The sequence below is a fragment of the Urocampus carinirostris genome, chromosome 5, assembly GCF_059441175.1.
Source record: "Urocampus carinirostris isolate Australia breed hairy pipefish chromosome 5, RoL_Ucar_1.0, whole genome shotgun sequence".
NCBI classification, from domain to species: Eukaryota; Metazoa; Chordata; class Actinopteri; order Syngnathiformes; family Syngnathidae; genus Urocampus; species Urocampus carinirostris.
In genome coordinates this window covers 33,119,023-33,402,215 of record NC_142353.1, presented here as the reverse complement: position 1 = coordinate 33,402,215, position 283,193 = coordinate 33,119,023, and the positions used below count along the sequence as shown (strand labels likewise).

General features: G+C 40.0%; 5 protein-coding genes and 1 long non-coding RNA gene across 11 annotated transcripts; 5 read left to right on the top strand and 1 right to left on the bottom strand.

Moving 5' to 3' along the window:
- Nucleotides 1-3,035: 3,035 nt before the first annotated feature.
- On the top strand, nt 3,036-8,579 carry isca1 (iron-sulfur cluster assembly 1). The gene is made up of 4 exons (XM_088336484.1): nt 3,036-3,264; nt 4,534-4,587; nt 4,721-4,826; nt 7,944-8,579. Exons 1-4 carry the CDS (start codon nt 3,184-3,186, stop codon nt 8,090-8,092), a joined length of 390 nt encoding a protein of 129 aa, XP_088192610.1. The 5' UTR covers nt 3,036-3,183; the 3' UTR covers nt 8,093-8,579.
- A 2,743-nt stretch (nt 8,580-11,322) lies between these two features.
- On the top strand, nt 11,323-29,200 carry psat1 (phosphoserine aminotransferase 1). Its single transcript, XM_088335156.1, has 9 exons — nt 11,323-11,520; nt 14,032-14,092; nt 14,274-14,343; nt 15,268-15,473; nt 21,923-22,095; nt 24,291-24,460; nt 25,302-25,430; nt 28,721-28,858; nt 28,938-29,200. Exons 1-9 carry the CDS (start codon nt 11,455-11,457, stop codon nt 29,044-29,046), a joined length of 1,122 nt encoding a protein of 373 aa, XP_088191282.1. The 5' UTR covers nt 11,323-11,454; the 3' UTR covers nt 29,047-29,200.
- Nucleotides 29,201-91,322: 62,122 nt separating this feature from the next.
- LOC148366077 (transducin-like enhancer protein 4) lies at nt 91,323-149,206 on the top strand. Of its 3 annotated transcripts, none has more exons than XM_088336481.1 (20): nt 91,323-91,719; nt 94,756-94,841; nt 99,862-99,925; nt 100,024-100,068; nt 120,290-120,352; nt 123,377-123,445; nt 124,529-124,730; nt 126,387-126,403; nt 136,348-136,470; nt 136,546-136,599; nt 136,689-136,841; nt 137,023-137,152; nt 137,254-137,429; nt 137,521-137,597; nt 140,400-140,649; nt 140,722-140,969; nt 142,138-142,285; nt 144,440-144,590; nt 144,715-144,791; nt 146,172-149,206. In XM_088336481.1, exons 1-20 carry the CDS (start codon nt 91,675-91,677, stop codon nt 146,277-146,279), a joined length of 2,286 nt encoding a protein of 761 aa, XP_088192607.1. In that variant the 5' UTR covers nt 91,323-91,674; the 3' UTR covers nt 146,280-149,206. The 3 variants fall into 3 exon arrangements, with proteins under 3 accessions (XP_088192607.1, XP_088192606.1, XP_088192605.1); XM_088336480.1 differs by having other exon boundaries at nt 123,371-123,445; nt 124,532-124,730; XM_088336479.1 differs by having other exon boundaries at nt 123,371-123,445.
- Nucleotides 149,207-160,149: 10,943 nt separating this feature from the next.
- Nucleotides 160,150-176,566, top strand: mccc2 (methylcrotonyl-CoA carboxylase subunit 2). Its single transcript, XM_088335155.1, has 17 exons — nt 160,150-160,385; nt 162,384-162,450; nt 162,909-162,993; nt 163,128-163,229; nt 164,695-164,822; nt 165,868-165,980; nt 166,091-166,204; nt 166,316-166,380; nt 166,914-167,013; nt 167,083-167,178; nt 167,673-167,745; nt 169,589-169,665; nt 170,524-170,590; nt 173,317-173,473; nt 173,753-173,867; nt 174,217-174,302; nt 175,736-176,566. Exons 1-17 carry the CDS (start codon nt 160,254-160,256, stop codon nt 175,851-175,853), a joined length of 1,695 nt encoding a protein of 564 aa, XP_088191281.1. The 5' UTR covers nt 160,150-160,253; the 3' UTR covers nt 175,854-176,566.
- A 10,474-nt stretch (nt 176,567-187,040) lies between these two features.
- Nucleotides 187,041-265,455, top strand: tmem8b (transmembrane protein 8B). Its single transcript, XM_088336478.1, has 13 exons — nt 187,041-187,278; nt 199,938-200,127; nt 201,622-201,829; nt 216,808-216,941; nt 221,102-221,370; nt 227,120-227,502; nt 236,761-236,857; nt 236,932-237,055; nt 240,791-240,933; nt 246,257-246,435; nt 247,227-247,373; nt 255,797-255,913; nt 264,367-265,455. The coding sequence occupies exons 1-13, from the start codon at nt 187,236-187,238 to the stop codon at nt 264,700-264,702; spliced, it is 2,370 nt and encodes a 789-aa protein (XP_088192604.1). The 5' UTR covers nt 187,041-187,235; the 3' UTR covers nt 264,703-265,455.
- Nucleotides 238,283-250,930, bottom strand: LOC148366075 (uncharacterized). Of its 4 annotated transcripts, none has more exons than XR_015850540.1 (5): nt 250,472-250,930; nt 241,316-241,356; nt 240,840-240,916; nt 240,187-240,282; nt 238,283-240,118 (listed from the first exon to the last, which is right to left on the bottom strand). It is a non-coding gene; the product is annotated as an uncharacterized LOC148366075 (long non-coding RNA). The 4 variants fall into 4 exon arrangements; XR_015850541.1 differs by lacking the exon at nt 250,472-250,930 and adding an exon at nt 241,133-241,169 and having other exon boundaries at nt 241,316-241,663; XR_015850539.1 differs by lacking the exon at nt 241,316-241,356.
- Nucleotides 265,456-283,193: the final 17,738 nt, after the last annotated feature.

Below are 283,193 nucleotides of genomic sequence, written 5' to 3'. Positions count from 1 at the left end.
ACTAGATAAATATTACTAAAATAATACTACTACAAGAGGTTGACAACAGAAATACTGTAAATTACACCTATGGTGATAGTACAAAAATTCTCCTATGAAAATATCACAAAAATACTACAAAAATAAAACTACAGTAACACTGTACTACAAAAATACTACAGATAGACAACAAACATTCTTATATGAAAATACTACAAAATACAATAAGAGATGTTAAAAAAAGATGTAAAAAAAGTACAAAAAAAACTAATACTACAATGAAATGATCTGTATTTATATAGCGCTTTTCAAGTCAATGACTTCCCAAAGCGCTTTACAATGTGCTTCACATTTCCCAATAGCGGCCGTGGAGCCATGTAAGGCGCTAACCTGCATATTGGGGGTATTATGTGAATGTGTAAAACTGGAGTGTCATGCCCAATTTCGTTGTCACAATATGTTAACCCATTTTGTAACAATGACAATAAAGGTATATTCTATTCTATTCTATTCTATTCTATTAGGGGTTCAGTGCCTTACCCAAGGACACTTCGACATGTACCACGGAGGAGCCGGGATTTGAACTGCGATCTCTTGATCCCAAGACGAGCGCTCTACCTCCTGAGCCACTGCCGCCCAAAATAATCATAAAACTGCTGTCGTAATACAAAAATACTCTGAAAATCCTACAGAGATATACAACAAAAAAATCTACTTTTGAAATCTCATCTCATCTCATTAGCTGCACCGCTTATCCTCAGTAGGGTCGCGGGGGTGCTGGAGCCCATCCCAGCAATCATCGGGCAGTGGGCAGGGGACACTCTGAACTGGTTGCCAGCTAATCGCAGGGCACACTGGGACAGACAACTCGCTCGCTCATTCACACCTAGGGACAATTTGTACCGGCCAATCCACCTGAAATGCATGTCTTTGGAATGTGGGAGGAAACCGGAGACCCACGCAAGCATGGGAGAACATACAAATTCCGCACAGTAAGTCCGGTAGCTGGATTTGAACACCCACACAGGAGGTTCCCAAGACCTTAGAACTGTGCCGCACACGCGCTAACCACTGCGCTGCTTTTTTTTAACTCGATTTAGCCACGTCTAAATTGAGACAAGTCTACTTGGGATAAAGTTATGCGTCAACCACAGAACCAACTCAACGTGGATACGTTAATAAGCATGTCTGCATATGTTCTAAGGTAAATCAAAATCACATTTGAAGCAACATATTGTCACTTTTCTTGAGAGAAATATAAAGTCGTTTATAAAGTGAACATCCCTAACATTAGACAGACGTTAGCTTACATTAGCTCTTCCCTAGGTTGTACATCACGTCACTTTGTTTATTCAGAGTTCAGTGGCCTTTTATGTGCTAGTTTTGTACTTTGATAATCATAAGTGAATGTTACCTGTTAACTTTTCGAGCATAGCTATCTAACTTACCTGTAAATAACTAAGATAAATATTGGCAACTATTATGCCGAATGATACAACGTAAATACTGTAGCACCAAAAGAACTAAGTTTATCACTCCTGATAGCCTAGTCGGTTGGTCGGTGGGTTTTGTCGGTTGGTTTTGTTGGTTGGTGGGTTCCCTTAACCACAAGGGTTGTAAGAGCACCATTTCCTTTGGTGTGTCTTGGGAAGGTACAGCCTGGTGGCACACATCCCTCTGCACGTGTACATTTGCATTACAGCTCAGAACTTTTTGCACTCCACAGCCTTGTTGTTGATGAGAAGTGGGGCATGGTTGGGCTGGTTTTTCCTGAAGTCGATAATGATCTCTTTAGTTTTGTCAACATTCAGGACCAGGCTGTTGCCTCTGCACCAGTCCACCAACTGCTCCACCTCCTCTCTGTAGGCCAGGTCGTTGTCGTCCCTGATGAGGCCCACCACTGTTGTGTCATCCGCAAACTTCACGATGTGGTTTGTAGCTGACCTGGGGACGCAGTCATGTGTCATCAGGGTGAACAGCAGGGGTCTCAGGACACATTCTTGGGGGGAGTCCGTGCTGAGGGTGATGACATCAGAGATGTTCTGACCAAGCCGCACTGACTGGGGTCTGTCAGTGAGGAAGTCCAGCAGCCAGTTCTGCAGGGGGGTGTTGAAGCCCAGGAGTCTCAGTTTGTTATTGTTACAGTGTTATTGTTCTGTTTACCTGACTTGTTTACCTGACGACACATTTTGCACATCTGGTTAGCTACTCCTCTTGCACTATTTGCGCTACTGTAAAATACTATACATAGCCATAGTTATTTAGTATATTATTAGCACTCAATACTACAACTCAATACAACATTTTATTTATATCTGTACATTCAAGGAAACTGTGCGGGTCAGATGTATCGACATTTCGTTCTGTATACACGTGTACTAGAATGACAATAAAGTAGATCTGAATCTGAATCTGATTGTCTACCAGGTGTTGTGGGATGATGGTGTTGAATGCTGAACTGAAGTCCAGGAACAGCATCTGCACATGGGTGTTCTTCTCCTCCAGGTGTGTCAGGCTCAGGTGAAGAGCAGAGGAGATGGCATCCGCGGTGGAGCGGTTTGTCCGGTAGGCAAACTGAAAGGGGTCGAGTAAGGAGGGGAGACTGGAGGTGCTCTTTAACCACTCTCTCAAAGCACTTCATTATGATGAGAGTCAGTGCACTTTATTACCTATGTGTGCAGTGTGTCTTAGCATTGTGTTTGATTTATTTTCTAGACACAGAGGCCTTAGAGAGACGCAGTTTCAATTCTCTGTTTTTGCTGCAGAATTGACAATAAAGCTGACTTTGACTTGGCTTAATATAACACATCATAATGCAAAGTTCAGGTCCTTTTGGTGACTTAAGATGATATGAGATCTTTCTGGGTCCCAAAAGTATCAATTGCCTCCTGTGAAATGTCTCCTCTTGAGACACTAGCTACAGCACTTCCTATAGTATGTCGAAAGATTGCGTAAAAGGGGCGGGGCTTAGCCATAGATCAAGTGCGTCATCGGTTAAAATGTCTTTCTATGACGTTACAAGGAAGGGAGTCCTTTTTTCACAACTTAAACTAAGCTTGTTTGTGTCAGTAACAATACAGTTTTTTTAATAGTAGAATGTCTTGGTTGATTAACAATAAATGTTAAAATAGATAAAACGTATTTCCCTGCGTCATCGAGTAGTGCGCATGCGTAAGTCATTGTTGTGATGTCCGCTTGATCAAGATGTCTGCCTCCATGGTACGAGCGACTGTTCGAGCGGTCAGTAAAAGAAAGATCCTTCCCTCTAGAGCTGCGTTAACTTTGGTAAGTCCTTAAAATATGTGCTTTCAAACTTGCACGATGAAGTTTGATCACCACAGGAAACTGTTATTCGTATCATTGTTTCGTAGCTAAGCTAAACTAGCAGGCGTCAGTGACGTAATGCAGAACAATACACAAATACGATGAGATCCTAAATAACGTTTTTATTTATTAGTTCAGCGTCTCTAAAAATGTTGAATTAATTACCTATCTGAACTTTCTGAATTATTTTTGGCAGATTTGCTATTAAGCTGTTTTGTAATCTAATTCCCAGGAGGTTGTCTAACTGTTTAGCTAATTAATTTCCAGCGCGTCATTTTTTTAACGACAAAAACTCAGCAATTCATCAGCTATTTGCAATAAATGCACTCTGTATTAATTACGTTAACGTAGATTACGTTTAAGTCATTATACGCCTTTTTTGCTACGAATGAGCCTTGCGCTTTCAATGCAAATTGGGGTGTTATTTAAACCAGTTTACTATTTTTTTGGAAAAATAAGACAAATTTCAGAGATTATTGTGTTTAAGGATTAGTTGTTATGATTTATTTGGTTGCGAGATAATAATTACAGCAAACTTTCTACCGAGGATTTAGTCCAAACATGGCCATTTCATTTAAATCGCAGAAGATTGACTTTTTTTGACAGCACAAGCCTGACAACAAACAGCTCTTATGTGTTTTCAATTGGCTTGGGGATTACAAAATTAAGCATTTATTTTTGGTCTCACCCACATTGTTTTTCATAAACTTGGTCTTATCTGACAAACTTAGCAGAGCACGGAAAAAGTTATACAAAAAATTGATTATGAAATTTTATGATGAAATATAATAAGTGTTAGTAAATTATGTCAGGTAATGCAGAAAAGTAACGAGTTTACGCCTCTGGGAATTATAACGTTGATTACAAATAAAAGTCAATCACTGCAAAAATTGGGTAATTCTGGTGATAAGCTGACACTCAGCATTTGTTCAATTCTAAAATGAAATGATGTGAAATGATGTGTCAAAATCTTTTAAGTATCGTAGATTCATTTGATAATCAAACAACAGGAAAATAATAATCAATCTGCATCATTAGCTAGGACAAGAATATTAAACTGTTCATTAAATATTTGCAAAGTTAGCAATATTAGCTTAAACATATCCAGCGGACAAAATTAATCGTGGCTTTGTGATAAAGTTGATAATGAATAATGTGTTGGGTCTTACATTTTCTTCTCTTAAATAAAAGGTCATATTATTCATTTCTGAATTATGATTGTGTTTCTAGACGCCATCTGCTGTGAACAAGATCCGATCCTTGTTGCAGGACAAGCCGGAATATGTGAGTAGAATTGTCTGTTTTATAAGAATTGTACGTCCAGTGAAATTATTTTTTTTCTTGAATTAGTAAGCAAGTGAAACTACCACTGAGAGGAAGACGCTGATACTGTGATTAAGTTTATTGTCTCTTCCAGATTGGTGTAAAAGTTGGGGTGAGAACACGTGGTTGCAATGGGCTTACATACACATTGGACTACACTAAACAGAAAGAAAACTGTGATGAGGAAGTGACGCAGGATGGTGAGTTGTCCTGTTTTAAATCATTTAGCACTTAAACAGAGATACGGTGGTTATACAGACGCTGCCCTACTTACGAACAAGATAGGTTCCGAACGATCGCTTGTAAGTTGAATTTGTTTGTAAGTTGCTTCAGTGCTTCATTTTGTATGTTTAAGGTTTATATAAGTATGTTTAGGGCTTGTATAAGTAACCTGTATTATTTTGTACTAAAAAAATAAACATTTCATAAAATAGCTCTATAAAGATAAATAAAGTTGAGTTGAACTTACTTTTGGAAGATGCGCCTCAAGAGTTAGGCAACTTCCTCCTCCGTAGTAAAAAAGCGATCCAACCATTTTTTTCAACCCCATCAAGCTTCCTTATTCCACTTTCGTTTCAAATGAAACACTCTCCTTTTCTTTACACTTTACACCAACCATAATAAGTAGATGCACAAGATATTAAACAATAAAAATGTCAGAGTTCTTAGCACGCTGGAGATACAGTACAGAATGTTTACACATGAACTAGGAAGAGGAAGCCGATTTCTTCTTCGGGGTGGATGCTGGGTGACCTCTCACAGCGCCACACGCCGATAGCGGCGGAAAGAAGCACTACAGTAATGCCCTCTGCTCGGAAAAATGTGCACACAATACAAAATCTTACTTACAGCAATGTCCGGATATTTTTCGACATCCCTAAAAAATGTTCGTTTCTACCGTTATCGTAAGTCAAATGGTCATAAGAAGGGGAGCGTCTGTATTCACAGGTATATATTCTTTAACTTCTAAGGAAAGTCATTTATATTAGGTACAGAGTTAAGATGGTAATATTCCTAGCCATATGTTCTTTATCCTCTCTGAAAACAGTCCCTTAGATTAGTTAGAGAGTTGAGATTGTAATATTACCAGGAATATATTCTTTATCCTCTCCAAAATACCATTATTTACAGAGTTACATTGGTAATATTTACAGGCATATATTCTAGAATGCTCTCAGAAACTGTGTCACATATATTGGGAATAGATCAAGTCTATAATGCTTCCATGAAATAATGGAGTGAGCTAATGGAACGTGCGCTTTATGAAATACGCATTTATGTGGCCTGTAATTGTCTTTGATTAGGAAGTTTAATCATGCCCAAAACCTCTTTAGGGCAAAGAATTCAGTCATGTATTTTTGTTGTTGCTATTTTCCTACTCAGTTCCTCATGCCCACCCCCAGAATTATTTAAGTACTGTGTCACATAGCAGTGTTTCTCAACCTTTTTCTAAGCAAGGCACTCTTTTTCATTTAAAGGAATCTCGAGGAATAGAGACAATAATAATATTGTTTTGGGTAGTGATGTGCTTCTCAAGTTGAATTCCTCAAGTAGCAATGTAGATGAGTGGTTCATAAACGCTGAGTCGATGCGTGTGTTTATGACATACAGAGTGTAGCACGTGACTGATTAAGGAAATGATTTGCTAGGTTTGAGTGTAGTTCGAAATAAAAGCAGCAAAGAAACTCTCTGGATTTCCTTTAACTTTGTCTGATTCCAAAAACTTTGGAAAACGTAAACTTATATTTTACCTCCTTATTTCTCATTTTCACTTGTTGCATCAGCACAAACATAGACAAAGCAGCATAGGAAAAAATCATGTTAAAACATTTAATTTATATGTACCATATTTTCCGCACTATAAGGCGCACCGGGTTATAGGGCGCACCCCGAAAAAATAGTTTTTGGTCCTATTTTTGACATACATAAGACGCACCGGATTATAATGCGCTACAGTGGGAACGTCGACAAAACAGTCAGATAGTTCAGTCAAACTTATTACCCCCTTAACATTCCCAAAGCTTGCAAAGACGCAAATACGTGTCGAGAACACGTGCGGATGCGGTGTCCGTACGATGTCACTCAAATGCATCGTTCCATCATTCGGAAGGTTAAAGTCTTGGGATTCAAGAAATGCCAACCATTCCTTAGTTTCTATTTTCTTTTTCGCCCGCAACTTTACTGTATATATGACAATAAACACTTGGAATTGAGTTTAATTTAAAAATCACAGAAACATCGAGTTCAGTCTGAAACAAGATACAGGGATAATATATATAGCCAGAGTAGTTCACCGAAGTCGTTGTGTTCATAATAATGTGCAGCCGTGGTCCTCTTATATCCATGAGTTTAGTAAATCCAGGAGAATAAAATATTTACAAATACAAAACAGTAAAAAAATGCTTTCTGTATGCCGTCAGCCACGTGCTATACGCATTCATCTTTTTCGGCCAATTGCAGGCTTTGTTTTGCCGTTTAAGCCAATGCCAGCCTGTAAATGATAAAAAGGATCCTCCCCTTGACCTCCCAATAACTTTAGCCAATAGTGATCCATTCAAATGATGATTGACACATTGGTTAGCCAATGAAACGCTGGTAAATAAATCCCAGCATACACCGCGGACTACTTGGCGTTCGGGGGGAAATCTAGTTGGCGGCTGCAGGTTAGTTGCAAGACTTTGCGAATTAATTTTGTTCCATAAAAAAGACGCACTGTATTATAAGGCGCATGGTCAGCTTTTGAAAAAAATAAAGGCTTTTAGGTGCGCCTTATAGTGCGGAAAATACGGTACATATTTTTTGTATTCAGAACAAGATTTACGCGTCACCATTTTTTTTGCATGCGCCAAGCCTGTTATACATTATTCTGTCTATGTGATGGCATAGTCGAGAAAATGAGTCAGCTTGAAGCCCCTTTGTGTATGTGTGAAGCATTTCCCTGCAGGGCGTCAAGTCACATTTATTTGTATAGCCCTTAATCACAAACATGTCTCAAAGGACTGCACAGGCAACAATTACACCATCCCCTGAACTGAAACTGACAAGAAATAAAGATAGTGAAGAGTGTGGTCCCTTCTCAAGGTTTATTGTCGTCATGCTGAGGTTTTTGAGTTTTTCCTTGCCCTCGTGTAGGTTTCAGATCAGCGTATGGTGTAATAATAGTCTGTAGTTTGCAATAATCTGTGGTCTGTGCAGCCCTTTGAGACACCTTGTGATAAAGGGCTATACAAATAAACATGACTTGACTTGACATGGTTTTTTGCTTTCCAATGGTACTCGGGTACCCTGTCATGTTTTTTTTTCCGTCCCTGCGGCAGGCGTGAAGGTGTTCATCGCCAAGAAAGCTCAGCTGACTCTGCTGGGTACTGAGATGGACTTTGTGGAGTCTAAACTCTCCAGCGAATTTATCTTCAACAACCCCAACATCAAGGGCACGTGTGGGTGCGGCGAGAGCTTCAACATCTGAGCGTGATCCATCTTCTCAAACAACGTCCCGTCCAAAACCAACAAACAAAAGGAAAAAAACACTCCACGTGGACCATGGAGCCAGTCTATTCACCACTGCAGATTATACGCACTAACGCACACGTGCCCGTGAAGCATCAGCATATTGCTTTTTGTTGCAATCACAACCCTCGGTTCAATTTTTTCCAACTTCTGACTTGTTTCAATATTTTCTGGACTTTGCATCTCGGATTTCGCTGAGTGTGTTTTCATTCTAGTGGCCGTCTACTGTTTTAGCAATACGTACATTGTACATTTCCGAGAAGATTAATGGCGGGTGTTAAGTCTGTGTCAAAAGCAAAATGCAACAGAAGTGTCTTGAAACCTGCTTTATTAATTTGTATAGTCTTTATAAAAGAGTAAAACATTATTTATCGCTGTGTAAATATATAAAAAGTGTGAATGAAGATAGAACCACATAAGCGCACAATAAAGTAATGTACAAAGCCTGTGTGTGTGTTTCATGTGTGAGTAATTGTAAGTGCAGTATTCCCTCTCCCTTTCAATGTTCGACACTCACTCCCCATGGGCCTCGCAGATTTTTTTCTATTTTGGTTTAGTGAATTTTTTTTGCGTACATTGTGGAATGTCAAGGTGTGCCAGTACATTTAAACCATTTGGAAAATTTCCTTCTGTTTCCTGGACGCTGATTGAAGCTATTGACAAATGAATAACCACCTAAAAATGCCATTTACTAGCCTTCAGATCAGGTAGCCAAAACAAACGACATAATAAGAATACACATTTTCACACTTAACATTCGACATTCAATGAATAAGAAGCATTATTTATAATTGAATCAATGTCCCTCACCAAAATCAAAGTACTGTGCTGGTTCTCTATCCCTTTTTCTGTTCTGTCTGTTTGAACATTAACTTACACTACATATGGATGGATGCAATTGTTGCATCCACTACATATAGACTAGCATTTTCACCGTGGGGGCAGAAAAAAAAGTCCACAAACACACTCTGCCCACCCAAAGAAAACTATGTAGTAATGATGGCAGAGTGAAAGTAAATGAAAAAAAAAAACAAAAAGGGGAAATAAAAGAAGAAAAATGAAAAAGCTGTGAAAAAGGAGACAAAATAACAAGAACAGCGATAAAGAAAAGGAAAAAGAGGAAAAGGCAAGAAAAAAGAAAAAACTATGGAAAATGAAACCAAATAAGAAAAAATGGTTTGCACAAAATAAGAAGGAAAAGTGTGTTTTGGACACTTCGAGTCTCCGTTGTTTGCCTTCTTTTTGTATTTTTTCGCACTCGTATTTAGTTGCAATACACACTGTCTCTTTAAACCAGGGGTGGGCAAACTACAGAGGGTGGGGTAGATGCAGCCTATCAGGCTTTTAAATCCAGCCCAACGAACGAAAATAGTCAAGTATAATGACAATATATAATAGTAAAAATAAAAAATTAAAGTTTTTTTTGTGTGCCAGCTTTGTCCCCATTGTCCTGTTGCGTTTCTACTACCAAAATACTACAGAAAAACAAAAATACTAAAAAACATAAAATTTAGTGCATACAAACAGGGACCTAATGTATTGTTTTGCTTTCATCCTAAAAACGAAAAATAAAACTATGGAAATACTAAAAAATACCACTATTGTAATACTATAACACAGAAATACTACCACTGAAATATTACTAAAATGTCAGGACCAGAACAGAGACAGGGCCCACTTGCGTTGCGTTTCTCACAAGTTTTATTGGAAGAAAGAGAAAGGGTTGCGCCCACGATCTGGTGATTGCTGGACGCAGGTCGCTCTGAACGCGGAAGTGGATCTTCCGTGGCGAGCGATGGCGGTGTCAGGAACGTAAAAACGGGTCAGTAGCTGGGACAGGAAAGCAAAAACGTGGTCGGGGTCGTAAGCGAGTCGTAAGCCAGGAAAGGAGAGTAGACGTGGTCAGGATCAAAAACGTGTCGAAGCCGGGGGACAGACGGGAGCAAAAAAACAGGTGGGAATCAGGGTCGAAAAAGGCTTGCCTCGTGTTAACTGAGGTTTGCAGACGGACTGACAAAAGGGGACAGATAGGAGTCGGTATGAATAGGGACAGGGAGCCAATCAGAGTCCGAGGCAGTTGGCGCCAAAGGAGCGGGCACAGGTGATTCACATTGGTAATCATGACACTTAAATAGTACTACAAAAATACTAGTAAAGTAATGCTATAATACCAAACGACTACTACAGAAATACTTTAAAAATACTGTTGTAATAAAACTACTATGATACTACAAAAATACTAAATATCAAATTAAGCACTTAAAACAGTGACGTAATATCAGTATATTATTTTGCTTTAATTGTGCGTGTTTCAAAACCAATTTGATTGGACTAATCATCCATCCATTATCTGTACCGCTTATCCTCAGTAGGGTCGCGGGGGTCTCTGGAGCCCATCCCAGATATTTTCGGGCACTGGGCAGGGGACACCCTGAACTGGTTGCCAGCCAGTTGCGGGGCACACATAGACAGACAACTCACTCGCTCATTCACACCAAGGGACAACTTGGACCGGCCAATTAACCTGACATGCATGTTTTTGGAATGTGGGAGAAAACTGGAGTGCCCGGAGGAAACCAACGCAAGCACAGGGAGAACATGCAAACTCCACACAGAAAGGTTCGATCTCATGACCTTAGAACTCTGCCGCAGATGCGCTAACCACTGCGCTACCGTGCTGGCCTAGACTAATCATATTAAAAACAATATGAAAATAAAATATAATTTGTACATGTCTGAATTTATATTTCTCCATCTATAAGGAAAACTGGACATGTCTCCAGGATTGGCCCCTGGTTCAATTTTTTAACCCCATGCGGCCCACCTCTGCTTTAAAATCCTGTGACAACCGCCACAACATTGACGTCACCTCGAAGCAACGAGATCTGGTTTGCCGAGATCGGCGCGAGACCAAAACAACAATGGCGGATCTGCCTGACGAAAAGTTTGGAGTGCGGTAAATCTTTGTTAAAAAAAAGTAATCGGGTAATAAGGACAATTTGGGGTCAAAAACGTTGCATCCCGGGGACGCACGTTGATTTGACACAATGCGTCTCCAGCAAAAATGATGCGTCTAGGACAAATGAGAACACTGGTTTTTGTAACTCTTATTAAAAAAATAATCAAATTGCACAACAAATCTCATATCATGCATGTCCGAGCTTCAGTGAACGCAACAGGCCCAACCTCCCCACGTGACGTCTTCTCAAATAAGTGGCCAGCGTGCAGAGTAGATGAACAGTCAGAGGAGAGTTATCCACGTCGCCTTTACTTTTGCTCCCTGTCTCCCCTGATTTATTAATTTCTTACTTCTGCAGCATCATGGCGTCTCAAAAAGACCAGAAAACCATCAACTTCGGAGCCGGGCCTGCTAAACTCCCCTTACCGGTAAGGTTTTTGCTAGCGGCGTGAAATATCGCGAGAAGCAACAGCATCCTGCACCACAAGGAATTTTCATAATTATGTCATTTAGGAGAACTTTGTTAAAAAATACTATGAAAACTTGAAATCGTGCTGGGAAACTTGCTTGTATAGTTTGCATTATCGGCAAATAAAATGCAATTAAAATGAACTACTGCACTGTTGTATTTCTGCACAGAAGATAAACGTACAGTATGTGCTTTTTTGTGGAAATAGAACCGAGAACGGAAAAAAAAGAAAGCTTGCTCGTCATTGAATGAATGAGCAGCAGCAGCAGCAGCAGTAGACACTTAAAGCATCGCTCAGCAACAAGCTGAAAACATGCAGCTGAGTTGCATCAGCCTGCCTCTTTTTTATTCATGTGGAAACGTTGAGGTCCGTTTGTGCCGCCCAATTGCACAATAGGCTCTTTTCCACATGACTCGTTTCCCAAAGCAAACAGAACGAACGCCCTCGCATCATTAGAAGTTTATTATTTTGCTTAAATGTTGCACTGGTGTCATTTTGTCTTGCAAAGTGACATGCATCATCCAGAGATGATTTTCGTGTGCAGTAATTCTCCATTCTGGGACCTTTACAATGAATACAGTGCAAAGTGCAATAAAAAAAAAAAACAGATTTGTTTTTGGGAAATGGTAGTGACGACATTTATAATGGGATTTGGATTTTTAAAATGTGCCCGCTTTTTTTTCTTTTGGTCTCTTTGTATTGTTCTCCTGAACTCAAGTTCATTATCAGTTATTTTTATAACGTTTTAGAATATTGTTAATACCATTATGATTTAATATTATGTAATATTTTGACCATTTCTTTCCATTCATCCATTATCCTCAGTAGGGTCGCGGGGGTGCTGGAGGCCATCCCACCTATCTTCGGTCAGTGGGCAGGGGACACCCTGAACTGGTTGCCAGCCAGTCGCAGGGCACACAGGGACAGACAATTCGCTCGCTCATTCACACCTAGGGACAATTTGGACCAGCCAATTTACCTGAGATGCATGTTTTTGGAATGTGGGAGGAAACACGTGCAAGCACGGGGAGAACATGCAAACTTCTGACAGGAGGACCTCAGAAATGTGCCGCACACGCGCTAACCACTGCTCCATCGTGCTGCCCCCATTTCTTTTCATCATTCTTTATTCTATCTCTTTACACATTTTATAGTTGAATAACACACATCTAGTCTTAAAATCTGCAGCATGGCGGCGCAGTGGTTAGCGTGTGTGCAGCACAGTTCTGAGGTCATGGGTTTAAATCCAGCCACCAACCTTCCTGTGCAGAGTTTGCATGTTCTCCCCGTGCTTGCGTGGGTTTCCTCCGGGCACTCAAGGTCAATTGGCCGGTCAAAATTGTCCCTATGTGTGAATGAGCGAGCGAATTGTCTGTCCCTGTGTGCTCTGCAACTGGCTGGCAACCAGTTCAGGGTGTCCCCTGCCCACTGCCCGGAGATGGCTGGGATAGGCTCCAGCACCCCCGCGACCCTACGGAGGATAAGCAGTGCGGATAATGGATGGATGGCTCTTCTTAAAATCTTTTTGACAACTATACCATGTATTTCTTAGTTTCAACATTTAATTGAGTCCATTACTCTGCTGCACACATCATCAGCAAAACGCCCTCTCGCCATCACATCACGCCTGTCTATCAGCAACTCCACTGGCTCCCAGTCAACTACAAAATCCTCCTCTACACCCACATGGCCAATCACGACCTTGCCCCCCTCTACTTCTCCGACCTCCTTCACATTGCTGCACCACCCCTCACCCTCAGATATTCCTCCTCCCTCCATCTCACTAAATCCGCTGCCTGTCTCAGCTCCGTGGGGAACAGAGCTTTCAGCCGCTTTGCCCCACAGCTCTGGAACTCATTGCCACTTGACCTCCGAAATTCTGCCACACTGCCCACCTTCAAATCTGAACTCAAAACCGGGGGCAGCAGTAGCTCAGGAGGTAGAGAGCTCGTCTTGGGATCAAGAGATCGCAGTTCGAATCCCGGCTCCTCCGTGTTACATGTCGAAGTGTCCTTGGGTAAGACACTGAACCCCTAAAACCCCCAATAAGCAGGTTAGCGCCTTACATGGCTGCACGGCCGCTATTGGGAAATGTGAAGCACATTGTAAAGCGCTTTGGGAAGTCATTGACTTGAAAAGCGCTATATAAAAATGCAGATCATCATTTCATTTCATCACCTCTTCAAACTTGCCTTTTCACGATCATCTGCCTCACATACTGTACCCCTGTCAACTCTAATATGTTTTTATTTTATATTTATTGCTTGCTTGTTTTTCTTCTTGCATTATTGTTGTTTGGTACTCATAGGAGCTTGGGTTTCTTGAAAGGAGCTTTGGAGTTGAATGTATTAATACTATGGTTTTCGTTAATGTGCTAATACTTCTGGTATCAGACTACAGCCCAGCCTTTTTTTCAGTTCAACAGCCATTATGATATCATTAACTTGGTAATTTAAATGCATGCTGCAGGTTCTGCTTCAAGCACAGGAGGAGCTAATCCACTACAGTAATGTTGGAATAAGTGTTCTTGGTAAGTGCACCCATTAAAATCCTTTTTTTTAGCATGTTGCTGTGATATCTGCTCAAGTTTATTTTATATATAATTTTAACTACACAAAGTTGCTCAGTTTTACTTGTCATCATCTTTCCCCTGCTATGCTAGTTAAAATATTGGATATGGATTAATTAATTTACAATTTTTTCTCCTCCAGAAATGAGCCACCGATCATCAGAATTCCTCCAAATCATAAACAGAGCAGAGAGTCTCCTACGAGAGTTGCTGTGAGTAGATTTCTTAGGCAAATATTAAATAAAGATATGAAATAAATATGTGATTAATCAAATAATGTTGATCCAATAATTTTCCCCATATCTGAAAACTCTAATCAATTTTGAAATCCAATTTTCAATATTTGGCTGATCTGATTATGCAAAGACACCTGCCGGCACGAGCTCACATGCAAATATACACAGGGTTCGTACGGGTTCTTGATTTCCTTAAAAAAGCTCTAATTTTAATGTGTTTCTTTTTTTAAGAATTAAAAAGTGCTTGAGTCTTGGGTAGAGTGCTTTTAAATGCTTGAAATTGTCGCCTTGTTTCACCATAAGTATGCTTAGAAATAACGCCAACACTGCTGGTGGCCTTTCTTTGCTTTTAACTTTCTTCTCCGGCAGCTGGTATTAGTTTGTAGGGCATTGTCCTATGATGCGTCCTCTCCCCTTACAGGTCATGCTCAAGAGTAAAGATGAATGCTACGCCAAAATAGGGCACCATGAAAGGTGTATTAGTGCAAGTATTATGTATCAATTAAGGACATTTATAATGGACCATGAAAAAATGAAGGTCGCGTTTCCCAGTGGTAAATTGTGATGGGAAGAACTTCCTACTACTGAAAATGCAAGCTACATGTTACTGTCATTTTACCCAACACTTATATGAGGGTGATAATTATCATAAATATTTATGCATGTATTGTACTTAAGATCTAATAATGATGTCTCGATAAATGCATACGCAAGATTAAAAATCGAATATGTAAATCACAGATACATTTGTGGATATCCAGTTTGTTATTTAATTGGTACTGGAGAGTTTGAAAAAAAAAATGGTTTTGTAAGTCCTTTTAAAAGTGCTTAAATTTGGCCATGAAAGAAGTGCACAAACCTTTTAAAAATCATGCTAACAATCCGTTGTCCTCCCCACAGGAGCATTCCCGACAACTACAAAGTGATGTTCCTGCAGGGGGGCGCCTCTGGCCAATTCAGTGGCATCCCCCTCAATCTGATGGGCCTGAAGGAGGGCAAATGTGCCGACTACATCGTGACGGGCACGTGGTCGGCGAAGGCAGCCAAAGAGGCAGAAAAATACGGCAAAGTCAACGTGGTCCACCCAAAACTGGATAGTTACACAAGTGAGTAGAGCATTTAAAGTGTGGTCAGTTCTTTTCTTTTCATGTGCAACATGTTACGGCAACTGTAAATATTTTAAGGCCTTTAGATACAGTGCTTAGCAAAAGTATTGGGGCCCCGCAAGAACTTTTTGTTATACAGATGCTGTCCTACTTACGAACGAGATTCCGGACGATCGTTCATAAGTTGAATTTGTTCTTAAGTTGCTTCAGTGCTATATTTAAAGGTTTGTATAAGTATGTTTAAGGCTTGTATAAGTAACCTTTATTGTTTTGTACTAAAAAAAATAAACATTTCATAAAATAATATGATCTATAAAGTTGAGTTTAACTTACTTTTGGAAGATGTGCTTCAAGAGTTAGGCGACTTTCTCCTCTGTAGTAGAAAGTGGGCGAAAAAAGTGATCCAACCGTTTTCTCAACCGCATTAATCTTTCTTATTCCACTTTCATTTAAAAAGAAACTGCTCGCCTCTTCTTTACACTTTACGCCAACCGTATTAAATGGATGGGCAAGATATAAAACAATAAAAAAGTTATTAGCTCCCTAGAGATACAGTAAACGTAGTATGTTTACTACAGTACTCTACTCGGAAAAAGGTGCACACAATACAAAATCTAACTTAAAGCAATGTCCGGATATTTTTTGAAATCCCGAAATTCTTTTTTCGTATTTACCGTTTTTCGTTAGTCGAATGGTTGCAAATAGGGCAGCGTCTGTATTGCTGAATTTTAGGGTTCAAACTAAAAGCTTATAAACAAAATATTTTCCAAGACTCGATATCATGTGAGACACAATTGTGAAAAGAAACCAAATTATTTCAACATTTTATATTGTGCCAACAGATGAAAAATTGAAAAGTATTGGTTTTCCCAGTTTGGGCAACCGACTCCAGAAGTTTGCTGATGACTAACAATTACAAACAGAGTGCTCGGTTTAATTGCATCTAGTCTGTGATGGACTCAGAGGCCTGTAAAACAAAACACTGGCATTATAAAGACTGGGTCCGGGCTAAAGTTCTGGAAAAGATCAAAGCAGGAATGAGATACAATAAGATTTATACATGTCGCGGAGCACTGTGCGAGCAATAATATCAAAGTCTAGAGCACATAAAACTATTGTAAAACTACAAAAACATGGCCATCCCACTACACTTTAAGCGCAAACAAGGGGAAAACTAATCTGAGAAGCAACCACCAATCCCATGATCATGTTGGATGACTTGCAGGCTTACACAGCTGAGGTGGGCCAATCTATGCATAAGACAACTGTTAGTTGTACTCTGAATATAGCTGTCCTTCAGGGAAGAGTGGCAAAAAGAGAGCCCTTATGAAAGAATACCGTAAAAAAGCCCATATGGCGGTTTCAAGAAGCCTCATGGGAGACACAAATATGTGAAACAAGTGGCTTTCGTCACATTAGACCAAAATTTAAATTTTGGGACAGAATTCAAAATGTTACATTTGGCACAAGAGTAACACTGCAGATAACCCTAAAACACCACCCACACTGTCAAACATGGTGGTGGTAGCATCAGGTTGTGAAGATCGATAAAGTTGATGATAAATGGATGCAGCCAAATACAGGGTGGTTCTGGCATAAAATCTGTCGGAGTCTGCAAGAGACCTAAGAATGGGGCACAGGTTCACCTTCCAACAGCACAACGACCCTAAACATAAAGCACTGAAATGGTTTGAATTACAAAATAAAAGTGTTAGAACGGCCTAGCCAAAGTTTAGACCACATTCCTATAGAGCACTTGTGGAACTATCTGAAAACTGCTGTGCACTAACGGATCACCATCAAACCTTAAGGAAACTGAGCTATTTTCTAAGGAAGAGTGGTAAAATATTTCTGTTTTAAGATGTGCAAAACTGATAGAAACATACCCAAAAGGACTTGTCGCTGTAATAGCAGCAAAAGAAGGTTGCATAAACTCAAAGTGGGCCGATATTTTTGCAACACCTACTTTTCACATTTTTATTTGTTGGCACAATATAAAATGTTAAATGCATTTGGTTTCTTTTCACGATTATGTGTCGGTGTGTTAGTGCAATGAGGCGCACAATCAGGCCGGCCAATGCTGAATTCTGGAATGTGGCACCGTCTTTCCACATGGTTGATTTAATGCGCAGGTTCATTATTCTGACCACGCACAAACTTGCAAATGCATCGTTCGAAACTTCCTTCATTCCAAAGGACTTCTACTCGAACGATTCAATAATGGCATGGATGGCTATGCTTGGATCCAGCCCTGAATTAAGCAATTCAAACATAGTTGCATGTCTCCACAAATGTAACTTTTCAACTTTATTTTCACGCTTCATTTTATTCAATTTTTTATTTTTTTTTCTTATTTTGGTAGTTTCTGTTCGCAAACACCTCCAAAGTGCGATTTTCTTGTAGAAATCAAATTGAGTTTTTAAGTCAAGTCACATTTATTTGTACAGCCCTTAATCACAAGATGTCTCTAAGGATTGCACAGGTTACAATGACACCATCCCCTGATCTTAAACCAACATGCGGGTAAGGAAAAACTCAAAACCTCAGCACGAGGGAAATAAGAAACCTTGAGAAGGGCCCTCACAAGTGGTAATCCTCGTTCCAGGGTACAATAGATTTAGCATTGGGTAACAGTACACAAAACATAGTGAAGATCAATCAAAGAAAGCAATAACTATTGCTTCAATAAAATGGACAGATTGCGTAGTGTCCTCACAAACATATCATTTTTGTTAGTGACCTGAAAATACTTATTTCAATAACCTAAAACAAAACAAAAGGATGACAGCTTTGTGAGGCTTTTTTATCAGGTTAGCACTAGAATGGGGGACCTACCAAAAACGGGGACAGGGACTTTCAGAAACGACAATTTGTGTTTCCAGTATAACTATCGACATATTAACCTAGGTCATTTATATACAGACTCCCCTACTTAAGACTTAGGAAAAACGGATACGAATTTTTTTTTTTCGGGATGTTGAAAAATATTGCTGTATGTTAGATTTTGTATTGTGTGCACATTTTTCTGAGTATAGGACATTACTGTTGCGCTTCTTTCCGCCACTACTAGCGTATGGCGCTGTGAGAGGTCACGCAGCATCCACCGCAAAGAAGAAATCCGCTTTCCTCCCTTGTTCGTGTGTAAACATCCTATACTGTATCTCCACCGCCCTAAGAAATTTGACATTTTTAATGTTTAATATCTCGTGCATCCATTCAATATGGTTGGTGTAAAGAAGAGCCGAGCCGTTTCATTTGAAATGACAGTGGAACAAGAAAGATTGATGCGGTTGAGAAAATGGTCGGATCCCTTTTTTTCGGCCATTTTCTACCACGGAGGATAAAGTTGCCTAACTCTTGAAGCTCATCTTCCAACAGTACGTTAAACTTAACTTTATTCATCTTTATAGAGCATATTATTTTATGAGATGTTTATTTTTTTAGTACAAACCAATATAGGTATCTTAAACATACTTAAATAAACCTTTAACATACAAAATATAGCACTGAAGCAACTTACGAACAAATTCAACTTACGAACTATCGTCCGGAACCTCTCGTTCGCAAGTAGGGCAGCGCCTGTATTGGTGGTCCCACGTCACCCCCATCCAAGGCAAATCTCCGTCCATCCATCCATTATCTGCACCGCTTATCCTCGGTAGGGTTGCGGGGGTGCTGGTGCCCATCCCAGCTATCTTCGGGCAGTGGGCAGGGGAAACCCTGAACTGGTTGCTAGCTGGTAGCAGGGCCCTTTCAGCACGCTTCACTGAAAAAATTGTGATTGGGGTGTACTGTCTTGAAATGACAGATTAATTTGTTTGGCTTTTTGCTGTCCGCTGCCAACATTTATAACATGGCAGAAGAAGAAGAATTGCACCCCAGCGTGAAATTTTTCCCCTTGCAGTAAAGCCTGTGTCGCTTCGCCAAACTTCCTCGTCTCCGCTTTTGAGTGTTGGAGGGTTTGTTTTTCTCTTCACCCCGTCTTTTTGCCTATCTCTTCATCTGTGTTGGATAGTGGTTTATGGGGTCACTTGAGGGGCCACTTTACTCAACGCTCAACGTGTCATATGCTACATGAGGGCTCATTGTAAACACAAGACCCCAAAAGAGCAACACTGCTCCCCTAGTGTAGTGGAGAGGAATTGCACTTGATGATTAAAAAAAAGTTTCCACATATTTAATAACCACCGATTTACCGTAATGTTGTTTTATTCATATGTGAAATCATAACAATTGTAAAAGACGCTTTTCCTTTTCTTGTACGGAGTGTAAGACTGAACTGTCAACAGATCTTGCGTTTAGAACTAAATAGTTACAGTATGAATTTTTGTGGTTACTTCTTTTTCACAGCTATATAACTAGTGCTGGGAGTTAAATGTTAAAATGTATCGTTTACCAAATTGTTCGAATGAGTTATCTGACTCCATTAACCAAACGCAACCTACATTCACCCAGCAATGCGCGCTCGTTTCTTGATGGAAAAGATGAACAAGAGAAGCTGATGTTTTCACTCGGGGGCAGATTTAATTTAATTAACAATTGAACTAAGTGAACTCCACCGAATACGGCCAAATTAGTGTCTCTGGGAAGCCTTCTCTGAAATTCTCCAACCTTCTCCTCTCGGCCCATGTCTTGCCGCAAGATGGTGTGCCTTCTCCTCCCATGGGCGTGCCAATGAAGCCCAACGTGAGCCTCACTACCTCGCCGCGATGTCTGGAAAACTCAAAACAGCGTAGAGCTTTTCTCAAACAATGCCTGTCGTCCTCCGTCATCAGGGCTTTTCTGCATCGTCAGATGTGCTGACTATCTTATCAGCCTCACGTCCCGTTCCTGCCATTCCTGTAAAACAATGTTTCCCACCAGGGTGCCCTGAAATTTCACTGCTACTTGAACTTAAGCCTACTTGGTGAAAATCTTCAATGCACTCAATAAATGTACCGTATTTTCCGCACTATAAGGCGCACGGGTTATAGGGCACACCCCGAAAAAATTGTTTTTGGTCCTATTTTTGACATACATAAGACGCACCGGATTGTAAGGCGCTACAATGGGAACGTGGACAAAACAGTCAGATAGTTCAGTCAAACTTATTACCCCCTTAATATTCCCAAAGCTTGCAAAGACGCAAATACGTGTCGAGAACACGTGCGGATGCGGTGTCCGTACGATGTCACTCAAATGCATCGTTCCATCATTCAGAAGGTTAATGTCTTGGGATTCAAGAAATGCCAACTATTCCTTAGTTTCTAATTTCTTTTTCGCTCGCAACTTTACTGTGTATATGACAATAAACACTTGGAATTGAGTTTAATTTAAAAATAGACACTCCATTCCATCCATTATCTGCACCGCTTATCACAGAAACATCGAGTTCAGTCTGAAACGAGATATATAGCCGGAGTAGCTCACCGAAGTCGTTGTGTTCATAATGATGTGCAGCTGTGGAATTTGTGAATTTCCCTTAGGGGATGAATAAAGTATCTATCTATCTATCTATCTATCTTATATCCGTGAGTGTAGTAAATCTAGGAGAATAAAATATTTACAAATACAGTATAGTAACAGTGCTTTCTGTATGCCGTCAGCCACGTGCTATACACATTCATCTTTTTCGGCCAATTGCAGGCTTTGTTTTGCCGTTTAAGCCAATGCCAGCCTGTAAATGATAAAAAGGATCCGCCTCTTGACCTCCGAATAACTAGCCAATAGTGATCGATTTAACTGATAATTGACACATCTTTTTTGGCCAATTGCAGGCTTTGTTTTGCTGTTTTAGCCAATGCCAGCCTGTAAATGATAAAAAGGATCCGCCTCTTGACCTCCGAATAACTAGCCAATAGTGATCGATTTAACTGATAATTGACACATCTTTTTTGGCCAATTGCAGGCTTTGTTTTGCTGTTTTAGCCAATGCCAGCCTGTAAATGATAAAAAGGATCCGCCTCTTGACCTCCGAATAACTTTAGCCAATAGTGATCGATTCAAATGATGATTGACACATTGGTTAGCCAATGAAACGCTGGTAAATAAATCCCAGCATACGCCGCGGACTACTTGGAAAATCTAGTTGGCGGCTGCAAGTTAGTTGCAAGACTTTGCGAATTAATATTGATCCATAAATAAGGCGCACTGTATTATAAGGGGCATGGTCAGCTTTTGAAAAAAATAAAGGCTATTAATGCGCCTTACAGTGCGGAAAATACGGTAACTTGTATTCAATCTTATAAAATCCCTTATATTTAAATGTATAAAATCCTTCACTAGGTATAGCACCTGCATGTGAGGAAATACCTTGGACCTCTTTGTGTTGCTTCATTTTGCTAACGCTCCTCGAGTTAGTGTTTTTGTATGGTTTTTGCTCTTCTAACATCTAACTGGTTATGACAATAGCTTCCTGGAAGTGAGAAGTTAATTAAACCATCCTTTCTGAATTCAACGTCTCCCTCCAGAAATCCCAGAGCCTGGCAGCTGGAACTTGAACCCGGCAGCCTCTTACGTATATTACTGCTGCAACGAGACGGTGCACGGCGTGGAGTACAACTTCACGCCCGAGACTAAAGGGGTGACCCTCGTCAGCGACATGTCCTCCAACTTCCTGTCTCGGCCCGTCGACGTTTCCAAGGTGAGGCGGTCGGTGAGAAACGGACGAAGACGAAGAGTATTTTTCTCTTTATCTTTTTTCCTTTTTTATTTGCTTTCTCTGTCATTCTCTTGATTTTTGTATGTACCGTAAATTCCGGACTATAGAGCGCACCTGATCATAAGCCGCACCCACCAAATTTTAAGAGGAAAACCGATTTTGTACTCACACAAGCCGCACCTGTATATAAGCCGCATGCGCCCACATTGAAACATGCAACACAATCACAAAATTAGCCAGACCCCCCTTTGAGTCCCGCGATTGTTACTGAATATGAAGTACACAGTCCAACAACCATAGCCGGCAAAATAAATAGAAAATGATACCGGTTACTTAACGTTTGATGCAGACCTGCAGAGTCCGGGTGCCCGTTGAAACTAATCCAAGGAAAAAAAGTCTATATTTCCAAAGGTAAGGGTGGGAAAAATATATATCCACTATTGTCCGCCACGACAACAGGTCTCACTCACCTTTACCCCACTTCCCGTCAGCCCGCGTTTGCTCTGCCCCCTCTTTTTTAATTCGCAAAACATATCAGCAAAAGTGCCTCAAATAAATAAATTACAAAAATATACAGGTGCAAATACATATTATACATCGGTTACACATATTTACAAAGAAAGACTGTACAACGAGAGAGTTTTCAAAGCTTTAATTATAATATTATAACTTTCATCCCAAACCGTGCCTGTGAAGGGTAGCAAAACGCTACTAGCAACACGCTCGCAACATAGCAAACGAGTCTGTCAGAAAAATCATACCGTACTTGTAGAAATCACGGTATACCGTCCTCATCTTCCTCCTTGTTCCTGACGTGATCAAAGTCGTCTTCCCAAGTATGGGAAAGAGACTTTATCATATAGACGTCGTCCCACGCTCTCTTATTCTAAAACACGCTAGCAACATGCTCTCAAAGTGAAGTTTACGTGCATTAGCTCTGTTTCCTTCTTTATCGGACTGCTTGTTTGCTTTTAGCTCGAAAGCTACATCATGTGCCTTTCTTTTTGCAGTTTGCAAGATGAGGATATGTCTACGCTAATTTAATTTTTGCACAAGCTAAGAAGTTGCAGCCTTCCTCGGCACATATATTCCACCGGTCTAAATCTTACCTTTTGTACTCGAGCGCTGCTGGCGGCTGTTAGAAAAAGTACATAAATTGGCCGAAGGTTTGGGAAAACGGTAGCGGCTTATAGTCCGGAATTTACGGTATTTTTGTCTTTCTCAATCTCACTTTTTCTCTGTCAGTCTCTTTTCCCCTCTGACTCTCGTGTTCTTTCTCTCTCTCATAGTCTCATTCATTCTTTCTGTCTTTCTTGAATTGGCTCTGTCACACACTCTATTTTGGTATATCACCCCATCTTTTTCTCTCTGTCTCCTGTCTTTCTTTGTACTCTATAATTTTTCTCTTTGCCCTCTCCCCTCTGTTGGTCAGTCTGTCTCAATCTTGTGATTCCTGTCTCTTTATTAGTCTCTCTCAATCTCTTTCACTCTTCGACTCTCTCTCTCCGGTTGTCTTTCTTTCTCTCTCTCTCAATCTTTCTTTCCTTGTCTCTGTTATACAATGTCTGTCTGTTCGATTCCTCCCCTCAATCATTTGTCTCTCCTTGTCCCTTTTCGTCTGTCTGTCTCACCTTGTTTTTCTCCAACTGTCTGTTTTCAATCTTACTAACCCTCCTTTTGCTTTCTTTTGCTTTTTTTTTCATTTTTTTCTGCCTCTTTGTCTCTTCTTTCTGTTTGACTCTTTATTTATGTTGCTTTCCCTCCATTAGTCTTTTCCAATCTTTCCCTCCTTTTTCCTGTCATACTCTCTACTTTCTGTGTCTTACTCTTTTTCATTTTTCTCACTGTCCATCTCTCTCGATCTTTCTTTCACCGTCTGTCTTTGTTCTCTTATTTTTTTGTCTCTATTTCTCTTTCTGTCCTTCTCTATGGGTCTCTCATAGTATGTGTACTTATGTCGTTCTTGCGGCTCCCTAGGACATGCTAGCACTTTTTGATATGTTTACTTTTTAAGAACGATCAGCAGAAATGAATCCAAGTTTACTCTTTCTCATTTTGTGCTCCCCATTTATAATTGCCTTCGCTTTTCCTTGGTACTCACCAACAAGTAGAAAAAACTCACAATGTGCCTTTTCTGGAATTGATATTGATGCTTTTTTTTCTGTTGTTGTTTTTAGTTCGGTTTGATTTACGCTGGCGCTCAAAAGAACGTGGGCTGTGCCGGAGTGACCGTAGTCATCGTGCGCGACGACCTGATAGGCCATGCCCAGAAAGAGTGCCCCATCATCCTGGACTACAAAGTGCAGGCCGAAATGAACTCTTTGTACAACACACCGCCTTGTTTCAGGTAGTGACCACAACCAAGCACTGATCCCTGTCTTGCTCTTTGTTTAAAAGTGCAGGGACATCTTAAATTAGTCCTTCAAAATGGGATTTTTTTTTCCCAGTTAAGAGCCACAGCTTAAGATATCTTCTAGCGAGGTACTTGACTAAGAAACTTTTAGGATAAAAAAACGTGGCGATCTTAATGCTTACGGAGCATTTGAAAATAACTGACAAGATCAGTTTTTGAAAGGTTTATGTGTAACTAACAAAAAGTCCATGGTAGTATGGTAAGCTAATTGGTGCAGCAACATATTCAGATTGGCAAAAACTACAATAATAACTATCGTATTTTCCGGACTTGGTATGTGACGCTGCCCCTTTAAAAGGGGAGGGGCTTGGGCCGCATCGCGACTCCCAATTAGGAGGATACCGGAGAGGGAAAAAGCAAGTGAAGGACTCGGGAGAAATTCACATATTTACATTGAGAGTGGCTGCAAAATAAGAGTGGCGATGAAATGTATAAAGTGAAGTTTGGTAAAAGCGGCAGTGGAAGCAGCGAAAAGGAAAGCAAATGATAAATGGGGTCGAAGAATAGGAGTGAACTTTGAGGAAAAGAGAAAAGTGTTGAGAGGTTTTATTTCCTTAGTAACGGGTTCAATGTAGCCCAATGTAGCGGAGTAAGAGTAGTTTATTCTTCAAATTTACTCGAGTAAAAGTATTGTGATTTAAAAGTACAAAATGTCCTAAAACTTACTCAAGTAATTGTAACTCGTGACTACCCACTTCTGACCTTCACGTATCTAACCAAAATGGTCCATCACTTGTGGTTCCCAAGTGTTTTAAATATGTTTTTTCTTGTGCAGCATCTATATCATGCTTCTGGTTCTGGAGTGGATCAAGAAAAACGGCGGCGCAGCTGCCATGGGCGCACTCAACCACAGCAAGTCCAGCTTGATATATGACATGATCAACTCTTCCAATGGCTTCTATGTGTAAGTAGCAAGGTTTTTTCTTTGTCAGATATACCGAAATATCATCTAAAATGTGTATAGATTTACATTTTTAGGACAGCATTTAAAAATGGATGACTTTTGTATTATAATAGACGTTATTTTACTATCATAAACACAAAAGTAAAGTCAAAACCAGCTTAAAACAAGGTACATCACTGTTTGAATACGCTAAAATAATTAGCTAACTTATTATACTGTCAGTGGTAAAAGGTAGAAAAAAATTAACAGTCACTCTGAACAAATCTTTTATACAGTTAACACATTAGTTACATAATCACCCTTTGACCTTTTTCCCGAAATAAGTTTTGTGGTTAACTGAGCCTATTGTGGCCTCACTCATAATATTCATAACCTAGGGTAGTAACAACATACTAGTAACATTACAGTAATGTTTAAATTTCAGGAATGATGTAATGTTATAGCTCTTCCCACTATTTAGTAACAAAAAGTTGGTTATTTTTTGTTTTTTAGGGGTTGTCTGAGCCTTTTTAACCCTGCTATTATAAATTAACCTGTTAATAACTTGGTAACAATGGTTATTTAGGAAATGCGTACCAAACTGCGTTTGCACTAATTGGTAATAAAAAGTAACTCTCAGCTTCAAAAAGGTTGGAAACCCCTGGTTTACATCATTGTCACTATCGTCCTATAATGTTGCTGATCTTTGATTCCTACACCCTTTAGGGTGAATCTGCTGTTGTAACCTAGGAGAGCTAATGAAAACGGGTTGCAATTTCTTATTGGAGTTTGGGCTCCTCCCCTGATCTCTCTATGATGTAATTTCCGGCTGAGTTGCTGCTCTGAGCCTTCGCTGCAAAAAAACTGGTTTACTAGTGGTCCCAAGAGCCAAGAAGAAATCCCCAGGTTCGAGAGTGTTCGCTATTTGGGCCCCGGTGCTGTGGAATGCTCTGCCCTCTGAGATTCAATTTGTAACCCCTGTGGAACTGTTTAAATCTAGGCTTAAAACACACTTATATTCACTTATGAATGATGTTGACCTCAGGAAGCTGTCAACCGGTCATTCTGTTATTACCCATATTTCATGTTGATGTCTTTATTGTTAATGCTTCTGCAACATCTAATGTTGCCTGGTCATCATAGAAAGGGGATTTCCTCTTGTGCGGCCCCTTATCAAGCTTTCTTGATTATTCTTATGTTTTTTCTAAGTTTTTCCCTTGCCCTCACATAGGTTTTAGATCCGGGGATGATGTCATTGTAACACCTCTGCAGTGCTTTGAGACATTTTGTGTTTAAGGGCTATACAAATATATGTGAGTACGGACGCTGCCATACTTACGATCGTTCGTGAGTTGCTTCAGTGCTATATTTTGTATGTTTAGGGTTTATAAAAGTATGTTTTAGGCTTATATAAGTAACCTGTATTGTTTTGTGCTAAAAAATAAACATTTCATAAAATAATATGCTCTAAAGTTAAGTTTAACTTACGTTTGGAAGATGAGCTTCAAGAGGTCCTCCTCTGTGGTTGAGTGGCTGGAAGAAAAAAAAGCGTTCCTACCATTTTCTCAACCGCATTAAACTTTCTTATCCCACTTTCGTTTCAAAAGAAACAGCTCGCCTCTTCTTCACACTTTACACCGACCATGCAGTATAGAATGCAAGGTCGCTGGAGATGCAGTATAGAATGTTTACACGCAAACTAGGAAGAGGAAGTTGATTTCTTCTTCTTCAGAGTGGATGCTGGGTGACCTCTCACAGCGCCACGTGGCGGACTACGGTACTACAGTAATGTCCTGTAATCCGAAAAAGGTGCACACAATACAAAATCTATCTTACAGCAATGTCTGGATATTTTTCGACATCCCGAAAAAAGGTTCTTATCTACTTTTTTTTTCGTAAGTAGGGGAGCGTCTTTATTGGGAATGGTGTAATGGTAGTCTATAGTCTGTACAGCCCTTGCAGACGTTTTCTGATTAAGTGCCATATAACTAGACTTGACTTCTCACAAGTTCAAATCCATTAATGCCTTCTCTCCTTATTTTGAGGTTATACTAAACTATGAACTTAGCAATGTCTAATTTACCCTGTAGTGTCACGCTTTGTTGTAATGTTCACTACATTGTAATCTATGACATTAAATAACATTTGATTTCTAATGAGTCAGTCTGCCCTCATCCAGTCCACGTCCTCCCTTAAACCCGAAAAGCAACACAAAGAAAACCTGTGAACGTTGAAACTTGACTTACCGTAAATTCCGGACTATAGAGCGCACCTGATTATATGCCGCACCAATCACATTCTAAGGGGAAAACCGATTTTGTGCATACAGAAGCCGCACCTGTATATAAGCCGCATGAACCCACACCAAACAAACACGAGATTAATACAAGCCAAAGTCCCGCGAATGAAACTAAATGTCCTTCATTGAAGCACAGTCCAAAAACTACAGCTGGCAAAATGATATAGGTACTTAAAATTTGTTGCAGACCTGCAGATTCTGGGTGCCCGTTGATAGTAATCCAAGGAAAAAAAAGTGTATATTTCCAAAGGTAAGGGTGGGAAAAATATATATCCATTATTGTCCGCCGTGTCCACAAAAACTCACTTTTACTGGTCCCCACTTTCCCATCAGCGTTGGCGTTTGTTCTGCCCCTCCTTTTTAATTTACTCGTGCAGAATAAGTGTCTCAAATAAATACATTACAAAAACATACAGTTGCCAATACATATTACACATATTTACAAAGAAAGACGGTACATCGAGAGAGTTTTCAAAGCTTTAATAATAATAATAATATAACTTTCATCCTAAACTGTGCCTTTGGGAGGTAGCCTCACACTACTAAAAAGACGCTCGCATACCTGCTAATCAGTCTGTTGAAGAAATGAAAGCCGTAACCGAAAGAATCACGGCAGACCACCCGCTTCTTCCTTAGTAGTAGAGACCTCTAAGATGTCTTTCTCAATGTCTGAAAGAAGTTTTGTCATGATGTAATTCCACGCTCCCTTACTTTAATATATTCCAGTAATGTGCTCGTTTGCCTTTGACATAGAGGCTGCGTCATGAGCCCATTTTGTGAAAATTGCACGTCGAGGGTATGTTTACGCTCAAAAGTTGTGATCTTCCTCGGCACATAAATTTCACCGGTCTAAATCTTGCCTCCCATACTCGAGCGCCGCTGGCGGCCTGTTAGAAAAATTACATAAATTGGCCGCATCTCTGAATAAGCCGCGGGGTTGAAGATTTGGGGAAAAAAGTAGCGGCTTATAGTCCGGAATTTACGGTAATCTTTTATCTCCTCTACCTACCAGGTGTCCGGTAGACGAGGCCTGTCGAAGCCGCATGAACATCCCGTTCCGCGTTGGGAAGAAAGAAGGTGACGAAGCCTTGGAAAAGGAATTCCTGAATGGGGCTTCCAAACGGGGGATGATCTCACTCAAGGGACACAGGTTCGAATATCGCCACAGTTTTAACTAAACTGCTGTTTTGAGATGAATCCAAATTACATTTTTATGTGTCCATCTCCAGGTCGGTCGGGGGCATCCGTGCGTCTCTGTACAATGCCGTTACGCTGGAGGACACCCAAGCCCTGGCCAAATACATGAAGGAATTCCTTAAAGAACACCAATCAGCCTAGTCTTAAGAAAAAAAAATCTCATTTTGAAGTTGTTAAAGACCAATGATGGATGTAGATAAAAAACATGGATGGACTGTCTGACAGACTAGTTCTAACATGTATTATTAATTGTCAAATGTTGTTTCAATGTAAATAGCATCATTTTCAACCTCCAGGGATGCATTGGTGTCATTTGTAGCTTTTGCTTTATTGGGGAATGAATTGAAATGAATCAAATTTATTGTCATTGATATCAACGTTGTCAAACCATGTATGGTACGAGATTCGTCATGGTACTCCAGATAGTAACGAATACTTTAAAGAGGAAAAAATACAAGACTGTCAGGATAAATGGCAGCAAAAAATATTTACAACGCAGTGCTTCGAAACTTGAAGAAAATAATAATTTGAACACGCTATTTTAGAAATCATGGAGGAGTATGAAATTATCATCATAGGTGCATGTCCACTGTGAAATGGATAAACTAAAAAGAAAAATCCAGAAATATCAGTGCATGATTATTTTAAACAATTCGTATGGTACAGCTGCAAATAAGTAGCTGAACACCTGGGTATCATCTAGAATTCTGACCCTGAAAGATCTGTTAGTCCGCCCATTAGAGGTCCACCTGCACTCCATGTATTATCCTGAATCAGATATACCGGTTTGAGGTGGTTAGCTACATATAGACACCTGTCCACCCCATACAATCACTAAGACTTTAACTTGTGACATGGCATAGACCAAAGAACTGTCCCAACACACTGGAGACAAAATTGTACACCTCCACAAGGCTGGAAAGGGTGACTGAGCAATTGTCAAGCAGCTTGGTGATAAAAGGTCCACTGTTGGAGCAAACATTAGAAAGTGGAAGAATCTAAATATGATGGTCAATGTCAATCGAAGTGGAGCCCTATACAAGATATCACCTCTTGCCGTCTCAATGATTCTAAGAAAGGTGAGGAATCGGCCCGGAACTACACGACAGGAGTTGGTCATTGATGTGAAAAGAGCTGGGACTGCAATTTCCAAGGTAACTAGGTAATACACTAAGACGTCATTATTTCAAATCATGCATGGCACCAAAGGTTCCTCTACTTAAACCAGCACATGTCAAGGCCGGTCTTAAGTTTGCATATGACCATTTGGATAATACAGTGGGGTCATGGGAGAATGTTTTGCTGTCAAAATAGAACTTTTTGGTCATAATTCCACTAAGTGTGCTTGGATGAAGAATGAAGAGTACAACCGGAAGAACACCATCCCTACTGTGAAGCATAGGGGTGATAGCATCATGCTTTGGGGGTGTTTTTCTGTACATGGGACAGGACGAGTGCACTGCATTAAAGAGAGGAGGACTGTGGGCTGTGTATTGTGAGCTTTGGGGAACAACCTCCTTCCCTCAGTCAGAGCATTGATGATTGGTCGTGGCTGGATCTTCCAACATAACGGTCCGAAGCACACAGCCAGGAAAACCAAGGAGTGGCTCTGTAAGAAGTATATCAAGGTTCTAGCATGGCCCTGACAGTCTCCAGACCTCAACCCAATCGAAAATCTTTGGAGGGACCTCAAACTCTGTGTTTCTGAGCAACGGCCCGGAAACGGGACTGATCTAGAGAAGATCTGTGTGGAAGAGTGGGCCAAGGTCCCTCCTGCAGTGTGTGCAAACTTGGTGAAAGACTACAGGAAACGTTTAAACTATATTATAGCAAACAAAGGCTACTGTACCAAATATTAACATTCATTTTCTCAGACATTTGAGGTAAAATGTAGTTAAAAGAAAATTTGCTGAAAATGTTAAAAGTAAGGGAAAAATTTTACAACAGAAGAAGAGAAAACAGCTCTTCTCGATATTTTTCCTTGTTTAATACACATCATAATCATGTTTTTGCAGCGTGGACCCGGTTATAATTCAAAACCGTCAGCAGAGGGCAGTGTTACTTTACAAATTTTTGAGAAAAAAATAGTTTGAGACGGATCTACCACGGTAATAATACAGTAATAACACAATACTACTATATGCGTATAGCGAATGTACTATTTTGCTGTAAAGAGTTGCAGAAGGTATCGTACACTGCAAAATAATCCTTTATCACAAACAGCAAAATTGCAAATAGTAGATTAAAACCTTCAAAAATAATGATATGTTCACACCCGCAAGTGTTATATTAACACTTTTGAAGTGTTACTTTTGCGGCAATCAGAAACGGGCAATTTTGCTGTGCAGCAAGCTTACATAAAATGATGAAAAAGGTATATATAGTATATCCTTGGGATATGGAGTAATCCTTTCTGCGGTGGGGATCGCAGGGTAAAATTATTTGGCAAGGGGGTAGAAATCCACGGTAATTAACTAATGCGCTGTGGAACCTCAGGTAACAAACTTAAAATTGTGTATACATATTAAAATAAGTAGAAAAAGTGTATATTGTAAGTACTATGTATAGGTATGTTGAGCAAATAAACCCAGCAAATAAATGACTTCCACTTACTGTACCAATTCACCTTGTACCATAATGAAATCTGATAACGTGAAGTTTTGAATTTAATTAAAACGTCCAAGGTTATGTATTGATAAAATAATGTTCTCACCGTACGTAATTCTGTCGACTGGAGGAGAGAACATTTTGCAAATTTCTCACTTCTTTGGCTTTCTAACAAGTTTAGCAACTTCAAACACCGCCTACTGATACTGTGAGTATCAGATAGCTAATACCACACCCAAAGAGGCATGATCGAGTCATACCTAAGACTTATAACATTGGTAAAATGGCGGCGCCCTCTGTTGGCTGCGGCTGCATCGGCTCGCTACAACGGGTCAGGTGTATCGACATTTCGTTCTTACAAAGAATGACAATACAAAGGAAATTCTTATTCTTATCTGGTCAAGCGTCCCTGGTCCATATAAAAAGAGGAGCTGATTAATAGTTCGTCATCTTTTCTACTGCCGCGCCAAGCGGCTGTGCGGGCCTGCACTGTGGCCTTGGGTCCAGCACGTGGGCCACACGTTGAGACCATATGGAGCGCGGGAGCAAATCTTTTCGCAACAACAAGTAAGAGGATGGTTTCAGATTTAACACCATGTTTGCTGGTTCTTGGGAATGAGCGTTTTTTTTTCTGTACAAGGGAATCTCCCCAAATCGACTAGCATTGTAGCAGGAAACTTTCGTTTTGTGCTAATTTCAGCGGTCAAACTCTCATAGTCTACGGCGCCTCACCCCCTCTATTTTTTCTATTATTAATTCTACGTGTTTATAAATTGTGTGTGTGTCTTATTTCCATCAGTCTGGTTCATTCATTCCATTTTCTTGGGATTAGTAATTCATATCAGGACTCTAAGAGCTCAAAGTAATAACGTAATTTTTTTTTTAACAGTGTAGAAAATTCTAGCCTCCGTCAGAGAAAATTATTTTTAATGGTGGAGCACAAGCAATACCTAGAGGCAAATTCGTTAACTGATTGCTGTAAAGAATAATTCGTTTCAATACTAATGATTTTCAAAATTAAAGCTAGTAAAATCCCTACAGGTAATGTATGTGTATATGATGCATATCATTATAAATGAATATACATCGAAAGGAAAAATTATATTGTGTTTATCTTGGGTGAGACGTGACTGGAGCTGGTACGGTGGAGTGGCAGGTATATGCAGAGGGGAGAGGGCAGATTAAACTTGAAATTGATTTTAAAACTTCCACATGGAAGGATTGTCATGCCTTCAGAAGACTTTGTTGCTTTAATCGCCTTCTTATTCCTAATAATTTCCCCAAGAGGTCGATCGGTTGCAGTTCCTTACATAGGGTAACGATGTGCCTTTTGTCTCCCTACTTCTTGATAATCGCAAGCTCCGTTTCCATGGTTATATTTTTGATTCTCCGTTTAGCTCAGAGGTGTCAAACTCATTTTAGCACAGGGGCTACCCGGGAGAAAAACACTCTTGCGGGGGCCGGACTTGTAAATTATCCATCCATCCATTATCTGCACCGTTTATCCTCAGTAGGGTCGCAGGGGTGCTGGAGCCCATCCCAGCTATCTTCGGGCAGTGGGCAGGGGACACCCTGAACTGGTTGCCAGCCAGTCGCAGGGCACACAGGGACAAACAATTCGCACGCTCATTCAAACCTAGGGGAAATTTTGACCGGCCAATTAACCTGACAGGCATGTTTTTGGAATGTGGGAGGAAACTGGAGTGCGTAGAGGAAACCCACGCAAGCACGGGGAGAATATGCAAACTCCACAAAGGAGGTTTGATCTCCCGACCTCAGAACTGGGCTGCACATGCCCTAACCACTGCGCCGCTGTGCTGCCCCACTTGTAAATTAATGGCATTAAAAATGTGCTGTAGCTGTAGGGCTGGGGATCTTTTAGAGGCTCATGATTCAAGGGTATAAGATTTGAGTATAAAACAATTATTGAGGTCATTTTTTCTCAATATCTTTGCCTTCTCTAATATTTAATCTCCTTAAAGTTTTTCCTCTGTCCATGTGTTACAAAAGCTACACAAAAATAGATTTCATTTCCAATAAAATTTATCTAACTTGAGGAAACACGTGCGAAAGGGAAAGTGACCACACAAACACTTGTTTACGGGCAATTTATTTAAAGTATTTTTATACAATTTTAAATGATTTTTTTAAACAAAATGTAACCTGAATTCGGTCACTTCGCATGTTCTCTGGTTGATAAATGTCAGTAAGCAAATACAGCTGCAGCGGGTGGATTATTTTGCGATTAGCACTTAGCTTTGGCGACATAGAGTGAAAACTGCAGATCGGTGTTTTTCTCTTGCGCTTCTCTCATTATGCCAAAATGTAAGTATGTATTTCTCATTTGATTTAAAAAAGAAAAAATGTTAAATTTGATGTTTACTATTCCTATGTAGCTAAAAAACTGTAGGCCTTCGAAAATGAGTCAAAATGGCTGCCACTGACCAACAGGGGCAACTTTAGGTTCAGCGCTTCGGGGTCCTGAGCACCCAGAAGTTCCGGCTGGTTATTATCATTTATTTTCATTCCACTAAAAGTAATACATCTCATCTCATCTCATCAGCCGTACCGCTTATCCTCATTAGGGTCGCGGGGGGGCTGGAGCCCATCCCAGCCATCTCCGGGCAGTGGGCAGGGGACACCCTGAACTGGTTGCCAGCCAATCGCAGGGCACACAGGGACAGACAACTCATTCGCTCATTCACACCTAGGGACAATTTGGACCGGCCAATTCACCTGAAATGCATGTTTTTGGAACGTGGGAGGAAACCGGAGTGCCCGGAGGAAATTCAATTACGACAACATTTTATTTTAAATATTTTCTAAAGACTTTTTATTTTTTAAGGATGTTTTTATCAATCGAATGTTCATTTTTTTAATCGAATTATGGCACTTTCGGGCTTCTGTAATAACATACTCCTCCCGTGATACACCGGAGCCTCCACAGACTCCGCCGCTATGGCACAAGTGACACAAGCCGAGCGAAAGGGAAGCGGTGCTCGGAATCCAATGGACTGAACCATTTCAAGGCAGTGGTTTTATTTATATTTTTGTTTTGTTTGACTTTTTTTTACGCTTTAGCTAGCGTTCTTCGTGATATTGAAGCCTATCCTGTCCTTTATTAGGAAAAGAGTTATAAAATAATGCTATCATTTTTTGCGGGGGGCTTGGGTTGAATTTGGGGGGGCTTGAACACCCCCCAAAACCGACTGGTTACACCCATGCTTTCTAATTATTGCTACTCAAAGACTACTTGATCATGACTTTTCCAAGCAAGGAGTTTCGGATCGGAATCGATCGCTCCTACATGGTAGTGTCATGATTACCGATGTGAATTACCTGTGCCCGCTCCTTGGACTATGATTGGCTCCATGTCCCTATTTAAACCCACTCCTATCTGTCCCCTGTTGTCAGTCCGTCTACGAACCTCAGTTAACCCTGACTCCCAGTTGTTTTTGGCTCCCATCTGTTCCCCGGCTTCGACCCGTTTTTGATCCTGACCAAGTCTACTCTCCTTTCTTGACTTACAACCTGCTTACGACCCCGTTTTTGCTCTCCTGTCCCAGCCACTGACCCGTTTTTCCGTTCCAGACACCACCATAGCTCGCCACAGAAGTCCCACTTCCGCGTTCAGAGCAACCTGCTTCCCGTGTCCAGCAACCACCGGATCGTGGGCGCAACCCTTTCTCTTTCTGTCACGAACCCAGAACAGATACAGGACCCAATCGCGTGACGTTCTCACACAAGCCTTTTATTTTATGGGAAATGGGGAGTCATCCACGTTAGGAAGCTGGTCTGGCGTGGAAGGACAGTAAGCCAGAGACCGACGAGACCGATTCCAATAGCCCGAGTCGATATTGGACGGATGGAGTCGATTACGGACAGGAAGGGACAGACAAGAAAGATAACGAAAAAGGATATCGAAATTAACAGGAGAAACTAGATGGGAACGAAAACGAAACGAAAATAATAAACAGGACAAAAACAGATGGAAACTAAACTGGAACCTGAAAATAAACAGGACAACAATAAACGGGAACAATACCAGACTGTAGATATCACTGGAAAACAGGACCAAGTCAGAACCCACGTCTTGTGGGGCAGAAGTTCGTTTGACGGGCTGACAACCGAAACAAGAGAGCGCTGAACTTAATATAGAAAGAAAGCCAATCTCTCAACAAGCAGGAGCTGGCGCCACACAGGCGGGGCCAATTGGGCACCATGGCAACCGTGACGCACACGGGCGGGGCCAATTGGGCACCATGGCAACCATCACACACACAGGCGGGGCCAATTGGACACCATGGCAACCGTGACACACACACACACACCCACACACACACACACACACACACACACACACACACACGGGCACAGCCAATTGGGCGCCATGGCAACCACGACACTTTCTTCCAATAAAACGCAACGCAAGTGGGTCCTGTCTCCGTTCTGGTCCTGACAGGTAGTGACTCGGATCGGACCGATAGCGAAAATCCCGGTATCGCCCACCCCTCGCCTACTCTGTACAAAAAAAACGGAGCGTAGCAAGCTTTCGTGGGAAGATTTGGGTTTGCGCCCGGATTGTTCGCCGCTAATGTGCGAGCTAAAGCCGGCGCTAAGGCGGCGGTAATGAAAAACACCGGGGAAGACAATATCAAACGGCTTCTCTACATCCTGAGGTGGAGATTAGCCGGCGGCGAAGGAGGGGGCCCCGACCGACCGGCCGGGGGGGAACGGAGGAAGGCTTTAGTGCTGCTGATTGAGTCTCTCGTCAAGAGCGACACGCTCGCACCCCGGAAAAGCCACTTTTCCCACCGACGGCCTTTAGACGATTCGGTTGGCTTCACGTACGCTCACAACTCTGTTTTGTACCGATACCGTAGCGACGATGACGCCTCGTACACCGTAAAATCAAAAAGTGTCACCCAGACGGCCTTTAAAAGCAATTTTTTAAAAAGTATTACCGTATTTCCCGCACTACAGGGCGCACCGGGTTATAGGGCGCACCCCGAAAAAATAGTTTTTGGTCCTATTTTTGACATACATAAGGCGCACCGGATTATAAGGCGCTACAATGGGAACGTCGACAAAACAGTCAGATGATTCAGTCAAAGTTATTACCCCCTTAACATTCCCAAAACTTGCAAAGAAACAAATACGTGTCGTAGACGCGTGCGGATGCGGTGTCCGTACGATGTCACTCAAATGCATCGTTCCAAATATCATTCGGAAGGTTAAAGTCTTGGGATTCAAGAAATGCCAACCATTCCTTAGTTTCTATTTTCTTTTTCGCTCGCAACTTTACTGTGCATATGACAATAAACACTTGGAATTGAGTTTAATTTAAAAATAGACACTCCATTCCATCCATTATCTGCACCGCTTATCACAGAAACATCGAAATCACTCTGAAACAAGATACTGGGAAAATATATAGCCGGAGTAGCTCACCTAAGTTCTCACGTTCAATAATGATACGGAATCATGGTCTTCTTACAACCGTGAGTGTAGTAAATCCAGGAGAGTAAAATATTTACAAACACAGACTAATGAAACATGTTTCGTTATGGCGTAGTTTAGCAAGTTTGCTATTCAGTCATCTTTTTCGGCCAATTGCAGGGTTTGTTTTGGCCCTCTAGCCAATCCGAGGCTCCGAATAACTTCAGCCAATAGCGATCGATTTAACGGATGATTGACACATCTTTTTCAGCCAATTGCAGGGTTTGTTTCGGCCCTCTAGCCTATCCGAGGCTCCGAATAACTTTAGCCAATAGCGATCGATTCAAATGATGATTGACACATTGGTTAGCCAATGAAACGCATACACCGCGGACTACTCCACGTTCGGGGAAAAATCGAGTCGGCGGCTGTTGCGTAAATTAGGAGACCTTGCGATTTAATATTGAGCCATATATAAGGCACACTGTATTATAAGGCGCATGGTCAGCTTTTGAAAAAAATTAAGACTTTTAGGTGCGCCTTATAGTGCGGAAAATACGGTATGTTACCGCGGTGTACCTGTCCCACCAAAGATCCACATTCGCGCTGGACTGGATGATGAGGTTTTTATTACAGTTTCTGGAGATGGAATGAGTCACAACATTAGCTTCTCTGCTGGCTTTGATCTCTTTGATCTCGTTGGCAACTCGCTCTGTAGACTTCCCAAAGCGTATCAAAGAGCTTTCTTTTCAATTTATATAAAATACATTTTGGAATATCACAATACATTTTTACATCCATTTTAACAAGAGATCGTTTACAATGAATTCAACATATTTTTCTTTAGTCTGAATTTTAACCAACATCATCCTTTTTATATATATGAGAAAATAGAAATAAGAACAATAATGAGTATAAAAACAGGTACAATTTACCTGCAAATGAAATGAGTCACAACACGTGATTAGCTTCTCTGCTGGCTTTGATCTCTTTGATCTCTACAAGGGGAATTAACATTTTAGCACAACAGAAACAAAACGAAAATAAATCCAAACAGCTTGACAACATCAATCACATTACTGTGCATGTTGAGAGATGTGTCAGCTGTGGTTTTAATGTTTAAAAATTGACTTTTTTTATGGAGCACCAAAAGATGTGTCTTACTGTTGGCAGCTCGCTCTGTAGACTGCTAACAAAACCCCGCCTTCTGGTCACATGTCAAAAGCCAAAACAAACCCTACCCCATACCAGCATGTGGCACTGTTGGACTCATCATTGCAGGACACTTACCAAAAATTATACACATATTTCGGCAGGAATTTCAATAAAACAAAAGTTATTATTACACCCGTTACAATTAGATTAACGTGACGATTATTTTGTCGATAGATCGTGTTAGGAATTTAATATTAAAATGTAGCGTTTACCAAATTGTTCAAATTAGTTATCTGACTCCATTAACCAAACACAACCTACATTCACCCAACAATGCGCGCTCGTTTCTTGTTGAAAAAAATAAGGACAAGAGACCGGCATTCCGACACGGGGGTAGATTTAATTTTTGAAACAATTTAACTAAGTGCACTCCATCGAATATAGCCGAATTAGTGTCGCTCGAGTCTCTGTCAAGCCTCCTTTCTCGATCTTCCCTCTTCCTTCTCTCGACCCACGTTTTTTCCGCAAGCTGGTGTGCCGGCTCCTCCCATGGGCGTGCCAGGAAAGCCCCCACGTGGACTCCACGGCTCCACCACCTCGCCCAGATGTCTGGAAAAACTCAAAACAACACAGAGCGTTTCTGCGTCATCAGGGCCTTGTTCTCCAAACATCACCTGCCGTCCTCCGTCAGAGTCCTGTTATCAAAATTCCTTTGTCAAAACATTCCGCATTTGGAACAGCGTGACCTGAAGCCCACTCAGTTAAAATCTTCATTACACTCAATAAATGTAATTTGTATTTAATCGTATAAAATCCTTTAGAGTAAAATGTATAAAATCCTTCAATCGGATTACAGTGATATCGTGGTTAACCTATCGCAGTCTCGCTGCTTTGGCGGATTGTCATTGTGCATTGTATTTTGCGTTTTTATTGGCTGAACACTAGCAAGGGAATCTTCTAGGGGAATGAAAATCCTCGCAAGTTAAAAGATTTATTACCAGTTTAATTTTTAGTCTGTCCCCCTGCATCCACCCGCTACTCTACTCAACCAGCTCAAGTCAATTCACACCAAGCGTAAATGCAGTTTCATTTTTCCCTTACCTGTTTATTGAAGCATTTTATACATTTTATACATTTTACTATAAAGGATTTTATACGATTAAATACAAGTTACATTTATTGAGTGCAATTAAGATTTTCACCGGGTAGGCTATAGTTCAATGACAGGTCACGCCGTTCCAAATGAAGAATATTTTGACTAGGGAATTTTGATAACAGGACTCTGACGGAGGACAACGGGCGATGTTTTGAGAAAAAGGCCCTGATGACGTAGAAACGCTCTGTGTTGTTTTGAGTTTTCCAGACATCGCGACGCCCAGGGGGGTCTTCCTTGGCACGCCCATGGGAGGAGTCGAGACGCCATCTTGCAGGGAGACGTGGGCCGAGAAGAAAGGCTAGAGGACTTCAGAGAAGGCTCCCCAGAGACTCCAAGGACACTAATTTGACTAATTCGGCCATTTACGATGGAGTACACTTAGCTAAATTATTAATGAAATTAAATCTGCCCCCGTGTGAAAACGTCAGCTTTTTTTGTCCATCTTTTCCATTCTTTTCTTTTGAATGTAGCTTGTGTTTGGTAATGGAGTCAGATAAATAATTCGAACAATTTGGTAAACGATACATTTTATTATTTAATTCCCAACAACAGGAAAAAAAGCAAGGGAATCTTCTAAGGGAATGAAAATCCTCGCAAGTTAAAAGATTTATAACCAGTTTAATTTCTAGTCTTTCCCCCCTGCATCCACCCGCTACTCTACTCAACCAGCTCAAGTCAATTCACACCAAGCGTAAATGCGGTTTCATTTTACCCTTACCTGTTTATGAGCAAACACACAAATATTATTGAACCACCACCTTATTTTCCCCATTTCTTTTCACCTTTTTTCCTTGTTATTGGTCAATATGTCTTTATTTCAATGGATTCTGTGGTCAAAATTAAAATTTTATGTGGCCGAGTGGGCAGTGGGTGGATCCTTAAACCACTAGGGTCGTAGTGGCACCATTTCCTGTGGTGTGTCTTGGGCAAGCACAGCCTGGTGGCGCCCATCCTCCGGGCTTACCAGGCCAAATTGTTTTGTAGTTAAATCTTGTATTTTGTCGTTAATTTTTTGTTGCACCGAAAAGTGAATATTTTTAACTGATGTTTCATTTATGATATTTCATTGCGTCATTTTCAGTTGTAAAATTGCTCCGTATAAAAAAAAAAAACACTTGAGAATGAAAAAAATAAGTCTTATTATAATTTAGTAGAATAATATGTTTTTCTTAAAAGGGATTATTACTTTATTTTGTGCAGAATATTTGATTTATTATTATTGGTAAAATACTAAACAAAGGGACCCCCAAAATTATTTTCTTCATTTGTCTTTTTCTCCCTTTTTTCTTCTTTATGTTCTCCATTCTCATTTTTTCTTTTTTCTTATTTTCTTTCCCTTTACCTAGAATTTTACTTCTTGCTTTTGGCTCTTTTTCTTATTTATTTCCTGCTCGATTTTTTTCCATTTTTTTATTCTTTTGATTTTTTTACCCTCACTTTTTTTCTTCTTTTGGTTTTTTATTTTGTTCCTTTTCTTCCTAGCAATTTGCTACTTTTTTTCTTGTTTCTACATCTTTTCCTTATTTTTTTCCCTTATTGCACTCCGGTACCCCTAGAAGTGAGGCCCCTTCTCAAGGTTTCTTGTTTCCCACAGGTTTTTGAGTTTTTCCTTGCCCGCATGTTGGTTGAAGATCAGGGGAAGGTGTCATTGTAATCCTGTGCAGTGCTTTGAGACATTTTGTGATTAAGGGCTATGCAAATAAAGGTGACTTGACTTCTTTTTCTTTCTTCATTGTTTTTTTGGGTATTTTTTCCTATCCTTTCTTCCCTTCTTTATTTCATTCTGTTTCTTTTTTTGTTATTCTTTTTTAAAAAAAAATCAGAAAAGCAGTTTTCTCTGGATGGGCAGAGTGTGTATGGTGGTGGGCACTGCCCACCTCTGACGCCACCTGGTAACGCCCCCGACACACGAACACGTAGTACTGTTTATTGACGTGGCGTTAATTGTTGCTCCGCGATTTCATAAATATTAAGACAAGTGAAGTGTTGTAATTATCCAGAGCCACTTGAGACGGAGGCACAAGGAGACGAGCTCATTAGGAGCCATTTCCTTCATTCCCCGCTCATTAATAACACACGAGCAATTAAAAGGAGCTAGTGAACAGGGTGCTAACAAGATTAGCCGCATGGAGCGATGGGTTTATTGCAAAGACATGCGCATGCGCACAGAAATCCGTAGGTGTTTATAGTGATGGGAATTCCGTCTCTTTTTAGAGAACCGGCTTTTTCGGCTCGACTCACTGAAAAGAGTGGAGCGGCCTAAAAGGTTCTTCAGATATTTATTTTCTGTTTTCTATTTCTATATGATAACGATAGCCTAACAATGAAACATTATGCATCAAATCAAATTCCTTTCAAAATTGTAATAGCCTTTATTGTTTCTATATACGGACTTCTATCTAATCTAAATTTTACAATTTTTTGTACTAAACAAACAACACGCCACTCATAGTGACCAGACACGAGTTTCATTGAGAAAGAGGGAGAGAGAAGGAAACAGAGAGGGAGGGATAGAAAGAGGGACAGAGAGAGAGAGAGAGTTAGAGAGGAAGAGAGAAGGGTAGAAAGGTAGATAGAATGAGAATTATAGAAAGATAGAAGGGTATAAAACAATAGAGTGGAAGAGAGAAAAGTGAGAGAAAGAGAGAGAGAGAGAGATTGGGAGAAAGATAGAGGGAAAGAGAAAGATAGAGGGAAAGAGAAAGAGAAAAAAGAGATAAAAAAGAGAGATATAGATGTATAGACAGATATCTATCTTTTAGGTAGATAAAGAGTAGAAAGCTATAAAGACACACACAGCGAGAGAGAGAGGTAGAATGAGGGAAAGAACGATAAAAAAGAAAGAGAGGAAAAGAGAGATAGAGAGATGAAATTCTAAAAGAAAGAGAAAAGGATCATGATAAAGAAAAATGCAAAGAGGGAAAAGGAAAAAAAGAGAGAGAGAAAGTGGGAGGGAGAAAAACAAAAAGACAGACAAATAAAGACGAAAAATACAAAGACAGAAAGAAAGAGAAAAAAAGAGACAAAGAAAGCCAAAGAGAGAGAAATAGAAAGAAGACAAAATATGGAGGAAAGTGAGAGAGAACACAAAAGGGAAAAGACTGAAGGTGAAAAGAGAACAGAACAAAAGAGAGGGAGAAAGAGGAAGGGGAGAAAAAAAGAAAGACAAAGACAGAAAGAGATATAAATAGAGAGGAAGAGGAAAAGGAACGAGAGAAAAAGAGTTAGATAAAAATAGAAAGAGGAAAAGAGAAAAATAAGAAATAAACAGACAAAGAGAGATAAAGGGAAACAAAGAGGGAATGTTTTTGAGAGAGATAGAAAGAGATAGAGGGAAAGATGGAGAAAGAGAAAAAGAAAGAGGGAAAGACAAAGAAATTAAGTCAAGTCAGATAAAGACAAATATAGTCAATGAAATACAAAGACCGACAAAGAAAGACAAAAAAGACAAGGAAAGATGAAGAAAAGCAAAGACCAACAAAGAGAGACAAAAAAGAAAGAAAGAGAATATACAAATAAAGTCAAAGGGAGAGAAGGAGAAAGAAAGACAAAACATGGAAGAGAGTGAAAGGAAGAGAGAATGAAAGAAAAAGAATTGAGAGAACTGAGAACAAGAGAAAGAGAGTGAGAGAAACTGAGAAAGATAAAGAGAGAAAACAAAAAAACAAAGACAGAGAGGTAAAAATAAGTGAAAGTGAGAGAGAGAGAGAGAGAGAGAGAGAGAGAGAGAGAGAGAGAGAGAGAGAGAGAGAGAGAGAGAGAGAGAGAGAGAGAGAGAGAGAGAGAGAGAGAAAGAGAAAGAAAAAGCTTTTGGAAGGGAACCGTCTCTCCGAGCCCTTTTGTCTGCGAACGACTCATCAGTAGTGCTTGGAAGAAAATTGCCTTCGCGCAAGTCATCTGTTTATCTCATCATAAATCGTAATGACTGGACTCAAGTGGAGATGAGGTGGATGTCAGGAGTGATTGGGAATCTTGGAGCCGTAATATGTCATCGCTGCCACGAAATTAGAATGATTAAACCTGGATATCGCATCCCGGGGATGCATTGATAAAAACCATGGCTTTACTTTGATTGACGTTGCAGAAAATGGACATTTGTATTTCTTGTCGTGCTGCCTCGAGGTATTCATCAGACTCGGCCTTCACCCACAAATGTCCTCTTTCTGATGGCATTACAGGAGACCCATGGAATAGTCACTCAAACTCAAGGGTAGGAACAGAGAAAGAGAAAAGAGAGAAGAGGAAAAAAGGAAGTTAGAGCAAAAGAGGTTAAAAGACACAGAGAGAGAAAGAGACAAAGAGCAACAAAGGAAGAGAAAAAGAGGGACACAGAGAGTGAAAAAGACAGAGTGGGAGAAAAGGGGTGGAAGAGAGAAAGAGAGAAAGAGAGAGAGAAAGAGAAAGAAAGAGAGACAAAGAGAAAGAAAGAAAGAAAGAAAGAAAGAAAGAAAGAGAGAAAGAGAAAGAGAAAGAGAGAGAGAGAGAGAGAGAGACAGACAGGCAGACAGACAGACAGACAGACAGACAGACAGAAAGAGAAAGAGTCAGCAGGGGAAAAACAGACAAAGTTAGGTGAGAGAGAGAGAAAGAGAGAGAAAGAGAGAGAGCGTGAGTAACAAAAGATAAAAAGTCGGGAGAGAGGGGGAAAAGAAAGGGAGAAGAAGAAAGAAATCCAAAGAGAAATAGAACGACAGAAGGAGAGAAAAGAGAAAAGAAAGCGCAAAGGGTAGGAACAGAAAAAGAGAAAAGAGAGAAGAGGAACAAAGGAAGTTAGAGCAAAAGAGGTTAAAAGACACAGAGAGAGAAAGAGACAAAGAGCAACAAAGGAAGAGAAAAAGGGGGACACAGAGAGTGAAAGAGACAGAGTGGGCAAAAAGGGGGTGGAAGAGAGAGAGAGAGAGAGAGAAAGAGTGAAAGAGAAAAAGAGAGAGAAAGAGAAAGAAAGAGAGTCAAAGAGAGAGAAAGAGAGAAAAAGGAAAAGATAAAGAGAAAGAAAGAGAGTCAAAGAGAGAGAAAGAGAGAGAAAGGAAAAGAGAAAGAGAAAGAGAAAGAGAAAGAGAGAGAAAGAGAAAAAGAGAAAGAGAGAGAGATAGATAGAGAAAGAAAGAGAGAGAGAGAGAGAGAGAGAGAGAGAGAGAGAAAGAGAGAGAGGTCCTAATTCCCTGCTGTTCCTGTAAACATCATTCTTTACCAGGTTGATTTGACCTCGCCCCACAGCTCAGCCAGTGAATATCTTTTGCATTTAAATGTAAATTGTATTTGATCGTACAAAATCCTTTATAGTCAAATGTATAAAATCCTTCAGTCGCAATATTTCTCAAAGGACTGCACAGGTTACAATGACAACATCCCCTGATCTTAAACCAACATGAGGGCAAGGAAAAACTCAAAAACATGAGGGAAGTAAGAAACCTTAAGAAGGGGCCTCACGAGTTGTTTTGGTTTTGCAAATCATTTTTTTAAAGTGAATATATTATACTATCTCTCCTTTAAACTGCACAATTCTTTCATGAGATACATTTGATTTGGCTCGCGGCTTGTGTTTAGGGTGGAACGGTGGGTTGAAGGATTTTTTACATTTTACTATAAAGGATTTTATACGATTAAATACAAGTTACATTTGTCGAGTGCAATGAAGATTTTCACCGGGTAGGCTGAAGTTCAATGACAGGCCACGCTGATCCAAATGCGGAATGTTTTGGCTGGGGAATTTTGATAACAGGACTCTTGACGGGGGACGGCAGGCGATGTTTGGAGAACAAGGCCCTGATGTAGTAGAAACGCTCTCCTGTTTTGAGTTTCTCCAGACATCGAGGCGAGGTGGTGGACCCCACATGGGGGTTTTCCTGGCACGCCCATGGGAGGAGCCGGCACACCAGCTTGCGGAAAAAGACGTGGGTTGAGGAAAAAAAGGCAGAAGATCAAGAGAGAATGCTTGACGGAGACTCGAGCAACACTAATTCGGCTAATTCGGCCATATTCGATGGAGTTCACTTAGTTGAATTCTCATCTCAGCTGCACCGCTTATCCTCAGTAGGGTCGCGGGGGTGCTGGAGCCCATCCCAGCAATCATCGGGCAGCGGGAAGGGGACACCCAGAACTGGTTGCCAGCCAATCGCAGGGCAAATAGGGACAGACAACTGGCTCGCTCATTCACACCTAGGGACAATTTGGACCGGCCAATCCACCTGAAATGCATGTCTTGTGGGAGTAAACCGGAGTGCCCGGAGGAAACCAATGCAAGCGCAGGGAGAACATGCAAACTCCACACAGGAAGTCTGGTAGCTGGATTTGAACCCACACAGGAGGTTCCCAAGACCTTAGAACTGTGCCGCCGTGCTACTTAGTTAAATTGTTTAAGATATTAAATCTGCTTAGTGTGGAAATGCCCATCTCTTGTCCATATTTTCCCATCAAGAAATGAGCGCGCATTGTTAGGAGAATGCATGTTGTGTTAGGTTAATGGAGTCAGATAACTCGATTCGAACAATTTGGTAAACGGTACATTTTAATATTTAATTCCTAACAGTCCTCAAGTCAAACCAGTTGAGAACCAGCTTTTAAGTATGTGCGTTTGCTCCCGTGTCAAGCTAACATGAAGAGAGATCAGTGACTGCGCGTCACGGCAAATTAAATTTGCACCTCGAGCTAAGTGAAAGGAGTGAGGGGAACCTTTCGGGCCGAGACTAATTGCTGCCAGGTAATTTCAGTCTGCGCGCGCGTTGTCGCTTTGCCAGCTTCGATACCTGAGCGAATATTTAATGCGCTTGTTTATCTGTGCGCCTCTGTCGGTGTGTGATAACAGAATGTCAGCAAAGACAGTGGAGTTAATGAGCTGGTTTTCCCTTTTTTTTTTCACCACCGGGAAACGAATGAAAGCGACGCTCGCAGTCGTGCTGCACAATAGGTGCGGTTATGTACGGCGCGATGCTAAATTTGAGGGAACGGCAATGCTTGGGGATTGAAATGAATTGGAAAGGACTTCCTGATCAGGATGAAAATGGGGTGTGTATTTAGAAATATGCAAATTTAATGACACATAAAGTGAAATGATCCATTGCTGCTCATTGATAAAGATAAAGTAACTTCATTGAGTGTTAAAATCAAGAGTAGCCACACAGATATACTGTACTCCCAGTATACACCATGTTTTAAGTGCAATACCCCAGTTTTAAGTGCAATAGCCCGGTTTTATGTGCAATACCCTGATTTCAAGTGCAATAACCCAGTTCTAAGTGGAATGAACTGGTTTTAAGTGCAATAGCCTGGTTCTAAGTGCAATACCCCAGTTTTAAGTGCAATACCCTGATTTTAAATGCAATAACCCGGTTCTAAGAAAAACAGCCCAGTTTTAAGTGCAATACCCCAGTTTTAAGTGTAATACCCCAGTTTTAAGCGCAATACCCTGGTTTTAAGTGCAATAACCTGCTTATAAGTGCAATACCCCAGTTTTAAGTGCAATACCCTGGTTTTAAGTGCAATAACCTGCTTATAAGTGCAATACCCCAGTTTTAAGTGCAATACCCCAGTTTTAAGTGCAATAACACAGTTTTTAGTGCAATACCCCAGTTTTAAGTGCAATACCCTGGTTTTAAGTGCAATAACCCGATTCTAAGTGCAATACCCCAGTTTTAAGTGCAATTCCCCAGGTATAAGTGCAATAGCCCAGTTTTAAGTGCAATACCCCAGTTTGAAGTGTAATACCCCAGTTTTAAGCGCAATACCCTGGTTTTAAGCGCAATACCCAGTTATAAGTGCAATACCCCAGTTTTAAGTGCAATACCCCAGTTTTAAGTGTAATACCCCAGTTTTAAGCGCAATACCCTGGTTTTAAGTGCAATAACCTGCTTATAAGTGCAATACCCCAGTTTTAAGTGTAATACCCCAGTTTTAAGTGCAATAGCCCGGTTTTATGTGCAATACCCTGATTTTGAGTGCAATAACTCTGTTTCTGTTTCAAGTGCAATAACCCAGTTCTAAGTGGAATGAACTGGTTTTAAGTGCAATAGCCTGGTTCTAAGTGCAATACCCCAGTTTTAAGTGCAATAACACGGTTCTAAGTGCAATACCCTGATTTTAAATGCAATAACCCGGTTCTAAGAAAAACAGCCCAGTTTTAAGCGCAATACCCTGGTTTTAAGTGCAATAACCTGGTTATAAGTGCAATACCCCAGTTTTAAGTGCAATACCCCAGTTTTAAGTGTAATACCCCAGTTTTAAGCGCAATACCCTGGTTTTAAGTGCAATAACCTGCTTATAAGTGCAATACCCCAGTTTTAAGTGCAATACCCCAGTTTTAAGTGCAATACCACAGTTTTTAGTGCAATACCCCAGTTTTAAGTGCAATACCCTGGTTTTAAGTGCAATAACCCGATTCTAAGTGCAATACCCCAGTTTTAAGTGCAATTCCCCAGGTATAAGTGCAATAGCCCAGTTTTAAGTGCAATACCCCAGTTTGAAGTGTAATACCCCAGTTTTAAGCGCAATACCCTGGTTTTAAGCGCAATACCCTGGTTATAAGTGCAATACCCCAGTTTTAAGTGCAATACCCCAGTTTTAAGTGTAATACCCCAGTTTTAAGCGCAATACCCTGGTTTTAAGTGCAATAACCTGCTTATAAGTGCAATACCCCAGTTTTAAGTGTAATACCCCAGTTTTAAGTGTAATACCCCAGTTTTTAGTGCAATACCCCAGTTTTAAGTGCAATACCCTGGTTTTAAGTGCAATAACCCAATTCTAAGTGCAATACCCCAGTTTTAAGTGCAATTCCCCAGGTATAAGTGCAATAGCCCAGTTTCAAGTGCAATACCTCAGTTTTACTTGTAATACGCTGGTTGAAGTGCAATATCCCTGTTGTGTATAGTTTTTATTTGAGATGTTCTTGACTTTGATTCCAAAACGGTTCTTGTTGGTGAAGTATCTTATTTTTTTACATTGTACTGTTTTCTTTAACTTTAACACTTTAACTTTAACTTAATTTCCAAAATATTGTGCAAAAAAGGATTATGTAGCAATTTACAGCCAAAACAAGGCCTGATGGTGTGACACCTTGACTGTAAACTGTGTCCTACATATCTACTGGGCTGAACTTGTTGAGCATTTAGTTTAGTCTTGGCTCCAATCAGCTCTTCACAATAGCATACAGTAAATAATTGCGCAAGTTGTAATTTATTGCCGAGCTATAAGCACTCATGAAAAGAGCCATAAGTTCCCAAACAGTGCTCTAGTGCCACCTTTTATGTTATTCTTTGTCAAAGCTAATCATATTTAGTTAATTGTGTATTTCTCTGTCTACTATGTTACAAATAATCCTGAGGAGTTTGACCTGTATTACAACTCGTTTTCGGCTGTACCATTTTTGAACCGAAAGATATATGACGTCCTTCGTTATTACTGCGCATGTGCGAACTTTGAACCGTAGACGTATGTGTGACGTCATTGATACTTTCTGCGCATGCGCACGCTTTTTGAACAAAACCCGAATGCACCGCGGGAAACTTGTGAGACGGTGAGATTTTTTTTGAATCCGTCTGCCCACTGCGCAGTGAAATAAATTCTAAAACTACATTTGCCTCTCTTACTGATCACTCCAGTTTAACCTATTACGAAAATATTAACCCTAACATTTTGGTGCCGAAACCCGGGACGGTACGTAGTATTTTGAAGTTGAAAACGAAAACGAAAAAAAAAACCAATCAATTCTACCGCGTGGTCTAGAACAAAGGAAACCCTTCAAAGTCCGCGTCACCGTCAACGAACCAGGATGAAGTGATCGGTAAGAGATGCATTTCTAATATAAAAATTTGGAATAATTCTAAGAACGAAGCCATTTTTTATAAAAAGATAAAGTTGAATTGGCCACAGAAGAGTGATCATAGTGTTGACGGGCGCCATATGTGGGCTTGAGAAGCCATTACAAAATCTTAGCTAAGTAAATACCCAAAAGGAATCAGAATAAAATACGAAGTATTTTAAATACTCAAACTTTTTGTTTGAGACGGTTGTATTGATTGCCTCGGGACGGAAATGTCGACACTAACCCCAAGCGTGGGGACGGTAGAATGGGAAAGAAAAGTAAGGGGGAGGGGTACAGAGACGACCCCCCCACTTTTCCCATTGTCCTTTTTTGAAAAAAAGGACGGATCCCTCTGTGGTTATATAAAATAAAATAAGGTTTAAGTAAACTGCATGGCTTCATAAAAAAGTGTACACGGTCTAAAATTAAACTATTTTTTTTTTGTGTGGGCCCACTCTGTCTTGTCAAATGTTTTATGTTTGTTCAATGTGTAAATGTTTGTATTCTTTCCTATATTCTTATTCTTCTTGTCTTATATGTTGGTTTGAGCTAGTTTTAATCGGCCCACGTAACTGAAAAAAAAATAGAAAAATACGGAAGAAAATTGCCACAAACGAGAAAGCGCGCGCATTTTTAAAAGGAAAAAAAAAAGGAAGCGAAGTGCACATTGCAACGAGAGAAACGTTTTTTTAAACAGTAAGACGATTTAAAAAATGTTGTTTTTGGGTGGAACCGAGTGCACATCGCGTTAGGAATCGAAAACGTTCGTTTTTGGGGAAATCGGCGTTTGACGCTAAGGGTGTTCAACATAACGCCTGCGGGCCTAAGGGGTTCCAATAAAAAATTTTTTTTCGGTCCAAATTTTTTTTTGTTTTTTCAATTGGAAAACGATAAATTTAGGTGTGATAAGTTTAGAGAACTTATGTTTGAGTTATTTTAGATGCATTAAATGAGTTAATGCCAGAATAACACTTACTAAAGATAGAATATTCCGGTTTTCAGTTCTAAATTAGAAAATTGAGGACTGTAAAGACGGGGGAAAAATCAAATTGAGCCAATTGGAATGGAATAGAGATAAAAGGTGTTTTGTACAAAATTATCAAAATAGAGCGAATAATTATTTTCAATGAATATGGAGGGAAAATTCATTGAGGGGAATAAAAATGATAAAATGACTCGTAGATCAATACACGTCATTTTTACATTTAGGCTGGTAAGCTAAAAGGGGTGTTAGAAGGTGCAGAAGGAAAAAGTGTTGTGTAGGGAATGAATTGTTGGCAAAGCATGTAAGGAAGTTGTTGAGTGGAATATGGACAGTGAAAGTTCAGAGTTTTTGAAGAAAGGTTTTAAAGGAAGTAGGCACGAAGATCAGATTGAAGGCTGAATTAGTTCACGAAAGGAAAGAAAAGATGAGGAAAGGAAGAGACACAAGATGTGGACTGATCAGAGCAAAAAAAAGAAGAAAGGATATTGCAAGTAAATAAGAGTTGGTAGAAGGAAGTAAAGGGTAAAGAAAGTGAATCGTTAAGGAGAAGAGCAAGTGGAATACAAGTAAGAGAAAGAAGGAATGTAAAAGGGAAAAGTTATTTAAAGAAAAAATAATTCGCTGAAAATTGGATATGAAAAACTTGAGACAAAAGTATGAAAAACATCACATTCGTGTTTTTGGAGTTCCTCTAGGGTCTTGAAAACACTATATAAATGCAAACCATTTATAATAGATTAGAATATACCTTTACTGACATAGTTACAAAATGGGTTAACATATTGTGACTGACAATGAAATTTGGCATAACAATCCATCTTCAGAGTAAGGTAAAGAAACAGAGAAGTAAGGTTATAGTTATAATTGATACAATATTTACACAAAAATAATTGCATGTAAGATGTTACATACAATTGAGGTTTGTGTAATATGCATTTGGTGAATAGACATCACAGCAAAGAAGTTGTCAGCATTGTGCAAAACATGTGACAGTATTTTTATAGATAAGCTATACAAATTAACGGAAATTATTTAAAGGATGAAAATCTAATTGAAGGCAAATGAACATAGATATACTATCGAACACTACACTATTTCGTTGCCATAATGGAAAATATTATAGACTATAGAAAAATAGTTGGAACCATCATGAAAACACTACAAAGGACCTAAGGTAAAGTATGATTTTACAGCAAAAGTGTTGCACTAACAATGTTTTGAGTTCTAGAATTTTGGTTCTTGTCTCATTTGGACTCAACAACCCGCTGAGGAGAAAATGGGAGAAAATGGGATCAGCGAAAGGTAGCACAAATAACATGATGAAGATATTCCATGTGATGAACAATGGTAAGTGAAAAACCAATTTTTATGATATTAAAGGAATATGTCATCAATAAAGGTGTTACAGGTGAGAACCAGAAAAGTTTTGTGTTCATATTCGGCCGGTATGAACCATAACTATGACAAGTAGAACTCATCTTGTTGGAGTCAGTCCATCACAGCGACCATCGAGCAGCGATTGGAGGACACCCTGAACTGGTTGCAAGCCAATTGCAGGGCACACAAAGATACACAAATTCACTAGCTCATTCACACGTAGGGACAATTTGGACCAGCCAGTCCACCTGAAATGCATGTTTTTGAATGAGATAAGTAATCCGGGTAGCCGGACGGAAACAATGAGATCATGCAAGCTCCGCACAGGAGCCCAGTGGCTGGCTTGGAACACACACACCTGTTCCCAGGTCCTTAGTAATGCCGCACACGTGCTGGCCAATGCGCCACCGTGCTGCACACACATATATAATATATATATGAAACAATTTTAATACTGAACTATCAATAATGATAATATGATAGGGATTTTAAATTCCCTGTCAGTTTTGATCATCAAATTATTAATTTATTTTCTGCATTTGTTGATGGTAATTGCAAATAACAGGCTTGTCTTTTTTCCACTTTTCTACTTTCTGTACTTCTCTCTTTAACATCTTAGTACAACATAATTCGTGATATCATCAAAGCAAATGAGCCGTAAAAGCAAGCTCTCTTTGATGAATTGAACAAGGAAAAAAGCCGTTTGTCTAATAAAAAGACTGACCTTCACTCGACAAGAATTACCAACAACAATGACGTAATCTCGAAGCGACGAGATCTCGTTAGCTAAGATCGGCGTGCAGGAAAATAAAACTCAAAATAACGATTAGGCTTGTAATGTGTTAAATCTTTGTTAAAGAGTAACTAAATGATAATGACAACTTAAAGGGAAACCGAACTAATCATTTCTTGTTGAATATGCGAATAGCAAAAGGGTAATAACTTTAAGACATGTAGTTTTGCTCCTGATAAAGCAGGGACGAAAAAAGCAATGAAGATGACTGGAAAACCGTCCATAATTTTAGTGTTCATCTTCTCGTTCGTAAATGGACAAATTCAAAAGATATGTAAAGGTTATTTCCTTAGTTGTTCTCGTATTCAATAAGAGATTACTCTCAATAGGTCATTTGAACCATTTCAAATAATCAAAATTTTGAAGGAAGTTTGAAAATGACGACAAATTAACACAGAAAAGAAGAATTGGAGACTAGAAATCATAACGTAGCTGAAGCTATTTCAGTCACTGAATCTATTTTTTTTTTTTCTTTTAAACAGGAAAAAAAAGAAACAAGTATTAAGTCGGACCAGATCGTTAATTTGTTTAGCTTTAATCACAAGGGATCTCGAAAGGCTGCTTAGAACGAAGACTAGGGCGTAGAAACAAAGATTGTTGCGCAAAATAAAAGATAATAGATAGATAGATACTTTGTTCATCCCCGAAGGGAAATTCACATTTCCAGCAGCATCCCTGAGCTGAGAACAATCGAGAACAATCGAAAATAACACGGGAGCTGCTGGAGTGGCTGCCATTCGTGACGGCGCCGGAAGAAAAGATTCAATTTGAATCATGTACAAACAAACAAACAATTGAATCATGTACAAACAAACAAAATATTCATGTTTCAATAAGTGGAGTGTTAATAAAATGGGGGGAAAATAATTTCTGATACTGATATAACCAGGTAAAACTAATTTTAAGTTACCTGTCCAAATGAATGTTGTGCCATGAATAAACAAAATAGATAATTCATAAGTGACAAGTATGTATGGCTCTATATTGAATCAATAATAAAAGATTGATTATGGTTACAGAGAGAAGAAAATACAATTAGAGAAGTTATGACATTAAGTTCGATTTGGCATTTTTTTTTGAGAAATTTTTTGTTGATCTTTTGAGATTTCTGATGTTTAGTGTGAGAATTTGGAATTTTGACAAATTTAGCCCAAAGGAAATTGGGAGGACAATTGATTACACACTGAATTTTTTTAGAATGAGTGTTACGATTGACAAGTGATAAACAAATGTATAACAAATACTGACTTATGGTTTGGTTAAGTTAAAAGGAAACGGTTTCTATGAGGAGCATTTTTAGAAGACAATGAGAAACTGATCAATCTTGAAAAGGGTCATAGGAAATAAAAGTAAAGGACTAGTTGATTTCGAGACATATCATGCTAATTTAAAAATAATTGCATGGGTAATAAATGGATAGAAATTGATTAAACTAAGATAATGTCTACTAGTACTTAAATTTAGAGAAAAATTTAAGACATGGAATAATCCGGCCAATTTACTAAAAAAATCCCACTACATAAGCACAATGGAATTAACGAGACTCTTAAGTGCCAGTGAATTCCACAAAAAGACTCTTTCCTTTCTTTTTGAAAGTCCATTTACTCTTCAAAGGACATACCACCCTGTCAAAAGGAAACCATGGACAAAAATCATTTGCTGAAAGAGCCAAAGACATCAGTCATGCATTATCTGCGCCGCTTATCAACAGCAAGGCCAAGGGAGTGAGATGGAGCACATCCCAGCTACGCTCATCAACAACGACATCAAGGGAGTGATGGGGCACATCCCAGCTGCTTTTCAGACAGCTAACAGGAGATTCCTGCAGTCGTTACCAGTGAAATTGACAAAAAAGTCAATAAAGTCATTTTGTGTTTGACATGGACACATTTTTGAAAAACTATTTTTGATGGGCCAAAAGCAACATTCAAATGGTGAATGAAATGTGGAATAAGCAAATCAAAAGACTGAAAGACAACAACATTCAAGAATGCGTCTGCTTGAAGTTATATAGAGTCTTGTTAATACAAAGTGTAAATGTATTTGAGGACGATTGATAAATTCATCTTGCAAATTTATAAATGTGTCTGATTTCACTCCTATTCATAGATTGTGAACTTAGGTTTTAACTCAGGGGGGAACATTGAGACATTCCGTATAATATAAGTTAAAACCTAGTTTTTTCCGAAATTGATGAAAAATTGTCTTCTGAATAAGCTCTCCATTTAACTTTTTTTTTTGAGATTCAAATTACGAAATTTGGACGGATAGAAAAATATTACACAAAAGAAATGTTGTAATATTTCAAAATTTACAATGTTTGTCAAATTGATTAACAAAAATCAATGAAAATAACCATTCACCATTAGAAAATCGCCCACATTGAGAACATTTTGGGATGGTATTTTTCATTTTTGGCAAAATCATTCACTTTGAACGTGAATTACCTGCTTTCTTTGCAAAATACTGTTATTTTGAACAAATTTACTTACTGAAAAGATAATACATAGGTTATGATTTTTATAAAAGGCAAAACAAAGAGTGAATCATAACAATAAAAACGTCTTTTCTTGGGTTAAATTGGCAATTTAACAATCTATCCTGGTCATCTGCCTCGAGGGGAATGGCCAACAGCGAGATAACACATTGAAAATCAAAAGAAAATGCAAATAAAAAGTGCATACAATTTTTTTTTCTCGAATGTGATCAATCTACAAAAGAAAACACTCAAATCAGGGTAAATGATTCTGACAAGGATAATGGTTAAACTGATTCAGTGACTAGATTTAGTGAAAAAGCAAAATTTGAAATTTAGAACTAACAATTTAAAAAATAAATTGTTTATCTTCGAGTTAGAATTTTGGGATAAAATGCTCAAAATGGATAGGGCATCTTATAGTGGGGATTTTGATTTTCACTTAAAATAAATATAAAGACAACTTGAGAAAATATACAAATCTATAAATGATTTTTTTTTAATTTGTTTTGAGCCATGAAGTCTCAACAGGGGGGGAGAGTAAATTATGGATAGCACAATCTAATTAATAAAAAAAAAATTAATTAAGTCCTGACTATCCTTTTTTCCCCAACTACAGCTTTCCCTGAATATCCAGTTCTATGGTATTGATTTATGTTTCTCTCATCCATACAGAAGGTGACCCCTGCTGATCAGATGATGGAGTTCTGTCAGCCCACAGGGAGCGTCAAACCTAACTTCTTTCCAAGGACAGCGGTCAGGACTCTGGGGAGTGTGCTAGCACTCGCGCCATCAACTGTGTCTCCTACACACGTCCGCCTCGACGCAGGAGGCTGTTGTCATCTCAGGGAAGAAGCTAACTTGCCAGATCCGAAAAGAGGAGCAATCCAATGTGGACAACTGGATGGTGTCACCTCATCTACAAGCAACACATCATCATCACGCCAGGAGGTGTGGGGATCCTTACGGTGCCCATGCTCATGAAAAACAGCATCAAAAGCTGCCAATAGTGCCCTAATCTATTCTTCCGAAAGAATAGGCATTAGATTCTACAATGATATCTAGAGAAATGGTCGTAAAAGTACCAAAATGAGAATCCTAACAACTGAGGGAAGAAACGAGATTAGGTTCAATTTCTTCTATCGTAATGTTGAAAATCTTGGACTTTGCGGACTGCTTTGTTACATTGGTATCAGTTCCCATACACCAAATTTAAGTGGACTTAGACAGCATTGTCTAAAAGGACTTATCCCTAAAGGGAAACCTCTCTATTGCACACGCGAAGATCTGAGCGGGTAAGCTAATCGAGTCCCGTTCACCAAGTCATCCAGGCCCTGTGGAGACCAACGCACAGGCAGGGTTTTTGTTTTGTGTTTTTAGCTATCGCACATTACTACTACATTTCCTAGTATAAGAAACACTCTCGACCTCATGAAAATGAGGTGGGAGGAGGGGAATTTTTTCCTTTATGAAGGTTTTTCGCCCCTCCACGAAACTATTAACCTGTTGTATTTCTTAATGTGTTAACTTGAAAATCTCTGGTATTATCACTGATATCCTTCGAAATCCACAACAGGGGGGAAATGTCAAAGCTAATCATATTTAGTTAATTGTGTATTTCTCTGTCTACTATGTTACAAATAATCCTGAGGAGTTTGACCTGTATTACAACTCGTTTTCGGCTGTACCATTTTTGAACCGAAAGATATATGACGTCCTTCGTTATTACTGCGCATGTGCGAACTTTGAACCGTAGACGTATGTGTGACGTCATTGATACTTTCTGCGCATGCGCACGCTTTTTGAACAAAACCCGAATGCACCGCGGGAAACTTGTGAGACGGTGAGATTTTTTTTGAATCCGTCTGCCCACTGCGCAGTGAAATAAATTCTAAAACTACATTTGCCTCTCTTACTGATCACTCCAGTTTAACCTATTACGAAAATATTAACCCTAACATTCTTCAAGTCATGTCAAGCCATGTTTATTTCTGACGCCCTTAATTATAAGAAGTCTCAAATAGCTGCACAGACCGCAGACTAATGCAAACTACAGACTATTATTACACCATCCCCTGATCTAAAACCTACATGAGTGTTACGACTGGAACAAGCAGCGGACCCAAATGCGTAACGTTTCAGACAATGCTTTATTCAAGGATCGGGGAAGTCGGGGCGAGAGGAAAAAGACAGCGATCTGGTGGTCGCTGGGGAGCAGGAGCAGGAAGCCCTCGAGAATGAAGCGTGGTCAGGGATCGGAGGAAAGTCGGGCAGCCGGGACGGGAGAGCGGAACGTGGTCGGAGATTGGAACAGGAAACAGGGGGTGAAATCAGTCAGGATACCGGAACAGGTCGGGAACAGAACGGGGGCCAGAGTCAAAAATTGCTTGCCTTGCATGCGCTGAGGTTTGCTGACGGACTGACAAGGAGTGAACGAGAATGACGTGCTTCGATAGGCAGTTTTTTCTGCACCACTGTAGAGAAAATGTGGAAAAATACAGGTGTTTGTATCACACAATGAAATGTGATAAAGCAGAGGTGTTCAACTTTTGTTTGTTTTTGCAGTGTTTCCTCCGGACGCTCGTGTCCTCGGCAGGCGTACTCCTAAATTGGAAAGCAAAACCTTTCATAAAGTTTAATAAAGCGTCGTTTTGAAGCTCGGGGGAGCTGGTATTAGTGCCGGGTAACCACCGTTGGCCGTTCACAACAAATCACATCATCATAATGAGTCTGTGGCGTGGGAGTCAACGGCTGCCGTTTGAACCCAACCTCCCGCCCGCCTCCTCTCGCATCAGTTTGTGTTGTCTTTATCATCCCTCTCACACAATATGGACGTCCTTTCTGCACCACCTTCAATTCGTCCGGGATTGGCTGGGGTGTGTGGGTTGTTTAAACGCGGGGTTGAGAGGTTTACTTTTAAAATGCAATCTGATACAGTTATTAGTTACCTGGTGGAAAATGTATTTCGTAACATAATCCAAATACTATTCTATTGCAGCAATGTAACTTAATTACTTTCTATCAGTATTCAGAGGCACATACTTTCAAGGTCAGAAGAATAAGTTCCCAGACAACAACTATGTGTCTTTCATTAAAAAGCTAAAACTTGAAAGGGCACTAACAGTTTCCTAGGATACCCCTATCCATTAAAAAGATTTTGTCCAGATGCTGTTTGTATACTCGCAACGGTTGTATCCTCTTGGGGCCTGCTAACCATTCATCAAGACAGCCTTCGTTTTTAGTGCCAGGAGGGCCGCTCGAGAGCTTGCCTGCCCATATTCCAACTCGCCTCCTACACTACAGATATGCATTGTGTTACAAAGTTTCACTATCCTTATTGCTCATTTATTGTACTTGCACGCCATCTAGCGACCAAAATTATCCACTGCATTTATGTGACTTGTGTCCAATCCAATCAGATTTGTTTCGTGTGTTCTTATAATCTCGTTTAAACCAATCAGATGTGTTGTTTCATTCTTGTGTTTTCCTATAAATGAGCCTCGAGCCAGAGGCCGTGCATGTTTTTCCTTCCTGAGCCGATTCTAGAAGCACGCGCCTCCGATGGAAGGGCTATCAAAAACCTAAATCTCCGACTCAGAGTGTGTTATTTTCTTCATCCTAAAACAATCTCAAGTTTTAACCTTGACAAATTCAATGTTGATTTAAACACACCAAGTGTTCAGTTTCTAAATTTCCAACAAACTCTGAGATGTCTTTAGTCCAAGGCTAAGTTTTACTTGTTTCAAGTGGGGAAGACAAACCTATTGAAAATTATCCATTCTCACAACATAAGAATGCTGTGATCGTACAGTGGATTTTGAACAAATGCCAAATACAAAAGGAAGACCATCAACCAAACTTACTAAATGTCCCTGAACGCATCACTACAGTGCAACTCTGCTGCCCAGTGCCCAATACCCAAATAGTCTCACGAAACTGCAGGGTCGAGCTAATCCAACAAAACGAGTGCTACATTGAATGAGAAATAAAATACAAAGAAAAAGATAAGTGCATTTACCTTCAGCACAGTGTGTCACATTTGCAAAAATAGATGAATTGGCTGTCAGTACAATTTGCCGATGTCGTGTCTAATCTCTATGTCTCATATTGGGAATTAAATATCAAAATGTACCGTTTACCAAATTGTTCGAATTAGTTATCTGACTCCATTAACCAAACACAACCTACATTCACCCAACAATTTATGCACGCTTGTTTCTTGAGGGAAAAATGAACAGGAAAGCCGACATTTTCACACGGGGGCAGATTTATTTTCCCTAACAATTTAACTAAGTGTACTCCATAGAAAACGGCCAAATTAGTGTCGTTGGAGTCTCTGGGAAGCCCTCTTCTGAAGTCCTTTAGCTTTTTTTTATTGGCCATCTTCTCCCCGCATAATGGTGTGCCGGCTCCTCCCATGGGCGTGCCAAGGAAGCCCAACCTGGGCTTTACAATCTCATAGACGAGCGTATTGATGTCTGGAACATTCTGTGTCAGCACACCCACCCGTCCTGTTATCAACAGAACTCGACAAAATATTCTGCTTTTGGAACAGCCTGCCCTGTCATTGAACTAAAGCCCACTCAGTGAAAATCTTCATTGCATTATGAGTCAATCTTGTAAAAACCTTTATAATCAAATGTATAAAATTCTTTATAGTCAAATGTGTAAAATCCTTCACTCTCTATTGTCAGTCATTGAAATTATGATAGCAACAGTTCGTCTATTGGCGCATTAGGTGTATGTAAATATACTTTGGAATACAATGTAATCCTTTAAAGTTATCCTCATTTTAACCAAATTCACCTGTAAATTGATGACATCGTTTTTTTCCTGTAATGGTAACAGAATATAATCTCATCTCATCTCATCTCATCTCATTAGCTGCACCGCTTATCCTCAGTAGGGTCGCGGGGGTGCTGGAGCCCATCCCAGCAATCATCAGGCAGTGGGCAGGGGAACGGCCAATCCACCTGAAATGCATGTCTTTGGAATGTGGGAGGAAACCGGAGTGCCACTCAAGCACGGGGAGAACATACAAACTCCGCACAGGAAGTCCGGTAGCTGGATTTGAACCCACACAAGAGGTTCCCAAGACCTCATAACTGTGCCGCACACGCGCTAACCACTGCACCGCCGTGCTGCCCAGAATATAATCAAGTTGATTAATTCTATTTTGTTTTAATTACGTAACTCCGTTTCATGTATTCCTGTTTAAACGTCGCGGGCCAGCTCGGACAGACAGGGGTTATTTCTCATTTCGGAAAAGATCACAGCCGGCTGTAAATGCTGCGACGGCAACGGCGTGAATGCCAACGGCGGCGTGATTGGCAGCTTGACGGCGGCGGCAGCATTTGCATGGCATTTAGCCGGGCGGGCGACGGCCACCCCCAACACCTAGCTTGGTAAATAAGACGACTCGTCTGTTCATACACACTCAAGCGCGCAATCTCGCTCCTCGACAACCGAGCGACTGTCTTGGGCAAGGCCGTGCTCATAATTTGTGTGGCATTTAAGCACAGCAAAGGGACGCCTACTCGTGGTGTACATTATCTGACAATCATTAGGTACAATTACAGCTAGGCGAAGATTGGTGAGCTGGGCTGCTAGTGGTACAAAATTACCTATAGTTAGGGAAATGTCAAATGTAAGAATTGCAATTGGAGGGATCGTGAGCAATGTTCCCTCTAAGCTGCGTGTATGCGCAATTACCCAGAAATCCTAGTCAGCTCACAAAAATCAGGACTTGGACTTGCTAATTAAGAAGCGAATTAAGTCAAAGTTACGGCGCATGAAGGTAAAAATACACGGGTTCCCCTGACGCTGTGTTCTTTGGAAGTCAAGGTCGAAGTAGAACGAAGTTGAGTAAATTCAGTCGAGTTTTTTGAGATCCGGCTTCTTCGGCTCGGCTCACTAAAAAGAACTGGCTCTTTCGGGTCCCAAACGGCTCTTCGGGTTGATTTTGCTTCTTTCATCCCTACAAGACCAAATATTATCTAAAAGTATGCACAAAATGGCTTAAAGGAAGGGGGAATAGAATAAAAAAGAAAAAAATACCAAAATGAAAAAGTACTGAAAAGCTTAGAAAAAAAGAAACAAAAGGAAGAGAAAAAAAGCAGGAAAAATTCAGAAAAAAGCCAGAAAAAGGAAAATAAAGAAACAAAGGAAAAAAGTAAATAGAGAACAAAAAGAAAAAGTAACAGCTAGGAAAAAATAAACACAATGAGATTTTTTTAAAGGAATTTAATTTTTTTTTGAAAAATCAGGGAAAAAGAAGAAAAAGTTCAAATGATTTCCAATTATTTCAAGTCAATCTTGTTGCCAACATTATACTTCCGCTAAAAATGTGATTAAATACAGTTGTGTATCGGGCAACCGACTAAATAAGCCCCCAAAAATGTTAGTATTATACGACAAAAGATACCAGGAAAAAAAAGAAATGGAAATCTTGTGAAAGAATTTTTGTAAAAACAAATGAAGTTTGTAGGTCGTACAACCTTTGTAATAATACATTAGTCAATTCATTCAAAAGTGAATTTTTTTTTGCATTGCCAGAAACTCAGTAAAATGTAACGTGATGTCAAGTTTTGGACATGTTTGATACTGATTTAGTTGCCTCACTTGGGATTGCTGTTGCTCACTGTTGTTTCAAGCGTTGCTCACCGACTTTGTGTGAACGCGCAGACCCATGGAAAATTACAGGGAACATTGATCGTGAGTATTTCTGCAGTTAATGGTCTGACTCAAGCCAACAGAAATGAGGCGAACCAGGATGCAGACGAAAGAAGGCCCCCGCGCTACTTCGTGCTTTGGTTATTTGCCGGGTTTTGAATTGAATTGTCTTTATTGATATCAACGTTGTTGGAATTTAACTATCAAAATGTACCGTTTACCAAATTGCTCTTTTTTTGAGAGAAATTTATTTTCCCTAACAGAAGAACTAAGTGTACTCCATCGAAGACGGCCGAAGTGACGTTGGCGTCTGTGGGAAGCCTTCTTCTGAAGTCCTTTAGTTTTCTCTTTTTGGCCCACGTCTCCCCGCAAGATGGTGTCTCGGCTCCTCCCATGGGCGTGCCAAGGAATTGTTTGCGCCCATCGTTCTCATAACACAGCGCCTTGATGTCTGGCTTCCCAAAACAACATCGCCTCCACGAGTCCTCTTATCAAAATTCCCTAGACAAAATATTATGCATTTCGAACAGCCTCCCCTGACCTTATACATTGAACTCAAGCCCACTCAGTGAAAATCTTCATTGCATTATGAGTCAATCATATAAAATCCTATATAGTCAAATGTATAAAATCCTTTAACGTATTGTGCATTGTGTTCTGCAACAGCCAAAAGACAGAAAATGCTATTTCTTAAGTTGTGTGTGTATGTTTTGGGTGAGCGTGACCGCCTGTTTGCGGGACAAGTCAATGTGGCCACCAAAACAAACTGTGTAGCACGGCGACAGCTAGCTTTTAGCGGCTCGTTACGTTGAAAAGAAATTCATCACTTAATTTGGACTCCGAAGAAAGTCATAAAAGCGCAAAGAAATGATGATCACTGACAGGGGCTCTGTGGTTTATTAGCGGGTTCTGGATGCGACTGAAGCGGCATCGGGAGGGAAAACAATAGCGGTGCTGCAGGTCTGGCCTACTGCCACGTAACAACTGTCACATGCTAACCCTGCCGAGCTAGTATCTTAACAACAAATCCGTTACCCATAAAATGGATGACTTAAACTCGTGGGAAACCGCTACATTCGGGACACTAGGGTGGTCCTTATTTTTCGACTTTTAAAATTTCATGCTCTGACCCCTTGAATATGTTCCAATATATACAAAACGTAATTAGGCAAAGTTTCATCAAAATCAAAGGATATTTAGAGGTCGCTCAAGGCATCTGAAATTTTGGTATGAAAAATAAGGATTTTTCGCACATTATATCAGACCTAGTGTACAAAGTTACTTGTAACTTTTCTTGTGTTACAATTATAAGCAATGGACTGAAATTGGATGTTCTAAAACGCCGTACACATAGGATTAAGATTTCCGTTTTTTCTCGAAAATTGCCAAAATTTTACCATTTTGGGAAATTTCAAAGTCGTTGAGCTACCTCTAAATATTATCCAAATTGTTCAAAATTGCACACAGTGTGTTTTTATCGATATAAGAACATATGCGGGGGGTCAGAGCCCAATATTTCAAAAAAAAAAAATTTCGACCCCCATTAAGGACCACCCTACGGGACACTTGTATTTCGATCATTTCGGAGACCTGGCAAAATCAAAGATACTGGATGCTAGTGTGCGGCTAGTCAGCCGCTCTCTAAATCGCTTTCTTACAACAAAAGGAAAAGCCCTCCAATTGAATTTTACTTTTGTGCGATGACAATAAAGACTATTCATTCAACTGCAATTCTGTTTTCCGTGTTTTTATTTGTATATCTATTGTTTTTGTTTGGTTACAGTCGTATACTCTCAGTCGGTAAGTAAATCTCGAGGTGGTATGTTTGACCCTTGGGGACTTTTTTGAAAGAGCCGTCGCTACTTCGTGGTTTTTATTGCTGTGCTCGGGTTTCTGATCCCCATTTGCCGCAATAACCGAGGGATTACTGTACAAGAAAACTGGAATGGCTGCGCGCCATTAGAGCATCACCTGAGGTGAGACAATTAATGTGTGGCATTTCCATTTTTTCAGAGTAAGACTGATTCCAAATGAAGACTGAAATCCCAAAATAGGGTAGGAACATCCCAAATATGCAGTTGTCTACATATATATTGTTTGGTATATATTAACCACAAGGTGCAAGGAGTCCAAGGAGAAAACAAAAGAAAACTGGGGCCTGGAAGTCAAAACCCAACAGAACCAAAAGAGCGGTGTCAGCTTTTTCGGGCATTTCTCACATCCAGGGTAACCTACCTTCCCCCCTTTTCTGTTGTGGACAGACACACAAACAGACAAGACATATACGTCATAAATATATTGTAGGGTACATGCCCTGCTAGAGATACCCGCCCACTTCGTTCCCGCTACAGACTCGAAAGACACACCCTTCATCCAACAAGACAGCCTTTTCTTCTCGCAGATTATTGCAGTAAACACAACCTCGTTTCACCAGGACTATGCCTTTTTCTTCCACAAGTTCAACCATAGACAGGATCAATGGAAAAACCATGCCCCTTGATGTACAATTTCAAGACAACTGCGCTGACAAATGCGCGTCTGAGTGACATTGCACAGAACTCATCACCAAGATACCAGATCTGCATAGGATTACATAGAAGACTCAAATCCCCAAAGTTTTGATTGAAATTAAAAGATCTATGGCTGTGTTCGAGTCCTGATGTGATGATAATCGTTAGCCGGGACGGGAGAGTAGAACGTGGTCGGGGTAAAAAAAAACCGAGTCGTTAGCCGGGACGGGAGATCAAAACGTGGTCGGGGTCAAAAAACGGGGAAATCAGGAACGGACGGGTGAAAAACGGGTGCAAAAGTGGGAGTAAAAAATGCTTGCCTTGTGAAAACTGAGGTTCGCTGACGGACTGACAACAGTCGAGTGAAAGGACGGAGCTTAAGTAGGACGGGGAACCAATCAGGAAGCCCGCAGGGGCTGGCACCAGACTAGCGGGCACAGGTGAAATTAATCATTCATCATGACACAATTCTAAATAACCTGGATTAGCTGAGGACTTTACATTAGCAACGGATTTGATGAACAGCTAAGTCTACTACCTCATTTTCATTTATAATTGAACATTTATTAACACTTATATTGATGATACCGCATTCATAGTAACTCTAGATGAGTTATGCCAGCAACACAGTAGCTGTGGCTAACCTAAGTTTATCATGCTAATGCTAGCTTAGTATTGTTAGTGCTGCTATTTTGTTGACACTTTCTCCTCAACCGCTTCTCAGAATCCTAAAAATAAATCACCTGCTAGCATTTTAGCAGCACTATTCTAACCAATTTGGTTTGCAAATCACAATTTTATTATCAACTCGGAGAAAAACTAACTGAAAAACCCTTATGCTGATTTGTACGGGATTTCTTTGATTTCCTTTTTAAGCTTTATATAAATCAACATGTTTATTCTCCCATGCTTTTGTTTCTTTGTCATGTTCTACCAGGCGTCAGAATTCACATTAACCACTCCACTGGCATTTTATATTTTCGAATATTTTATCTGACTGAACACAAGATTCTTCCGGCCGACACTTTTATTCACCTGGAATAATTCGAAAAATGACGGCGGCGGCGGTGACAGCAAGGCAATAAGAAAAGTCGGGAGTAGGAAAAAAAAAGGAAAAAGAAAGAAAAAAAAACAAACAAAACTTGTCAGGAAACAATAAATCAATAAGCTCGGCCAACACATCCCGGCCGACTCCTTGAAGCTCATTAAACGCAGCCTAACGTCAACTTAGAAGGAAAAGAGTACACAGAGGCTCGCCGTTTCGCAGCCTATCACAGTAAGAGCTGCGGAGCAAGCTTGATATATTGTATATACTGGAAATAAATATGATTGTCCTTTAATCTGATTTTATTATACTGGGGACTCCCGCTAGCGGGACTTCTGAGGGCCGTGTAATGTTATTGCGGTGGGGGGTGCACGGTGTATTTCATATCCCCTTCTTGACGCTGTTTTATCGTGTCAGGGCCATTATTGTTTCTGTTGCTTTCTGCATTTATATGCACCCGTGTATATAACTTCATAAATCAAGTTATTGCGCTGTCTCCTGTTTGCATATGCGTGTGCGCCTCCCTGGCGGTCTCTCCGGCAAGGCGGCGGCGGCTAATTTCTGCTCTTCGATGCGTCGCAGGATAGCTAGGGGCCTGCTTAGGGCCACATTTTCTCTGGTGGCCCAAGATAAATTAGCAGACAATAGGTTTTTGTTGATGTTTGTTTAAATAGAATCAGGTAGACATTCATGAAGTTAGGTGCCCAAAGTTTTGTGTGTGGTGAGCAGGGTTGGGTAGGGTTACTTTAACTGGATTACTTTCAATTACTTTTGGATTACTCCAATAGCAAATATGCTAATAAAAGAAACTCAGCCCGTCAGAAACTAAATATGAATAAAATTACTCAATTTTGTGCAGGCTTGGGGAGTAACGGAACACATGGAACGGCAAAAATGATGTTGGCAAGCTGTTTGGATTTATTCTCATTTTGTTTCTGTCACATTTTATGTTAGTTTTGCCTGAGATCTAAGAGATCAAAGCCAGGAGAGAAAGCTTACCACGTGTTGTGAGTCATAATTGTATTCATATTTAGTTTCTTTTGTCTTTTATTAGCATATTTGGTATTGGAGTAATCCAAAAGTAATTAAAAGTAATCCCGTTAAAGTAACCCTACCCAACCCTGGTGGTGAGGCACTGTCAGATTTACAAATAAATTAACCAATAGTGCCTTGCAAAAGTATTGGCCCTTCAATAACTTTTTGGCATATTACCAGATTTCAGGCGTCAAACTTGAGTATTTTTTAAGAATCAACATGATTTTTGAAAATAAACCAAATTTTCACAACATTTTAAATTGTGCTAACAATAAAAATTGAAAAATAGGAATTGCATAAATATTAGTCCCTTTTGAGTCAATAATTTGTACAACCTCCTTTTGCCGCAAAGTCTTTTTAGGTATGTTGAGCACATCTTGAAACAGAAATGTTTTCCGATACTTCCTAACTTTTTTTTCAAGATTCTTTAGGTCCGATGGTGATTGTTTGTGTACAGCATTTTTCAAATATTTTCATATCTTTTTCTCGATATGATTGAGGTCTGGACTGTGGCTTGGCCATTCTAGCACATTTATACTGTTGGTTTTTAAAACATTCCATTGTAGATTTTGCTTTATGTTTAGGATTGTTGTCCTGTTGGAAGGTGAACACTATTCTCAGGTCTTCTTTTCTCCCACAATCACCCTGTAAATGGCTCCATCCCTCTTCCAATCACTGTCTTCCCAGTCCCTGCTGAAGAAAAGCAACAAGCAAGCAAGTATGATGCTACCACCACCATGTTTGACAGTTGGGATGGTGTTTGCAGGGTGATGTGGAGTAATACTTTTACATCAAATGTAACACTTTGCTTTCAGCCCAAATAATTAAATTTTGGTCGCGTCTGACTAGAGCACCTTGTTCCAAAAGCGTTTTTGTGGTCTTCTTTCGAAAAGGGCTTTTTCTTGCCATTCTTCTATAAAGGGCAGATTTATGCAGAGTACAACTAATAGCTGTCTTATGCAGAGATTATCTCACCCAAATTGTGGATGCCTGCAGATCATCCAATGTGATCCTGGGTCTCTTGGTTGCTTCTCTGATATTTTCTTCTTGTTTTTGGTTGAATGTTGTATGGCCAGGTCTCGGTATCTTGCAGTGGTTTTATGCTTTCTCCATTTAGATGTTAGTGATCGCGCAATGATCCGGAAGATTTTTTCTTTTTTTTCTTTTTTCTTTGAGCTCAGAGTACATGATCTGAGATCAAACATCCGAGCATCAATGCTCCTATTTTTTAAAGTGTGTGCTTGTGTGTGTGTTTGTGTGTGTGTGTGTGTGTGTGTGTGTATAATTGTGCTCTTAAGTATATCGCTTCATAATACTCTGGCTATTCCCGCACATCTTTGACTCCTAGATGGTTCAAGAAGACAGGAAACCCACATAGGTGAATAACAAATGAAGCAGTGTTTTACCTGACCTCATCCTCGTCAACTCAGCATTCTCAAACATAAAGCTTAAAATATTTGGGGGGGGGGGGGGGGGTATCGGGGGGCTGCGGGGCTAGGTCTGACAAGCACGTGGTCTTCCCCGGATCTGCCTGCTCATTTTCTTCACTGGATGTAGTCTCACGGAGGCCAGTGCATGTCCTCCAAAGAAAACTAAAGGAGCAATGACAATGAAATTAGCATAGGCGGATTGTTAGCCACAAACACCAATATCATCTGGATTATGATTGATGCCCACCTCATATTCTGTATTGTCCTGTCTTTTTCCGACTGCCTGCCTGGCTGATACGAAGGAGAAGGACGATTTGAGATGGGTCAGCGGACCAGCGTTTGACCTGAAGCATGTCAACGCCTGCATGGACCAGCTGGCAGAGATTGGAAGCTGCGTCATGGCCGTCATAGACTTCTGGACTATTTTACAGGCTGGGGGCGTCACTGCTGTCATGCACTTTCCAGACAAATTTTCAACATGTTACCTAGTGTTTACTATGTTTGTGTAGTGTAATGCTAAATGTAATTCACCCTGGTCATCCTGAAAGGGGGATATCACTTGTGAGGTCCCTTCTCAAGGTTTCTGTTTTTCCTCACGCTGAGGTTTTGAGTTGTTCCTTGCCCACATGTTGGTTTAAGATCAGGTAATTGTGTCATTGTAATCCTGTGCAGTCCTTTGAGACATTTTTGTGATAAAGGGCTATATAAATAAATTTGACTTGACTTGAATTGACTTGACAACATCCCCACCCAACCAACTTCCCGAGGGCCCGATAGCACCCGTGCATGCCAATCCCAGGATGACCAGCCACTCCCACCCTAGCAACGCAGCGTGGGGCCAGCCAACCCCCAATTTGCTACTACTTCACGATTGTGTCTCACATGATGCTGATTCTTGGAAAGTATTCTTAGTTTCTTAGCATTGAGTTTAAAGCCTGAAATATGGCAATAAGTCCGTTCTTGGGGGACCAAACTTTTGCTAGGCACTGTATATCATCTTCTCCCTACATGTGTTGCTTCACCATTTGTATTCAAACATCTGCCTACTTTGTTTCAGGGCACTGTGAACTGTTGGGGCAGCCTGGCTTGCAGGTTCTGCCCAGTTAACAAAGCGGCATATTAAACCTCCCATCCTCCCTGCCCAGCCGGACAGCTTTGCCAGCCCGCATGGCCGCTGCGCATTCAGACCGAACTAAACGCCGCATGCATCATTGAGCAGAATTACCGACCTCTCCCCGCTCATCACTCTCACTGGGCGCGGCAGGTGTATGCGTTTGCCAGCGTGTGTGTTTACAGGACTCGGGATAAGTAGAACATCAAATAAATCAACCTGTCTGTCCCCTACCGCATTACTCCCCCATCACTCGTCGCCGCTCATAGTTTTTTACCATTTTTTCCCCTCCATCATGTTCTCTTTCTCCGATTTATGTCTTATAGTTCTCCTTTTAAAGCTCAGGGGGGTGTCATGTGTCCCCCTTGATACACCAGTGTCCTCTGCATAGAAACCACCTCCTATTTTTCGTATGCCAATGTATATTTGCTACACCTGCCTCAGGTATTACCGCGTGTCCCCATTGGAGGGGCATTCGGATTGAACACATTTCTGTCCCGGCCCGACTCACTTGTCCGGGTGAATGGAGGCTGATTGAGACGCATGGACTGCCTTTGTGCGCTGATCTTGTTGCCATTGATTTCCTATCAGGGTTTTTGATTGCATCCAGGAAGTAATTCTTTTAAATAGGCCCTAATGGCCTCCAATCTGGGCTGATGACGCCCTCCGAGAGTCCAATTGCGGGTCAATTTAGGCCCTTTCAGAGCACTCGGTGCACATTGTGAGAACCATTCCCATCGCTCACTCTACAGTTGCGTGACCTGAATTATGCCGGCTACTAATGACAGAGCATTACTTTTCCGCTTGCATGCAGAGTTCTTGGTTGTAAAAGAGAATAATTTGCAATTGAAAAATGTATTTTATGTTGATTATTTGAGCTGCAACGATTAATAATGATGAAACCGTTAATTTTTTAAAAACTATTGTTGACAAGGTACGATTTTTTTAGCAAGTCATTTTCTAATTTAAATTCATCTGTGTATGTATATTTTTCTATAGTCCTTCATAAACACGACTACAGACCCTTGGGATATGATACAGTGACCCCGCCTTACATTGTTTTCACGTTACAGTGTAGGATAAGAATATTTTTTAAGCCCCTCTTTGCAGCATTTTCCTCACTATAGGGCAACAACAAATTAATTTGCATCTCAAAAAACGTATAAAATTTAGATTTGTGTCAGGATCAGAACGGAGACAGGACCCACTTGCGTTGCATTTCTCACAAGTTTTATTGGAAGAAAGAGAAAGGGTTGCGCCCACGATCCGGTAATTGCTGGACGCGGGAAGCAGGTCGCCCCGAACGCCGAAGAGGATCTTCTGTGACAAGCGAGGGCGGTGTCGGGGACAGAAAAATGGGTCAGTAGCTGGGACAGGAGAGCAAAAACGTGGTCGGAAGCGAGTCATAAGCCAGGAAAGGAGAGTAGACGTGGTCGGAGACAAAAGAGGTCGGAAGCCGGGACGGGAGAGTAGCCGCTGTCACGATCAAAAACGGGTCAAAGCCGGGGGACAGACAGGAGCAAAAAAGAGGTTGGAGTCAGGGTCGAAAAAGGCTTGCCTTGTGGTAGCTGAGGTTCGCAGACGGACTGACAACAGGGGACAGATAGGAATAGAATAGAATAGAATAGAATATACCTTTATTGTCATTGTTACAAAATGGGTTAACATATTGTGACAACGAAATTGGGCATGACACTCCAGTTTTACACATTCACAGTGAGGTATGAGCCAAGAAGATAAAGGAACAGAGAAGATAAGGTTATAAAACAAGGGGGATAAGGCTATAGTTATAATTTACATGGTATTTACACAGGAAATGTCGGCATGTGGGATGTTACATACAGTGTTGTCGTGATACCGTTGGTATCGTAAGGGTTGTGCAATATTGCATTTGGTGCAAAGTCATCATAGTGCAAAAAAATAGTCAGCATATGCATTGGTGCAAACATAGACTTCATAGTGCAGAAAAAGGAAATGGTCAGACATTGTGCAAGGTGAGCAGTAAACGTAGTGCAGTCGACATGTGCAAGAACATAGACATGAGTACGATTATATTCGTATGAGGTAGTGTTGGCACAAGTTTTCAGTTTTTTTTGTGCGGTGTCTGTTTTGAGCAGTGAACAAACATAGTGCAGACAGCATTTACGTGAGTACCATTTTACATTCGTGTGAGGTAGTTTTTTGCAAGAGTTTACAGTTTTTTTGTGCGGTGTCTGTTTAGGGTGGTAATGGCTGTGGGGAAGAAACCGTCTCTGAGTCTGTTTGTTTTTGCTTTGTGTGACCTGTAGCGCTTGCCAGAAGGCAGCAGGTCGAAGAGGTGGTGGCCGGGGTGAGAAAAGTCCTTGATGATGTTTTCTGCTCTGCTGAGGTAGCGAGAGCAGGCAATGTCCTCCAGACTGGGCAGAGAGCAGCTGACGATTCTCTGGGCTGTTTTGATGATCCTCTGGAGCTTTTTCCTGTCTGCTGCTGTGCACCCAGCATACCACACCGTGATGCAGTATGTTAGGATGCTCTCCACTGTGGCTTTGTAGAAGGACACCTGCAGCTGCTGTTTTAGGTTATTTTTCCTGAGCAATCTCAGGAAGTGCAGTCGCTGCTGGGCCTTCCCTACCACCGCTCTGGTGTTTGCAGACCAGGAGAGGTCGTCGGAGATGTGCACACCCAGAAATTTGAAAGAGTGGACTCTCTCTACACAGTCTCCTTTTATGGTGAGTGGTGCTGGATTCCTGCCATTCCTTCTGAAATCCAGAATCAGTTCTTTTGTTTTTGTGGTGTTCAATATGAGGTGGTTTTCCGAACACCACGTTGAAAGTGACTCCACCTCATCCATGTATGCCGCCTCGTCCCCTTCAGAGATGAGGCCGATCAAGGTGGTATCGTCAGCGAACTTAATACCCACTTAGGAGTGGGTTTACATAGGGACAAAGAGCCAATCAGAGTCCGTGGCAGTTGGCGCCAAAGCAGTGGGCAGAAGTGATGCATATCAGCAATCATGGCAGATTTGCGCGCAGCTTTGGTAGAGTTATGTCTCAATGATGCCTATCTACTATTGGTAAAACATCATTTAGAATGGTGATCTGCTATCAGTGTATGTCACGGCAACATGTAAATACCGGTATGCTATTGACTAGACGACCTCTCACAATGCCTTTCTCTTACTTTACTCAGAATTTCTTTTGCATTCAAAAGACTTTGTAAGTCAGTTTACACTACTGTAGTTTTGTACTCTATTTATTTGCTATGAGTCCAGGGATCGCAGTGATGCTAAATGAAGCAAAACATGAAATCCATGTAAACAAAGCTTGCAATTACACGAAATACGAAGAAGGCACACGATTTGTTACCCTCGCTAAGTTGCCTCTTTAGACGTCAAATACAATTTTTGTAGGCTTGTAGCCAAATCGTTGGCAATGTTAAACTTTTGTTTACTTAACAATGGTTAAAGCAATATGTTATGTTAACTGTCATGTTGCCATGGCGCCCAATTGGCCGCGCCCGTGTGTGTCACGGTTACCATGGTGCCCAATTGGCCCTACCCGTGTGGCGCCAGCTGCGGCTCGTTAAGACATTGGCTTTCTGTCTATATTAAGCTCAGCGCTTTCTTGCTTCCTTTGTCAGCCCGTCAAACGAACTTCTGCCCCACAAGACGTGGGTTCTGAGTCGGTCCTGTTTTCCTGTTGGTATTTTCAGTCCGGTATTGTTCCCGTTTATTTTTGTCCTGTATAATTTCGGGTTCCAGTTTTGTTTACGTCTGTTTTTGTCCTGTTTGTTTTTTTCTCCGGTTTTTGTTCCCGTCTAGTTTCTCCTGTTTATTTTCGATATCCTGATTCGTTATATATCTTGTCTGTCCTGACCCCATCTGTCCCGTATCAACTCGGGCAATTGGAATCGATCTCGTCGGTCTCTGGCTTCCTGTCTTTCCTCCCCAGACCGGCTGCCTAACGTGCATGACTCCCCATTTCCCGTAAAATAAAGGCTTGTGTGAGAACACCACGCGATTGGGTCCTGATCCCGTTCTGGTTCTTGACATAAACATACTTTTTCTGATGAGAGCTTGGGTTTGAAGCTTTTTTTATACCTATACTACATTTTCCGTAGGCCTCCATAAATAAGACAAAATGGCAAAAATGAGCTGGCTCTTCCCGTTTGAGAGAAACGTCTGGCATTGAATGAGTTTATAGAAAAATAGACAGAGGTTTTTGGGAATAATAAGTCATTCAAGTGCGATGAACATCGAAATATGACTGAACATTTGTAATAAAACCAGTAACCTGGGCTGTCATTATGGACGATTTTGTTTCCGAAAGGTGAACTATGAAGTCAGATGGGGAACCGAGCGATTGAAAAGGCCCAGACAAGGTGTAATCCTCCTTTTAAGTGGATGTGACGAGCACAGGTTTATAATATGTCCTCCTAACACCCCCGCAAAGAAAAGAAAGAGAAAAAAAGCTGAGAGGAGAGCTTCGCTTCGACAAATCTGTTAAGGATAAGCGAGAGCAGGCTCGGAAAGCGGGGGGTCACTCCATCATCAGAATGTCGGGCCGTGTTATTATCGTCTGGGATGGTAGGAGCAGGCGGGTGGACGTGGCAGACAGGAAGAGGGCTCGCCGTCTAATCCTCCAATTTTCTTACATTACTAAGCTCCGCCTGCCCCACCTCCCTCCTTATCCGCACCTCTGCCGGCAAATGAAACTGGAGACAGAGACGGCTTCTTTCCGGGCTTGACTTGCACGGATAAAACACATCGTGCCTATGGCAATGGAAATGTATCCACAAGCCTTTTACGTATAATCCTGTGTAAGTTACCTTATTCGTGTTTTTAATGGGTACCGTATTTTCCGCACTATAAGGCGCACCGGGTTATAGGGCGCACCCCCAAAAAATAGTTTTTGGTCTTATATTTTCCATACATAAGGCACACCGGATTATAAGGCGCTACAATGGGAACGTCGACAAAACAGTCAGATAGTTCAGTCAAACTTATTACCCCCTTAACATTCCGAAAGTTTGCAAAGAAGCGAATACGTGTCTCAGACATGTACAGAAACAGTGTCCGTACGATGTCACTCAAATGCATCGTTACAAATATCATTCGGAAGGTTAAAGTCTTGGGATTCAAGAAATGCCAACTGTTTCTTAGTTTCCGGTTTATTTTTTGCTGGCAACTGTGTGGACAGCAAAGTAAGAATTTTATTGTGCGGGGAAACGAGGTTCTTTACTGTGCATATGACAATAAACACTTTGAATGGAATTCAGTTTAAAAATAGACTCAACACAGAAACATCAAGCTCGTTCTAAAACAAGATACCGGGAAAATATAAAGCCGCATAGCTCACCTAAGTTCTCTTGCAGCCTTCACATTCAATAATGATACGTAACCATGGTCTTCTTACAACCCTGAGTGTAGTAAATCCAGGAGAGTAAAATATTTATAAATACAGAATAGTAAAAATGTTTTCTCTATGCCATAGTGCAACCCAACGTGTGATTCACGTTCATCTTTTTCGGCCAATTGCAGGCTTTGTTTCGCCCCATTAGCCTATGCGAGCCTGTAAATGATAAAAAGGATCCGCCCCCTTTACCTCCGAATAACTTAAGCCAATAGTGACTGATTCAAATGATGATTGACACATTGGTTAGGAAATTAAACGCCAGTATATAAATCCCAGCATACACCGCGGACTACTTTGCCTTCGGGGGAAAATCTAGTCGGCGGCTGCTTGCCTTAGTTGCAAGACTTTGCGACTTAATATTGATCCATATATAAGGTGCACTGTATTATAAGGCACATGGTCAGCGTTTGAAAAAAAAAAAAAAGGATTTTAGGTGCGCCTTATAGTGCGGAAAATACGGTAAGTGTGAAGCACATTGTAAAGCGCTTTGGGAAGTCTTCATTGACTTGAAAAGCGCTATAAAAATGCAGACCATTTACCATTTTAAGGATTACGTTTTTGCCGTACAAAGTACGTTTATTATGTATTTTAAGACATGTACGACATACAAGAAAATCTGTACGGAAAAACGCAAATTTGTTCAATGATGGGTACCATCCGGTAAACACCGACTATTACAAAACGGCAAATCAATCAAGTCAAACGAGTTCGCCGCTGTAGCCTCTATCTCGGTATGTATTTTTTCATTGCAAACGAAGCGACAGGTTTGATGCTACTGTGCGTATGCGTTTGCCGACTGGGGATTTCCCATCATGCATCATTCCGTGGTAGTTGTGTAGTGAAAGGAAGTCCGTCTCTTTTTAGAGAACCGGCTTTATTGGCTCAACTCATTAAAGAGAGCCGGCTCTCAAATGGCTCACTTGCTTTGATACATTATATTATGAATTATTATGTTGTATAAAGAAGTTATGAAAAAAAGGAAGTATAAAAGGAGAAAATGAAAAAAGACAGGTTTGTGGTGATCCCTTTAATCAGTATATTACCAACAATAATTTAATGCAGAAAATAAATTCATAATTTGAATAAGAAAATTCTACTTAATTATATTTGCATGTATTTTTTTCCTTTTACAGTGAACGTCCAAGCTACTTAATTTTTGTTTTTTTTTATAATAATCCTCATTAATGTCGAACAAATCAGTATCTCACAACAAAATGGTAATCAACAATATATATAATATAACGAAACACATGTACAATATAACATGTTAAACTACATAAATAGACATGTTTGAATAAAAAATATGGTGTAAGATTTTTTTGTATTTTGCATGGGAAAATACGTCAGTTTGTAAGGGCATGGAGCCCTGGAGCTTGACAGGTATGCACTAAAATAATTAAATAGCATATCTGTGCATTGGGCGTTATGAGATCAAATCCAGCTACAAGCCTTCCTGTGCGGAGTGTGCATGTTCTCTCCGCGCTTGGGTGGTTTCCTCCCACATTCCAAAAACATGCATGTCAGGTTAACTGGCCGATCCAAATTGTCCCTAGGAGTGGATGAGTGAGAGGTTGTTTGTCCCTGTGTGCCCTGCGACTGGCTGCCACCCAGTTCAGGGTGTCCACTGTCCAAAAATAGCTGGGATGGGCTCCAGCACCCCCGCGACCCTACTGAAGATAAGCGGTGCAAATAATGGATGGATGGATGGAATTGTGCATGGATTGATCAGGCTAAATATATCAAAACCTGAATGCAATGGGAATCAAACCTGGATCCCGGCGTGGCGAGCGCTGCACTTCTGGGGATGTCAACGACACACGAAAATACATTGGGTTTATGTCATCATCACACTATTTTTAGTCCCAGTACCACGTTGTTGATGCTATAATAGGTCAGAGTCGCAATAATATTGTCAGACATTCAACTAGTCCGTGGTACTGAGAAAATTGGAGACCACTGAAATACGGTATCGCATCGCCAACCACGTAGTCTTTACAAGGCGCATGGAACTCTCAACTAAATTAAGAGGAAGGCATTGTAGGAATTAATTTAGTCATCCAGAAAGGCATAAATAAACGCATGGTCGCATGTGTTAAACAATGTTTGTGACTTACAATGATTAGTTTTAGCTAAGAAAAACTGAACAAAACCATATACCCATGGTTAATAATTTTCTGTTTTCTTATTTCTCTAGCATTTGTATCTGGTACCCTGAGTAAAAATAGTGTGATAATGAGATAACACCCATTGCCTTTTCCCAAAACATCTTTGTCCGTAGTGGCCTAGTGGTTACGATTTGGCGCTCTTACCGTCACTATCTGGGTTTGATCCACAATATGAGTTTCAATATGCTCAAATTTATGGCCTATTTAAGTTTTTTGAGCAGCCCTTCTTTCCCAGAAAATACAGTTTGAATATTTTGCAACATCGTGTCAGAGACAGCCATGCAAAAAGCCCTCCAGCAATCAATAACTTCCTGCCGATAAGAGAAAAATCAGACGAGGGCATATTAAATTAAGATATCGTTTTACTTTCTCATTCATGCATCACTCTGGAGAATATTGAAGGCATTTTCCTCTTCACTTGCTGGTTGTTATCCTAGCCTCAAGTATTATAGTTTTTTTATTTATTTACCGTTTATATAACGAGACAACAACCGACAACAACTATGACAATAATAATAATAATTATTAGCATCACTAAAGAAGTAACAATAATTATTATAAGAAATGGGCAAGTACTGATGATGGTGTTGATACCAGCATTTTCCAAGCTATTGATACTCCTGACGATGCCTGATACTCGTATTAGATACTCTTTAGAGGACATATAGAAAGAAAATTAGAGAACAATGAATTGTCCTCATTCAAATGATACATTGAAGACAAATTTTGTTTGGGATTAAAGAAATGAATCATTTTTTTTGCATGGTTTATGTAATTTTAAATGCGAGAGCTATCGGAACATGGTATCAATATTGATGACTGGTCAAGCGTTGGGTATCAATGTATATAGAAAAAAATTAATATTGAACCCCCCACTGATAACACCAACAGTAATAATACTAATTTTTATTATTATCATTAATTAAACAGATGACTAAAATTTGATCAACTGTTCTTAAAATATGTCCATAGTAAATGTGAACCAATGTCCCCTTTCCCAAAACAAACTAAATAAATAAACCTTTAGAAGAGACTATTAATTTATTTTATTCGAAAAAATACATACAGACGCTCCCCTACTTAAGATCATTCGACTTACGTAGAACAGTGGATACGAATATTTTTTTCGGGATGTCTAAAAATATCCGGACATTGCTATAACCTTATTCCGAGTACAGGACATTACTGTAGTGCTTCTTTCCTCCGCTACCGGCGTGTGGCGCTGTGAGAGGTCACCCAGCATCCACCCAGAAGAAGAAATCCAGCTTCTACTTCCTGGTTTGTGTGAAACATAACAACGTGTACTGGATTGCTAGCACGCTAAGAACTTTGACGTTCTTATTGTTTAATATCTTGTGCATCCAATAAATATGGTTGGTGTAAAGTGTAAAGAACAGGCGAGCTGTTTCTTTTGAAACAAAAGTGGAATAAGAAAGCTTGATGCGGTTGAGAAAATGGTCGGACCGCTTTTTTTCGGCCACTTTTCACCAAGTCGCCTAACTTTTGAAGTGCATCTTCCAAAAGTAAGTTCAACTTAACTTAATCTTAATAGAGCATGTTATTTTAATAAATTTTAATTTTCTAGTACAAAACAATACAGGTTACTCATAAAAGCCTTAAACATACTTATATAAACCTTAACCATACATTCCATACAAAATATAGCAGTGAAGCAACTTACGAACAAATAAGATTTGGATCGTCTGGATCGTCTTACCGTTCGTAAGTAGGGCAGCGTCCATACATGAAAATAAAATAACATAAATGGTCACAAAAACCAACATCTTAGCACATGTAGACTATTTCCATTTTTTCGCTTCTGGAAGATAGTAAAAGGTGAGATGACTGTAGCTGTGAAAACAAAAACAAAATAATCAAATTTCAGCAAATGAATAACTATTTCCCGTCAACTACAAACGGACGCCTTTCCCTTAAGTCAGTCATATCTAACGTGCATTGTGCAAGGAATCCAACTCCTTCCCAGCAAAATCTGGTTGAAAAGACAATTAAAATATGTCTAAAAGACGGCAAGGTTCCTTTATTTGAATAGAAAGTAAAAGTTAAAAAAAAAATTCAAGAAGTTTAAGAGACAACTTTTTAAGGACTAACTGTGTGTTAAGCTAGGAGCACAGCTGCAGACAGAAGAACCTTACATATAGTCATCAACACAGCCTAGAAAATCATTAGCTGCTCTCTGCCCAGTCCATCCAATAGCACGGGACAGAAACGTACAGTTCGTGAGCCAGACATGGCTCTTTTCAAGAGTGCATCTGGTTTGAGGAGAAAACTCACTTGTTCAATGCATTTAGGCCAGGGGTGTTTCTATGACTAGCAGCAGTGCTGTTATGCTTTTCAGCCTTTTATAAGGAATATTGGTATGATTTTTTTGTGCTTTTAGCCTATAAGATGCATCAGAATACATATGCGAGTGTGACATCCATCTTTTGCTATTCGCTGGGTACTTTCTCGAGCATGTAGTTTGCGCAAGTTATGATACAGATAAAGATTGATCGATGATGAGCTTGATGATGTTTGTCGATTTGCATCTATAAAATGGAATGGAAGATGACCATTTGATTCCCAAGGTTAGAACTATGACCAGGATAATATATGTGTAACTTTTTCGTTTGTAATATTTTGAAACATTTCTACAAAAGAACTCTGCCTGCACCTTGTATTGAAACCCCCATTTGGACAAAAATAAGGCTCCAAATTAACTTAAAAGATCATATGTAACTGCAAGAGGGAGACAAAATTTAAGAGGGATATTTGTTGATATGCAGGCTTGGGGAGTCATGGAATATATGTTACGGCGTTACGTAATCAGGATACAAAAAAGGTAATTTTATTTTGTTAAAGATACAGAAAAAAGACGTATTCAAATTACAAGTAAAAATCATAACATTAAGGAATACTTTGTAGGATTACAATCTCATCAAATTTGATCTTACACACTACAGGGGAAAATATTGAAGTCCAGTGTGTGTTAGTTTTAACTCTATTTGTTATTTTCCTTGTTCGCAATAACTGTGTTTACATTGGCCATGTCCGGTCGTGCCTCCGTTGCACTCTCAGGATCCCCATTCCCTCCCCACCCCCCTCCACCTTTCGGAGCTGTCCAAGGTGCCTGAATACAAAACATGACCAAAAACATCACAAGACTGCACAACTAACGAGACAACATCAAAAACCAAGTATGAACAAATGAAATAAGATGAAATGAAATAATGACTGTAAATTTATGTCTGGGAGCATTTGGCCTTTTCCACAGCATCCTTTCAAGCATCCATTCATTCACTGCATGGACTCATTCACATGAGTTTCACATTTACATATACATAATGTACTCATAGATGAATTGTGTCTATCATAATTTCAATTACTGACACCAAAGCGACAGAGATGACGAGGAGTTACAGAGTGTGTTTGAAATTTAGAAATTGAACACTTTGTGTGTTTTAAACAATATTGGTTTATTTATTTCCCCATAATGTGAACTTAAACAAAGCAAACCTTATCGGCCATGTGAAACAGAAAGTTTTATTTGGCTCAATACATTATACTACGTGGTTAAAATAGGAGCACTTTTGACTACCAGCAACTACCTGATCTTGGTTTCCTTTTTATTGTCACAGTTGCCATGGCGCCCAATTGGCCCCACCTCTGTGGCGCCAGCTGTGGCTCATTAGCAGATTGGCTTTCCCTCTTTTTAAGCACAGTGTGCTCTCTCTCACTTTATCAGTCCGTCAACGAACTTCTGCCCCGCAAGACGTGGGTTTCGCCTCTGTTCTGTCCCTGTTGGTATTTCCTGTACGGCATTGTTCCTGATTATTTTGTGCTGTTTAATATCGGTTTTCAGTTTAGTTTCCATCTATTTTTGTCCTGCTTATTATTTTCTCCTGTTTTCGTTCCCGTCAAGTTTGTCCTGTTTATTTTTGATATCCTGATTTATTATCTATCCTCTCTTTCCCGCCCTGTCCGATATCGACCCCATCTGTCCGATATCAACTCGGGCAATTGGAATCGATCTCGTCGGTCTCTGGCTTCCTGTTTTTCCTATCGTGCATGACTCCCCATTTCCCGTAAAATAAAAGGCTAGTGTGAGAACGTCACGCGTTTGGGTCCTGATCGTGTTCTGGTTCATGACATTTTTATTTTTCAAGGTTGCATTGTTCATTTTATTTATATTTAGTATTTTACCTTTATCTAATAAGATTTTAAAAGTTACCCCCACAGCCCTGTTGTTATGAGAAAGGGCCTCTGATATTATTATTATTTAATATATTTTATGAAATCATCGAACGTCACACAGTGATATAAAAGCCACAGAAGAATTAATTTTTCCTTTGAAGATAAGGTTTTGCAGGTTTTTTTTTAAATGGTTTGGCTCTCACTGAAAATGAACAATCTAAATAATTTGCATTTATGACTCTTTGAGTCATAAAGGTTCCCAACCCCTGTCCTATAGCTTTGCATGAACTCAGTATCATTCCCTTCATTTGTATTCCCCCATAAACTGGCAAAGATCGAACAAAAGCAAGGTGTTAGCCGCCCTTCCAACATCCCCACTTCCGCCGCCTCTCCCCCCTTGATTGGTTGCTACCCAGTCACCTCTCATTGGGCACAGCAGAACCCTGACTGAGCGGGACTAATTTGCCATGCTAATGAGATGGCACCAGCAAACACAGCCAGCTGGAGACCAGACTAAATGATCCTGTCATCACTCGAGAACACAAACACGGCTAACCGCTAATTAGCTCGCCTCTGCCCGTCTGGTTGACATCCTCGCCGCCTTACGAGCGTGAAGAACAGAGGGCCGCTCGGGGAAATTGGACGCAAAGGCAGCTTATATGTTCGCCTCCTCTTTCGCCCGCCTCTCCTCTTTTTCTCCTCCGTGTGTGAAACGTAAGAATAAGGCAGGAAAATATGCTAAGCAGACAATCAAGGTGTACCCCCCGGCGCTAAACAGCCAATCATGGCGGCCCCGGCGTGCCTCGCCAGCCGGCGGGAGGCAGAATTAGTCCTGGTTAGCGGCCAGGGCCCTGCCGAGTGCCTGATTAGGCTTTTAGATGGAAGACGAGACAGAACGGGGAAAAAGTCTGCCTGCATGCTGCCGTGAGGTGACCCAGACAAAGGACTTTTTGTAAAGGAGAAAATTTCGAGGCAAAAAGTTGCTTAACCCCTTGAATGCTTGAATTATTTGTGCATAAAACGCACTAAGGATTAGTGATACTGGGAATTTTGGTATATATGCATCCATTCATTCCTTTTGTGCACCGCTTATCCTCAGTAGGGTCACGGGAGTGCTGGAGCCCATCCCAGCTATCTTCGAGCAGTGGGCAGGGGACACCTTGAACCGGTTGCCAGCCAGTCGCAGGACACACAGAGTGCACACCTAGGGACAATTTGGACATGCATGTTTTTGGAATTTGTGAGGAGACGAGAATACCCAGTGGAAACCCATGCAGGGATGGGGAGAACATGCAGGACATGACAAACTGGGGTATGGAGAATTTTCCACTGACTCATGTTTCTTTTTCTATCATAGCCTGCCGTGTTCCGCCTTTGGTAAATTAATGATTGTCAGCCAGTTGAAAGCATACTGTTAAAATCATCAAAACATTGTTCTGTACTCACTAGCCCAGAATATTCTGATTTTTAAATCTGTTTAATTTTAATAAAAACAACAGAACTGCTCAACTGTAGCGCTTGTTTTACTCATTGCATCGACAACCCGGATCGAAAAAAAAACCAAAAAGACAAAGTAATTCTCTTTGAATTTCTTTAATGTTAAATGCAGGGGTCTCAAACCATTTGTGGCCCTTTGGATGAAAGTTTGAGCCCCCCGCCTTAATAGAAAAATTAAAGACACAGTGTGTATTATTTGACCCCTAGATTCTGTAGTATTCTGTCATGCAACAGAAAACTAGTGCTAATAATCTCGAGTAAGATTGGAAACTACAGAGACTCAAAGTTACCATAAAGCACTTTTTTCCTTTATTTTTTTGCCCAGCCCGTTTATTTTTGCTTACCTGTAGCAGCAAGATGGCAGACAATATGTCATCTCCCTCTAGATAAGGCTCATCTTATGTAAAATAAATAGAGATTTCTCGCTTTACGAGTATTTGAAAAAAATGACATCTACATCATCATTTATTTTTGCAAATTATAAAAATCTGTATTCTTTTTTTTTTAATGAATGCCATCTTTACTTTGTCTTTGGAGACAATAAATAATAGACATGTCCCTGCAGCCTTAGCTGATTTTGGATTCATATACAGATTGGAATTATTATTATTATTATAATATTTAGTATCAATGTTTTTTTTTTTTTAGATCTTATTTTGTGCAGGAAAATATATTTGAAAAGAGTGGAATTTTTTAACTTTTTTGCAGAATACCTGATCTCGTCCAACCTCACCCAGACTCTGGCTCCGGCGGCCCCCAGATAAAAAAAGTTTGAGACCCCTGGTTTAATGTTTAACCTTTACAATCAGTGTATGGTCTGCCCTTTTTGGATAAAAATGTTGAAAATGATCTCAGTCTTTGAATTCTTACAGCAATTGTTCAGTCGCTCATGTGTGCCCAGAATGTTCTGTAATAAAACCTTCGAAGGAAGTGCTCATCTTTCAGCTTTTATTTAAAAAAAAAAAACTACCTCCTGGCTACTCAGAATGAGACAAACACACGGAAGAAGAAAAATATGACTTTTGTTTTAATAAAGTTGAGTGTTTTAAACAAAGAGAGTGGTCATAGAACATGGTCGACTACATTTAAAGAAGTGGAAACACTAATCTCCAGATGCTGATTCTTCACCTGGGTCGTCTCTGTGATTGATCTTCTCCTTAGATGTTGCACACACAAGCTCACACATACACACTGCCACTTTCACGGCACACGGCGGCAGGTTAATCCTACCTTCGCCCCGCCGTCTCCGTGTCTGGTTATCCCTTCACGCGTACGCCCCCGTTCAAAAGGGGACGACCGCTGGGGATTAATGACGTGTTAAGGGGGCCACAATGGAGGATTTAGATGCAGCCTGCAGTAAGGACAGGAGATTTGAGAACACGGGCCACCGGTTAGTGCTTACTGAAGTATGATGAGGTGCTAGCAACACACACACACAGAACGCATGATGGACAGGTTATGTATTATCACTGCATGTACCGAGAGAATAGTGCGATGGCAAGCTGGTCCTATGGTAAACACGCCACGAGAACCTCGCCGACCTCAAACCCAACATCAGCAACCCCCAGAATCAACTGAAAGAGCTTACATATTGTTTTCAGATGTTGACAAATGCTTCGACGGGATGCACACAAAGCCATTTTTCGAATCTTTACTGATTTGGAAAATAATAAACGGGGGCTACTCACACTTTTTCAGCAGTCCAAATGATCTTCCCACCTCCAAAAATGGAGATTAAAGAGCAGAGTATTATCACGCACGTGGTCTTTTTTTAATTGCAGGATGAAAATGGTGAAAGTAAGAAAAGGACTGTTTCAAATCTAACCTGAACCTTCAAAAAGATAGACAAAGATGAGTTTATTTGAGCTCATCTAAGAATTTCACATCCTTACGCGCTCATCAAAAGGAGCTGCAATAATGATTTCAGCCAAAAGATGGCTTCCACGTGTAATATTTTTGAAGTGACATACACTACCTTTTAGATAAGTAATACATTAATTAACAATATTTTCTCTTTATTTATTTGTAAGACATTTTGCTAAACCCCATTGCCATTTTACGATACCTAAATGGAAATTAAAATATGACATTTCCTTCGAACCTTTAATCTTTCAATACTTATCGATCATAGGTAAAAAACTAATACAATTTTGAAAACATTTCGAATTGTAATAACACCTTTCATTGACAACATTTGGAGTTCTCCATTCTGTTACTGCAGCATGAGCAACGTTGACGTTCACGCTCACATGCTGCATTTGACCACGAGATGACAGCGTTTTTCAACAAATACAATGTAATGATCTACCAGTGCTACCTCTGTAATCCACCAGTAGATCCCAATCTATAAAATGAGCACCCCTGTACTGAATCCTCGCGATGACGCGGCTTACTTTTCACAGTCTAAAGGTACGGTCTAAAGGTACAGTGTGTATCATTTACCTATAGGAAATCAAATCAACTTTTTTCATTACACGTGTTAAATGAATCGGTAGAATTGTCTTTATTGTTATCAATAGCATTGTTTACAACAACATTAGACATGCCATTCCAGTATAAAAAAATACTTAAACATTTAATGAGACAGTGTGTATTATTTAGTGCCTCTTATTGGTCATCCATCCATCCATTGTCTGCACCGCTTATCCTCAGTAGGGTCGCAGGGTGTTGGAGATCATCCCAGCTATCTTCGGTCAGTGGGCAGGGGACACCCTGAACTGGTTGCCGGGGAAGGAAAAAATGGGTCAGTAGCCGGGACAAGAAAGCAAAAACGTGGTCGGGGTCGTAAGCGAGTCGTAAGCTGGACCCGTGGTCGGGGACAAAAAGAGGTCAAAAACCGGGACGGGAGAATAGACGTGGTCAGGATAAAAAAACGGGTCAAAGCCGGGGAATAGATGGGAGCAAAAAAACGAGACAGGTAGGAGTCAGGGTTGAAAAAAACTTGCTTAGTGTTAACTGAGGTTTGCAGACGGACTGACAAAAGGACAGGAGTGGATACAAATACTAATCGGGAGCCAATCAGAGTCCGAGGCAGTTGGCGCCAAAGGAGCAGCCACAGCTGAGTCACATCAATAATCATGACACCTAGGGACAATTTTGACCGGCCAATTCACCTGACATGCATGTTTTTGGAATGTAAGAGGAAATCCACGCAAGCACGGGGAGAAAATGCAAACCCCACATGGGGGGGCTGCGGTAGCTGGACTTGAATCCTGAACCTCCAGACTGTGCGCGAACCACCCAGCCGCCTTGCCGCCCTTATTAGTCTTATACTAGCTAAAATGCTCCCAAAACTTAGAAATTGTGGTATGCTTAGTTCTGATGTCGGCATTTCTGTATGTTTGTGCTACCGCTCGAGATTTTGCATATGCGTAACTCTCAGCAGAGACTATAGTCATGTGGAGATGCTTCTTTCTGTTGGGAAAAACCCGTCCGGTGACCATTGTCAACAATGAAATATATTTCTATTATCGATTTTGGACGACAAGGTCGACTAATCGTTGCAGCCCTGGTGCCAATATGTGGTCCGCTCTTCAAAACAAGCACGTCCCTCCACCCCCTGCATCCTTTTCTGTCGTTTCATACAAAAACCCAAACACACACTGTCCAAATACACATTCCTACCCGAGCGCACATACAAACTAATATCTCGGGTAAGCACGAGGTCTAAAGTGACCCGCTGTTGTGGCGCGTGAATCCACTAAGGCTCCGAAAAAAGGTAATATCGTGCCCTCCCTCCATCCTCTCTAGCGGTCGTGTCACGATGTGGGTGGTGAAAATGGGATGGGGGGTGTTAGGTGAGGAGGAATAAACAGATTTATTTGCCTGTGCCCGTCTCTGATTATTTTGCCCCTGCCTTTTGTTCCAGACCTTATGAAACCCAAATGTCAAGTGAGGCGAGGGCCTCATATCGAGCCCTGTCAATCACGGTTCTCGGCGCGCTCGGAGCCCCGACGCCGGATTATTGGCTTCAACACAAGAGCCGCCGGCCACCGAGCGTCTGACGATTTGACAGCCTGGCCTGTTTTTTTTTTTTTTTTGGAAGGGGGGGGGGTTCTAAGGAGGAACTTCATTTGGCAGCTGATGCACAGGAGATTGCACAGGAGGTTTTTGAGACGCTAGCATACTGGATATGAGTGTCAGTGTGGATATGTGTACGTGGTGGTAAAAAGGAGAGGGGGGACTATAACTATGCCTTTGGTCAGGCTATGACTGCTTCTTATCAGCACAACAAATCCCAGACAAATAAACACATTGCTCTTTTTCAGCAGACCACAAACAGTGAGAGGTGTTTCATTTCTCGCATGTTCTTAAATGCCAAAGGAAACTATAGGCAGAATACATACATGTCAGGCGCGACCTGATTTTGTACCGTATTTCATTTTCGCCGCTCCTATCAGGATAAGTAAAACGTATCACACAGCCTCTGTTCGGTGTGTTTTTTTCTCTCACACACAATGGCTGTCACATCACCCCCCTGCCCCCCATTTTCTTCTTCACTCATAGTCTGTATGATGCATGCACACGTTTAACAACAAGGGGCTCCAAAGTGTCTATTCCATCAAAAAAGCCAAGTCCATATCAACAACTATCAAATTAATTCCCTTTGCGCTCCTCTACTTTTCCTTTGCATGCTCACAGAGGACGATAAGGCACTCTAAGGCCATTTCAATGAAGATGCATTTTTAGTTTTAAAACCCTACCTAAAACACTCTCATTTCTTCTGTATTTAGCATAATAGGACTAAGGGTAATATATAGAAATGTTTGATTCCATATTTTATCAGATCAATATCGATACTCATCTCTTGAATAGTCATTTTTTGTCAGGTCCAGAACAGAAACAGGACCAAATCGCGTAACATTTCTCAAAAGTTTATTGAGATAGAGCAAAAACGTGGTCAGGATCGGAAACGAGTCGTAAGCCAGGACGGGAGAGTAGACATAGTAGGGATCAAAAATGGGTTGTAAGCCGGAACGGGAAAGCAGACGTGGTCGAGATCAAAACAGGTCGTAGCCAGAGACAAACGGGAGCAAAAAACGGGACAGGTGGGAGTCAGGGTTGAAAAAAGCTAACCTCGCATACACAGAGGTTCTCAGACGGACTGAAAACAGGGGATTGACAGGACTGGGTTCAAATAGTGACAGGGAGACAATCAGAACCTGCGGCGGTTGGTGCCAAATGAGTGGGCACAGGTGCGTCACATCAGTAATCATGAAAATTTTTACTGTTACCACAAAAAACCACATGTTCGACGTGACCCGATTTGATTTGTGTAATCTTCGACACTCCCATGATGATAAGCAAACGTATCACACAAAACCTGTCCGGCGTGGTATTCTGGGATCATGGTAGCAGAATACCGAACCTTACAGGGACTCATTGATAAGTTTAAATTTGCAAGGAGAACAGGAGAGGACTGTAAAAAACTCTCAAGAAGCAAAGAAATTCCAATCTGTTACGGATTTATGTCTTTACTGATCGTGCACTGTGTCTAACTGGTTTTAGATTTTTTTATCCAATTTTTCTAGGAATACGAAGACTTAAGACTATGGACTACTCGTTCCAATAGTCGGTCGCCAGTCCACTTTTTCTCATCATCCACTTTTTGGGATTGTCCCTGTTAAGTTTTGGTTGTGGATGATGGACCCTTGTGGGGAGAGCAGGAACTGGAGGCAAAGGTGCTTAAAAACAAACGAGTGGACGCTAAACTCCTCACAAAATGCCCAAAACAAAAAAAAAAACAGAAACAAATACCAAACTTGACAAACTAGAAACAAAAATTGAAACTGGAAATAGAAAATGCAAGGATCAAAGTAACGCAGCACCCAAAAATAAATGAATCTGGCGTGATGGTGGAATAGAGTGGAATGGAATGGAATGGAGTGACAGAGGATGATAGATAAACTAACTGACAATGACCCAACCAACCGGTGAGAATCAAAATGTCCTTTTTGATGAGTGCAGGATAACTGGGTGTAGGTGAATGGTTATTGAACACACCTGTGCCCCGTTCAAACCTCGGTCGGGTCCCTCTGGTCAAAAAGGTGTGTCAGATCCTAAAAAAACTCAAACAAAAACCTAACAAACAAACAAACAAAAACATTTTCACATCGACTGCAGCAATGGAAGCTGAAAGTCCTTGCCCTTTGGCTCCGAGACAGGACCTGGGTGCAACCAAGAGGCCTTTCTCCTCGCCGCCAGGACAGCGGCCTGGCACAGCCGAGCGGGCTTTCTCCTCGCTGCCAGGACAGGAGCCAGGCGCGGCCGAGGGGACTCTCTCCTTGTCACCAGAGCAGGGGCCAGGCTCGACCAAAGGGGATTTCTCCTCGCCCCCAGGACAGGAGCCAGGCGCGACCGAGGGGGCTTTCTCCTTTCTGCCAGGACAGAAGCCAGGCACGACCGAGGAGGCTTTCTTGTTGCCGCCAGGACAGAAGCCAGGCACGACCGAGTGGGGTCTTTCTTCGTCGCCAGGACAGAAACAAAATGCCACCAGGACAGGCACATGAGAGCACCCCTCTCGGTCCTTTGATGGTTGGGTCATTCTATTATAATTTAATGGTAGATGGACCCAAGTGGGGTAGGCAGGAACGGCAGGCAGGGGTGCTAGGAACAAGGATTGTATTTATTATCAAAATCAAGGTCAAGGTACCCAAAAAACAAGTGGGTACTAAACAACTAACAAGAGGTAGTCAAAGAAGTGATCCTAACAATCTCTTTGTCAAATGTGTACTCATCACACAGATTTAAAGTGAAAGAAAACATGTAAAAAGTCCAATGTGACAGTCATTGTGGGGGACGGAGTGAGAAAGAAAATCTAGTCCTGTTAGATGATTAAATAGGTTACTGAGTATGTTGTCACTTTAAGATGAGTTTTCCAGCTATATTAAGTTTATTATTCAATCATCACAGCAATACTTCTATGATAACATTACTCATTTAGTTGTTAGAAATGCACTTATGTTCATCCACATATTTGAATTAAGTATTTACTTGCTGTATCCTTTCATATCAGTGCTTTCCTAGCAATGGTCTTCCATCCTTATTTTATCATACAACCTTTAAAATAACAAAGGTTTAACAAAAGTCTCTTTTTCATTGAGATCTTTTGTTTTATCTTGTAATGTGAGTTCCCAGGAGAGCCAGTTAGAGGTTTGTTTTACGTTTCTTATAATCCACGCCTTTCTCCTGCAACAGAGGGGCCGAACCATACTTTTTTGCCTTTTGGTGGAAGCGCACTCCTGGCCATAGGTGGGAAGGGGCTTTCCATCGACTGGTCCTGAGTGCACTTGGATTTTATCTTACTTTTGAAACTTTTAATTAAATGTCCTCAAGTGCATTGCTTGTGTCCAGCTCTCTTTTTTCAAAGTCCGAATACTCCGTCTGGTCACGTGGCGAGACATCAGAATTTCTTTCGCCTTCATTCCCTATAATCGATAAATCACGATGACTGAAACATGTTTAGTTGTGTAATAAATGTGTAATATAGCAAGTCATTTTGACCCAATTTAGGTTTCAGACTTAGCCAAAATGTCCCGTGGACTTCTAAACACTTTACTGGCCTTTTTTTTTGTAGCGGTGATAATTCAGATTGTGTTCACGCCAATGCACCTCCAAGCTTTAATTATTTATAAGCAATACAAGCTGAAAGGCGTACCTGTAAAGCTCAGTGACAATTTAATTGCGCGCTTGTAAAATGTAAAAACGCGGTAATCACGCAAGACTATTTTAATGTCTTCATAAATAAACAGCAGAAACAAACAGCCTGGGATGATGAGATAAAATAAAACACACATAAATCTGAGCATAGTTATACAAAACTATGCCGTTTAGCACCAGCCTTTAGTGATGGGTCGTTCGTGAGCAAAACGGCTCTAAGAGCCGGCTCTTTGGAGTAAACGACAGACTCTATATTAACAAGGAGGTGGGTACCTTCGAATCACTCTCTCTTTCCTTCTCTACCCCCCTCTCTCTTTTTTTCCTCTCTTTCTCTCACTCACTCTATCTTTCTCTATTTCCCCCTCCCTTTCTCTTTCTCTAAATATTTCTCTATCTTCCTTCGTCGCTTTACCTCTTTTTTTCATTCTTGCTCTCTTTCTCTCTAATCTATTTTTCTCTGTCTTTCTCTATCCCTCTATCATTCTCTTTCTCTCTCTCTTTCTCTTATTGTCTCACTCTCTGTAAATATATATGTATCTGGGGCGGCAGTAGATCAGGAGGTAGGGCGCTCGTCTTGGGATCAAGGGATCCCAGTTCGAATCCAGGCTCGTCCGTGTTACATGTCGACGTGTCCTTGGGTAAGACACTGAACCCCTAATACCCCCAATAAGCAGGTTAGCGCCTTACATGGCTGCAAGGCCGCTATTGGGAAATGTGGAGCACATTGTTAAGCGCTTTGGGAAGTTATTGACTTGAAAAGCGCTATATAAATGCACATCATTTCATTTCATTTCATTTCTTTCTCTCTTTATATCTTTCTTCTTATCTCTTTCTGTCTTTCTCTCTATCTTTCTTTCACTCTTTCTCTTTATCGGTCTCCCTTTCCCTCCCTTTATCTCTATTCCTGCTCCCCTCACTCTCTTCCCCTTCCTATACTCCTTTCTCGATGCTCTCTATAAATTATTTTCTATCTCTCTCCCTCTTTCTTTCTATTCTTTCTCTATTTTCTTTCTCTGGCTTTGCTCTCTCTCCCTCTGTATGTGTCAGAAAGATATATATTTATCGTTTCACTCTGTGTCAGAAAAATAGATATCTATTTATACATCTCTATCTTTCTCTCTATTCTCTCTCTCTCCTTTTCCCTCTCTCTCTCTCTCTGTCACTCTCTCTCTCTCTCTCTCTTTCTCTCGCTGTGTGTGTCTCTCTCTCTAGCTTTCTACTCTTTCTCTACCTAAAAGATAGATATATATCTATACGTTTATGTCTTTCTCTCTTTTTTCTCTTTCTCTTTCCCTCTATCTTTCTCAATCTATCTCTCTCTCTTTCTCTCTCTCTATTTTCTCTCACTTTTCTTTCTTCCATTTTATCGTTTTATACCTTTCTATCTTTCTATAATTCTCTTTGTATCTACCTTTCTCTCCTCTCTACTTTTGTCTCTCTCTCTCTCTCTCTCTCTCTCTCTCTCTCTCTCTCTCTCTCTCTCTCTCTCGCTCAGGCCTAATGTATCATTATTATTGGTAATATATCATTAAAAATATAAAGAATCGTTCAAGAGCCGAAAGAACTGGCTTTTTTTCAGTGAGCCGAGCCGAAATAACCGCTTCTTCAAATACAGAATTTTCATCACTACCAACATTCGAGCCCCACGTGGGTTCCGGGTGATGATTGGACAACACAAAAGTAATTGACAGGTTGCGCTCGCGCGGGCTGGATTCTCCCGCTCGTCATTGGTCAGAGTTAATAGCCTCCTCCCCTCCGGGCCCTCACAAGTCAAGCGAACACGGTAGTTGTAGTTCATCACGGAGGATTTAAACAAGCAAATGGGGGCAGATTAAACTACACATCCCGACGCTCCTTCAACGTGCCAGACGCGTAATTGCACTTGGATGTGACTGGCTGATTCTAAAATGCGGTTGTGTTTGGGGGAGCGAGAGGTGGTCACCGCTGCCGCCGGGATGCGCGCGTCAACCCGGGGAACGAAAGTAGGAAATTAAGCACTTGCCACCACAGCGGGAGCCTGAGGACAAGAGGGGTCGCGACATGGCGGAAAAACACGATTAGAGGGAATTCGGCGAGCTTCTGTACGGGGGAATATCGTTTCGACGCACCTGACTTCTTCTTTATTGTTAACTATTTCGCCTGACAGACTGGTTGGAAGATGGTCCTTTTAGGTTGACCGGCTTTTAACTCACTGACAGACTTTTCTCACGTAAGGAAGCGAACCACGCTTCTTTCTATTTTTTTTCTGCTGAGGTGGGACTTGTAAATGCCTTTTTAATGATTCGAGACTTGAGCAAGATGTATCCTCCGGCAAGGCATCCGGTGAGTAGAAAACCTGTCTAAATAGACCTTTCCATCTTATTTGCATACCTGTCAAGCTCCACGGCTCCATTCCCTTACAAAATGTTGTATTTTCCCTTACAAAATACAAAATAATTTTACACCATATTTTTTTCCAAACGTGTTTATTTATGTAGTTTTATATGTTATATTGTACATGTGTTTCGTTATGTCATATATATTGTTAATTAACATTTTGTTGTGAGATACTGAGTTGCTCGACATGAATGAGGTTTATTGTAAAAAAAAGTTCAAAAATGAAGTTGCTTGGACGTTCACTGTAGAAGGAAAACATACATAAGTAGAATAATACATATTCTTATTCAAATTATGAATTCATTTTCTGCATCAAATTATTGTTGGTAATAAACTGATTAAAGGGATCACCACAAACCTGTCTTTTTTCATTTTATCCTTTTATACTTCCTTTTTTTCTTAACTTCTTTATGCAACATCATAATTTGTAATATTATGCATCAAAGAAAGTGAGTCGTTTGAGAGCCGGCTCGCTTTAATGAGTTGAGCCGAGAAAGCCGGTTCTCTAAAAAGAGATGGACTTCCTTTCACTACATAACTACCACATGAAATCCGAGGCGGCAGACGCATGCGTACAGTAGCATCAAACCGCTCGCTTCGTTTGCAACGAAAAAAAAACAATACCGAGATAGAGGCTACCGCGGTGAACTGGTTTGACTTAAATGATTAGCCGTTTCGTGATAGTCGGTGTATACCGGATGGTACCCATAATTGACAAATTTGCGTTTTTCCGTACAGATTTTCTTGTACGTCGTACACGTCTTAAAATGCAAAATAAACGTACTTTGTACGGCAAAAACGTACAGCTTGACAGGTATGTATTTTACTCGTTTGGAGCTATTTCCAAATTTCACACTTTTTGTACGGTGAATTGAAATCAAATGCAATTCTACGTTGTTTTGGCAACCATATTAAATAAAGATCATGTGGAGAGATAGACCTCATGCATATATTTTGGCTTGTCAAATAGTAAGAAATTACTGTGAGAAGTTTAAAGAAAATTGTTGGATATGGGTTGCTCAAAACATTTAAGGGGAATTCAAGATAATAGATATTACAGAAAAAGGATGAGAACCTGTTAAAAGTTATATTGACAGCAAGCTAAAAGTGATAACAAATGGTGAATGGTACGCATTTATATAGCGCTTTTCAAGTCAATGAAGAACTCCCAAAGCGCTTTACAATGTGCTTCACACTTACCCATTCACACACACATTCACACACCAATGCCATGCAAGGCGCTGACCTGCTTATTGGGGGCATTAGGGATTCAGTGTCTTGCCCAAGGACACTTCGACATATAACACGGAGGAGCCGGGAATCGAACCTGCGATCTCTTGCTCCCAAAACGAGTGCTCTACCTCCTGAGCTAATGCCGCCCAAGACAACGGTATAAACAAGAGGTCCCCTCCTGGGAGCAGTGGATGTGCACTGACGAGGAAATATTTGACATTTCGAATGAGAATACCGGAGACCCAATTCAAGGACTAATGGGAAAAAGGATGGACTATAGGAAAAAAAGAACACAACTTTCGAACAATGAGGACTGGACTCCTAACACTGCCATGTTTTCAACTTTGGTGTCTTGGAAGCACAATGAAAAGCAAGTTAAAATGGATGAATAAAGTAAATACCGCTACATCTAATATAAGCAACACTAAATTCACCGCAAATAGGAAGAGTACTAAGAAAGATGTTGCAAGAATTGTTAACTTGATATATAAACTTGTTTACACAAATGATCTTTGTCTTTATTCTATATAGTCCGTCTAGCTGTGAGTAAATAGTTGCCGCATTGTGTTTGTAAGGTTTATTATCACTTAATCAGGTGGATCTCAATCAATAATAATGTAGACGTTAGCATATTCTTGTGGGATTCTTGCAGTATTTCGATATTAGATTTTTGAAGTATTGTAGTACTTCTGCAGTAATATGTATTTCTGCCATAGTATTACTGCTGTTACGCTTTTTGCAGGTGGACCCAAGAAAGGGGAAGCATACAGAAGTAGGGAGGCTTGAAATAAGGATGGAATATGATTACAAAACCAGGAACAAAGTAACAAACAAGTGGCTAGAAAACAAAATGTTCAAAAAAAATCAAACCTGCCAATTTACAAACCGGAAACAATGACCAAACCAGAAATAAATAAAAATGCAAGGAATAAAGTAACAAATAGACAAGGGGCCACTAAACTACCAACAAAATGTACAAACACAAAACCAGACATAAAATAAACACGTGCTGTCCAAGATGTCGTTTAAAAGGGTCGGAATAATTTGGCAAAGGTGTGTGGTTATTAGAAATAACTGTGCCCAGTGCCCAGTTCTCTGCCTGTTTAGCGCCCTCTGTTGGAAGGAGGCATACCTGACCCTAACAACAGTGTTTGCATTTTTGTGATATTTCAGTTGTAAGATTTTTGTAGTAATCTCATTTTGCAGTAGAATTTTGTTGAATTTCCGTGATAAAGAACTAAAAAAGATGCCGGAAGAATAGTTTGCGTTGTTTACTTGGTAAATAAACTTGTTTAGACTAATGATCTTAGTTTTCTTCTACACAGTCATTCTCGCTGTGAGTAGATAGGTGCTGCAGGTTTATTATCGCTTAATAAGTGGAATTGCAATCATTAATAAGGTTAGCAATTGGCTAAGGTTGACAGGTATGAAAGCAGTTGCCGTGTTATCAACAAGAAAACAGTCGGAGGGTATTTGGAGCCACGCGCCTGATGCGTAATCACTTTGGATCGAGTTTCCGTGCCATTGCGCGCCGGCACCGACAATTGCGTCCATTGACAAGAGCTTTGTGTCTGTGTATGTGGCTAAAGGGAGACATGATGAAGGAGGCTGGGTGAAGCTCTAAGCAGAGTGAGTGACAGAGGCCCATTGTGGTCGTGACAGTGGAACCTCAGTTGTCTCAGTTTGTCCTCTTCTCTCTATCTATTTTCTCCTATGGTTCTCTGGCTTCGGTTTGAGGTCCCACCCCAGCCCGGACAGCCTTTCAAGTTCACCGTTTCCGAATCCTGTGATCGGATCAAAGAGGAATTCCAGTTTCTCCAAGCTCAGTATCACAGGTGAGAGAAAACACAGTGGTCACTTATTGTGAGGGGGCCAGAGATGAGCAGTAACCACATTTTAGGGTACACTTTGGACTGAACACCGCAAGTCAGAGTGCAATTGTGGACAACAGCCATAAATTCACATTTTATTCCTCCACTCTTATTTTGGAAATATGTTGCTGCTAATTTCACTATTTTTGATTGCACTTTTGTATTGATGTACTTAATACAAACACCACTTAGTAAATATTTGCTTATTCATCCCTTTACTCTATTTTACCATGTTAGCCCTTTTGTCTTTAAAGACTTTTATCACATGTTTATCCTTGAGTGCCACGTCTAATCAATGACATTGAACACAGATTTAGTTTTCATTCACAATTTCCGAGACGTCTGTGTACCTGAAATAAAACAGCGGGAGTTGTAGAAAACTCACAGAACATTGATTGAAAACCGTAGAATAGTCTTTATTGTTATTGATTACAACGTAGTGTACGTTGTTCAACTCGAAATCAGACGTGGAACTTTACTATAAAAGCATATAAACACATCATGAAAGGTTTTAAAGGCGAACAAAAAGGAAAAAAAAATTAGCTAAAAGTATAGATAGTCAATAATAAATAATCTTATATAAAAGACCATTATTAAGCCCGGGGTATAATGACTTGGCTTTTACAAAATTCCTCAACAAAATCAAAACCTTTAAAAGTTTGGATGAAAACGTATGTACATTAATACCCCGAGATACGACATTAATTCGTTCTGATGTGGGGATCGCAAAGTGAAATTGCTGTATAGTGGGGGTTAGAAACATACGGTAATTAGCGCCAAACCCCAGTGCCCCAGATAAAAACATTAAAATAAGTACTTCTTCTGTATGCGGTTAAATAAGATTATGAATACATTTACACATAAAGGAAAAATGACACGTTATTTGCCTTAAGTGTTACGTGACATAACTGGTACAGTTCGGTAGTGGGTGGATGCAGAGGCGGACAAGTGGGTGGATTAAAACTTCTTATTCTTAATAATTTTCTTGTTTGTTGATTGGTTACGGAAATGCAACTTAACAAGGGTAACGATGTATGTGCCTCTTTTGTATTTCTTGTTAACCGCAAGCTTCATTTCCAGGGTTATCACGTTTTTTGCTTCTCCATTTAGCATCACCGCAAGTCTTGGGTCTTATAGCAAATAAACAAAGTACAAATAATAAAAAAAAAAGCATTGTCCCTGCTGACTTACAAAGTCTTCACGAAGCACATGAGGTACTGAACTTAATGAAGAGAACGGTACAATGGGAGGTAGTTCTTCCAATAGCATTTAGACATTTATATGATGCCGTGATGCAAACCAATTGGAGATCAGCTTTTAATATGAAGTTTTTGGACATGCAAAATAATTTGTTGTTGATGTCGTATAGTGGGGAAAATGCCATAAAGAGGACAGGGTTTGCACGGGTACTTGAAACGCTTGAATTTTTATGTTGTATTTTTAAGTATTTAATGGTGCTTACATTTTGGGTGAAGTGCTTGTAAATTCTTGAAACTGTTGCCATGCTTCACAACAAGTTTGCTTAAAAATGACACCGACACTGCTCACTGTTGGCTTCACTTTGCTATTGCATTTGTTACCTTGATTAACAGCAGCTGGTATTAGTTTGTACGGGATGTCCTATGAAGCGTAACCGCCCCCTACAGGTCACTACACCTAATCAAATGTGTATTATTGCAAGGGGTATGTATCAATTATGGAAATTTATTATGGGCTATGCAAAAATTAGAGTAGTGTTTCCCAGTGGAAAATTATAATGGTAAAAGCTTCCTGCAACTGAAAATATAAGCTACATATTATCGTTATTTTACCTTTATGGGGAGAGATTTGTCACGAAAATATTTACACGTTTGTTCAGATCCACAAATATATTCACTAATTACTGAAAGATAAAAATAATCATGTAAAAATAAATGCACACGCAATGTTAGAAATCGCAAATGTTAATCGCAGATATGTTTGTGGAACTGCAAAATACATTATTCATACCGGAGTTCTTTTTTTTACTGGTACTGGAGAAATTTGTCTTTGGAGGTCCTCTAAAAAGAGCTTGTATTAGGCCATTAAAAAGCTCTATGAGACCCTCAGAAGGGATAAACATCTTATTCCACACTTTCAATATGTCCTAATACCACGGTGTCGAGTGCTACCGTGTCTATTGTTTACCTAACACATTAGGTAGGATTTGACATTTTAATTTCAGTATTCCAAAGACCGTTAGCCTCATGCAACCCCTTGTCACCGTAAATGAAATGTGCATCGCATCAACTCGCTAGCTTTCAGGACGACCGACGGTGCCGAGGCCACGTCTGCCCTAGTTTCACCTATTTTACACCACTGACTAACCACAGGTAAACCCCATCAACCTGCGCTTGCACGTCTGCCTCAACGAGTGCAAGAGGTGTGAAATACTTTTCAGACGACACGATGAAGTGTGAAATGTATTGCTCGGAGCAGAACCAAGAGCGCCGTACCAATGCATAATAATCACCCACCTCTGGTCGCCCCTGTAATTATTGACCACTCACCTGGTGAGTGCTGGCCAGGCGCTTTCATCAAAAGCTGAAGCCACTCTGCAATAAGAATAACCAAGAATAAATACAGGCGATGTTTGCTTTTTCTCAGAAGGGAGGCCGATTGGAAAAAACAAAACAAGAAACTCTTGTTTTTGATTCCCTAAAAAAACATAAATTGTGATCCAAGCATCTTAATTCATAGGCATGTTTTTAACAAAGAGCTAAGTGAGTAGTTTTCCTGTCACAAAACACATGACAGTTTCTTTCTTCTCCTGCCGTTAGAAATTATAATTAAAGAGTCTCTTTCACTATGACAAAATAGAATCCTTATTGTATCAACAGTTGCCAAGTCGAAAAACTGAACTGTAGAGCTTTTTTTAATATACAAGGAATATCGTTCTTATGAAACCAGACTTAACAGTCACAAACATTTTTGAAGCTCACAGCTCCTTTTTTGTTACAGATTAACTTTTTACCAGTTTTATACGTTTTTATAAAATCACAAGTTATTACTGTATGTCGTTACTATGTTATTATCATGTTATTACCAGGTTGTAATCATTAGAAGTAGAGTTCAAATAGGCTCAGTCAACCAATCAAACGTCATGCTACTTAGAAATCACATTTTCTATAAAAAAACACAGCAACCCATCACTGGTGAATACTTTCTGAACCAGAACTACTCAGGTGTGCATAGGTGACTTCCTGGTTACCCCTGATCCAAAACAAGTTTATTAGACAAAATTATAATAATAATAAAATGCCAAATAAATAAAATTAAAATTAAAAATGTTAATAACTCTAAATTAATGAGATTTTTATAAGAGGATTAATTAACTGAAACAGGAACAATTAAACCGAGCATAATTTCATGTTTTTTATTTTACATTTTCATCGACATAAATTAATTTCAAACAGTACATCGTGAGCTTTTAGTTTATTATTTACATCCCATGTAGTGGTTTAAAAAAGTACTATAATATGTAGGCTGTACAGATCATAGAAATTAATTGTCGTTCAATTAAGGTGATTGTAAAATAATTATTTAAAAAAAGAACATTCCAAAAATATGACATTTACTGAAATAAATACAATTCCTAAATATAACAAATGTAGAAACTCACACACACACACAAACCTCAATATAGAGATGATGCTGGAAAAACCTTAATGATTTAATACTGTTATAAGCCTGGTCTCCAGGTGTCATATGTACCTCTGTTATAATTTTTCCTAGGAGATAGTGACTAATGCATTTGGAATAAAATAGTCTTTATTGTGGCGGCATGGCAGCTGGGTAGTTAGCGCGCAGCCCCACGGTGCAGAGGTACATGGTTCAAGTCCAGCTGCTGCCGCCTCCCCATGTGGAGTTTGCATGTTCTCCCCATGCCAGCCTGGGTTTCCTCCTGACACTATAGTTTCCTCCCGTTTTACAAAAACATGCATGTCAGGTTAATTGGTTGGTCCCCAAGTATGAATGAGTGATGAGTTGTCCGTCTCTGTGTGCCCTGCAACTTGCTGGCAACCAGTTCAAGGTGTCCCATGCCCACTTACCGAAAATAGCTGGTATGGGCTCCAGCACCCCCGTGACCCTACTGAGGATAAGCGCTGCAGATGATGGATGGATGGATAGCCTTTATTGTCATCGATGACCACATAGTGTGCATTTCTTACAAGATTTGAAGTAACACTTCAGGATAGACATGTAATAAAGGCCTAAAAGACAAAAGTAAGATTTAAAAAAAGAGTATTATGATAGTTAAATAAATAATTTCACCATTTAAGGCATTTGTGTTACATACACCACTGATGACAAATTGTGGTTCTATCTCGGATTAAAGAAGCTTGTCTATATAAAGACAAGGCAAAATTCGTACGTCAATTTTGTGCTCCATAAATCAATCCAGCATATGAATATAAAGAGCCTGCCGACAAAGAAGTATGTCAGTTTCGTCCTAATGCATTCTAGAAAAGCCACAAATGTACTTTCAGGTATCACTTCACTCAGTTATTGGCTTGTCAGCAGACTCACTTTACCTGCACATAAATGGTTCCGCCCACGATTATCTCATAAAACACTCACAACTAAAGAGTCATCGTGGTAAGTGGATAGTTTCCTGCAAATAGGAAAGGGTTAAGCTTTAGCGTAACCACACTTGTGATATGGACCCTCGTTATGAGGCCGTTTTTTTGTCGATGGTGCAGTTCGGGCCTTATGTCGAGGTTCGCGTGGTCGCCTATTGATCCATTAATTACCGAGATGTACGTGCTGAGTAAGTGTCTGCAGGGGAAGCGGGTGAGATCAGAAATGCCACATAAAAGTAGCAGGATGCGGTCACGCGCAGCTTCTGCTTTTACATCTCAACGTTGTTTTGCTTTTTCCGACAAAACGGAATCTGTAAGAGTGTGTGGAACGTGTTTATGTGACACAGATTTTTTTTTTTTCCTTTCCCACATCGACCTCACAGTTTGAAAATGGAGTGCGAGAAACTGGCAAGTGAGAAAACCGAGATGCAGAGACACTATGTCATGGTGAGTTTCACACCCAGAGAGTTTCTTTGTGTTGATGCAAATAGGAAAGTAACACGCCACATGAATTTATCTGCTTTGTCCCTGTTTTCTTTTTTTAGTATTACGAAATGTCATATGGACTCAACATCGAGATGCACAAACAGGTAGGCGACGTTTCTGGGGCTGAAAGTAAAAGTGGTGGGACTGGTGGCAGAAGTATGCTAGTGGATAACAAATTGATTATGTATGCTGGTTTGCGAATTATACCACTTTGATTTGAACAAGGATCACCAATCCTTTTGACTTTCAGAGCTACTTTTTTGTTATGGATTAGCGCGAGGTACTACTTCTGGCACAGAAGGATTTACATATCTAGACATAATTATATAATTTGATATAATTATAGGCTAATTTTAAAAATAACTTTGGAACAATTGATCATGTATTTAAAGACAGTAATCAGGTCAATTATTTCTATCGACATCTAAATAAAATTTCCCAGAAAATCACAATGAACACTACAGTAGATGATACAGCAGAATATCCATCCAAAATGTATATTTTTTTAAAAGTATGACTTAATCTACCAATTAATTTGCTGATATTTGATGATAAGTAACCCAAAATGTGTCAAACAATAAATAAGAATCAACCACTGCTTTAAAGATAAAACAAGGACAAAATACTACAAAACAATTATCCCAGTAATTCATTGTTTCTTTTTGTAAGTGTCAGGGATGTCACAAGATCCAAATGGTATGGTACCAGGTTGAAATTATTAGAAGTAGAGATAAAACAGGCTAAGTCTCTAGGGATCGACCGATATGGGTTTTTTCAGGGCCTATACCGATACCGATTAGGAGGAGGCCGATAACCGATATTTGGAGCTGAAATTCATTTGCAAAAGCCTAAAAATTGGCGTGAGAAATTTGTACTCATACAAAAAGAAACAAAGAACATTTGTTTGAATTCAAATAAAACTTTAATAACCCTCTGAGACCTTTTACAGTAAATAAATTAGAATTTCATCACAACTAACATGACTAATCTTTCACTTAAACAAAATACTAGGCTTCGCAGCAACTTGTAAAAGAGGTACATAAAAACTTAAGTAGCTCCCTGATTTTTTATATACAATAAATAAATAAAAATGTCAATACAGCCTACAAAACTTAAATTAAGGTAAAACAAAAAGCGCAAAGAGCAATGGAAATTTCAACAGCTCGCGAATTAAAATGTGTGGGCACTCCATTTTTAGTGCCAGATTGACAAACTTATGTTATGGTAACAGCTAATTTATCATTCTCCACCTAATCTTGCTTCCCTTAAACAAATTAACTCCACTTTTATGCTATCTCTTAATCACAAACATGCTTGTTTATTACGGAATTCTAAAAATCTTAATTATTGTAATGTCTGTGTCTATGTTTACGTATGGATCCTTTAAGGGAGACGTGACATCAGGGTAGTGACTAGCGTGGAAGTTGCTCTCTGCTTGTCAGTCTGTGTGTGGAAAAAGGGGCGTGAGTAGCTTCTCCTTGAATGCCCTTTTAACGCTTGTTATTTGTTTATTAAATCGGCAATCAACCCTCATCAGCCACTGTGTGAATCTTTGACTACACATAGGGGCAATACAATATTACCAGCGGCTTGATTCACACTCAGATATGTCGGGACATGTCGGGGAGTTGTCGCTGTCTGCAATGTTTGGAGTTGGACAAGCTTTTGCTTCAGTGTCTCCATCCCAGTTGCTTATCCAATCAGAAGGTGCAGGCTGGGTAGCGAGGAGAGACAAGGAGGGAAGGGATGGAGTAGGAGTGACGGAGAGAGAGCGCAGCTGCAGAGAGCCTCAATAATCGGCGAGTCGAATTAATAAAAACGCCGATACCGATAGCATTAAAAGTCCCAAATATCAGTGCCGATAATCGGCCCGCCCCTTAATAGGTAGACTTCTATCAGTCACCCACTAAAACACCTGCTTTTTAAATGAGTAATTTGCATATATAGATTTAATTGTATAGTTTATTTCAATTAAAGGCTCATTTAAAAATGATTTTGAAAGAATTGATAGTGCAAACAAATACACTAATCTTGTCAATGACTTCTAACATTTCCTAGAAAATTGCAATGACCTATCACTGGTGAGTTATTTTTACAACCGGTCTATGAGCCATCCAGGTGTGCTTAAGGGGCTTCCTAGTGCTATTCAATAAAAATTCTCCTGTCAAGAGATTAAAATGTTTAATCAAAATTTATCAGATTTTGTATTAAACCTTAAAAATTAATTACCAAATAACATTTTTATGGTTGCTCTATGAAATTTGATTAATTTGAATAAAAAGGTTGATTTTCTTTATAATTTTTGAAAAAAAAAAAAACAAACAACGGGTGTAACTCTAACTTAAACTTAAGTCACCACTGAAACCCTTTTTCCAAAGTTTTATTTTTTTCAGTCTCAGTTAAAAACGTCTGACTAACACCAGAGATTTGTTTCGCTAGGCCTTTGCTGCAATGACAGACTAATTAACTCGCAGTATCCCAGCGTATGTAATTAGTGTTAATGAACCACATTACCAATTTTGTCGCCAAATCAGTACAGGTTGATGAAGCCCGGTTTGTTTGAAAGGGGATTTAAAAAATCTGTCGGGCGTTAACATTAGCGACTATTTATTTTAGTTTCTGATGCAGGGTTCACCGACCTTTTTTAAGCTGAGAGCTACTTTTTTACTACTGATTAGTGCGAAGGGCTCCTAGTTTGATATGCATTTCTTAAAGAACAAGTTTTCACGTTCGAACCATAATGTTAACATGATATTACAAGCAACTATTACATGCAGGGTTAAAGTGGTCTAAAATAGGATAGAAATCGACTTTCCTGGAAGATCACAATGAACCATAAATAGTGAGCTACTCAGGTGTTCTCAGGGGGCTACCTGGTGCCCACGGGCACCACCACATTTGTGACCCCCTGCTTGAATACTAGCATTACTATTACTCTCGCTTTAGCTGCAACCATTTACAGTTGCACTTACTGGGGCATACTGTGGCCAGTTACTAATGTTAGCTACATAAGCATTAGCGGCATATGTTTTCTAACCTTTAAATGAATAGCCTAAAATTCCAATCAAAAAGAAAATTTATAACGATTTTAACTGAGAGCACTATTACTTTCACAAGTTAGCGTTAAACTCACATAGCCGGAAAGTTATTGCTTTTCGTAGCATTCACGGGCAGGAAGAACTGGATCAGCGATTAAGGCAGGGTTTGGGGTCTTTTTTGACTTAAATATCCATTAAGCAAAATATATTAAAAAAAAAAATTCAGTGAGAGCGACAGCATATATTTTAACACAAAACTAGACAAAGCCGTCAAACCAAATGTCCAGGAAAATTATTCAAAGCATTTAATTTCAATGTTTGATGATTGATAAAATATAAAATAATTATAATGCCTATATCAACAAATATTACTCCCTTTTTTTGAGGTTCATCTTGAGTGTTCTATTTGTTGTGAATAATGGTTTCAAAACAAGGTGTGAGTAGAGTTCTTTCGTAAAAAATGTCACTAAATACTGCAAACTGGAAGGGTATGGATGTATTCACCTTCAGCTATGTAAGGTGGTCACAGTTCCAAGAGAATCATGTGGGCTTTATTCTTCCACCGTTTTATGTATGCAAATATTTGACATATTTGAACTCTCCAAACATTCTGTCACGACCGGAACAAGCAGTGGACCCAAATGCGTAACGCTCCACACAATGCTTTATTAAGGGATCGGGGAAGTCAGGATGAAAGGAAAAAGGCAGTGATACGGTGCTTGCTGGGCAGGAGGAGCTAGAAGCCCTTGCGGCCGGTGACAGGTGGCAAGTCGGGTAGCCGGGATAGGAGAATGAAGCGTGGTCGTGGATCGGAAGCAAGTCAGGGTAGGCGGGACAGGACAACGAAGCGTGGTCGTGGATCGGAAGCAAGTTGGGTAGCCGGGACAGGAGAACGAAGCGTGGTCCGGGATCGGAAGCAAGTCAGGTAACCGGAGATGATCTGGAAGCCAGGGAAAGGGGATTGATACAGGAAAAAGGGAAGGGGATCAGGCAGGATGCAGGAACAGGTCAGAATCAAAACGTAGCCAGAGTCAAAAAGTGCTTGCCTTGCATGTGCTGAAGTTTGCTGACGGACTGACAAAGAGTGAACGAAAATGAAGTGCTTAAATAGGGAGAGGGATAATTAGGGACCGAGTGGCAGCTGGGGCTGAAAGAGTGAGCACAGGAGAGGGTAATTAGCGGGCAAGTAACAGAATCGTGACACATTCATCTTAAAAGTCTTCATGAGCGTTCTTGATCATACGTCAATTTTGGATTTTTTTCAACTTGTGCAAAATATGTACATTAAAAATACATCCAGGAAATGGTAGAAGCCAGACATCGCTTCTCAAAGGCTAAAAATACATGCAGAGAAAATGAAGATATTTCTTACTGGCCTTAAAGGTAATGAAGGAGTTTAATTTTTCTCCACGTGTTCACTTCTACTTTTTTGAAAGAAATGTCTTTCTCCTCCATGTGTTTTATTTCTCTTATTTTATTGTAAAAACATTGGAGCTTAGAATTCCCATTAGAGGTTTTTCTTACAATTAAACAAAGTAGAACAAAACGGACGGACATATAACATACATGTATTCTGGGCTTGTTCAGATGACGTCCACCGAAAAAGCATAAAAAAATGATTTTATAACACATGGGAGTGGGTTGAAAGAAAAGTCTCTTAACATAGTGGAAGTTTACAAAATGACCTAATTTGCAACCATGGACAAACAAGCAGTCTCATTGGGATTTGAAGTCCGACAAAAGTCTAGCCACAAACCACAGGTACAGTATTTTCTGCACTTAAAGGCGCACCCCGTCAAAATAAGGATTTTGGGATATAGTCTTCGTATATAAGGAGCATGGAATTTAAACTACAGTAAGATCAAGGGTTTCATAGAAAAAAAAACATTTGAATTAAAATGATTTATTTCATATAACATAAATTAACATGATATTCGTTAATTAATTCATGGTTACTGTGTTGTGCTCACTCCGGAGTATCCCTTTTTCGCCAGCTAGACAGCTAGTGAACGATGTGCAACAGCAAAAAATTATTCGGAACCTGCATTCGAAGGTCAGCATCTGTACTGTTGTTAAAGTTCTGCTTTTTCTTTTTTTCCTTTTAGCAAAAAAAAATAAAAATAACCTGTCAACCAAAATCCAAGGCCATACTATATGTTACTTAAAGGCAGAACAGTTACCTCACACTGCCACGAATGATTGTGGACTAAACAATACAAATATCTTTTTGATCAAACATCCAACATAAAAAAAGATAAAGACAAACAATACACTTTTTTTGCATTTTGATAATGATAAGAATCCCTTTCATCATTGGTTGAAATGTAAGAAGCATGTTTGTACAATCACCATGCTTACCACATGAGGTCACTCGAAGACCACTGTTCATGTTTCTCAAAAGCAGAACAAGTACCGTATGCACTATTATTTAATCATAACCATGCATTTCGGATTTTATCCACTGTATTTTGCGGTATGTAAACCGTACCAAATTTCTGGCTAATTTAGGGGTTTTAGGTCCGCCTTATAGTCCGGAAAATAGGTAAATGCTTTACTCACATACATAGATAATCACAAAAATAAATATCCATCCATCCATTATCTGCATCGCTTATCCTCAGTAGGGTCGCGGGGGTGCTGGAGCCCATCCCAGCTATCTTCGGACAGGGGACACCCTGAACTGGTTGCCAGCCAGTCGCAGGGCACACAGAGACACACAACTCACTCGCTCATTCACACCTAGGGGACAATTCGGACCGGCCAATTCACCTGACATGCATGTTTTTGGAATATGGGAGGAAACTAGAGTGCCCGGAGGAAACCCACGCAAGCACGGGGAGAGCATGCAAATTCCACACAAGAAGGTTCGATCTCATGACTTCAGAACTGTGCCGCACACGCGCTAACCACTGTTCCGCCGTGCTGCCCTGAAGATAATTAACTACAACCAAATGATTAATGTGGTGATTTAAAAGATCCATTGGATATAACTGGTAAACTGATACACCTACAGATATATATGCAGGGACATTTTACAATATTGTGACAGTAGCACAACGCTTCTGCTGCTAGTGTTAGAATCACTCTGTCCAAATGCGTGATTTTTTTTTTTTTTTTTTTTTATCTCTGACCAGGCCAAAAGCATACTTGTTGTTCTGATTTCAAATTTGTAACCAAAAAGGTGTTGAATGCTTGCAGAGTTGGGTAGGGTTACTTTAACTGGATTGCTTTTGGATTACTCTAATACCAAATATGCTATTAAAAGACAAAAGAAACTAAATATGAATAAAATTATGACTCACAACACGTCGTAAGCTTTCTCTCCTGGCTTTAATCTCTTTGATATCCGGCAAAACTAACATAAAATGCGACAGAAACAAAATGAAAATAAATCCAAACAGCTTGCTAACATCATTTTTGCCGTTCCATGTATTCCGTTACTCCCCAAGCCTGCACAAAATGTAGTAATTTTATTCATATTTCGTTTCTTTTGTCTCTTATTAGCATATTTGGTATTGGAGTAATCCAAAAGTAATTGAAAGTAATCCAGTTAAAGTAACCCTACCCAACCCTGAATGCTTGGGATCGTGGTATTAGTTTTTGCACAGGCCTTTGGATCAGTGTGCTAAACTATCCTTTGATGGGAGAAAAATCTGTTTAGTAAACGGAGCCACAGACTCTAATTGTGTCCGTTAACGAACTTTTGGAGCCATTTTCCTAAGAGCACAGTTTAGTCATTAGCATCAACATCTGTGCTAAGCGCTCATCAACAGGGAGGTGAAATGAGCCGAGGCAAGGCACGCATTCACAAGCACATGCAAACGTGTGTTGGTGTGTGTGAGTGAAAAATGCTTCGCCATGCATGGCGTGTTTGTCTTCTCGCGTGTGGCTTCCTGTTTGTAAACGCTCCATGTTGACTTAGTGTGTGTACTGCACGTGTGGTCATATGCACAACGGCATTATTGATTCCACTGTTTGTGCGTGTCGTTCTTTGTGTTGCGTTGTGCATAAATTGCAGAGTGTCAACGCCTTTCCGTATGACGAGTGTGTACTCGCTTCCAGGAGGGAATGTTGCACACGCGTGCAGCTTTTCACAGCGCGCTAATCAGAGCTTCGTGATGAAATATGGGGTGTCTGTGTAAATCCTGCTGTTGGCCGGTTTTTGAGGCAGTTTGTGTGCACCGGCCTGTCTATAAAGCCAAGATGGTAACAAATACAAATATGGCCGTTGTTTGTTTTCAGTAGGTAGGCAGTCCAACAATTACCGCTGTGGCCGGCCATGCTTCCTAACACAGATCGCAGCAGTTAGAGCACTGAATTCTAACCATTAGGGCATTAGGATTGTAGATGACATGAGAAAAGGCATTTGATTTTATATCACAATCGCACCATTTTTACTCACGTTGCCACTTTGTACAATGTTGTAACGGCAGGGTTGGGTAGGGTTGCTTTAACTGGATTACTTTCAATTACTTTTGGATTACTCCAATACCAAATATGCTAATAAAAGACAAAAGAAACTAAATATGAATGAAATTACTAAATTTTGTGCAGGCTTGGGAGTAACGGAATACATGGGACGGCAAAAATGATGTTGGAAAGCTGTTTGGAAATATTTTCATTTTGTTTCTGTCGCATTTTATGTTAGTTTTGCCGGAGACCAAAGAGATCAAAGCCAGGAGAGAAAGCTTACCACGTGTTGTGAGTCATAATTTTATTCATATTTAGTTTCTTTTGTCTTTTATTAGCATATTTGGTATTGGAGTAATCCAAAAGTAATTAGATAGATAGATAGATAGATAGATACTTTATTCATCCCCGAAGGGAAATTCACATTTCCAGCAGCATCCCTGAGCTGAGAACAATACAATAATAAAGCAAAAAGAATACAATATACAAATACCCAGTGTGACGTGCAAATGCCCACTGTAGTGTGTTATATAGAATAACTAAATAGTGCTACACAGAATACATATTGCACTAAGATTCGGTAATATGCAATGTAGGTGGTGTGGTTTACTGTGGGCTTTTACTCTGCCGGGTAGAGTTATAGAGCCTCATGGCATGAGGAAGAAAATATCTCTTCAGTCTGTCCATAGTACAAGACAGTGACAGCAGTCTGTAATTGAAAGTAATCCAGTTAAAGTAACCCTACCCAACCCTGTGTAACGGAGGAGTTCAAGAAGCATGGAAACCAATATACTTGCGGATAATATAACCAAGCGGAAGCATATGAATATAAAAAAGAAGTGGGGACAGAGCCCTGTGGAACATTTAAATGTCCTTAGGTCATATTGCTGTAGTAAAAACAATGAGTCCTGTCTGAGAGGTAGAACCTAAACCACAAGAGTACGGTTACTGAACCAATCCATTTTTCCAGATGATCAAGTAAAGTAATATATTGTGGTCCGCCATATCAAAAGCAGCACTGAGATCTAGCAGCAGCAGCAATGAATAGGCGCTGGAATCTTGCTATGAGTCGTTATTTTCACCAGTTGTGACTGTTTAGCCAGTCAAAATGCCAAACACATTGCATGAAAAGTATACCGTAATACTGCGAGGGATTACTGTATTCTGTTCCCAATGAGATTATTACCTGCATGTATAAATGTACCCAATATTAGCAGCTGTACACTAGTTTTGAAACAAGGCAGCCAGGTTTAGCTTTATCTCTGTCCAAACTATGTCATAAGTACTTACTTAATTTCAAAAAGATACCCAAGTGATGTACTTTACTTCCCACCATCGCCAGCTTAAAAGAAGTCGAGATTGAATATGGCTCGATGGCTGTGTGCCCTGGAGCCGCAGTCCCATTATGGAAGACGCTCTATCCCACCAAGTGAATCTCTGATATTGCTTGTTTAGCATTTTCCGAGGGTAATAAGCCCATTGATTTTGAGCTTGGCTCTCTGTTTTATTTACACAGAAGGGCCTCGTCGCCTGGGGAGCCAAATGTACCAACACTCGTTAAAGAGAAATTGACTTGTGGACTGAGCTCGGGGTCGGCAATGAACGAGGCGGGAACGGGAGGGGGGAGACCAGATCTGGCGACTGAGCTACAAGAGGACAGCTAATCAATTGCAAATTAGAGTGACTGAAAGAGAAATAAAGCATGCGACGGATGGGGCCGAGACAGAGAAGGGGAGAAGGTGGCGAGAGGCGGAAGTAATAAGACGGTGTGATAGTGAGGAATGGCAGCGTTCTCAACCGAGGCTGACAACTCATTTACTGCAACCGGCGGGGAAGGGACGCATTCGATTCACTTGCGAGATTTAACGTTATTTTAGAATTCAGTGTCACTGTTGAAGATGGATTCGGATGGGGAATTAAAACGACTTGAAATTACCCGGAATAACTTTGGGGCCTCAAGTGCACGGAAGGGTGTCCTAACCTGTGCAGTCATTTCAACCGGATGAATAGACCACAAAGGTGCTTCCAAAAAAGCGAAAGCAAACTCACAGTTTAATCCCTTGGTTTGAATCAGTGATGATAGATGATAATGATGGTTAATCACACCCTTTTCCTGCCTGTTTCAGGTTTCTTTTCACGCTGTAAAACTCACAATTGTATTCTGTTTTTAATACAGTGGAACCTCGGTTTTCGAAAGCCTCTCAGTTCGGACAAATCGGTGTTTGACCAAAAATTTCGAGAAATTCTTGCTTTGCTGTTTGGTCAAAAAATCGGAGTTCGAACGCGGGTACGCAAGGGTGCGATGCTGAGCGGCGTGCGGGTGTTTTAGCCCCTAATTATGCCTCTGAAGAAGGTCGGTGCAAGCAGGACAGGTGAAAAAAGACAAGTTGTTCGTACAACTATTGCCTTTTAAAAAGACTTAATAGCTAAAAATGAAAGAGGTGTACGAATTTCCGATCTTGCTAGTGAATACAGCATGGCTAAATCTACTATCAGTACGATAGTAAAGAATAAGGAGGCTGTGAAATCGAGTTATGCGGCTAAGGAAGTTAGCGCTATAAGCAAGCAACTGCCGCAAGTTTTGGAAGAGGTTGAAAACTTTTGATGATTTTTTTCTCCCCACCGTCCACCACAAAGGTAAGAAATCCTATTCATAATCCTTTTTTTAATTTTTACACGTTCATGTTAGCGTAGATTACGCTAACGAGAACGTACGATTAGCCTGGGTTAGCTTCATGTTTACGTTCATGGTAAACATTCAGTGTGTTGGAACGAATTAAAACAATTTTACATTATTTTTAATGGGAAAAACGATTTCGGTGATTGAACAAATCGGTTTTCGAACAGGGTTCTGGAACGTATTATGGTAGAGAACCGAGGTTCCACTGTATTGGAAATTGCAAAGCATGCAAGTTTGTTAGCTTGACTGTTATTGTGCACTGTTGTTTTGACTATTATGCACTGTTAACACCATTGTTACTTTTGGCAAATCATGTTGTTGCTCTTTGATTTTAACACTCTTTAGGGCGTATATTCTTTTGTAACATAGGGTATTTAATAAAAAGAAAGGGCTCAGGGGACGACTTTTAGAACAGGGTGGAGTTTTACATCAGGTTTTGGCTCTTTCATGTTCTTTTTTGCAAATTCCAAATCCATTGACGTCTTCTCTCCATATTTTGGGTGTGTACTAAACTATACATTTTACAAAAACAAACCGGCTGTCAGGCACCAGGACGGAATCTCGGACCCAATTGCATTTGTTTTAAAGGAATCTTTATTGGATTGAGCTGACAGAGCTTGCTTTGGAAGCCGATGGTTGTCGGTCGCTAGCAGCGTTGGACGGAATGGCAGCTCCGTCACAGATAGGCAGAATCGGTACGGCTTAGCGGGCAGGTCGATACCGAAGGCAGGCAGGTCTTTGGTACTGGAATCTGGAAAAACACACAGAGAGACACAAGTACGGTCTGACACTTCTCCTTTGGCGCGGACAGCTTAAGAGGAGAGTGCCAGCCAATCAGAGAGCGCGCTCCTGCGCGCCAAACGATTGCCACAGGTATCTTCATTTTGGCAATCATGACACCAGCAAAATATGCCTTAAAATAATCCTTTTTAAAGACTTTTAAATAAAATTCAAAAGTGTTGATGAGCATTGACAATAAAATGTATTTTTTCCAACTATATGGCCTTGGTGTATGGTGACAGGCAAATTCCCTTCTACTTTATTTTTCGGACTATAAGCCCCTCCTTTTTTCCAACGTTTTGAACCATGCAGCACATACAATTAATTGGCTATTTTATGTAAGGTGTTAGCTATACTTTGTATGAAGTCAAATCGTATCAGCAACATAAATCAATGTAATATACATACAGTTAACAAATACTAATAAATACTATGCTCGTTTACTCACACGACAAACATCTATAGGTGGCCGGAAACACGCCTGTTACAAATGCACGCAATGAACAATCTTACTACGAGAGGGTGCTCTCATGGCACAAACGAACAGTAACCTGGCCTTTTTAACAATTATGCTATTAGTGTTGTGTTAGTGTTGTTGCTGCTGTGTTAATGCCAAATAACAGGTACTGTTTGGAAAGAAAAGTTACAATATATTATCAAAACACTCTTTCTGTGTGCCGTCTTAATCTGTAAATATCTCATGATACAATGCAGGCATGCGCATCTTATAGTCTGGTGCGGCTTATGTATGTCCAAAAGGTTTTTCTTTTCCAAGTGTCTTGGGTATGGCTTATAATCAGGTCCAGAAAATAGGTATTTTTCCAAGTCCCAATATAAGTTGAAAAACGCCAGACTGGAACAACTTTCCCAAATCTTGATCCTTGAGTGCTGGAGTCCTGTACCTTTTAATTTGTCATCCAACACACCTAACTTATCAAATCAGCATGCATTCGCCTTGTCACAATCGTAATACTCTGAATCAGGTATGTCATAGAACGGCGACTTCAAAAACTTGTACGACGAGACGGCCTCGAGAAGCAGGATGAGGGAGGCTTGGATTCATAGATTTCACAAACCTCTTGAAATTCACTGTATTTCCTACATTATAAGACACAACGGATCATAAGACGCACCTCCCAAAAATAACCTTTGTGATAATCTTTTTATAGATGTAACCGCGTTGTACGTGTCCCACCAAAGATCCACATTCACGCTGGACTGGATGATGAGGTTTTTATTATTACAGTTCTGCAAATGGATGAGTCACAACATTAGCTTTTTCTGCTGGGTCTGATCTCTTTGATCTCTTTGTAGTACTCTGGTTAAACTGACAACAAAGCATATCAAAGAGCTGTCTTTTCACTTTACAGAAAATACATTTTAGAATATCACAATACATTTATAAATCTTTGCATTTTAACAAGATACTTTTAACAAGAGATCGTATAGTGGATTTTTAACGTTTACAATGAATTCAACATGTTTTTCTTTACTCTGAATTTTAACCAACATCATCCTTTTTTTTAATGTATATGAAAAATAGGAATAAAAACAATAATGAGTATAAAAATGGGTACAATTTACCTGCAAATGGATGAGTCACAACATTAGCTTTTTCTGCTGGGTCTGATCTCTTTGATCTCTACAAGGGGAATTGAGATTTAGTAAAACAGAAACAAAACGAAAATAAACCTAAACAGCTTGACAATATCAATCACATTACTATGCATGGTGAGAGATTTGTCAGCTGGGGTTATAAAGTTTAAAATTAACTTATTTTGTGGAGCACCAAAAGATATGTCTTACCTTTGTAGTACTCTGGTTAAACTGACAAAACCCCGCCTCCCGGTCACATGTTAGAAGCCAAAACCAAACCCCACCCCATACCAGCAGATGGCACTGTTGGACTCAGCATTGCAGGACATTTACCAAAAACTATACACATATTTTAGCAGGAATTTCAATAAAATAAAAGTTATTATTACACCCGTTACATAGACAAGGTCCACTTGACCATAATGCACATGGAATTAGAACTACAGTAAGAGCTAGTGTTGCATAATAAATAAATACATTAAAATTTAAATTATTTATTTTATAAAACAAATTAACATTATGACACCACTAAAACAAACAACCCCCGCGACCCTAATAAGGATAAGCGGTACAGCTAATGAGATGAGATGAGATGAGATAAAACAAACAACATGACAAACCAGAAGAGGACACTCGAAGAGCACTCTATATGTTTCTCCAAGGCAAAACAGTTACCATTTGCAGTACCATTTAACAACAGTTAAAACAAGTGTACGTAATTTTGTACAAAACATTAGCATAAAAAAGTAATCACAATGCGTTTTATATTTACAGACAATTATTGTCCAACGCAAAACAAAAGAGGATTTGCAATGAGCGTTTGAATGTTGATGTCTGAGCTGCCGACGAAGTTCTGCGCTTTCCTTTAATTCCTTTTAGCAACACACAAATAACATATTAACCACAATAGGGCACTCAAAGAATGATTCATTTGTTTCTCAAAGGCAGAACAGTTGCTCTATGCAGTATAATGTAATTGTAACTATGCATTTCTTATATAATTCACCACATTTTCCATTCTATAGGGCACACTTTTTAATTTCTGGCTAGTTTGGGGTTTTTAGGTGCGCCTTATAGTGCGAAACATACGGTACATTTTTAGGGCTCCTTTTTGGTGGTAACTGGTCAGATAACTGATAATTATTCAGTCCATTGTAATGTAAATGTTGCCACTAAAAACATTAATCAGCATCAGACATTTACAGTTACACTTGATGAGATCCTTTGTCAGTTTTATAGCAAAACTTATTTGAACTCTACAAATGTCTTGTCGCTGTTGTATTGTGGGGGGAAAAACATAATAAGCGGCTAAAAACATCGTACAGAGACCCCTCGGTACTTCGGGCTTTGGTTATTGCTGGTTCACTTCTTCTTGGGTTTCGATTTTAATTACATTGTCTTTATTTTCATTGATATCAACGTATCGTGCATTGCGTTCTGCAGCAAACAGCACACAGCCTATGCTATTACGGGGCCAGGTTGTATGTGTGTGTGTTGGGTGGGCAAGACTGTCTGTGTTTGCGACTGTAAAAGGCTGGTGTATGCTGTCAGTGAAACAGTAGAGCCATTGCACAAGTCAATGTAGCTAAGCACTGAGATAGCTAGCTTTTAACGGCCTGTTATTGAAAAGAATAGCATCAATTAAATCGGACTCTGAAAATTCAATAGAGAGCAAAGAAATGGTGATCACCAGCAGGAATTCTGTGAATTGTTACTTGGTCCGGGGAGGGAATGAGGCGGCGGTGAGAAAGAAAGCAATCGCAGTGCTGCAGGTCCTCCCTACGTTAATGCCCAGGTGCTTCCAATAAATTCTCCGGTCTCCCGCTTCATGTTGCTGAGTTGACTTAGTGGTTGTCTTAAGATATTCCTTTGCAAACACGACAAGCTCCTCATCCCCTAACTTTCTTCTCGAGGTTTTCTCTTCAAGATATTCCTCAAATATTCTTCTCAAGACTTTCCCTCCCCAAGACAAACTCGTCAGGTTTTCTTTCCCAAGATTCCCCTCCTCGGCAGTCACGGTTCCGCTCTCCCTTCTCAGTCTTGAGTCTCATTGTTAGGGTTTGAATACATCCCTGTTTTTCGACTCCTTGTGACTTGCATTTGGGTCTGACATCACATGACTGCAACAAAAAAACTGGAGCCACAACTCGAGGAATCTTTGCAGAGACCTGACTTAATTCGAGGATACCCGATGCTACCGTGTAGCTAGCTACCTGCTTTCCAAATCGCTGTGTTAAACTGAAAGGAGAAGCCCTCCAATTTCGTTGTACTTTTGTATAGTGACAATAAAGACCATTCATCCATCATCCATTATCTGCACCGCTTATCCTCAGTATGGTTGCGGAGGTGCTGGAGCCCATCCCAGCTGTCCTCAGGCCGTGGGCAGGGGACACCCTAAACTGGTTGCCAGCCAGTTGCAGAAAGACCATTCATTCAACTGCAATTCTGTGTTCTGTTTTTTTTTTAATTTGTAGATCTATAGTTATTATTTTGTTACAGTGGTATACTCTCAGTCGGTCATCTCTAGGTAAATTTGACCCTTGGGGTCTTCTATAACGGGGCATCGCTACGTTTGCGGGGGGTTCCGGTCCCATGAAACCACGAAAACCGGGGGATTGCTATATTCCATATTGTTACATGAGACCCTCGTCAATCCAGGGGTTTACTGTACTGAATTCTCTTTCTGCGGTTAGTAAATTTTACACATCCATCCCCCTTTGAACAAAATTGAACAACAGCCATTGACGTTTTCAAACAACACTAAATAAGCCTTGATCATGTCTTAGACACGCTTTCATCCAGCAGTTTGACATTCTCTCCTGTGCCCTTTGTTCCACAATTCTGTCCTCCTGCCTGCCTATCACACCATCGTACACACACAAGCAGAGTCGGTCAGTCCGTCTCAGGGGAATGCAGCCTTCATCCAGCGGGGTCCATTAGGTGTATTAGCCGGCGGTGAAAAGCGGTGCTGATGTGATGCTTACAAAGCTCCGCGGGGGAGATGGACATTTGATCTTCTCTCTGACCCGATCTGACTCCGGGGCAGCTGCCTGGTTTCATTTATGGGATGTGAGCTGTAAAGGAGGGAGCATTGATGTTTTTTTTTTCCCCGACCCTTTCAAGCAACATCAAATTCGATAAGTTGTCAACAGTTTGCCCCTGCCATCTTGTTATTGCCTCAAGGCCACAGATCTCAAACTATATGTGGATTTTAAAGCCATTTTTTTGTGGATGTGGATTTTTGCAGGGATGTACACCTTTTCCGATTTTTGACGATATAAAATGTAATTAAGAAGACAGAAAATGCTTACCGGGGGATTCGAAACAAAAGACTGCATTGTAATTTGTGATATCAACAGCGGGCTTGAACCTATTGACGTGTTTTCAAAGATTGAATATTGCTTGAATTTTGAGTGCTTGTAGATGCTTGAAATTGTTGCCATGATTTTCAACAGTCTGCTTAAGAATGACACCAACTCTGCTCTCTGGTGGTTTCGCTTGGTCATTGCATTTCTTATTTTCTCGTGATTTACTGCAGCTGGCATTAGTTTGTACGGCATTGCCCTGTTTAGCGTCATCGCCCCCTATGGGTCGCGCTCAAACGGACAGGTGCATGCTACACCAAAACAGGGCACTATGAAATGTGTATCAGTGCAAGGATTACATAAGAATTATGGACACTTATTATGGGCCACGCAGAAAATTAAGATAGTGTTTCTCATTTGTAAATTATAATGAGAAGAACTTCCTGCAACTGAAAATGTAAGCTACCTATTATCGTCATTTTACCCAACACCTATATGGGAAGAGACATGTCTTAAAAACAAATATATTGTATTCGCGATTTAGTGCTAAGATTTGCCATGAAAAAAAGAAAAAAAAAAGAAAAAGAAAGAAAATAACAACATTTATCAAGCCACAACCATTAAAGTATACAATATTATTAAAGCAGTGGAAAATGTAATAAAAGATCTCAAAATTAAAAAATACAAACAAAAATAAAAGCTAGTTCATGCTCGTTTTGGTACATGTAATATCAGCAATTTAATTGTTAAATTTAGTCATGGTTGGTTGGATCGCTTAACCACTAGTGTTGAAGGGGCACCATTTCCTGTGTCTTGGGCAACTACAGCCTGGTCACGCCCATCCCTCTCAAGGCCAACATATGTTCCGACCTGGTTTCAAACCAAGAACCTTTCGCATGTTGGGCAAAATTGCTAACCACTGCACTATGGAAACATTATGAATATGAATTTTGGCCTAAGACTCTGCTGTATCATCTACTGCATGGGTCATTGAGATTTTTGTGAGAATTTTTTTTTTAAGTTCAGTTTAACTACTTTTTAAAATTGCCCAATAATTTATACATGTAAATCATTCAGAGAATTCATCTAAGACAGATGTTTAAGTGAGCCTATTTCAACCTTATTTCTAAGAATTACAATCAGGGATGGGTGCCACAAGGCTGTCCTTGCCCAAGACACCCCACAGGAAATGGTGCCTCTACAACCATAGTGGTTAAGGGATCTAGCCAACCAACCGACCAAAAGACCAACCAATAACAAAATAATAACACAATAATAACATAGTAACAACATGGTAATAGTAATTTATTTTAGAAATGCATATGAAACTGTTATCCCTTCATGCTAATCAGTAACAAAACTACTCTCAGCTTCAAAAAGGTGGGTGACCTCTGAATTATCTGCACAATTTTATCTGCACAACTACACAACTGTCTTGTAGTATTTTGTACTTAACCTTTTTTTTTTAGATCATCAGTTGATTTTTTGCCACATTTTCTTTAAATTCATCTAAAATCATCAAATCAATTGGTAAATTCAGTTTTAGTTTTACATAGATGTGTATATTGGATGGTGATTCTGCTGGAGTATCTACTGAAATAATATGGAATAGAAAATTATAGAATAGAATAGAATACAAAATCTAGGAGCAAAACCTGATAATTGTTTCATTATGACATGTATCTCATTGAGATCTGCTGTTGTATCTACTCCAACCTCCACAAAATTGTGCCACAGACCTTCCCAGTTTGCAGCATCGCAATGGAAATAGTTTTTCAGGTACACAGCAGTACGTCAGCATTTCCACAAATTCTTACAAGACGCAGGGCGTTTGATTGCGTGCGGCTTTCTGTCTTCTGCCTCGTTCCTTGTTTGCATGCTCACTGAGTTTAAATTGCACTTCTAGCACTTCCTTTGGGAAGCTAGATCAGGCAATTTCCTTGTTTAGAAAAAAAAAAACGCACCTGGCGGGGGCGGGCACGCTTTATAATCTTTAAAAGCCAACCCTGGGGTTCGGTAAAAACATCTGATGAATACAGAGTAGCTCGGGGAGGTGCGTTCCCGTCAATGTGTACGTGTTTGTGCATGTGCGTCCACTCTCCAGGCCTCTGGCGGCTCGTGTTACTGCTGATACCAACTTCGACTGCAACTTCACCTTTTTCAAGGTCAAATGCATGAAGAGTGGTTTAAGGTTCGATTTAAGCCCCGTTGCATTTCGATTGCATCGCACCTTCGCCTGTTTACCTTCAGTCAGGTCATGCCTCCTTGCTGATGATTGACGAGTTAAAATACGTCCCAAAGGCTACTCTGATGGAAGTGAGTTTTGGTCATTGAGTCACAAACTACATCAAGTAACTATGGAACTCTGTAATTGACGGTTTCGGTTTGGCTGACATCAGGTACTCTTGTTTGTTTGTGTATGTATTTCCAAGAAACTAAGCAATGTTCAAGTGTTGTTTAGTAAACAGTGGCAAAAGCTAGAAACACTCTTTTCTAATTAAAGAATAAGGGTTGAAGCTTTCATTTAATATATCCTATGACTATATAGTTACAGAACTAAATTACCTGTAGGCCTTTAAAAACGAGTTAATAAATTGCAAAACATCGGCTGAGAAACGTCTAGAATTAAATGTATTACCGTAATAACTGTATATCCACTGTGTATTCATGTGCAACATTTGGGTGTCCTCATAACACCAGTTAGTGTTATTTGGTCTCTGTATCATGTTCTTGACGTCAGGAACCATGTATCCTAAAAATCCAGAACCAACGGTTTCTATACCATCTTTGTAACATGATTTAGTGGGCTGCAGTTGACCACACTGATCGGTTATAAGCACAAAAAATTGGTTTGATTCATCTCTCGTTGTATCTTCCATGGCCAGAAATCCTTGCTTCCAACATAATAGTTGCACTGCTTGACGGGCAAATGCGCCTACCTGTGCAAATCACACAGATTTTTTTTAAAAACACACTGCTTCAAACCCCCAGTTCATGTTCGGTGTGACCGTAGTAGTGTCAGCAAAACACTAGCCTTATAAGCAAAGAATAATGAAACTTATATTTCTTTCTGTGTGTCCCTCTACCAAACGACTCATGACCTGGGACCTGTCCATGATTTGCTAGTTAGGATAGGTGGTTAGGTGGACTACTAGTTAATATGACCATTGACAAACGAATAACCCCGTATATGCTGTTTCAGAACATACGAGTAAGAACAGCAATGTCATTACGCAAAAAGATGTTGTTTTTGAAATTAATTTTTGACAATAAATACAGGAAGATTTAATTCATGTTACTCACCAAAATCATCAAAGTACCGTCTGCTAACATGGGGTGTCAAAGTCAAACTGACAGAGGGCCATATAAACAATCAGGGTACAAACCGAGGGCCAGACCTATTCAAAGTTGAAAACGTTCTGAACAATGCTCATTGAACCTTCTGAAAAGCTAACAAATATATTGCAATATGGTGATATAAATGAATATTTTCGAACACACATTTCTTTGATATAAAAGTCCCCTTAACGTGGACATAAAAGTCGGTATTATTCATACACCACCAGTAGCCCATAGTTTTAATTTTAGCAAAAGTTGGCTGAATTTACTTAAAACAAATAATTATGGCAATTATCAATCATTCTCTTAACTGAAATATATTTTTGTTTAGAATTTGATTGAAATACAAAAAAATAGAATGCAAAAAACAAGACTTTCTTCAAGGAGAAGTAACATACAGTCAGAAAACACAGCGATTCCGGGTGCATGATAAAATAATGGATGGAGATAATCTCAAAGGTTGTACAAAACATTCTCCCGGGCATCAACTTTGACAGGGTGAGAGGGTGTGGTCGTACGTGGCTTGTTAGAAGTATAGACTTACACTATATATGGATGAAACAACTGTAGTGTCTTTGCCATTAGGGCTGAACATAAAAGGTAAATATCCCAGACAAATCGATTTTGGGCATATTATTCGTCCATCTACTATAAATCCAGAGTGTATTGCGGCATAAAATATCCTGGATGAAGGAAAATTCGCTTAATACATGTGATTATAGAACAGATTAACTTTGAAAATTGAGCGAATACTGCTTAGCATTGTTTCATCAAACACAAGGCATTACCAATCATTGTTCAAGACAGACTCGTCTTAATTCTCATCAGATTGCATGGCAGTTTATTGTTTCACTTTCTTTTCTTCCTCAATGTCATTTAATTCAACATAAAAGATGTATTTTGCTCGATTTACTTCTTCGAAACCACTCACTGTCAGTTTTGTCTCGCCATGTTAACCTGGCCTTTTCCTTCTGCCATCAGTCCCCAGCACTAATATAAAAGCTTTCAACAGCATATTATAAATCACATCCAACATCAACTTGCCAAACAGACTTTGATGAGACTTTACATGGCTATTTCCGTCTCGGAATTGACTAGATGGCAGCGTTGGTGGACCGTGCGTAGCAGGCGTCCTTATCCGTAGCTAGTGTTTACGTGCCCACTTTCTGTCTTCCAGGCGGAGATTGTCAAGCGGCTGAACGCAATCTGCGCCCAAGTTGTCCCCTTCCTTTCTCAAGAGGTAAGGTGGGGAATGGCTGTCGCTGTTAGTTAAGGAACTGGCAGAGTGAGGGGGAGGAAAGTGAGATTTGGTGCTCACATGTTCGCTGTGCACACACATACACACATGCAAAAACAGATTATCCTGGGTTTATCCCCCCCTCTACTCTGGATAGGCAGATCTGCTTGAACCTATTAAATGTCTCCCACAAACATATACAGGAAAGAGTGCGATTCCTGCTGCGAATGCGTACAGTGTTTTAATAGTAATACGTTTACTTTAGGGTGTATGCGTGCGTTTAGCCGATAAAGTCCTCCTCTGGAGGAATTGGACGCACTGGCGTATTTATGTGCATTTCAGCGGAAGGGCGGGAACAGCAGCAAGGAGTCGAGTGTGTACTCGGCAGCTCTCCTCCAGATTAGCCCTGGATTAGGAGGGTTTAAAGTGGATTAGAAATAATGGCATTAGACAGCGGTGCCGCCGCGAGGCCCGCGGAGGATGGAGGCAGCGAGAGGAAAAGAGGCTTTGACTGTTTTGTTAGGATTCGCAGCTACACTTGGCGACCATGAATGCGAAACGTGACACAATCGGCCTATATGCAGTGTCGGAAGGTGTTTAAGGAGACGGTTTTATGTAATGAGATTGGCCTTTCATTCTTTTGGGAGAGTTGCATTGTGTTTGCTCATTTTTATTTAGAGCAATTCTCTTCTTATGATGTCTAATAATAAGACCTGCATGCTCAAAGGGACATTCTGTAATATTTGACCATCTAAATGTCATTATACTGTGTAGTGCAACTGAAACAAGTGCTACAAAGCAAAAGGAGGAATACAAACTACTGAGATTCAAAGTGACCAATTTCACACCAGGTTTTGGTTTGTGGGTACTCAAAGCAGCAAGACCCCAGACAAATATGTCAGCTCCCTCTAGGTGAGCTTCATGTCATGTAAAATAAATTGAAATTTCTCTACCTACAAATATTTGAATAAAATGCACGTTAACGTGATGGTCAATGTATTTTATTTCACTTTGGAAGACTTTAAAATACTTTTTTTCATATGTATGTTTTTTGTGTCCCTATCTGTTTTTATGTTATCATTAGGATAGTTATTGTAAAGAATGATGAAAAATAACATGATTTGTAATGTATACAATTATTTTGGATTGTAAGAGAAATGGCTTGACTCTGGGTTAGATTCCGTTATCGTAAGCTTGATATAACCTGCTTACAGTATATCACAACTGGTCCACCTGACCAGTCAGGCAGATAGAGCCCTAATGTCCAATACTTTCTTTGATAGTGCAGCTGAAATTTTTTTGTTAGTGTCAAGTTTAGACAATCCTCATTCTGTAAAGTACTACCTTGTGCTTGATTAATACGCTCCTTTTGTTTTGAGACCTTAATGTTTATGCAAAGGATCTAAAAGGTACAGTATGTAACAAAAATGAGTACACTCCTCACATTTCTGCAGAGATTTCATCATTATGTTAAATTGAATTACAATGAACATAGCTTTGACACAATAAAAGGTAGTCTGTGTAAAGCTTATGTAGCGGTGTTAATCTATATTTCCCCTCAAAAAATTCAAAATACAGCCAATAGAAGCTAAACCCCTAGTAACAAAAGTGACACCCTAAAGTAAAAGTTCCTGAAGTTCAAAATTGTGTGTGGCCAATATGATTTTGCAGAACCACCCTAATCCTCCAGGCTATGGATTTCACCAGAGCCGCACAAATTGCGACCGAAATGCATACCTCAGTAGGGTTGCGGGAGTGCTGGAGCCCATCCCAGCAATCATCGGGCAGTGGGCAGGGGACACCCTGAACTGGTTGCCAGCCAATCGCAGGGCACACAGGGACAGACAACTCGCTTGCTCATTCACACCTAGGGACAATTTGGACCGGCCAATCCACCTGAAATGCATGTCTTTGGACAGTGGGAGGAAACCGGAGTGCCCGGAGGAAACCCACGCAAGCACGGGGAGAACATACAAACTCCGCACAGGAAGTCCGGTAGCTGGATTTGAACCCACACAAGGGGGTTCCTAAGACCTTAGAACTGTGCCGCACACGCGCTAACCACTGCGCCGCCGTGCTGCCCGCTTTTCAACTCCTCCATGACAATATGACTGAGCTGGGGGATATTTGAGATCTAGCGCTTCTCCACCTTCTGCTTGAGGATGCCCCAAAGATGTTCTGTTAGGTTTAGATCTGGAGACATACTTGGATAGTCCATCTCCTTAACCATTAGTCCGTTTAGAAAAGCCTTGGTCATCTAAAAGGTGTATTGGGGGTCATTGTCAGGCTCGAAAATTGCCCTCCGACCCAGTTTCTGGAGGGAGGGGATCATTCTCATCTCAAGTATTTTCACAGTACATGTTTGAGTTCATATTTTCCTCAATGAAATGCAACTCCCCAACTCCAGGTGCACTCATGCAGCCCCAAATCATGACATTCCCAACACCATGCATGACCTTAGGCATGACACAAATTTTTGTACTCCTTACCTGGTAGCCGCCACACATGCTTCACACAATCTGAGCCAAATAAATTAATCATTGTCTCTCTAGACCAGGGGATATCCTTTTTGTAATGCATGACCTTTGTTGACAAACTACCTTTCATTGTTTCAAAGTGATGTTTTTCTAACATTATAATGAAATCCCTGCAGAAATGTGAAGGGCATACTCACTTTTGTGACATACTGTACATTGTGTAATATTAAATCACTCTATGGCAATGTATTGCCTAATGCAAATAAAAAAGAGTGCCAAATGAGCACAGCGTAAACAGCTAGATGCCAGACAAACATGGCGGTGACTACTAGGTAAGTATTTTGCTATATAAAAGAAATACAAATTTATCAAGCTATAAATATCCATAAAAAATCTGTACGATAGTTCATGTATTTTTGCCTATTATTCAAATCATTTTTTTATTTGTACCACTATGAGGCACTAAATATTACGCAGTGTCCCTTGACGAATTCCTGTTGTGATTTGAAATGTCTTTCACTAACTGCCATTTGTTTTCTCCAAGCATCAGCAGCAGGTGGTTCAAGCAGTGGAGCGGGCCAAGCAGGTCACCATGGCTGAACTAAATGCCATCATTGGAGTGAGTGTTCATCTCAATTGGCTTGCTTGTCAGGATGGGCAGTGTGCCAGAACTGTACAGTAAAGCCCTAGTTCTCGATATGACTAATCCATTCTGAAGGTGGGAATTGCAAAGTGAAATTGCCGTATAGTGTGAGATGGAAAGCTATAATAATTCATAGCCAATGCATTCCGACCCCCTGGTACCCAGGGTAAAAACAACAATTTTACATGCATATTAGTAATATAATAGTACATAGTAACTTCTACTTGCTGTGTTTATCTGTGTATAACATGCACTTACGTATAACACACACCCCTATTTTTTGATCAAAAACGGTGTAAAATCCAATGCCTTTTAATTTGTCATTGGTACTTCTGGTGGTCTAGTTGTTAGGATACGGCGCTTTCACCGTGAGACCAGGGTTCGATTGCATCCAATAAAATAGATTTTAAAACTTCTTCTTGCTTTAATCCCTTTCTTATTTTGAATAATAGTCCAGATTGTCGATTGATTTCGCCCATATTGCTTAGCGAGTTTAACGATTCATGTACCTTCTTCGTATTTCTTGATAATTCCATTTTTCTTTAGCAACACTGCAAGTCTTGGGACCTATAGGGAATAAATACAGTACAAAAAAAATACGATATTGTATTACCGACTCGCAAAATCTTTACGAAGCACACAAGTTTCTAAACTGATGAAAAGAGAAGAAACGGCATCATGGGAGGTGGTTCAGTCAATAGCATATCAGCATTTTCATGGTTGTGTGACGCCAAGCATTAGTGGCAAACATTTTATGTAGCGTCAATCAATAGAAGGAAGGCATCTTAGAGTGGTACCTTGTCATATGCACAAATACGGCATATTTGTACTTTAAAAGGTTTTTAGGCACGTAGAATAATTTGTTGTTGATGTCGTGTTGCGGGAAAAATGCCATAAAGAGAGATCGAAAAAAAAATCTTATTCCACACAATGAAGTGAAAACGTTAAGCGGGGTGGCAGTATTCTGGTGGTCTACTCTACAGAGATCTGGATTTCAAAGAATTTGGGATGTTGTCAATATTTTTTTTCTATATTTCTGTTTATGCGTGTTTGCATCAGCAGCAGCAGCTCCAAGCTCAGCACCTCTCCCATGGTCACGCCATCCCAGTCCCCCTCACTCCTCACCCGGGAGGCCTTCATCCCCCCCTCCCCCCAGGTGCCAGTACAGCCAGCCTGCTAGCGCTCACCTCGGCCCTCGGCCATCAGTTGCCCCTCAAAGACGAGAGGAAGCACCAGGACAGCTCTGAAGACCACTCAAGAGGTACCAGAATTCAACTCAAGTCATTTTGTCCCTTGAAGGTATTCCCAAAGACAAACATTTTGTATTCAATTAGGCACAGCACGAGTCCCCCCCACCCTAATTATGCAAATATGTCGCAGAATATTAAACGTGCTGGGGGACTCGAGAAATTTAGTCTTAAAGTTGACCGATTTTCTTGTTTCCTCTATCTCCGAAACATCCATCCATCCATTATCTGCACCACTTATCCTCAGTAGGGTCGCGGAGGTGCCGGAGCCCATCCCAGCTATCTTCGGGCAGTGGGCAGGGGACACTCTGAACTGGTTGCCAGCCAGTCGCAGGGCACACAGGGACAGACAATTCGCTCATTCATTCACACCTAGGGACAATTTGGACCGGCCAATAAACCTGACATGCATGTTTTTGGAATGTGGGAGGAAACCGGAGTGCCCGGAGAAAACCCACGCAAGCACGGGGAGAACATGCAAACTCCACACCGGAGGTCCGATCTTATGACTTCAGAACTGTGCCGCACACGCGCTAACCACTGCGCCGCCATGCTGCCCATCTCCGAAACAATCAGTGATTAAAGTGAACAGTGTTTTTTTACCACTCATTTTTGTTTGGAGAAATTTTAATTTTTCTTAACTTGTCGCTGGGGGCCTGGTGACTATTTTGTCAGAGTTGCGTGCTTTGAAAAGCTGCAAGCGGTAAGTTTACCTGCCGCCGTTTTAGTGTGAGTTCCTTCTTTGCCTTGTCCTCCTTTGAGGTTGGCAATTGAGGCTTTTCGGGGGGTTTCTTTTTCGCCCTGTGTGTCGCGGTTGGGATAATTATATCCGACTAGCTCCCCGTTAGCGTCGGGGCTGCAGAGGGCTTTCTGTTTTGATTGATCCCGGTTGGAGCCCTATTGCTGCCGACAGTGGTCAGCTAGCCATGTGTTGCCGTGTTTTTTTTCTGTGTGCCTTGGTTGATTCCCTTAGCGTTTAAGGCTGTAGCAGTTTTTCGTTGTTGGTTCCCAGTTAGCATGGCCACATTTCGTTGATCGGTCCGGGTTAGCCCCCTGTTAGCTTCCGTGTGTTATTTTTGCCAGTTATCTCCTTTTTGGCTGCTCGTCCATTGCTGTACTAGTACTGCAGCCATCTCCGACACATTGCCTAGATATTCCCGACAAAAACCACCAAAATTTGGCCTAAAACACTCATAACCTCTTTGAGTAATTAACATGGTAAACAATATGGTGATTGGCTTGCTAAGGTGTAGGCGTTCTCACATGACGTCACAGCTCAGGAAGTCATAATGTAGAGGGGCTGTCTTCAAAATGCGTTATCTGAAAATGAATTGGAATATACCAATGAAATATTTATAGACTTTAGAATTTGGGAATACCTTTAATGCATCAGTCATAAAATGAAAACCACTGTAACTGGATTTGCAAAAGTTTATATGCCCTCGCACCTGATAAAACCGATTTTCATTCAAAGCAGCACGGTAAATTACGTCACAGCCTTACCTTTTATAGCATCAGATAATCTTTAAAAGCACTGTCATTGCACAAATTAAGCCAATTAAGTGTATATTATTTGTGCGTTTCACATTAGGTTGGATTTGATGATTTACATGTTTTCATTCCGTTTCTATTTCTTTTTTTTTCCCCTCGCTGTCTGCTTGGTTCCTCAGAGAGAGATTCTGTGAAGGTAAGTCCATCTTCTCTTACTTTCTCAAAAACTTTTTTGTTATTTCCAGGTCCTGCCAGCCCCCTACACCCCCCGTCGACAAATAGTATTTTTACAGTGGGCTTTCCCAAATTTGATGCATATCATAGGTTTTCAGCACTAAAACACCACTTTCTGAGCCCGGGAGTTCCATACTTTAAATAAATATAAAATGATTTTTCTAAATAACAGACAATTATGTAAAACGACTATCCGTTTTTCTTATAGATCAAGCTTAGACCCAAACAACCAACATCAGTCATTTCTCTATAATACAGCATTCTAAAATGAAAATGCCTTTGTGGAAAAGAACGGTTAGAAATAAAAACAGAATTTGTGAAGCGTGATTTAAAAAAACAACAACTAAATTTTACGACAATATTATTTAAAGTAGGACATTCTTAAATATACAAATTATGAAACATTAAAATTATTTAAAATGTTTGAATAATAGATTTGAAAATAGTAAATGCAGATTACGGAATTAAAACCCCATAATTGCTTGCTTTTGGCAAAATAATACAATCTGGCACCACTTGTCGATGAAAATATGATTTTTTTCGACAATTTGTTAATGACCACCAGCCTTAGTATCATTTCTGGGTTAATAGATAGAGATAGAGAACTAGAGAGATAGAGAGAAACAGAGACCTAGAGAGAGAGATAGCACTGACTAGTACCTACTACTGGCATTTTTAGGGGCCAGTGTGTATTATTTAGCGCCTGATAGTACAAAAAATAACTTCATTACAAACTGCACGACACAATACAACAACATCTAGTGGTCAAATAATATACACTGGCCCTTTAGAGAAAAATTATGTCAGAAAATACATAGCAAGGAAATGTATCTAATGCCGGGGTTTCACATTTAAATGGACAAATGGCCAAAATTAAAAACAAGTGCTACACGATGAGGACCGGACTGATCAAATGTTCTTTGAATTTTTTTTAAATTACGTAAATAGTCTCGTGAACCTAATTTAACCTAATACATATATTCAAATATGATCAAATAAATAAACAAATGATTTCTTACAAAAAATATGTATTGAAATTAGCTAATTCTTTGACTTTAACATGATACTTCTATGCATTGTAAAACCTAAGAAAAATGAAATGTTTTTGAGTATAGTCTGTGACTCGTACACACTGCAGGAAGTAGCTTGCCAATCATATTTTTGGCCTGTTCTAATAATAAAAAACAATCATCTCAGGGGCTGTAGAAAATGTTCCCCGGCATGGGCTAACATTTTGAGTCACGGGCCTCATTAGTTGGAAATAAAACTGCATAGCGGCCGATTGATGTATTTAATTTCGTTAATATGCCGATAGTGAGTCTTAAATCTGATACCTCGGCAACACTTGAGGAAGCCAATCAATTTATTCTCGTTTGCATTTTTTTTGCACAAGTTATGTTTCATTGGTTTGTTTAAGTCAAGTGAAGTCATGTTTATTTCATTCAATTGGTTTTAAAACACTTTAAAACAAACAAATACATTGATTTCATTAGATATACAATTTTTTAATTAAAGGTAAGAGCAAAGTAATATCTACCCTTTTTACGTACCGTTCTACATTTGATTATTTGCACTGAAAAACTCAATGCAATCGGGCTACATCAGAAGTGTTTTATTTCACGAAATTTAATATATTTTTGAATAAAATTGATTGAAAAGAAGCAAGTACAGAAAAAAATAACAAGGTGTTTGAATGTTGGCCATGAACGCAACGAAAAATGTCATTTTTATGAAGGCAAACGAAGGGACACCGGATAAGAAAGATCAATAACAATGCATTTTATTAATGTTTATTACTTTTTTTCAACATACACAGTGTTTTCCATATCATTTTGTGAGACCATGGTGGGTGGGCAGTCTTGGTGGGTCCGGGCATGTGCCCAGGGGCGTGTCTGGGGGTGTGCCCCCGCACAAAACAAAAGAAAAAACCGACATTTTTTTGGTCTCATACAAAAATTGTAATACAGCACACACAATTTGAAATGATCCAAAAAACGTCTGACATATGGTAAAAACATATAAGTTGACCGGTATGTTGTGGTAAAGCACAACCTATTAGTGACGGGATTTCCGGTTCTTTTTGGAGAACCGGCTCTTTCAGCGACTCCCAAACGACTCTTAAGATTTTTTGTTGCTTTAACAGATATAATACCAATAACAATGTATCATTCTGCATGAAATGAATAAACAAAAAAATGATTATACTTGTATATTATACTAGGCTTTTATTTTTTTCACTATACAGTAAACTTTTAGCTAATTTAAACTTAGTAAAGTCAAGCAACTCAGAATTTCTGAAACTACACAACATAATAAAAAATATAAATATTAAGTCCTTAGTGCTATACAAAAACTTACAAGAACTTTTAACTATTTACAATTAAACTTCTAACTACTGCTGACTGAAACAACACTGAACCTCTGAAAAACAAGCAAAAATATAAATTAAAAGGTGTATAACATAAACAAAAAGATCATTGGTTTTTACTGAATGTTGGCATTTAGGAGCACAAAAGTGCTAAGTTTTGAGGGACTGATTCAGATTCGTCTGTCACTGATGGACAATGGAATTTTTTTTGTGAGCCATTAATGATTAAAATGAGTCTAAATAAGGATCATTTTAGTGCTTTGACTAATTTTTTAAAAGTTCTCTTTCGTTTGGAACATTTTTAAAACCAGTCCTGTGCTCAATGTGCTGCTCCTCCACAGCAGTATATGGGAAGGGAAAACACTGACATATGTCATTATCTCATCTCTCATCTCATTAGCCGCACCGCTTATCCTCATTAGGGTCACGGGGGGGCTGGAGCCCATCCCAGCCATCTCCGGGCAGTGGGCAGGGGACACCCTGAACTGGTTGCCAGCCAATCGCAGGGCACACGGGGACAGACAACTCACGCGCTTATTCACACCTAGGGACAATTTGGACCGGCCAATTCACCTGAAATGCATGTTTTTGGAATGTGGGAGGAAACCGGAGTGCCCGGAGGAAACCCACGCAAGCACGGGGAGAACATACAAACTATGCACAGGAAGTCTGGAGCTGGATTTGAACCCACGCAGGAGGTTCCCAAGACGTGAACTGTGCCGCACATGCGCTAACCACTGCGCCGCCGTGTCAGCATTATATCACATTATTTGTTCAATGATTTATTAGTCTTTTTCAGATTTTATTTTTATTTTTAAATTAAAATGTTTACCTTTTTGGAAAATGCTGCTGATAGATTTCATATCTATTATAGAAAGGAGCTAATGCCTCTTAAACCATAGGCACCCGTGTGCTATTTTTTTAAATCCAGGAGAGTGCAATTGTATTGACTTTAGCAGCACGTCTGTGACCTATATTCTAAGTCGAATAACATGGGGAAGGTGTGTTTTCTCAAAAGTTCTCTGGTTGATAAATGGTAGTCTGCAAACAAAGCTTTGGGAGTTGCGCTTAGCTTTGGCGACATCCAGTGGACATATTTGAGACAGTAGGTCAGGAGGCTCATTTTTATCTTGCTCTTTTCTCAGCATTGGCTCGTGGGCCGGATTATAACCATTAGCGAGCATGATCTCGCCCGCGGGCTGTAGTTAGCCCACCCCCGTTCTAATGTTTTTAATTCTGGCGTATTTTAAGATTCATAACTCTACAAACGGAGACAAAAAAGAGCAGCATGGTTAGCAAAAGGAAAAAAGCGTCAAGAGACTCAAGTTACAGCTTGTAGTAATTAGTCCCCTAAGCTCAGCCTTTTCCCAAGGCAAACGTTTGGTTTGTTGAATACTCAATGAGCAGATTAGCATTTCTTTATTCCAGCCGCCTGAGCACTAACAGTATGCAGATACACACATCATTCGCGTGCTGGCTGGTGTTTTGGAGTTGTGAGCGACTGGAGGAATGCTTAATATGTTTTCTCCTGCACCCCCCATGTAGTCGATCCTCCTCCACATACACAGCTTTGGGCACTGTGATGGAAACGATTAGCAGCAGGCGAACGTGCGTGTGTGTGCACGGGTGAGGTCTTCTAGAATCAGTAGCAAAAATAGGCAGACCAAAATGATGAATGCCTTTCATTAGTGCCCTACGGGAGATTCAACACATCCACGCAGACGCACACACTTAGAGATGCTCTTTGACATGGCGGCCAACAGTCACTTCATGAAACCAATAAGGCCCTTGTCAGCGGGTCTCCAGTTGCCTTGGCAACAGTCCACTGGGTACAATGCAAGAGCCTCTGTGGCTTAATGTCCTTGGTGTTCGTACCCTGTACAATGATAACACTTAACATGGGTGTGAGGGACCCATTTGTTGCACGTCGACCATAAAATATTGTTTTTGTGAGGAGGCGACAACTTCGTCTCTTCCGACTTTTTGACTTTACCTTCTCATTCAAAGGTTCGGGATTTATTTGCTATGGTTTGGTTAAAATATGGGAAACATGTATAAGTTGACAGTTATGCGATATCCGTCGCTCTTTTTTCCTGTTCAGAACACATGGTTGATAAAACATTTTCTTTTCTTTTTGTTAAACCTGAGAAGAACATTACAATTTGAAAATAATCTAAAAAGATGTTTAAAAAAAGATTTGTGATTAATTCAAGATCGTGATTCTATCTGAAGCAAATCGTAATGCCAAGGCTCCCCTACATATGACCATTCGACTTACGAAAAACGGTAGCTACGAACATTTTTTCAGGATGTCAAAAATATTTGGACAATGCTGTAAGTTAGATTTTGTATTGTGTTCACCTATATTTGAGTAGAGGACAGTGCTGTAGTGCTTCTTTCCGCCACTACTGGCGTGTGGCGCTGTGAGAGGTGACCCAGCATCCAACCTGAAGAAGAAATCCGGCTTCTACTTCCTGGTTCGTGTGTAATCATAATAACGTGTATAGTATCGCTAGCATCCTAAGAACATGTAAGTTTTTATTTTTTAATATCTCGTGCATCCATTCAATGTGGTTGGCGTAAAGAGCAAAGAAGAGGCAAGCCGTTTCTTTTGAAATGAAAGTGGAATAAGAAAGCTTGATGCGGTTGAGAAAATGGTCAGAACGCTTCTTTTCGGGCGCTTTCTACCACGGAGGAGGACCTTTTTAAGCGCATCTTCCAAAACTAAGCCGAACTTACCTTTATTTATGTTTATAGAGCATTTTATTTTCTGAAATGCTTATTTTTTAGTACAAAACAATACAGGTTAATTATACAAGCCTTTAACATACGTATATAAACCTTAAACATACAAAATATAACACCTGAAGCAACTTATGAACAAATTCAACTCCTGAACGATCGTCTGGAATCTCGTTCGTAAGTAGGGCAGCGTCTGTATTAGATATATTGATTTCTAAAACCTTCAAATAAAGCAAAAAAAGGATTGACTACTAAAATAGTACAAGCAGCAACAACTTAGCCGGTTTATAACCACTATTTTTACAAAGGCCCAGTTAAGAGTGTTTTTTTGATAACGAAACAGCAGCAACTGCTAAATTATTAGGTAAGTCACGGCCCCATTTTTGTGTTAAAGATTAGCTTCAGTTAGATAGAAAATGCATCTTTTATGCCATTCTTTGCTCCATTTTTGTTCCAATAACATCTAGTGAGTCACCCTCTAATAGTACTCTTTTTGTTGCACAGGGCAATATTTTATAGAACTTATTTATGTTATCATGATCCATTGCAGGCGTAGTAAAATACAGTGGCACTCCTATTTATGAATTTAATTGGTTCAGGAACATTTGTACCTTATTGTCACGGCTGTAAGGCGCACCCACCATAGCTGGTTCTGTTTCTTTATCGACTCCGGCTCATTGGGCGCAAGTGACTTGCAACCGCCTTACAACCACAGACAAGCATACAAGTATACGTATAAAAGCAGTGGAAGCAAAACTGAGTTTGGTTGTGGTTCATTTAAGTGTTTGTCACAAACTAAAACGGAAAAATATAACAAAATTGTAAAAATAAAAAGCAAAACTGAGTTTGGTACTCGCATTTTTTTACCATTAATCCTTATCCAACAGAGCTGTCAAAGTCTTCAGCCTCTATTTCCGACAAGAACTGCTGCGTCAAATCTCTATCAATTTATGTATCTCGGAAACTACTGTATTATGAATTTGGGTGAATTCAGAAAGCTTGTCATCTCAATTTTACATGAAACTTTTAAAGATGTTCAATGTGAGCACCATTGGTCACACGACACACATCAAGATGATAGTCGAATTCTTGCCAAATGCGTCCGAGCATTCATCGTCAATGGTTGTACCAGCTTCTGTTATATGTGTCTTCAGCTCGTTCACATCTTTTGGAACAGGGGGCACACAGACAATCATTTCACAAATCCCCACATAAAGAAATCGCATGGTGTGATATCTAGAGATCAGGGTCGCCAAGACATGACATTGAGATCATTCTTCCCAGACTGTCCAATCCATCTTTCTGGCAGTGTTGTGTTCAGAAACTGTCTAAAACTGAGGCTCCACTGTGCATGCGCCCTATCCTGTTGAAGTCACCCGACCCTTTTCCACTCAATTTAGCCATTGACCAGTTTTCCAGCATGTCAATGGCACCAATGACTGTTGCTCTTTCAAAGAAGAATGGTCAGTAGACTGCTTTCTTCGACATAGCACAAAACATGGTCACCTTTGGAGAATCTCGCTGATGCCCAAGAAGTTCATGTTTGATCTCAGTACACCATAGGCGAGTGTTTATTCTTGTTAACTGCCATTTTCATGGACATTTTCCTTATAGCTAAGCCGGTTGCCAAATCCGTCATCTTCCATCTTTTGTTGCTTTGCAATGCAAAAGTCACAAAGAGCTAGTTAATCACCTTCCTTCAATTGTTGGACTAACTGTGCTTGTAAGCCAGGGGTCTCAACTCACGGCCCAGGGGCCAATTGCACCCCCAATAATGATAGATTGAGGCCCCCGCCTTAATATGAAAGTTAAGGGGACAGTGCTTATCATTTATTTATGTATTTATTTATTTAATGCTTGTTATGTATTTATTTATTGTTTGTGCTTATTACTAGATGTCGCTGTATTTTGTTGTGCCACCAAAAACGAGTGCTAAAAGTACAACGGAAGACAAAATACGGATACTAAAAGTGACCAAAACGCACCTTATCACTTTTAAAAATAAGGAAAATAAGAAAATAAATAAAAGATTAAATGGTAAATGGTCTGCATTTATATAGCGCTTTTTAAGTCACTGAAGACCTCCCAAAGCGCTTTACAATGTGCTTCACACTTACCCATTCACATACAAACTCACACATCGATAGGGCCGACAGCCACACAAAGGTGTTACCTGCTCACCAGGGGCATTAGGTTCAGTGTCTTGCCCAAGGACATCAAACCAGCGACCTCTCGGTCCCAAGATGATCGTTCTACCTAAATAAAGCAGCCTTAGACTAAAATACTTTTCTCGAGTCAAGATTTTGTTGCTGTTTGAATTTGAATAAAAGAAAAACAGGACCAGAAAAAGACAAAAAAGAAAAGCGTGAAATGAAAAAAAAATGAAAAAAAGAGAAAAATGAAAAGAAACTTGAGAAAATTGATTTTTTTCGCTTCTGTCCTTTTTCTTTTTAATTCCTTTATTTTTTTTCCTCTTTTCTTTTTCTCACTTTTCCTTTTTTGCTTTCTTTCCCCCTACTATTGTTTTTATTCCTGTTTTCCTTTTTTGACTCCTTTTCTCCTTTCTTCCTCCCTATTTTTTATTTATTTAAAAACAACTCTTTTTTTGGTTTTACCTTCTTTTATGAAAAGCTGGGTAAAAATAGTTTTCCTTCGACTCATTTTTGGTTGTACTCCACATTACAGCGACATCTAGTGGACAAATATAAAACACTGTCCCTTTAAGAACAGCAGACTGTGTTTATCAGCACTCTTTTTCTGGAAAACCCCATTTGGCCCAACCTCACCCGGCTCCGAGCTTCAGCGGCCCCCAGCTCAATTGAGTTTGAGACCCCTGGTGTAAGGTGACATGTGCACTCGTCTTCTGAAGACACTTCAAACAGTTGTAGGACACTGAAGTTCCCGCCTGTCTCTTCTGATGGATTTACAGGGGCATTGCTGGAAAGCAATTCAAACTTGCTTAACCACATCTTCTGAAGTTAAATGGCGTCCCGTTCTTTAAACTGGGCATAAGCACCCATCCGTCATTAATTGAACATACCATCTCAATATGGACTTCCTCTCTGGTGGCTTCTTCAAGAATTTTTTGCGAGATGTATATTGAACAGTCCAGATTCAGTTTCTGCAAATGCAAGCACACTTCTGGTTGATTGAACGCCATAAATGGGTCTGAAAAGAAATAAACAAATTCATATCCTTACATAATACAACTTTAAAATAGCACAACTTTGATCTTACTACTATTTGTAGTTAAGGAGAAATGGGAATTTCAAATCTGCCCCAAACTTTTGGAACACCCTGTATAAGATTCTCACACACATGCACCAAACCTTGCTCCTCCCTCGTAGGCTTCTTGTCATCAACACCTGCATCACGGCAAAGGGCAGCGGAAAGGTTAGAAGCGTGAGCTAGCGGAAAGGTCGAGTTAAAGGTCCCGCTTTCCTTTTCTTTTCTCTGTTGGTCAGCCGAGGGTGAGGAGGGCTCCTCAACGCCAATCTAGAAAGGATGGGTGATCGTTTGTAAAGAGGGAGGGGAAAGAGTGCAATTAATGTTTATTTGGACTCCAGTTCAGCTGTTTTTTTGGGGGGAACGCTGGCACAAGCGTTTTTTTTTGGGTGTACCAGGCAACACAATACTAATAATATTGATTAAAAGCATCATGGTTCACGGATCCCTTGACCGCCTGGGCCGTGGTGGCCCCACTGAGGACCGCTCTCGGCTGACGGTTCCTGGCCTGTTTTTGGGTGGTGGCAAAGATGGCACCAGTATAATAAAAAAGAAAAATCATTAAAAAATAATAACAATTAAAAAAAAGATAGAATAAGTAAAATAAAGTATATATATATATTACAAATATAATTTATAAAAATGAATAAATATAAACGGAATCATAAAAATGTATAATTACAAATAAAAATATGTAATAATTAAACTAAAATGAAATGATCTGCATTTATATAGCGCTTTTCAAGTCAATGACTTCCCAAAGCGCTTTACAATGTGCTTCACATTTCCCAATAGCGGCCTTGTATTGCAGCCATGTAAGACGCTAACCTGCTTATTGGGGGTATTAGGGGTTCAGTGTCTTACCCAAGGACACTTCGACGTGTAACACGGACAAGCCGGGATTCGAACCGGGATCCTTTGATCCGAAGACGAGCGCTCTACCTCCTGAGCTACTGCCGCCCCAAAAATATCAGATGAAAATATAAAAAAACATTTGAGTGAAAATAGGGAAAAAAAAAATATACGTGTATATATATATTCCAAAAACATGCATTTCAGGTGAATTGGCTGGTCCAAATTGTCCTTAGGTGTGAATGAGCGAGTGAGTTGTCTGTGCCCTGCGATTGGCTGGCAACCAGTTCAGGGTGTCCCCTGCCCACTGCCCGATGATTGCTGGGATGGGCTCTAGCACGCCCGCCACCCTACTGAGGATAAGCGATGCAGCTAATGAGATGATATATATATATATATATATATATATATATATATGTATATATAAATAAATACGATTTTTTTCAGTTAAAAAACCAACCACCTATTTAATTGTGTATAAAATGGACGAGTGTAAGGCGAAGCACAAAATATTTTTTCATTCTTCAACATTTTTCTCTTAAACCCGGGACCTCTGAACTGTAAAGCAGGCGTGCTAACAAGGCATCCTTATGTGCCGCTGGATTCCATTCAGTCATTCTTAAATCACGAAAACCGAAGTTCAGCAAAGCCTGGTGTTTTGTGATGTAAAAAATGAAAACTTCAAAGTTGTGTTCTGTGTGGAATTTCTGTTTCTCCAGAGCTCATCTGTGTCTCCGTCCGCCAGTTTTCGGACTGGAGAGAAGCACAGAGGTTCAAGCGATTACTCCACCGACAACAAGAAGCAGAAGACAGACGATAAAGAGTTGAGTTCTGCACGCTATGTAAGTTTTTTGTGTTCTACCCTATATAAGAAGATCTTTAGTGCATACATTTATTTCTGGATGATTAATTTCTAGGAAAGTGACGGTGAAAAGAGTGATGACAACTTGGTGGTGGACGTGTCCAATGAGGTAGGCCTCAGTTTAATGTCATCTCCTGTTGAGAGCTTTCTCAATAAGCAAACTGAAACCAGTTTCCTCTCTCCAAACTACCACCCCAGGATCCAACCTCTCCCAGAGGAAGTCCCGCCCACTCTCCCCGGGAGAACGGATTGGACAAAAGTCGCCTGCTGAAGAAGGATGCTCCCCTGAGTCCTTCTTCTGTCGCCTCCTCAAGCAGCACCCCGTCATCCAAATCCAAAGAGATTAATTTGGTGAGCCTTCTGATCTTCTTTATATACTGCCTTTAGGTAGTTTCTATTTGTATCAATATAAGCATTTATTACTATGAGAATTTGATCTACAAATTTTATCAGCCTGTAATATTGGTGGCATAGAAAATCTCTGAGGCGAAATGAAAATCAAAATGTAACCTTGCCTTTTTTTCTGGAAAAGAATGAAAAATCCACCACACCCGTTTCTAAGTCAAGCACACCCACTTCACGATGCGATGCACCCACTCCCAGCAGTACCACGACAAGCCTGCGGGCGGCTCCAAATAAACCACCAGGGGTCGAAACACTGGGTAAGTGGTGAACAATTTCAAAGAGAAAAAACTTTTTCTTGATCATGCATTGAAATTTCTTCTCCATACTTTGTTGGATTTGTATTGTCATCTCGTTGCAGCGCCTGGCCTGCGCACACCGCTGGCGGTGCCTTGCTCGTACCCGGGCCCGTTCGGAATGGTCCCTCACCTTGGCATGAACGGTGATCTGAGCGGAGCCGGCGCCCCCTACACTGGGCTGCACGGCATGAGCACTGTGGCCGCAGCCGCTGTGGCCGCTTACGGACGCTCGCAAGTGGTAAATCTAATTTTTTTGTTTTTCGTTTACAAAATTCTCAAACAATGTCAATGCTTGTTTTTCTGTGTGTTAATGTCTTTATCCTCTGTAGGTGGGATTTGATCCTCACCATCACATACGAGTTCCTGGACTTCCTCCGAACATATCAGGGATTCCTGGGGGAAAACCGTAGGTCGCCCTTTTTCATTGGATAATCGTGTCTCTCCATCTTTCCATCCATCTACCCTTAAATCCAACCATTCATCAATCCAGTCATCCATCCTTCAATCCATTCTCCCATCCATCTGCCTATTCTACTGCAAATTAATCTGCTCATCTATCTGCCAATCCACCCACTTGACCATTAACCACTTAATGTTCCTGTAAAATTTCCCTAAAATCCAATCCAAGACGTCAGCACGGCGGCGCAGTGGTTAGCGCTTGTGCGGCACAGTTCATGTCATGGGAACCTCCTGCGTGGGTTCAAATCCAGCTCCAGACTTCCTGTGCGGAGTTTGTATGTTCTCCCCGTGCTTGCGTGGGTTTTCCTCCGGGCACTCCGGTTTCCTCCCACGTTCCAAAAACATGCATTTTAGGTGAATTGGCCGGTCCAAATTGTCCCTAGGTGTGAATGAGCGAATGAGTTGTCTGCCCCTGTGTGCCCTGCGATTGGCTGGCAACCAGTTGAGGGTGTCCCCTGCCCACTGCCCGGAGATGGCTGGGATGGGCTCCAGCCCCCCCCGCGACCCTAATGAGGATAAGCGGTACGGCTAATGAGATGAGATGAGATGAATCCAAGACGTACCCAAAGTAAATTGAATGCTTTCTTGAACCCTTTGGAGAAGACGGACGTTTTTTGTTTTCTTTTTAAAGGTAAGACTCTGAGGTTTTGTCCCAAACTGAAATAATCACTGCAAGTGCTACTAACATTGAGTAATCTGAGTTTTAATCTTTAATCTTGAGTTTTTATTCTCTTATTATCACAATGAAATGCCTGCAGGTGAGTGTAGCATGGGCATTTTAGCTTGAAAACAGGTGAGACAATAGCATAAAGCCTCACCTCGCACCATGTCGAATTTCATCATAATCTGAAGTAATCAAGTCAAGTCAAGTCATGTTTATTTGTATAGCCCTTAATCACAAAAACTCTCAAAGGGCTCCACAGATCAAAGACTATTGCAAAATATTATTACAGACTATTATGACACCATCCCCTCATCTAAAACCTACATGAGGGCAAATAATACACATATTATCAACATGAAATATAGGTTATTCATATGCTATAGAGTAGAAGTGTGTTTTAAGCTTAGATTTAAACATTTCCACTGAGGTCTCAGATCGAAACTCAGGGGCAAGAGCATTCCACAGCACCGGGGCCCGGATGGAGAACCCTCTCGAACCTGCGGATCTCTTCTTGGCTCTTGGGATCACCAGTAGACCAGCGTTTTGAGAGCGAAGGCTCCAGACTAATCATTGTACAGTGGTACCTCTACATACGAATGTTTCAGGTGACGGAGTACCAGAATGGGAAAATATTGCCTCCAGTTACAAAGGCATTTCAGGATCCGAATTCAAAATTTGTACAGTACATGCTTCTATGAGCTACTGACAAAGTTTTCATGTTACGAGGCTACTCCCAGACCGGATTACTGTCATAAGTAGAGGTACCACTGTATTTCACTCATATTTGTAATGGTAGGTCTAGGCGTTTCAAAAAGTGGCCATTTGGAGATGACCAGATTACAGCCCTAAAAACTGCAACCGTGAATTTTACTTTAGCCAATTTTTAGATATCGTTAAAGAGTGGCAAATGTTTGAATTGTCTTTTCAAAAGTCAATCGATCATTGTACGTGTGATAATCACACAAAAAAAAACGGATCCTGGATTGCATTTACACACGTCTATTTTCGGCTCTGATTTCAATACAGAGCGCAAATTTAAATGGCAAACCAATATTTCGATCTACATTTAAATCGATCTTTATTGGCTAAAGATCTTCGAAGCCAAAGTAGGCCTTGATGTTTTTTTTCAATACAGGCCCTCATAGGTTTTCACAGGTTAAGGGCTGTGATCAAAAAAGCTTGCAATTGGCCAAGAGTGGTGTCAATCAAAAGGTCAGGGGCTAACAGCTATATCGGAAATCATCTGACGAGTGTTTCTTTTTAAAGAGGAGTTATGGAACGAAACAGACAGATTACAACCAGGATTGTCAAACGATGCAGCAATGATTTGCAGATTTTTTTTTTTATCTGTCTGCATTGTTGTGTGTTGTGGAGTAAACATTTTACATAGTTGGATTCACTGGACTCCTGTGAATGCCTTAAACTGTAGGAACCCTGGTACCATCGGAACGTTAAAGGGTTAACACATCCAACCATCTGTTCATCCATCGAACCATCCATCTGACAATCACCCATCCTTTCACCAGTCTATTAATGTATCCATCTATTTCAACCATCCATCTGCCCAATCATTCCCTCATCCATTTGCTCATAAATCTGTCAATCCATTCATCCACCCAGCCATCTGTCAATGCATCCATCTTTCCATTAACACACCCATCCATTTATCCATCTATCCATCCTTTCACTTATCTACCCATTGATCCGTCCATCAACTCCATCAACCCATTTATCCATCAATCCATCCTTTTTTTAAGCCTGTATCATCCATCCATCCATCCATCCATCCATTCATGTGCCCACCTGTCTGTCATTCCGTACGTCAATCAATCCATCAATGCATCAATTTATCTGTCCACCCATTCACTAATGCATGTCAAGTCAAGTCATGTTTATTTGTATAGCCCTTAATCACAAAGAGTCTCAAAGGGCTACATCAGTTCTTCTATTCATCCATCCATCCATTCATCCACTCATCCATCAATCAGTCTATCCATCCATCCATTCATCCTTCGATCATTTGTTTCCCTAAAGATTGAATGAAAGCTTACCAACTTCGAAAGTGCTGGATGTATTTTCCTCCAGAGCTTATTCCTTCCACGTGAGCGCTGACGGACAAATGCAGCCAGTTCCTTTTCCTCCGGACTCCCTGATCGGTCCGGCCATCCCTCGCCACGCACGACAGATCAACACACTTAACCATGGGGAGGTGGTGTGCGCTGTCACCATCAGCAACCCAACCCGTCATGTTTACACCGGCGGCAAGGGTTGCGTCAAGGTGTGGGACATCAGTCACCCTGGTAATAAGACTTCTGTGTCACAGCTGGACTGCCTTGTAAGTCACTGCCCGATTCATGACAGATATTGGTGAGGGCACCAGGTTAGAATGAAACGTTTGTGTCATCAGAACAGAGACAACTACATCCGCTCGTGCCGATTGCTCCCCGACGGACGGACGCTCATCGTGGGAGGAGAGGCCAGTACTTTGTCAATATGGGACTTGGCCACACCCACTCCTCGGATCAAGGCGGAGTTAACGTCATCGGCTCCTGCGTGTTACGCCTTGGCCATCAGCCCCGACTCCAAAGTCTGCTTTTCCTGCTGCTCCGACGGAAACATCGCTGTCTGGGACCTTCACAATCAGACTCTTGTGAGGTAGGCTTTCAAATACTAAACCTGCCAATGGTCAACAAAAGCGTGCTCTGCCAGTCCCAGCTAGCAGCAATATGCGGTTGGGAATAATGGATTGCGGAATATTTTCTAACCCTTGATGTGTTGAGGCGGCGAAGTACGAATCACGAAGTAGCGAGGGATTACATAGTACAATCAAGGTGTTTAAAGCACTAGAACAGAGGTTGGGAACATTTTTGACCCAAAGAGCCATAAAAGCCAAAAATGTTTTAAAAAGAAATTGAGAGAGCCACATCATATATTGTCAGACAAAATTGAAAAAACTGCCAAACACGCTCTCTAGACAAAAGTTAATTCTTCAGCACATTTTATTTCACTGTGTTTCATTTGATGATTTAATCAACTGTATGAAATGATAATAATGCCAAATCCTGTGTCCCAAATCATTATAAATATGCCATTTACAATTTGTCTTCCACCTTCAGTTAAGAGTGTTGAGGTAATTTTTTTTCCATAAAATTTGTCCTTAATAACGGTTTCAAAAAATTGTGCATACAAAGTTCTTTTGTAAAAATGTCACAAATTACTGCAAACGATAAGCATATCATCATATTCACTTTCGGTGTAGACTGCACTGAGCGAGAGAAAGAGAAGGAAGTGCCTTGCGCTGTGTGCAGGGATCCGCCCACCTCTACCGCTCACCCAATCAAAGTCGTTTGCCAGCGTTTTTATGTATCAGTTTAAATGGTTTCTTATCAAACTTCTGCATTAAGTTGCTTCGGCTTTATATGGACCAAAATCGGGATGAAATCACCTGACTTTGGAACGCCACAAAGAGTTACATTTTATTTCGGAGCCATATGTACTCATGAAAAGAGACATATATGGCTCCAGAGCCATAGGTTCCCTACCCCTGCACTAGAATATATCCAATTGTGGTGTAATTGCGCGTGATTGGATTCTCTAGGATTTTTTTTAAGATATATAATGGGAGTGAACATAGATGAATTTCTTAGCCAATGAAATCAGGTCCTCTCATTTGCTTTAAATCTATTGTAATACTCATTGAAATCCGTGGACGACTTTGTTGAACTGTTTTGTTTTTTTAACAAACATTGGGTGGGATTTTTATGTTAAAGTAGAGCGCCGTTCCCTATAATTGGAATAAATGAGGCTGTTTGTACACATGTAGACAGTTCCAAGGCCACACTGACGGAGCAAGCTGCATTGACATTTCCAATGACGGCACCAAGCTTTGGACGGGAGGGCTGGATAACACCGTCCGCTCGTGGGATCTCCGAGAAGGACGCCAATTGCAGCAGCATGACTTTACCTCACAGGTAAACTCAACATGAACCTGAATGGAGCAACAGATAAAAGAGATTGAAATCTCAAGTCTGCATGGATGGTGACAATTTTCACAATGGAAAGTTAAAAAGAAGGCTGATTTGAAGTACAATGAACCCTCATTTAATCGCGGAGGTTATATTCCGAATAGAACCTGTGATGGGGGAAATCTGCCAAGTAGAAACATTTTTCACAATTACACAATTACATTCTCTATTATACATTGAATGTCACGACCAGAACAAAATTAGGACCCAGATGCGGAACGTTAACCACAAGTTTATTGAGAAAGAGCGCCCACGATCTGGTGCTCACTGGACGCGGGAAGCAAGCGGCTCACAGAATTGGAATGTGTTACAAATGCAGAAGTGGATCTTCCGGAGCAGGAGATTGTGGTGTTGAAGACGGAAAAAACAGGTCGATAGCCGGGACTGGAGAGCAAAACGTGGTCGGGATCAAAAACGGGTCGTAAGCTGGGACAGGAGCGTAAAAAACAGTCGGGGTCAAAAAATAGGTGGTAGCCGGAGACAAACGGGGAAATCAGGAACGGATGGGTGAGAGACGGGTGCAAAAAGCGTGATCGACGGACTGACAACAGGCGAGGGAAAGGACTGAGCTTAAATAGGAGGGGAACCAATCAGGAAGGCGCCAAACAAGCGGGCACAGATCAAATTAATCCGTCATCATGACATTGAAACCAAAGAACAACCCCTTTTTAGAGGATCAAAGATAGTTTTTACAAAAGAAATACTGTATAAAACGTTTTTTGTACAAACTAACAATTATCATCATAAGGTAAAGAAAAAGTGGAGACAATGTTTAGCCAATCAGAATGCAGATCACAATGCAGGATTCAAAACAGTGAATAATTTGAATGAAACTAATGATGGAGTTATAGAAAATAATACAATTTTATAGTGAGTTTGGCACCGCATTGGGATCGAGTGAAAAGACCCATGAAAAAATCAGGAAATCCAAAACCGAATTGAGTTTGGCTGTGTGATAGCATGTTTACAAGCTACATGAACTGTCTACACCAAAATGACTTATTTTGTATGGTAAAATCTAACCATTTAATGCTCTTATAATGAAATAACTCAAAACCACAAGACATATCTCCTTTAAACCTTTGTGGGACATCGCTGCCTAAGACTAGAGTGCCCTCTTGTGAAATTTTGTTTGTACGTACGTCACTGTGGATCCTGGGTCCCCAATGTAATACCTGAGGGCACAATGTATCCCCTTTGAGATACCCCTTAAGCTCACCAGTGATGAGTCATTGTGATTTTCTAGGAATTTCTATTTCTAACTTTCATGAGGAATCATTGACATGATCAGTGTCTGATATTTGATTAATATTTACAAATTACTTAAAATGAGCCTATATTTTATATACAGAATAAAAATGTTACACAGGTGTTCAAATACTTATTTGCAGCTGTATCACACAAGAAAATGTTTAAAAAGCATGCATTGTGATTTCTGGATTTTTCTTTTTAGTTTATCTCTCTCACAGTGGACATGCACCTACGATGAAAATTTCAGAACCCTCCATGAGTTCTAAGTGGGAGAAATGGCAAAATAGCAGGGTGTTTAAATACTTATTTCCTTCACTGTATGTCAGTTGCCTCATACATGGAAGAGGTTGTAGTGCTTGAATGGTCCAATTTTTAATGTACTTTTAATAAATAAAACCTGTTAAATACAACCTAGTAATAACATAATAGTAACATGATACGTTGTTGTATTAGAAATACATACCGCACAACTAATAGCTCTTTGCGCTGATCAGTCCAAATAATCTTTGAAAATACTTGAATTTTAATCATGCGTTCTCATCGATTGAAAAGTGCTTGAATTTTGAGTGAAATGCTTGTTAATGCTTGGAATTGTTGTCTTGTTTCTCAACAAGACAGTCCAAAAATGACGCCGGCACTGCTCTTAGGTGACTTGGCTTTGCCATTGCATTTAACGGCAGCTGGCATTAGTTTGTATGACATTGTCCTATGAAGCCCAAGAGGACCTAAACAGGGCACCATCAAATGTGTATTAGTGTTAGGATTATGTATTACAATTGTAATTACGTATCAACCCTGTGTTTTAATATTGATCTCAGTTTCTATGTATCCTAAACACTTTTGTTGCAGATCTTCTCACTGGGTTACTGTCCAACCGGCGAGTGGCTAGCGGTGGGGATGGAGAACAGCAACGTGGAGGTCTTACACGTCTCCAAACCCGACAAGTATCAGCTCCACCTACACGAAAGCTGCGTGCTCTCGCTGCGCTTCGCTCACTGTGGTGAGTCAACGTGGCGTCTTCGCGCTGTTTCTGTTTTATCGTCACGCAATTTCTTTTACAAAAGAGGTCTCCGCAGCAGATCGGTCGTTTTCTCACTTCCGTGGCTGTTGTTTTCCACTTGCAGGAAAGTGGTTCGTCAGCACGGGCAAAGACAATTTGCTCAATGCCTGGAGAACCCCGTATGGAGCCAGCATATTCCAGGTAACTAGAGAAGCTGACATCAAGATATTATTATATACAGTGGACCCCCGGGATATCACAATAATCTGTTGTCGAGTTGGAATTTCAAAGATATACGACCTTTATCGGGGGATAGAAACCTAGTGCGGAGCTAATGCTTTCCAAACACTCGCTCCCCAAGATAAAAACATTAAAGCAGGGATGTGAAACATACGTCCAGCGAGCCGGATTAGGCCCGCCAACAGACCGAATCTAGCCCGCCAGACGACGCTGAAAGAAGTGCAAGAGGCAGTTTTAGATATATCCATTGGATGTTTTCAAAGCCAGTCCTAGCCACTCACAAACTACTGAATCTGATCACTCTCTTTTTTTTCTCTCTCTCCCTTTCTCCCTTTCTTTCTATCGCACATTTTCTCTCTCTCTCTCTCCCTTTCTTGTTCACACTTTCTCTCTCTCTCTCTCTGTCTTTCTTTCTTGCTTTCATCCGCTAGTCTGGCCCCCGTGAGCTAAAATGAGTTTGGCATCCCTGTTTAAAGTAACAAAATGGTGTATGACTTAAATGTAATACATATGTATATGATTAAAGAAAACATTTCAGATAAATATGCATGGAAAGGAAAAGTGGTACAGTGGCGTTAGCTGGTGGATGCAAAGTGGAGAGGGACGTCGACTGCAGATCAAAAATTAAACAGATTCCAAAAACATCCACATATGCGGATTGTGATGGCTTTGAAATCTTTGTTTTCTGCCTCTTTGTTTTCTACAATTGTCCTGCACATCTGTTCACTAAAGCCTTAAATCGAACAAAGTGAATGATCGGTGTCCCTTCTTCATATTTCTTCATAAATGCAAGCTTGGTTTCCATGGTTATCATGTTTTTTGCTTCTACCTTTAGCATCACTCCTTTCTCTTGGGGTTTATAGCCAACAGTACAAAAATGACAGTATCGTGTCACAGACGCGCAGTCTTTACTAAGCACACAAGATTCTAAACTGAATAAAGAGAAAGGCATTGTGGGAGGTAAATCAGCCAATAGCATGTCCTCATTTTCATGGTGGAAACCAATAGCAGACCGGCATTTTATATGACATAGTTTATGTTATAAAGGGGCTATGTCATAGACCTTTAGCAGAAAAGCATCTTACAGACATACGTCATCATAGTTTGAATTTCACCCGTTTTTAGTCACGCAAAAAAAGTTGTTTTTGACTTCTTATAGTGGGGAAAATGGCATAAAGAGGGACAGAAAAAAACATCTGCCACACCTTCAATGGAAAACACCGTAAGGCGGGGTCGCCGTATCTCGGGAGTCTACTATGCTTGTGCTTTACGTTATAATGAGTTGAATGTCGAAATAGTCGAAATCCTAAGACACAAATGTATTTCCTTCCCCTCCAACAGTCCAAGGAATCGTCTTCAGTGCTGAGCTGCGACATCTCAGTGGATGACAAGTACATTGTGACCGGCTCCGGAGACAAAAAGGCCACTGTCTATGAAGTCATCTACTAGGTTCAATCCAAATGGCCAACCTTGTGTAACATATTCAACGTGTATAATAGGAATTTTCTTTTTCTGGGCTGTTATAAGTTGGATGAAGCGGAGAGATTTCTTTTTTTATGAGCGAATGTTATGTCCATGCACAATGAGCATCTGTTGGTAAATAATTATTTAGATAACGATCACAGAAAAAGGTTCTCTGTGCCTGTTTATTGTTGACAGTGCCTTGCAAAAGTATTGGTGCCCCAAGAACCTTTTGACATATTTCCATATTTCAGGCTTATAGAAAAAAATTCAAAATAATTCCTAACAACATTCGAGACACAATTGTGAAACTAAATTTTATTCAACGTTATATATTGTGCCAACAAATAAAATAATGAGCAGGTGTTGCAAAAATAATGGCCCCCTTTGAGTAAATAAATTGTACAACCTCCTTTTGCTGTGATCACAGCCACAGGTCGTTTTGGGTATTGCATATCTTCAGACAGAAATATTTGCCCATTCTTCCTAACAAGTTCCTTAAGGTTTAATGGTAGTCGTTTGTGCACAGCATTTTTCAAATGCTTTATAGGATAGTGGTTTAGACTTTGGCTGGCCATTCTAACGCCTTTATATTGTTAGTTTTAAAACATTCCATTGTAGATTTCGCTTTATGTTTAGAGTCCTTGTCCTGTTGGAAGGTGAACCAAGTCTCTTGGTGCCTTCAACTGATTTTTTTGCCAGAATCTCCCTCTATTTGGCCCCATCCATCTATCCATCAACTCTAACGGTCCTCCCAGTCCCTGCTGAAAAAAGCAACCCCAGGAAATCATGCTGCCACCCCCATGGTTGACAGTGGGGATGGTGTTTACAGGGTGACGTGCAATGTTATTCTTACGCCAAACATAATGCTTTGCATTCAGCCCAAAAACTTCCAATTCAGTCTCATCTGACTAGAGACTGTTGTTCCATGTGATATTTGTGTCTCCCATGTGTCTTGTAAATGCCAAATGAGGCATTTAATGGTATTCTTTAAGATAGGGCTTTCCTCTTTCTACGCTTTCATAAAGAGCAGTTTTATGTAGAGTACGCCTAACTGTGCATGGATTGCCCCAACTTAGCTGTGCCTATAGGTCATCCAATGTGATCAGAGGCCTTTTGGTTTCTTCTCTGATTGGTTTACACCTTGTTTGGGACGAAAGTTTAGAGGAACGGCCAGGTCTCGATTTGCAGTGGTATTAAACTTGCTCCATTTTTAATATTATTGTTCGCACAGTGCTCTGGGAGATTCGAAGTGTTGTGAAATCAATTCCTGCTTCAAATTTTCCACAACTGAATCCCGGACCTCCCTGGTGTGTCCTTTGGTCTTCATGATACTCTCAATGCTTCACAATGCTGTCTGTTCAGGTGCATTTAAACTGAGACTTATTGACACACAGGTGCACTTTTGGTCATTTTTAGTCATTTAGGTGAACATTGGATCATTCAGAAGTCTCAGGGAACTTCTAGAGTCAGTAGGTTGAGCTGAGAGAACAGGGGGGCCGATATTTTTAAAACACCTGCTTTTCAGTTTTTTTGTTGTAACTATAATACAAAATGTTGAAATAATTTAGTTCCATTTCACAATTGTGTGTCATGTTGTTGATTCTTAGGAATTTTTTGTTTTGTTTATTAGCTTTAAGTTTGAAGCCTGAAATGTGGCAATATGACAAAAACTTCTTGGAGGGGCACAATACTTTTGCTTAACACTGTGCATGGTTTACTTTTTTTGTTACTGTTCTTTGTCAGTCTTGCTCTACATACAAAGCATAACACTGGATTTGGTTAGAAAAAAAACTACTGGTGGATTATTATATGATATTTATATTCCCCCTCTCGTTTACTAAACAAATGCATTGTAGGTCGATAGGAGTTTGTAAATCAGGTGGGCAAACTTTTTGAGTTGCTGGCCGCATTGGGTACGAATATTTTTGCAGAAGAGCCAGGACCAGAAGGAAAAAAAATCGGTACTTTTTGTGTGAACCGAAACAGTATCAATCTGATATCGCTGCAAAAAAAGACATTTAGTACTCATCTTATGCATTCATGAATAGATATACATGCAGACACTTACTCATACATGTTATATTTCCTTTTATATTTGTTTATTAATGGACCATTTTATCAAATATGTTTTGAAGCGAAGTAATATTCTAGGTAGCGGTAAAAATGTTATACGTAACATTATTCCCCTTTTTAAGTATTAATTTTGGTCATATGCATTTTAAAACTGAATGCATTTTTTGCTTGGCATTTGATAAATATCTAGATAATGTTGTAAATCATCTGCTTCTCCTTCCGAGTTTGTTTGATCCCGGGTAGCAAGAAGGTAGGTTATCAAAGTAAAGACACCAGAGATGACCAGAGTCTTTGAAAGTTTTATTTACAGAATATTCTGGGCACAAATGAGTCACTAACAATAGTTTTAGACAGCAGTTAAAATAAGTATAAGCACATTAAAATGAGTAAAACTTCCTACCAATAATCATCGTTATTGTGTTACATTTTTACCTAATGACATCATTTTTACTGTTATGTTGACTGCAGACCCCTCTCTGAAAAGACTTGAAGAAATGCTTGTCACGATGTGCATGAGAGAATTTTCAAAATGGTGTACTATGTGTGCTTTGAAAATTCCGGCATTGTTTTTTTTTTCTTTTTTTGCAGTTTTATTTCTACTGTAAAAATACACAGTGTCGCTTTTTTCTCTGTTATATAATGAAAGACAAAAACCTTCACATTACCATGAAGTCATTTGGATAATGCACTGACACTGAACTCGACCTGGTGATGATGTCTGAAACTTGCAAACATGTAATTATTGCCCTGACACTGTGTTTCTTTTATTGAAATTGCCTTTTTTTCATTTTCAGGTGTAATCTGTGGTCGATTTTATTAAATTATGGGGTGTTTTTTGTCTAAAATGTGTTTACTTTTCATTGTTTCATTTTGATTTGGTGGAAAGTTCCTAATAACTAGAATTATCCTTGTGGAACGTGCTAAAGGATAGGGAATTAAGGCCTGAATAAAATATAGTTACTACACATACTAGAAGTTGCTAATACAGGATTGCATAGCAACTGACCAGAAAAATTAATGTGGCTAATGAATAATAATTATAAGAGGCACAGCAACTGCATATCAACTGAAAGATCAACTTATAAGAGGCAAAAAGATCCAGAGTGTAGCAGTTCTGATGAGTTTTTTTAGAATAATGACACATATAAAACAAAAAAACTGAACATATTCTTAACTTGAGAGGCACGGAGGGTGAGTGGTTAGCGCGTCCGCAGCACAGATCTAAGGTTATGGGATCAAATCCAACTAACAGCTTTTTTGTGCAGAGTTTGCATGTTCTTCTCTCCCACATTCCAAAAACATGCTGGTCTGGGTAATTGGCCGGTCCAAATTGTCCCTAGGTGTGAATGAGCAAGTGAAGAATTGTCTGTCTCTGTTTGCCCTGCGACTGGCTGGCAATCAGTTCTGAGTGTCCCCTGCCCACTGCCCGGAGATAGCTGGGATGGGCTCCAGCACTCCCACAACTCACTCGCTGATTCCAACCGGCCAATGAACCTGACATGCATGTTTTTGGAATATGGGAGGAAAACGGAGTGCCCGGAGGAAACCCACACAAGCACGGGGAGAACATGCAAACTCCACACAAGAGGTTCAATCTCATGACCTCAGAACTGTGCCGCACACGCGCTAACCACTGCACCGCTATACTTCCCATGCTTTTATCAACATATTTGAATTGCTATGCACAAAATTACTTTCGGCGGACAAATAAAGCCAAAAAATAAGCTGCACTGCTCATCCTAAAAAAAGAAAGAAACAAAAAATAGAAGAAAAAAGAAGAAACAATGATAAAGGAAAAAAAAGGTAAAAGGCCAGAAGAATCATAATAACACAAGGAAAAAGGAAGGAAATAGCTGGGGGGAAAGAAAGGAAACATGCTAGAAAAAAAGAAGAACAAAAAATGAAAAAACAAAAATGCAGGTCCTATCACATTATAGCCTCCTCCGAGATGCCTACAATAGTCACTGGGCTGGCATAAAAGTTCTTGTTGAACCTTTCCTGTACTCAGGTTGCATGTGAGCTGAGATTCCCTGCTTTAAAATGTGTTAAAACTAGGCTGAGAAGCTTACAGTCTCTGGAGCCTTTGCAGGCCTTCATGGTGATGAACACTGAAAAGGAAATTGATATGTCTATAGACCATTACATTGTCAAAGTTGCAGAGACCAGTGCTTTGCTTAGGAGGATTTTGATGTTTTAAGTAGCTTACTTCAAAATGTGTATAGTTAGATTCGAGTTTAGTTTAAGGCCAAACAATCTGTTGGGAAGGCAAATGCAATTTTCAAAATACTGTAAAGAGGTAAATATGTTTTCATCTGTATCAGAATCTTTATATAAGTTTCCTTTGAAATAAAATTATAGTGTTTTATGTATACTTATCAACATATACTTGAATTTCTTCCCAATAATAATAATACATGTTCGAACCTGAAATAATTTAAGGGGAGTAGCTCAGGAGGTAAAGCGCTCGTCTCGGGATCAAGAGGTCGCTGGTAAAATTCCAGGTTCTTCCTTGTTCTATGTCGAAGGGTCTTTGGGGAAGACACTGAATCCCTAACGTCCCCGTAATGGCTGACTCCCTATTGGTGTGTGAGTGTCTGTGTGTGTGTGTGAATGGATAAGTCTAAAGCGCTTTGGGAGGTCTTCAGAGACTTGAAAAGCGCTATGAAAATGCAGACCATTTACATTTACATCATAAGAGCTCGCTGCTGTACCATCCATCCATTATCTGCACCGCTTAACATCAGTAGGGTCGCAGGGGTGCTGGAGCACATCCCAGCTATCCTTGGGCAGTGGGCAGGGGACACCCTGAATTGGTTGCCAGCCAGTCGCAGGGCACACAGGGACAGACAACTCGCTCGCTCATTCACACCTAGGGACAATTTGGACAGGCCAATGGAACTGACATGCATGTTTTTGGAATGTGGAAGGAAGCCGAAGTGCCCGGAGAAAACCCACGGAAGCACAGGGAGAACATGCAAACTCCACACAGGAAGGTTCGTTCTCCGGACACGCGTTAACCACTGCACTGCCGTGCTGCCTGCTGCTGTTCCATTCATTCAAATTCCTCCTTCATAGCTAAGTGGGGTAGCTTTGGGTATAAGACTTCCGGGCTGAAAAAGGGGCCCACTCCGGCCCTGCACCTTCTTATTCATAATAATAGCCCCGTCCGCTGATTGGTTACGGCAATGCAAATTAGGCAAGGCAAGTATATTTGTATAGCACAATTCATACCCGAGGCAATTCAAAGTGCTTTACAGAAATGGCAGAGACAGGTGAAAAACACACAATTACAGTTTAAACATAGAAGAAAATACATTGAAAATTTAAAATGTGGTTTAAGTAACACTACCGATAAGTGTTCCTTCTTTGTATCCCAAGCTTCCTTTCTATTATAATCATCTTCTCCCTTTGGTATCACTGCAAGTCTTGGGACTTATAGCTTATTAAATCAAAGTTTATTACAGGAGATTATTTACAATGAAAAATTTAGGATAGCTGACTTACAAAGTCTTAAAAAAAATGGAAAAATGCTGTTAAGAAGAGCCAAAAAACAACTTATCCCATACTGTAAAGTGAAAAAGTCTTAAGGTTGTCACGGTTGCCATCGTGCTCAATTGGCCCCGCCCAAGTGGCGCCAGCTGCGGCCCATTGACAGATTGGCTTTCCGACTATTTAACTCAGTGCTCTCATTTTTCTTTGGTAAGTCCGAACCTCTGCCCCGCAAGACGTGGGTTCTGACTCGGTCCTGTTTACTGTTTGTATTTCCTGTCCGGTATTGTTCTTGTTTATTTTGTCCTGTTTAATATTGATTTCCAGTATTGTTCCCGTCTATTTTTGTCCTATTTATTATTCGCTCCAGTTCTCGTTCCTGTCTAGTTCGTCCTGTTTATTTTGGTTTTCCTGTTTCAATATCAATCCTGTCTGTCCTGTCCTGTCCGGTATTGCCCCCCTCTATCCGATATCTGCTCGGGCAATTGGTGTCGATCTCTTCGGTCTCTGGCTTCCTGTCTTTCCACGCCAGACCACTGCCTAACGTGCATGATTCCCCATTTCCCGTAAAATAATAGGCTTGTGTGAGAAACGTCACGCATTTGGGTCCTGATCCTGTTCCGGTTCATGACAAAAACGAGGACGCCGTATCCTGGGGATCTACTGTGTTACGGCTCCCAAAAATAGACATTTGGGATGGCGGTGTTAAAATACTCCCCGCTCTTGCTGAAGTGGATGATACGAGTGAGGGCTGCGGAGGAGGATGGTGATGCCACCATCACGGTGAACAATCCTTCTGTTGGCACTCTCCAGTAGCGGGCACTCCAGAGCTGCCCGGGCTTGTGGAACGAGTCGCCCCGCTTTCCCGTGTTACATTAGAAACGCTTTCATGCAGTAAATTGCTCACTTTGCCGGGAGAAATAGAGGAGGGTTAAACCAAAGCATGACTGTAGAGTGGAAAACTCTTGAAATGATCACAATTAAACAAGTAGCAGGTGGCGCTGTGCCTTAAACTGTCTTTATATCTTTATTCGTCTATCTTATGTACGTATGTGTCTGGTTCTGTTGTGCGTGGCAGTTCTTTTTTTCTGTTCTTTCCATCTAAAATGAACAGCACCGTTAGGGGCACGATCCATTATCCACAGTCAACTATGACTACAAGCATGTACTGGCCTGTGTCACGGTCAGGGTTGGGTAGGGTTACTTTAAGTGGATTACTTTGAATTACTTTTGGATTACTACAATACCAAATAGGCTAATAAAAGACAAAAGAAACTAAATATGAAAATGACTAAATTTTGTGCAGGCTTGGGGAGTAACGGAATACATGGAACGGCAAAAATGATGTTGGCAAGCTGTTTGGATTTTATTTCTGTCGCATTTTATGTTAGTTGTGCCAGAGATCAAAGAGTTTAAAGCCAGGAGAGAAAGCTTACCACGTGTTGTGAGTCATAATTTTATTCATATTTAGTTTCTTTTGTTTTTTATTAGCATATTTGGTATTGGAGTAATCCAAAAGTAATTGAAAGTAATCCAGTTAAAGTAACCTTACCCAACCCTGGTCACGGTGACCGTGGCGCCCAACTGGCTCCGCCCATGTGGCGCCAGCTGCAGCTCGTTGACAGATTGGCTTTCCGTCTATTTAAGCTCACTGCTCTCACTTTTCCTTTGTCAATCCGTCAACAAACCTTTGCCCCGCAAGATGTGAGTTTTGACTCGGTCCTCTTTCCTGTTGGTATTTCCTGTCCGGTATTGTTCCCATTTATTTTGTCCTGTTTAATATCGGTTTCCAGTTTCATTCCCGACTAGTTTGTCCTGTTTATTTTCGATATCTTGTTTTGATATCAATCCTGTCTGTCCCGTACTGTCCAGTATCGACCCCATTTGTCTGATATCTGCTCTGGCAATTGGTATCAATCTCGTCGGCCTCTGGCTTCCTATCATTCCATGCCAGGCTGCTGCCTAAGAAGCATGACTCTATTTCCAGTGAAATAAAAGGCTTGTGTGAGAAACGTCACGCATTTTGGTCCTGATCTTGTTCCTGTTCTGACAGCCTGTTACAAACGGGAGGTTTACTTCGCTGGTTCTCACATGTCGCGAGTGGTACCATTTATTTTTGCACGGGGAAGGTAATTTTATGATATATTTGGTATTGTTTCTACAGTGACCTTGGAAACCACATCTTTGGCGCCAGCATGCTAATTTAGAACTGCCTCGGAATTTTCTAACAACAAGCAACGCAACTTGCTAAAGGCTCGAACATCAACAGTCATCTATTTTGTGTCTTATGTAGAGGTTTCCTGAAACCTGCCTCGACTTCGGCTAATATAATTTCAGCCTGTGTTTTCAGACCAGTCTTGACTAGACCAAAATTCAACCTTTATTATATGAGTCTATTTTTATCACATATTTAGACGACATGTATTAAATATAGAAATAATTAAATTGTGCAGGTGGTTACTTTAAGGGTTAACCGTGTAAATTGAATAAGCACTACTGTCATAACCTGTACAGACGGTGGACCCAGATGCGTAACATTTTCACACAAGTTTTATTTTATGGGAACTGGTAATACAAACGCCAGCGATTCAGCGATCGCTGGGAAGAAGAGATCGAACCAGACAGGACAGACGGGATTGATACCAGATACACGAGCAGATACCGGACAGGGCGGAACTGATGGGATCAATACCGGATACCGGCGAGGACGGGACCGACGGGATCGGTACCGGGTAATGGCTACATGAGCAAGATACAGGGCAGGACGGACAGAATCGATACCGGATACTGGAGCAAGATACTGGACGGGACAGGCAGGATCGATACGGGATACTGGAGCAAGATACCGGACAGGACAAGACCGACGGGATCTATACTGGATACCGGAGACTCGAGCAAGATACCGAAAAGGACGTGGCAGATGGGATCAATACCGGATACCGGAGTAAGATACCGGACAGGATGAGACAGACGGGATCAAAACCGTATACTGGACACTGGAGCAAGATACTGGACAGGACGACACAAATGCCGGATACTGGAGACTGGAGCAAGATACCGGACAGGACGAGACAAGCGGGATCGATACAGAATACTGGATACACGAATAGGATACCGAACAGAGTCAAAATACTTGTCTTGCAAGTGCAGAGGTTCGTTGATGGACTGACAAGTAGTAAATGAGATCACTGAGTTTAAATAGGAGGGAAGCCAATCAGGTAACGAGCAGCAGCTCGCGCCAAACCTTGACAACTACCTAATCTTGTGATTTGTGTTGTGCGCCTAGTACTGGTGTAAGGCTATGGGGGCTTTAAGAAAAAAAAACATTTTTTGAGGTATCGTATACAAAAAAAGGAATATGAACAGTTCCCATGTCATTTATTCAACATCCCTAAAGCATTATTTCCACGTTCACGACACCCGAATGTATGAAGTGCTCTCCGGCTCTCCTTTAGCTGCTCGCTTTTCGAAGTTTCGACATCCATTCTGACAAGCTACCGCCACGCTCTGCGAGAAGGAGGTCAGGGGTCGCCACAAAGTGGAATGGGCCGAACGGGCAAAAGCGGAGGACGGCTCGCTTGCTAAGAAAACAGGATCGACCCCGTTGGAGTGGAGTTCACGGGCGAGCCGGCCCGAAGTTGGAGGAGGAACGGAATGAACTGAAAGCTCTCGTTTGGAAAGCTCTCCGACGCCACTTTTGCAAATGGAGGCCGCCTCTCTACGCCGTGCCGGGGTCAGAAGAGGATGCTTTTTGCAGCTTTTAAGCCCGAGCTGATTTCCATTTAAAAACCTTTTTAGTTCACATTTCGAAATGAGAAACGGCACGTACGGGGAAGTGTCGCTGTTGCCTGGAATGTTCTTACAAAGGACTCTTGTTTGAATCCACAAGTGCCTAAAAAGAGTGAGCTCCACTCATTTAAAATCAAACGGCTTATTGTATTTACATCCCTCATCATGATTAACGCTGACATTCATGTGTATATGAGCTGTAAAAATGTACATACAGTCACGACCAGAACGGAATCAGGACCCAATTGCTTAACGTTTACCACAGGTTTTATTGAAAGAAAGAGGAAGGGCTGCGCTGGACGCAGGAAGCAAGTCGCTCTCGCAATCGGCTTGTGATCCAAATACGGAAGTGGATCTTCCGTAGCGGGTGATGGAGGTGTCAGGGACGGAAAAAATGTTCGATAGCTGGGACAGGAGAGCAAAAACGTGGTCGGGGTCAGAAACGGGTCGTAAGACGGGACGGGAGAGCAGGCGTAGTCGAGATCAAAACAGGTCGTAGACGGACACAAACAAGCAGGTGGAAAAACGGATGCAAAAATGGGACAGGCGGGATTCAGGGTCAAAAAGGCTTGCCTTGTATCAACAGAGGTTCGCAGACGGACTTACAAAAGGAGAAAAACAGGACCGGGCTTAAAAAGGGACAGGGAGCCAATCAGATAGCCTGCAGTGGCTGGCGCCAAATGAGCGGGCACAGGTGATTCAAATCGGTAATCATGACACATGCAATCGAGTTATGGGCCCTTCATACATGGCAAATTTGATCTCTTGAAACTGAAAAGTATAAAGTATTTACATAAAATACATTAGGACACTTGTTCTCAACTGGTCATGCTTGAGGACCCACCATTCCACCCAATTGACAAGCTGAAAACCACATGAAGACACAATGTCCGCAAATCTGTCAAATGAAGGTAGTGTGCCGTTTAAAGAACAGGCAGTATATTATATTACCTTATTTCTTTTTCAAAAAACAAGATTACAAGCAAATCCAAAACTTTGAGTTCCGTATATACTTGCACATAAGCCTACATCACATATAAGCGACGCCCTTTGAAATAGCCACGTTCTAAAACAAATTTGAAATATGAACAATGAATGTAGCTCAAAATTGATAAATGTTTAATTATGTAGTGAATAAATAGCCTTTCTTGTCATTATACTAGTAGAACAAAATTGGAGGGCTTTATCTGTTTATTTGTATAGCCCTTAATCAGAAAAAGTCTCAAAGGGCTGCACAGACCACAGATTATTACAAACCACAGACTATTCTGACACCATCCCCTGATCTAAAACCTACATGAGGGCAAGGAAAAACTTAAAAACCTCAACATGAGGTAAATGATGAAACCTTGAGAAGGGACTGCGCATGAGGTAATCCCCTATTAGGACAACCAGGCTGCAACAGATGTTACAATAACAAACAATCCGCATATATTGTCAATGTGAAATATAGGTTATTAGTATGTTATAAAATAAAAGTGTGTTTTAAGCCTAGATTTTAACACTTTTACTGAAGTTGCAGATCGAATCTCAGTGCGCAGATTATTCCACAGGAAAACGCTCTTGAACCTGGGGATTTCTTCTTGGCTCTTGGGATCACTAGTAGACTTGCATTTTCAGAGCGAAGACTCCGGACCGGAATACAGGAGGAAATTTAATCTGAAAGATATGAGGAAGCAAGTCCATGCATGATTTGTATAATACCAACAGAACTAAAATCACATCTTAAGCTAACAGGGAGACAATGCAGGTTAGCTAAAATCGGGATCATATGACCACACTTTCTTGTCATAGTTGCAGCATTTTGTTCCAGCTGCACGCTCTTGATTTTGCAGTGCAAAAAAAAAAGAATTACAAAGTTAAAAACCTTTAAAAAATAATACATTAATAATATATAATGAATAGATTAACAGGCTGGTAAAAAACAAAAAAAAATACATTTTACATTGTTAAACCATTTACTGAACACCTTAATGGCAGACACACATACACCATTTACCTTTTTTTTATTAATTTCCTACTCCGACTTGATCGTTGTTGTCACTGTTTACTACTTTTCCTTTCCCTTATCACTAACTATCTTGGGACTCCAGTAGGGCACAATTGCCATCTACTGTTAAGGAGTGGAATTGACCTTCTGTCGTCTGTTTAGCATTACTTTGCCCAGGCAAAAGCCCGTGACCCAGTGAAAATGGATCCGTGACCCACTTTTGGGTCCCGCCCTACCAGTTTAGAAACACTGCATTTGGACATGGCAGGAATAATGAACAATAAAAAAGATACAGAAAATTGTAAAACCCAAACAAAATACACTAAATCAATAATAATGTAGAAAAAATGTGAATGATAAAATTGAACTAAGGTCACGACCAGAACGGAGACAGGACCCACTCAGTTTTATTAGAAGAAAGGAAAGGGTTGCACACACGATCCGATTATCACTGGGCGCAGGAAGCAGGTCACTCTGAATGCGAAGTGGGACTTCCGTTGCGAGCGATGGCGGTGTCAGGAACGGGGAAAAACGGGTCAGTGGCCGGGGCAGGAGAGCAAAAAGCGTGGTCGGGATCAGAAACAAGTCGAAAGCCAGGAGAGGAGAGTAGACGTGGTCAAAATCAAAAAACGAGTCGAAGCCGGGGAACACATGGGAGCAAAAACAGGAGTGAGTCAGGGTCGAAAAAGCTTGCCTAGAGTAAACTGAGGTTCGCAGACGGACTGACAACCGGTTACAGATAGACGTGGGTTTAAATAGTGACAGGGAGCCAATCAGAATCTGAGGCAGTTGGCGCATCACATCGGTAATCATGACAACTAGTTCTCTTCTGCAAGAGCATAAAGGCATCGAAGGTATTGGGACATTCGGCAGTATCTTTTCTTTTAATTGATCCTTTCAGTTTTTTTTCACCAAAATTTAGGTTAAACAATAGTTTGGCGCCATCTAAATGTAAACAGGCGACCTACACCCAAAGTAATTTTGTTGATTTCTGAATTTGCAATAATTCGACAATGAAGACAAACTTTAAATAGTTACTACATTAATGCTTTTGTTTTCCAAATTTCCAAATTACAAAATATATTTATAAATGTACCGTATAACTCATAAAATTGCGACTTAGTTCAGTCTATAAGCAATACTATTATATTTATATTACGGATTTATCCTAACTTTCTTTTTTTTTTCAATTTTTTGAGTCTTTATTGTGTGTTTATCGAGTGCAATGTCTAATTTCGTTGTAAACAATATCCACTCCGTTTTTTTTAAATTACAATAAAGACAATCCAAATTTAATGTTAAGCAAAAGTTTGTCGCCATCCTTCGGCAAAAAGGTGACTTACACACAACTTTAAATATTCTTCTTTAAAATGATCGCAAAATATAAAATGTTGCTAACACCTAAAGGACAAAAAGACAAACATAGAAAAAACATTTAGGAATAAATACATTGAATAATTAAATTAATACACCAATAGATAATATGATATATAGTATATTTAAAAATACTGGAAAAAACTATTAATTGGTTAAAATTCAGTTTATATGATGAATTGTTCACAGAATATTACAATTAACGGTGTTTATTAAATAAGTCATTTTTTCGTGGCGTTATCCTCAAAGGGACAGTGTGTGTTTTTAAACGCCTTCTAGCGGATAGAACACTTCTTTCACTTAAGAAAATAAACATTTTGACTTAAATAATGAACAAAAATTCGTGAACTATTATATTACCATGCATTTGAGAAATTTGCGTTTGTTCGGTACGATATGAGGCTCACAAAGAGGGAGCTGGCATGATTGGCAGCCATCTTGCTGCTACATGTACTTCAAAAAAACAACAATCGGTCTTTCTTTTTTCCTTTTGTATTTTAACTTTTTATTGTTCTTTTCTTCCTCTTTTATTTTATCCTCGTTTATTCGTTCATTTGTTTTTCTTTTCTTTTTCTTATTTTCTTTTATTCATTTTTGTTTTTTCTCATTTTTCCTTTTATTGCTCCTTTCTTTTTTCCTACTTTATTTGTTCTTTTTCTTGCCGTTTTAAAAAATATTTTTTACTTTTCCTCTTTCTTCCTTTTCTTTTTCCTTATTTATTCTGCTTTTGTCCTTCCCTCTTATTTTTTACGTTTTTCCTCTTTATTTATTTATCATTTTTCTCCTTTTCCTTTTTTTGTATTTCTTTTCACTTTTTTCCTTTCCCTCGTGTAGGTTTGAGATCAGGGGATGGTGTAATAATAGTCTGTAGTCTGTGGTCCGTGCAGCCCTTTGAGACTTCTTGTGATTAAAGAATATATAAATAAACATGACTTGACTTGAATTTTTGTCCAGAAAATGGTCACACTCCCTCGAGCTTTTTAGCACTCGTTTTTCATTTGCACTACACAATACAGTGACATCTAGTGGTCAAATCTTTCAAACTGTCCCTTTCATAAAGCGTTACAACTTTGTTTTGCTTTTCAATGCGTCGTCTACATGCACTACTTCTAACTACCACGAGAGGCAGTCTCGGTTTCTATTATCACTTTGAGCACTAAGCAAGCAAGAATGTCGCTAGGCTAAGCTAGCAAAAACACGAAGGGGAAAAAAAACTTCGCGTTGAGTTAGAACTTATCGTCAAAATGCTTCTTCAGACGGTCAAGCCTCTTCTGCTTCGTTGCAGGAGTATCCCGCTGACTTATGCGAGGACGTATCATGCTGACCAAGTCGCCAGACTCGGCTCTCAGCCGGACAAACATTCCGACGTTTACCAGGTGAACTACATGCTAGCTACAAACTAGCCGCATCCTGGCTAACTGTCAAAACATCTACAGGACTCTGGATAAGATTAACTATTTTTATGGGGATAAATAAAGAATGTGATTTCCACGAAAACTGTTATTCCACTATAAGTTGTTTTTTTACTGGTAATTAATCAAATCAAAAGTGATCATTCTGGTAATTGCTTTACTTTACATAAATGACATACATGTTATTGTATGTGCAAATATTCATTTTTTCCCTTTGTTTTTTTTGTGCTATGCCTTATTATAAAGTCACAAACGAACAAATCACGTAGAATATATGTCTATAAATATGAAAATATTTATTCTCATTGAAAACAACGTAGTGAACAATGTTTACAACGAGATTGGGCATTGCACTCCAGGAAAAGCATGTGATAAAACATTTACAATAATTAAATAAGCTAAAAAAAAAAGAATATTGGCATATTGGCAATATTCACAATGTGGTGCCGGTAGACAGGCACAAGTTACATCAGAAAATCTTGCAATGGCATTTAGCTACAGCATTGTACAAAATAAGAAAAAAGAAATGAAATATGAATATACATAAGCAAGATATTTTTCAGTTTTGTGTGCTTGTTTAGGCTCTGAGGAAGAAACTGTCTCTGAGCCTGTTAGTCGTTGTATTAAGGGACTTGTAGGCTTTGTAGGTATTTCAATGTTATAGTTGGTAGTTTTAACTTTAGTAGACACTCATTTTTTTTCCTCTAGGTGTTTTTTTGCAACTTTTTTTCCTTTTTTTCTTTTCTTTGTTTTTGTGTATGTGTTTGTCTTGCTGTTGGTCACCCCTCTCAAGGGATATGACCAGGGTAGATGGATAGATAGTTAGATAGACACTCCAATATAAGGCGAGAAGACAACAATGGATTTTGGAACTTGTAAAGAGGTCCATGAGAGGAGCTCTCGGATAAGAAGATTCCTTCCATTCCTCAAGCTCTCCTCCAAGCTCCATTCTTAAAAACTTCAAGATTACGAAACAGATCATCCTTAAAATGTGTGGACATCAAAGAACAGCAACATCATTGGCATATAGTAACATTAATGCGAGAGTCAAAACAGTGATCAACAGTGAGTCAAAATAAGGAAATTTACCCCATTAAATCTCCTTTGAACTTGTGCAATTGTAAAAAAAGAGAAAAAAATACATCAATAATGTTGCCGCAATTGCCTCATTTTCATCAATGCCTGAGTCCAAGCAAAACTTTTGTCTTTAAAATGTTTTTATTTTATTTTTTCTTACATTTTTCTTGTCAAGTCTCATTTATGCGTTTATCCCTTAATGTCAAAAAGTGTCGAAAGGCTGCACAGACCTCCATTAGAACCCCTCATCTGAAACGTGCATGATGGCAAGGGACAACCTCGGAATAAGAAAAATAATAACATTTTGAGAAGGGATCGCACATGAGGTGATCTTACTTCCAGAATGACCAGGCTGCAATGAATCTTGTAAGGACATTAACAGACAATGCACAGTCAACATCAACGTTAAATATAACTAATAAAGTAAATAATGCAAAATGTCTTGGGGGCTGTTGGGGGCTGGGAGATTTAAAAGAATAACATCAGAGTCAGTTGATGAAACATTTACTCACACTTTGCCTTTTGTTTTTATTTTTTGCATTTTACTGGAAGTCACTCGGGATTTGGGCCAAAATGTTTAAAAAAAATACTGTACATGTGTCACACCATAGTTTTTCACTCAAAAAAAACAAAACATTTCTATGTTTTGTTAGTTGAAGATAATGCCAGAAAAATATGTAGCGGGACACATTGAGATAGCAAAATATTCCAAATTTATTTATATTCCAACCTTATTGTGTGAGTATATCTTTTTATTTGCCATTACTAATGGGGGATGGGAAGGGGGATATTTTCCTTCTGTACATTCAATGCTTTTCTACAGCATTTTGAGTTGCAAGTCTTGATTTGATCACTCAACAAATAAATCACATTTTTATCTTTCAGGAGAATTATGAGCGGATGAAGGCTCTTGTTGATGAATTGAAGAGCCGGGCAGAGAAGATTAAATTAGGTGGGTGGGAATAAGTCATGACTATTAGCATTTGTGGTTGATGATGCTTCAAAACTTTGATTTCTGTCTGATTGGTATTTTTCCCTTCCATCACTGCAGTATAATGATGAGGTCCTCTTAGTGATTTCTAAGCTTCAATAGCTATTGTACTTACAGCGTTATTGTTACAGTTTTATTGCTACTGTTTACCTGACTTGTTTACCTGACTGCCCTTTTTGGACATCTGGTTAGCTGCTCCTCTTGCACTATTTGCGCTACTGTAAAATACTATACATAGCCATAATTATTTAGTATATTATTAGTACTCAATACTCCAACTCAATACATTTTATTTATATCTGTACATTCAAGGAAACTGTGCGGGTCAGATGTATCGACATTTCGTTCTGTATACACGTGTACTAGAATGACAATAAAGTAGATCTGAATCTGAATTAACTCTGTTCTTGTGGTCTTAGGCGGGGGAGAAAAAGCCAGAAAACTTCACACTTCCCGCGGTAAACTCTTGCCAAGAGAACGCATCGATCGACTGCTGGATCCAGGGTATATCTGGTTAACTTGCTTTCTTCCTGCTCAATTTACGACGGTGATAGGCGAATGCTTAAATTGCATTCTTGGTCATTTTTCTGTTTAAAAAAGTTATAGTCTTTATTAATATGTTTTTTTTTTCTCTTCAGTGCTCCTTTCTTAGAATTTTCCCAGTTTGCTGCATATGAGTTGTATGGAAAAGAAGAGGTACCTGCAGGCGGAATGATCACTGGGATTGGACGCGTTTCTGGGTAAGTGTGGGGCAGTATAAAATCGCTGTTATTGTCTCAGTAGGTATGAGTTAAACCTTTTAAATTTAAACTTGGACCATAACATGGGAATTCATTTCTCTAATGTTGACTGTCTTTCATATATTTATGTACAACTTCATGAAACTTTTTGGTCGAAGTATTGGAAACATGACTGCATAACCGGAAATAAAGTGGAATAATTTTGAACTACATAAAAATGTTGCATGAAAGATTTGAATAATAAAGGAAAAAGTCATCAATACAAAATTAAAAGTACTTAAATGTATTGAAAAGTGTGAAAAAGTTTGGTAAAGTATGAAAAACTAATGAATCATATGAAAACGTATAAGTACAAAATGGTACCAAAAATTATGAAAATTTAATTCAAAGTATGAAATGGTACCAAAAAAAAGTACGAGAAGCCCTGTATGGTTGTGAGAAGTTTGAAAAAGAACTGAAAAGTACAAATTATTAGTGGCAAAATTACTTTAAAGTATGAAAAGGTAAAATGAGTACAAAAAAGTAGTGAAAAATACTAAAAAGGACAAAACGTACTGAAAAGTAGTGAGAAGTTTAAAAAGTACTGAAAAGTGCATGGAAGTATGAATAACTTAAGGGTATGAAAGTTCTGAAAAGTAAGAAAAAGAACTAAAAGTATGGAAATACTCATAATAATTATGTAAAGGTACAATAAGTATGAAAAGTCCCGAAAAATACTAAAACCTACTGAAAGGTATGAAAACCTAATAAGAAGTATCAGGGGTACAAAAAGTGTAATAAGGATCTGAAAAATACTAAAAACGTACTGAAAGGTACTAACAATTACAAAAAGAATAGAAAAGTGTGTAGACAGAAGCTTATACAAGTTATGAAACTTATAAAAATACCAAAAAAATTATAAAAATCCATAAAAAACAGGGTACTGAAAAGTACTTTGAAAGGATACTGAAACATACTTAAAAAGTGCTGAAAAGTATGAAAAAGTACCGTAAAGTCTTGAAAATGACAAAAAGTAGTGACTAGCACTTGGAACCATGGGAATTAAGACTGCAAACATTGTTGCAACTTTAAAAATAGTGAATTTAACGGTATAGTTCATACAAGTGGAATCATTTAAAATGCTGATGATTTAAATCCATCAAAAATGCAAAAGATTTTGAAGAAAAAGAAGTGGGTGACGCAAAAACCAGAATGGTCGGGAAATTTTGTGAAATACTAATGTTGGAAATGTTCAAAACGTCCCCAAAAATGAGTTTAAAGAGCTGAATGTTTTGAATTTGAAATTGGAAGGATGGGAGGGATACATTTTGGTCCTTGCCTTCACCTTATTTTGACAATGATGTGTACTTACTGTATTTTTTTCAAACCTCTCTCTTCCTTTGTATTTAAATACCCCTCATTGTTTTTATATAATTCGACATTTAAATGTTGTCATTGAAATTAACCTGTAATTTGTCTTGAGCAGGGTCGAATGTGTCATCGTTGCCAATGATGCCACAGTAAAAGGTGGGACGTACTACCCGGTTACAGTCAAGAAGCATCTTCGTGCACAAGAAATTGCACAACAGAACCATTTGCCCTGCATCTACTTAGGTAATTACTAAGGTAACTAAAATAAAATAAATATGGTGCAGTTTCTATAAACGGAACCACAACCCTCAACTCAGCTTTAAGAAAGACATGCAAAAATTGTATTATTTAGTGTAATGTATTTCTTTATTTAAAGAAGTTGATTCTTAGTAAGAATATATAACGTCTATGCTCATAAATTTATGCCTGTGACCTCCAAAATCAAATCACTATTTTAGTTAATGTGTTGTTACCGAAATAATGAATAGAATACGACGTAAACTGCGTAGGTTCGCAGCGTTTTGATCTAAGAACACTGGGGGTCGCCGTTGTGCTGTAATTCACTGGTTCCCAATTGGTCTGACTTGTGGACCCAGCATTCCATCCTAATGACAAGCTGCGGCTCAAATGCAGAAAACATAGCCACATACTTAAAGAAGCTCTTACCTAAAATACATAAAATTGTGTACCTAAATAACAATAATTACTCATTGTGTAGTTAATAAGGATCATTAAAATTGTTAAAACGGTAGAAATATAACACTTTAAACAATTTACTGTCACTTCAAGCAGTGCTTCAATGGCAGGCACTCGTACAATATTTTCATCTTCCACAATAAGTTCCTACTTTGACTCAATTGTTGTGGTCACCGTTTTCCATTTTTCCATCACCTTATCATGAACTTTCTTGGAACCCATTGTGAGGGGAAAAAAAATGGTTTCAGATTTAGTTTTGTTTTCTTTATTTTTCTTTTCCTTTAGTTTTTTGGGGGTTCCATTTTAGGTTTTGTTTTTGGTTATTATTTTGGGCTTGATTTGCGTTGTTTTCTTTTGGGTTTTTGGTTTGGGTTTAAGTCTGGTTTTCTTTTGTTTTTAGTTTTGGTTTTGAGGCTTTGAGGGATTTGTTTGGGTTTTAGATAGGTTTGGGTTTTTGTGTGATTTTGGTTTTGCTGATTATTTTGTGCGACAGATCTAAAAAAATTAAACTGGAACAACAGTCTTTTTTACCATAAAAGAAGTATTTTAGAATATATATAATTTGCTCACAAGATGTTTTTGATCACTTCAGTGGACTCGGGAGGTGCCAATCTTCCCAGACAAGCAGACGTTTTTCCAGACAGAGATCATTTTGGGCGTATTTTCTACAACCAGGCCCGCCTGTCATCCCAGGGAATCGCTCAGGTAACACTGCGTGCGTCTCTTCTCACTTGATGTTTCACTTCAACAAGTTTTTTTTTCTTCTCTTTGAGCCACGTTCCCGCTTTTGAAAATGCTGTCTTTTATCTCTTGAGATTGCCGTGGTGATGGGCTCCTGCACCGCTGGTGGGGCGTACGTCCCCGCCATGGCAGATGAAAGCATCATAGTCAGGAAGCAAGGGACTATTTTCCTCGGAGGTCCTCCACTGGTACTTTTCTTTGCAATTGCAAATTGACTCCGACGATGATGATCTCGGTGGATTGTATGTGATTTGTTGCCAATCCTCGCTGAAAATGCATCGCGTTTCTTGTGCTTTAAGGTGAAAGCAGCAACTGGAGAGCAAGTTTCTGCCGAGGATCTCGGAGGTGCTGATCTTCACTGCAGGTGCAAGATGGCAATTTTTAGAAAAAAATATACTAGTGCAGGGGTCACCAACCTTTTTGAAGCTGTGAGCTACTTTTTTTTTTTACTGATTAGCGCAAAGATCTACCAGTATGACAATTTATCATAATACTATGTTGTTACTATTGCCCCCAATAAGCAGGTAGGCGCCTTGCATGGCTGCATGACCGCTATTGGTGTGTGTGTGTGTGAATGGGTAAGTGTGAAGCACATTGTAAAGCGCTTTGGGTGGTCTTCATTGACTTAAAAAGCGCTATATAAATGCAGACCATTTACCATTACTATTTTATCATGTTCTTATCAGAGTAATTATCAGGATTCATACGGGTGCTTGAAATCCTTAAATATATTCCAGATGTAAGAAGTCGAAGAGCCCTCAAAATGGTCAACTAATGTCTTATCATTTTTTGTGCAAAAGTAAGATAGGACATGTTATCATTTGTCATAACAAAATCTGAGATAGTTTCACCGGACAGATAACAAACACCTCTCCTATCGATTTCACGCTTTCACAGGAAGTCCGGCGTGACGGATCATTACGCTTTGGACGACAACCACGCCCTTCATTTAGCGCGGAAGGCCGTACGAAGCCTCAACTACAAAAAAAATCTCGACGTAAGTCCCGAAGACGTCAAATCGCGTGCCGCATGATACGGTCTGACCGCGTGCTGTGGCGTCTTCCAGGTTACTACAGAGCCCACCGAAGCACCGCTCTACCCCTCAGATGAACTCTACGGTATTGTCGGCGACAATCTCAAACGCAACTTTGATGTCAGAGAGGTACTTTGAATTCACAGATAGAAGGCTGTTTTTTATGCCGTCTCCCTGCACATTTTTTTTTCATTCCCTTTTCCAAGAGGAAAAAACTGTTACATACCAAAGAGCCAAATTGTACTTTTGTGAAAAGGCAAACGAATGAGTGGAGCACGTTTCTATCACAGTAGATGTTAGCAGTTTTTCTAGCATAGAGGTCATCACCACTCTTTGTCACTGATTAGCGGAAAAAGCTTACCATTTTTATTGTATATGCGTTTTTAAAATGACTATATATCCTTAAAATCATGTTAATGCTCTGTTGTTAAGTTAATACCAAGTTGTAAAAGTAGGGTGCATTGTTTACTATTCTAACCTGTCTTACACGGAATCGTCTAATAAATTTCAATTTCCAGTTCACTGCTTGGAAATAAATTAATACTTAAAAAACCTTTTAAAATTATATTTCAATTCATGTGTTTACCCGGCATGTACTCAACATATTTGTTTTGGGTTCACAGGTAATTGCAAGAATCGTTGATGGGAGTAAATTTGATGAATTCAAGGCGTTCTATGGAGACACACTAGTAACAGGTACGCCAGAAGAAAAATAGATTTTTAAATACATTGCTCATTATTTTTATTTTATTTTGAAATATAATTATAAAGAGTTTGTATTCAAATTGTCTGAAAATAATATAATGAGCTTACTTACCTCTCTGTGTGCCCTGCGACTGGCTGGCAACCAGTTCAGGGTGTCCCCTGCCTACTGCCCAAAGATAGCTGGGATAGGCTACAGCTCCCCTGCCACCCTACTGAGGATAAGCAGTGCAGATGGATGGATAATATTTAAACTGCCAATTAAAGTTGGTAACTATACTAATAATAGTGTTATGCGCTCGCCTGACTTTCCTAGAGCCAACGTGGGTCGGTTATCTTACGGACTGATTGATAAAAAATGTATAATTGTGTATCTGATCTAATATCTTAGTTTCTCTATTTTTAAACAAACAAATGAATAAATTACTCTGTGTGGTATCAGAGATAAAAGATTTTTTTTCACTGTACATTAAAACTTTGGTGTTTAAAGGTGCGCTGCGTCGTTTGAGATGTTTTTCAAAAGGTTGAAAGTAAAATATTGTTAACAATGCTCTACTCTATTCAATGAGCCTTTATGAAAAATTCCACTGTGCCTATGTGCCTATATTTTTTTACTTTTAGCACCACTGTTCTGAGATTCGCAGCACATTAAGAAGCAGGGGTGGAGAGTGATTTCATTCTTGTTACTTTTTTTTTTGTTTGTAAATGTAGCCTGAAAATTATAAAAGTTAGAAAAGGCCTGTTTCAAATACAGCCCACACGCAAACCCAACCACCCAAAAAGATGAGAAAACAACAATTTATTAGTACTTGAGGAATGAGCCGACTGAGGTTGCGATCATGACTTTAAAGCCAGCAGATGGTGGTAGAGAGTAGCAAAATTTCAGGTTCCTGACATTTAAGATTAGACTTCTGCTAAAATATGGGCAAAAGAAAAAATATTTTTGTACTTCCACTAAAATTGTGAACTTTTGTAAACATTCTGACCTGCAGTCCTCCTCGTGTCGAAATCATGACTCGGTGTTAAGACGTGATTAATGCCACAAACTATGCAAACAATTAGCTTTACATGTTTAATAAAACCTTTGGATTGCATTGCACAATTATTTTCCTTATCCTGACATAAACAAATAACATACCAAGATGGATGTTTTTTTTCCCATGTTTTTCTAAGCTGAAACCTTGGCCGTTGTAAAACTTACTTTGTGGGAGGGCTGCACGAACCGAAATGTAATCGATATTGCGCTGTGTGCAATTGAGTAATCGCAAGACACTGCGGTTTGAGCCTTGTGTGAGCATACAGCGACCATAACAAACCTCCCCAGAAGAGGGTGCTGTTTTCTTAATGTTAAAGCCTGTCAATCTGATTAACCCTCGTGTTGTCTTCATTTTAAAGACCATTTTATACTCATTCATTTTTCTACTGATGGGATTAATCTAGGAAAAGTTTTAAAGTTAAATAATATATCATTAAAGGGGATTGTTTTGAGATTTTAACAACTCAGTGGGAGGTCATTTTGACCCGAGGTCAACAGGAGAGTTAAGTACTTACATAAAACAAAACTAGCATAGAAAATGCATTTTTCTTTTTAAATCGAAAAGCGCATCAAAATTACAATAGTGGTCCAATTCTGTTTTTTCCAAAATCATGCAGTCCGACTTTCTAGCCTCCAATAGCCATTTCTTTTCACCTAGCACGAGTTAATTACCCCTCACTGGCTGTGTGAGTAATAAAAAAATGTCAAAGATGAACATATGGATCTCCTTGTAGGAAACGACCTTTTCTAAATGACCTGAATCAAGGTCATTGCCATTTTAACGTTGTTTTTTACCCGCAGGATTTTCCAGAATCTTCGGTTATCCCGTCGGAATAATCGGCAACAACGGAGTGCTGTTTTCAGAATCTGCCAAAAAGGTAAAATAGTGTTTTTAAGCCTCAACCCGGCATAATCATGTGAAAGTTTTTTTAAAGAGTGAGAGCGAAATGTTCTCCAAGTGTCAAGGACTTTAACGCATTAGTTGAGTAAGCCCTTTCCCAGGGGAACACGAGCTGCTTCCAACAATGAATACCAGTATCCCTCTCATGAGAGCGCCTCCCCCTAATAGATGATTTGTTATGACCCTTCTTAGCGGAGGGGCCCGCTACAATAAGCTCTCTAATTGCGTTTGTCCGAGCCCCAGCGCTATCATAAAGGCGTTGCGTTTGAAAGCCACCGACCGTTTTCATTCAACATCCTTCACTTAATTTGCCAGGCGATTCTGCCTTGAACAGAGATGAACTGTAACCGCCCTTTAAATGGACCAGGCGTTGAATGTGTCATTACGGACTGGCGCTCTTTTCACAATTGCCGTTCGATTTGAAGGGTAAAGGAAAAAAACTGATTCATTTTCCCGTCTCGGTGTGAAAGTGCGAACATTGGGTGTTTTATCAGCGTGATTGCTGTTGAATGCGGCGGGCACGGTGCCTCAAATGTGCTCGGCAAGCACATCCGAGGAAAATCAATAGCGCGCCCGCATCGGGAGACGCGCTGTCGTCGCCGAAAAAGGCAGCCGGCACCGACTGCGGCGCTAAATGCTGCACTCAGAGCTGTTTGTGTTTTTCAAAAAGTGACAGGCTGCAAAGAAACGATTAACTGTGCCAGTGGATGATAATTAGTTCCCCAATTTGTTAGCGCATTGTAATTAGAACGGAGCTTATAAACAAAGATGTTAAGAGCATGTCTGGACACTCCTTTTGCTGTGGATTAACTCCGGCCGTTTTTTTCTTTTTTAGGGCACACATTTCATCGAATTATGTTGTCAGCGAAACATTCCCCTTATTTTCCTGCAAAACATAACAGGTGAGTGCTGACTTGCTGGTGTGTCTTCTTCTTAAATGGTTTTGTGGATGATAAACAAGACAAAGAGGATTGGTGAAAGTGGCAGTAATGAGATTGGGCCCAAGTATTTTGGCCGGTAAATTGATTTTATAGCAGACCCCCCCCTAAGGGCTTTGGAAAAAAACATAAAATTACCAAATTGGGACTTCCAAGGGGTATTTAAAGACACCATTTTTATTTTTAAATGTTTTTAACCATGATTATCCAAGAACATGTTATTGTTATGAGCCATTGTTTGAAAAGTAAATAATAAATATCAAGAAAATGTCACGATTGATCAAGGAATAGTGATAATTGCAAAAAAGGATACGTTTTAACAGTTTAGAATGTAAAAAAGGTTTTGTAGTAATTACTGTAGGGTTTTTGTAGTATCTCTGTAATATAGTATTACTGTCGTAGTATGTTGTAGTATACCTAGTGTATTTGTCTCCAAGCCAGATGTATAGTGTCCATTGAATATTTTATACAGTATTTTGAGTCGCAATCCCTTGCCTGAAAAGTGCTATACAAATACAGTTTGATTGATTCATTAAAATATTGAAAATGCCACAATGCTCTTGTTTCAATAAAATAAGTAGCACCACCCTAAACAAGCACGCAAATCTGTGAAAAATATATATCTTGCAACTGTTATAAATACCATATGTGATGTTATTCTGTTTTTTATACTGGTCACATGCAAAGGAGTGTGCAAAGGATGCCAGTTAGTTATATTTATTTTTATTGAGCACTGTTTTTTGGGTCGTTTTGACGATTATGAACAGTTTACATCATTGTCAGTATTGGCCAATCATGTTACTGTTCTTTAGGGTGGATCTGCTTTTGTAACCTAGGACATTTGATAAAAAGTAAGGACACAGGGGAGGGCTTTTAGATCAGGTTTGTCTTTCTAGTGTGACGTTTAGTTCCTCTCCTGTTCTCACAAGTTCAAAATCCATTGATGTCTTCTCTCCCTCTTTTGAGTTTCTGTTTAACTTTTGACCGTTGCATACACGTGACGACACCATGACTGACGGTAGTCACCCGTCGTAAACAGTGGACTAGGCTTGTAAAGAGTAGACAACAAAAACAGCTATACTATGTAACACCATTGGCAATGACTCGTCAAATGAAAATTGTGCAGCTGTCTGATGAGGTGGCTCACTTTGTAAGAAAGCACTATTTAGAGAAACTGAGGATAGGATTAGCAATACTAGGTACCGAGCAATACAGTCTAATCCAATCGTCCTGTCTGCCTTCAGTCCACACCATCCGTATCACGATACTATAGAATTATCCCTATTTAAAGCTTATAAAAGTTTGGATACATACCAGTTCCTTGTGGCTGGTACGCGTTACTGAAATGAAATGAAATGAAATGATCTGCATTTATATAGCGCTTTTCAAGTCATTGACTTCCCAAAGCGCTTTACAATGTGCTCCACATTTCCCAATAGCGGCCTTGCAGCCATGCTAACCTGCTTATTAGGGGGTATTAGGGGTTCAGTGTCTTACCCAAGGACACGTCGACATGTAACATGGACGAGCCGGGATTCGAACTGGGATCCCTTGATCCCAAGACGAGCGCTCTACCTCCTGAGCTACTGCCGCCCCAAAAGCAAAACTGTGCTACGTTTTGCTGTGAAATGTTCTCCTTGTGCAGACATTACTACAATGACTTTGTATCTAAATTTTGATAAATGTAATGGAAAAGTAAAGCACGGAGGTTTGAACTTTGTGCATTTTGAAAATATTTGAAACTGCATTTTGATTATTGTTACATCATTAGTTAATATACATTATGTAATTCTACTATATTAAAGGGAAAAAACAAATTCCTCCCCCAAAAAGAAACTAACTCTAAATGATTCATTGCTAGATGTTTTTCAAATGGGGAGAGTCATGACAGCCATTTTTTGCCATTTTAACTCATTGTTGAAGATCTACAAAAAAATTGTCTTGGAGCTATATAGACATAGGACAAGAAGTTTGTTTATAGCTTCAACCGTCATTTACCAAACAGCAGTTGAACTTTAATTTTCTTGAACACTCTTGTTTCCAAGAAAACCTTACCAAAAAAGCATTTTGTGAGAGGATTTGAACTTTCAAATTATTGCTTTTTTTGCATTTGTGATGGCTCCAATATCTAAACAATGCTTTCCATAAACACAATAGTGCTTTGCTTGCAAAATTACATGTTATTCCAAGAAAACTGTACTATGCATTAACTTAGCAAGAACTTTTCAGCTTTTGACATTTCGGTCACAATGTCGATTATGTTCCTGAGGACGTGCACAAAACGTCCTCTCTGCTCCAATGATAACGAAGTGATCATAGAAATCATATCATAGAAAAAAGCTCTGTTGAAGCGTTAACTGTCAGTACTTATTCATATCTTGGTTACTCTGACAGGAAGCAACACTAGGAAGTTGGGTTTCCACGATGTGTGGACAAATATCTGATAAAATTTCTAATGAAAGTCACTCCTGCCATCTAATGGTGATTCATCATACTGAAATCATTCCAATAGGCTTGATATTTATCGACGAGCAGTGCCAAGCCTTTTCTTATATTTTTTTTTTAATAAAAAGGGTTTTTTTTCATTTTGGAATTCAGGGACAATGCTTCTGAAATCGTATTTGAATGAGTGAAACATGTTTAACCTCATCTATTGAATTTGTACTTTGATTTTGTGTCTTCCTTGTCAGGTTTCATGGTGGGAAGGGAGTACGAAGCCGGAGGTATCGCCAAAGATGGCGCCAAGATGGTGACGGCCGTGGCCTGCGCCAACGTGCCAAAGATGACCGTCATCATCGGCGGCTCTTACGGGGCGGGCAACTACGGCATGTGCGGACGGGCTTACAGGTATCGACCCCCTCCAGTGATGAAAATCCTCTTAACTAGGCTGTGGGATTTCAATTTTGTTTTAGTCCCAGAAAATAACAATTGTCTGGGTTTTTTAGGAGATGAGCTCGACGTGTTTTTTTTTCGTGTGTGCTTTGTGGACGTTCCTATTTTGTAATCGAACGACAACGCTTTCAGACTGGCAATTTTCCCAGCAGGCTTTCTAAAAATCACTTTCTGTACCTTTTGTTGTTTTCCATTACCGTCAGCGACTGACTGAGCGCCTGTTTCTTCCTGCAGCCCCCGATTCCTCTACATGTGGCCAAATTCCAGGATTTCCGTCATGGGTGGGGAACAAGCTGCGACCGTCCTGGCCACCATCACCAAAGATCAGCGTGCCAGGGAGGGAAAGGAGGTAACAAAAGGCTACCGTTAGCCAATCAGGATGTCCTGCCAAAAGCATAAACATAATGCGCTGACACCTTTTATTTGAAGATGGCCATTACACCATTACTCGATGCTGTAATGATTCTGATTAGCGCTGTCGTTGGCTGCAATTAAAAAGTGTTAAATGTCCTGTGGGGGACGTGCTGAGAGCTTTAATAGCTGCAAAATGACACCTACAATTGCTAGTGATGATTAACATGATTAGACGTTATACAATGTGAACACAATGAGGAGCTCAATGAGAACCAAATTGCAGGTCTTTTTTGCAAATGTTATCCTCCCGGCCACAATTTTATAATCTTTGAACCTTTTTAAAGTTCACAGCGGAGCAGGAAGCTGCCATGAAGGAACCGATAGTGCGGCGATTTGAAGAAGAAGGAAGTCCTTACTACTCTAGCGCCAGGTGATGTTTCTTGTGAAAAAAATGTAATACTCTTGCTGTCATATGAAAAAAACGTATCCCTTTGTTTCCTTTTTTTTTTTAGATACGATGGTTCGTACGGGTGCTTGAAATCCTTGAAAATGCTTAAACTTTAATGTTGTGTTTTCAAGGATCAAAAATCTCTTGACTTTTTGGTGAAGTGCTTGGAAATGCTTGAAATTGTTGCCTTGTTTCCGAAGAAGTCTACTTTAAAGTGAAAATGACACTGCTCTCTGGTGGTGTTACTTTGCCATTGCATTTTTTCTTCCCTCGTGATAGACAAGTTGGCATTAGTTCTTATGGCATTTTCATGTGAAGCGCCATCGCCCCCCACGAGTCGCACCCATGACAACAGATGCATGTTATACCTAAATGGGCACTAAGTAATGTCTATTAGTGCAAGTATTACGTATCAATTATGGACATTTATTTTGGGCCAATCAAAAAAATGAAGGTAGGGTTTCCATGTGGTAAATTGTAATTGGAAACGAAATTGGTTTCTTTTTTCTTTAACATAACCTGTAAATTCAGTCATTCATTTAAAAAGCCCCTAAGGAAAAAAATATCACCAAAATAGAATTTAGTTTTTAAATGACCATGTAATCTGTTCGTCAATAGCATATCCCAATTGAATTAATTATCCATTATGTGGAAGATGTAAACCTTTGACAAAAGACAAAAATCTAATGTAAGGATACGTAAGAGAAAGAGTGAAATACATTGAGAAAAAGAAAATGGGGAAGAAAGCGAGATAGAAAACAAAGAAAGAGGGAGAAAAAGAGCATTCCAAACTAAGGGGGTGAAAAAGAGGGAAAGAAATGAAAAGAGATAGAGTACAAGAGAAAAAGAGGGAGAGAGTAGAAAAACAGTGGGAGAAGGTGGGAGGAGTGATTGAGAGATGGAAAGGAGACAAAGACAGACCTGGCAAGAGAGCGGAAGAAAAAAATGAGAGAACAAGAAGAAAGAGAGACGAGAGGAAAAAGAACAAGGGAAAAAGTGTAAAAAAACAGGTAGAAAAAATGCAGATAGTGTCTTTGTGAATGCTGCCTGGCTTTAGCGACATCAAGTGCACATATTTAAATCTGCAGCTCGTTTCTCTCTTGCTCTTCTCTCAGCGTTGTCTCGCGATTTAATCTGTTTGTGGGACCAATCTGGCCCACAGGCCACCGCTTCGACACCACTGAATTGTGTTATAAAAAGAACAACTCCTACCCATGATTTATTTAGAGATAAAAAGCAGCGTGGAAAATGAGTGAGAACTTCCATCTCTTTCTCTTTTGCGAGTGAGGCCAAACTCAAACTGCTCTATTTCCTGTTTCAAATGCTTACTGAGAGACTTCCTGGATATATTTGAAACTGACCACCCGCAAGAATCCCTGTAGTTTTAACCTTTGACGCCTTATGTTTCCCTTCAGGTTGTGGGACGATGGAATTATCGATCCTGCCGACACGCGCCTGGTTTTGGGGCTGAGTCTGAGCGCCGCGCTTAACGCGCCAACACAAAAAACACGTTTCGGAGTCTTCCGAATGTAATATGCCTAGCCTGGATATGTCAATTCTTTTGTGCAAAGAAAAAAACGGTAACAACAGTAGCACTCTAGTGTTTCTATTATGATTTGATTATAAATGGTCCATGAAAAAAATGTGCCTTGACTGTTTCATTTTGCAAAGAACGATCAATTAAGAGGCATTAAAATCGCTCACTGTATTTAAGTAGAAAAGGGTGACCTACGTGAATCGTATAGATCCAAGGAGAAAATGGGTATTGTGAGATTTCCCTGAGTGAATCAGTTGTTTCAGATGATGCGCTTGAATTCAACTCAGTATAAAGTAGTTCAGTATATTAATGTGTAACACACATTAGATTCTAACTCATATCACACTAGTTTTATTCATGGTACCAGAGATGAATGATGGATAACGGAGAAAACGGAGGCATCCTGAAAGATATCAATAAATGCAAAAAAAAAGCACGTCGCGGGAAACAACTCTTTGGTGTATTTGACGATGAATCCGACTTTGAAAGACATGAAATACATAGTTGATTTTGTGTTGGCATTGTGTTCATAGTCAATGATTTGAATCACGGCTGGATGTATTCAATGTTTGTTACTTTCAATTCTTAGTTTGAGCTAAGAAAGCATAAAAAATGGGGTTGTGCGTTATATATAAATGTAAATGTCGTGTTTCCTCCTCACTTTTCTTTTTTTTTTCGTGTCAGCAATTAAAAACCAGAAACGATAAAATGTTGCGAGATGCATTTTCATCTGCCGCATCACCAGCAACGCATGGATCGTCACATGGGGGCAGTGTTGCGCCATTAATCTTAATTTCCTTTCAAATTGTTTTGATAAAGTAGTAGTGTTGGAAGAAACTTCCAAACAGATGTCTTGGGAATTGCAACCCAGGTGGGTATTTTTTCTCTTTTCTTGGCAAGCATCTGTTTTCTCTTAAAATCATGCAAATCTTGTGTGCTCACAGGACAGAACGTGGTGGTGAAGATGGAGCGAAGTGAATTTGTATCAAAGCGTTCTCTGGTCTGATAATTAGTTGAATTCTACACGATAACGTCGCTGTAATACGCCCCTCATCTGTTGCAAGGTAACATTTGGTGCCGTGCTTGTGACATTTGTGTTAGGAAATGCAAAGTGTGGCGCTTCGACTGCTCCTCTCTGGCTGTTGACAGCAGAAATAACTCGGACCCCGTGGCGCGGTGAGTGCGAACGCCACCCACACACCGCGTCTGCAGCAATTTCTAAAGGCTTTTCACCGGCCATACCCTCTCCCTCTTCAGATAACCCCGAGGAGGTCATTGGAAATGAATGAGGCTGAAAAGTTTCCTATTTATGGTAATTGCTCAAGTTCACTTATTTGAATGCAGGAAAAAATGGTGTTGCTTTCATAAAAAGAAGTGAAACTGTTTTGGATTGTTTCTTTTCTCTCTGAAGGTAAGTTGAGGAGAACCAAGGATTTTTGGTTTCTTTCAAAAGTGAACACTGAAGTTTTGTCGCAAACGCAAACAATCACTGCAAGTGCTACTAACATTGAATAATCTGAGTTAGAACACACTAAAGTAAAAGGTTTTTATTCTCGCTTATTTTTGCAATCAAATGCCTGCAGATGAGGGTAGCATGGGCATCTTAGCTGGAAGCTTTTCCGAGTACCTCGTGAAATTTGATGACAAATGAAACAAACTAAACATTGTATTTTACACATTTTTCTAATGGTGGGTATAGGCGTTTCAAAAAGTGGCCATTTGTAGACTACCAGTCGCAGCAGAAAAATCTGCATCCGTGTGTTTTACTTGGTTCAATTCTTTAGACATTTTGAAAGAGTTGTAAGTGTTTGACTTCTCATCCCGGGAGTCAATCAACGGTTGTGCAAACTTGCGCGTAATGATTGCGCGTAAAAATGAATCACTACTGGCGTGGGTCTAATTTGAATACAATATGTACATCTTTATATCAATATAAATTGAAATTTCATTGGCTAACCAATGTGTGGATCATCATTTGAATCGGTCACGATTGACCAAAGTAATACGGAGGTAAAGGAGGCGTTATTTTTTTTAGCAATACAGGCTCGTATAGGCTAATGCAAACTGTAGACCGTAAAGCAAAGCCTGCAATTGGTTGAAAACGATATCAATAAAAAACTTCAGCGGCTAACAGCCTATAGAAAATATTTTACCAGTCTGTTATTCATGGTGCTAAAAGGACAACTATTAACACGTAACGCCCAGCCTCCTTTTGCTGTGATCACAGCCGCAAGTATTTTTGGGTATGTTTTAAGTTTTGAACATCTTGGAATAGACAAAGTTGCCCATCTTCCTTAAAAACAGCTCAAGGTCCTTAAGGTTTGATGGTGATTGTTTGTGCACATAATTTTTCAGATCTTTCCACAAATGCAGGTGTAGGAGTTTTTGTTTTAATTTTAATATATTTAGCGTTGAAAAGAATTATTCTTTAGTGTGACCAGTGAATGAATTCGCCTCTAGATCTAGCTAGCGCTTCACTAGGAAGTTTAGATTAGAGATTTCTCTTTTTCTTGTATGAAGAGTCAAAAACAATTTACAAATTAATTTAAATTTTAAATCATCACTTTGAGTTCTTGGAATTCTGATATGAATTACTAATCCAGAAAGAGTAGGGACCAAGAAGCCAGGCAGAGTAATCTAAAACAAAACAATTTATTAGTGCAGGTAATCAACAAGAAACAAGAAGAAAAACAAGGGACGCTGGGAAAATCGAATCAGTAAGAAGGTTAATTTCGCTAATACATTCCCCAAAAATCAACAGTATGATGTTTAGTTTTAACTGTCACCCTGAAAGCTGAGCGTCTTGATTGAATTTCGTAGAGCTCCAAATTTTTGCAGCATAGGTCTCGCATGTCGCTAGATGGCCGCTATACAGGCTGGCGCGGTCTGCCTGACGCGCTTTACACAATTGATGCGCGGGCGAGTCCAGTAAGAATAGAGAACAAGCTCTGGTCAGGTGAACATATTTTTTTAAAGAGGCAGTGACGATGTACTAAAATGTGTGATTCCGTCTTTTGGGGAAGGTGACACCTTTCTCTCGCTAGGCTAGGGTGATGCAGTCATTGTGCGACACCCCAGTCCGTCCCCGAATGGCCTAAGTTCTATGAACCGGGGTGGAATGCGGTGATCAGTTCTGTCTGTCGTATCGGAAAAAAGGGAAAATGTGCTCCTGACGAAACAAAGGCGTACGTAGTCCAATAATCTAGTGGAAATGAAAAGGAGACTTTTAAGAGAAAACGGGGAAAGGTATTTTGGGTCTGCCGCCAACATAACTCAAAGACGAAAAAGAAGAATGGAGTAGTTTTTGTGCTTGGCTTTTCTGCCCCACACAGGGGCCAGGAACATATGGATCGCAAGCCACATATGGCTCTTTCCATGAATACACGTGGCCCGGAGATAAAATTACACTCATGCAATCTCATCTGTAGTGTTTCAAATATGACAAGCATGGAGTCGAGTCTATAGCGCGCATAGCTGACGTGGCACTGATGATGTGAATGGTTCAGTCCAGGATAAAAATCATTTTCCCGACCAATATTCCCTTTGAGCTTCCACGGGTCTGAGCAATCACACAAAGCCTTGGAACATCGCTAGGAACAACATTGAGCAGTGTTTATCCCAATCTGACAACAATAATAGGTTTTTCAAAATTGAAATAATTGACTAATGTTATTTTAGTTTGTTGCACAATCACGGTTCATCGGTCTTTCTCTCTTCCTGCTCCTTCGGACTGCGTCCTTGAGAAAAACCTTGATTAATCCCGATGATCTTGTGACGTGAACATACCACTATTTGACGGTGTTAGACACTGTTTCTTTTGTCACATGAGCCAAGTAGAATGAGGCCTGGAATTTTCCTGTAGCATCACATCTTCATGGCTTGGATTTGCTTTTCCAGTTTTGCTCTGAGAGTCCATGTCTCGCAAGGATAGAGGATGATGGAAGTAACCAGCGCTTTATCTTTGATTTCACTCCTATTTTCTTGTCACTCTAGATAGGTTTAACTCTGGCAAGTGTGGCTTTCCCGGCCATGATTTCTGGTGACTCCTCATCTGATATGGCAGCTCCAAGATATTTGGTGACAGGTTCTAGCTCTCTGTGGTTGTGATGTTTCTGGTGATACCTTAGGGATTGTTGGTCATCACTTTTCTCTATTTTCTGTGCTGATTGGTTGCACAATACACAACTGAATTTAATCACATTTTTTAGTGGTAGTGGTGTTGGCTAAAAGATTGATTCAATATATTTGCAACATATTTGAATGGAACACCAGATTTTTCAGCAACCTATAAACCCGAGAAAGAGAAAATGTTTCATGTAACTCTTAACAGTCAGACTCTTGTGACGTTTGACAACACAAAATAAGTAAAAATGGCCAGTTGAGTTATAACCAAAGTCAAGCAAAAATAATCATGTTTAACACACTTTTGACAGGCAGAAACCCACTGAATGTACGGGGTGCATTCACTATTTCAACAGATCTCCATAACCCCCGCCCCTGCTCCAGCTCATGTGTAGACTTTTATTTACTCAATCTCATGTTGATATTGACTTCAAAATACCGGATTTAAAACACAGAGGCGACCTGCGTTGTTTTTACCTGCATGCACTGCATTAGGGAATTAATCTTTCCTTTTTTGAGTCCTGGTTTTTATGCGCTGAATAGATTTTATTGTGCGTTGAGAAGGTCTGGGCAGAGTGCCATTGCGCATGCGCGCAGCTTAGAGGGAACATTGCTCCCCACGACAGTTTACAGTCAAAGTGTCCCATCAAAGGGTCCTGTTTTGGCTGTACGTCTCTAAAGAATCCTTTAATGGAAGCTCATTAAATAATTTAGGGGTCATTGTTGAGATACTTATTGATAAAAACCCACAGAAAAAAAGTAATCGGGCAGAAATGCCAGCCAAGCACCCAGAGCGATTTGATTGGGTAAGCGGTGGGGGTGGGTAGAGATATGCACACACAACACTTCTCTCTGCTCTGCACCGTCTGCACCAAAAGTAAATACATCAATACCCTTGTTTGCAATAAATAAAAATAAAAAACATGCCTTTTTATAGTATTCTTTTAGAAAAGGCTTTCTTTCTTGCAGAGTATGACTAATAGTGGTCCTGTGTACAGATTGTCCTACCTGCCTGCAGGTGCATCCAATTTGATCATTGCATTCTTGGTTGCTTCTCTGATTAGTTTTCTCCTTGTTTAGGCTGGAAGTTTAGAGGTACAACCAGGTCTTGGTAGGTTTGCTGTGGTTTTATGCTCTCTCCATTTTGATCTTATTGCTCACGGTGCTCAGGGCAGTTGTGTAAATTTTGTATTAACTTCTTACATTCTATTCCTGCTTTGAACTTTTCCACAGCTTTATCCCACACCTGCCTGGTGTATTGTTTGGTCTTTATAATGCTTTATGTTCTCAAGTGTCTCTTTACACAAACCTCTAAGCCCATCACAGAGCATGTGCATTTAAACTTAGACTTAATAAGTCATGCGTGCACTTTGTTTGTCATTGTTAGACATTTAGGTCGACATTGGATCATTTAAAATTCATCAGGGGACTTGTAGTCAGTTGAGAACAGGAGGCTGATGTTTTTGCAAAACCTACATTTGAATGTTTTTGATGTACTGTAATCATAATATAAAATGTTAAAATAATTTGGTTCCTCTTAACAATTGTGTCTTACATGTTGTTGATTCTTAAAAAATATTTTCAGGCTTTGAGTTTAAAGCCTAAAATGTGGCTTTAATCGCTGGAGAGTCTGAAAGAACTAACGGTTTCATCCGTAGCCGAGAAATGTGCTCATATTTGCTCGCTAAATGTGTAGCGTCATGTTTAATGGATGCCCTCCGCTACAGCCGCTCGTTCGCTCCCGAACAGAATCTGCTCAGAACAATTATGACTCATTTTCAAGTCACCCGTCGGAAACCTCAAAATAACTCCGCGCTTCTGAGTCGACTTCTTGGAGGGTTCGGAACGTTAGGCAATACCTGTGGCTTTTCCCTCAAGCGTCGGCTCTCGTCTCATCAAACTGTCGTTATTTTTTGCTGCTCAATTAAAGCGACGCTGGAAGTAATTTGAACCTAAAGAAGGCAGGGTATGCTCATAAATTTTGATGCCTAATTTGACAGCTTTATGACTATTCATCCGGTCTGATTGGGGAGCTATTAAACCCTGGTTAGGCAAATACTGGTACCAAGGTATCTCTGCCAATAACAGCCATATTTTATGGTATTGGCCTTTGCAGCAAAGCTCATACCAGTATCAGATATGTAATACTCACATTTCATAATCATATTAACACTTTATTTCAGATTTACCAAAAAATGTGTTCAATAGTCAAAATTACAAACCACAGCATTATCAGCATTCTTCTTTGCAAGTGCTTAATTCTTAAGCATTCGTGATTACAAGTGTTTAATAGACAAAGTAAACCAACACTGGAATTTTAAACATTCCTCCTTGCAAGCGTTTAATAACTAAGCACTCCTCATTACAAGTGTTCAATAGCCAAAGTAAACCAATCCTGGGTTACAAGCATTTTTCTATGCAAGCGTCTTGTATTTAAGCATTTATCATTGATTGTGTTCAATAGTCAAAGTAAAGCAGCCCTGGCATTATAAGCATTTCTCTTTTCAAGCGTTTAACATTCCTGATCAAAAGCCAAAATAAACAAAATCTGAAATTATCACCATTCCTCTTTGCAAGCGTTTAATAATCAAGCATTCCTCATTGCAGGCAACCTATAACCAAGGTAATCCAACCCTGACTTTATAACCATTCTTCTTTGCAAGTGCTCAATAGCGAAAACAGAACCAACCCTGGCATTATAAGCATTTTCCTTTGCAAGCGTTTAAAAACGATTATTATAATTATCCATTTGCCAATGTAAACAACGCTAACATTATAAGCAATAGTAAATATAAATCATATCCAGCAACATAAGCATTCTTATTTGTAAGCGCTTAATAGTCAATATAAACCAACCCTTGCATTAGCAGCATACTACTTTGTAAGTGCTCAATAGTCAAAATATACCAAACCTAGTATTTGAAGCATTGTTCTATGCAAACATTTAATAGTCAAAATAAACCAACCCTGAACCTATAAGCATGTATGCAAGTTTTTAATAACCAAACATTCTTCATTGCAAATTTTCTCATCAATGCCTATTCAATCTTGGAAGAGGATCTTTCCTTTAGCAAGTCTGTCTGTGTAAGAGCGTTTCATCATTGGCCATGAGTGAATATGGGACACCGAGAAAAACTTGAATAAAATGGACAGATTTTCTTTGCTTTAGAGCAGGGATGTCAAACTCATTTTAGCTCAGGGGCCACATAGCAGAGAAATCACCCGTGCCAGAGCCCGGACTAGTAGTTTAGAAAGAATAGAGTAGAAAAGAATAGAATAAACACGCCTTTATTTTCATGACACACATTGCCAATGAAATTCAAAGCTGAGAGAAATAGATGAAGAAAGAAGCTCCTGCAATAGAGAGTATGAAATCAATTCCCCTCATTTATTCATCCTTTTTAATTTCTGTTTTATTTAATTTTTCAATATTTTTTCCTGTTTTGTCTTTTTTTTTATTCTTTTCCTTTTTTTTCTTTGTAAAACCCTGAGGGGAAAAATAGTGGGGTTTGGTCATTTTAAGGCGACATAATTTGTCATATTTTCATTGGTTTTTACTTGCTCTACAAAATACAGTGCCATCTTCTCATCAGATATTACACACTGTCTCTTTAATTGAACTCATGGAAACTCGTGCAAACTGGAAAGAGACAAAAATGGCACACAAATACTCATTTAAGTGCAAATCGTAAAAATGATTTAAATAATGATTCAAAAGTATTTTTTCTGCTTTTCATTTCCATGACTTCATTTGTAACTAAACAGCAGCAATGGTTGTCAGGCCCCTTTCCTCACATGGTTAGTCTGTGCCTTGCAATAATCACATTTTTATTACTATTTCTTTTCTTTTTTTAAAATGTATTTTAACCAATAAGGTGTCTGTCTATGATGTGTTTTGGGTTGTTGGGTGGGGAGGGGAGCAAGAATTTTATTCAGATTCAGATATACTTCATTGTCAATCTTGTACACATGTATACAGAACGAAATGTCGATACATCGGACCCGCACAGTTTCCTTGAATGTACAGATATAAATATGTAGTATTGAGTTGGAGTATTGAAATACTAAATAATATACTAAATAATTATAGCTATGAGTACTATACAGTAGTGCAAAGAGTGCAAGAGGAGCAGCTGAACAGATGTGCAAAATAGAAAGATGGATCTCAGACTTCTTTCCTTGATCGAGCGCAGATACATTACTTGCTGCATCCTCACAGGAACTGACTTGAGCAGCAAATGCTGAAACCTTCGAGTGTCCATTTTTTGCCTGGAAAGTGCTTTACAAATTGATTTGATTTGATCTGATTGATGAATGGTAGTTAGCATATACAACCATTGTTGGTTTGGGAGTGTCTTGGCCTGGTTTTGACTACAAGTAGTCATATATAAAACTGCAGGCCATTGCGGCTTATTTTCTCTTGCGCCTCTCAGCGTTTTCTCGCCACTGGATTCAAAAAGTTGGCGAGCCCGATCTAGCCCCGGGCCGTATGTTTGACACCCCCTACTTTAGAGTGCCTCGTCGTGCCCTGGAAAAGCCCCACGATGACTACATCATGCGTTTCTGTTGTGTGTGGGTCGATAAGAGCAGTGAGTAGCATACGTAACGTAGAGAAGGTGACGTAAACTGGCGCAATGTAACGCGATCCTTCACTTTTCTCCCCCGTTTGTCATTCCCCGAAACGTGAGTCAATGGTGTGAGGTACTCTGTTTTCCTGTCGAGGACATTTTGCGGTTTGAACGGTTACTAAAATCAATACTTGAGCTAACCACCATGAATCCTGCGACAAACTTGTCAGCGCGTGTCATCTTGCTGTCGTCATCTTCGAAAGAAAACTCACAAATTTTGTTAGCCAGTAAATGTTGCTGGTTATAAGCAGGGGTAATGGAATACTTGTAACGGCATTACAAAATCAGGATACAAAGAAAGATGTCATCAAGTTACAGGTGTATTTTGTAAAAATGAGGATGATTTTACAGGATTACAATTTCATTTAAAAGCATTTTTACGTTGCACACTACAAAGGACAACTCTGAAGTCCGGTGTGCGTTAGTTTGAATTATTTTTATCATTTTCCACGTTCGCAATAGCTTTGTTTACTTTGGCAATGTCTGTTTGCATCTCTATCTCTCTGTCTTTGTCTCTCTGTCTTTCAGTCTCTCGGTCTCGGTCTCTGTCTCAGTCTCTGTCTTGGTTTGAATCTCGGTCTCTGTCTCTGTCTGTCTCTCTCTCTTTCTCTCTGCCTGTCTCTCCGTCTGTCTGTCTGTCTGTCTGTCTCTCTCTCGGTCTCTGTCTATACATATCTCCATATATACATTTATATATCTCTCTAGACATCTCTCTATACATTTCTGTCTCTATACAGCTCTCTCTCCATACATCTCTCTATCTATAGTGAAGAAAATAAGTATTTGAACACCTTACTATTTCGCTTTTCTTCCCAGCTAGAAATCATGGAGGGGTCTGAAATGTTCATCGTAGGTGCATGTCCACTGTAAGAGAGATAAACTAAAAAGAAAAATCTAGAAATCACAATGCATGTTTTTTTAACGATTTATTTGTGTGATACAGCTGCAAATACATATTTGAACACCTGTGTATCATCTAGAATTCTGACCCAAAAGACCTCTTCGTTCGTCTAAAAGAATGTTGCCGAAATGTTAATTGACAATATGTATGACATAAGGGCAGCACGGTGGCGCAGTGGTTAGCGCATGTGCGGCACAGTTCATGTCTTGGGAACCTCCTGCGTGGGTTCAAATCCAGCTCCAGACTTCCTGTGCGGAGTTTGTATGTTCTCCCCGTGCTTGCGTGGGTTTTCTCCGGGCACTCCGGTTTCCTCTCACATTCCATAAACATGCATTTCAGGTGAATTGGTCGGTCCAAATTGTCCCTAGGTGTAAATGAGCGACTGAGTTGTCTGTCCCCGTGTGCCCTGCAATTGGCTGGCAACCAGTTCAGGGTGTCCCCTGCCCACTGCCCGATGATTGCTGGGATGGGCTCCAGCACCCCCGCGACTCTACTGAGGATAAGCGGTGTAGCTAATGAGATGAGATGAGATGAGACCATGCCAAGTACAATAAGATATTTGTAAAATGCAGCTTTGAGGTTTGATGTCATCATATTGTCAGTTATGAGTACAATTCATGATCTTGAAAATATACCAGCTGGGTAATTGTACACTTTTTGTTTCTCAAAGTAAAATACTTTTTATTTAAATAATTTGCATATAGTCATTCAACAAAAATGACTCTGCTGGGGACATTCCTGGATGGGGCATGAGTGTCTTAAATTCAAAATGTTAGATACATTCGGAAATGGAGGAGTATTTGCATGAGTACTTTCACATGCTAAGCCTTCATTTTATTCAGAAAGTTCACTCCGGTTTCCTCCCACATTCCAAAAACATGCATTTCAGGTGAATTGGCCGGTCCAAATTGTCCCTAGGTGTGAATGAGCGAGCGAGTTGTCTGTCCCTGTGTGCCCTGCGACTGGCTGGCAACCAGTTCGGGGTGTCCCCTGCCCACTGCCCGATGATTGTTGGGATGAGCTCCAGCACCCCCGCGACCCTACTGAGGATAAGCGGTGCAGCTGATGAGATGAGATGTATGACATAACGAAACACATGTACAATATAACATGTTAAACTATATAAATAAGCACGTTTGAAAAAAAATGGTGTAAGATTAATTTGTAAGGGAAAATATGACAGTTTGTAAGGGCATGGAGCCCTGGAGCTTGACAGGTATGTACATAATAGAGAAAATATTCTATGTTTAACTTTTTATGGACACCCCGAACCACGCACACAGCTTTGGGTAGCTCTTAATATGAGTTTTTTTTCCTGACGTTTTACTAACATACCCTGACCACAATATTCTGACACCTCTGTTTCTCCTTCCCAAACCATAAAGATAACAGCGCCTATGTGCGCGTGCCCGACGTACCGCGCTGCTGCAATTGACGTGCGCGCGCCTCTCCCCCGGAGGACTAACCAATAAGACGCTCCCTCCCTCCTCAGCCAACCGGCAGGCGGCGCACGGCCGTCGTCCGGATGACGTCATGCGCCAACAGCTGGTCGATGAGCTTGGTAGAGAGAAAGAGGGGGAGGAGAGCGGGTGGTGTGTCGGGGGGGGGAGGATGGAGAATGTAAAAATGTAAAGCGGCGAACGTCGAGCTGCATCGCGGCTCCTTCCCACTAAAGACTCGGAAGCAGGCGGAGGGAAGACCCTGCTACCCGGTACCCCGCCACCAGGATGCTGCTCTTCATCCTGCACACTTTGCTCTTCGTTCCCGGGGGTGAGTACCCCGCTTTGTGTGCATGTGTCGGCGGCGTGGAGCTGTTCTTCTGGTCCTGGTGCTGAAACGCTTTGCTGCATGGTGCGCGGCGGGCGCGCAACGGTTTTATCAGCATGTTTTGATTGTCTCTCTGTTGTGTTTATGGCGCATTAGTCAAGGGAGTTAGATAAGGAGCACAAGTGACGTTAAACGTGAGTTGCTTGGGTCAGAAAACAAGTCAACTTGCATCGTGGAATCCGTTGTTCCCGCTCCCCCCCCCCCCCTTTTTACGACAGTCAGGTGTATGTAACAAAGACATCAGCTAGGATGAGAGGATGCCATCCTTGCCAGCTTCTGTTGTTTCTATGCGAGTCGTTTATACTTTTCCATTTGTGTGGCTGAGAACAGAAAACAATTATATTTTTTAAGTTTAGATAGCGTGTAGTTATGCACAATTTATAGTTATGTATTTAAACTATGTGAATTTTTATTTTACTATATCGTCAATGCCCTTTCCGAAAAGACCTATCTTCAAATTGTGGATTCTATATTTTTAACTGTGAACATTCATGCATAAATGACCAAAAGTGAGATCTCAGTTTTTGCCTTTTTTGTCAATTATTTTATCGTAAAAATTCTACTCATTCAAAAAATGACAAAAATGGAGATACGTCCTTTAAAATTTGTCTTTTTCGGCACTTTTTAATTGTAAGCTTTCTTTTCATGCAAAATAAAGGACAAGAAATGGTAATACATATTTTTCAGACCGCAAGCTCTCCATTTTTGGCTTCATTTTTTGCACTTTTTTAATTCGAAACACTGTTCGTGCAAAGGAATGAAAACAAATGGACAGATGTCTGTTTAAAATAGCTGTATTAACATTTGTTGGCTTGATTTTTTGTACTTTTTCATTGTACACATTCTATTCATGCCAAAACATCGCAAACATATTTGTAAAAATGTTAGCATATTAATCAGTTTGCTTCTTTTTTGGACACTTTTTAAAATAAACATATCCATGCAAAAGAATTACAAGGAATGGAAAGACATTTTTTGAAAAAGCAGAATTTAATTTCTTGTTTCTTTTTTTTTTTTTTTTTTGCACTTTTTGTATCGTAAACATGTGGGTTCAAATCCAGCTACCGGACTTCCTGTGCGGAGTTTGTATGTTCTCCTCGTGCATGCGTGGATTTCCTCCGGGCATCCCGGTTTCCTCCCACATTCCAAAAACATGCATTTCAGGTGGATTAGCCGGTCCAAATTGTCCCTAGGTGTGAATGAGCGAGCGAGTTGTCTGTCCCTGTGTGCCCTGCGATTGGCTGGCAACCAGTTCAGGGTGTCCCCTGCCCACTGCCCGATGATTGCTGGGATGGGCTCCAGCACCCCCGCGACCCTACTGAGGATAAGCGGTGCAGCTAATGAGATGAGATGAGATTTTATTCATGCAGAAAATGACAATGAATGGAAAGACACGTTTTAGAAATCTCAGGATCTCATAGTTTGCCTTGTTTTTGCATTTTTTTTTAAAAATAATTGTAAACATTTTATTTTTGCCCAAAACAGACAAAAAATGGGCATGTGACTTTGAAATAGCGTGCTTTCATTTTTGCACTTTAAAAAAAATCAAGCAAAAATATGACAAAAAATGGATTTATGTCGTTAAAGCATCACCAGTTTTTTGCTTCTTTTTAGCACTTTTTTCATTGTTAACATAATTATGCACAATGTGACCAACAAATTGAGATCTATTTTTTTTAAACGGCTTGAACCTCCATTTTTTTAGTTAAAAAAAAAGTATATATTTATGCAAAAGAGACAAAAAATGTTGTCTATTGCATGTCTCGTGCTTTCAACCGGACTTGCCAGACAAATACCGTACACTGACTTTCAAATACCATGTTTAAAACACACTGAAAGAGGAATTGGGGGCGGGGGTATTCATCTCACGTGGTGCTGTTCATCTGGTCCTGGTGCTGAAACGGACCCGCTTTGCTGCATGGTCCACAACAGTCGCTTGATGTTTTTATCGCGGATTTTCATTGTCGCTCTCTTGCGTTTATGTCCCATTAGTCAAGTTAGCGAGTTAACGAGCACAAGTGACGTTCAACGTGAGTTGCTTGGGTCGGAAAACACGTCAGAACGCATTGTAGAATCCGTTGTTCTTGCACCCCCTTTTTTACCATGGTCAGGTATATAATAATAACAATAATAATTTCCTTGTATTGAAAGACATCAGCTTGGCTTCTTTTTCATCTGTGTGCGCGATGTTTATACTTAGATTTCTATTGGCGAGGGGGTGGAAAAACAGAAAACATTTTTTTAAAGTTAAAATCGAGTCTAGTTATGTACAATCTATCGTCCCTTAGTTTAACTGTATATTTTGTATGTACCATATCTTCAATGCCCGCGACCCTAATGAGGATAAGCGGTACGGCTGATGAGATGAGATGAGACATCTTCAATGCGACTTGAAAAAAATAAAGCCCCATTTTTAGGTTCCTTCTTCTTTAACGTTTTTTTTTCTATTCACGCGAAAAAAGACAAAAAATATATTTTTAAATAGCAGCAATTCATTTTGTGGCTTCATTTTTGTACTTTTGTCGATTCTGAACACTCCGCATGCAAAATAAATTAACAAATAATGGATGAACGTCCTTTTAAAATAGCCAAATCAGCATTTATGTCTTCCTTTAATTTCTCATTGTAAACAGTCCATTTATGCAAATAGACAAAAAAATGGAGACACCTCTTTTGGAAATAGCAAAATTATTTTTTTTTTTTGCCTTTATTTTCTTTTAAACATTTCATTCATGCAAAAATCGATAAGAAATCGATTTATTTTCTTCTTTAAAAATAGCCATCTTGTTTTTTGCTTTTTAGTTCATTCTAAGCATTTTATTCATGCAAGATTATTTTAATTTATTTTTGCTTTTTTGCACTTTCATTTTAAATATTCCATTCATGCAAAAATTAACAAGAAATATTTTTTTATCTTCTAAAAATAACAGCATCTTGTTTTTTTCCATTTTTTTCATTCGAAACTCTCATGATTGCCGATGTGAATCACTTGAGCCCGCTCCTTTGGCGCCAACTGCCTCGGACTCTGATTGGCTCTCTGTCCCTATTTAAACCCACTCCTATCTGTCCCCTGTTGTCAGTCCGTCTGCGAACCTCAGTTTACACTAGGCAAGCCTTTTTTTTGACCCTGACTCCAACCTGTTTCTTGCTCCTGTCTGTTCCCTGGATTCGACCCGTCTTTGATCCTGATCACGTCTACTCTCCTGTCCCGGCTTTCGACCTTTTTTGTCCTCGACCACGTCTACTCTCCTTTCCTGGCTTAGGACCCCGACCACGTTTTTGCTCTCCTGTCGGCTATTGACCCGTTTTTCCGTTCCCGACACCGCCATCGCTCGCCACGGAAGTCCCACTTCCGCGTTCAGAGCGACCTGCATCCCGCGCCCAGCGATCACATGCACTCTTTTTCTCTGTAAATATTCTCTTAGTAAAAAAGAGAAAATAAATATGCCCTTTTAATATATTAACATCTCCTTGTTGGCTTCATTTTTGTTTTGCAATTTTTGGCAAAAAACTATTCATGCAAAAGAAATGACCAAAAAACTGGATTAGTCATTTTGAAATATCTGCCCTTTTTATTACTGACTTTTTATTATCCATCCATCCATTATCTGCACCGTTTATCCTCAGTAGGGTCACGGGGGTGCTGGAGCACATCCCAGCTATCTTTGGGCAATGGGCAGGGGACACCATGAACTGGTTGCCGGAAAGTCACAGGGCACACAGGGACAGACATCTCACTCGGCCAATTAACCTGACATGCATGTTTTTGGAATGTGGGAGGAAACCGGAGTGCCTGGAGGAAACCCACGCAAGCATGGGGAGAACATGCAAACGCCACACAGGAGGTTCGATCTCATGACCTCAGAACTGCGCCGCCGTGCTGCCCCACTAATATTATATGCATACAAAAAAAAAACATAAAACGTCAAAAAAAAAATCCTTGCTTTTGTTCCCTCTATTTTACACATCACCTTACAACCGGAGTGCCCACACTTCTGTGTGAATTGGTCTTTATTTTGAGTGCTGCTTAAAAAATTAGCGCAGAGGTAGCATCCATATCGAAATTGCATTACCATGAAACATTTTCTCTAGGCGAAGGGCCTCTGACTGTCATTTTGTGGGCCACAATTGGCCCGCAAGTTTGAGATCCCTGCTATAAATTAAAATCATGTGTTAGCATTAGCATGTGGCTAATGTGTGAAATGCTATGTAAATGATTTGAATTTACAAACAGCAGTCTATCTGGATTTAGGTTTCAGGTTTTTTTGTTCAATTCGAAGTTCATGTAAACTGAGGTGACTATTATTTAATTCTTTTTAGCCGATAACAGGTGAGGAAGCCAGCCCTCAAGCGTTAGAGCCCCGGTATAAGTCATAGTAACCAGTGTTCTCGTTTGCCCGCGTCCCTGCATCCTAGACGCATCATTTTTGCTGGGGACGCATAGTATCAAATCAACGTGCGTCTCAGGGACGCAACTTTTTTGACACAAAATTGTCATTATTACCCGATTACTTTTTTTTAAACAAGGATTTACCGCACTCCAAACGTTTTGTCAGGGAGAACCGCCATTGCTGTTTTGGTTTCGCGGTTCGAGTTTTCGTCTGCACGCCGATCTCGGCCAACAAGATCTCGTTGCTTCGAGATTACGTCAATGTTGTGGTGGTTGTCGTCGAGTGAAGGTTAAGTATCTGGATGCCTCCCAAAAAACAGTTAGTATTAGGTGAAAATCAACACAAAATTGATAATTTCTTCAGTGTCAGTAATAAGTCGAAACATAATGCAGAAAGTGATAACAACGGCAATAATTTTGGCACGAAAAAAACTGCGGAGAAATTCTTCAGAAGACCGCGAAGGCAAGGAAAACACGTGTGTTTAAGCAAACGATTCGATGAAAGAAAATTAACAAAAGAATACTCCTAGCAAGAAAAGGACTTTTCTGCCAAAATGGACTAAATTATATTCCTGGTTACGCTATGAGGAGGATGATAATGGATTGGACCTGGAGAAGGCATTACAAGTGTGGCGGGACAGCTAACCACAAAGAATATATGAACTGAAAAATCTGAAGTGATAACTTGCTTTGTACCACCAATTAACTGTGATGATTAAACTGCATGAATATAGAGACTAATATTTCAGCAATATTATTTTGTATAATGTACAATATTGTTGTGAACTGAAAAATCTTGAAATGATAACTGATTTGTATTACCCATTAACTGTGATGATTAAAACTGAATTAATATATTGATTTATATTATATATTTGTCGCCGATTTCAACTTCGATAACACAAAATTTGGGGGACCCATCGATCTCTGTTGGGACCCATAGATTTTTGAGCATGCGAGTCCCCGAACCCATCACTTTTCACAGATAAAATGAACACTGAGTAACCCAAAAACACCAAAAATTCAGAGTACGCTTCCCTTGGCTGTATTTGGACAGTCAATTCAAAAATACCGGTACTCTGCCTGCAACTCCTCCAGGCTACATTTCTTTCTCCCCCTCAGGCGTCAAAATCACACGCTTGCCTTCGGTATCAACAGTATAACGATTTGCGGCAGTTTTACTCTCATCGCAGGGGACGGACGCTAAATCGTCCTCGTGTCCGTCAGACGGCAGGACAAACGAGTGGACGCGAAGCGGGTGGCGAGACAGGCGGTAGAAACAGGCGGTGGAGTGGCGAGCGGTGGGCTGGCGAGGTCAAGCGGAGGAGAAGGTTTGGCAGCTGCGACGGACAGGGTGAAACCACGAGTGTGAAATATGTGCGGCAAAAGGCAGGAAGAGGGACTGAAGGGGGATGACGCCAGACACTAAAACCTACGCTAGAAAACCTGGAATCAAATCCAATTTTTCTCTGCCTTTTTTGAACCAAAGCACATGTTTTTTTCTTCTTTGAAGGCCTGTCCTTGGAAAATACCACAAAAGGTAATACTTCGCTACTTTGCGGCCTGAATGTGTCGCAGTTTGAAAAATATTCCGCGATCAGACAAAAATTGTTTCACGTATAGTGACTTTTTCTCCCCACTCTTCTTTGAAAAAACAAAAAAACAGAACCTGTGTGGCTGCAATCTTATTGTCACGGGACCGGACCAGATCGGAGGCAGGAAGGGTGAACTCATTCACGTTAACGATCAGTTACTTTTATTAAGGAAATAAAAGTCGTCCAACACTCAGGGACAAAAAACAAAAACAGGCTTACAGGCAAACAGGTACTCAGACTAGGAATACTCACAAAACAGGCTTTTACTCAGATCGGGCGAGTACAGGTTTCCTCAAGTCAAACAGAACAAAATAATGCAAAGTAATGCAATGAACCCGCAACCGGCAATCCCCAAAACCCGCCCTAAAGAACACACGCAAATCAGAAAATCTGCTACAGCCGGTGCCAAGGGGGCGGGGCCAGCCGGTCGCCACGGCGACCATGCTGGACATGACACTTATATTGCTCCAAGCAGGGGCCACATGTCAGACCTTGCGGCTCTTTTTTGCAGTTAATTCCTTCTAAAATGCACAACACTTATGTGGCCGTGATCTATTATCCCCAAAGACAAAAATTGTTTCATGTATGGCGGCTTTTTCTCCCCAAAGTTCTTTAAAATAAACAGAACCTGTGCGGCTGCAATCTGATATCCCTAATCGCATATTGCTCCAAGCAAGGGCCTTATGTGTCAAACCTTGTGGCTCTTTTTTGCAGTCAATTCCTCCTAAAATGCACAGCACTTATGTGGCCGTGATCCATTATCCCCAGACCTATATTGCTGTGAATGGAAAAAAGCACTCTTGATGGGGGGGCGTGCTGTTCTGGCCATCGTAAAATTAAAAAAGCAGTATTTGCCACTATCCATTATCCTCGGTCGATTGATAAAAGTAGGGGCTGACGGACCTTTTTTTTCTCGGTTCAAGCGTGTCATTGTGGCCTACCTAAAATGAAAAGCAGTAATTTGTCTGTGATCCGTTATCCCTAGTCGACCTCTGTTGAGAGCAAGGACCGAGAAAGCAAATATGTTTCATGTGTGGCGGCTTTTTTCCCCCCATCTTTTCCTTTTGCTTGGAATGAAAAGCAACCGCGCGGGCACAAACCATTATCCCAATAGCATATTGCTGCTAGCGGGGACTGTCAGAAGGCCCTTTCTTGGGAGGTGTGCTGTTATGGCCTGCCTAAAATGAAATACAAGGTTGTGTTCTTAATTTATTAGCGCAAATGACTACTGCTGTGAGCTGAGGCTGGCAGAAGGCCCCTTTTTTGGGAAGCGTGCCGTTCTGGCCCGCCTAAAATTAACTGCGCTGTTTTGCTGGGTCCATTATCCCTAGTTGACTATTGCTGAAAGTGGGGGCTAAGAAAGCAAATATTTATCATTGTTTTTATTTTATTGTATTTATTAATTTTTCTATGTCTAAAATAGAGATCATACATGCATGCGGCCTTGATTCATTATCCCTGGGTGACTATTACTGTGAGCATAGGCTGGCAAAGGCACTTTTGTCAAAGATCTGCTGTTCTGGCCCGCTTAAAACAAAATGCATGGGTCTGGACGCATCCCATTATACCGGGTTGAATAATGCTGAGAGCAGGCGTTGACAGTGCAAAGTTCAGGCCAATTAAGTGTGCCATTCTGGCCTGCTTAAAATGAACTGCAGTGTTTTGGCCTCAATCCATTATCCCCAGTCGACTATTGCTGAGAGCCGAGGCCAAGAGAGCAAATTTGTCTCATGGGTAGCAGCCAGTTCTTTACGTTCCTTTTTCCTAAAATGAACCGGACCCTTGCGGCCATAATCCATTATCCCCAGTTGACTGATACTGAGAGTAGAGAACAAATTTGTGTCACATATGGGGGCCCTTTTATTACCGTTCTTTTCACGTAAAATGAGCAGCACCCGTGCAGCTCCGATCCATTATCCCGGTTGACTATTGGTGCAAGCGGGGGCCAACCGAGCACATATTAAAAATGGATTTTCGCATATTTTGGGGGTCTCTGTTCCCCATTAACTGCGATAAAAGAGGAATTGCAGTATATAATGCTCTGAAAGTAGACTCAAGCAGCAGTATATTTTTTATGTTGCCAGGTTTAAGTTATTGGGGCGACAGAGCACAATGTGCTTTTTACATTTCCCATGTAACTTTTTCTTTTTGACTGGATTTTCGCCCACCTGCTGGCCGAGTTAAATGCCAGACTGGCTGGTGCGGATAATGTGACAGATTACACCTGTCGCCTGATCTGCCGCTTTTATATGCAGAGCCTCGTCTGGGTGTAATCCAAGGATTTGACATTAAGCGGCGAGTGCGCCTGCATGCAGACGCCTTAAAAAATAGAAAATACCATCACGGGGCTGTCAGGAGTGACCCGCCATTTTTTTAGCACCCTGCAGCAAATAATGAAAATCAAATCTGACACGCCTTGCAACACTGTTTATATGCAGTAGGGATGTTGGATACCGCATTTTTTCCCACAGATACTCGACTCTTGAGTATTAATCATGGATACCGCGAGTACAGGGATGGCAAACACCAGAGCGGTGGTAGGGAAGGCCCAGCAGCGACTGCACTTCCTGAGATTGCTCAGGAAAAATAACCTAAAACAGCAGCTGCAGGTGTCCTTCTACAAAGCCACAGTGGAGAGCATCCTAACATACTGCATCACGGTGTGGTATGCTGGGTGCACAGCAGCAGACAGGAAAAAGCTCCAGAGGATCATCAAAACAGCCCAGAGAATCGTCAGCTGCTCTCTGCCCAGTCTGGAGGACATTGCCTGCTCTCGCTACCTCAGCAGAGCAGAAAACATCATCAAGGACTTTTCTCACCCCGGCCATCACCTCTTCGACCTGCTGCCTTCCGGCAAGCGCTACAGGTCACACAAAGCAAAAACAAACAGACTCAGAGACAGTTTCTTCCCCACAGCCATTACCACCCTAAACAGACACCGCACAAAAAAACTGAAAACTGATGCAAAAAACTACCTCACACGAATGTAAAATGGTACTCACGTACATGCTGTCTGCACTATGTTTGTTCACTGCTCAAAACAGACACCGCACAAAAAAACTGAAAACTTGTGCCAACACTACCTCATACGAATATAATGGTACTCATGTCTATGTTCTTGCACATGTCGACTGCACTACGTTTACTGCTCACCTTGCACAATGTCTGACCATTTCCTTTTTTGCACTATGATGACTTTGCACCAAATGCAAAATTGCACAACCCTTACGATACCAACTGTATTACGATACCAACTGTATGTAACATCCCACATGCCGACATTTCTTGTGTAAATACCATGTAAATTATAACTATAGCCTTATTCCCCTTGTTTTATAACCTTATCTTCTCTCTTCCTTTATCTTCTTGGCTCATACCTCACTGTGAATGTGTAAAACTGGAATGTCATGCCCAATTTCGTTGTCACAATATGTTAACCCATTTTGTAACAATGACAATAAAGGTATATTCTATTCTATTCTATTCTAAAATTGTGCCACCAAGTCGCTTTCTAAGAACACCAGTAGCACACAGTTCTAGTTCTGACGTTAGCTCATCAGTGATGGGTCATTGTGTTTTTCTAGGAAATTTGATTTTTACTAACATGAGAAATGAATGATCATTATCTTTGAATACCTGATCCATTCTTCCATACTTTAAGCAAAAATTAGCCTTTAATGCACTTAATGCATTTGTACAAGGAAGATGTTTTAGTGGTTGAGTTAACCTATTTTAACCCTATTTCTAATTTTTTCAACCAGGTAACAATGGCTAATAACTCGGTAATAACATAGTATGGATAATGGATTATAACTCGTAATAACTCACACCAGAGATGAAAGAAATAGCTCCCAGCTTCAAAGAGGTTGCTGTGTTACGTCGAGCCAGACCCATGTGGGGGAAGCAGCAACCGAAGGCAGGGGTACTCTAAAAGAGGGATTGCATTTAATAACGAAGGAAGGTAGGTACAAAGTAACAAACAAACATGGGTTCACAAAACAACAAAACCAAACCTGATGAAATCAGAAACAAAGACCGAAACTGGAAATGGAAAATGCAAGGACTAAAGTAACAAATAAATCAGAAATAAAAACATAAAAACCTGGTGTGGTGGTGGAAATGAAAATGACCCAATGACCTGTGATGTTTAAAATGTCTTCAACCTTTTCAAGCTGTAAGCTACTTTTTGTTACTAATTAGCAGTGTTCCCTCTAAGCTGCGCAATTGCGCACTGCTCGCACATTCTCGGCACACAAGAAAATCTAGCCAGCGCACAAAAAAGAGGGCTCAAAATTACTAATTAAAAAGCGACTTAAGTCAAAGTTACAGTGCATGAAGGTAAAAATACACGGCTTCCCCCGACGTTGTGTCCTTAATGCGGTATTTTGAAGTCGAGTCGAAGTAGAACGAAGTTGAGTAAAGTTAGTAGAGTTTGTCGAGAACCGGCTTCTTCGGCTCGGCTCACTAAAAGGAACCGGCTCTTTCGGGTCCTAAACGGCTCTTCAGGTTGTTTTTGCTTCTTTAATCCCAACATGACCAAATATTATGTAAAACTATGCACAGAATGACTTAAAAGAAGGGGGGAATAGAACAAAAAAGAAAAAAATACCAAAATGAAAAAATAGTGAAAAGCTGAGAAAAAAAGAAACAAAAGAAAGAGAAAAAAAGAAGGAAAAATTTAGAAAAGAGCCAGAAAAAAAGAAAAGAAAGAAATGTAGGAATAAAGTAAATAGAGAACAAAAAGAAAAAAGTAACAGCTCGGAAAAAATAAACACAATGAGACTTTTTTTTTAAAGAATTTTAAAAAAAGTTGAAAAAAAAACACGGAAAACAGAAGAAAAAGTTTGTGTTGCATTCAAATAATTTCCAATTATATCAAGTGAATCTTGCTGCCATCATTGTACTTCCACTGAAAAATATGATTAAGTACAGTTCCGTATCTTGCAACCGACTAAATAAGCCTCCATAAATGTTAATAGTATGCGATAAAATCTATCAGGAAAAAAAAAATGGATATCTTGTGAAAGAATTGTAAGAACAAATGACGTTTGTAGGCCGTACAACCTTGAGTCATGAGTCAATTCATTTAAAAGAGAAAAATAATTTACATTGCCGGAAACTCCGCAAAATGTCAAATTTTGGACATGTTTGATAAATAATTATCTTGCCACACTTGGGATTATGGTTGCTCACTGTTGTTTCAAGCGTTGCTCAGCGACTTTGTGTGAACGCTCAGACCTGTGGAAAATTAGAGGGAACATTGCTAATTAGTGTAAAGGGCATTTCTTAAATAGCCGCTCACTATGGTATTACTATGTTGTTACTGTGTTATTACCGGGTGAATTGTTGGAAGTAGGGTTAAACAAAAACTGTCAACCGCTAAGAAAATTATTTTACTAGAAAATCCCAATGAGCCAGCACTGGTGAGCTTTTTTTCAGAACAGGTCTGCGGACATCTTAACTGTATTTAGGTGCACCCTGGAGCCCACAAGAACCACGTTGGAGACCCCCGTTACAAAGGGTTTAGAATAATTAGGCACAGGTGTGGGGTGCCCAGTTCAAACTCCGGTTGGGGCCCTCTGGTGGTAGGAGGAATACCAGACGTAACATGCTGACCCCTGATTACATGCTAATAGTTAGCATCCTTTATACAAAAGTAATTTGCAAAGAATACTAATAAATACAAGCAAAAGAAAGTGGACCAGGAATTAACTGTATATTTTCAGCCAGTTTAAAAAAATGATGTTAAAACTGGGGCAGCACGGCAGAGCAGTGGTTAGTGCGTGTGCTGCACAGTTCTGAGGTCATGAGATCGAACCTCCTGTGTGGAGTTTGCTTGTTCTCCACGTGCTTGCGCAGGTTTCCTCCGGGCACTTCGGTTTTCTCCCACATTCCAAAAAAAACATGCATGTCAGGTTAATTGGCCGGTCAAAATCGTCCCTAGGTGTGAATGAGCGAGTGAATTATTTGTCCTTGTGTGCCTTGTGACTGGTAGGCAACCAGTTCAGGGTGTCCCCTGCCCATTGCCCGAAGATAGCTGGGATGGGCTCCAGCACCCCCGCGACCCTACTGAAGATAAACAGTGCAGAAAATGGATGGAGGGATGTAAAACGATAAATTTGAGTTCTGGTATTTTGGATATGTATTTGATCAAATCTTGTTCAGTTTTTTTGTGATTTTACTGATTTGAATAGTCATTGTTGCAGTAATCACAGAAATATTTACATTTCATAGATTTTCGGGCAAGTGAAATAATTTGCCGTTGATGTCTTATATTTTTGAAAATGCTGTAAAGAGGGGCCAAAAAAATCATTTTATTTTACTCAGTGAGAACGAAAACTTTTTAAGACAGATAGACGCTGTGGGGCTACTGTTCTTAATATATATTTTTTCATGTGATGTGAACTACAAAAATATGGAAGGAGGGCCACAAATGGCCCCAGGCCGTAATTTGGTCAGCTTTTGTATACGATCTGAAAAAATGTCTCCACGGTGGCTAAAAGTTAGGTGACTACACATAGACAGTTATCGTTCATAAGTGATCGAGCCTACGACTAGCTAGCTAAATACAATGACTTGTGTTACAAACATCGTATTTTGTTGCCCTTTGTGTCCAGATTGCCTTTTCGTGACGGAATACTTCACCCGAACGCCTCGTAAGCTGAGCGCTTTCAACTCCTTCGCCAGCGTGGAGCTGTTCCACTTCAATGTGCCTGAGGACACCGTGATGGCCGTATGGAACCTCATTACCTTCAAGGAACAAGGCGGCACCTTCGGAGACAGCTGCCCCAATCGCAACGTCACCGTGTAAGTCCGGTTGCCTCTTCTGCAAAACTGGTTTTCTAGCGTCTGTTCAAAAACGAAAGCAAATACTGTCAGAAGAGCTTTGTGTTTAGATACTGGACCCACTGCTTCTGATACCAAGCGCTAATTTCTAGTGTTAAAGCATTAACTCATAAGTTAACTAAAAAATGGACGCTTAAGAGCCTTAACTCTTGCACTAATGCAGTTCCAAACCTTTAACTCAGTTAAAATTGCTTTTACTTTCAAGTTAAAGTTTTGAAGCTGCCTTAACCCAATCTCTAATCCAGTTTTAATCATTTCATTCAATCAAGCCTATTAGCTCTCCTTTTTTCCTGGCCGCTTAAAAATGCCATTGTTGCCAATTCAAATGAACTGCACTGTTTTGGCCGTGATTCTTTATGACCAATCGATTATTACTGAGAGTGGAAGCCAAGTGAGCAAATTTGTGTTATATGTGCTGGTTCTTTTTTTTTTCTCTCGCTCTTTCTGCCTAAAAAGAACAGCACTTTTTTGGCCATAAGACATTATCCCTGTCAGAAGGACCAGAACAGAACAGGAAATCCCAGAGCGTTCGTTACAGTTCTTTATTTAGGGAAGCGTACAGGGCTAGCGGGAGACGCGATGGCTGTCAAAGGTCAGCAGCGGAGCCAGGAAAGTAGCTTCGGAACACGTAGCCAATCGGAGTGCGGAAGTCTAGCAGGTCAAGTTTACCGGGGCTAGAGAGAAGATCGTAGCGTGGGACGGAAGCAGGTCGGATCGGAGGCAGGCAGAATCAGGTAAACTGATCAAGACGGAACAGGTAATCAGGAGAGTCATACAGGGTACAAACGTAATCCTCAGACGAAGAGGTCTGGGCGTAGCGTGCTTAAGAAGGAAAAATTAGCCAATCAGAGGGCGTCCACGTGGTTGCTCCAGGTGACTCGAGTTAGCAATCACGACAATCCCCAGTCGACTCTTGTTGCAAACGGAAAACTAAATGCACGGTTGTGGCTGTTATCAATTATTCCCGGTCGACTACTTTTGTGAGTAAGGGCTGACAGAGCGTTTTTTTTCCAGTTATCGTAGCTGAAGCAGCCACCCTTAAATGAACTGCACTGTTTTGGCCACAATCTATGAATCTGTTTTTTCGACCTTAAGTCAATAGCACCCGTACAGCCAAGATCCTTTGTCTCCGGGCGATCAATTCTGGCAGAAGGCACTTTGGTCAGGAGGAGTGCCGTTCTGGCCCACCTTAAATGAAATGCACTGTTTTGCCCGTGATCCACTATCCCCAGTCGACTATTGCTAAGAGCTATTTTTAGAACTGGTTCGTAGGCTACTTAGGTGTTGTTAGGGGGCTACCTGGTGCCTTATTGGTGATCCCTGGTGTAAATGCTGTTTTGCTAATATAAGGCTAACAGACCTTTGTTAAACGAATGCAGGTACAAATATTTGGAAGGGGATATTTGGTACCACATTTATGTTAGCCTTACGACAAAATTGTGCTGTGATTGACAGGTACTTCAGGTCTGGGGCCCCTCCGGTAATCAACCCTCTAAACACCGAGTTCCCACGAGACACGGTGGTCCCTGGATCCTTCTCAGTGACCCTGACCTGGACGCTCCCTAACCGGACTACGGGGGCCTTTAACGTGACCAGCCCCCTCCCTGGGGACTGGTTCCTGGCTGCGCATTTACCCAAGGACGAAGGCAAGATCTCCGTCAAGGTAACCATTGGAAACCCAAAACATTGCACGGTCTTTGTGTGCCTGTTGTTTTGACTCGATAGTCCAAAATATTGGTGGTCTATTGTTTGTAGCCATGAAGCAAAACAATTAGTGATGCATTCGCGAGTGCCGTTATTTAGATTCTTTTTTGCATGATTGGAATTTTCTAGGTTTCTTTTGGATTGTGCTTCGTTCAATGCTATTGAAGGCTATATAAGGTGAAACTATACGTTCTCATAACTTATCGACAGGTAAACGATTGTCAAATGAATCGGCAACTCTCTTGAAAATGGATCAGCTATTAAATGTTTGGAAATTCCGATTCTCAAATGATACGTTACCACCATTTTGAACGTCTATAATAATAGAACACCCAAATTCCTTGTGTTGAGTTAGTATGAAACTTTTACGTTTTGAGGGAACACAATTTTATAGATCTTGGGAATGTTATCTGATTTTTTTCTCAATATGTTAACAAATAATAAAATATTTAAAAATATTAATAGAAAGAATATACACACACACACATATATGTATTCAGTATATATATGTATGTATAGTAAATATGTATATATATATTTACATTGTATATTTTTTATGATTATTTGTTTTATATGGTATTTTTAATTATAAAATATCAAATGTTTATATATATCATTAAAAACATATATACATAATTGAAAATGATACATATACTTTAACCATATGTATGCATGTGCACAGTATATCTGTAATGTGTATAATTTATTTCATTTAAAGAATATCGCTATTTACATGAAAATATATAGAAATTATAATAGGGGCAGTTTGCATGTTCTCCCCGTGCTTGCGTGGGTTTCCTCCGGGTACTCAGTCTACTTTAAGAATATTCTTTTAGAAGTGTTTTTTGCAGTTTGAACAAAATGTAGTATCTAATAAACAGATAAACAATGATTCTACTCGTAAATATGTTACATTAAACACGTTTTTCGAACATAACCATTAAAAGAAAACTTTTTTTTTTTTCAGTTTTTCGCATTCTTCAAAATAATCCTCTCAAAAATAATTAAAGGATCATAATCAAATGTCAAAATAGTCTTTTGTAGCAGACAAAATTCAAACAAATAACAAATTCAACAGTCGCGAGTTAGTCTCTCGAAGCTTTCAAACTGGTTAATTACGTCAAATGAATCCGGCTCGAAGGACCAAATTAGCCATAAGTGAATCATTTGTTGCTTAGTGACAGTCGGATCACTTTGTGGTCACCATCATCAATATGAAGTCTTGTCCCGCATCCCGTACGATCCCGGTAACGCAGCCCGGCAACAGGTCGCCATAGCAACGTGGGCCGCGCAACAATCGTTTTTCATAAATAAAGCATTAAGATTATTAGTCAGCGCGGCGCAGATGGCTGATTTGATGATCTTTAATTGGAGGTATCACAAGCTCGTTATCTTGAGGTCTTTTTTGAGAATAGATCCACTCTCCACTGCCTTTATGATCGTCTGCCTTCGTCGCCGCGGCGTCCATAAAGCTCCGGAGGGATGTGACGCTCTAGTTATTATTTTTCACCGCTTTTACGATCTATGCCTTGATCGGGCCCTTGGCGATAGATTGGACGACCTATTGACCAGAAGAATTGAATTTGCTCTCTTATCTGAGCTAGACATATTTTTGGGGGGTGAAATATTGAACAAGTTATTCATGGACGCACGATAACATTTTTCGACAAGTGATAAGGTGATAACGGTCTAAAGTTCTGCCTCTGCGGACCGATGCCTACATGTACTTGTTTTTATATGTCAATTATATATTTTAATACTTTATATTCATATATGTTATGTATTTAACTATATTTATATAGAAGTTCAAGAGAAAAACGAGCTGCACTTTGAAATATGTGCATTTGATGTTGCCAAAGCCTGGTCAAGACACTCACAAAGCAACTGGAGCTATAATACGTCTTTCTATAATTCTTATCTCCCCTTTTCTCTCTTTCTCTTATATGGTTCTTTATTTCTATTTATTTCTCTCTCTTAATTTCTCTCTCTTTCTCCTTCTGTGTCTTTTTCTCTCTTTATCAATTTTTCTCTCTCTCGTCTTTTTCTTTTTTCCTTCTTCTTTCCTATCTCCTTTCTGTCTTTTTCTATCCCTGTCTTTCTATTTCTCTCTCTTTCCCTCTCTTCCTCCCTCTCTCTTTCAGATTTTTCTTTCTTGCCTTTTTTCCTTTCATTCTTTTTATTTTTCATTTTCTCTTACGCTCAATCTATCATTATTTTATCTCTTGCTCTTTTTCGTTCTCTCTCTTCCTCTCTCTTTACATCTTTCTCTTTCCCTCTATTGATCTCTTTCTTTTTATTTTTCTCTGGTTTTATTTCCTTTTTTTCTTCCCCCCCTTTTTCTTTCTCCTTCTCTTTCTCTTGCGCTTGCACATTCTCTCTCTTTTTATCTCGTTAGCTCTGTCTCTTTATCTTTTCTCTTTCTCTGTTTTTCTTCCTCTCTTTCTTTCTCATTTACCATTTGGCCCCTGAGCTCAAATGAGTTTGACCCCCCTGCTCTATGTTTAACATTAGGAGGCGCTAAATAATTCAAAAAGTCACTGTTTTGCATTTTTGGCTTAATTGGGCTCCCATGACTGTTATATGTCGAAGTGTCCTTAGGCAAGACACTGAATCCCGAGTGCCCCCGATAGCAGATAGTTGCCTTGCATGGCTGACACTGTTATTAGTTAGTTAGTGTGTAAAATGGAAAAGTGTGAAACACATTGTAAAGCGCTTTGGGAGGTCTTCATTGGCTGAAAAAGTGCTATATAAATGCAGACCATTTACATATTTATTACAGTATATCTGTTTTTTGCACCATGCCGTGCAAAATGTCTTATTCATTAATCTTGTTTTATATATTTCTAAAAAATTATTTATCTCGTAAAATAAGGAAAAAGTAACATTCAAAACAATCAATATTATAACCTGATTTTGCAAATGGTATATAATTTTGTTTATTTAGGGATACACGTTTCCCTAGAGATTATAAGGTGAAACCGATTAATGTTCGGATTCTCCGGACTGATACAGATGGCTAATATAATGTGCTGTGTGTATACATATATGCACATGTTTTTCTAGATATGAAAGTATTTATTATTTTATTTCATATTTAATATATTACATATTTTACGATGTATTTGAGTTCTGACACATATTTGGATTTTTTTTTTTTACCGCAAAAAAATAAAACTGCAAAAATTGTCTTAATATTAATCTTATTTTCTGTGCATTTTTAAATGATTTTTATCATAAAATTACAAAAAATAAAAAATATAAACAAAAAATATTTAAATGATAAAAAAAAGCCCATCTGAGCTAGCAAATTATGTATAGTATTTTTTATCTGAGAATGCATAATAATGTTTCTTACCGATTATACGGTGATATCCGATAAACGTTCTCTTCCACGGACAAACACTGATAGCCAATATCATATCAACATATTTTTGTATATTAATTTCTAAATTATTTTATTTCATACAGCTTTGATACTTTTTGTGATTAAGGGCTCTACAAATAAACATGACTTTCTTGAATATTATATTCAATATTTTTAATAACACACATCATCTTGCACAATGCAATGCAAAACTGTACTTTATTTTTTATATTTTCCAAAACTTTTTTCAACTAGTAAAATAAAGAAATTAATATTCGATTTTTACTAGCCATTTAAGTTTAACAAGTACAGCGGAACCTCGGTTCCCGACCATAATCCGTTCCAGAACCCTGTTCGAAAACAGATTTGTTCGATCACCGAAATCATTTTTCCCATTAAAAATAATGTTAATCGTTTTAATCCGTTCCAACACCCTGAATGTTTACCTTGAATGTTTAACGTAAACATAAAGCTAACCCAGGCTAATCGTACGTTCGCGTTATCGTAATATTCTGTACGAAAGATTACGCTAAGATGAACGTGTAATAATAAAAAAATCAGGTCGTTTACAAGTCATTAAGCACCCGGGTCTCCACAACAAATGGTAAGCGGTTCATTGGAAAGGGGGCTCCGTTCCAACACCCTCAATGTTGGGCTCCGTTCCAACACCCTGAATGTTTAACGTAGACTTAAAGCTAACCCAGGCTAATCGTACGTTCGCGTTATCGTAATCTTATGAATAGGATTTCTTACCTTTGTGGTGGTCAGCAGAAGGCGCTCGCACACCTCCTTCATATTTTGCTATCATTTCTTTCTTAAATGCAATAGTTGTACGCACTACTTTTATTTTTTCACCTGTAGCAACTTTGCTGCTTGCACTGACTTTCTTCGGAGGCATAATGAGGGGCTAAAACACCCGTACTCCGCTCAGCATCGCACCCTACCGTGCGCACTCACGCATTAATGGAGTTCGAAATCCGATTCTTTGACCAAACAGCGAAGCAAGAATTTCTCTAAATTTTTGGTCGGACTCCGATTTGTTCGAACTGAGAGGCGTTCGAAAACCGAGGTTCCACTGTATAGGAAAATAAGAAAAATTATGATTCAAATGAGTAAAGGGGTTTATATGCCAGTGAGATAAGAATGTGTTCTGATAAATTAAGCAGGTGCTTATATAAAGTACTCTTTATCTTATTTTATAATGTTTAATTTGTAGCAATTTGATCAAACCAATATTGAGATCACTAGCTAAGTTGCTATAAGTTAAGAGAAGGATAGATTAAGCTAGTTTTAAGTATAGGAACAAAACAGTTACCTTAGCTTGCTAGCTTTTCCTGCTAGATATTGAGGGAAAATTTAGATAGCTTACAATTGGTTTATAGTTAAAAGTTTCATATGAAATTGCTAGCATTTTAGCCTAATTTCAACATTTCAAACATAAAAAGACACGATACTAATAAAGAAAAAGATAAATAAATAAAGCAAATTATTTGAAAAGTGAAATTAAAAATGCTAGCTCAGTCACTTTAAGTAAAAAAGAATCTAGCTAGTTATAAGTAGAGGAACTTCACAGCTAGCCTAGCTTGCTAGGATGAAGAGACAGAGCTAGCTTTGCTTGCTAGACATTGGGGAAAATTACAATAGTTTACAGTGAATGGATAGCTAAAGTTACATATGAAGTTGGTAGTATTAGTAGCTTAAGTTGAAAACAATGAACACAAAAATACACAAGAAAATTAAAGAAAAAGATAAATAAACCAAGATAATCAAACTGAGATTGAGAACGCTAACTTTATAGTGAATGACAGACTGAAGTAGTTATAAGTAGAGGAATTGCACAGTTAGCTTAGCTTGCTAGGATGAAGGGACAGAGCTAGCTTTGCTTGCTAGACATCGGGGAAATTTGCAATAGCTTACAATAAATGGATAGCTAAAGTTATATATGAAGTTGGTAGCATTACTAGCTTAAGTTGAAAAAAATAAACACAAGAATATTTAAGAAAAAGCTAAATAAACCAAAATAATCAAACTGAGAATGAGATCGCTAGCTTGGTAGCTGTAGTTATAGAGAATGACAGACTGAAGTAGTTATAAGTAGAGGAACAAAATAGTTAGCTTAGCTTGTTAGCGGTGGATAAAGAGACAGAGCTAGCTTTCCCTGTTAAAAATCAAAGCAAGATTGAGATGAGAGGATATCTTAAGTTTCATATAAAATTGCTAGCATTTCTAGCTGAATCTCAAACATTTAAACCTATACCAGACCTATAACTGGTACAACAATTCTATTCAACTTACCTCAAAATGACTTTAGCGTGAAATAAAAATAATTCCTTCCACAGCTTCAGTTTTCTTTGTACTCAGTTTCCTTTTGTTCACCTGGGGGAAAAAAACAAATAAACAATAAAAATGCCGAGAATTGATGCATTCAAAGACATTAGTATTCCACCCCGAGCCGCAGAAACTAAAGAGGCAGAAGCGTGTCTGAAGAGTTTTTCTTCATCTCGCCGTTTGTGCGCTCACATCAACAGCAGCCGATTTCCATTTCGGGCAATTTACCTGCCGCCTTTCTTTGTGCTCTCCGGCGCTTCGCGCTAAAATGGGAAAAAGATGCAAAAATTGCCAAAGATGCCCCATTGGCGATAGGAAAGTCATAAATTTGTCGAAATTTTAGTATCCGGGGCCTTTTTGGAAATAAGGCACCCACGCTTGCTTGGCGTAAACATCATAAATATGTTGTCGTCTTTAATAAGAAAATAAACAAGTTTGGCACAATCAATAAATACATTTTATTAATACCAAAACCACTCCTTGGGTGGCCTTTGCACTGCCTGATTCAAATTTATGACTCGTGATTAAATAAAAACAAAATAATTATACAGACAATTCCAAAACGATGGATAGTTGAATACAAAAAAAACATAGACAGATTGAGCTAGTTTTAGCTAGGAAAAACAATTGGTTGCTAGACGTGGATAGCGAAGCTAAGCTAACTGCAAAGCTAACCTCCAATTCCTTTTTCTCATTTTAAAGATCAGTCTTTAGATTATTTTTGTTGCCAAATATATATAGAATATATGACACAATAATTAATACATTTTTGGAAAGATCTAACTCCAAAACCTACACATTACATATTTATTTATTAATATATAATTATTTATGTCTCTTTATGTACTTTTTTGTACTTTGAAAACATTGTACTGCTCCAAGAAACATGTCTCTGAAAGGAAGGGTTGTCACAGAATATTTTTTTAAGTATCGCACCAATAACTAATGGAAGAAACTTGGATACCAAAAACATAGATTGAGCTAGTTTAAGGTAGGGAGAAAAATAGCTTGGAGGCTGAAAAAAATAGTTTGCTAGCTATAGTTAGGAAGATTAAGATTATATACAGTATTAAAATATGTATCAAACGTGTTAGCTTGAAGGGTTAAATGATTAATAAATAGATAAATGGATTCAAATTGCTAGCTAGTTAGCTAGAAGTTAAGTTATACCTAGAAAAAAAACAATATTGTTAGGATGGCTGACTGATAAAGATTGAGATGGATGGAAAAAAGAGCTAACTGTTAGTCAGTCACAGATAGAAAGATCGAGTTAGTTTGCTATAGATTAGAGCTAAATACATAGATAGATTAAATTTGCTAGAAGGTCATTTTTGGGTAGAGAAAGTAATACATTGAGCAAGTAGTAGCCAGAATCAAAATAGAGTTAGCCTAGCACACTAGCTATGGATAGAAGAATGGGTGGATTGATGGATTTATTTTATGATGAATAGCTAGCTATAGATAGAGAAACAAAGTAACCTTAGGTCTCCGGCTCTGGACGGTCGTCTAGTTTGATGGATACATCAATTTCATATATACATTTAGGAATCATTTAGCTTGATAGCTATAGCTAGAGAGACAGAGTTAGCTTAGCTTGCTAGCTATTGACAAAGAGAGTTAGCTTAGTTTGCTAGCTCTAAACAGGTGGATGGACAGATAAATGGATGGATTAATGGATTGATTGATACATACATACTGAGATCCCTTAGTTTGATAGCTATAGATGGATAAATGCGTGGAAGGGTTGATTGGCAGATTCTTAATCCATCCATCCATCCATCCATCATTTGGCTTGCCAGCTATAAATAGAGTTAGCTTTGGTTGCTAGCTCCATATGGATGAACAGACGGACGGATGGATGGATTCATGAATTGATAGATACCTAGCTCACTTACCTTGCTAGCTATAAAAAGAGAGAGATAGAGTTAACTTAGGTTTCTAGCTACGACTGGATGGATTCGAGATATATAAAGACATACATAACTAGATCACTTAACTTGCTAGCAATAGATTGATAGACAAATGTATCTCTGCTTGCCAGCTGTAGATGGATGGATGAATTGATTCATATATTAATTGATACATCCATACATATGTCACCTAGCTTGGTAGCTATTGATAGAAAGACAGTGATAGATAGCTTGCTAGCTATAGCTGTACGGACAGATAGATGGATGATTTGAGGATTAATAGATTTGTACCTAGAAACTTAGATATTGCTTAAGTTGCTAGCTATGGATAGCTTGATGAAAGGATGGATCCCTCCATTTAAAGATACATGGATACCCAAATCACTTGGTTTACTAACCATAGCTAGAGAAACAGAGTTAGCTTAGCTTGTTAGCTATAGATAGAAAGATGGATGGACAGATAAATGGATATTTTCAGTATAAAATTGAGATATAGATGCATAAACGTCTTCATCTGCTAGACACAAAATGCTAAAAACAAAACTACAAACAAAACTACCATGTTTTTTTCCCCAAAATGCTAATATATCTTGTTCTAAATAATAGTACAGCTTAATGTGTTAACATCATCCGCAGGATCCGTGTTAGCGAGATCAAAGTACCTTCACACTCCACGTATCCAAGTCATTACCGTTTGTGTCATTTCTTTTTACGGTTTCAACCTCATTGACTAAAGCTAGCCCGGCACATCATGGTGCCATTTACTACTGTCTGCTTTAACTGCTTATGGTCCCAGCGTGCCACCTCCTGATTACCCATCATGCAAAGCTCGGTGTTCAATGAGGGATTTAATGGCGGGCGATATGAGATGCAAAAGATATCGAGTGTGTTAGCCGAGCGTCTGGCCATTCGTCTTTGTTCTCCAGTCTGCTCGTTGCGCTGATAAACAATGAGACTCTTATTAGTGCCGCCACAATGCCGACACATTCTCATTTCCGCCCCCAATTAACTGCCGAGTATTTGTTTTTTGCGCTGTTTGGTTGAGGTTCGCAGAGCGGACTTGGATCAAAAAAGTTTACATTAAGAGAACAAAAGAGTTATTAGTAATGGTCAGGGTTGGGTAGGGTTACTTTAACTGGATTACTTTATGTTAGTTTTGCCGGAGATCAAAGAGATCAAAGCCAGGAGAGAAAGCTTACCATGTGTTGTGAGTCATAATTTTATTCATATTTAGTTTCTTTTGTCTTTTATTAGCATATTTGGGATTGGAGTAATCCAAAAGTAATTGAAAGTAATCAAGTTAAAGTAACCCTACCCAACCCTGGGTGTAGTTTAAGGTACAGTATCCTTACAAAAATGGAGTGTTAGATTAATCATAAATGGATAGATACAAAAAAATAAAAATCATATATTGAGCTCAGTTTAGGGATGGAGAACAATAGCCTGTTAGCCATAGAAAGAAAAACAGCAAGCTTTTTTTGCTAGCTATATATAGAAAGATTAAGATCTTGAGGTTTTTGAGTTTTTCCTTGCCCTCATGTTGGTTCCAGATCAGGGGATGGTGTAATAATAGTCTGAAAAATAGTCTGTGCAATAACCTGTGAAGCCCTTTGAGACTCTTTGTGATTAAGGGCTATACAAATAAAAATGACTTGACTTGACTTGCTTTGGATGAATAGTTAATAGAAAAAATACATAGATAAAACTTGCTACCGAGATAACTATTGGTCAAGAGAATGATAAATTGAGCGTCTTATAGCCACTGTAAAACCACAGGTTTTGCTTAGCTTAGTAGCTATAGACATATAGATGGGGGGGTAATAGATAATATATATATATATTACATTTGCTAACTAAGTAGCTGTGGGTAAAGAAAATAATAAAAGGAGAAGGTTATAACCAAAATAAAAATAGGGTTAGCTTAGCTTGCTAGCTTTACACTGCTGGATGGGTGAATACATAAATAGTTTAAAATTGCGGTGGTCTCTTCCCTCCGTATGGGGGGCAGAGGAAGCAAAATCAGTTTAAGACTCTTGCTGTAGATTTATTTAGCTTTATTGTATTCATCAACAGCAATTTTGTTAATCAGACAGTCAGGTTATAACACACAATTTAATAAACATAATTTACCTTACTTTAATTTCAAGTACCAAATAAACAATAAAGCAAATTAATCATATATATTTTAAAGTAACATTAACGATCATAACTCCCCACAAACGTTTGAACAGAACTACAATTCCCATAAATCACTGTACCACATAAGTGCAATCATGTGACCATGCCGAGTCTAAACATTTGCTAAATGCAAAACTCAACTAATCTAGCGATCGCAATGACAGCGATATTAAACGGCTTAAAGTAATCAAATCAAATGTGTGCTCACAGAAATAATAACAACAGTCAAACTGGCCCTCACAGTCAACTTTCCTTTTTTTTTTACTTACAGTCGCCATGCGACGTAGGCCAAAGGGCTACTGCCACCATCTGGTGAAAGGATGAATTTTTTGGGTACAAATTGTATTTTATACCACCGTTAATGTTACTGGAGGGCCACATATTATTAAATTTATGACAGAGGCCGCGGGCCAGTAAAAATTTGATCATGGGCTGGATCACACCCAAGGGCCAGACTTTAGAAACGTTTGCTAGGGGGTGATAATGGAGGTATGACACCAAAAAAGGGAAGAAAAAACTCTGTGTTCCCTGCACCTTTTGAATGGACATTTTCAACTCTGAATCGAATAAAACCAGAATTAGCTTAGATGGTGATAGAAAAGAACTGTCATGATGTGACTCAGCTGTGCCTGCTCATTTGGCGCCAACCGCCGCAGGTTCTGATTGTCTCCCTGTCACTAGTTGAACCCGGTCCTGTCAATACCCTGTTGTCAGTCCGTCTGCGAACCTCAGTGAATACTAGGCAAGCCTTTTTCGACCCTGACTCCCACCTGTCCCGTTTTGACTCCCGTCTGTCTCCGCCTACGACCTGTTTTGCTCCTGACCACGTCTGTTCTCCCGTCCCGGCTTACGACCTCTTTTGTCCCCGACTACGTCTACTCTCCCGTTCTGGCTTACGACTCGTTTCCGACTCCGACCACGCCTTGGTCTCCCGGTCCCGGCTACCGACCAGTTTTTCCGTCCCTGACACTGCCATCGCTCGCTACGGAAGCTCCACTTCCGTGTTCGGATCACAATCCGAGTACGAAAGCGACTTGCTTCCCACATCCAGCCAACACCGGATCGTGGGTGCAGCACTTCCTCTTTCCTTCAATAAAACTTGTGGTAAACACTACGCAATTGGGTCCTGTTTTCGTTCTGGCCCTGACAGGAACTTCGTGAACTGAAATGCATAGGCTTGAGTTTGTGCACATGAAAAGGATTTTTGATGAGTAAAATGTAGCTATATTCCTAAATAATTGTGCAATTTTATGAGGTTATTGTTGATGCTTTTTTATATGTGTCACAGCTTTAACTGCAGTAAATGTTTTAAAGCCATAGAACAGTTCATGAGGGTTGGAATGGTTCTGACATAGCACTACTGACGGCCGACGTGTAACATCCATGGTCGGCCACTGAAAGATACAGCTGATCAAATACAGGGTTGGGTAGGGTTACTAATAATAATACTAATAAAATGATGACTCACAACACGTGGTAAGCTTTTTTGCCTGGCTTTGATCTCTTTGATCTCCGGCAAAACTAAGATAAAATGCGACAGAAACAAAATGAAAATAAATCCAAACAGCTTGCCAACGTCATTTTTGCCGTTCCATGTATTCCGTTACTCCCCAAGCCTGCACAAAATTTAGTTATTTTATTCATATTTAGTTTCTTTTGTCTTTTATTAGCATGTTTGGTATTGGAGTAATCCAAAAGTAATTGAAAGTAATCAAGTTAAAGTAACCCTACCCAACCCTGATTAAATACTATAAAGTCCCATCTCTTAGCAACGTTCTACTAAGAGTAGCCACAGAAACAGAGCGATTTTGTTATAATGCAACGGCCTCGAGTCATGGGTAGACTTAAGCGTCCTAGACATAATCGCGCGCCGTCAAAAGCCGCCCAAGTGGTGCTCTAAAAATTGAAAGCTAACTGGCAGGGTGTAATCATTCAAATGGCCCCTAATGACACGCCACGTAAATAGGGGACCACGGAGAGGAGGGCCAGTTGATCACTCGAAGAGAACTAAAGACCTGAGCGGTCCTGCGCACCTGTCCTACTCGCGACGCTCTGTTCCCCTTCAAACTAATTTGCCGGCCGATGGCGCGGAGAGCCGTCACCGTGCGCGACACTTGAATGCGGTGCCGCAGCAGCTGCAGCCGAGGGACGCTCGCCCAAATGTGTTATTAATCCCGGAGACAGACTTTACGCTCGCATGCTTTTGGAGGCAGATGGTCTGAATGATAATGATCTCCTCCATCCTACCCCGTCATTTTTTAAGGCCCGCGCGATTCGTAATCCGGCGGTTCTCATCTCATCTCATTAGCTACACCGCTTATCCTCAGTAGGGTCGCGGGGGTGCTGGAGCCCATCCCAGGAATCATCGGGCAGTAGGCAGGGGACACCCCGAACTGGTTGCCAGCCAATCGCAGGGCACATAGGGACAGACAACTCGCTCGCTCATTCACACCTAGGGACAATTTGGACCGGCCAATTCACCTGAAATGCATGTCTTTGAAATGTTGGAGGAAACCGGAGTGCCCGGAGGAAACCCACGCAAGCACGGGGAGAACATACAAACTCCGCACAGTAAGTCCGGTAGCTGGATTTGAACCCACACAGGAGGTTCCCAAGACCTTAGAACTGTGCCACACACGCGCTAACCACTGCCCAAATTAGGTATCTGACTCCATTGAACAAACACAACCTGCATTCACCAAACAATGCGAGCCCGTTTCTTGATGGGAAAATATGGACAACATACTGGCATTTCCACACGGGGGCAGATTTAATTTCTTAAATAATTTAGCTAAGTGAACTCCATCAAATATATGGCCGAATTAGCCGAATTAGTGTCGCCCGAGTCTCCGTCAAGCCTCCTCCCTCGATTTTCTGCCTTTCTTCCTCTGCCCACGGTTTTTCCACAAGCTGGTGTGCCGGCTCCTCCCATGGGCGTGCCAATGAAAGCCCCCATGTGGGGTCCACCCCCTCGCCTCGATGTCTGGGGACACTCAAAACAGGAGAGCGCTTCTACGTCATCAGGGCCTTGTTCTCCAAATATCGCCTGCCGTCCCCCCGTCAGAGTCCTGTTATCAAAATTCCCCAGCCAAAACATTCCGCATTCGGATCAGCGTGACCTGTCATTGAACTTAAGCCTTCCCGGTGAAAATCTTCATTGCACTCGATAAATGTAACTTGTATTTAATCGTATAAAATCCTTTATAGTAAAATGTATAAAATCCTTCAGGTGGTACCTTTACATACGAGCTTCATTCTTTCCAGGATCATGCTTGTAACTCGAACTGCTCATGTAACGAGGGAACTTTTTCAAAATAAAAGAATTAAAACCTCAGTTCCTCTCCTTTCAAACGAACCCTAAATGGCGATTATTAAATACACATTCAAATAGTAATAGATTAGATTAAGAAGCTGATATTAACGGAAAAAAAGTTTACCATAAGCAGAAGAAGGGGTGAGAGTTGCAAAGAGAAGTGACGTAGATTGCTTCCTCCTCAATCTATATGTTTTGTCAAGACCAGAACGGAGACAGGACCCACTTGCTACGTTTCTCTCAGTTTTATTGGAAGAAAGGAAAGGGTTGCCCCCACGATCCGGTGATCGCTGGTCGCGGGAAGCAGGTCGCTCTAGTAGAGAGCAAAAAAAACGTGGTCGGGATCGGAAACAAGTCGAAAGCCAGGAAACATGGGAGCAAAAACAGGTGGGAGTCATGGTCGAAAAAGCTTGCCTAGAGTACGCTGAGGTTCGCAGACGGACTCACAACAGGGGACAGATAGGAGTGGGTTTGAATAGGGACAGGGAGCCAATCAGAGTCTGAGGCAGTTGGCGCCAAAAGAGCAGGCACAGCTGATTCACATCAGTAATCATGACAAGTTTTCCCTATATTTTATACATATTTATTGGCAGTGACTCAGAAAGTTAAGCACTTGTCTTGGGATCAAGAGGTCGCAGATAATAAGTAATTATTGTAATTATTATTATTCACTAATTTTAATCTATTTATCCAGATAGTCTTTTATCCTTTTTCTCTTCAGTCTTTATTCCACATTTTACACTAGAGTGTCCTTTCTCGTTGCATACAATGTTTTACAATGTTGATATCAATGACAATAAAGACTCTTCTATTTTATTTTATTTTTTTTATTTTAATTTATTTTATTTTATTTTATTTTATTTTATTTTATTTTATTTTATTTTATTTTGTTTTTTTGTTTTTTGTTTTTTGTTTTTTGTTTTTAAGTTTTTGTTTGTTTTTGTTTGTTTTTTTGTTTGTTTTCTTTGTTTGTTTTTTTGTTTGTTTTTTTGTTTGTTTTTTTGTTTGTTTTTTTGTTTTGTCTTATCCTATCTTATTTTGTCTTATCCTATCTTATTTTGTTTTATCCTATCTTATTTTGTCTTATCCTATCTTATCCTATCTTATCCTATCCTATACCATCCCACCCCCTCCCATCCTAATATTGTCGGGGTACACCAATAATTTTCACATTTGATCTAGAATTTTTTTCCACGTGTTACTCTGCCTCCCTTACTCTAATGGAGACAGTGAGAGAGTTTTCAGCCATGTGAGGAAAGACAACGAGAACTCTAGTGGTGGGCCATGAAGGATTGCAAGGCCTTCTCTGCTGGCCTTAAAATATCTGAACCATGTAATTACATTTTGACCATCAATACTTATTTAGTGTGCTGTGCCTAAATAAAGCAAAAATGATAAGTGAACATAGAAAACAGTAATTCCAAATTGTCTGTCAACTTCCTTTCATTGCTTCTTGCCCGATTGCGTTGCTTCCAAACGTGTAGTTAGATATACTGGATAAGCATTTAACCAATCACATTTCTGGAATACTTGATGCCCGTCTGAGAAATTTGTCGACAGGCCTGCAATATTTTATGTACACTTAAAATTAAAGTTACTCTAACCTTTCATTAAGGTACACACAGAAACGTTTTGCCTATGGTAGTGGTAGTTGTGCATGCTCAAACTGGACAAGCTGATGCTGGTGGTGCGCAGTCACGAGGGGTCTCGAGAGGTCTCTAGTGGTAGCCTTTGGGACCGCTCGTGACCTGGATTTTCCTTTGTTCCGAATAATACTCATATATCTAAATTCTCGTGTTTAGTGGTGCTCGTATAAACAGGTACCATTGTACTTTTTGGTGCAGGGTCTGTCCGAGGAGTGCCAGTATCTGTTCCAGCCTCAGCTCATCGTCCAAAAACTGGTCGGGATCGCCGTGCTGTATCCGGGATTTTTCGTTGACCAGATGATTCCCGCTCAAAACAGATCGGCTCTTTATAAGTAAGTCCGAAAACTATTTTTGAAAATCTTGGGATATATATGCCTTAATATTGTCCATTGTAAAAAAAAAAAGCTGTTCCACTGGTTCATAATTTTGACTCTACAAGGTTATTTTTCTCATTTTACGGGTGAAAATAGAATAAACTTAACCCTAACCCAATTATGTTAAACTCAGTTTAGCTCTGGAGCTTGATCCAGAATTTCCGTTTTGAAGAATGTTTCATTCCAAATTTTAAGCTTTGTCAGTAGTAAGTTTAGTAACCTACCCTACAGATTATAATAACAAGAGATCTTATCTAAACAAACCATATTTATTCAAAAATAATGGGGTAAAATATTTGTATTTGGCATAGATTATGTTAAATGGTTTATTATAACAGATAAGTGAATGCAGTTTTACACCTGAAACCACTCACCACGCTAAACAAACTCAAATCTACTCTCTAACAACTGTAGAGAGAAATTGATTTGTACTCACTTAAAAAAACCATCACTTTTGATTTGATAAATAAAAACTACAGACCTGCTTCATTTTTAGGCATTCTCAGCTAAACTTAAACTGAAACGTAATGCACTCTGTTTGCCATTGATGGTCATTTAAGTCGACATTGGATCATTCAAATCAGGGAACTTCTGGAGTGAGTTGGGCGATTTGAGAGAAAAAGGGGCCATTATTTTTGCAACGCCTTCTAGTTGTAAATATGATATAAAATGTTGAAATTATTGTAGTTACTCTCTCGAATTATTTTCTTTTTGTTTTAGGGTTAAGTTTACTGTCTTAAATGTGGCAAAATGCCAAAACGTTTTGGGGGACAATACTTTCCTTAGACACTGTAAATAGAAACAAATATGGAGTGTGATTTGTGATGATTTTCAAACCCCTCTTCTAATTTCATTTTTTAACTGCCACTGAACTCAATTTCAAATAGAAAGTTTGCCTCATGCTATTAGCATCCTTGTGTAGGGATTTTTCTAGCTTTAATTTTGAAAATTGTTAGGATTGAAATGAATTATTCTTGACTGCAATCAGTAAACGAATTTGCCCCTAGGTGCTCCACCATAAATCTTTTTTTTTGTCTGAAAGATGCTAGAATTTTTTACACTGATTAAGTATTAAATTACGTTATTACTTTAAGTTCTTCGAGTTCTGATATGAATGACTAATCCCAAGAAAATTGATTCAGTGAACCAGGCCAATCAAAATAAATCACACAAGTTATTAACTCAGAGAATTAATGATAGGGAAAAAAAAGGAGGGGTATGCGCCAGAGAATATGGGAGTTTTCGACTGCTTAAAGTCTTAAAGTTACTAGCACAAAAATAAAGTTTCCTGCTACAATGCGGGTCAATTTGGGGAGATTCCTTCGTACAAAAAAAATGCTCATTCCCAAGAACCAGCAAACATGGTGTTAAATCTGAAACGGTCCTCCTACTTGATGTTGTGGAGAGAGTTGTTCTCTTGCTTTGGCTCGTCGTAACGTATGGCCCACGTGCTGAACTCAAGGCGGACGCTCAACGAGTTAGCCATCCGGGCAGGTAGGAGAAAAGAGAGCGAGCTATCGATCAGCTTCTCTTCTTATATGGACCAGGGAAGCTTGACCAGATCATGCCTTTGATGGTAGTGGTTTTAGATATCTGATACTTGCAGTATCAGGTGATGGTGTTTGAAGTTGCTAAACTCCTAATTGAGATAATTACGTACGGTGAGAACATTATTTTATAAATACACCAGATCATGCCTCTATAGATGTGGTCTTAGTTGTCTGATACTCGCAGTATCGGGTGACGGTGTTTGAAGTTGCTAAACTTCCAATTGACATAATTACGTACGGTGAGAACATTGTTTTATCAATACATAGCCTTGGATGTTTTAATTACATTCAAAACTTCATGCCATCAGATTTCATTATGGTACAAGTCATTTTTGTGTTGGGCTCTTTTGTTCTCCACTTGTAAAAGTTTTGTTTAAAATAAAACAGAAACCTCCTCTGGACATCCTTACGGAGTTTTTATTTATTCATAGTAATTTAGCCATAATTTCTTTGTGCAAACTATAAGACAAACAAAGTTGCTTTAGATGTCTCCTCTATAGGATAGGAGTGCAACTTTTCCGTAAAAAAAAAAAAAATGCAATTTTCTCAGCTTCTTTATCGATTTGGCCTCCTTGAAAAGTCAAGTGTCAGAGGAGCAATATGAAGTTCTTTACATTCTGTTTTTAATGATGTTTTTTTACTTGTTCGCTCAGCCAATGTTTTGATGACTCTTCCCAGGATATTTCAACTATTGCTGGATGAGTCTACGTTTTTTTTTTTCCGGGTTATTTTTAATACATCACTTTTAGTGTCTTTATGAACTGCTCAAAGGTTTAATCTAATTGCTTTAGTTTCGAATGCTTATTTTCTGCACACATTTAAACGTTATTGCAAGTAAAAACCAGTCAAATTAAAAGTTCCCAATAAATAAATTAATACGTGCAATAACTAAGTACGACTTAAACAAGATTAAGTAAAGACAGCCAGATTTAAACTACAGTAGAGCCCCCGAATACATCATGAATCTGCTCTGAGGTAGGGATCACAAGGCGGAATGTTGTATAGCGGGGTATAGAAATCTATGCTAATTAGCTCATGCTCTCCAAATCCCCGATCAACTAGGTAAAAGCATTACGATTGTATATACAGTACACATTGAATACTATCAATAATATAGTATAGAGTATAGCTGTTTGTATGTTATTGTGATATTATTAATTAACATCATGAATAATTATACATGTAAAGGAAAAACAGAAATGAATTTACCTTTGGTGTGAGGTGCTTTGAGCTGGTACGGTGAAGTTAGTGGGTGGATGCAGAGAGGCGAGATCAATTCTAAAACTGATTCTAAAACATAGCATGCCCTTAGAAGACTTATTTGCCATAATTGCTTCCGTATTCTTAAACATTGTCCCGATCATTGATTATTTATGGACATATTTCTTGAGAAGGTAAAAGTAAATAATAAAAATAACATGAATTTAAAGGTGCCTTCAATAGCAAGCACTTGATTCCATTGTTATAATGTATTTGCTTCTTCTTTAGCATCACTCAAGTATTGGTAGCCCTAGCTAATAAAGACAGTATAAAAAAATACATGATTGTGGTGCAAATACTTGCAAAAGCTTTCTAAAGCAAAATACAGGGCGGAAAGGAAAAAGCCAGAGCTTTTCTTGGTTCAGTCCCTTGAAAATCTTAACACTTGTCACAATATTTATTTCAGGAAACCAACATCTTATCTCTCACTGGGGCCAGACTAGTAGCTATAAGAAGAAGAAACATAGAGAGAGAATGATAGAAAAAGAAAGAAAAACAAGAGAGATAAAATAGACTAAAATTAGTAAAAAAAGAAATATAAAGAAAAAAAATAAAGAAACAGATAAAAAAGAGACAGAATGAGGAAGGATAGAGAAAAAATAAAGTCAAAGACAAAGAGAAAAAACAGAACGAGAGATATGAAAGAGAGACAAAAAAGAGAAAATATGGAGAGAAAAAAGGAGAGACCTATGGGAGGTGGCTAGAGTCATTTCTGACTCTTTTTGGGAGATTGATTTAGAGGAGGGGATTCCCAGCCCCCTCGCTCAACCCAACTGATGTATTGGGAGTCATTAGGGGACCAAACCCCCCAATTCCAACCCCTAATGCTGAACGCCAAGCAGGGAGGCAACGGGTACCAATGTTTAAGTCTTAGGTATGACTCGGCCGAGGCTTGAACCGCAACATTCAAGTCTCGGGGCGGGCGCCATACCCCCAAGGCCACCGAGCTGGGACGGGCAGCACGGCGGCGCAGTGGTTAGCGCGTATGCGGCACAGTTCTAAGGTCTTGGGAACCTCCTGTGTGGGTTCAAATCCAGCTACCGGACTTCCTGTGCGGAGTTTTTATGTTCTCCCCGTGCTTGTGTGGGTTTCCTCCGGGCACTCCGTGCTATATTGAAGAAATAATCCAAATTGTACTTCTTGAGGAGAAAAATAAAATAAAAAAAATCAGCTCCTGTTGTAAAATTACACATGTTTACTTAAAAGGTCTTTAAAGTCACTGTAACATAAAAATATCATAAGGTGGGGACGCTGTAACCCGGGGTTATACTTTCTTACCTATCCAATGGCGTGTATGTGTGTTTACAGAGTCTTTGTCCCAAATTACGTCTCCAAAGTGAAAGTTCAGCTGTTGAGCTGCAGTATAAAGAGCAAAAGTGGCGACGCTTGTCCCGTGGTGCTAAAACTGAGGGCCCGAGCACCCCCCGTGCACAATTCCAGCGCCTTGGACTGCCGAGAGTGGGGCCCCTGCGAGTTGGAGACTACGACACCTGCCTGGGAGCGTTGGTACTACATACTGGTGGAGCGATACCTCACCAACGCTAACGTCTATTTCCGCATTGGTGTGCAGGTTACGGGTGAGTTGAGTTCATGCAGTCCTGTCAATGTAACAACAATGTAATAACAATGTAATAACAATGTAATAACAATGGAATAACAATGTAATAACAATGTAATAACAATGTAATAACAATGTAATAACAATGTAAGAACAAGCACCCATTCCTCTCCAGGGCAGTTTTTTGCGTGGGGGTTTGCTCCCCCACATGAAACAAATTGTAATGGCTTCCATGGTTAGTAGTAGTAGAAAACTAGGCGCGGTTGAGTGGCTTTCTCTTCCCTGCTGTTCGAAATGTCCTTGTAAAGGGTGAGGATAATTGGGAATATCAAAATGTACCGTTTACCAAATTGTTCGAATTAGTTATCTGACTCCATTAACCAAACACAACCTACATTCACCCAACAATGCGCGCTCGTTTCTTGAGGGAAAAGATGAACAAGAAAGTCGACATTTTCACAATTTAACTAAGTTTACTCCATCGAAAACGGACGAATTAGTGTCGTTGGAGTCTCTGGGAAGCCCTCTTGTGAAGTCCTTTAGCTCTCTCCTATTCACCATCTTCTCCCCGCATAATGGCGTGTGACTCCTCCCATGGGCGTGCCAAGGAAGCCCCCCCCCCCCGGGCGTGGTGATGTCTGGGATACTCAAAACAACACCAAGCGTTTCTACGTCATCAGGGCCTTTCTGCGTCTGGATGTGCTGATTATCCTATCAGCCGTTCCTGTAAACAACATTTTCCACCAGGGTGCCCTGACCTCGCACCACAGCCCAGTCAGTGAATATCTTTCGCATTAAATGTAATTTGTAGTCAATCGTATGAAATCCTTTATAGTCAAATGTATAAAATCCTTCAGTGAGGATATTGAACACATCTGTGCCAAGTTCCAAACCTGCTCGGTGCCCCCTGGTGGAAGGAGGCGCACCAGATACCCTCACTACTATTTAGTGTATTTTGGCTCTTTTGGGGTTCCGTACTTGTTCCTGAACCCCGCAGCTCAAAATTGAGTCTTCTCATGCTACTTGTTTCTACTTAGTTTCGACACGTTTTTTTCTTTTTGGGGAGCTCTCGGCCCCGCGGGGGGTCGCGAGGCAGCCGAGAAAATCCCCGGGAAGTCTGCTCGCCTCCCCCTATTCCACATTGTACTACATTGCACCTCGTCGCCGTGGCAACGCAGGCACTAATTATTCACAGTATGTCTTTTCCCTGCCGGACCGAAGCGATCTTACTTGACCTTTCTCTGGCTTAAATTGAAGAAGCCTTTAAGGAGCATCTTGGAGTTCTTCCACTCTCCTGACAGGAACTTCTGCAACTCGCCTGCTTTTTCCTATTTATCCTTCTTGTTTTTGCTGCAAATGTCGAGCAAGGTTGCAGAGCAGGGGTCTCCAATTTGCAGACCGGGGGCCAATTACAGCCTGCAAGATGATAAAGTGAAGACGCAGTGAGCCCTTAGTTTAATTATTATCAATATTCATAAATAAAGAAGTGATTATACATGAACTTTAATACCAGCTCAGTAGCCTAGATGGTAGGGCGCCCATCCCAGCCATCTCCGGACAGTGGGCAGGGGACACCCTGAACTTGTCGCCAGCCAATCGCAGGGCACACAGGGACAGACAACTCATTTGCTCATTCACACCTAGGGACAATTTGGACCGGCCAATTCACCTGAAATGCATGTTTTTTGGAACGTGGGAGGAAACCTGAGTGCCCGGAGGAAACCCACGCAAGCACGGGGAGAACATACAAACTCCGCACAGGAAGTCTGGAGCTGGATTTGAACCCATGTTTATTTGTGACGCTCTTAATCACAAGGAGTCTCAAGGGCTGCACAGACCAGTGCTGGGTTATTGTGATTTTCTAGTCAAACCATTTTTTGTGTGGTTAACTGAGTGAACTTAACACTACTTCTCTCTTTCGTCCTCTTATTCTTTCTTTTACTCTTTCTTTCTATCTGGTTATTTCTTCCTCTCTTGTTGTTTCTCATTCTTTCTTTTTCTCTTCCTCTTTTTCTTCCCCTCTCACTTTCTTTCTCTATTTTTCCCTTTCTTTGTCTTTTTCTCTTTTTGTCTTTCAATTTCTATTTCCCCTTTCACTCTCTCTGTTTCTTTCACTGTCTTTCTGTCTCTCTGTCTTTCTCTCCTGTTGTTCTTTTATTCTTCTTTCTCTTTCTTTGACAACCGTGGGAACTAAACTTTGGATCATCACAACAAAGAAAGCATATAACACTTGGTGTGCAGTTTGGTCACTTTAAGTCTCGATAGTTTCTATTCGTCGTTTGGTTTGTAGCTCTTGATTTCGATTGCGCTACACAATACAGCCAGATCTAGTGGTCAAATATTACACAGTGTCCCTTTAAGTACCAAAAAAGTACTGAGCTTAAATAGCTCCTGAAATTATATATTTTTGAAAAATATTATCTTTCTGATAATGTATTATTTAGCACGCGCTTTGTCTCCCAATTTTTATCATTTTTTTCTTCATTTTTTTCCTCATTGTTTCCCTTTTTTCTTTGTTTTTCTTTAAATTTCCCCTTTTTTAAAGTTTTATTTTTTCCTTTATCTTATGCTTTTATTGTTTTTTGCTTCTTTTTTATTTTTTACCTTTTTCGTTTGTTCTAGCTTCTTTCTTTTTCCTTTTTTATTTATTTTATTTATTTATTTTAATTCTTTTTGCCTTCTTTTGCTATCATCTTTCTTTTCTTTTTCTTCTATTTCTCTTCCTTTCTCCCCGGTCTTTTCCTTTTGATACATTTCTGCCTTTTCCCTTCTTTTTTCTAACCCTTTAGGTTTTATTTTATTCTTTTTAATTTCTTTTTTCCTTTTCTCTTTTCTTTCTTTTTTGTGTTTCCTTTGTTTTTCTCTCTTTTTCCATTTTCTCAGTTTTTCTCTTTTTTTCCTTTTTTCTTATTTTTGCTGTGTTCTCTTCCCTTTTCTTATTTCTTACCTCCCCTTTTTCTTCATGTTTTTAATTTTTTTTTCTTAAAAGGCTGGGCAAGTAACTTCAGAGAAATGGTTGCAATTTGATCACTTTGAGGTCCCATAGTTTGTATTCTCTAGTTTTAAATCTATACACTGTTCCTTTTAGGTAAATGCAACCCACGCAAATTATGGATTCATTCATTACTGATTGATTTATTTTATTGAGAATTCTTAATGTTTTATTTTATTTTTGGATCTTCTTGTGTATACCATTCAAAAATAATAAATAAAGATATTTGAGAACAGCGGAATATTATTATCAGAGATTTCCGGAATTGGCCCAATCCCACCCACAACTTAGCTCCGGTAGCGCTCAAGTCCATTGAGCTGGAGACCCTCACTTTAGAGTATTTGGTTTTAAAGAGAATCTGTTTAATTGCATTGCGGCTGTAGTGGGAGTTTGAATTATGAATAGCATTATAACGCGACCCCCTCCTCTCTATGTTGACGCATTCTATTGGGTTCGGAATTTTTGACTTCTAATGAATACAACCCCAAATATGCTGTATTTATCTGGTTTGTTTTAGTAGCCTGAAGAAATGCAAGGTTTGTTGGGAGCAGGCACGGTATATTTAGTTTCTCCCCCCCGCGACCGATTTTGGCAACGGCTCGCTTTGTGCCTGGGCTGGCAATTACTGTGAATCTCTGTCTCATTAAAAAGCTTCCTGTTTACATAGTAGGAAAGCTCGCCGACGGGGATGATCTGCAAACCACTTTTTTCTGCAAAAGCGCGCTTTAATACCGCCACTACAATAACCCGAGCTGTTATTGCCTGTTTGTGGAAGGCTTGCTATGGATTATCGTTGCTGCCGCCGCCGCCTCCTCCTCCTACTCTCTACAGCCTACCACGTAAACTGGCGAGGAACACGCCGGGAGGCCAAAATAACCGACAAAAACCTTATGACTTTAATATGAAGAAAAAAAAAACTACGGTTTTAGTCTAACTTTGGGTTTTTGCAAAGGACTTGCCATCATTTATAAAATGAGTACTATTCTAATTTTAATATATATATATATATATATATATATATATTTAAAACAAAAAAATAATTTATTGATTTATGAACAACTTTTGTTTTAATTTTTATAAGCAATTTTTATTTATTTGCCATATTGTATATTTTTTTCATTTCATTTTTGGGATTTGGGACATTTGTTTGTTCAACTTTTTAAAATTTCATTTCTAATAAATCTTTAATATTTTTAAAAAAAACTTGAAGTTGCAATTCTAATTTTTTAAAAATATTTTATTTTATTTGTTCTACTTTGTTTTTTATTTTTATTTTTATTTCTATTTATTTATTTATTTGTTTATTTGATTTTTTTATTTTAACTACATCACATTTTTGCTTTTAATTTTTCTTGAATATTCTCCCATTTTTGAATTATTTTAAAATTGTAATTATGTTTTATTTGTATTTATTTTTACTTTCATTTTTATTATTATCAAATCTTTATTTTTCGTTTTATAAACTTTTGGTTTTTATGTTTTTGCATTTTATAATAATGATGATTATTATTCTAATCTCTTATTATTTTAAATATTCTTTTTTTATTTTACCGTTTTAATTCGTTTCATTTAATTTGCTAAAATTTTTTTTTACTTTTTAGATTTCATGTTTGGTTTTCGTTTGGTCTTTCAATGTTTCAACCCATTTTCTAATAAAATAGGAAATGTTTACTAAAAAAAGGACTTACAAAAAAAAGTAAAAATCTAGCAAAATAACAAAAAAATAATCCTTAAAATGAAAACACTTTTCTCGCAATGGGTTTTTAACATTTATTTTGCATTATAAGTGATCAATTCTAAATCCTCTGCAAAGAAAGACTGATATCAGTGGTGTACTGATGATCCTGGTGGAATTGGGAGGTCAATATGTCGTGAACTGTATTTGTCTCATATTGCCTCCAAGTGGTCGAGGTAGGCAAAATAAAAAGAGCAACACAGTGGCTATTTGTTTGTATCACTGTGAAAAATATGTTGGTTGTTTAAAATCTATTCACCTATAGCTACTGAGTAATATTATCAGATGTAGAGGTAAGATCTTAAGCCCAAGCCGGAGCCAGACACAAGGAGATCTCAGGCCTGGTTGGGTTGAAAATGTCGATCATTATGCTCAGGTCGGGTCAAGCCGGGCTTCTCTCTCGCTGACTTAAAAAAAAAAAAAATGTAATTACAAAAACACTTAGCCTACTGTGAGGTTGCTACACTAACATTACAGCGAACGATGTGATTTGAGGCCATGTGTAGTTTTGGCTACTAGAGACACACAAACTGTACTAAACTCTTACAATTTCAACTCAAAGGACTCCTTACTCTCTTGGTCTGTTATCCACCTATCTTCGTCTTTTTCTCTCTACCTCTCTGTCTCTCTTTAAGTGCCGTGCTAGATTACGGACGTACTGCTGCTGTAGTTTATGGCCAAATTTTCAACCCTGTAAAAACGACGGTAAGCCTTAAAATCCCCCCGTCAACTTTAAAATAAATTGTCTATGATGCAAAATTGTCTTTAAATGTAACCTCTGCAGACACAGAAATATGAAATATGCAAATGTTTATAGTGTTGTTTAAAATAGATTTTTTCCTCACAAATAAAATATGACATTTCAGGATTGCTTCGGGCTCGGTCGTGCAAAACAAGTTAATTGGTCAGGCATGGGCTGGTTCATGCTTTAATACCCGTGGGCCAGGTTTGGGTCGGACTGGAATTTTTTAGGCCTGATTTTACCTCTAATGAGTTTTTTCAAAAAAAATAACAGATCTATTTGACTTCCATTCTTTGTAGACTGCACCAAATCGAACACATCCAAGGAGCAGCCCCCACCAGGCTCCTCCATGAACATGCCGCAGTCCTTCGGCACGGCGATGGCGCTCTCCCTGTCGGTTGGCCTCTCGGCAGCGGCCCCTGGAGGCCCCTGGTACAACGACACCCGCCCTCAAACCTCATGGGACGGCGTGGTCTACATGGCGCCCCCTACCGACACGAACAAGTGCTGGCCCATCCGTCCTACTCTACGCAACGAGCTGGATACCTTCTCCGTGCACTTCTATGTCTTTTTCGGGCCAAACATCTCCGTCCCGCCGGACAGGCCGGCCGTTTTCGCCATCAACCTCATGCCGGTTTTGGACAGCGGCGGTGTTCTCAACATGGAGCTCAAGCTAAATACCGTGAGTTCTTCATTAATCGATACTCAGAGATTCAATTCTAATACTTTTGCAGTTACGGTTTCAGATGCATAAAAATACGTGTTTTAAAAAGCTATTCTAGAGCCCTTGGTGCTGCTGATCAGTTAGTCTTAAGCCTATGGGAATGATTTCACTGTGATAAATAATTTCCAGATGCCAGGAATTGGTGTTGATAAATGGTAAATAGTCTGCATTTATATAGCGCTTTTCAAGTCAATGAAGACCTCTCTCTACAATTATCTTCACACTTACCCATTCACACACACACTCACACACCATTAGGGAGTCAGGCATGCAAGGCGCCTACCTGCTTATCCGGGGCATTAGGGGTTCAGTGTCTTGCCCAAGGACACTTCGACATATAACACGGAGGAGCCGGGAATCGAACATGCAATCTTTTGATCCCAAGACGAGCGCTCTACCTACTCTAGCTAATGCTTCCTGACTGACTGACACAGACTGATGTGCATCATTTATGGTTTATCCTACCAGAAGTGTATCATAAAATTTGTGTTCTTTTAGGAAAGAAAATTGAATCTCAATCAACAATTTCTATCGAATCACAATACTTGTAGAAACGCAATTATCGAGAAGCGACACCATAGTATTTTGATACAATCGTAGATCAGATCTTTGTACACACATCGAGGAGTCCCTACTTCCTAGTGTTGCTTCCTTTGTCCGGTGATTAAAAGTGTGTGGGAACCCCCAAGTGACCGAAATCAGGTGGTCACGTCACAGGAAACATCAAGCGCTGAGAAGTTCATGCATCGTTTCGCACAAGTTCAGGGTTTTTTCAATAAAATCTGTTTTGCAAGCAATTAATCCACCTAATACAAGTGTTTATGGATGGGATTGAGAGCATAAATGGAGGGACTACTGTACTCCAAATAATGGTAAATGGTCTGCATTTATATAGCGCTTTTCAAGTCAATGAAGACCTCCTAAAGCGCTTTACAATGTGCTTCACACTTACCCATTCACACACACACACCATGCAAGGCGCCGACCTGCTTATCGGGGGCATTAAGGATTCAGTGTCTTGCCCAAGGACGCTACGGCATACAACACGGAGGAGCCGGGATTCGAACCTGCGATTTCTTGATCCCAAGACGAGCACTCTACCTCCTGAGCTACCTCCTGCTGTCCTGTGATAAATAATGTCCAGATGCCAGGAAATGGCGTTGATCAGATCCTTGTACACACATTGAGGAGCCCCCACTTCCTAGTGTTGCTTCCTTTTGTCCAGCGATTGAAAGTGTGTGGGAGCCCCCCAGGTGACTGAAATCAGGTGGTCATGTCACAGGAAACATCAAGCGCTGAGAAGTTCTTGTAAGTTCATGCATCGTTTAGCATAAGTTCAATGTTCTTGCGATAAAAAAATTTTCGCAAAAGCAATTAATCCACCTGATACAAGTGGTTACGGATAGGATTGCATAAATGGAGGGACTACTGTACTCCAAATCTGTCAGAAGGAGTTGTATATGTCTTTGTTAAGTTGTCCTTCAGCCGGTAATGTCATTAACAATGCACCTGCGGTGACTCGGGAAGTCTGCAGGCAGACACGAGCTGGGGATCTGCCAGATGCACTTTTAATAGAAAACGCTCTAATAGCGAAAGGATGACACCGGCCAATCTCGCCTCGAAACCTTGACGGTGAGCGAAGGGAGTCTTGGGAAATGTAGGGCAAGATTGTACTCGAGAGAGAGTAGCCTTACGTGAAAAAATGATTACCATATATTTCGCACCATAAAACTCACCGGATTAAAAAGCGCAACCCCAAAATGTAGTCTTATGTCACAGGTGTCAAACAGGCGGCCGGCGGGCCAGATCAGGCCCACTAAGGGATTGAATCCGGCCCGCAACCAACACTCAGAGAAGCGCAAGAGAAAAACAAGCTGCAGGTTGAAATATGTCAATTTGATGTTGACAAAGCCAGGTGCCTTGAACAAAGACACTGGACTTGTATTTATTTTCACCCCTTTTCTCCCACTCTGTCTCTTTCACTCTCTGTGTCTCTTTTTTTTCTCTTCCTTTGTTGCTATTTGTCTCTTTCTCTCTCTGTGTCTTTTAACCTCTTTTGCTCTAACTTCATTTTTTCCCTTTTCTCTCTTTTCTCTTTCTCTTACCCTTCGAGCTTTCTTTTCTGTCCTTCTGTCTTTCTATTTCTCTTTGGATTTCTTTCTTCCTCTCGCTTTCTTTTCCCCCTCTCACAGGACTTCTCTTTTTACCTCATTTGTTTCTCACACTCTCCCCCCCTCTCTCTTTCTTTGTCTCGCCCTCTCTCCTTTTCCTCCCTCTTTCTCTTATTTCCTTATCTCTCTTTTTCTTTTTCTTTAATCTACTAGTTCGGTCCCCGACAGAATGTTTGTTCTATGGTGTGGCCCTTGAGTTAAAATGAGTTTGACACCCCTGTCTTATGTGATATAGTTTTCATGCACTGGACTATAAAGTGCATGGATTTCAAACTAATCCATACATTTAAATCAGAATGATTTATTTAGAACATAAATTGACATAATGACACCTGGTTTCATCACTACAATCAATTCATTCATTCATAAACGACTTATTTTCTTTGGCTGCTGTTTATTTCCCTTATATGGCCGCAGTGAAACTAAGAACAAAGTACCAAAAAGTCTAACAATACAGATCGATTCTAAGCTAAGCTAAGACACGCTAACTGCAATACAAACAGGTCTACGTCATTTTGTACAAAACGTGACAATAAACAAAAATCTTCGTTGAAGTAATCACGATACGTTTTATACTGACTGACAATTATTGTGTAACTCGACAACAAAAGAGGATTTGCAATCGGCATGTTTACTTCAAGGGTGCGCTCTATATGTTTCCCAAAGGCAGAACAGTTACAGATTTAGATTAGATTCGATTCGATTCTAAAAACATGCACGTCAGGTTATTTGGTCGGTCGAAATTGTCCCTAGGGGTGAATGAGCGAGCGAATTGGCTCAGCTCCCTCTTCAACATGACGGACCGGTACAGAGTCCACATGACTGCAGACGCTGCACCGACCCGTTTGTTGATCTCCCGTTCCAGCCTACCCTCACTCGTGAACAAGACTCCAAGATACTTGAATTCCTCCACTTGGGGCAAGATCTCATCCCCAACCCGGAGGGAGCATGCCATCCTTTTCCATCTGAGTACCATAGTCTCGGACTTAGAGGTGCTGATCCTCATCCCGGCCATGAGAGCTGAAGATCACGGCCTGAGCAAGCCAACAGCACCACATTATCTGCAAAAAGCAGTAATGCAATGTTGAGAACCCCCAAACCGGACCCCCTCCCCACCAAGGCTGCACATAGAAATTCTGCCAGTAAAAGTTATGAACAGAATATGTGACAAAGGGCAGCCCTGGCGGAGTCCAACCCTCACCGGGAACCAATCCGACTTATTGCCAGCAATGCGGACCAGACTCTAGCACCGGGCATACAGGGACCGCACAGCCCGGATAAGACTGTGCGGTACCCCATACCCCCAAAGCACCCCCCACAGGGCCTCCCAAGGAACACAGTCAAATGCCTTCTCCAAGTCCACAAAACACATGTAGGCAAACTCCCATGCACCCTCAAGGACCCTGCAGAGGGTATAAAGCTAGAAAAGAAAGTAATATGATTGGCAAATAGTGACAATGAGGTAAACAGTGCATAATAGTCAAAACAACAGTAGAGTTAAAACAACAAACTACAGTAATCCCTCGGTTATCGCGGTTAATGGGGACCAAGACCACCCGCGAAAACTGAATATCCGCGAAGTAGCGGCGCCCCTTCGAAAATGCTTAAAAAAACGTATACAGGTATGCAGTATACCCCCTTTATACAGCACAGCATATAGAATATGGGTAGAGAGAGTGAAATTCATGTTATAACAAAAAAAAACAACTGTAAAATATGTTGTATGTACACGGAATAGGACTGCGGTGAAACCACTACGAACCATTCAGTATGATTGTATTAACCGCTCTCAACGACATGCAGCCATCGCAGTTTATTTCGCTCGTTAACACTACCGGTTACATATTGAAAATAAAAACAGTGAAAATGTGATATTTGATGAGTGTTTGTGAAGCGTTTTGGGAAACAACAGTTAAAAAAATGGTCTGTGTTCATTTTAATGAAAGTGAAAGAGCTACCTTCTGACAATAACAACATACTTTAGCTAGCGGCATCGAACGGCTTTTACAACAAATACACGAAACCACACACAATTAGCCGTGTTTAGGTAGTACAAACAACTGCTCGCTTTTGGTATGATAAAGTCAAACTTAAGATCGAATTTGACAGAAGAGAATATACTTATGTCGCGTCGCCGAGTTCGTCCAACTGAGCGCCACATAAGAAGGGGGTGAGGTGGGAGGAGTTGAAGGAGGGGGGTGAGCGAAGCGGTAACTCACCATGACTAAGCATTGTGTCAGGGCCTCCCCCTCCCCTTCACAATACGAGTGTCCACACTGAGTCCTCAGTTGACATAAGCTCGCGTTCAATGGCGTCAAGTCAATAAATGCTTTTATTGAGAAGGTAAGGTGTATTTTTTAGACCCGCGAACCTCTGAACCCGCAAAAGTGGAACCGCGAACTAGCTGTATATCCACTGTATTATCAAATTCTATTAAATAATATTAAATTAAGAATAAACTAATCAGCCACCATTGACCCTTATTGGTTTATTTTTAACCCACCCACTACTTTTCCATTGAATGTCTTTAGATCGAATATCTCCAGTTGCTTCTTAGTCAGGCTAATATGCGCTGTAACGACTTGGCACTCTGTACGTCCTATTATCTTTTGTACATTACGCTGCTCTTTCCCCCTTTTTTTAATCAGCGATGGGCCTTCTTTGCAAAAGCGTATTTAGCAGAAGGTGTTGAACTGAGTCAACACAAATTGGAGAGAGTCTCGCGAAAAGCCAATTTACTCGTTCCTCCCCTCCACTGCAAATCGCATCGACGGGAAGACGCGTACATTAAAGCGCCAAATGAAAGTTTATTTTAATTAGTTTTGGCTTGCGCAATGTGCCGACTTGCTACTTTTGCCAACTTTGTCCTGCGCCTCCTTTTTGCTGCAGTTTGACGTGACCGCCTCTGCTAAACTTGGCGGCTGAAAGGAATAATGGTGGCTAAATAAACAAATTGCTTTCAATGTTGGCAGAATGGGTTTTACTAGATAGATTAGTTTATGTTAAGTTAAATTAAGTTCGGGAGTTAAAGGGAGTACATTAGATGAATTTAGATGGGATGAAATAAAGAAATAAAAACAATTAGAATATATTTATATTTAAAGAGACAAGATTAAATTAAATTTAAAAATATATTTTAATTTTTAAGATTTATGTTCTATTAGATTGGATTAGCTAAATTTGGGTAGGATTTAAGATCAGGTAATTGTGTAATTTTAATCCCGTGCAGTCCTTTGAGACATTTTTGTGATTAAGGGCTATATAAATAAATGTCTGGATTGATTTGTTTGGATTAGAATTGTCGGAATAAAATGAAAATGATGAATTAGATTATATTAGATGAATTTAGAGGGGAACAATTGAGATGAGATGAAATAGATGGGATTTAGAATATCTTTAGATTTTGTTTCGATTTAATTTAGATTGGAAAAATTTAAATAGACAAGATTAGAATAAATGTATAAATATGTTTAGATTTTGAAGTTTGGATTAGATTTTTATTAGATTAGATTAGATTGAATTGGATTCGATGAGTAAATTTTAGATTTAGGATTGATTTAGAATAGATTTGGATTCGATTCAGATTCAATAAATTTACATTTAGATATAAAGGATTAGATTAGATGTATAAATACATTATGATTTAGAAGTTTGGATTAGATTTTTATTAGTTTAGATTAGATGGATTTAGAAGGGATCGATTAAGATGCGATAAAAAGATTAAATTTAGATCAGGTTTAGAATAGATTTAGATGCATTAAATACGTTTACATTTAGATATACAAGATTGGATTAAATTTATAAATAAAGTTAGATTTAGAAGTTTAGATGAGATTTATATTACATTTGATTTAAATTAGATATATACATATAGATTAAATACTTAAAAAAAATGTTCTCAATAAAATGAGACAAATCTCCGATCATTTTGCTAATTTTAACAATTTTCTTGTTTCCTTAATGTGTTTTCATCTCCTTTTTTTTTTTTCATTTATGGTAATTCTAAATAAATATTGATACAATTAGACAAATATCAGATATATAAAATGACTGAAATTATATATATAAATATATATATATATAAATATATATATAGATATATAGATATATATATATAATTTTCATATCTATTTGTTTTTTAAAGAACAATTTTGTGAAATAAGAAATTACAAAAAAATAATTAGGCATTTTAATTACAATTAAACTTTTAATGATGAAAATAAACACTCTAATACAGAAAATACTTAAAACATTTTTTTTCCTTTACAATATTTTTTCCTTGTAGTTCGTAATTCAAATTGTATTTTGTTGTTACAAATAACAAAAGAAAAAAAAAATTAAAGATAATATGATCCAGCATAGCTGATCATTTTTCTGATTTTAACAATTTTATTTCTTATTTAACATCTCTGTTTTAAACCTAAATTATATTTTTATTCCTAAAAGTAATGGTAAACAAATAATATTGAACTGAGACTAATAATAGAAAAAATATATCGGGTCTCAGCCGGATCGTTTTTGAAGTTCCAATATTGTTTTTCTTATATTATTTAGCTAAAATTGTGTTTTTATTAAAAGTTATAATAGAAAATATTGATAAAATGAGACAAGAAATATTCAAGAGTACAATTGTTTGGTATGTGTCAGGTCATTTTGAATATTAAATATTGTTTTAAGGAGATGTTCATTTTAGTAAAATAGGGTAAATAATAGAGAATACTAGAGCATTTGAAAAAAAAACATAATTCCTTTTTCTTATTAAAAGTGATTTCAAACAAATAATGATACAATTGAGGAAAATCATATTTAGAATGACTAAATTATCTGCCAACACGACAAGAAAATGCAACCTATTTTATCACATTTTTACTCTTTTTTTTTGGCGTCATATTAATTTTAATTCACTATATACTTAAAACCTCTCCATTGATAGTGTATTTTATACTTGGGGTACAAAATGACAGTTTAATTGGAAAGAGGAACTATTCTATTCAGTTCAATTCAGTAGGATTGCAGTTCGATTCAGTTCAGTTCGAAATGCCGAGATGCTGCACGTTCTTTTTTTTCCTGCTGTCATTTCTGAATACGCTTGTATTTCAAGGCGCCACTCCGTTTTGTTTTTTACTTTGTGCAACGTTCGTTTTTTGCCCACAGACTCGCGGCGTCCTTGCGACCAAGGTCATCTCTTTTTCCATTTAGTGCTTTTACCGATCGGTCATTTTATTCCTTGTGGCTTTATATTCTCTTTAAAACACTAAGTTGAAAACGCTGTAAACGTAGAGTGCCTCGTTATGTGGCCACACACGGCGGAAGAGTCTGAAAAGCGCCGTTTAATCTTGACTTTGTGTGACATTATTTTTTCTTTTTTTGATTTTCTCATCATACTATAGAATAGACCCCCAGGATATGGCATTATTGCCTTAAGAGGGGGGGAGACAAAGCGAGATAACCACATAGTGGGGATAGAAATTGATTGTAATGCGTTCCAAACCCCCGAGCCCCCAGATAAAAACATTAGAATAACAAAATAGTTCGTAGTAAGTACTAACAGGGTATTAGGGGCCCCACTTCCTGTGGTGTGCTTGGTGCAAGTACAGCCTGGGGACACCCATCACTTTCTAGGCCATATTTTACAGTAGGGGCTTCCTCTCCCCTACATGAAACAGTACTGGTTTCCATGGTTACCAGTAGCAGGAAAAGCCTCCTGATCTCACTCGTATATACCACCTTCATCATCTGGTCGCCATTGTTTTTTAGTGTAAAGAGTCATCCCAATACTGTGACAATACTAATACTAGGTCCTAAATCACAAGAGACAATGTATTTTGTTCCGAAATTTTGAGTATCACATCGTACAATATGGTATTACTAAGGTAATATACATGTTAAATAACATGAATGTAGATATATAGATATATAGATACTTTATACACTTTTTTTGCAGTATCCTTGTGTTGAAAATAGAATAATAATAAAATAATAATAACAATGATAATAATACACGTAAAGGAAAAATTAAATTTGACCTTTAGTGTGACATGTCTTGAGCTGGACGAGTGGAGTTGCGGGTGGATGCAGAAGGTGGGGGGTGTCAGATTACAATCAAGCCCATTATAAACTTCCACTTGAGAGGTTTGTCATTCCCTTTAATGATTACCTCGCTTTCATTTCTTTGCTTCTTTATATCGATAATGGTCCCAATCATCGATAAGTTTACTGTCATGCGGCAGTAGCTCAGGAGGTAGAGCGCTCGTCTTGGGATCAAGGGATCCCAGTCCGAATCCCGGCTCGTCCGTGTTAAATGTCGAAGTGTCCTCGGGTAAGACACTGAACCCCTAATACCCCCAATAAGCAGGTTAGCTTACATGGCTGCAAGGCCGCTATTGAGAAATGTGGAGCACATTGTAAAGCGCTTTGGGAAGTCATTGACTTGAAAAGCGCTATATAAATGCATTTCATTTCATTTCATCATTTAATTTCATGCAATTTAGTGAGAACTTGCGTGCTTTTTTTGTTTTTCTTGATAATCACAAGCTTTGTCGCCATGTTTGTTTTAATGATTTTACTTCTCCCTTTAGCATCGATGCAAGCCTTGGGACTCATAGCGAATAAATACACTAAAACAAAATACAGTTCTGTATCGCTGGCTCGCAAATTCTTCAAAAAGCACACAAGAATCTGTACAGAAAGAAGAAAGAAAAATGCATAGTGGGGGGTAGTTCAGACAATAGCATACCCACATTTTCATCTTATTTTGACACACATCAGATGAAGACCCGGAATTTATATGACTTCTACCACCAGTAGGCAGGCATCTGAGACGTAATCCTACATAACACCTGAAAATTTGAGTTTTTGAAGATGCAAAGGAATTTACTGTCAATATCATACAGTGTGGAAAATGCCATAAAGAGGGGCTGACAACAAATCCCATTCCACATTGTATTGTGAAAATATCGTAAGGCGGGGTCACCGTATCCTGGGGTCTACTGTAGTAAAAACCCCCTCAATGTATTCATTCTCCTGACTGTTTTGTGTGTTCCAGTCAATGCTTAAAGACAAGAATTTAATCATACACGGCTGCTTGACTCACGGGATGCCGCTGCTTCTTCGGCAGAACTCATCGTTAAAATGTGAATCAGGTACGATTCCCAAATCCCTTTCGAAAACCACCAAACTTGTACGGCGAGACGATTTATGTTCTGTTCTTTTTCAGAATCCCTTTCCGGGTTTTTCCTCTCCGTCAACACCTCGGCTAATCTCACCAAACTCAGGATTCCGTACCCTCAGACGGGCACTTGGTACCTCAGTCTGCGCTCCCTCTGCGCAACACAACACGGGTAACACTTGAATTTTATTCAAAATTTACAGTACAAAAAAAACACAACTAGAAAAAAAAGAAAAGGGAGGGAAAGATGTGACATTTTACCTTAAAGGTGGGGTGTGTCATTTGCTGTGTCCTCAAAAAGTTTGAAATAGAATATTTTCTCTATTATTTGTGTGTCATAATCCCCAACTGGAGCAGCACGGTGGCACAGTGGTTAGCGTGTGTGCCGCACAGTTATCAGGCCATGAGATCAAACAACCTGTGTGGAGTTTGCATGTTCTCCCCGTGCTTGGGTTTCCTCCAGGCACTCCGGTTTCCTCCCACATTCCAAAAACGTGCATGTCAGGTTAATTGGCCGGTCCAAATTGTCCCTAGGTGTGAATGAGTGAGCGAATTGTCTGTCCCTGTGTGCCCTGCGACTGGCTGGCAACCAGTTGAGGGTGTCCCCTGCCCACTGCCCGAAGATAGCTGGGATGGGCTCCGGCACCCCCGCAACCCTACTGAGGATAAGCGGTACAGATAATGGATGGATGGATGGAATCCCCAACTGAGTTCAAAAAGCCCTTTTCCTTTTCCCCCCCACAGCTTATATCTGCTTTTATTTTACTTTAAGTAAAGCTGTTCGGGGCGGAACACATTACGTAGGAGGATTAAGGGTGGGGTGGGGGCGTGACTTCATCCCCACATTTTTTTGTTTCTACTTGTTAGTGTGGCATGAAAATAGTGGAATAAGGAAAAAGCCTGTTTGAGTCCAAACGCCAACCCAGGTTCTAACAAAAGACGAAAAAAGAAGAGTTTATTCTAGTTTATTTATTTGATTTTATAGTTTATTCTAAGAAATGCTTATACTTACCAAAGCAGCTTGACAGGGGCCGCAATGATGACACAAGCCCCGCCCCAAAAATTAATAAACCAACCTTATAGTAACTGTTGGTGTTGTTAATTTTAAAAAAGAGGTTTGTGTATACTGTAGTTAAATTTGATAAAATTGAAGTAGCCTTTGTGTCCTTTTTTTGTATGCAGCCCACCAAAGAATATTTTGGGACGTCTCTGTTCTAAAATATTTTTTGTGTCAGCAGTTAATAGCGAGTATCTGATGGATTTGTTCAAAATAATAATAAAATAATAAGTTTGAAGATACATAATCTACAAAGATAATCATACAGATATAATGAATTTATTCACAAGTGGGATGACGTTTTACACTGGAAAAACAACGGGGACCAGATGATGAAGAGGGTGTATCCGAGTCAGATCAGAAGGCTTCTTTTAAAGGGTTTTGTAAATATTCAATGTTTTGTTTCGACATGAACACAAATTCTGAGCTAATTTCCTCAAAGAAGACAAAGACAAAATATTTGGAACCATATGTTTGCTGATGCTCATGAATATATAACAGTATGTAATTGCTTCTTTGGCCTGGTCTCAATTTCCCACAAGCAGGCACAACTAGACAATATTTGTTGTCTATTACCGGATAACAGTAATTAAAAATAAAGGCTAACAAACACTCTGCACGGAATAATTGGCACATCAATATGGATTGTTTATCGAGTTAAATAATTTATGTCCACTGCATAATATTGTCATGATTCTGTGTTGCCTGAGAGTTAGAAGATTTCTTTACACAAAAAGACGCAATATCAGATTGTGTGCAGAAACGGAACAACAAAGTTCACCAGGATCTTGAGAATTCAGAGACATCAAAAATACTCTAAAATTGGCTCGACTACACATTCCTGCAAAGTTTAAACTAAATGAAAGAAACATGAAGGGGAAAATATATGGAATATGTTAGAAGACAAACTAACTAGCTGTGCAAAACATGAAAGATACACTGAGGGATATGTTGGAACATAAAATACCATCTCGTTCTAACTGAACAAAAAAAGAAAGGAAAAGGATCAACTACAGAATAGTTCAACACCAACCAGCTCTAACAAAACAGAACATTAAATCTAAAACAGGCTAAACTTCACGTTCCTGCTACATAATGTTGAAACACGAACTAGATCTAAATGAACAAAACATGAAGGGAAGAAGACAGGACATATGTTGGAACACAAACTAGCTCGAAATGAGACCATGAATTACAATACAGGCATTGAAAACATCTCTCACTGAACACAACATTAAAGTAAGACAATAAAGGATATGTTGGAACACCATCCAGCTCAAACTAAACAAACCATGAAAGGAAGCCTAAACATGAAACATGACCACCTTTAAATAAACTGCACTCACTCCAATTAGTTCTCACTGAACAAAACATGAAAGTAGGTGAGACAGGACACAAGAAACATTCCTGCCTGTGGATTGTACAATGTCAACGAGATCATGAAATATAATGCAGGGACTCTAACTAGCTATCACTGAACAAAACATTTAAGTAAGACAATGCAGGAATATACTCAAAATGTAAATCGAACAATAATGGGAGTTGCCTCAAAAAAGATTAAAGAAAAAAGGAAAATGGGAGAAAACGGTTTCTCTGAAGTTGTCTGACACATGAGCAATCATTTTGCCTTTTTTTTTTACGCGAACAGAATGAAATAAAGTGAGCTGTTTACTTTCCCCAACCCGCTCGGGATTTTCGATTCCGCAGGAAAAACAGATGGTGCGAGCGAGCCCTGCTGTGCGCGGAAAAGTGCACACGTGGCGATTTGGGATTTTTGCATATTTACCGGCACTTCATTATTCAGGTCGCGCGTTTCAGGTACGGCGAGTGACAGAACAATGGGGACAAGATGGGCCGTTGAGTTATCTTTTGGCTATCTGTTGGTCATTCTGGAGGGGAAAGAAAATTCCTAGGGCTTCTATTGTTAAAAAACAGTTACCATTTCAATAAAAAAGGGCTCCCTCTGTCGGACCAAAGTGCTACTACAAGTATGTCCCCTCAACTCGAGATAGATAGATGGATAGATACATAGATACTTTATTCATCTCCGTAGGGAAATTCACACTTCCAGCAGTATCCTTTTGTTGTTTATTAACAGGATGGCCTCAGGGTGCTGTGTTGTAGTTTAGCAAAAGCAGAGTGGATGACGTCACACCCTAGGCCAAAAGTTCGACGTCCCTGCAGCAGATGGATATATTTGTGCCCAGGGTTACACCACCTCGTGTTCACATAGATAGTGACTCTACCTCCTCTCCGCTTCCCGCAGGCTTTTGTGTCTCTGTCTGTCCTGAAGCCGGGTAGCTCCGCGTTAGCGTTCAGGATGCTAGACGTGAGCCACGTTTCTGTAAAACACAGCAAATTGCACTCCCTGTATGTTTTGATGTTTTTCACAAGCACAGCCAGTTCGTTGGTCTTATTTGGTAGAGAGTCACCATGATTACGGACGGTACCGAAGGCTTGTAACGCCGCTAGCCGCTTAGCCTTCACCTTAGCTCTGCCTTTGCATCCACGAGAGGGCCCCCTCATCATGCCGGAATGAGAATATGTATGTATATGCCTCGGCCGAGTCATACCTAAGACTTATAACATTGGTAAAATGGCGGCGCCCTCTGTTGGCTGCGGCTGCATCGGCTCGCCACAACGGGTCAGGTGTATCGACATTTCGTTCTTACAAAGAATGACAATACAAAAGAAATTATTATTATTATTATATGTAGGGTAGATGTGTGTGTGTGTATATATAGATATAGAAATAGATAGATGCGTGTATGTATGTATGTATGTTTATACCTATCCATACATATGCACATACATGTATGTATGACTACATACAATTTGTATCCTTTGCAGTTTGGAGACGTGCAGCAACACGACAGCGGAGGTGTACATGCGCGCTTACCTGACGCCGTGTGTCAATGACTGCGGCCCGTACGGCCAATGCAAGCTTCTTCGCACCAACAACTTCCTTTACGCCGCCTGCGAATGCAAAGCCGGTAACAAGCTCATTATATTTATCATAACCTATGAGAGGCTGTTTGAGAAGTAAATCATACTGTCTTTCACATATGACACCATACTCTCACACATGCACAACCCTACTCTTATACAGACACAGTCATAACCATGCATAAACATGTCTCGTACATAGACTGCTATACTTTCATACACAAACTATTATACTCTTTCACACACCATACTCTCCTGGTAGCAACTCCAGTTTGATGTCGATCTGTACAACATATACACACACAAATCAGTGTTATCAAAAGTAAACAGAGTTAAAAGAAACGTTGACAGGTGAGTTGATCTTTACACTTGGTGTTAAAAAAGAAAAACTCTAGTAATAGATAGGTGCTGTATTTGCCAAAGACTCACCACAGGAATTGGTGCCCCTACATCCATGGTGGTTAAGGGATCTGTGAATCGTAAATAGCAATTTTAATGGTTTGTGAGAAAAAACAGTAGTGTGTGTAAGAGATTCCCAATTGCTTGAACATCACTCTCAACGGATCCATTGTAGAAGAGGTGAATCAGTTCCAATACGGTGTTGTGCCGTCTAAATCCACGCCTCTGGTCCCGAGAGGAAATCAAACAAAGGACCAAATTCTGAAGCTTCCAAGCGCCCATTCGCTCTATCCTATGAACATGGCCTCTCCGCAAGAAAGACATTCAACGCCTCGAAGCATGCCTCAAACGGATCTTCAATATCCGGACGGTTGACCAAATCCCTTGTCGTTATTCAAGCTAGTTGTGACACTTCTATTCTTGAGCCGACCCTCCTCAAAAGGAGGATTTGGTGGTTCAGTCACTTCCTTCGCCAGTCGCAAGAAGAGATCCGTTGTCAGATAGTCAACCCAAACAACAGAGAGAAGGAGAACTGAAAACATGGCGAGCGACGGTAAAACCACGTATGGGGCGTGCCTACGTACCCTAAATCTACGGCATCCGATGCTGAAATTGTGAATGGCTGTAGCTCACCGAGTTGGAAACCTCCCATCGGCGAGGCAAGGTCACCTTAGTTTGAAACATTGTGAACGCATTGTAGCAGCTCAACCAAGCCTGGGTTAATGCCGAATCAAGTACAAGTAAGTAGTATAATTGTGTCTGTGAGAGGCTACAGTAGTGTGTGTGTGTGGGATTATAGTAGTTTGTGTGAGGGAGTATATTACTATAGTATACTATACTATTGAAAAGATAGTGGGATGTTGGACGCGTTCTAAGGGAGGGGCAGGGCACTCATATGATGCGGCAGGGGTAAACCAGTGAAAGCTGTCGGGCCCTGCTGTTGAACAGAAGAGCGTGTTGCGTCACCCTGACCCGAGTGACATGGTCGCTTTCTTGTGTCCCGTTTCATCTGGAGGGACGAAAGCATGACCATCTTGGGTGCCGAGGTGCTTAACTTGTTTGGGTGTTTGGGCTCTTGGATTGGCCATGGTCCCAAAAATTTGGTGTGTGTTTTTTGCTACTTTTTCCCTTTTTTTAAGATTTCCTTTATTTTTGTATGTGTTTGTCTTCCTGTCGGTCATCCCTCTCGAGGGACATGAGCAGGGTTGATAGATAGATGGATAGAATACTATACTATAGTAGTACATATGAGAGTATGGTAGTGATTGTGCATGGGTATGACTGTGTCAGTATGAGAGGACAGTTATGCATGTGTGAGAGTATAATGTTACATGTGAGAGAAAGTATGGTTACCTTCTCCAACGGCCTCTCATGATAACCAGTGGCATCAAACACATTAAAAGTTCAAGCTTTTAATCTTTATTCGTTCAAATAAAATCCCGACTCGTTTGCATTTTATCACCGGAGTCGTCGAGGAATAAATGAAAAGCACTTTGTGTTTTCTACTGATTGCCAATTATTATTCATCCATTTTAACACTTGGCAAAAAAACAGCATTCTTTATTTTTTTAATCAAATACTGAAGTTGGAGCCCTGGGTAATAGATGGCAGATTTGATTTTCTTATCAGGGAAAAAAAAATCCTTCCTCCAGATAGTGAAGGTTGTTTTCCGCGACCATCCGCTGATGAAATTTATCGGGTAAGGTCACCCGGCGGCTGATGTTAATCTTTTGATTCGAGCAATTTGGAAAGTACAATAAAAGAGGCGCTTAATTAAGAGCCGCCCTACCAATAAAGTACGAGATTATAAAGCTAAACAAAGCTTGTCCTCTGAGGATTATTTTCCGAATTGGCGTTATCAGCGGCAGGAAAATCATCGCGGTATGCTTATGATGCGGCCCGTGTCCTCAAATTCTCCGTTCGACGGTGCTCACAAATATTGAATTCACGCTGTCTTATTCAATTTGCCTTTTGTAGCGAGATCCAACTTGTGTTATGCAGAACATCTCACCGGGAGGCTCAATTGTGCCGGATAAACAACTTCCCAAATACATATTTCTCTGTGGAAACGACGCCTTGTTTACAAGGGCGACCTGATGAGAATGCGCTTTCTATTCAGTTTATGCAACAAAAACACTGCTAGTCTTCTTTTTAATGGATTTTAAACTGTTCGGGTTACTTTTACACAAGGATGTGTTGATCTTATAAATATGATTACAATCAGGGTTGGGTAGGATTACTTTAACTTGATTACTTTCAATTACTTTTGGATTACTCCAATACCAAATATGCTAATAAAAGACAAAAGAAACTAAATATGAATAAAATGATGACTCACAACACGTGGTAAGCTTTCTCTCCTGGCTTTGATCTCTTTGATCTCCGGCAAAACTAACATAAAATGCGACGGAAACAAAATGAAAATAAATCCAAACAACTTGCCGACATCATTTTTGCCGTTCCATGTGTTCCACTACTCCCCGAGCCTGCACAAAATTGAGTAATTTTATTTATATTTAGTTTTAGCATATTTGGTATTGGAGTAATCCAAAAGTAATTGAAAGTAATCAAGTTGAAGTAACCCTACCCAACCCTGATTACAATAACAATACTAGTAGAGTCACATCGGCTCAGACGTCGTCCGCGTCAAGAAGGTCTGTGTCAGTTGCTTATCCTACTGACTAGAAATGGGCTACTGGAACAAAACGCAGGTGTATGAGGACAGAAATAAAGTTGGAATGCTTCTATAATAGCAATCCCAGCTACATGCAGCAAACGTGGGACCATTGGAAACTTTAAAACCCACAATCAAGGCTAACGAGGAAACAATCGTTCGCTCGGTGTTCCACCAACTATGGTCGAAATCTACTAGCACAACTAGAGGTTACTGAAATACAACAATTGTACAGTAAGGGGAAGCAAATGACCTGAAAAGAAAGATTGTTCAACATCATGGTTTAGGGGGAGGATAAAAAAAGCTAGCTCAGGGATTTCAGCTGGTCAGTAGGGGAATGTCTTCATCATCCCCACAACCAGAGATTGGGTACCAAGCGCCAATAACTACCAACAGCCTCGACACGAGAGCTGCTGACCTGTGAAGGACGATTGTGCCTGACAAATACTGAAGCTGAGTTGCAAAGTACCTTCTAAAAATCTACTGGTGGATGAAAATTTTGCTCTGAAAACAATGCACACAGGAACCATCACAGAGACCAATAAGTTGATACACAGTACAGTAACAGTGCCTGGAGATCAAGATAAAGGCAGCACAGATAGGAGTCAGCCAGCTCGCTGAGCTGCAGAAAGGCAACATGGTAAAAAAGTTGTACCCGGAAAGCATAACTCGCTCCCTACACTCGAAACTGCCATACAATGACTAACAGATCTGGCCCCCTGGTAGAAGATGAACACTAAGGAAGGAGAGGCCAGGAGACTAAACTAGCTGTTCTCCAGTGAATCAACAAAGCTGTTATCCAGTAAAACAGCAAAGGTATACTCTCATTGGCACAAACATAGTCAGATGGGACACATCTAGAGTGGCTAACTCAGGGCAGAACAGTCCTAATCATGAGAGACCCCCAGAAGGGCCCATGTTGTCCAACTGCAGACCAGTTACCTGTCTCAGCACAACGTGCCTATCAGGTATCCTTGCGGCAAAAATTGAGTGAGCATGTGGCCCAATACATTAGCAGTGCACAGAAAGGAATTGGCAGTAATACCAGAGGAGCCTAGCACCTGGTCAATGGGAGAGTCACCCAAGACTGTAACAAGAGACAGACCAACCTATGCAGTGCCTGGATTGACTACAAGAATGCCTACGATTCAACGTCGCACATATGGATACTGAAATGTCTGGAACTGTATAAGATCAATAGGAATCTAAGAGTCTTCATCCAGAACTCAATGAAAATGTGGAAGTCAACCCTAGAGGCCAATGCAAAGCCAATTGTCCAAGTCAAAATCAACTGCGGCGTAGACCAAGGAGATGCGCTATGACCACTATTTTTCTGCACAGGCCTGAACACCCTCAGTCAGATCATCACAAAGAGCGGCTATGAGTATTGATTCCATAGTGGGACAACAATCATCCACCTCCTGTGCATGGATGACATTAGGCTGTAGACCAGGAGTGAGCAAAAAATGACTCTTTGATCCACACCACCAGGATCTACAGGGGGCGATTATTATATATACATTTTGGAGATACTTCTTTACCACATGTTATCAATGATATTGAGGAAAACCATAATCATCCATCCAGTATCTGCACTGCTTATTCTCAGTAGCCCATCCCAGTTGTCTTCGGGCAGTGGGCAGGGGACACACTGAATGGGTTGCCAGCAGTTGCAGGGCACTCAGACAGACAACTCACTCACTCATTCACACCTACGGACAATTTGGACCGGCCAGTTAATCTGACATGCATGTTTTGGGGAATGTGGGAGGAAACCCGAGTGCCCGAAGGAAACCCACGCAAGAACAAGGAGAACATGCAAACTCTGCACAGGAAAGCTGGTCGCAGGATTTGATAATATGACCTCAGAACTGTGCCGCGGTCGCGCTAACCACACAGCAGCCGTGCCGCCTAAAACCAAAAACGTTTTCCTTTTATCAAATATCAGATCAAATTTAACTTTGAAACCTTGAACATTGAAACTACAAAAATAAACACAACCTGATCCATTTAGAAAATAGCATCATTAGCCAATCCTAGCTATTGTGGCTTTGACATTGCTAACCGTGCAAATTAAGAAACTAGCACTGTTAGCCAACCCAAGCTAGCGTGTCTAACAGTGCAAATAAGGAAAGGCAATATTACGCACTAACACACAATAATTAGATGTCAAATTATCTTTCTGGAATTGATTTTCAAATTACGTTTACTATTATTCGGTTATTTTTTGCTCTCCATGCTTATCCACCACTCTTACACTGTACTGTCCTTACATTTTTGTTTGGCGCCCCCCACAGGCTGGGAAGGCTGGGGCTGCACGGACAACTCGGAGGCTTACACGTACAGCTTCCAGCTCCTGTCCACCCTGCTGCTATGTCTCAGTAACCTCATGTTCGTCCCGCCCGTGGTCATCGCCGTTCGCAGCCACTACCTGCTGGAGGCCTCCGTCTACATCTTCACCATGTTTTTCTCCACCGTGAGTGCCGTTACAGCTCCTCTTTTGCCGAGTTGTGTGCTTTGACATAAAAAAACATCAAAACCTAGACTACTGTGGCGTTTTTAATCTCGTGTTTTTGAAGGAAATTGTTTTAGAATGAAATTTTTAGGAAAAAAAGCACTTGCAATTGTGCAGTGGTCAGACCTTCTCAGCGCATAAGAAAATCTATCCTGCGCACAAAAATCAGGGCTCAAAATTCATTTACAAGCAATTTTGGCCACAATTACAGCGGAAATCAGAAAAATAACAACCTCCCCTATGACCAAGCCTCTGGCTGATTGGTCCGCGCCGTCGTCGATGCAAATTTCTCAACCATGATTGAAGAATGGGAAGAGGGGTGATAGGACGTGCCAGGCACATACTACCCCACGCCAGGCGGGGTGATAAATCATTGTTATCGGCAGAAAATGGAAGAAAAGGCACATTCCAAGGCAAAGTGCGGTTCACAACAAACCTTCTCTCATAGTTTGTCCTCAAAGACTGAAGCCAGATTTTAGAAAAAGTATATTTGACTTTACGTAAGATGAAACAGTGTATAAAATAGTATATAACTTCAGAAACTAGTGCTGTTAGCCAACTTCAGCTAGCATGTCTTTGACATTGCTAACTGTGCAAATTAAGAGAATAGCATCGATAGCCCACCTTAACTAGCGTGTCTTTGACATCTAAAAGCCCAAGATAAAAACAAATATAGTTTTCTACTACTCTCAAAAAATGGATTCCAACACACTCGATTCACCTTCATATTTTCTATGTCTGCTTCTCGCCAGTTCTACCACGCGTGCGACCAGCCGGGCATCGTGGTATTTTGCATCATGGAGTACGACGTTCTGCAATTCTGCGATTTCCTGGGCTCCCTCATGTCCGTGTGGGTGACGGTCATCGCCATGGCCAGGCTCCAAGCCGTCATTAAACAGGTACGGTTTCAGTTGGTCCTAGGGGGCGTCCAACATGCGGCCCGTCGGCCGGTCTAGGCCCGCCAAGGGTTTCGATTTGGCCCGCGAGTCAACGCTGAGAGAAGCAAAAGAGAACAAAAAGAGCTGGCGTTTTAAATGTGTCCACTTGAAGTCACCAACAATCAGGCAGGCACCACTCCCCAAGCAACAGTAGCTGTATTTCTTTATCTATTTCTCTATTTCTTTTGTTTTCTCTCTATCTCACTCTCTTTCTCTGTCTCCTTTTCCCCCTTACTTCCCCATGCCCCTCTTTTCCTCTCTTTCCCTCTTTTTCTCTCTGTTTGACTTCTTTCTTTACATTTCTCTCTCTTTCTTTCCCACTCTCTTCTTCGTTTCCATATCTCTATTTGTGTCTCACTCCTTTTTTCTCTTTCTCTCTTTCTGTCTCTTTTTCTACCTCTTTCATAGTCTTTCCTACTCTTTTTCATTCTCTTTCTTTCTCTTTCTTTCTCTCTATATTTTTGCCCTTTCTCTCTCACTCTGTCTCTCTTTTCCCCCCTCTCGCTTTTTCTCCCATTGTCTATCCTACTCTCTTTCAATCCTTATTCTTCTCTCATTCTTTATCTCTTTCTTTTGACGTCTTTCTCTTTCTTTGTCTTTTTTTCTCACTCTTTCTTTTTTATTCTCTTTTCTTTATGGTCTCAAGTTTCCCTTTCTCTTTTGCTCTGTCTTTCTCCGTTGCTGTCTTTTTCTCTTGCTCTTTTTATTTCTCTCTCTCTTTTTTCCTTTTCTCTAGCTCCTTTTCTTTCTGTCTCTCTTACCTTTTCTCTTTCTCATTTTATTTTTCTCTGTCTTTTCTTCTCCCTCTCTGATTTTAGTTGTCTTTTCTGCCATCTATTTTTCCTTCTCTCTTTCTCTTTTCCTCTGCCTCTCTCTATTTTTTCTTCCCTGTCTCTTTCTTTCCTTCTCTCTCTCTCTCTCTCTCTCTCTCTCTCTCTATCATTCTTTATCGTTTTCTCTCCCTCTTTCTCCTTCGACATCCCTGATCCGTCCACACAAACGAGACGGTGGGAGGAGCCAAGACAGGAACATCTGTCGTCGAGCGTTTTCCGCTGAGCTCGGCAGTCCCGGTGGCCTTTAATCCAATGCGTGTCAGGCCTGGCAAGCGCCAGCGCCGTGTTTGTGGAGCAGAAGCATCAGCGAAGGACTCCAAGGCTCCTTGATTGTTTGTAAATATATGCCGTCATTAAAATTTCCTGCGTGGCGTCCTCGAGGGAGGCGTTCATCTTGAAGGACTCGAGGTGAAGGCGCCTTCAATCACCGGAGTCAAAACGTTGCAGGTTGCGTCCTTTCGTGGACGTTTTTGATGATCGCTTTCTGTTACTATCAAACAATCAAAGGCGATCAGCTAGCTCATCTCATCTCTCATCTCATTAGCCGCACCGCTTATCCTCAGTAGGGTCGCGGGGGGCCTGGAGCCCATCCCAGCAATCATCGGGCAGTGGGCAGGGGACACCCTGAACTGGTTGCCAGCCAATCGCAGGGCACACAGGGACAGACAACTCATTCGCTCATTCACACCTAGGGACAATTTGGACCGCGATCAGCTAGCTTTGGCTGTTAATTTCAGTGCATTAATCTCCCCATGCTCATTCACTGCCATTGATAAACAGGGTTGGGTAGGGTTACTTTAACTGGATTACTGTCAATTTCTTTTGGATTACTCCAATACCAAATATGCTAATAAAAGACAAAAGAAAGTAAATATGACTAAAATGACTAAATTTTGTGCAGGCTTGGGGAGTAACGGAATACATGGAACGGCAAAAATGATGTTGGCAAGATGTTTGGATTTATTTTCATTTTGTTTCTGTCGCATTTGATGTTAGTTTTGCCGGAGATCCAAGAGATCAAAGCCAGGAGAGAAAGCTTACCACGTGTTGTGAGTCATCGTTTTATTCATATTTAGTTTCTTTTGTCTTTTATTAGCATATTTGGTATTAGAGTAATCCAAAAGTAATTGAAAGTAATCCAGTTAAAGTAACCCTACCCAACCCTGTTGGTAAATACATCTTTAATCTTCCAAAGTAATCCCTATTTATACTAAATGGACCTGTGAGTGAATAACGTACCTTTTTTTCTGTTAATGTAACAGAATACAATTACATTTTTGAAAAATGAAATGAAATGATCTGCATTTATATAGCGCTTTTTAAGTCAATGACTTCCCAAAGCGCTTTACAATGTGCTCCACATTTCCCAATAGCGGCCTTGCAGCCATGTAAGGCGCTAACCTGCTTATTGGGGGTATTAGGGGTTCAGTGTCTTACCCAAGGACACTTCGACATGTAACACGGACGAGCCGGGATTCGAACTGGGATCCCTTGATCCCAAGACGAGCGCTCTACCTCCTGAGCTACTGCCACCCCAACATACAAACTCCGCACAGGAAGTCCGGTAGCTGGATTTGAACCCACACAGGGGGTTACCAAGACCTCAGAACTGTGCCGCCCATGCGCTAACCACTGCACCGCCGTGCTGCTCTCAATTGGCATCTTGTCATGGAATATGGAATCATTTTAATTGGGGTTGGGGTCTCCCTTCCCAAAAAATAACTGTATCAAATCACATTACAATACTAAAGATCAAATGTAAATGGTCTGGTATCGCGTTACATGTATTCCATTACTTCTCAACCCTAGCAATGAAGTGTTACAGTACTTGTTACCGGTGTTGGGTACGTTACTTTAAAAAAGTAATTAATTATAGTTACTCACTACCCCTTCCAAAAAGTAACTACAGTTAGTAACTGAATTAATAATAAAAGTAACTCGTTACCTGGTAAGTATTTTTGTTACTTTAAGAAGAACTTGTACGTCAAATAATTTGAAATTTTCTGAGCAAATCCAAAACACAGTGGTGATTTTGATCCGGAATAGCAGAAGACTCAGATTATAAAACGCATAGATGTTTTGTTAGAAAAACATGAGAAATCATAACTTTTTTGCCAGATTTCGCAAAGATCCCCCAAAAAACCCAGATTAACAGAGTTCTATTGTACAACTTCTTATAAATAACGGGGTTTCATCCCCAACATTGCTCGTTACTGTCCACCTTACCTCAGCCAACCGGCAGATCTTTCGTTACCGAGGACGACTCTAATCGAATCGACGCCTTGAAAGTGAAAGTGGGGGTTTCTCTTGTGTATTCCGACGGAGGGGAGCGTAAACGACGGGTAAAAATAATCCTCCCACCCCAATCCTGGCTAGCTCGTCCATCAAGGTGACAGATAATGATTCATTAAAGCCAACGGTCACACGTTGGCGCTTCAATACAGTACACGGCCGAGCCGGCAGCGCCCCGTGACGGATGACGCCCCCTACTATTCATCCCCACTCGTCCATTCCAATTAGTCTCGTTCTCCTGCGGGGGGGTCATCCCGACCGCGTTCGGAGAAGAAAAAAAAAACAAGCCGCGAACGTCTGCTCGCGTTCCCCAGGCGGACGGCGTGGCGTGTGTGGCATATCTTATCGATTTTGCAGCAGCGCCGGCGCTCGCACTTTATCTTGGCCTTACACGCTCGCGGCTTTGTGTCAAATTGTGAGCTTGACGAAAGCGAAAGTGCAAACTTAAGCCGGTTATTTATAGACCGTGCCTCACGTCCTCTTTTCCCTGCTTTGTTTCTGTGATTGTGTCATTGGCAAGTCGCGGCCTAGAGGAAGCTCGCGGTCGCTTGTGAAAGGATAGCGCCAGGGTTGCTCATTACGCGCCCTCGGTTGAACCTAATGCAAAATGCTTTTGTTCATTCATTTGGCATCTCATCTCGTTATCTGCACCGCTTATCCTCAATAGGGTCGCGAGGTGCTGGAGCCCATCCCAGTAATCATCGGGCAGTGGGCAGGGGACACCCTGAACTGGTTGCCAGCCAATCGCAGGGCACACAGGGACAGACAACTCGCTCGCTCATTCACACCTAGGGACAATTTGAAATGCATGTCTTTTAATGTGGGAGGAAACCGGAGTGCCCGGAAAAAAACCCATGCAAGCACGGGGAGAACATACAAACTCCGCACAGGAAGTCCGGTAGCTGGATTTGAACCCACAAAGGAGGTTCCCAAGACCTTAGAACTGTGCCGCACACGCGCTAATCACTGCGCCGCCGTGCTGCCCTGATAAGATGAAGTTTTGAATGTAATTAAAACATCCAATGCTCTGTATTGATAGAATAAGGTTTTCACCGTACGTAATCATGTTGATTGGAGGGGCATTCTCAAGTAAAGAACAAGACGCAAATTTCTCACTTCTTTGGCTTTTTAACAAGTTTAGCAACTTCAAACACCATCACCCGATACTGCGAGTATCAGATATGTAATACCACTCCCATAAAGGCAAGATCTGGTCAAGCGTCCCTGGTCCATATCCATTTGAACCCACACAGGAGGTTACCAAGACCTCAGAACTGTGCCGCCCACGCGCTAACCACTGCGCCGCCGTGCTGCCCTCATTTGGCATCTTGTCATGGAAAATGGAATCATTTTAATTGGGTGTGGGGTCTCCCTTCCTAAAAAATAATTGTATGAAATCACATTACAATACTAAAAATCAAATGTAAATGGTCTGCATTTATATAACGCTTTTCAAGTCAATGAAGACCTCCCAAAGCGCTTTACAATATGCTTCACACTTTTCCCTTTTACACACTAACTAACCGATAACCGCGTCGGCCATGCAAGGAAACTACCTGCTATCGGGGGCATTGAGGATTCAGTGTCTTGCCCAAGGACACTTCGACATATAACATGGAGGAATCGAACCTGCGACCTCTTGATCCCAAGATGGGTGCTTTACATCCTGAGCCAAATTTAGGATATAATATTAGTAGTGTCACACGCCGCTGCCTGTCAATACCAAGGTCCGGCTCATCTCTGAAGAAGATGATGACGCTTTTCACAACTGACCAGATGATGAAGTTCATGTATCTGACTCAAATCAGGAAGTTTCTCCTGCTACTGGTAACCATGGCAAACCAATGCTATATGTTCCATGTGGAGGAGAAAACCTCTAATAACCCACCCCCCGCCAAAAAAAAAGGCCTAGAAAGGGATGGGCGCCGCCAAGCTGTACAGCACGGCAGCACAGTGGTTAGTGCGTGTGCAGCACTGTTCTGAGATTATGAAATCGAACCTTCCTTTGTGGAGTTTGCATGTTCTCCCTGTGATTGTGTGGGTTTCCTCCCACATTCCCCAAAACATGGATGTCAAGTTAATTGGCCGGTCCAAATTGTCCCTAGGTATAAATGAGCGAGTGGGTTGTCTGTCTCTGTGTGCCCTGGGACTGGCTGTCCCCTGCCCTCTGCCCAACTATAGCTGGGATGGGCTCCAGCACCCCCGTAACCCTACTGAGGATAAGCGGTGCAAATGATGGATGGATGAAGTATATTAGTATATGAATGAAGTATATTAAGCACCTCTCATGATTATCAGTACAGCACTTATATTAGTTGCTTCATGCCGGGAGTCGGGAACATATGGCTCGCTAGCCATTTATGTCTCTTTTCTTGAGTACATCTGGTTAGGAGAAAAAATAAAGGCCAAAGTCAAGTCAAGTCACTTTTATTTATATAACCCTTAATCACAAAAATGTCTTAAAGAACTGCACAGGATTACAATTACACAATTACCTGATCTTAAACCAACGTGCGGGCAAGGAAAAACTCAGCTTGAGGAAAAAAGAAACCTTGAGACAAGTGATAATCCCCCTTCCAGGATGACCAGGGTGAAGTGAATTTAGCATTACAGTACACAAACATAGTAAACACTAGGTAACATGTTGAAAATGTGTCCGGAAAGTGCATGACAGTAACGACGCCCCCAGCCTGTAAACTAGTCCAGAAAGTCTATGACGGCCACGACGCAGTTTCCCATCTCTGCCAGCTGGTCCATGCAGGTGTTCACATGCTTCAGGTCAAACGCTGGTCCGCTGACTCATCTCAAATCATCCTTCTCCTTCGTATGGCCACCAGGCAGGCAGTCGAAGAAATGGTGTTTGTGAGTTTCCTATCCCAGTGTATGCAAATCCGAAGCAACACGCTAACTTTGTTGTTCAGTCCGAAAAAATATAGAGCAAAGTTTCCACTACAGTTTACACGCAGTGTTACGCCAACAGATCTCGTTTTGCTGTACGTCTTTAAGGGCTCCTTTATATGGAAGCTCATTTAACATGGTATGTTGAGACATATTTTGATAAAAACCCACAGAACAAACTGTAAAAAAAAAAAAACGCCAGCCGAGCACCCAGAGCAATTTGATCTGGTGAGCGGTAGAAGTGGGCGGAACCCTGCACACATAGCGCACTCCCTTAATTACATCCGTATCATTTTTGTTTGCCGTATTTGTGACATTTTTACAGAAGAACTCTGCTGGCACTTTGTCTTGAAACTATTGAAAATGATCCTCATTGATCTTAAGTACCTACGGGAGACCAATTTAAAGCTGTATATTTGTTTATATGCTACATAGGCTTAGGCGTTATTATAATTTCAGAGATTTTATCAAATCAGCAAACATCACGCTTTTAAATAAAATGTGTTGAAGAATTAGGGAGCAGGTTTGGTGGTTTTGTTGGATTTTGTCTTGTCCTGCTCTACGCAGAGGATAAAGGATGTATGACTGAGATTAAGCTGGGCAATTACCAGAACATGCATCCAGCATCTAAAAAAGAAAAAAAACCTAATTAAAAAATACTCTTAAATAATTTTATGTGTATAATGTATAGATATCCATATCTCCATTTGGCATTTATTCTTTTCTGATTTTAAGTATTTTTTACATTGTTTTTAAAGTATTAGTAAAAAAAATTTACCAACATTTTTTGCTTGGTAACTTTGTTCATTTTACTCTTTCTTTTTTTTTTTTTAAATAAGATCAGGAAAACATACTTAAAATTAGATGGTTATCTTTTTTTACAAGAAGAAATAATTGAAAATATAATAAAATGAGCAAAAAAAAGGAAAATGAGCCAAATTAGGTTTATCTTACTACTCATATATTTACAATAACAGATACTTTGCTTATTTTAAATAATGCTTTATTTCACGAGAAAAAATAGTTAAAAATATAATAAAATAAGATAAAATTACTTGAATCTTTTGTAACTCACCAGTTATACGCCAGCACCAAAGTCAGATAATTTGCTCGTTTTCAGTTTTGTCTTGTTTACATTTTTTTCTTTAAATTGTAAAACTAAAAATATACACTTCAATTTTTTTTAATTAGCTTATTTTATTATTTTTACATAGTATATTTTTTTTCAACCAGATATTTCTCCCAGTGGAATAAGACACACAATTTTTAAAACAAGATCCATTATCCATGGCAAGATTTATGCTAACATCTGGTTGCTAGGGTACAATGTTACGATATGACTTTACTGTAAAAATAAATTATCGAAATGCTCCAGTGTTCCATTTACCTGGACTGAGCTATTTTGCTTTGTTTTCAGTGTAATAGCATAGAAATCATTATTAAGAGAAGAACCTCCTTTGTTTATCAATACAGCACACATATTTGTCGTTCTATGTGGAAGATAAAGGATGTGGGGCTGTGATTAGCCCGGGCATTTAGGAATCGTACTCTGTGGTTGGCAGGGTTGGGTGGGGTTACTTTAACTGGATTACTTTCAATTACTTACTAACTGTAGTTACTTTTTGGAAGGGGTAGTGAGTAACTACAATTAATTAATTCTTTAAAGTAACGTACCCAACACCGGTAACAAGTACTGTAACACTTCATTGCTAGGGTTGAGAAGTAATGGAATACATGTAACGACCTTACCAAAAAATGTACGGTAATTGTATTCTGTTACAGTAACAGAAAAAAGGAACTTAATTCACTCACAGGTCCATTTAATTGAAATAAGGATTACTTTGCAAGATTAAAGCTGTATTTATCAACTGGGTTGGGTAGGGTTACTTTAACTGGATTACTTTCAATGACTTTTGGATTACTCCAATACCAAATATGCTAATAAAAGACAAAAGAAACTAAATATGAATAAAATGATAACTCACAACACGTTGTAAGCTTTCTCTCCTGGCTTTGATCTCTTTGATCTCCGGCAAAACTAACATCAAATGCGACAGAAACAAAACGAAAATAAATCCAAACAGCTTGCCAACATCATTTTTGCCGTTCCATCTCTTCCGTTACTCCCCAAGCCTGAACAAAATTTAGTAATTTTATTCATATTTAATTTCTTGTGTCTCTTATTAGCATATTTGGTATTGGAGTAATCCAAAAGTAATTGAAAGTAATCCAGTTGAAGTAACCCTACCCAACCCTGGTTGTTGGTCTACCTCGTTTTAAACTTGAAAGCAGGAGAGCCCAGGAGACTGGACATTGATGAATTCGGTAGTTGTTTTATTTTATTGTTTCCCCGCCCTCCAGGTGCTGTATTTGCTGGGGGCCATGTCCCTTTCCATGGCTTTGCAATTGGACCGTCACGGTCTGTGGAACCTGCTGGGACCCAGCTTGTTTGCTTTGGGCATCATGGCAGTGGCTTGGGTAAGTCCAATATTTACACTCCGGAACTTTTTGTTGGTACTGTATTTCAAAAGTAAATTCCCGTGGAAAGTTTCAAGCCTCGCCAGACCGCCACTAAGAAATATTCGGTGTTTCATGGCGCCAAAGCCGTCGTGGGGCATGTTAGACAGCGCCGGGTCTCCGGTTGCTCCCATTCGTAGGCGTAATCCGTCACTTAGGTCGGCGCTAGCCGTGCCCTTCGGACCAATGAGGCTATTTCACATCATCGCTGAAGGGCTTTTAAAAGTTTTGCAGCCTGTGTGGGTATTAGTCATGGCGCAAAGTTCCATTACAAGTCGTATTGTACTTTAACTTACCCTTCTTTAAGACCTTATGTCAGGGGTGCCCACGCTTTTTCTGCATGTGAGCTACTTATAAAACGGCCTTGTCAAAATGATCTACCTTCTATCAAAATAAAAAAAACATATTTATAAGTATAACCTATTGAGTATTGTTTATTTGTACCATATATGTTGATGTATCTCTCATTACAGCATGAGTCCATAGTTTGCAATACAACCCAGTACAGTGGTACCTCTACTTAGAAATTTAATTGGAGTAACTTCGTAACCTAAAAACTTCATAAGTAGGGGCGCATTTTGTTTGTAAATGAGCTTATCCCCGCAAAAGTACAGTATGATATTTTTTTAATGAAGCATAAAAGAGCATCAAAACATGAATCAAATACAAGTTAAGATTAGATTACCTCACTATAAACATAAAATGAAAAAAACAAAGAATAATGGAAATAATAAAAATATTAATTTACCCATTTGCCATGCGTTTTTTTGAAAAACTGATCAAATGACGTCTGCTTTTGCTGGCTCTTGACAATCCGTCGGAAATGCGCGAAGCAGACGTAGTCATAGCCCGACTTGTCAGCGCTTTTTCCATGTGATTCCTTTTCACAAAATCCGAGACTTCACAGAATTTGCTAAAATATCTTTAATTCGGACTCATTGAACTATGGCTGTGTCTTGCCTCCTCCTCCTCATCTATGAACTGTGGGGGTGACACAAAGCGGATGCTCGGAGCACGCTTGTTTATCAGGTTGCCAGGCAGATTTGAAGCGATAGCCAGTTTGTTTAAATTTGGTAAACTCTGGGGAGCATCGAATAGCAGCGCGTACTGTACTGATGTTTAACTTTGCAACAAGAGGCAATATTTTTTCATCCAGGTACTTTGTAACCTGAAACTTTCGTATGTAGAGACATTCGTAAGTAGAGGTAGCTCTGTATATATTTTTTGCCATTACCTTACTCTGATATAATCAGCAAAGAACCCTTAATCTGGACAGTAGCTGGTGATAGGTGGCCTTAGGCACACTTCCAAATGTCCATCAGTCATCTGGGAATGTTATTTGGACTTATTAATAATCTTGATGTGGGAAAAGACTGACTCACAAAACGAAGTGGAGCCAAAAAATGCAGTAAAGTAGGTAGCACATTCCCTCATGTTGTCCCAGAACTGTCCTTGAGCCCTGGACTTCTGCTCAATGTCAGTTTCTAGTCTCAAAATCTCACATCCACTCTAAAAAATCTCAGGTGAAACGGTGCTTCAATTTTTGATGCCAGTGAATCAAGCTGAGCATCATTTGGAAAATGGTGGCACAAAAAATGTAGCCACAGGCTCCAGTAAAATGTCTTGCAAGTGTTTTTCAAGAGACTGTTCTCAAACTTGCATCTCCTGCTCCTGACATGAGGATTTTAAAGTTGACAAATCACTGTGCTGCAGATTTCAGGAGCGATGCTGCAGTTTTTGTTTGAAACAATTTACTGACCTGATCATACTAAACACGCATTTTGAATTTGACATCGTGTAAAAAAGGCCTCCTCCCACTCCAAACAAAATTAGTAGGTTTTTGGCTTCTGACTTGGTCCTGCTACCCCACAAATGTATATATCCTCCTTGAATTTTGTGGGGTTTAAATTGACCTCTTACATGTGGGAGAGCTATTTAAAAATTGGCTAACGCTAAAAGATACACCAGGCATTTAGACTTTTTACAACTGCCAGTTGGAGAGGGGGAGGGGCCAGGAGAGGAGGAATTTAACCGCGTTCATCTCTCTGGCCACGCTCCTTCACTCTGGCGCCCTTCCCCCCTACACTGTATTTTATTTAAGTCACAACGGGTAAGAAAAATACAAAGAAAGAAAGAAACCCCCCCTCTGGACGTTACCAACATTTTGAAACAGAGAAACTTTATACCATCTGGTTAGAAATACACACCCCTGAGGAAATACGCCCAAGCCTACTTTACAAATTTAGAAAGAATAAATTGGAGGCAACTCTGGAGCTGGACTGCTCTGTAACTCAAACGTTTTTGGAGGGGTTGTGTGCAGTGTCACATCCAGAAATTTTTCAAATGGGCGGCCGGATGGAGCCACTTCAAAACTTGGTGTGGCACACCAAAACTAAAAGCTATTACTGATGCTACAACAATCTAACAATATACTGGCAAGCAGGGTGGCCAGTTGGGTGGCCACCAAATTTATAGAGGGGGCTGCGGCCACACCTGGCTACACCTTGGTGGTGTCGTTGGTTGTACACGCATCTGTGGTGATCTGTGATCAGTTATGGTTAGACGTCAGACTGGCTGCTCTGCATTTCAATCAAGTGACTTATTTTATAGTGAGGAGATGATAGGCTGGCGTTTATTTTGTTAAAGTTATGCGCCTCCAGATGGGCAGGCACTTTCGTTGAAAGCGGAAGTGGACAGGGCTGTTGCCAGGAATTGCCCTCGCATTACTGTTGCATTGCTGCCTACCTGTAGTCTCTCAGGAGGAGAACAGTGTGTCGTGTTTTTTGATCACTTCTTAAACTTTCATTCCAACCAAACGTACGAAAAATCCACCCACACTGTCCTTGCAATTGACAGGCAGATCCCGATCGACGTATTGGACACCCCTGCCTGTCTGAAATGATAAAAATGGTCTCTGAGACCAGGTTATTTGGAAAGAAAATGGTGGATTGTGGAAGTTTTGTATGCTGAATGATCAGATTGACATCCAGGATGACATATTTAATGTCTCTTAGTTCTATCTATTTATCTATCTTAGTCATATCCCTCATGAGGGGTGACCGGCAGCAAGACAAACACATAAGAGAGGTGTGAGAATTCACCAACCATGGTCCGCTGCGTGTCGTAAGAGGCAACTAAAGTGGAGGGAGCGGGGGGAGTGGGGATCCTCTACTCTCTATCTCTACTCCCTAAGAAACAGCAAGGCAAAAAAAAGGGGGGGATGACTGAAAGGTCCCGCAAACCCTAGTTATAGGGTCACTAAATGTGAGAGGATGTGGAAGTAAAGCGACTGAGTGGAAGAAAGAGGAGATCGGAAGGATGATGACTAAAAGGAAGGTTGATGTGTTACCCTTGAGTGTCTCTTAGTAGTAAAAAAAAAAAAAACTTTTTTTAATCAAAAACTCTAGTTTTAAAACTTTAGTTTGAAACCATAAAAAATAATCATTAATACACATACACATTTTTAAATATCACCCTGATTAAAAACAGAATTTAAACCTTTTTTTTCATTGTAATTACTTTATTTCCACAAAACACGCATATTCCATCCAAATTTTATTGCTTGCTTTGCAGTTAATAAAATAAATCAGACTTTATGGAGCCATCCTTAATTCACAGTAATGAGCCAATGAAATCAGTCAACCGGTGTCCGTTGAACTTCACCAGCTTTAGAGGTTGATTTAATTCAACTCAAAACAAAATCATTTCTCTACTCCCTTAAAAACAAACCCAAAAATCTTTAGTATAAACAGACAGAAAACACAGAGGGGTTCCTTTTACTCCTCTGCACCTAAATAATTTCTTTAACCTCGCATGTAGCCGGCATGCAAATTTAATGGCGGCTTTTTTTTCCCCCTGCATAATTATCCCAGTCACTCACAGCTGCTCTATATCTGTCTCCACAATCCATACGGAAGCGCCTAGGGAGCCGTATAATGCCGGCAATCAGTGTTTATGAAGTGGGAATAAAAAGCAAATGGCCGCCGTTAAGAGAAACATGAAGAATGGGCCCGCTCAGCATTTTTTTGCCAGCCTTTCCGGGCCACTTAGACCAGGATGCGAATATTCAGTAATAAACGTGAACTGACGTTCAGTTTAGGATGCGGCCAGGGGGACGAGACGCCGATAACAAAATTAATTCCGTCGGACGGCAGCCGAGGAGCAACGTCGGAAGAAAATCGATCGTCGGATTGTCGAGAATGACAAACGTCCATTAAGATTCTTGTCAGAGAACACGAAAGTTTAATTCTTGAATTAAGTTGAGCATTATTTCTTTGTGTAGCCCTTTATCACAAAATGTCACCACAAATACAGCATCTCCTCTTCTAAAACTTAGAAGACCTTTTTGAAGCTAAAAAACTGAAAATAGTTTTGAAGACTCGACAACGTCTCATCTCTCATCTCATTAGCTGCACCGCTTATCCTCAGTAGGGTCGCGGGGGTGCTGGAGCCCATCCCAGCAATCATCGGGCAGTGGGCAGGGGACACCCTGAACTGGTTGCCAGCCAATCGCAGGGCACACGGGGACAGACAACTCACTCGCTCATTTACAGACCTACGGACAATTCCAACCGGTCAATTAACCTGAAATGCATGTTTTTTGGAATGTGGGAGGAAACCGGAGTGCCTGGAGGAAACCCACGCAAGCACGGGGAGAACATACAAACTCCGCACAGGAAGTCTGGAGCTGGATTTGAACCCACGCAGGAGGTTCCCATGATTTGAACTGTGCCGCACATGCGCTAACCACTGCGCCACCGTGCTGCCCACGTGTCAGGCACAATTGTGAAGTGGAAACAAATTATTTCATCATTTTGTATCATATTTACGATGGAAAAAGTAAGATTTGCAAAAATATTGGCCCCTGTTCTCTCAGCTCAGCCAAATGATTCCAGATTTCCCTGTTGACTTCCGAATGTTTCAATGTCAACCTACAAAACAGAGTGTGCCTATGTGTCATTAGGTCTCAGTTTAAATGTACCTGCTCTGTGATGGGCTCAGAGGTCTGTGAAAGGAGACACTGGAGAAATGATAACACTATGAAAATCCAAGAAAACACCAGGAAATTTTTAAAGCAATATACAAGTAGATTTTGCAACATTTACACATCTCCAGTGCACTGTGCAAGCAATTATTTAAAATAGAGAGAGCATAAAACCACTGAAAACCTACCAAGACCAATAAACCTTGGGGCCAAACAGGGAAAAAGCTCATCAGAGAAGCAATCAAGAGGTACACGATCACATTGGATGACCTGCAGGCATACACAGCTGTGGTGGGAAAATTGTGTGCATAAGACAACTATTAGTCATACTTTACATGAATCTGCTCTTTAAAAAAGAGTGGCAATAAGAAAGCCCTTTCTGGAAGAATACTTTAAAGTGGCCTATTTGTTGTTTACAAGAAGCCACATGAGAAACACAAATAACATGTGGAACAAGGTGCACTAGTCAGATGAGACCAAAATCCAACTTTTTAGGCTGAATGCAAAGTGTTTTGTCTGACGTAAGCGTAACACTGCACCCTGTCGAACATGGTGGTGGCAGCATCATGTTCTGGGATTGCTTTTTTTTCTGCAGGGATAGGGACGATTGTTTATTGTTGATGGGAAAATGAAGTCAAATACAAGGTGATTCTGACAGAAAACCTGTTGAAGTCTGCAAGAGACCTAAAAATGAGGCACAGGTTCACCCTCCACCAGGACAACGACCCTAAATATAAACCAAAATCTACGATGAAGGGTTTAAAACTAACAAAATAAAGGTGTTAGAATGGCTAGGCCAAAGTCCAGCTTGTAGAAAGATCTGAAAAATGCTCTGCACGAATGTTTACCATGCCTTAAGGAATTTGAGCTGTTTTGTAAGGAAAAATGGGAAAATATTTCTGTTTCAAGATGTGCAAAAAAAAGAGTCTTGTGGCTGTGATCTCAGGACAAGGAAGGTTGTACAATGTAACTCATAGGGGGTTAATACTTTTGCAACGCCTACTTTTACATTTTTATTTCCTAGCACAATGGAAAATATTGGATACTTTTGTTTTTTTGTCATGATTGTTGTCGATTCTTAGAAAATATTTTGAGTTTTTTATCTACTGGACTGTCTCAGAAAATTAGAATATTGTGATAAAGTTCTTTATTTTCTGTAATGCAATTAAAAAAACAAAAATGTCATACATTCTGGATTCATTACACATCAACTGAACTATGTCAAGCCTTTTATTATTTGAATATTGCTGATTTTGGCTTACAGCTGAAAAAAACTCAAAAATCCTATCTCAAAATATTAGAATACTTCCTCAGACCAAGTAAAAAAATAATTTTATAACAGCAAAACTAAATCAAACATTTGAAAATGTCCATTGATGCACTCAGTACTTGGTTGGGAATCCTTTTGCACGGATTACTGCATCAATCCGGCGTGGCATGGAGGCAATCAGCCTGTGGCATTGCTGAGGTGTTATTGATGCCCAGGATGCTTCGATAGCGGCCTTCAGCTCATTTGCATTTGTAGGTCTGGTGTCTTTCATCTTCTTCTTAACTATACCCCACAAATTCTCAATGGGGTTCAGGTCAGGGGAATTAGCAGGCCAATCAAGGACAGTGATGCCATGGTCAGTGCACCAGTTACTGGTGGTTTTGGCACTGTGGGCAGGTGCCAGATCATGCTGGAAAATGAAATCCTCATCTCCATAGAGCTTTTCAGCAGATGGAAGCATGTAGTGCTCTAAAATCTCTTGGTACACAGTTGCATTTACTCTGGACTTGATGAAACACAGAGGACCAACACCAGCAGCTGACATGGCTCCCCAAACCATTGCTGACTGTGGGAACTTCACACTGGATTTCAAGCAACTTGGATTTTGCTCCTCTCCAGCCTTTCTCCAGACTCTGGCGCCTTGACTTCCAAATGAAATGCAAAACTTGCTTTCGTCTGAAAAGAGGACTTTGGACCACTCTGCAACTGTCCAGTGCTTCTTCTCCATAGCCCAAGTCAGACGCTTCTTCCGTTGTCTTGAGTTCAGAAGTGGCTTGACCATGGGAATACGGCTATTGTAGCCCATTTCCCGGACACCTCTGTGAACTGTGGCTTTTGATACCTGGACTCCAGCTTCAGCCCACTGTCTTTGAAGCTCCCCCAAATTCTGGAAGCGGCTCTTCTTCACAATTTTGTTAAGGCTGCGGTCATCTCTCTTGGTTGTGCAGCGTTTCCGGCCACATTTTTCCCTTCCAACAGACTTTTTGTGGATATGCTTTGAAACTGCACTCTGTGAACAGCCTGCTCTTTGAGAAATTTCTTTTTGTGTCTTACCCTCCTGATGGAGGGTATCAATGATGGTCCTCTGGACAGCAGTCAGATCAGCAGTCTTCCCCATACTTGTGATTTAGTTTACTGAACCAAGCTGAGTGTTTTTAAGGCTCAGGAAACCCTCACAAGGTGTTTCGAGTTAAATAGATGATTCAGGTGATTAGTTGATTAGCCTACTTGTATACTTTTTCATGATATTCTAATATTTTGAGATAGGATTTTTGAGTTTTCTTAAGCTGTAAGCCAAATTCAGCAATATTAAAATAATAAAAGGCTTGAAATAGTTCAGTTGATGTGTAATGAATCCAGAATGTATGACATTTTTGTTTTTTTAATTGCATTACAGAAAATAAAGAACTTTATCACAATATTCTAATTTTCTGAGACAGTCCAGTATATGTTTTGTTGGGATTTAAACTATAGAAATGTACCGTTTACCAAATTGTTTGAATTAGTTATCTGACTCCATTAACCAAACACGACCTACATTCATCCAACAATTACACGCGCTCGTTTTTTGAGAGAGAAATGACCAGGAAGGACCACACGCGTATTTTTATTATTCCTAACAGCAGATCTAAGTGTAAACAGGAGACTGCTCCCATCCGAGTTGCCCAGGATGATTTATACATTCCAACAAACAAAGCAAAGACATCCTACTATTCTCCTATTGGCTATGTGTCATCTGCAGCTAACTTAAGCTTTCTCTTATTGGTTATTTTCTCCCTGCATGATGGTGAGTCGGCTTCTCCCATGGGCGTGCCAAGGCAGTTGTTTTGTGCCCAACAATCGCTGGTCGTCCTGCGTCAGCACACCCAGGCATCCTGTTATCAGAAATGTCGTAGACAATACAACTGCCATTTATGCATTCTACACAGCCTGCCCTGACCTTTTATTGTACATTGAACTAAAGTACAGTCAGTGAATATCTTTCTTACATTAAACTGAATACATGTAACTTGTAGTCAATCGTATGAAATCCTTTATAGTCAAATGTATAAAATCCTTTAGATTGAAGCCTGAAATATGGCAATATTTGAAAAAAGTGATGGGGGCCAATTCTTTACTTTAATTCTTTTCTTTCATTTTTTCTCTTCCTGCGCCACTCAGACGGTGCGAACCGTCCGCCGGCGGCGATGTTACCCACCCACCTGGAAGCGTTGGGCCTTCTTCTTGTTCCCTGGCACGGCCATCGCCACATCCGCCGTGGCCCTTTACGCCTTTGTGGAGACAGAGGAGAACTACTTCTACATCCACAGCATCTGGCACATGCTGATCGCCGGCAGCGTCGGCTTCCTGTTGCCGCCTCGCGCCAAACCCGACGCCAAAGTCACGCCTCTCAAGCGCCGGAGAGGTTGCGGCTACCAACTCTGCGTCAACGAGCACGAGGAACTTGGCCTGGTAGACCCGCCCGTGGTTACCATCAACAGCATCTGCAGCAGCTGATGAGTTTCGGACACTTCTACCTTAGTGACACTCGATTGCCTTCTTTGACTCCGGGACGTTCTCACACACGGGAAATAAGCCACTGAACTCCGAGAATGGCTGTACTGTATTTTCCGCACTATAAGGTGCCCCCGCCCCACACTTCCCCTGGAAAAAAGCCCTTTTTAATGTATTTTTCATACTCAAGGCGCATCGGACTGTAAGTCAAATGAAATTGAGACCATAGTAAGTGCTACCATGCGTAACCGTTGGGCCCTTGGTTCCCCTGTCATATATTCAGGGTTGGGTAGGGTTACTTTAACTGGATTACTTTCAATTACTTTTGGATTACTCCAATACTAAATACGCTAATAAAAGACAAAAGAAACTAAATAAGAATACAATTATGACTCACAACACGTGGTAAGCTTTCTCTCCTGGCTTTGATCTCTTTGATCTCCGGCAAAACTAACATAAAATGCGACAGAAACAAAATGAAAATAAATCCAAACAGCTTGCCCACATCATTTTTGCCGTTCCATGTATTCCGTTACTCCCCAAGCCTGCACAAAATTTAGTAATTTTAATAATATTTACTTTCTTTTGTCTTTTATTAGCATATTTGGTATTAGAGTAATCCAAAAGTAATTGAAAGTAATCCAGTTAAAGTAACCCTACCCAACCCTGTATATAGTACAATAATTAAACAGTCATAATTCCAATGGGAATCAAACCCGCGGCAATAGACATCCAATAAATAGTACAGATGACATACAAAAATAATAAACTCTTGGTTTTATAGATATGTACGTAAAAGAGCGTGTACATGAGAGCCATTTGAAAAATCCTGTAAATCATATTTGTTGTCACATATAACGATATACTCTCACACATACACATGCTCTCATACAAAAACAGAGTCATGCCAATGCACAAACACGACTATACTCTCTAATACACAGTACTATACTCTCTCACACATACAACTATACTCACACACACACTACTATGTTCTCTCACACATATTATTATACACTCTCACGTATACTATAATCTCAAACATATTACCATACTCTCATTAACACTATCATGATGTCTCACACATCCTTTTACACTCACATGTACTACTATACTCACACGTACGACTATACTGGGAGCAACTCCAGTTTGACGTTGAACTGTACAACATACATACACAGATCAATGCGCATCGCCTTGGTTACCAAAAATACTGAGTACAACAACACTGAGAGGTGAGGTGATCATTACACTAGGTGTAACATTTTTCATTGTGTGTGAGAGAGTATAGTGGTGTGTGTGAGAGAGTGTATAGTAGTGTGAATGAGAGAGAATTATAGTGTGTGTGTAAGTCTATAGTACAGTATGTGGGACTATAGTAGTATGCATTTGAAAGCCTTGTAGGGTGTATGTGAGTATAGTTGTATATGTGAGAGAGTATAGTAGTGTGTATATAAAAGTATAATAGTGTGAGAGAGTATCGTTGTGTGAATGGGAGAGTATTGTAATGTTTAGTCATGGGTTCGACTGTGTCTGAATAAGAGAATTGTTGTGCATGTGTGAGAGTATGATCTTAATGTGAGAGCAAGTATGATTTACTTCTCAATCTGCCTATCATATACTGAAGACATTCTGTTTCTGTCTTTCATAACTTTATTGACACACCGGCGAAGAAGTGGAGAGATTGTGTCAGAATTTACTGGCATAAAGAGATAAGCTCGAATGCCTTTTTATATGTTATCTGTACCACTGGAAGTCTGCTGGTAAGCTATTGACAGCCTCCCCCCCCAGGCTCCTGGTTCAAATACTTATTGATTGTTCAATTATTGCTCAAATACTGAAACCATGCACACCTATGAATACTGCATGCATTTCCAAGCGTATCCACCGTATTCTGCAGTATATATGGCGCACCAGGTTATAAAGCTGCAGTTTCAAATTCATGTTGATTTTGTGCTGCGCCTTCTAGTCCGGAAAATACTGTAAATACTTTTATGCAGAGGAGGAGAGAGGTTGGCTGGAATGGAGCGTTTCTCTTGTTGCCGTGGTGACCGTGGTTGGCCCCCGCGAAGCGCCGCGGGATTCTGTCGGCGGAGGTTCTCGTCGGTCATTTTCTCGCTCTTATTCGATCTGTACGGCGCGAGTTCGAGACCGAGCACTTTATACGTTGAGCGGGTCAGGAACACGTTCGAAAAAAATCTAGTACAAATCTTTAAAGTCTGCTCTTTCATTAGCGTTCGTGCACTTGACAGAAAAAAAGACATTGAATAAACAGTAGTAGGGCTCGGAGTTTTGGAATAGCAGAGTAATTGGTCCTGGTTGAAGCTGGCTCCTAATTTGAAACCCTACATTAAAAGCCCAACTCTTGAAATGAATTGATCTGCATTTCTATAGCGCTTTTCAAGTCAATGACTTCCCAAAGCGCTTTACAATGTGCTCCACATTTCCCGATAGCAGCCTTGTATTGCAGCCATGTAAGACGCTAACCTGCTTATTGGGGGTATTAGGGGTTCAGTGTCTTACCCAAAGACACTTCGACATGTAACACGGACGAGCCAGGATTCGAACTGGGATCCCTTGATCCCAAGACGAGCGCTCTTCCTGCTGAGCTACTGCCGCCCCAACTCCTGTTGAAAACCCTACTTTAATACCCAAAGCCTTGCTTGAAGTTTATATTAAAACCGTATTTGAGAACCCCACCTTGTACCTTCAAAGACGCAAAGTTGAAACCCTAATTGTTATTTGAAACTGTACATGAAAACCCTAGTGGTAGTTGAAGACCCTACTCATTATAGTCGACCCAGACTATAATGTTGAACCCAAAATTAAAACCCAAAGTCTGGTTTTAAACCCTACTTTCTGATTTTAAGCTTTACTTTGAAACGCCAGGTTTAAAACACCTTGAAGGCAGCAAGTAGGTTTGAAACTACTTTGAAACCTTAAACCTACTATGAAACCCTTTTTTAAAAAAAAAAAAAACCCTAGTCTGGGGGTTAGCAACAAGCTGCTCTGGAGCGGCATACGGCTCTTTGGCGCACCCTAGTGGCTCCCTGTTACTTTTTCAACAATGTTTGATAATAGAAAATTATATTGTTTCTGCGGGAGGACAAACATGACACAAATCTTTAACATTCCCCAATGAATATAAATATATATTCCGTATATTTCATATAAATACTGCATATTTGTTGTTGTTTTTGGGTCCTTCAAGACTCTTTCAACATTTTGGGTTGGCACCCATGCCCTAGTCCTAATTATAGGCTTACTTTAAATCCTATCCATGTTTAAAAGCCTTTCTAAAAAGCTCAAGCTTCAAACCCTACTATGAAACCCAAGCCCAGTTTAAACCCTATCAACGCTAATCCGGTTGTCAAGACAACGCTCAGAGAAGCGAAAGAGAAAAACTAGCTACAGATTGAAATATGTCTACTTGATGTTGCCAAAGCCATGTGCCTCTCACAAAGACGCTATTTCTCTTTGTCCCTCTCTCTCTCTCTCTCTTTCTCTCTCTCTCTTTCTTTTTCTCTCTCTCTCTCTCTCTAGCTCTCTCTCTCTTCCTTCCTCTTTCTCTTTCTCTCTCTCTCTCTCTCTCTCTCTCTCTCTCTCTGTCTTCCTCCAATTTTTCTCTCACTCTCTGTATCTCTCTTTTTCCTTCCTTTGTCTTTTTTTTCTCTTTCTTTGTTCCTCTTTGTCTCTTTCTCTCTGTGTCTTTTTACCTTGTTTTGCTCTCTCTTCCCTCCCACATCTCTCTTTCTCTGTGGTTTTCTTTCTTTCTCTCTTTCTTTCCCCCTCTCTCATTACTTCTCTTTTCATCTCATTTGTTTCTCACTCTCTCTCTCTCTCTTTTCTCTCTCTCTCTTTCTCACTTTCATTGTCCCTTCCTCTCTACTTTTCTCTCCCTTTCTTTTTCTTTTTTTTTCTGTCTTTTTTTCTCCTTAATCTACTAGTCTGGCCTCCGAGTTAAAATGAGTTTGGCACCCCTGGTTTAAACTGTCCACGTGCTCTTTAGAGATGAGCCAAACCAGATCCTACCAGGTTGTAATAGTTACAACCACTCCATGGGTTAAACAGGTGTTACTTGACCAAAAAAACATGGCGGGACTGAAAAAAAAAACACGATAAAATCATACTTTTACTAACATTTTGGCAAAAACGGACTCTCCACATTTTGTTTTCCGAACCTTCGCGGGGGCATTGCTTTTTGTACGTTACCATGGAGACGAGGCGCAACTTGTACTACTGCTGTGTGTATAATTGAAGCGCTTGTGATTTGTGAATATGCAAGTCGAGGCTGCTAACTGACGGTGACTGTACAACCGAGTCTCTTGGTTATTTATTCAAACGGGCCGGTTATTTTTTACCGCTCGCGACCTCGTTGAAGATTCTTCAAAAGATCCCCACGCCGTAAAGGGGGACGTTTACTTGATAAAAATATATATAGAATAGGAAAATGACCGAATTTGTATCACCGATCCAGTCAATTGAAGGTTTATGATTTATCCAATTTCAGATGTTGATACTAGCGGAAAACTATGCTCGTTTTAAGTACAGTAGACCCTCGGGATACGACGTCAAAACGAGGTGATGCAGTGAAATTCCCGTATAGCGAGGGATAGAAACCTGTGTTCATTAGCTCCGAAACCCATGGGTGAAAACGTTAAAATGTTAAAATAGTAGTTAGTTAGTACTACTTATGTGTAAACGTTGAATATTATTATAGTTATGCAAGTATACTAAAAATGAAATTTTATTTACCTTTAGTGAGGTGACTTCAGCTGGTAGAGTGGAGTAAGTGGGTGGATGCAGAAGGGGGAAGGAGACAGCGAATTAAAAATGGAAGTGATTTTAAAACTTTTAAAGGGATTGTCATGCCCTTCAAAATGTCTTTGCTTTAATCGCCTTCTGATTTTTAACAATTCCTCTGATTATTGGTTACGGCCATGCAACTTCACGAGGGTAGCAATTTGTGTGCCTTCGTTTTTATTTCTTACTAGCTTTGTTTGCATGGTTATCATGTATATCCTTTTTCTTTTAGCATCACTACAGGTCTTGGTGCTCATAGCTAGTAAAAACAGCAAAAAATACAGTATTAGAACATACAGTAGGTCTTTACAACGCACACACAATTCTGATGTGAATGAAGAAAGAGGAAGGTATTGTGGGAAGTAGATCAGCTTATTGTATATAGGCATTTTCATGATGCTGTGACGCATATCAATAGCAGAACGGCACTTTATATGATGCTGACAGGCGTCTTAGAGACAAAACTCATTATAGGCACGAACATCGCAAAATTATTGTTTTTTGATGTTGTATAGTGGGGCAAATGCCCGAAAGTGGCCAAAAAAACCCTTATTTTTTTCCACAGCGTAAGGTGGAAAGGCAGGGACGCCATATCCCGGGGGTGTACTGTATATTGTTCTTGTATTAAAGTAAAATGAAAAGAAAAACATCCTTGAAAGTATTGGTTCTCAGCTGGTCTGACTTCAGGACCGACTGTTCCACCTAAATGACGAGCTGTGACCCAAATCAAGAATACAAAAAAAAATCACTTCTCAAATGAGATGACTTTGCAAATTAAAGCAGAGATAGTAGAATATATTCATCTTTTTGTCCAAAAACAAATTGACCAGCAAAACCAAAACAACTCCAAGTATATAAGCGGGTAAAGGACATAAAAACTACGAAATCAGAATAAAATGAGATATGGTCCCTCTCAAACGCGCCAATTGACTAAAGAGGTAAGAGAAACTGTGTAGGGCATTATCGCCATCTACTGTTAAGGAGTATAATCAACACTGCGTTTTTACTTCTTCCTAGCATTATTTTGCCAAAAACAAAAAAATATCCTTAAAAGAAGCAACATTTATCTAGGTCTGGGGTGTCAAACTCGTTTTAACTTGGGGGCCACACGATAAAAAAAGCATTCTCTCGGGGGCCGGACTAGTAGATTAGAGAGAAAGAAAAAAGAGAAAACTAAATAAGAAAAAGAGAGGGAGAGAAAAGTAGAGAGGGTTGGAAAAAGAAAGGGAGAAAGAGGGAGAGAGAGAGCGAAGAGAGAGAGAGAGAGCTTGAGAAACAAGAGATAAAAAGAAAAATAGTGAGAGAGGGGGAAAGAAAGAGAGAAAGAAAGAAATCCAAGGACAAAGAGAGAAAGGGGAGAAAAGAGAAAGGAAGAAAAAGAGGAGAGTAAAAAGACAGAGAGAGAAAGAGAGACAGAGTGAAAGAGAGAGAGAGATAGAGAGTGAGATAAAAAAGGGAGGAAGACTGAGAGAGAGAGAGTGAAAGAAATACAACTACAGCGTCTTTGTGAGAGGCACCTGGCTTTGGCAACATCAAGTGGACATATTTCAACATGCAGCTCGTTTTTCTCTTGCGCTTCCAGGCGGCCTGCGGGCCGGATCAGGCCCGCTAAGGGATTAAATCCGGCCCGCGAGACAAGGCTGAGGGAAGCGCAATAGAAAATTGAGCTGCAGATCCTTTTTACGAAGACACTGTAGTTGTATTTCTCTGTCTCTCTTTCTCTTTCTCTTTCTTTCTCTCTCTCTCTCTCTTTGTTCCTCTTTGTCTTTCTCTGTGTCTTTTTACCTTCTTTTGCTCTCTTCCTCTTCCTTTTTTCCTGTTCTCTCTCTTTTCTCACTTGCTCTCTCTTGCTTTATCCCCTTCTCTCTTTCTCTTCTTATCTTTTCCCTCTTTCCCCCTTTCTATTTCTCTTTGGATTTCTTTCTTTCTCTTTCCCTCTCTCACTTTTTCTCTTTTTATCTCTTGTTTCTTAGATTCTCATTCTCTCTCTCTCTTGCTCACTCTTCTTTCTCTCTCTCTCTTTCTCCCTTACTCTCTTTGTCCCACCCTCTCTCTCTCTTTTTCTCTCCCTCTTTCTCTTATTTCATTCTCTCTCTTTTTATTTCTCTCTTATCTACTAGTCCGGCCCCCAAGAGAATGCTCGTTCTATCATGTGGCCCCCGAGTTAAAATGAGTCTGACACCCCTGCATTAGACATTATTATGTCTCTAAAATTTTGATTTTCAGATATGAAAAGGTATCCTTCCATTTTGTAAAAATGATTTCACTGAAAGTGAATGAAGACATTTTATGATTTCTCAAGTGCACTGATTTTTTTTTAATGTAATGATTGTTCGGGATTATAATGTATCTTTTGCACTGATGCGCAATGTTTTTATAACCTCACTAATGTATCAAAAAAAAAAGATTTATCGTCCTGTGGAATGTGGGCGTGTCTTTGGCAACGCAATGTATCGCTTTGAAAACAATGCACTAATTGTTTAAGGCGCGGGGGGAAAAAACACAAAGTTTAGGGGAGAGCCAGTCTGAGACCTCAAATCGAGACTAGGTTCCCCGAAGTAAGGTCACATTCGTGAAAGAATAAAATTAAATGTTTTCTTTCTTAGCGTTTGGTAGCTCACTTTTTATTCACAAGGTCTCATCTCATCTCATCAGCTGCACCGCTTATCCTCAGTAGGGCCTCGGGGGTGCTGGAGCCCATCCCAGCAGTCATCGGGCAGTGGGCAGGGGACACCCTGAACTGGTTGCCAGCCAATCGCAAGGCACACAGGGACAGACAACTCGCTCGCTCATTCACACCTAGGGACAATTTGGACCGGCCAATCCACCTGAAATGTATGTCTTTGGAATGTGGGAGGAAACCGGAGTGCCCGGAGGAAACCCACGCAAGCACGGGGAGAACATACAAACTCCGCACAGTAAGTCCGGTACCTGGATTTGAACTCACACAGGAGGTTCCCGAGACCCTAGAACTGTGCAGCACACGTGCTAACCACTGCGCCGCCGTGCTGCCCCTATTCACAAGGTCATCAAATTTTATTAAGTATAATGGCTGGGAATGCATTGATGCCTACCACAGGTTCTGCAAAAAATGATAATTCTGATAGGCGATTCATCGAGTAAAAAACAAAATTTTTTCAAACCCTATATTCTAAAATAGCTAGGTTGAGGGTTAGAGTTTGTGTTTTAATCCGTAGCAGATTTGGTACCTCAAAAGGTAGGATGCCTGTATTATACGCACGGGTTTGTTGGTTTTCCCAGTTAAGGCAGTACAAATTCTAGGATTCAGGTTTTGGTTGGAGTTGGAGTTAGGGTTAGGGTTTTCGATGCTCCAACAAAACCCTTATCCTAGAAATTTGTACTGCTTTGACTGGGGTCAGAACTCTGTCAGGACCCTGTGAGCGTATTACAGGAATTTTAGCAGTTTAGCTACCTGTACTGTTTCCAATTTGTGCTGTTTCCAAATCAAAACCTTAACCCTAGCCCCAACCAAAATCATAACCCCAGAACCCACAACCCTGTGTGAGGAAGTCAGGCATCTTACCAGTTGAGATGCCAGTGATGTCCCTAGTGCTCAAAGCCCTAGCTCCCAACCTAACCCTAGCTCCAATAAACCCTAACCCAAGCTCCAACCATAACCCTAAACCTCACTCCAACACTAACCCACTAACTTTGGCTACAACACTATCCCCCTAGTCCTAGGGTTTAATCCATTTACTACAAGAATTGTTTTAAAATGACTCTTGAAATTATACAGTCAACAGGGGTCATTGAAACAACGATATAGCCTACATGTGAAAGTTTAATTCTGGATAACTAAAATAACGCAACTGTAAGGTTTTGACATTTCTCAAATTGAAATCTGATTGTTTAGACACTTCACGTGTCTTGTCCAAACCCTTACAGTTGGAGTCCAGAAGCCGGATAAGTTATCGAGCTGACTATAGTCCACATATTAATTTGTTAGCCGAATCAAAGAGTTAAACACATCGGATCTTTCTTCTTTGCAATCGTGTATAGGAGAGATAGCGAGCGGCAGGGGCTTCCGATTTGCCCACTTTTATGACACAAGGTGATCAAATGTCCACGCCCCATGACCAAACCTCTGGCTGATTGGTCCGCTCCGTGTTGATGGAATTATCCCAATCGTCCTTTGAAGCTTGGGAGAAGGTGAAAGGTCATCGCCCTTCAGACAGAATGGGGGACGACACACACACTCTAACAAAACAGAAACCAAAGACACATTCCAAAGCACAGGCGTTTTACGACATCTTTCTCTCAGAGTTTGCCCTCAAACACTGGAGTCAAAGTTTAGAACAAGTATTTTTGAGTATAAGTGGAATAAAACAGCGTATAAAATAGTATAGGACTTCACAACATATTGAAAAAAATCAATGGAAATGCTATAAAACCATACATTTTTCGCACAATAGACAGTAGAGGTACCATATTTATCTCTTAGCCGTGTAGTTAGCCTGGTCAGGATCAGGCTAGCTGTAGAAAATAAATCACCGCATTAACTGAGCCTAGCTAAATTTAACCTGCCTTCATGCAACCGACTTAACCCCAGATCCAGCCAAAATAACAAACATACCTAGGCTTAATCCCTTATCTTGGTTTCAAGCAATACGCACAAAGTGTACATGTGTGCATGTGAGTGTTGTGCTTCCAGCAGATCACCGAAATACAGTGTGGGCGGCCAGATCTCAATATTTTCTTGGGTTGTCCAGTGTACCAAAACGTATTTCCCCCAAATCGGTCTCATTTTTTTAACAGCAGACCCATTTTCAGTCCTTGAAAAGAATCTGGGGAAAAAATTGCACAATCAAACGACTTCACAGAAGTGGAACCCATATTTTTGTAGTTTTTTGAGGCCAAAGTTGGCATCTGGAGGATGACGGTTCAGATCTCCAGAAGTTAAGCACTTTCTGGCACATGGTAGTCTAACAAAGTCCATTGAGTGCACAAAAACCTATTGTTATTTGTTATCCAAGGTCTTCCAAACATTCCAGGAAATGAACTAGTCTCGTTTTTTACCAAAAGGGACACAGTTGTGTGCATTAATCACAGAAAAACGTATTTCAACGAGGCCGCCCGAGGCTATTTAACATCTTCAGTTTGCACTCTACAAAATGAAAACACAGGGGAAGCAAAGCAACATGATTCAGATTTATATTCTTTTAGTGTTTTCATTACATTAAGGTCCGTACAACTAAATACAAACAGTAAATTCAAGGCTCTTCGGACAAAAACCCTCTCATTTAACACATTCAAGGGGGACTCATGGAGCACAATAGCAAACTGACACAGCGCTTCGACTATAATAGCAAGTCTTTCCGAGACATTTACAGGGTTTCGTGGCCAGATTTAATCACTCCTAAGGACTTTCAAAGCCAATTTTCCAATTGAATTGCGAATATCTCTCCCCAAATAGGTATTGAGTAAACATGACTTAGATTTTCTGTTGAAGGATGTTCAATTTACCACTGGGAAACACTGACTTAATTTTTTGCGTGGACCATAATAAATATTCATAATTGATACGTAATCTTTGCACTAATACACATTTCGTAGTGCCCTTTTTAGGTGTAGTATGCACAGGGTTGGGTAGGGTTACTTCAACTGGATTACTTTCAATTACTTTTGGATTACTCCAATACCAAATACGCTAATAAAAGACAAAATATCAGTTTCCATTGCTACGCAGATGACACTCAACTCTATCTCCCGATGGAGGAATCTGCCACACTAAACTGTGGAACTTTGGAGGCCTGGCTCACTGAGATAAAAGAGTGGATGTCACTCAATTTCCTGCGTCTTAACCCTGAAAAGACTGAAATGTTAGTTATTGGTCCTTCTAAGTCCAGTGACTTATTCTCTAAAACCGCAGTGAACTTGGACAATTGCCACATCACACAGAGTGACTCACTTAAAAACTTAGGTGTCATTTTCGACCCTGATCTGTCCTTTCAAACACATGTGAAGAAAATTACTAGAACCGCTTTCTTCCATCTCCGTAACATTGCTAAAATTCGTCCTATACTTTCTCAGTCGGATGCGGAAATCATAATTCATGCGTTTGTTACCTCCCGTCTCGACTACTGTAATGCACTACTTTCCGGTCTTCCGATGACCAGACTCAAGAGTCTTCAAGTGGTACAAAATGCTGCAGCGAGGCTTTTAACAAGGACAAAAAAGTACGATCACATCACCCCAATTTTGGCTAACCTGCATTGGCTCCCTGTTAGCCTAAGATGCGATTTTAAGGTTCTCCTACTACTATACAAAATCATACATGGACTTTCCCCCTCATATCTTTCAGATCTGATCTCCCCCTATGTCCCGGCCCGAAGCCTTCGTTCCGAGAGCGCCGGTCTCCTGGTGATCCCAAGAGCCAAGAAGTGTTCCGCCGGTTCGAGAGCGTTCTCCATCCGGGCACCGGTGTTGTGGAATGCTCTTCCCCCTGAGATCCGATCTGCAACCTCGGTGGAAATGTTTAAATCTAGGCTTAAAACTCACTTCTACTCTATAGCATACGAGTAACCTAATCTTCTTATATGTAATAACTTGTGAAGCCCTTAGAGACTAATTGTGATTAAGGGCTATACAAATAAAAATGACTTGACTTGACAAAATTAACTAAATATGAATAAAAGTACTAAATTTTGTGCAGGCTTGGGGAGTAACGGAATACATGGAATGACAAAAATGATGTTGGCAAGCTGTTTGGATTTATTTTCATTTTGTTTCTTTCTCATTTTATGTTAGTTTTGCCGGAGATCAAAGAGATCAAAGCCAGGAGAGAGAGCTTACCACGTGTTGTGAGTCATAATTTTATTCATATTTAGTTTCTTTTGTCTTTTATTAGCATATTTGGTATTGGAGTAATCCAAAAGTAATTGAAAGTAATCCAGTTAAAGTAACCCTACCCAACCCTGAGTATGCACCTATCCTCTTGGGCACGACCCATACGGTGCAGTGACCCTTCACAGGACAACACCCTACACACTAATGCAAGCTGCAGTTAATCACAAGGGAAGGAGAAATGCAAAGAAAAAGCGAAACCACCAAAGAGAAGATCCAGGCTCATTTTGGCTGGTTGAGAAACATGGCAACAATTTCAAGCATTTAAAAGAACCTCACCCAAAATTCAAGCATTTTTCAGTCACAACATACAATAAAACACAAAATATAAATAAAATTAAATTAAAAAAAAGATAATTGCATAAAAATTGTTCGTGGGAGAGCTCCTCTTTGGAGTCGCATCCTTCGCAGACATAAGTGTTTCACACCAGTGGACCACAAAGACTTTTTTGTGGATACACTTTTGAAAATCATCCTACCGCCATCTTTATATGACAGGCCGATGTCGTTTATGTGTTCGGGATGTCTCGATGGTGCTAATCTGATTTCCCTTTGACACACTGCAACCTTCAACACACAAACAAAATCAGCCAGAAACATTTGCATGCCTGTTATACTGAGACACACATTAGACCATAAAAAATCCATTACTTCTGAATAAAGGTCAGATTTACATGTTGCATTGTATCCAAATTGAAATCCCAACCATTATTTGAAACCATACGATAAACTGCAGTTTAAAGCTTGACTTTGAAACCCCAAGCCTAGTTTCTAGCAACAATCTTACTTTAAACCCTACTTTAAAACCCTAATGTAGTTCAAAACCATACAAAGAAAGCCTAAGACGAGTGTGAACTTCTACTTTGAACTACTAACTTTTGTTTAAAACTCTTCTTTCAAATCTAAATCTAAATTGAAACTATACCTTGAAGCCAAGTTGCAGTTTAAAACCTGACTCCTAAACCCTAACTGTTTAAAACCATACAAAAAAAGCCCATGTCAAGCTTGAAACTGTACTTTGAAACACAAACTCTCGTTTAAAATCCTTTTTCGACACATAACTCAAAATTTAACCCAATTAAAACCTTGACTCTAGATTTTGATACTCCATACTTTGATTGTCGACACAGAAACCCAGATCATAGTTTAAAACCCACTTTAAGATCGACTTTGAAACGCTGACTAGTTTAAACCCTTATTTTAAAACACTAGTTTGAAACTCAGATTTTGATCACTTAATCTAGTTTCAGACCCTACTTTAAAATTCTGTTTCTCATTAAAAGACCCACTTTGAAGCCCTAACTGTAGATTAAACCTCCATTTTGGAACACATCTAGTTTAAAACACTACTTTAAAGCACCACTTAAAACCCACTTTAAAATTAAATTCCTAAATTAAAACCTTTCTTCAAAACCTGACCTCTGATTGAATACCCTATAAACTCAAAGCCTAGTTTAAAATGTACTTTGAAACCCTAACCAGTTTAAAACCCTTTTAAAAACCAAAATCCTCCATAGAAACGTTTTGTTTTAATTATTCACCCGTCATTGTTATTTGTTTCTTTTTCTCTGTGTGGCATGGTGTAGAATCTGTGGTATGGATTTCGTCCGCATCTTGTGCAGCCCGTGTCGCCACTCCTGGAGATATAGCCAAAATAACTCCCCCTCATAAATAAAATGTGAAAATTTGGGTTTGCTTCGGTCTTTGTCCCTAAAATCAAGATTTTGGTTGAGTTCTGTCTGGATTTTTTAGGCCTGATCTTAACTCTAACAGACATCATAGCAAGTGCCGTCAGCACGTCTTTCGACATTGCCCCCTGCGGGCAGAACATGCAGGCCAGCATTGACTACATACAGGACCTGCGAGCATCATAGCAAAAATTAACAAATACTTGCTTGGAAAACCAAATCTCTCCCTTTCAAACAAAACCGTGGTTCTGACTACACCCGGTGATGGTGTGATTGACAAAAATGGACAGAAAACCCGATCGAGACGAGTTTTGGTGAGTTCGTTTGAGTTGTCTGTGTAGTTTTAAAGGTTTTCTTAGTTGCACTAAGTACACAATTGGTTACGGTAACGGATTATAACTTTTAAATCAAATTTGGAATCTGGTTTTAAAGATTTAATGTCTCTGTTGATTGCATTTGTTATTGTTACTTGACTTGCCTATTTTCTGTTTAAATTTATAAGTTATTGTAACAAGCTAGGGCTACAAGTAGTCCTTTCATGTTCCTTCACACATAAGCAGATTTATTCTTTTAAAAAACGGAATATATTTGTATTTATTTTTCCTTCCTGAGAAAATTCCTCGATTTCTTGGACGATTGGGAATCCCGGTGACCCGAGTGGTGAGCTACCCAGACCAGGAACTCAACAAGGATCTGATTCATCCTAAAGCTTCACATCGAGGTTACGGTAGGAATTGAATTATTCCTTTAGTCTTGCCTGTAGATTGCTGAACTTTGAGAACCAGCGTGTCTTGTTGCACATACCCATGGAGTTCAAATTTCCCGAACTGGAGATCATGAATCATTGTCATTGAAATGTGAGGTGTATTATTTTTTGACTTTAAATTTTGACATGAAACAGATTTAGGTTGATTCTAAAATCCCATCATGCTAAAACAGATACATTTTGCGACTATTAATAGGTTTATCAACTAAAATAGAGTAGATGACCGGGCATCAAACAGAAAAAGAAATAAAACGGGATGAGTAAACAAAGATTAACCAAATTTAGGATTTTTCATCTAACACTTTAAACAAAATAAGTGTGTTATTGTAATATGATTTATGTTAAATGCTGTCTATTGTCTTGGGCGGCATTAGCTCAGGAGGTAGAGCTATTGGTGTGTGAGTGTGTGTGAATGGGTAAATGTGAAGCACATTGTAAAGCGCTTCATTTCATTTCATTTCATTCGGGAAGTCTTCATTGACTTGATCGCAGGTTCGAATCCCGGCTTCTCCGTGTTATATGTCGAAGTGTCCTTGGGCAAGACACTGAATCCCGGATGCAACAAGCAGGCTGGCGCCTTGCATGGCTGCACGCCCGCTATTGGTGTGTGAGTGTGTGTGAATGGGTAAATGTGAAGCACATAGTAAAGCGCTTCGGGAAGTCTTCATTGACTTGAAAAGCGCTATATAAATGCAGTTCATTTCATTTCGTTTCATTGTTCATTGTTCATCAAATTACCGGCTATTGTTCATATTAACTTTGACTGCTGTTTTCTCTATTCATTTTACCACGCATCAAACCTCAAACTACTCAAGTAGGTTTTCTTTCTTTTGCCGAATATCATATGTGCTACACAAGGCATTTAATTAGGGCGTTTCACTGTCAAAAGTGTTAAATATTTAAAATCCACTTTCCGATAGATACTCTGCCTGGTCTGAGATGATTCTGTGATTGTAATTAGCTTAAGTGGTGGCAGCATCTACTGTTATGTTTAAGGATGCATGACTCACAGCAATGACCAGGTCCTGAACTGTATTTTAAAACCCCACCTTTAAACCGAAACCCTAGTTTGAGACTGTACTTTGAAATCTTACACTAGGTTTCAGAGCTTACTCTAAATCCTCACAAGAAGATAAACTTTTTTGAAACAGTCAGGTTTTTAACCTTACACGGAAATGATACATCAAGTTTAAAACCCTATTCGAAACCCTAAGCCTATTTAAATTCAAAACTAAAATGCTAAGACCAGGTTTCTTTAAAAACTCTACCTCCAAAACCTTACTCGAAATAATAAGTTAAGTTTTAAACCCCATTTTTAAACCAAAACCCTGGTTTGAAATACTTAAAACATTAGCCTTACAGTGCAACGATAAATCAAGTTTAAAACCCCAGTTTTAAAGCAAATCCCCATTTTCTACCCTTATCATCAAAACCCTATTTTGAAACCCTAGCCCTTATTTTAAAATCTAATTTTAAATCTTAAAGCTAGGTTAAAACCTCTTTTTTGGAACACCAACCCGATTTCATAACTTCACTCTAACACAATAAGTCAAGTTTCAAACCCTGATGTCTAACCCTAATTTCAATTACCAACATTGAAACCCTTCGTTCACTCATAAAAGTCTAAAACTATGTCCTGAAATTAAAACCCTATTTTTCAAACCCTACCTCTGGTCTGTAACCCTAATTCCAAATCCCACAACTAGGTTACAACCCGACTCCATACCGTGAGTTATAAAACCCTACCTCATTTTAAACCTTATTTCAAAAGCATAACTCAATTTTAATACCCCATTTTAAACATAAAAACAGGAAAACCTGACATACCTTGTGCTATAACTTTTACGACAAAAGAGAGACGATTTTATCGCATTAACGTTCTGCCTGTTCCGATCATGTATAACACCGGCAACGGGTAGACAGCTGTTTGGACATAACGTCCTTTCTTCATCAATATGCAAATAAAAGGAAGAGCTTCCGAAGTAGGCTGTTCGCAAAGAAGACATCTGGCCTTTGTGCTGCCTTCAGGGCCGTCACGCATTATGCCAACTCTTTATTCAGGCTCTGTCGTGTAGTCTGCTGCCAAAAGCTGACTGCAGCAAAATGTACTCAAAAACACTTTGGAAAGACAAAGACGGAGAAAAAGTCAACTGAATTACCTCCTGAAACTTGGTTCCGAAAATCCAGTTCCTTTGTGTCTCTCGTTAGCTGTGGAGGCAATGTGTGTTCAGCACTTCGCTAACCTTCAAACTGACATTTTTTTTCCCGGACCTGGCGTCAAAAATAACTCAAAGGTTGGACACGTTGACGCGAACTTCGGTCTGATATTCATGAACCCGCCACCGACTTTGTGTTTGGGAAGCTGTCAAGTCATTTGGCGCTGACCTTATTTTAACCCGGCTAGCGCTCAACTGTCAATCTCAGCTGACAGGTAAATATTAGCTCGCTAACATGCTAAGTATAGCTTGGCTCAATCATGATGGAGAAACTGACATGCCGAGCCCACTGTGGCGCCTTTGTGAGTGTGTTAAATATAGTTAAAAGAAAAGGAAGCGGGAGAGATAAGATCGGGCCTAAAAAATTCAGCCCGACCCAACCGAACTCACGGATATATAAACCCGAACCCGCCCAAACCCGACGGATTGACTTCATTTGATAACCGAACCTGAAATAAACCCGAAGCTTTAATTTGCCGCCAAAATAAACGCGAAGCTTTACCCCAGACGTGTGTACTTTAGCGCTGAACTGTGCAAAGTGAAAAGTGAAAGTGAAACTGAACGAGATGGCACTGAAAAGAAAATCATATTCTACAGATTACAAGCTGCGAAGAGTGAAATATTTGGCCAAAAAGCAAAAAGAAAGTTAGTAAAGCTTGTAAGCTATTGGCAAGAAGCAGAAATGACATCTGACGTGAGGGAGGTGGAAGGAGGAAGCGGCGTGTCTTTTACCCCAACACCGAGGAGGAAAATCTCTTTGAATTTGGTGATTTGGAGTCAAACTGATAATTTGGTAAGCATTTATATTAATATAAAAAATATCTTGAGGAAAAATAAATGCAGGCTGTGCAGATCCTCCACAAAGGGAAAAAAAAAAGAACGGCGAGAGAGAAGCCCAGCCGGCTCGACTTAATGAATGACGTTTTAAGCCTGAACCGGTCCCGGTCGGGTTCGGGCCCAAGCCCAAAATCTTATCTTTAATATGCGGCCAACACTAGTGTGGCTGGATTCACTTCCGTGGCTACTAGCATTAACAACTGCAGACACTCAGTAGGTGAAATAGCTACAAATGATTGCAGTTCAAGCTCCACTAATGCTAGAACAGCTTGTGTCCCTAACATCGGCCAGTAACGAGGCTAGCAATAGCGACTAGGGACACCCAGTAGGGGAAATATATATGATTGCAGTTTCTTTTCCGCTAATGCTCGAACAGCTTTTGTCCCTAACAATGGCCAGTAACAATTGGCAACTAGGGACACCTAGTAGGTGAAATAGCTATATGTGATTGCAGTTCGAGCTGCGCTAATGCTAGAACAGTTTGTGTCCCTAATATCGGCCAGTAACGATTCCAGCATTAGCGACTACCAACACCCAGCAGGTGCAATAGCTATAAATGATTGCAGTACAAGTTCCGCTAATGTTAAAACAGCTCGTGTCACTTTCATCGGCCAGTGACGATTAGCATTAGTGACTAGTGACACGTAGTTTACACAATATTCTGGCAGAAATTCTTTTGTGGAAAGGTCTGTAAAATGCTGTACACTATGATCACCATCAAACCCCCAGGAACTTGAGCTGTAACTTATAGAGACATACCCAAAAAGACTTTGTGTTGTCGTCACGGCTAAATTCAAGTCATGTTTATTTGTATAACCCCTAATCACACGGAGTCTCAAAGGGCTGGGCAGACCACTGATAATTGCAGACTAAAGAATATTATTACACCATCCCCTGATCTAAAACCTCCATGAGGGCAAGAAAATACTCAAAACCTTAACGTTAGGTAAATGAAGAAACCTTGGAGTGGGACCGCATATGAGGTAATCCCCTTCCAGGATGACCAGGCTGCAACAGATGTTGCAATAAAAAATAATACAAAAATATACATTTATTCATTCATTATCTGCACCACTTATCCTCAGCAGGGTCACTGGGGTGCTGGAGCCCATCGCAACTGTCTGCGGGCAGTGTCGCAGGGGACACCCTGAAGTGGTTGTCAGACAGTCGCAGGGCACACAGAGACAAAAAACTCTCTCGCTCCTTCACATCTTGGGACAATTTGGACCAGCCAATTAACCTGACATGTTGTTTTTGGAATGTGGGAGGAAACGGGAGTGCCGGGGGGAAACCCACGCAAGCACGGGGAGAACATGCAAA

Excerpts from the sequence above, each read along its gene's own strand:
- tmem8b (XM_088336478.1), top strand. The coding sequence starts at position 187,236 with ATGCTGCTCTTCATCCTGCACACTTTGCTCTTCGTTCCCGGGG. Across the intron at positions 237,056-240,790 it reads CTCTGCGCAACACAACACGG|TTTGGAGACGTGCAGCAACA; the intron begins GTAACACTTGAA and ends TATCCTTTGCAG. Across the intron at positions 246,436-247,226 it reads TCACCATGTTTTTCTCCACC|TTCTACCACGCGTGCGACCA; the intron begins GTGAGTGCCGTT and ends GCTTCTCGCCAG.
- isca1 (XM_088336484.1), top strand. The coding sequence starts at position 3,184 with ATGTCTGCCTCCATGGTACGAGCGACTGTTCGAGCGGTCAGTAAAAGA. Across the intron at positions 3,265-4,533 it reads CTAGAGCTGCGTTAACTTTG|ACGCCATCTGCTGTGAACAA; the intron begins GTAAGTCCTTAA and ends TTGTGTTTCTAG. Across the intron at positions 4,588-4,720 it reads TGCAGGACAAGCCGGAATAT|ATTGGTGTAAAAGTTGGGGT; the intron begins GTGAGTAGAATT and ends TGTCTCTTCCAG.
- mccc2 (XM_088335155.1), top strand. The coding sequence starts at position 160,254 with ATGCTTCTTCAGACGGTCAAGCCTCTTCTGCTTCGTTGCAGGAGTATC. Across the intron at positions 166,205-166,315 it reads TCCTCGGAGGTCCTCCACTG|GTGAAAGCAGCAACTGGAGA; the intron begins GTACTTTTCTTT and ends TTGTGCTTTAAG. Across the intron at positions 167,179-167,672 it reads GCAACTTTGATGTCAGAGAG|GTAATTGCAAGAATCGTTGA; the intron begins GTACTTTGAATT and ends TTGGGTTCACAG.
- LOC148366077 (XM_088336479.1), top strand. The coding sequence starts at position 91,675 with ATGATTCGAGACTTGAGCAAGATGTATCCTCCGGCAAGGCATCCG. Across the intron at positions 137,598-140,399 it reads GGGATTCCTGGGGGAAAACC|AGCTTATTCCTTCCACGTGA; the intron begins GTAGGTCGCCCT and ends ATTTTCCTCCAG. Across the intron at positions 144,792-146,171 it reads ATGGAGCCAGCATATTCCAG|TCCAAGGAATCGTCTTCAGT; the intron begins GTAACTAGAGAA and ends CCCCTCCAACAG.
- psat1 (XM_088335156.1), top strand. The coding sequence starts at position 11,455 with ATGGCGTCTCAAAAAGACCAGAAAACCATCAACTTCGGAGCCGGGCCT. Across the intron at positions 15,474-21,922 it reads AAAACTGGATAGTTACACAA|AAATCCCAGAGCCTGGCAGC; the intron begins GTGAGTAGAGCA and ends GTCTCCCTCCAG. Across the intron at positions 24,461-25,301 it reads AACACACCGCCTTGTTTCAG|CATCTATATCATGCTTCTGG; the intron begins GTAGTGACCACA and ends TTTCTTGTGCAG.